Raw genomic sequence first — 288,358 nt, forward strand, 5'->3', positions numbered from 1 at the left:
GGACAGTAAATAAAAGCAAGAAAAAAAGGAAACCGATATGGTTCTCCAAGCAAGTGGCTGAGAAAATAAAGGCTAAAGATTTGGCGTTCCTGAAATACAGAAAAACTCAAAAAGAGGAACACGGAGAGGAATACCAGATGAAACTGAAAGAAGCCAAGAGAGAGATACATCTGGCGCAAGCAGAAGAACAAATGGCTAGAAATGTAAGGAGGGGTGACAAAAATTTCTTCACTTATATTAGTGAAAGGAGGAAGACTAAAAAGGGAATTGTGAGACTGAAAGATGCTGCGAACTGCTATGTTAGATAATGATGAAGAAAAAGCAAATTTGCTAAATACTTTTGTTCTGTTTTTACAGAAGAAAATCCTGGAGAAGGACCGCGATTGACTGGCAAAAGTACATATGAGAGTGGAGTGGATATAGCACCATTCACTTTTATATTAGGCTAATATCCTTAATACTGTAGCAAGTTTTAAATTATTGAAAAACTCAAAAACACTAAGATGGAGTCAGCAGTCCAGCAGCGAGAGGGGTGCTATCCAGTCTTTTGCATTGAGTGTCACATGTATGATTATCTCCCAGTTGGTGAGATGTCATATGTTTGCACCCAATGCAAAGAGCTCCTAGCTCTTAGAGAACATGTCCGTTCTCTTGAGGCTAGAGTAGCAGACTTGGTGGAGCTGAGGGAGACAGAGAGGTACATAGAGGAGACTTACAGGGATGTTGTAGAGAAGTCCCACCTCCACTCTAGTAGCCCTTGTGCTACCTTGGAGGAGGGAGGTCTCCTAGAAGGAGAGCATCACCCTGGTGAAGTAGGAAGTACTCCTGTAGCCAGGACCTGCCCACCAGGGGATGTACTATCCTCTCGCACCGAGGATATGTCTCCAAGTGCTGCCCGGGAGAGAAAGGTTAGGACAGCTGTTGTAGTTGGTGATTCGATCATTAGGCATATAGATAGCTGGGTGGCTGGTGGACGTGAGGATCGCCTGGTGACTTGCCTGCCTGGTGCGAAGGTGGCGGACCTCACTCATCACCTAGATAGGATTTTAGATGGTGCTGGGGAGGAGTCCACTGTCTTGGTACATGTGGGTACCAATGACATAGGAAAATGTGGGAGAGAGGTTCTGGAAGCCAAATTTAGGCTCTTAGGTAGAAAGCTCAAATCCAGATCCTCTAGGGTAGCATTTTCTGAAATGCTACCTGTTCCACGTGCAGGGCCCAAGAGACAGGCAGAGCTCCAGAGTCTCAATGCGTGGATGAGACGATGGTGCAGGGAGGAGGGTTTTAGATTTGTTAGGAACTGGGCAACATTCTGGGGAAGGGGAAGCCTATTCCGAAAGGATGGGCTCCACCTTAACCAGGGTGGGACCAGGCTGCTGGCGTCGGCATTTAAAAAGGAGATAGAGCAGCTTTTAAACTAGAAATGGGGGGAAGGCCAACAGTCGCTCAAAAGCGCATGGTTCGGGAAAAGGTATCTTGCAAAGATACCTCACAAACAGGGAAGATAGGGTTTCTGGATAGTGAGGTTGCACAACAGACCATGGTAGACCAGGTGCCCTTAAATACAACTAAAGATCAGACAAAAGATGTCAAATCAATAGTGTCAGGTACTAAGCATCATGCAAATAAGAACAACAAACATACTCTGAAATGTCTATATGCAAATGCTAGGAGTCTAAGAAATAAGATGGGAGAGTTGGAATATATTGCAATAAATGAAAAATTGGATATAATAGGCATTACTGAGACCTGGTGAAAGGAGGATAACCAGTGGGACACTGTCATACCGGGGTACAAAGTATATCGTAGTGATAGGGTGGACCGGACTGGTGGAGGGGTAGCATTGTATATTAACGAGAGCCTTGACTCAGATAGATTACAAATTCAGCAGGACACAAATCACACCTTTGAATCATTGTGGGTTGAAATTCCATGTATAAAAGGGAAAAAAAACGGTGATAGGAGTGTACTACCGTCCGCCTCACCAGGATGAGCAGGTAGACACAGAAATGATAAAAGAAATCAGAGACGCGAACAAAATGGGCAATGTGATAATAATGGGTGACTTCAATTATCCAAATATAGACTGGGTAAATGTAACATCGGGACACGCTACAGAGATACAATTCCTTGATGAAATCAAGGACAGCTTTATGGAGCAACTGGTGCAGGAGCCAACGAGAGAAGGAAAAATTCTAGACTTGGTCCTTAGTGGAGCGCATGATCTGGTGAGGGACGTTATGGTACTGGGGCCACTTGATAACAGTGACCATAATATGATCAGTTTTGATATCGACCTTGAAGTAACTGTACACAGAAAGTCAAATACGTTAGCGTTTAACTTTAAAAAAGGAGACTATGATAAAAAGAGAAGAACGGTAAAAAAAAAAAAAAAAAAAAACTTAGGGGGGCAACTGAGAGAGTAAAAACTGTACAACAGGCGTGGACGCTGTTCAAAAATACCATCCTGGAGGCCCAGGCCATACATATTCCGCGAATTAGAAAAGAAAGACGGAACTCCAAAAGACAGCCGGCCTGGTTGAAAAGTGAGGTGAAGGAAGCTATTAGGGCTAAAAGAAATGCCTTCAGAAAATAGAAGAAGGAACCGTCTGAAAATAAGAAGAAGGAGGCCAAGAGGGATTACGAAAAAAAGATAGCATTAGAGGCAAAAAAACATAGTAAAAATTTTTTTTCGGTATATTAAAAGCAGGAAGCCGGCAAAAGAATCGGTTGGGCCGCTGGATGACCGAGGGGTAAAAGGGGCGATCAAGGAAGACAAAGACATAGCGGAGAGACTGAATGAATTCTTTGCTTCGGTCTTCACCAAGGAAGATTTGGGTGGGATACCGGTGTCGGAAATGGTATTTCAAGCGGACGAGTCGGAGAAACTTACTGACTTCACGGTAAACCTGGAGGACGTAATGGGGCAGTTCGGCAAACTGAAGAGTAGCAAATCTCCTGGACCGGATGGTATTCATCCTAGAGTACTGATAGAACTGAAAAATGAGCTTGCGGAGCTACTGCTAGTGATATGCAACTTATCCTTAAAATCGAGCGTGGTACCGGAAGATTGGAGGGTGGCCAATGTAACGCCCATTTTTAAAAAAGGCTCCAGGGGAGATCCGGGAAATTATAGACCGGTGAGTCTGACGTTGGTGCCGGGGAAAATGGTAGAGGCTATTATTAAAAACAAAATTACAGAGCACATCCGAGGACATGGATTACTGAGACCGAGTCAGCACGGCTTTTGTGTGGGGAAATCTTGCCTGACCAATTCACTTCAATTCTTTGAAGGAGTAAACAAACATGTGGACAAAGGGGAGCCGGTTGATATTGTGTATCTGGATTTTCAAAAGGCGTTTGACAAGGTACCTCATGAAAGGCTACAGAGGAAATTGGAGGGTCATGGGATAGGAGGAAATGTCCTATTGTGGATTAAAAACTGGTTGAAGGATAGGAAACAGAGAGTGGGGTTAAATGGGCAGTATTCACAATGGAGAAGGGTAGTTAGTGGGGTTCCTCAGGGGTCTGTGCTAGGACCGCTGCTTTTTAATATATTTATAAATGATTTAGAGATGGGAGTAACTAACAAGGTAATTAAATTTGCTGATGACACAAAGTTATTCAAAGTCGTTAACTCGCGACAGGATTGTGAAAAATTACAAGAGGACCTTACGAGACTGGGAGACTGGGCGGCTAAATGGCAGATGACGTTTAATGTGAGCAAGTGCAAGGTGATGCATGTGGGAAAAAAGAACCCGAATTATAGCTACGTCATGCAAGGTTCCACGTTAGGAGTTACGGACCAAGAAAGGGATCTGGGTGTCGTCGATAACACGCTGAAACCTTCTGCTCAGTGTGCTGCTGCGGCTAGGAAAGCGAATAGAATGTTGGGTATTATTAGGAAAGGTATGGAAAACAGGTGTGAGGATGTTATAATGCCGTTGTATCGCTCCATGGTGCGACCGCACCTTGAGTAGTGTGTTCAATTCTGGTCGCCGCATCTCAAGAAAGATATAGTAGAATTGGAAAAGGTGCAGCGAAGGGCGACTAAAATGATAGCGGGGATGGGACGACTTCCCTATGAAGAAAGACTAAGGAGGCTAGGGCTATTCAGCTTGGAGAAGAGACGGCTGAGGGGAGACATGATAGAGGTATAAAATAATGAGTGGAGTGGAACAGGTGGATGTGAAGCGTCTGTTCACGCTTTCCAAAAATACTAGGACTAGAGGGCATGCGATTAAACTACAGTGTAGTAAATTTAAAACAAATTGGAGAAAAATTTTCTTCACCCAACGTGTAATTAAACTCTGGAATTCATTGCCGGAAAATGTGGTGAAGGCGGTTAGCTTAGCAGAGTTTAAAAAGGGGTTGGACGGTTTCCTAAAGGACAAGTCCATAAACCGCTACTAAACGGACTTGGAAAAATCCAAAATCCCAGGAATAACATGTATAGAATGTTTGTACTTTTGGGAAGCTTGCCAGGTGCCTTTGGCCTGGATTGGCCGCTGTCGTGGACAAGATGCTGGGCTCGATGGACCCTTGGTCTTTTCCCAGTATGGCATTACTTATGTACTTAGAGTGTGTATAAACAACTTGAAAATCTAAAGGTGGACAAAGCCGTGGGACCGGACGGGATCCACCTCAGGATATTGAGGGACCTCAGCGAGGTTCTGATGGGTCCTCTTAAAGATTTAATAAATCCTTGGAGATGGGAGAGGTTCCGTGGGATTGGAGAACAGCGGACGTGGTCCCTCTTCACAAAAGTGGAGATAGGGAAGAAGCTGGAAACTACAGGCCGGTAAGCCTCACTTTGGTTATTGGAAAAGTAATGCAAGCGATGCTGAAGGAAAGGATAGTGAATTTCCTGGAAGCAAATAAGTTGCAAGATCCGAGACAACATGGTTTTACCAAAGGTAAATCGTGCCAAACGAATCTCATTGAATTCTTTGACTGGGTGACCGGAGAATTGAATCAAGGACGTGCTACAAACGTAATCTACTTAGATTATAGCAAAGCTTTTGACACTGTTCCCCACAGGAGGCTCTTGAATAAACTTGACCGTCTGAAGATAGAACCCAACGTGGTGAACTGGATTAGGAACTGGTTGACAGACAGACGCCAGAGGGTGGTGGTTAATGAAATTCGCTCGGATGAAGGAAAGGTGAGTAGTGGAGTGCCTCAGGGATCGGTGCTGGGGCCGATTCTGTTCAATATATTTGTGAGTGACATTGCCGAAGGGTTAGAAGGTAAAGTTTGCATTTTTGCGGATGATACCAAGATTTGTAACAGAGTGGACACCCCGGAGGGAGTGGAAAACATGAAAAAGGATCTGCAAAAGCTAGAAGAATGGTCTAAGGTTTGGCAATTAAAATTCAATGCGAAGAAATGCAATGCACAGGGAGTAGAAATCCACTGGAGACGTATGTGTTAGGCGGTGAGAGTCTGATATGTACAGACGGGGAAAGGGATCCTGGGGTGATAGTATCTGAGGATCTGAAGGCGATGAAACAATGTAACAAGGCGGTGGCCATAGCTAGAAGGTTGCTAGGCTGTATATGTTCACTTGTCTATTAGATTGTAAGCTCTTCGAGCAGGGACTGTCTCTCTTTGTTAAATTGTACAGCGCTGCGTAACCCTAGTAGCGCTCTAGAAATGTTAAGTAGTAGTAGTTGTATAGAGAGAGGTGTGACCAGCAGAAGAAAAGAGGTTTTAATGCCCCTGTATAAAGTCGTTGGTGAGGCCCCACCTGGAATATTGTGGTAAGTTTTGGAGGCCATATCTTGCTAAGGATGTAAAAAGAATTGAAGCAGTGCAAAGAAAAGCTACAAGAATGGTATGGGATTTGTGTGTACAAGACATATGAGGAGATACTTGCTGACCTGAATATGTATATCCTGGAGGAAAGGAGAAACAGGGGTGATATAATACAGACGTTCAAATATTTGAAAGGTATTAATCCGCAAACAAACCATTTTCGTAGATGGGAAGGTGGTAGAACTAGAGGACATTAAATGAGATTGAAGGGGGGCAGACTCAAGAAAAATGTCAGGGAGTATTTTTTCATGGAGAGAGAGGTGGATACTTGGAATGCCCTCCCGCGGGAGGTGGTGAAGATGAAAATCGTAACGGAATTAAAAAATGGGTGGGATAAACATAAAGGAATTCTGTTCAGAAGGAATGGATCCTCAGAAGCTTAGCGGAGATAGGGTGGCAGAGCCAGTGGTGGGAGGCGAGGCTAGTGGTTGGGAGGCAGGGCTAGTGCTGGGTAGACTTCTACGTTCTGTACCCTGAAATGGCAGATACAAATCAAGGTCAGGTATACACATAAAGTAGCACATATGAGTTTATCTTGTTGGACAAACTGGATGGACCGTGCAGATCTTTCTCTGTCGTCATCTACTATGTTACTATGGAACATCCCAAAAGCCCTAAAATGCACAAACAGCTAGAAAATTCTGCTCCAGTGAACCCACCACCACCACCAAACCTCTCGATATTTGGTCACTAACAGAGAGCCCTACAGGTAATACCAGCAACTGCAACTGCTCTCTCTGCAACTGCAGTTACCTTAACTGAGAGGAATGGGACAATTGGGGGTCAGCCGCCGATGGCCAGAGTTTTGTCCCCTGTGCTGGCCACAGAAGACTGGGTTGGTGAGTCCTTTGATTAGCGCCGGCGAAGGAGCGTTGACACTCTTGGACCTGGAAACTTCATCGCTCTCGAATCATTTAACCACCATGTCCAAAGGACTGGAGGAGTGAGTTAGGAGTCCATGCTGAAACGGAAGTCGTTTACAGCTGAACCCGAGTCGACGCAGTAGCGTACCAAGGGGGGTGCCGCGGGGCGCACCTGTCGGCTGCGAGTTCGCTACGCTAAATTCTCTCGTTCGCTGCAGCTCCCTCCCTCTGCTCTGCCCCGGAACAGGTTACTTCCTGTTCCGGGGCAGAGGGAGGGAGCTGCAGCAAACGAGAGAATTTAGCGTAGCGAACTCGCAGCCGACAGGCGCGTGCCGCGGCACCCCCCACAGCGGTGTGCACCCGGGGGGGGGGGTGTAATTTCGCTGGGGGGGGCGCATCGGCGATCCGCCCCGGGTGTCATCGAGGCTAGGAACACCACTGAGTCGACGGTGCCACTCCTAAACCCATAAGAGCTATCAGTTTGGAGTTTTTGGCTTGCGTGGAGGTTACATTGAATATCATCTGGAAGGCGCTCCAGGACCTAACGGTGGTAGTAAATAACTTTGCTTCAGATATAATCTTATTAATGAGCTACATGGATAACCTAATCGAACCCTTTGAGAAAGAAAAATTGATACAGCAAATGAAGTTCTGCAGGAGTAGGAAATGGTTAAGATTTTGAAAATGATAATAGACCAGAAATTTTAACGAAATGAATATTATTACAGATGATTAATATTGAGATTGTTGTTTTCCCAGAGTTCCAGGTATGACTCCTAAAGATTTCCTCAGAAATATTTCCTGAAAATTTTGTTATTTTCCTTTGTAATGATTCCTCTTAGTAATATAAATTATTACTTAGTAATATTAAAGGAGTGAAGCCTTTGAAACTGGGATTACCTTAATCAGTGGGAATTGGATTAGACTCAAGTGTTTGCATTGTTAAATAATTTCTGGTTTTAAAAGAGAAAAAATGAAATTAGGTGTATTATTTCTACTAATATTGGACAATAAGTATGTTTCCAATTGATCTCCTTGTCTTGTTTCACTCTCCCTAGTGTGTGGTCGAAGGAAGAGTATAGAATTACCCGATTGAAATAATTCTTGTGTATTACTTTCTCTGTATTTCTAGCAAGTTATTTTATTGCTTGTAAATTTAAATTCTTATAAAAAAATAACCTTACAGAAAGTATGAATGAACCAATCTGAGTTGCTGAAGTTTAAAATAGGCCTTTTGAATTAAATTATTTACTTGTTATTCCATAGATAATGAGGAATCGAGACGCCCAACACTCTAGATTCTCTTTCCACCACCAATGATTGAGGAATATTTGATTCACATAAGCCAAACCAGCTTGGTTTTGTCTGCATTCAAGTTGCACATTAATAGACCAATTCACTATTTTTCTTTATACTGTCCTGAATGATAGAAGAGACAGAGTCAACACACTGCTTAACGGGAATTAACTAAAGTATATCATCAGTGTAAGACATTAACAACTATTCTGGGCCTAAAATAATTTGCTCTAAAAAAATGCTGGTGTAGATATTGTACAGTAATGGGAAAATAGTTGACTCCTGAGGGACTCCACATGGTGGGGTCCAGGGGTCAGAAAAACTTCCTTTAGAACTATTTTCTTTATATATATATATATCAGAGAAACACAGACTCCACCGTTCCACGGCCAGATAAAAGATTTAATAATAGCTTACAGTCTATGTTGAAGGCGGCATTGATATCAAACTATAAAACCACCTCGACACAGCAGTAAATGATAGAGGAGGCAAGTCTCTTAACCCTCCACTGCAGATCAGTTTTCACCAAGCAAGCAGAACTTCCTTCCCATTATAAGGGCACAGATGTTTATACATTTAAGAAGTATTTAAAGAGATTTAACCATCCTACTTTTAAATTAATATACAGGGTAAATGGGTGACCATGTTTACAGTGAGCACCATCTAGTGACAGCAAGGAAAAGTCACAATTTTTTCTACCCAATTACTTTCTCTACAAATACAGAAAAATGCTACAAATCATTTCTACAGCGCTACCAGTCGTACGCAGCACTTCACATGGGCTTATCCAGTCTACCCATCCATGCTACCTACTCTCCCTCTCACTCCCTTAGATTTCCAACACATACATTGAAAAATGCAGGCAAATAACGGGTAAAACTTAGTGTGGTAACCAGGTCAGTCCACTTTTAGAGATAATAAACAAAAATAAAATGATTCTCATGGGTCAATCTCTTCATAAAGGCAGTTAATAAATCCCAATAAATAAATGTAAAAAAATAAGAAGGAAGTTATGTTGGGCAGGCCAGATGTTACCGACAACCAGGGTGAGACTGCAGTGGAAGAGTACTTTGCAAGGCCACAGCACTGTATCAATGATTTTATGGTCAGAATAAGAGCCTGGCTGAACCCAGGATTTTCAGTTTCTGCCAAAATCGAATCTGCAACCAACATTAGCTGCTTGGTTTCAGCAGAAATCAAAACCATAAACAAAACTCCTTGTTTGACATGCAATCAAAAAAAGTTCTCCTTTTGAGCCCCCATGGTGGCAGCCCCTCATCTCTCCGCTGCAATCACTCCCTCCCCCAGGAAGGACTAGTGGATCCTGTGGGGGCAGGAACCAACCCATCACTTCTGCCCCATGCCGCAGCTCCATTTGCAATGGCTGCCAAGATTTCCATGGGAGGTCCCGGCAGCCATTTTGCTATTGGAACCAGCACATGTCAGTATTCTATAATACAATCTTAGTGCCAACACACTGTTACAGAATTGACACTGAATGAAGTAAAGGAAAAAAAAAACCCCAAATGAAAGTCTGCCTCCCTCCCACCCACACCGGAGTACATACATCTTTCGGGTAAGATACAAGTGTAAAACCTGGATAGATAGTAAAGGAATAATAAAATAATGTCTGGCATTATAGGAGGCTGAAGATAGCTGGAAGAACAGGATTTCAAATAGAGGAGCCCTGGAAGACCTGGTAGCAAAGGAAAAATAAGCATCTGGTGACAGAGACTCTGAGGTTCAGGTAGCAAATGAGCTAAACCAGTACAAGTGTGACATGGGGTGGGGGGGGGGGGGGGGAGAAAATCTGGGGTAACAGCATTAAAACATAGCCAAGGAAGGATTTGTAACAGAACCTTTGCTTTGAAGGTGGCAGTCCAAAAACACAGGTGGGAGAGAAACAATTTGAAATTATCACTGGAGACTTAGATCCCTCTTTAACCTGCAGTAGCACCCCTTACACAAATTCGTTTAACCAGGTACTATGCAACAATATTTTCCAAAGCTAAACCAGCACATTGCACACAAATTTGGCTACAGTAATTTGGTTGCTGTCTGATCTGGTAGAGGGCCTGCCAGTCTACTCCACTTTTCCTTGGAAGGACTAATCCAGTTCTGGTTTCACCTTCCACACAGCGCATCTAAGTTCCACATCTCCTAAGGCAGATCATCATAACTCTGCATGAGAGACTTGCATATACTGTGCAATCCACTTAAGTGCAAGGGTCTGGGACCAAAGAAATGCATGCAGTTAACCAGAGCGTGCACTTAACCGTTGTGACCCAAAGAAGCTTGACATCTGATAAACATATGTACAGTACTGTTTATTATTATACATACAGTATACAGTCTCAGTTAACTGACATTAGGCTTGCTTGAAGTAATCAGTTATAGTCCTCTGTACACTTTTGTGTCTGTGAGTTCCATAGACTACGTCTGCCAGACGGTTAAAACTGTCATAGCACTGACATTCAGTGGCCTCCAGATAAGCCCGCACAGTGTTGAGACTCTTCAGCGCTCTTGCAAAAGTGACAGGAGGTTGTTGAATTTCATCAGTATGTGCCTCGCTGCTCATTTCTTCATCTGTTCCATCATCAGCCGTTGTTCCCTGTGTGTAGGTGCATATCTCGACATCAGTGCTGTCTTCAGCTGTTTGTAGATCGTAATCAACAGCTACGTAGCGATGGAACTCCTCTTCAGTAACACTGGCTGGGATGTCAATAACCTCTTCATCTGACGTGTTTGCAACAGCTGCATCTGTTTCATCCCTCACCACATCCTTAACAATGCTTGCCCGCTTGTAGCAGTTCACAATGGTTGCCTGTGTAACATGATTCCAGGCTTCTTTCTACATATGTAGGGAATCCAACAGTGATAGATTACGAGCCAGTTCAACAGCACGTTTGTCCTTGCCAGTCTGGTCATCCATAACGCTCATCAGACAACGTAGCACAAGAGCCCAATGATGTTGTTTGAAATTGGCTATTATGCCCTGAACCATAGGTTGGATCAGAGAGGTAGTGTTTGGTGGCAGGAAGACCACCTTGACTTTAGACAGTCTGACATCATCCCTGTGTGCAGCACAATTATCACAAAGCTTTTGTGCCTGCATTCTAGTGTCTAACTTCTTTAGCCACTGCTTCCAAATTTCCCCAGTCATCCATGAATTTGCGTTAGCCTCATATGACACAGGAAGTCGCTTAACTTTCTTGAAGCACCGGGGCTGTTTGCTCTTTCCAATGACGAGAGGTTCCAATTCCTCACTCCCATCCATATTGCAGCAAAGGAGGATTGTCAGTCGGTCCTTTGGTGTTTTACCTCCAGTAGTTTCGGCATGTTTGAATGCAAGTGTTCCATCAGGAATCACTCGCCAGTAGAGACCATTTTCATCAGCATTGAAAACGTCACGAGGTGCAAACTCGTTCAAGATGGTAGGAAGAACTGAAACAACCCAACTTTCAGCACCAAAGTCATCAGCGTCTTGTTTCTCACCATGCTGTTTCTTGATTTTTATGCTGTTCCTCTCCTTCCATCTTTCCAACCATCCAACAGTGGCTTTGAATTCAGTTAGTCCAATACTTTCTGCTAGCTGGTTAGCTTTCTCCATAAGCAGTGGACCACTGACAGGAAACTGTCTGCTCCTGACTCGAGAAAACCACCAAAGAGCACCTTCTACCTCTCCTCAGCTTTTCCTGCCCGTTTTCGTTTCCGTTGTGCATTTGTATTGTTTTGCCATTCTTCCAGAAGCTGGTCTTTCTGCTTCAAGACACGTGAAATTTGACTGGGCTTGACACCATATTCTTTAACAATAGATGCTTGACTGTTTGTTTTCTAATTTTTTAAGAACCTCTATTTGTTCAGCCAGTGTTAAAGTCTTACAGTTCCGCTGCGACGACGACCCTGGTGTACGCCCTAATATTCTTTCGCTTATTCTGCCTGTGGCAAAGAGGCAATAAATTTGAAATCTCGTTGGTTGTCACGAACCAATCGGCTTCCATATTCCATGCGTGCTTATGCGGAGTCTTTCCTGCAGAGGAGCGGTCTTGAACCACGCATATAAGTGAATCCTGCACTTCAGCGGTGCACTAAACCGGTTTGTCCCTATAGAAATTGATGGTGCCAAAAACGGGACCAAAGTACGGCATGCAGTTAAACAGAGCATGCGCTTATCCAATGTGCAGTTAAATGGAGTGCACTGTATATATATATATGGCTGATTACATCTGTTATGTACATTCATTGTGGTATTTGAACAAAAGGACTCACCTAGGACTTGTTTGATAAGTTCTGTTGATGCAGGGTGCCCCATTCTCTTATTACAGAAAAAAAAGCACCCAGTGGGGCAAACAGCTTCAACGCTTTGTTTAAAAATCTCACGTAGTATTTCTCTGTGGACTCCTGCAGTCACTGCACCAGGTTTTCTGATCACTACTTTAGTTAACTGACTGGTGATATGAAAGTTTGCTATGGAGCTGTCAAAGACAGGGCACTTTCCAATGGAAACATTTTTTGGTTTGCAAGTTTTTGCCAATATGATTTTTCTTTAAAATGTTTGGAGCATAAAACTTCTGCTTTCTGGTTGTGTAAACATTCTGTTCCATTGCAAATGAGATTAGAGAGAATGTGAAGTTAAATTCTAGGTACAACATGCCACCAACATACTGAGTAAAGACAGAACATTTTGCTTGATTTCCCTCATTATATTAATGAAGAGTTTGAATCAATCACAAACAGAAGCAAACCCAGCACATTTATGTTAAGCAGAAATACAGCAGCTTTGATAGGAAATTGAGGTGTGTGTTTGGGAGGGGGGGGGGGGGGTATAATTGGGTTAAAAATCCATAGGCCAAGGTCAGGTATGTAATGAAAGGTCACCCCTTTCCCCAAAAGAAAATCCAGCTCCTACGCCAAAAGCAGAGCTTTGTAATACAAAGTCACGAAAGAAACCATGTATATTTTATGCAATTACAATGAAGTAAAAAAAAAAAAAAAATCTTGCTGAATACTTTTAAGTTGTGGTTTCAATGATAAAGATGACTCCAAAGTGACCCCCACAATAGGAATTTCCACATCTTCAAATTCAAAAGAACAAGGAAAAACTGAACTAATGCCTGAAAGACAAAAAAAGAAAAAAAAAAGCCTTGTGTCTTGGCAATATTTAAGCTGAATCTATCTGCAGCTAACCAGGCTTTTACTGTTCTTAACACAGTAAGAAAAAGGTAGTAAAATCAATAGCTGACCATTCAATGGGGAGAAAAATTTGTAATGCTGATTGGCACATGGCTGATTTCTCACTCCTATAAGAGCTTGCAAATCAGAGCCATACAGATGTAAAAAAAAAAAAAAAAAGGCTTGACAAAATGCCAAGCCCCGAGAGACCCCGGAGAGTACATTTGTTCAGTTTCATCTTTCAGAACTACCTGCTAAACAAGAAGTGCAATGATTTTTGACAATTGAAGAATTTATATTGATGGTTATTTTTGAAGATTGAATGATATAGACTATTCTTGGAAATTATAAGAGACTGGAATAGTTAAAACAACAGAAGTTTTTGGATAATTGGAAAAAGCATTTTTGAATGGAGTTTTTGTCTTACCCTTATCAACAGGAAGTCAGTGAATGATACCGAGGCCCTTTCCCCCCCTCCCCCCCATTACATATATAGTTAGTTTTGGGAGAAAAGTTTTGAATGTTTTCCAGTAATTAGGAATCACTGACTAGGAAAGGGATCTAGGTGTCATCGTTGATGATACGTTGAAACCTTCTGCTCAGGGTGCAGCGGTGGCTAAGAAACCAAATAGAATGTTAGGTATTATTAGGAAAGGAATGGAAAACAAAAATGAGGATGTTATAATGCCTTTGTATCGCTCCATGGTGCGACCGCACCTCGAATATTGTGTTCAATTCTGGTCTCTGCATCTCAGAAAAGATATAGTGGAATTCTAAAAAGGTACAGAGAAGGGCAACAAAAATGATAAAGGGGATGGGATGACTTCCCTATGAGGAAAGGATAAAAGAGGCTAGGGCTCTCCAGCTTGAAGAAAAGATGGCTGAGGGGAGATATGATAGAGGTCTATAAAATAATGTGTAGTGGAACAGGTAGATGTGAATTGCTTGTTTACTCTTTCCAAAAATACTAGGTCTAGGGGGTACGCAATGAAGCTACAAAGTAGTAAATTTAAAACAAAAATCATAGAAAATATTTCTTCACTGAACATGTAATTAAAATCTGAAATTCATTGCCAGAGAATGTGGTAAAAGCACTTAGCTTAGCAGGTTTTAAAAAAGGTTTGGATAACTTCCTAAAATTAAAGTCCATAAGCCATTATTAAGATGGACTTGGGGAAAATCCAGTGCATAAAATGTGTTCTGCTGTTTTGGGATCTTACCAGTTATTTGTAACCTGGCTTGGCCACTGCTGGAAACACAATGCTGGGCTTGATGGACCTTTGGTCTATCCCAGTATGGCAACGCATAAATAAATAAAGGTGCCGAGGGTCTCAGCTATGTTCCATGTATGTTCCCATGTGTGTATTGTAATTCTGTTACCCGGAAATGACAACCGCCATTACGGCAAATGTAAGCCACATTGAGCCTGCAAATTGGTGGGAAAATGCAGGATACAAATGCTACAAATAAAATAAATAAATAAAAGCTTACAACCAGCAGGGGAGAACTTGCCATTGATAAACAATTTTTGACTATTACACAAAGCAGCAGTACTTTGATTTGCTAAACACATCTCCTGGGAAGGATAGAGAATCACAAATATCAGTTTAAGACACTAGAAAGCTGAAACGGTGATATAAAAACCATCTGCTCCCTCATTATCTCATGCCGTCACATCTTATTAACTCACCTAGAAACATTTACCAACAGATTCAAAAGGAAAAAAAATCACAACTGCAGTCTATGGTTTTGCACACACTAACGTCACAGTTCCTCTCAAGCCAGTTAATAAATCCTTCCTGTAGGCTGGGTTTGGTTTTGTTCTTCCCTTAGGGTGCTCATTATACATGTTCCTATCACAAGACACTAAAACATGTGTCGCATGCAGTTCACCCTGCTGCCAGTGGACGTCACCATTTCACTAGCAGCTCCTCATACAGAGGTGGCGATGCAGGAACCAGGTGAATACGTTTTCCTAGCCAAGACAAATCAAAGGGAACTTTGTGAGGAAATGGGCAAAGTTATTCTCTATAACTACTCATGACTTGCAGATTTCTTTTTCTCTCTAGGGTTTTTAGGAATGTGTACAGGCAACACTCTATTAATTTTTTGTTCTACATTTTTCCAGATTTTTGGTTTGTTTCACAAATTATTTTGAATAGTGATTTGTTAACATGCTTCAATAAACTTAACACGAGTTAGTCAGTGTGTGTTAAATCACTTTAGTGCCACACTAAGATTAAGGTGCATTTTTTTTTTTAATTTGTTGCATTTCTATCCCACATTTCCCCACCTTTTTGCAGGCTCAATGTGGCTTACATATTGCCATTAACGGCGTTAGCCGATTCCGGTCTGAACAAATACATGGTACGAATGATTACAAGGTGATGTTGTGGTAGATGAGGTATATGTAGTTAAGCATGTAATTGCCAAATAGTGCCAATTAACACCAATCATAGCCAATTGGTAAGGCCAATTAGCATCTAATTAATCTATTTCACTATGACACAAATGACCAGTTGTGCTTGCAGATTTTCACACGAGTCAAATTTGAGTGTGCAACTTTCTAGAATTAGGGGGTTAACCTTCTGGCTGCCCCTAATTGACCCAAAGCATTGCAAAAGGACTTATGATCTGCCAATGCTCAACATGGCACAATAGTAGTGAAAAGGTACTAGACAGCGGGAAGTGGAAAAAAGCTAAACAATCGATGGAACAAACAGACAATGGGATAAACAAACTTGAATCTTTTGTACTACTGCTATACAAGGATCTTCATATTAAATTTTTGTTCATTTATCCCATTGTCTGTTGAGCCTTCTTCCATTTCCCGTTCTCTGATTTATCGTTATTACTTCGTGGGACTTTGTGTTCAGTTACCTTGTGGTAACAACAGTAGTGAAAACAGACTACGTGTATACGAGTTTGTGTCTTCAGTTCCTCCAACATGTGCAGTCTGGCCAAGATTAAGGAACATGGACAGTCTTCCATACATACTGTTTGTATCTGCTCCTGCCTCAGCCTGGGCCCACTGCGTATATCAGGAGCAGGTTAAGCGGCCCAGTCCCTGAGCAGCTACAGCCTCCCAGGGTCCAGCCTGATTTTGGTTGGTCACCGTTTCTTAGGATTGGGCTGCTGGACAGGGGTAATAAGTTGGGTGGGGCACAAAGGACCTGTTCCTCCACCACCCCACCCCCACACTAGTCCTCTGGTGCCCACAATTGAAATCCAGGCTGTGTATAGTGAATGAAGTGTGCATATTACACTGAAACACTCTGGCGGTTTACAAAGCCTTCTCCTGCCTGGTGTCAAACAGACCACAGTAAACACCCTCCCTTATTTTTATTAACATCTTAAGCACACTTTCACAAAATAGTACAGAAACAGCTTTAATAGCATAAGTTTGAAAAATACACTGGTTCTGCTTCTTATAAAGAGGTTATTTGAAAATATTTTTTTTCTGTAAATAACTTTTTATACAAACTTATTAACATATGTAGGAAACCACAATCAATTATCCAAAGCAATAAATATCGCACTCTCTCACAGACACAGTGAAGGCTCTGTAAAAGCACCAGTTTGGCTACAAGTAGCTCTGTTGCTTTGTGTCATTCGCCCATCATGTCTAGACCAGTCACTTTAATAGGAATGTAGCCTGATCCTGTATATCAGAGGAGCCTGTGCCGAGACACGCTGGGTAGGCTCAATATGTGCAATCAAGGAGTGGAGAGTTAACCGCAGGAAGGTCTGTGTAATGCAGATTTATCTGACTCCGTGCCACACAGATGCATCTCCAGGCATGGTGCTGTCCTGTGCTTCCTGCTGAAAAGCAGCAACACCCCCAGAAGATTTGCTAGTAAACGGTAGAACTTACAAATAGCAGCCTGTGGTTTCCCCAGAGTTGGCTCCGACTTTCTACCCAAATCTTCTGCTCTTGAACTGGTTAGTTGAAGTTACCCCAAGTGGGAGAATTTAACACAGAACAGTAAACAGTTGTACATCACCCCAGGTCCTAAGCAGTGATCATCAATCCCCCCCCCCCCCCCCCCCCCCCCCCCCCCCCCCCCCCCCGTGACACCCAACCACTCGGACAGGACAACCAGCGTCCCAGTGACATCCAATGTGCAATAAAGCGTTGGACAGGAGAACCAGCCCAGCAGAGAGGGAGAACAGATTATGGCTGAGGCCATTGGCCTTAGTTTTAGGTTCTCTAAAAGTGACTAGTAAACAGCTTATCCTAAACCATGATACACAGGCGACAGATAGGTGTTAAAATAACCTACAAATGAAAGAAATCCTGCACACGTAAGGATCACCACCACCTGAGACAGTCTGACACGGACAAGAGTGCAAAATCTCGGTCTCTGCTCTTACATCCCCCCCCCCCCCCCCAGGGTCTTGGCTTGGACACAGATCCAAAAGCTCTTCAGGAATGATGTGTTTTAAGGGCTATCAAAGGTCAAAAGATTAATTTGTATGCGGCAAAGTCACAGGGGAAGGAATCCTCCCATAGGCTGACATTCACGTGACCTTAAAGAAGGCAACAAAATCAGATTCCCTCAAAGACTGTGACCCTTCTCACTCGAGCACCCCTTGTGAGATGAAGTTGAATGGGAAAAACACACAATTTTCTGCCCTTGATCTCTGGAGAGCACAGTGTAGGGCATCTTGGTTCCAGACAGTAAAAAAAAGAGTTTGGATGGATCCACATGAGGCATCTCCCTGCATCCTGGAAAAGTTCCTGGTTTCGATCCAAGCCTTGATCAACAAGTACATCTGCCCATCGAGGGACACAGGGTCTTCTCTCCCACTAACCCCTTTCATATAAGATCCAGCCTATAGACCAGCTTGACACAGGCCTTCACCTTCTGGGCACCGAAACGCAAGCTGATGCACCCTTGGGCCGTGGATAAGACGGCCAGATTTATTCCTAGTGTTCACCACTGATTCCCAGTATCCCTACCACTCCATTATGCTCTAGCTGGATTGGGAAAGTGGGGTGTCAGGTAGTATGAAGACTTCCTTTTACCACCTTACATATTTGAATTACACTTTTCCGTCAATCACCACTACCGTTAGTGCTGCAGGCCACATCGGATCACTAGGATATCCTGGCCCTGTAGAAGACCATGAATGCAGGCAGAGATGGGTATTACATTGCTTTCTCCTAATTCTGGAGGGAAGGGAAGCGTAACCGCAGTCAGGACACCCCCAGTGGTAAAGTGACTTTTCAGCCTGTAACAGTCACGCAGTATGTGCAGACCTGTCTTCCCTTGTGAGCTGTAAGACGTGCTAAACTTGTGCAAAAGGCAAGGGTTAGAATGCAAAAGTCTTCTGATTGGATTATGTCATATAGCTGAATGCAGCAAACAAATGCTTCATTCAGAAAAGAGGGGAACAACTTTTGGAATACCAAACCTCATGCAGGGACTCTCATCGCAGCACCTGTGACATCCCATATGTGAAAACACCAGAAAAAGAAAGAATCATAGGCAGCAGCATATCTGCACCTAAGAGATGGCACTGGACTACTGCCCTCTTGCAACACAAACAAAACAGCATGTGAGGTGCCGACAGTGCAAAAACACCAGTCCTGGAACCAGCAGGTGCATCACGACTGCCCCTTAGACTAAGGCAGGAAGGTGGTTCCCCTGGAAAGGGTACATTTCGTCAAGCTGGTGCAGAGATGAGCAAGTGACCTGGGCCGGGAATGCGGATGAGATAAGGCAATTTTTGGAGTTAGGAAGCTTCTGCGGAGCTGTAGGTAAAGAACTTGGCAGGTCTGGTGGGCGTCAAGCTCTGACTATCTGTCTCTTCGCTCAACTTGAAGAACATCTCTTGGTCCTGCTTCTTGTGCTCCAGTTCCTCCTCCAAGGCCTGAAAGAGAACAGCAGAGAAGCAGTCACCGGACACACCGTGGTCTGAAGGGAGCCCAATTCACAAATTTTCCCTCACACGTTAATCAGCATGCAACCTTCCACAGTCTGTGGCCCCTTTCTTCAGGTGTACTGACTATTTACATTTCAAGCCTCTGTTTCATTCCTAAGTAACCACATTTCTCCCCCCCCCCACAGCAGGTTTCAAAAGACAGGGAACATGGAAAGACTCAAAAGGATTTTTACCTTTTTCCGTGGCCACAGTTTCTCCTTCCAGTCCTTCATGAGATGGTTGTGGTTCTCGTCGAGAGACTTCAGCTTCTGGGTTTCATGTTCTACAAGGAGGTGGCATTTCTCATTCTACAAATCAAGCAACAAGAAGCAAGTCACAGACAGAGCTGGTTAAACTCTGAAGTGCTTAGGGCAAGGGGGGGAAACGCTGATTATAGACAGGTTTTTAAATGCGCAAACCTCATTTCTGGACCTTGTGCGGAGCCAGAAGCTTGTTTCAACCCTTTCCATGTGCCCCATAACTAACTGACCTCATCTTCCTCTGCTAAAGATAGCCCTTCACTTCCCACCCTCCCCTCTGCCAAAAAACAAAACATAGAACAATCCTCTATCCCTCCTCACACACTGCCAGCTCCTAGCCCCCCACCCTCCCCTCTTCAAAACTGCTATTAAGTCCTAACATCCTTGAGACTGTACAATGAAGGTGGTTTTCTGGGCACTGCAGCTCCCAAACGTGAGCTGTCCATACTCCTGCCAGGGTACCTGGAGTTGCTGAAGCTCTCGAGTGTTGCTCTCGCACTCAGCCATCATGTCTCGCATCTGAAGATCGTGTTTCTGCTGCTGATGTAGTCTCTCCACTTTTTGTCTCTTCTCCTCTTGCTGGGCAAACTGCAATGGTAAATAGGATGGGGAGCGAACCCTCGTTAATAACACTCAGAAACCTTTCCAGTCAATGAGGCAGCCAGCAGGGATTAGCCAGGGAATAGTATCATCTGAGCAGCTGTGGAGACTGAGCCTAAAAGACTCCAAAAGCAGCTCAGAGCTCAGCACTCGGGGTGGGGGGGGGGGGGGGGGGGGGGGGGATGCAGATGGATGTGCGCTGATGTGCAGAGACTCATTTACATAAGTTAGTAGTTGCTAAAAGTGGGGCCATGTGTAAGAAATACAACCACTCAGTGGTAGGGGCTGGCCCTGTGTCACCCTAACACTGGTTATTCAGGCAAATGACAAGAGTGGAAGACAAAATCTATATCATCATTACAACTCTCCCCCCTGGCCCTGAAACCCCCCCACTCACAATTTTCTAGATATTATGCAGGTATTTTTCCACTCAATGAATAGTTAAATTCTGGAATTCATCGCCAGAGGATGTCTTAACAAATGGTTAGCACATTTGGTTTTAAAAAAAGGTTTGGGCAAGTTGCTGGAGGAAAAGACCATAGTCTGTTATTGAGATAGACATGGGGAAGCCACTGCTTGCCCTGGGATCGGTAGCATGGAATGTTGCTACTATTTGGGATTCCAGAACTTCGTTACTCTTTGGGATTCTGGAATCTTGCTAATCTGCGACATTCTGCCAGGTACTTGTGACCTGGATTGGCCACTGTTGGAAGCAGGATACTGGGCTAGAGAGACCATCGGTCTGACCCAGTACAGGTATGCTTATGTTCTTATCCCGAGGAAATCAGACTCAGTGTTTATGTACAAAACATCAGCAATGGGAGAACCAGTGGATGTTGGAAAAACTCTGCAGGTTTCTCAGCGAGGGTTGATCCAGGAGGCCGAGTGACAGGAAGAAACGGTGTCAGATGCTCAGTTAATCCTGGCTCAAAGTGTTATTAATTGCAATGTTACACCCTGCAAACAAATCCATTCACTAGCTGCATTTTGGGGCTTGGCTCTGGACTTGGGGGTGAGGGTTTCACTAACAGAGCATTAATAACGGACCAGGCAATAACCAGATTCTATACGAAAGATCTTCTCTACCTGCTTTATCTTCTCCCTCTGTACCGAGCCGCTCCCGCTGCAATGAATGTGCAGGCTCTTCTTGTAGATGACCATACGTGTCTTCCCCTCGCTGCGCTGGATTTTGGGCAGCCGGGCTCGCTCCTGCTGTTGCCGCATCCGCAGCTGTTCCACCATTCGCTGGTTGTATCGCTGCATTTGCTCCTGCTCCTGAAACAAAACATTTCTTTTTTCTAGCGTTACTGAACATTCACAGCATGTGTTTCTTTCCCACGGTTTAAGTGAGTCCCTAAGAACTGCTGGTTCTTAGTTCACTAATATAACCAGCAGTCCACTTCCTCTCCGTAAAACCAAAAGCACATAATCCAACACCCGTTCTGTAAAAACCTCCTTTAGCGACAGCAAACCACACCACAGTTTCAAGGAGTAACATAGCTCTGCAGGTCTTATTGACTCATTGTTTCCATTGCATAACCAATCCAGGCTCTTCACTCTAAAGATCAGCCAGGAAAACCACATTTAAACAAAAATGAACATATCTAATCATATTTAAAAAGAGGACGGCAGGAGTGTGGCTTAGATAAATAAGAGACGCTAAATATAACCAAATGTGAGAATGAACTGGTTTTGCCACACCTGTAATCCCCCCCCCCCTTTTTTTCCTCTCTAGGTAGGGTTTCTAATACACCAACCCACTGCAAAAACTGGACATTTAAAAAAGATGCTAATCTTGACTGCACAGCACACAGGAACCACAGGGGGGCGCCTCTGTGTCTGAGCTGCGCCATCTCACCTTCTCATGCTTGCGCAACAGCTCATGGCGTTGCAGGAAGTACTGATCCTTCAGCTGCTGCTTTAACAGCTGGTGTCTTTCCTGCAGCTGCTTCTCCTCCAGGTCCCAGATAACAGCTTCACGCTCTGAAGGGAGAAAGCAAGTGAGCAGGTGTGACAAAACAATGAGTCTTTAAGCCTGTGAACTGTATTAATTTCTTCTTGAAGTATATTACTCCTATTGGCCAGCAGGTGGTGTTTTCTTGTTCTAAAGCTGTGGCAGAAAGTGACTGTTCTTTCTTTAGTTTAGCACAGAGAGGAAGTACCTGCAGTATACTTTTAAAATGTGCTGTTCTGGGCTCTGATTGGCCCAGGAGTTCAAATCCAGTCTGGAAATACTGGATTTTTCTCCAGTCTCTCCACGGAGAGGACAGAGAAAGATCTCTTCACCGAGACCCTGTGAGCAGTTATATTTCCTGTACTTCCCAGGCACTATCCAGGTAGTGACTAAATGTTTATATAGTTTTAATATTGATCCGTAGTTACCTGTTATTGTGTGCTGTTTTTGTTCCACCTGTTTTTATGGTTCACTGTTCAATATTTTTTGGACAATAAACCTTTTTCAGTTTATTGACTCTGCTTGTCTGGACTGACTAAGAATCTTGGTTTTGTGTGTTGGGTCTGAGTGCTTTCTAGGAACTGTGGGACCACTGCAAGTGTGGTCCCCTGCAAGTGTGGCCCCAGTACCCTAGAAAACATCGGGGATAACTTCAGAGTGGGAGACTCACCCATAGGAAGTTAGGACCCAGTCGGTGGGAGGAGGGTGGTAGTGTAGAGCATATGCCCAGGTGCAGGCGGACCTGAGCGGTGCTGAAGGCAGACCCCCTAATTAGCCGCAGGGATAAACCCAGGTGGGTGATAGGCATTCCGTGACAGCAGGATTGACTAGCTGGTGAGGTATGTACTACCACCTTTTGAGTTTGTCTGGCTCCTTTGCTTTGGCTACTGCTGCTTTTTGCTGCCCCAGGCAACTGCCTGGTCTACCCAGGCCTCACTAAAAGCTAAGATCAGCTAGTCCTCTTCATAATTGCTCACATTATGTTGGCCTGAGAAAGAAGAAGATCACAGCCTGCCAATACTCCATTTTCACCAGAAATGGTGCAGAAATGAGAAATGTGAGGCTGACACATGAACGTCACAGCACAGCTTTAACCAGACGAACAGTGGGGTTGATACTCATGTGATTTAATTGAATTTGAGGGCTCCTCCTCAGTTAAATTACACTGAATGGGTCCAACACAGATTACCTGGGTGGCCACACTGCTTCAACTCTATCTGAGCAACGATGGGACAGTCGAGAGGGGGAGTTAGGATGGAGCCATAACTTATGCAGGTAGCGGTAACTGGATGGTGACCCTCTTAACCAAGGACAGAAAAAGGGCTGCCGTTAAGTTTTATGGACTCGATATGGCGCTCTTCATGGAGGGACGTCAGAGCAGATTACATTATTACAATGAAAAAATTAGCAGGAAAGGATGCCATTTTGGTAAAAGGAAAGAGTAAACAAAGGAGTAGGAACTGTCAGGCTGCATTTAATTCATATCTGAAAGGTCACAGAGTCAATCTTTATTAGATATTCACTTGGTGAGCAGAATATCAAAGCAGTGTACAGTAAAATTATTAGAAGAGCAGGAGTGAGCAGGGAGAAGACACTAGAGGAGACCTATGTTACAGTTCAGCAGCTTTAAGGAAGCAAATGGAACAAAATAAATATATTAAAACAAAATAAAATTACAATACATATAACCCAGGAAACCCCAGTGGCTGCCTTTCTGGATATTCAGTGTCTGGACCTGGTTCGATTTGGTATTTCTCTGTCTTTAGTCCTTCGGCTGGACCTGTGATTTTTATTTCTTCTGACACACTCTGTACGTCAATGAACAGACAACCTGGAGCTCTCAAGTACATTCTGAAAACGATCGCGCTGCCTTGGCAGCCTGACACGAACACACAGAAGCTCTCTTCCTCAGAGTTAGTGCAGCGTAGACCACTCTGGGACCTACTATGGCACCACTTTTCTGTGTGCATCAATAACATTTCTTTTGGAAATATCCGGTAACGTACCATTAATGCTATTCAAATGATCTGGAAGGGACTATGCGCCAATCAGTCTGGCACACCTAGAGGGAGAAACGTTGACATCCAGGGCTACCTACCTCGTATCAGGTGCTGCTTCCTGTTCAGGCACTCTCTCTCTCGGTCACAGATCTCCCTCCTGTTCTCTGCAGTGATGGTCTTCATGGCCAGCGCCAGGTCCCGTTTTTGTTTGGCTATGAACTCTTGCTCCTGTAGACATAAGAAAAAGATGCAGGGAAAGCCATAACCTTGCAGACCCCTAGCTTAACTATACTACCTCACCAACCCATCTCACCAATCCACTCTAACCAGAAAATCATCTTTCTATACCTATTTTCTTAATAATTCTTTCCATCCTTAATCTCTTTGCACCACCAATTGTATCTGACACCCTGGAATGGCAATGCCATAACAGACCTCTGTAAGCCACATTGAGCCTGCAAATAGGTGGGAAAATGTGGGATATAAAAACAATAAATAAAATAAAATAAAAAATAAATAAATATGGCAATGCTAAGGTTTCCCTTTAAAAAGGTTCCTACCTCTCTCACCCCTCTCTGGGTCGCCTCGCCTCCCCCCCCCCCCCCGGGGTGCCCCCCCCTCACTATGACGATGTTAAACTGACTGGCAGTCCGGCTCCTACGACCCAGAAGCTGAAACTCTGCTTCACACAGAACCAGGCCAACAGCTCCTACCTGCGTCTGCTTCATGTGGACGAAGGCATCTAGTTTCACCCTCATGCTTTCTTTCCGCTGCTGTCTAGGGAGCTTCTCAATCTCGATTTTAACCTTTGGAAGAGAGAGAGACCTTCAGTGGGCGAGTTAAGAGTAAGACCTTTGTGATAAATAACAAAAAAACTTGAGTTGAAAAACAAAAAGTGTTTAAGTGACACCTTTTTGGCGGTTTAAGAATACATTTGTCTATTAATTACCAATTTCTGTATTACTTCCCTTTTTTGGGATGTGCCTATATAATTAATAAACAACAACAACAAAAAAATACATTTGTCACTGGTTTCTTGGCGTTAAACTGCTTTCCTCAGGTCTGTATGGAATGAACCTGGAATGTCATTTGAAGATGCAAGCTGACCCCACCTCACTTTATTATCATCATAAAAAACATACTTGCTACATTAAGAAAACAGTCCTCTCCCCACCCACCTCAAATCTTCACTGGTTGAATAGAGGAAATGTGTCAGCTTGTAACACTGGAATAAGAGGACAATGCAAATGACCTCAAGCCATCCATCTAATCTGCAAGCAAAGGCTGATTTTTAGAGCCTGGGTGATCTGTTTTGTGCCCACAGCCCTACAAGTTGATCAAATGGAAATGCCATGTAGACTAAAGATGCAATACTTGGGAGGAAGTGATGTCACCCGCAGAATGGCTGTTTTAAGCTCCATGCCACCCAGTGCGTATCTTGCAATACTGCTGCCATCAACCTACCTACCAGCACAAAACAGATCCATTAAGACTACAGAACTGTATCCTAAAAGAAGGGCCGAGTCAAACATTGCCAGTCATCCGCAGCGGAGTTTGCTTACACCGGGAGCCCAGCTGAGCTCATAAAGAGGAAGCCAAGATGGCGGAGGCCCAAGACCCCCTCCCCTCGGTAAGTGGAAGTTCCCCCAAAGAGAACCCACAAATGAGGAGTTCTTAGAACAGCATTAGCTGCTCATATAGGGGAAATCCATTCAAATAGCAACAGTGCACCAGGCAAACCCAGGAATAATAAGCCTAAGGACATAATTACATGTTTTGGTGGTTATATGCTGAAAGAGGCAAGAACCACTGAAGTTCATTTGGGATTCCTATCGAGTGGAGATATATCAGGATTTGTCCTCAACCACTCAAATGCAGATGAGAACCGAGACCCTTTATATTACAACTTGGAGAGCAAGACGCAAAATACAAGTGGAAAAATCCTTTAGCACTTGCTTTTTACAAAGAGGGTAAATTGCACCAAATTAACAACATCATGGAAGCACAAGATTTCTTCCCATTCCTAAAAAACTTTTCAAACAGCTTAAGAGGAAAATCTTCTCATGTATATGGAGGAAACGCCCAGCACTGTAGACATTATATACAGGTACTTTCTCTGTCCCTACAGGGCTCACAATCTAAGGTTTTGTACCTGGGGCAATGGAGGGTTAAATGACTTGCCCAAGGTCACAAGGAGCTGTAGAGGGAATCAAACACCAGGATCAAAGTCCGCTGCACTAACCACTAGGCTACTCCTCCACTAGCAACATTCCATCTAGAATCTCAAATAGGGAAAGGGAAATGGGACTTGATATACTGCCTTCCTGTGGTTTTTCCAACTACATTCAAAGCAGTTTACATAGTATATACAGGTCCTTATTTGTACCTGGGGCAATGGAGGGATAAGTGACTTGCCCAGAGTCACAAGGAGCTGCAGTGGGAATCAAATCCAGTTCCCCAGGTTCAAAGTCCACTGCACTAACCATTAGGCTACCCCTCCACTCCAAAAGCTGGATTATGTCTACTAAGTGACCAAACTCACAGCCCTGCAGCGAGGCCACTTGGTTACGTTTCAGAAGATATGGGCAGTTTATGAAACTTGGAGGGCCCAAAAGGAAGATTGTAACAATGATAATTGAATGGCTGGATGTGTCTTATCGATTATGCCCTACTCTGGGCTCCTTAAGCACAAATGATTAAGCAGGATTAGTAGTTATGGCACTCCTGGATGAGGGGAAGGGAGGGAATGTTAATCTTAATTATTCAATGCATATATGGATATAAGTGAATAAAGGTTTTTCATTGGAAAAATATGAATAAAAATGTATTTCTAAAGGAAGGATTGTAGACAAGCTGCAGATTCCCCACACTCCCTGCATCAGAGGAGTCACCTAATGGTTATACAGCAGTGGGCTGAAAACCAGGAAGCGCAATTCAAATCTTCCTGGTGCTCCTTTTGACATCACTTAACCCCCCACCACCTCATATACAGGCCATAAGCCTGTCAGGAAAATACCCAAATACAGCTCACCTTCAGCTGGTATTGAAGTTTCTGAAAAATCCCTCCCTCCATTTTACTTGGGCAGGCCCCGGCCCCTCTCTCCCCAGCACAGCGAATGATACATACCTGTAGCAGGTGTTCTCCGAGGACAGCAGGCTGATAGTTCTCACGACTGGGTTGACGTCCACGGCAGCCCCTCAAACAAGAAGAAAAAACTCGCAGGAGGTCCCGCGCGCGGGCACGCCCACCGTGCATGCGTGGCCGTCTTTCCGCCCGTGTGCAACTGCTCAGTTAAATGACAAAGAAATGAGGAAAAACGCAACTCCATAGGGGAGGAGGGAGGGTAGGTGAGAACAATCAGCCTGCTGTCCTCGGAGAACACCTGCTACAGGTATGTATCATTCGCTTTCTCCAAGGATAAGCAGGCTGCTTGTTCTCACGACTGGGATATCCCTAGCTCCCAGGCTCACTCAAAACAACGAACAGGGTCAATTGGGCCTCGCAATGGCGAGGACAGAACAGAAATTGACCTACGAAGAACAACTAACTGGGAGTGCAGCCTAAACAGAATAAAACCAGGTCCAGGAGGGTGGAGTTGGATTCAAACCCCAGATTCTGCAGCATCGACTGCCCGAACCAACTGTCGCATCGGGTATCCTGCTGGAAGCAGTAATGTGATGTGAATGTGTGGACAGATGACCATGTCGCAGCCTTGCAAATCTCTTCAATAGTGGCTGACCAAGTGGGCCACTGACGCTGCCATGGCTCTAACACTATGAGCCGTGACATGACCCTCAAGAGTCAGCCCAGCCTGGGCGTAAGTGAAGGAAATGCAATGGTGCGTTTCCCGACAGCGACCCCCTTCCTATTGGGGTCGAAAGAGACAAACAATTGGGCGGACTCTCTGTGGGGCTGTGTCCGCTCCAGGTAGAAGGCCAATACTCTCTTGCAGTCCAATGTGTGCAACTGACGTTCAGCAGGGCGGGTATGCGGCCTGGGAAAGAATGTTGGCAAGACAACTGACTGGTTAAGATGGAACTCTGATACCACCTTTGGCAGGAACTTAGGGTGAGTGCGGAGGACTACTCTGTTATGATGAAATTTAGCATAAGGAGCATGAGCTACCAGGGCTTGAAACTCACTGACTCTACAAGCTGAAGTAACTGCCACCAAGAAAATGACCTTCCAGGTCAAGTACTTCAGATGGCAGGAATTCAGTGGCTCAAAAGGAGGTTTCATCAGCTGGGTGAGGACGACGTTGAGATCCCATGACACTGCAGGAGGCTTGACAGGGGGCTTTGACAAACGCAAACCTCTCATGAATCGAACGACTAAAGGCTCTCCAGAGATGGCTTTTCCCTCTACACGATGATGGTAAGCACTAATTGCACTAAGGTGATTCCTTACTGAGTTGGTCTTGAGACCCGACAAGTGTAGAAGGTACTCAAGCAGGGTCTGTGCAGGACAAGAATGAGGTTCTAGGGCCTTGCTCTCACACCAAACGACAAACCTCCTCCACTTAAAGAAGTAACTCTTCTTAGTGAAATCCCTCCTAGAGGCAAGCAAGATACGGGAGACCCCCTCAGACAGACCCAATGAAGCAAAATCTACGCCCTCAACATCCAGGCCGTGAGAGCCAGAGACTGAAGGTTGGGGTGCAGACGTGCTCTGTCGTTCTGCAAAATGAGGGTTGGACAACACTCCAATCTCCACGGTTCTTCGGAGGACAACTCCAGAAGAAGAGGGAACCAGATCTGACGGGGCCAAAAGGGCGCGATCAGAATGATGGTGCCGCGGTCTTGCTTGAGCTTCAGTAAGGTCTTCCCCACCAAAGCTATGGGAGGATATGCATACAGGAGGCCCTTCCCCCAATGGAAGAGAAAGGCATCCGACGCTAGTCTGCCGTGTGCCTGAAGTCTGGAACAGAACTGAGGCAGATTGTGATTGGTCTGGGAGGCGAAAAGGTCCACCGAGGGAGTGCCCCAATCTAGGAAGATCTTGCGTACCACCCAGGAATGGAGCGACCACTCGTGCGGTTGCACGAGTCTGCTCAGCCTGTCGGCCAGACTGTTTATGCCTGCCAGGTACGTGGCTTGGAGACGCATGCCGTGCTGGCCTGCCCATTGCCACATCCTGACGGCCTCCTGACACAGGGGGCGAGATCCGGAGCCCCCTTGCTTGTTAATATAGTACATTGCAACCTGATTGTCTGTCCGAATTTGGATAATTTGGGAGGACAGCCGATCCCTGAAGGCCTTCAGCGTGTTCCAGACCACTCAGAGCTCCAGGAGATTGATCTGAAGACCTGCTTCCTGGAGGGACCACACCCCTTGGGTGTGGAGCCCATCGACATGAGCTCCCCAACCCAGAAGAGATGCATCCGTCGTCAGCACTTTTTGCGGCTGAGGAATTTGGAACGGGTGTCCAAAGGTCAAATTGGTCCGAATCGTCCACCAGCACAGCGAATCGCAACAACTGATGGGCAGGCGGATGGCATCTTCTAGATTCCCGGTGGCCTGGCACCACTGGGAAGCTAGGGTCCATTGAGCTGATCTGATATGAAGATGAGCCATGGGAGTCACATGGACTGTAGAGGCCATATGGCCCAGGAGTCTCAACATCTGCCAAGCTGTGATCAGCTGACACGTTCTGGCCTGGGAGGCGAGGGACAGAAGGTTCTGAGCCCTCGCCTCGGGAAGATAGGCATGAGCCGTCTGTGAATTCAGCAGAGCTCCTATGAATTCGAGAGATTGGACTGGTAGGAGATGGGACTTCGGGTAATTTATTACAAACCCCAGCAGCTCCAGTAGTTGAATAGCTACTTTGATGGTGGCTATGTTCCCATGGATCCAGTCAAAAGCCCGTCCCCTGCTTTTGCTGTGGAGCCGGAGGGGGCTGCTTAGGCGCACGCTGTTGACGGGAACGAGCGCGCTGGGACTGTCCCTGTGCCTGAGGAGGCCTTCGGGCTGGCAGGTTGTACCTACGCTTGCTGTAAGCGTAAGGTGCAGCCTGCCAGGCCCGGGAAAAACGTCCACCTGTGAAGGTGGATGCTGAAGGCGCCCGGTGGGAGAGCTTGTCGAGAGCAGTTTCCCGCTCGACCTTCTCGCCAAAAATTTTTATCACCCCGGCAAGGGACATCCACCAGCTGTTGCTGGGTCCGGTTGTCCAGGTCAGAGGCACGCAGCCATGAGAGTCTGCGCATCACTATACCCTGGGTTGCGGCTCTGGATGCCACATCACAGGTGTCATAAATACCCCTGGACAGGAATTTTCTGCCCGCCTTCAGCTGCCTGACCACCTCCTGAAAAGGCCTGGACTGCTCAGGGGGGAGCTTGTCAACCAGGTCCGCCAGTTGCCGCACATTGTTCCGCATGTGGATGCTTGTGTAGAGCTGGTATGACTGGATTCTGGTCATGAGCATGGAAGAATGGTAGGCCTTCCTCCCAAACGAGTCCAGAGTGCGAGACTCCTGCCCTGGGGGCGCCGAGGCAGTATCCCTCAAACTCCTTGCCCTTTTGAGAGCAGAGTCCACATCAACTCCGAGTCTGTGTGGACTCTGTATTGGGACTCCGCTTTCTTAGGGATGGTGGGATTAGATAAGGGCTTCAACCAGTTCCGAAGCAGTGTCTCCTTGAGGACATTGTGCAACGGTACTGTGGAAGACTCTCTAGGTGGTGATGGATAGTCGAGAACTTCGAGCATCTCCGCCCTCGGCTCATCCACGGTGACCACTGGGAAGGGAATGCTAATAGACATATCCCGGACAAAAGAGGCGAAGGAGAGGCTCTCTGGAGGCGAGAGCTTCCTCTCCGGTGAAGACGTGGGGTCGGAGAGAAGACCCGCAGACTCCTCAGGGGAGAAATATCTGGGGTCTTCCTCCCTCCCCCCCCCCCCCACGAGGCCTCCTCCTTGGTGTCGGACATGAGCCCTCTGAGCTCAGACCGCAACCGGGCCCGTCTCGACCCCGAGGAACCACGTCCTCGATGATGGTACCGAGAGGTGGACTCCCGCGCGCCAGTGGGGACGAAGCTCCCTCTATCGACGTCGACGGGGATTCCACCTGAGTGGCAATCGAGACTGGCGCTGCAAACGGTACCGGTGTCGAAGACCACATCACAGGGCCAGAGCCAGCCGGCGCTTCCATCAACGGCACCACGGGTGCAAGCACCCCCGGTGCCGGCAAGGCCTGGCGTATCAGCCCCTCCAGGATACCTGAGAGGATGGCGCGGAGGCACTCGTCTAGGCCCGCTGTCGGGAGAGGCTGGGGGGCCGGTGCTCGAAGCTGCCCGGGTCCAGGAGATGGTACCGGGGTACCCGACGACCTGCGCATCGACACCTCTTCAATAGAGGGGGAGCGCTCCTCCCGGCGTTGGCGCTTCTTAGGGACCGAGTCTCTCGACGTCCCGGAGCTGCCAGTCCCATGCGCCGTGGGCGACCGATGACGGTGCTTCTTCGCAACTTTCTTTCGATGCCTGTCATCGGCGCTCCGCGGCATGGATGAGGAGGTGGAGTCTCCGCGCCCTCTGGGGGGTCAGATCCGACAGGGTTCGGTCCCGATGGCCCTGAGCAGCAGGAGCAGTCGGGGCGGACTGTCCACTCGGTCGCTCACCGCCGCCATCGCTGGCAGGTCATCGGGCCAAAGGAACCTGTACTCCTGGGGTCAGTGCCATAGTCAGCGCCGAAGACGTCGACATCGATACCGAAGTCCCGGCCGTTGACACCGGTGCAGCCGACGTCGACGGGCCGGCGCAAGTTCCAAAAAGACGGTCCTGAAGAACTTGCCTCGCCACCTGCGTCCGCTTTTTCAAGCCGAGACACAAGGTGCACACCTTGGAATTATGCTCCGGACCGAGGCATTGGAGACACCAAGCGTGAGGATCGGTCTGCGAGATCTGCCGGCCGCACCGACCACACTTCTTGAATCCGCTCGGGACCTTCGAGGACATCGACGGAAAAATTGCATCGGCGAGGTCAAAACCGTCGATGGTGGCAGTAAAAAGTAACACCACGAAAATAAGAAATCGTACGCGCAGCCACAAGGCCGCGACAAAGCGAAACAAAAAAAAAAAAAAAAAAAAAAAGAAGAGAAAACTCGACGAAAGGGATTTAAAAAAAAAAAAAAAAAAAAAAAGGAAAAAAGTTGGCGTGCGAACGCGCGTAAAATCAAAAGAAATCGCAGACTAGGCCGCAAACGGTTTTCCGGGGCTGACACGGAGAGGGACGAAAACGCGCCTCTCCAGCGCGGAAATCGAAAAAACTGAGCGGGAGCGGTCGCGCACAGGCGGGAAGACGGCCGCGCATGCGCGGTGGGCGTGCCCGCATGTGGGACCTCCCGCGAATTCTCTCTTCCGGTTTGAGGGGCTGCCGTGGATGTCAACCCAGTCGTGAGAACAAGCAGCCTGCTTGTCCTCGGAAAATGCCATTTTCTGCTGACAGAGAAACAACCACATTATACAGAGCACTTGGAAGGGGGCGGAAGAAGAAGAGGCAATTTTCAAAACAGCTTTTCTGTAGGTAAAATATACCACCACCCACAGAGAACTGCATTGAAAATCACTGCTACACGAGACGCTTTCTCCAATCACTGATGTGATACATAACAGTGGGACACACCCAGCTGATCAGATTTTCGAGACATTCATACACATTAGACAGATTTGTGTGCAGTGGAGATAACATATGCAAATACCTCCCATTCATATAAGTCTGGCCGGCTAGGTATGTCCCAAGCAAGGGGTTTCAGAACCACCACTTTAATGAAGGGTAAGATTTGAGGGAGGGGGGTAATCTGATGGGAAGGCTCAAGGCACTGTAACACTATGCTGAAAGGAATGGATATTGTGGGGGGTGGGGGGGGAGAAGGAGAGAACACACTTATGGGATTATGCACACCTCTTTCTTCTTCTGTTTAAGATGCTCTAAGAATCTGTTGTAATCACGCTCCTGCTCCATTCGCATGCGCCGGCCCTCGTCCCGCCTGCGTATGGCGTGATCTTGCTCCAGTCTTTCTATCTGCTGCTTCTGCTGACGCTCCAAATTCTCAAGCTCCACATCATAAAATTTCTTCTTTGCCTGCAGGGAAGCAGAGGGAGACCGTGACAGGCCTTTTCTGGAAGTCTGGCTGGCTCAGGTTCCACTGACCAGGACTGGGCCCATCACAGAGGCCCAAGTTCCTGTTCAGCAGCTGCTGAATCTGCAGGCTCAATATGCAGCAGTACATTTTAAACAAAATCTTAAGCACTGTGGCATGGAAACCGAGGACAAAACGTGCTTACATGTCACTAAATGAGAAAAAGCTACATTTGATATAGTAAGCATCTTTTTTGGACAGACCTTTATACTATATTGTTTATGCTTTCAATTTGCTTCATACTTTGTACAAATTTAATACACTAAGGGGCTCATTTTCAAAGTACTTAGACTTACAAAGTTCCATAGGTTACTATCCAGCTTATAATCGAACGTGATCGCCGGCCATCTTCCGACATAAATCAGGAGATGGCCGGCGATTTCTTAAAAGCGGCGAAATCGGTATAATCGAAAGCGGCATTTTTGACAGCATCGCCGCTTTCCCGTTGCTTCGCCGGCAAAAGTTCAAGGGGGCGTGTCGGTAGATTAGCGTAGGCGGGACATGGGTGGGCATGGGCGTGGCTACCAGATGGCCGGCTTTCGCCGATAATGGAAAGAAAAAAACGGCGTTAAGCAGTATTTCGCCGGCTTTACTTGGTCCTTTTATTTTCACGACCAAGCCTCAAAAAGGTGCCTCAACTGACCAGATGACCACTGGAGGGAATGGTGGATGACCTCCCCATACTCCCCCAGTGGTCACCAATCCCCTTCCAAACTAAAAAAATAAAACTAAAAACCTTTTTTCCAGCCTGTATGCCAGCCTCAAATGCCGTACCCACCCACAGCAGAATGTGTTGTATCCTCCGACAGCCTTTCCCTGGTTGCGATGTGGCTCTGGGGTGAGTGTGACACCTTTTCCGTTAGGTGCCCTGCAGAGAGTCACATTAACAATGCATTGTGGTTGGTGTAGGGTACTGGGCTCTACTCCCATGGTGCTTTTCCCCCCTGCTAACTGGGTCAGAGTGTGCCCTGTTTTGTTTCCTGTTGTAGTCCATGCGGTAGTGGCCATTTTTGTAAGCCAGTTTTAGTTCCCTTTCCTGTGTTACCCACGTTAGAGAAGGTAGTTCTTACCTTGAATGGTGCTGAAAGAGGGCATTATACACCATTGTGCCAGCTCTGACCTACTGCTAATCTTAGTACCAGGGGACTCTTTGGCACACTACTACTACTACTTAGCATTTCTATAGCGCTGCCAGGGGTTACGCAGCCAGTTCACACCTGAAGACTAATCTCTCTGAAAAAGTCCTTTCTTGAAATAACCACGTTTACTCACAGTTAACTGCAGATCAGAGGTTGTGCCCCACTGGCAAAGTTATACAGCAGCGATAAGTCCTAGAGGCTGTATGCAGGTCCCTGGAGCAATTTTAGTGGGTGCAGTACATTTGTGGGTAGTGGGTTTGGGGGGCTCAGCTCCCAAAGTAAGGGAGCTATGCAGCTGGTGGGAGCTTTTCTGAAGTCCACCGCACTGACCCCTAGGGTGGCTGGTTGGTGTCCTGGCATGTCAGGGGGGCCAGTGCACTAAAAATGCTCGCTCCTCCCACGGCCAAATGCTTTGAATTTGGCCGGGGTTTGAGATGGCCGACATAACTTTCCATTATCGCTGAAAAACAAACCCGGCCATCTCAAACCCGGCGAACTCCACGGCATTTGGCCGGGCTAAACCGTATTATCGAAAAAAAAGATGGCCGGCCATCTTTTTCAATAATACGGTTCCGGCCAGCTGTAGCGCTGCCACCAACATAGATCGCCGGCGATCTATTTGGCCGGCAACGTTCGATTATGCCCCCCTATGTAACTTTGTAAGTCTAAGCACTTTGAAAATACGCCTCATTATACATTTATAATGTACTGTATAAATTTTTTGATTTTTTATGATTTTTATTTTTATTTTGTGTAAATGTTTCTAAATGTTTGCTTTTGTATGTTTTTAGATCGACACAGGCAAACTGCTGAAAAAGTCTGTGTCGGATTTCTTTATCAATAAACTCTACTATATTTGACATTGAATCTGCAGCCTTGTTTCTTGTCCCACCTGCAGCTGTTACACTTTTTGTATTAGCACAACCGTCACTAAAAAAAAAAAAAAAAAAAAGTTTAAAAACACACTCTTGCTACAAGATTGTACAGTGTAAGATGAGCAAATAAGAGGTAACACTATCTTGTCATTTTGACAGGAATCAACATGTCTAAAGGATGCCAAGCAGTGATGTAATGGCACCAGTACGTGTGTGAAAGGAAGATCTTCATAGGTTTCCGCGACACCCACCAGACAGGGCTTATAGAAAACCCAGACCTGTAAGCCCTGTCTGGTGGGTGTCGAGGAAACTTATGAAGATCTGCCTTTCACGAATGTACTGGTGCAATTACATCACTGCTTGGCATCCTTTAGACATTTCGATTCCTGTCAATAAAATTATACTGCTTTCTCACCCTCTAATCGCCCATCTAGCTCCCCCTCCCATCTACCCCACCCTCTTCCTGTGAGTGCCACTGGAATGCTTTTGTGTTTCACTTATATATTCTGATATTTGTCAACATTTGCTCATTTCTGATCTGAAGAAGGTATTACCTTTGAAAGCTAATAAAAAAAATGCATTAAGTTAGTCCAATAACAAAAAGGTATCATCTAATTTTCTTTGTTTTGTTTATTACCTTTCTAGTCACAAAATGTGCAGAAACAGGTTGCTAGACAAAACAAATTATGGGTGAGACCTTTTCACTGCAATAATATGTGTTGACTTGGTTTTTGAAAATGTAATTAGTTGGTCCAGTAAAAAACAAAAAGACTCACTGAGCTGCAGGAGTTAGACCGGCTATCTCCCGCAGTTGGCACCGAGCCCAGATAGTCAATGCTGGGTTGTTTCCAGTGACCAGCACTGAATATCCAGTTTATTTTTAGCTGATTTAAAGATGACCGGCTAAGTTGATACTCAGACTTAGTCAGTTATCTTTAAACCAGCCAAAGATATACCAAGTTTTCATGCGGCCAAATATGGCTGCAAAACCGGCTTTTAAAATTGGCGGATAGCCGGTTATATCAGGTGATATAACCAGCTATCTGGTAACTGGGTATTCAATTGGGGATAGCCGTTACCCCCCCGCTGAATATCGGAAGATAGCCAATTAAGCACTATTGAACCGGTAAGCAGAAGACTGATTAAATAGCGCTGAATATTGGAGGGACTGTGCCTAATTTGCTTACAGAGCTCATATCCAGCAGCTCAAGTGGCCAGACCACCTCCCCCCCCCCCCCCTTTCACGCACATTCATTTCCTGCTCAAAGCGGCGCAGCATCTGCTCCTGCTGTAGGAGGTGTTTCTGATTCAGCTGAGCTTGGTGCCGATGCTCTTCTTTCTGTAGGAGTCGCATTTCTCTCAGCTCCTGGCGCCTGAAGGGTTAAAAAGCAGGATATGGTCAAAACAATGTTTGCTTCTTCCTTGGACTTAAAACTTTGGTCAGATGACGTGTAAGATTCCACAAAACAAAACTTTTTCCTGGCGTGAGATAAGCATAGCATACACATTTCAACAACACAACCCATTTCTGGCAAGCGGCAGACAAACACAAAATGTAGAGGCCCAGATCAAGGGCATAGCCACTGGAGGGGGCCCAAACCTAAAGCACCCCCTTAAACAACTGGCGGGGATGCCGAGGTCCTGGCCAGCCAGAGAAATGCAGTGCCCGAGCCGCTCTCCTCCATCTTGTGCTGCTTCTGTAATGTAGAAGTCTGCAGCATGCCTCCTGACGCTGATGCCAGGACTTCTTACACATGCTCAGTTTGCGCAAAAACCAAGCATGCTCGGGGAGTCCTGGACTCAGCAGCTGGAGGCATGCCGCCGACTTCTGCATTACATAAGCAGCTCAAGGAGGCAGGGAGCAGCTTGGGCACTACATTTCTTTGTCTAGCTGGCAGGGCTTTGGCATCTCCGCCACCAAAGAGGAATGTTTCACGCACACTGGGGGGAGGGGGGGGGAATGTGTTGTTCCATTCCCCCTCCCCCAAATTAGAAGGTTAGCTACGCCCCTGATGAAAATCAAGCCTACTCAGAAAAACACATCGGTCTCTAAGGGAAGCAGTTTTTAACCTCTGCTCCCAGGACAAGGTCACCCCTCGTCTTCCTACACTGAACTGGGGGACTGTGGGATTCCCATCAGGAACGGCCACTTTCTAAGTCATCTGATAGGACATTCCACACCTGCCGCTTTATCTTGTGGAAGAACAATTAGGGCTACTAATTTCAGGTGTTTATACATTGTAAGTTTAGATATTCTTTTTCCAGATAATCAGAGGTATATTTCTATTTGGATTTATCAATCACCATTTTTGAAGAAATTCACCCAAGGCGGTACAGAGTGAGAATAAGAGATAATAAAAGATTACAGCAGTAAACACATTGAATACACAATAAAAATCTTAATAGACAACATAGGGTGTAAGCGGAAGTAGAACATATAGAGTAACAGCAGCTAGATAAAGGGGACTTTGCACGAATATGATCTCAGCTAGACTAGAAATGGATAAGCAAGTCCTGCTACAGTCTGTGAAGCAAGTGTTAGTCCCCATGTATCTGACTAGCAAGTTAGCTGCTTCCTTCAGGGTGCAAATAAAGATCGGTTGATGCAGCAACACATACTGCTGTCGGGGACCTTTTCTGATTAAATCCACTTTCGTTGCAGAGGAGCCGGTACAGGAAAGGAACACGAGCTGAAGCTACAAGATGAGAGCAGAACAGGACGTGGCATTTTCCAGTGTTTATCCAACAGTCCCTAATCTTTATTTTCATACTGAGGTGCTTTATCAGTTAAAACTGAAAATCAAAAGTCTTAAGGAACAAACTTCTTCTGCAAGGAAAGACGAATGAATTTCCCTAAATCACTGGCTTTACATCCTGTACTACACTGTGGAAGGTGGGTTTGGTCTCCGGAATATAAACACAAGGTAAGACTCATGGATATGCCCCAAACACACACCCAATCACCTGAAGCAGTGTACGAAGCCTTTTCATGCTGCGGTTATAAAATGTATTCAATTAGTGACATGCCCCCCAGGGGCACATTACACAAGCATAACTAAGTACCTAAATGCTTAATAAATCCTTTTGATCAAGCAGACTTTCAGCAGCTGTTCATGATTTAAGTAGAGCTACATCCTTTGTTCTGCATTGCATGCGCATCTCAGGCAGGTGACGTACAGGTGGGGGGTCCTCTAAACCCACCAACCCTACTGGCTAATGCAGAGTGCTTTATGCAGCCCTTTAATTATTACAGCATTCTGGTGACCTGTTGACAAGCGAATGCTGCAGGGCATGTCTGGGTTCGGTCACTTGCCTGAGGAATCTCATCTCTTCATCTTTCTTCTCATCTTCACTGATGACCTTAGAGGTGGTGATACTGACTTCCATCCCGTCCACCACAAACTTCCTGGTACGTTTCAAGGTCTTATTGTGCAGCCTGGAGTTCTGCCATTGAAGGAGAGAGAAACACCGTGAGAGGGGGGCGTTACAGACCCTCCCAACAGCAGCCCCAGTGCAGAGGCTGGGACAGCAACATAGGGACACAAACTACCAAGAGACAAAATATGTAGGTTCTCCAAATCCACCCTCCCTTGTGAAAGCAGGTGATAGACTCGCCCTTCTTAAATATAAAATCGGATGGGCAAATTAGCACACTGCAGATTCAGCTGAATGAATATCCTCTTGAGTCTCTTCCTAGGCTGGGCAGCAGCAATCAATTACAGCCTAGCAAGGTCTCAAGATTGGGATGTAGACAAATATACAAATCCCAAAACAATAGCTTTCATCATCCTCCCAGGACTAAGCTGGGGGACCCCTTTCACGGTTTACTTTTGAGAACAGGGAACAATTACCTCCAACATATTGTAGGGTTCTGTCCACTATAGTAACCTGCCTCCTATCCCCAAAACCCATTTATTAAAGCCCTTAAAAATAGGCCACGAACCTTTCCAGGAAGCTTCTGACCTTTTCTAGCAGTAAAGGAACGGATTATAAAATGCTAAGTGGAGTGGAGGAGTCGTCTAGTGGTTGGAGCAGGAGTCCAACCTCGGCCCTTGCCAGGTCAGGTGTTCAGGATTTCCACGATGAATATGCTCAGATCCATTTGCATATTCATGGAGGAAATCCTGAAAATCCAACTGGATTGTGGCCCTCGAGGCCAGTGGTTGGACAATCCTGGCTTAGAGCCTATCCTTCTTAATGCCAAGTCTGAATGAATTCAGATTTATCTTATTTTTATCAGCTGGACAAGCGGATAAGACACTATCGGGCTCATTTTCAAAGCACTTAGCCTTCCAAAGTTCCATAGGTTTCTATGGAACTTTGGAAGGCTAAGTGCTTTGAAAATATGCCTCAATATGTCTGTCAAGTTTTATGTTACCTTTCTGTATGAGAGTTCCTTTTCTTTTGTTAGTTTTTAAATTTGTTTTGTGATCCGCTTTATCACCACATGAGGACAAGCAAAATATTACACTTAAACCATAAACTATGCAGGGTGCCCAGTTCAAAGCCCACCGCTGCTGCTGCTCCTTGTGATCTTGGACAAGTCACTTAACTCTCCACTGCCTCAAGTACAAAAATTAGGATCGTGAGCCCTCCGGGGACAGGGAAATAGTCAGTGTACCTGAATGTAACTCACCTTCAAGCTACTACTGAGAAAGGTGTGAGCCAAATCCAAATTAATAGATTATAAATAAGTACAATCCTGTAACAAGGGTTTTTGCTGAGGGAGGGTAAACAAAACTTCTGCATTCTGCTGCTCCTTGGTTCATTCACTGCATAATCCAAGAACAGAATTTATGTCCCATGAAAATAAACACAAACGTCCCCAGAGACTTCCCAGCTTGTATGCAGTGACTGCAGGGTTCACTAACTAATCCCACTGCTACAGTGCTTGTTCCCGTTGCTGCGAAGTTCCTAGAAAACTCAGAAATAATTCCCACAGAAAGACAATTGCTCCTTTGCTGGTGTCTCAGTTTACGAGCAAAGCCTCCGAGTCACATTCCAGGAGTGAGCAGAGGGAAATGAGAGGCAGCTTGGGAAGTCAGCATTTCTAAGCTTCTGTTCAATGATGCAGTATAAGCTCTCTATCACCCTCCTCTGTCTGACCCCCTCAACACACACAGTCCCTGCCAGCACCTAGAATAAGGGAGGGTCTGCCCCTCTTCTCATCTAGTACCAACAGGTCCTACAGACAATTTAAACAAGGAGCACAGAGTTCCAATACCCCAGGCTTCTAGGCCATTAAACAGAATACTAGGGTTGGGCAGCCAGAAAAGTTTTGTTTCATGTTCCTATGTCATTTAAGGGAATTTTCCTTTCATTCAGGTTTTTCCAGCCATTTTGTCAGTTTCTGAAAATAATGCACACTCTTTGAAAGAGGTCAAACAAGCTTCCGAGTTTGTGCATATATGACGGTTCAACTATCTGGAAAATAGCGTGCACCACTATTGGCAAAATGACAAAACAAAATGTCATGATGCCTGGTTGTTTCCATTCACCACCGACAGGAACGTCAACATATCCACAGCACTGAACATGTATCATGAGGTGTATTTAGCAAGACCAGCAGATGGCGCTATAAGCAGAAAGGTGGATCCTAGATCAGTCTGCAGTAGCCCACAGGGGTGGGCAACCTGTGGCCTGCCATTAAATCTTGTGGCCCACGAGACCATTAAATACTGTATTTCACAAATATTTTCATAATAGCCGGTCTAGCAGTTTGTTTCTATTATTTTTAAGAACATTTTTACTTATCACAAGTGGACTATGGAGCTCTGTGCATTTCCAGTTCTGACATTTATGTAATACTGCAGCCCACCAGGGATAGTACCAACATTCATAAGGCCTTCTGCATATAAATGTTGCCCACTCCTACTCTAGCCTGTTTGGGTTTACCCATAATGAATATGCATGAGGGACATATATGCAAATCTTCCATGAATATTTATTGTACATATCCTGAAAGCCAGACCAACAAGGGGTAGTGCACGAGTGGCTTGAAAAGCACTGCCAGGGTCAATTTTGGGTCCAGTCACCACTTCCAAGATCTTCACAGTCCATTTCAGAAACCTGTCATACAATGAAACTCAATCGCCACCTCCTCATTAAGGGAATACTTACCAATTTTGGGTTGTTTTTAAAAGGTACTTTGTTTAGTGTTGTAAGTTTTTGAACAGTTTGTGTCCTGAAAGTGGGTCCCAACTGGTGAATGTGTTGAAATCAAGTTGGTTTCTAGAAGTTGTAATAATTCATTGCTAAGAATATTCAGTTTAAATTTATGCTCAATCACTTTTCTTTTTAGCAGTTCGTTACTGGAACAACCTTCTGTGTGAACTACGTTAATTAGGAACTATTTTATGTTTTGTAAAGCTTTGAAAATGTTTACTAGGCCTGGAGTTAAAATTTTTTTTTTTTTTTTTTTTTTTTTACTGTATGTAACAAATTGTTTTCTTTTTTTGCATTTGTGTAATTTCTGATGTTTTGTCATCAATTTCTTATTTTTATTGATTGTAACTTGCCTTGAATCAGAATTTTGAGAGTTGGCATCAGATAAATCCTTGATAACATAACATTACCTTGGACATGTACTGTGGACCGGAGGACAAAGCTGTATTACCTGGAGTCTCAAATTCAATTCCCTGATGGATTGCTCAGGGTCTGACCTCTCTGGGCTTACATTTGCCTAGTTAACTTTTGGAAGGGTCTTTGTAACCCTTCTAACACCCTTTCCCCAACTTTCCCCTTCACGTTTTGCATGTTGCTGTGATACACATAGCGCCTAAGCAGAAGGCCGTGTTCTCTTACCCTCAATGACACGGAGCCAGTCTCTTTGTTCGTTGGCAGGTCAGCAGGCAGAGAGATCGAAAGATCCACACAGTCTGAAGAAGATATGTTCCCCAAATCTGAATTCCTCTGGCCTCTGCTATTGAGAGACAGATTGGGAGAATCCAGTCTTCCGTTGGTTACCACTTCTCCAGGTGGAAGCTCAATCTGGCCGCTCTGTGGCCTCTTCCCATTGTCCAAGGTGGCTCCGTCATCTAGTTTCACGTCTTGCTTTTTGTCACCTACATCATTCCTTTCTGTGGATTCCTTTTTGGGATCAGACACTCTAAGCTGGGCGATTGTGAGGTCCAACTTTTCATCAGACATCTGTGCGTTTCTTCCATCATCTGTCCCAGAGTCTGAGCTACTGCTGGTTTTGAAGGATCCCTCTCTCTCCACCTTATCGCTGTCACAGCTTATTCCCTCGTCTGAGAGTCTGTCGCTCTGCCCATCCACGGAATCCTTGGCTTCACCCGGCGACTCCTTCAGTCCGTTGATTGCAGGCTCCACAGGGGTCTCTAATGGCTTTTCTGTTTCGAAACTCAACTGGCTGAGCCGTGATGAATCTCGCTTTAAAATAAAAAGAGAAACACGTCAGACCAATATATGAAGACAATCATGTTTCATGTCACACAGCTGTACAGATGCTCATGTTTCTCCACACCGACTTTCATTTATGCAGCAGTAACACTCACTTTTGTCAGCAAGGCTACATTCAAAACATTATTTTAGTTCTATTAATGAACTTAATAGAACTAAAATTTGTATCAGCTATTCCAAAAACCCAGAAAATGCTGGAAGGCCACCCTCAGGCAAATTTCACTATCAAGTCCCAAAAATAACCCCCTAGACATACCTAGCACACCTCTGAGGAAAACCCACAGCCTCCTTTTCCAGGTATGTCTCTCTCCTCCCCCTAATTAAAGGCTTACAAACTGTGCTGTCTTGATTACTCCCAATCAGGGGTGGACTGACAGTGGTCGGGGCTCCCGGGCATTAATAGTCGTTGCCTCCCCCCCACTGCCACAGTTACCGCCCCCCCTCCCACACACTACAGACCCCCTGCAAGTGGGTCCTACCTTGAAGGGCCCTGGTGGTCTAGCAGCTTCTTCGGGGTAGAAAGAATTTCACACTTTCCTGCCCACTACTGCTACCCTTCCTGTGTCTGGCGCTGTGGCCACTGTGTTTTCAAAATGGCTGCCAAGCGTTGAGACTTCCCGCAGTTGTCTCATGGGTCTCGGCAGCCATTTTTAAAACATGGTGGTGCCAGGCACAGTACCGGCAGCAGGCAGAGTGAGATTCTTTCACCAGGGCCTTTCAAAGTAGGACCGCCGGGGAGGGCTGCAGTATGCGGTGGTGGGCAACCGGGCAGAGCCTCTGGGCCCTTGGGCACTGCCCGGTTGATGGTCAGTCCGCCCCTGCTACCAACGTGCTGAAACTAGCAGAACCTGTCTACACCATCTATTTCATTTTCTCTTGCATTCCCCTCCCCTGTGTCTTTCCAAACCCCAAGTAGATGGAAGGAAGCCCACAGCCAATACCACTCAAGTTGATGAGGAACAGTAAGAACAACTTTTCAAGGCATCAACGAGTTAAGAGAACCCAATTCACAACTCAAAGCAGTATTAACAACGTAAGAGGCAATGGCCTTCCCAGGTTGGGGTCAGCACACAGGTAACCAGAGCAAGAAAAGTGGCTTCAAACCGAAAGGTGTCATATCATCCATCAGCAGGGAGATAAGAACCTTTTCAGCACTGGGGCTGGCTGAAAGGTTGAAGGAAAAGAACCAGTTGGGAGTTATGAGAACCCCAATACAATCCTTGCTGATAGCATTAACCATCACCATCTGAACAGATCTCCCATCCACTTTTCAGACTCATATTTGGAAAAACTAAATATGAAAGTGCAAAACCCCTAAGAGAGAAACTTCACTGGCTCCCACTTAAGGAACGCATTGCTTTCAAGATCTGCACGATTGTTCACAAAATCATTCACGCAGACGCCCCAATCTGCATGCTACACCTTGTGGACCTACCTCCCAGAAACGCCACAAGATCATCCTGCAAAATTTCTCAACCTGCACTACCCCAGCTGCAAAAGGACTTAAATACAAGTTGATGCATGCCACTACCTTCTCTTACATGAGCACACAGTTATGGAATGCATTACCTACAGACTTAAAAGCAATCAACTAAACAACTATCTTTCGAAAATCTCTGAAGACATTTTTCTTCAACAAGGCCTACAATGAGAACCTATAGCCTCACTGAGCCACCTCACCAACCCACTCAATTATGAATGCCGACCTTCTATAACCACCCTAATCACTCCCTTCCTTCTTCTTTCTTCCCTTACTTAATTGCTACACATTACTAATTGTACCTGATATCCTGTAATGACAATGTTAACAAAACTATGTAAGCCACATTGAGCCTGCAAATAGGTGGGAAAATGTGGGATACAAATGCAATAAAATAAAATAAAAATAAATAAATAATACATTTAAGAACAGCAAAAATGGCAGGTGCTCCAGAGCTTCCAACCCCCCCCCCCCCCCCAACTAATCCCTTCTTCCATCGTTTCAGGAAGGATTAAAAGCTTAAGTATTTCAACACGTTTTGGATGTTTCTATTAGGGGGCCCCATTGTATATAGCTCCATGTTTACAGGAACAAGCTGAGCCAGTCCTGGATCTACCCTGCTGCATGTAGGGAAATGCAGTTCTACTTTTATTAGGGAACAGTGGAGAAATCAGAACTACATGTCCCTGAATGCATCAGAGTATTAGCAGAATGGCTCAGCCTATTAGTGAATAAGTATTGCCATACTGGGACAGACCAAAGGTCCATCAAGCCCAGCATCCTGTTTCCAACAGTGGCCAATCCAGGTCACAAATACCTGGCAAAATCCTCAAAAGCTACAAAACATTTTATGCTGCTTATCCCTGAAATAAGCAGTGGATTTTCCCCAAGTCAATTTAATAATGGTCTATGGACTTTTCCTTTAGGAAGCCGTCCAGACCTTTTTTAAACCTCACTAAGCTAATCATTCTCTGGTAACGAATTCCAAAGTTTAATTACAAGTTGAGTGAAGAAACATTTTCTCCGATTCGTATTAAATTTACTACTTTGTAGCTTCATTGAATGCCCCCTAGTCCTAGTATTTTTGTGGTCCCATATAAATGCTGCATTCTTTCTCAGGCCCAACACAGCTAATAAAACTGTACATTGTTTACACACTATTAAACTTCACCCTGTGTTAAACACAAACAGAAGAGCAATGTGAAGGCAGGCAAGCAACAACAGAGGTTGAGATCTGTGCGAAATGTCGAGTGACGGTTCCAAACATACCGAAGCAGGCTCCAGGTCTTCCTCTTCTCCTTCCTCCCTATTGTCTTCAATTTCCTCCATCACCTCGGCCTTGGCTTCTGCCACCAGCTCTCGCAATGCACGGTTACTGGAGACCTTACTCACAAAGGGGTGCTGCACACACAAAGAAGAAAGTGTTTTAGAAACACCCCGCTTCCTTACAACCTAGCACAGTGTGCGCAGAACAGGAACAGGGTAAAATTTAGTGCAAGGTGCAGTTTGCATTTATGAAGATTACAAGGCAACAGCTACCTAAATAGTAACATAGTAGATGATGGCAGAAAAAGACCTGCACGGTCCATCCAGTCTGCCCAACAAGATAACTCATATTTGCTGCTTTTTGTGTATACCCTACTTTGATTTGTACCTGTGCTCTTCAGGGCACAGACCGTATAAGTCTGCCCAGCACTATCCCCGCATCCCAACCACCAGCCCCACCTCCCAACCACCGGCTCTGGCACAGACCATATAAGTCTGCCCAGCACTATCCTCACCTCCCAACCACCAGCCCTGCCTCCCAACCACCGGCTCTGGCACAGACCGTACAAGTCTGTCCAGCACTATCCCCGCCTCCCAATCACCAGTCCCGCTTCCCACCACCGGCTCTGGCACAGACCGTATAAGTCTGCCCAACACTATCCCCGCCTCCCAACCACCAGTCCCGCTTCCCACCACCGGCTCTGGCACAGACCTAATAAGTCTGCCCAGCCCTATCCCCATCTCCCAACCACCAGCCCCGCCTCCCGATCTTGACTAAGCTCCTGAGCAAAATAAACTATGCTACTGGCTTCACTGTAAATAACGCGTGTGGAAACAGTTTAATTGTGAGGAGGAAAATTGGGTAGGGGGTTGTGCAGCTGAGGGTGCATCATCAGAGCAAGCTTTCAGGAGGCACATGCAGGATGCTCTGAGACCCTACAGAAGACATCATTCCATTCTTCCCACAAGGAGCTGGACACAGGAAATCCAACAGCATAATTCCATGACCAGAAGCGAAGTCACTGAAATGCTTCCGCCCTTCCTCTGAACATAGTTTTACTTCACACTGCACGCCCAGCTGTTCTGGTTGCAGTTTGCCTACATGCTGTTCTGAAGGGCCTCTTTAACTGACACCCAAAATGCAGATGGGGGGGGGGGGGGGGGGGGGACCTAAACCACATGTTACTTTTCCTCTGGTCTTAAACGTGCCCAAAATGATATTTACATGATGTAAAGTTTCTTCCGATGCAGGTCCTGCTGAGTGTTCTCCATAGATTGTTATAGTTTGTGAACACTGTTTACTATGAACCTGCACGAGTTAAGGAATTTCTGTTCAAATTTAGGTTTACAAGAAAATGCTATTTTGATTTGTGGACATAGAACACTCATATTTAGAAACATTAAAATGGAACCCCCAGATTTAAAAAAAACGCAAATAACAGCTGACAGAGTGTGTGTGTGTGTGTGTGTGTGTGTGGGGGGGGGGATCTTTTACTAGCCGCTGTAAAAATCAGCTGGCGGTAAACGCCGAGACGCCCATAGGAATATAATGGGTGTCTCAGCGTTTACCACCAGCTGATTTCAACTGCGAGCTAAAAACACTACCTGAAATCTGCCGCTGGCCTTATTCCCGAATATACAATACCAAATATCCAGTTTATGTGGTGCCAGTTTCACATGGCCGGTTAAGTCAACATTCAGAACTTACAAGGCTATAGGTTGCCACATAAAGAAAGGACTGTTTTTTTGCGGTTAAATGCAGACTCCACCCCCAGAATGTCCCCAAAATAGCTGATTTTCACTTAGCCGATGGCCGCTTAAGTGTTGCTGAAAATTAGTGGATAACCCCGGACAAGAGATTTAAATGGTCAGTGGCCAGCTGGTTAAATTGTTTTGAATACGAACCAGCAACATCTTTCAAGTCTTAAAATTCTTTAACAGGAGTAGAGTAAGCTGATTGCGTGTCCCCCCCCCCCCCCAACCAAAAAATAAGATGTTCCTAACGGCTTTACCGTTTCCTACTCAGTTACTGCAAGATCCCCTTCTTTCCCTTTTACTGTTATATATAATTGCTTCTTGAACGACTGGTATCAAGGAACTCCTGTTGATTTTTGTAGTTTTCTGTTTTGTTCTTAGGATTTTACACCGCTGTGATCTATGAGTGACTTAATGGCAGTACAGCAAACCCAAATGAACTAGAACTATAAATGTGAAATTGACAGCAGAATTTTAATTTAGTGACCTCCTCTTTCAACGTCAATTGTAGAGGTCATTTTCCATTCCTAGTACTCCTCTGGCCTGCTGCAGTGATCATGTTGGACCCCCCCCCCCCCCCCCCCCCGGGACAGGATCTTATGAAATAAACATTCCCAGAGAATGAGTGTGGGTGGAACCTGCTGCTGTGCTCATTCCTGTCCACCCCAGGGTCACTTCCTCCAGAGTTAGGGACTCATTCAGCCTCGTAATCTGAGGATTTTCATTTCCCAGGCCTCGATTACCTGAAGGAGCTGTGCTGCAGTGGGCCGAGTCTCTGGGTTCTTATCCAACGCCACCTTGAGGAAGTCTCTGAATTCTTGGGACCTTTCAAAGAGGAAAAGATTGGCCAACACGTCAGCAGGGGCAGAGGCTGGCTACAGTTCTATGCACTAAGAACAACAATTGTGGTCACAAAAATATCCTGAAATTATCAGCCTTTTAATTTCTACTAGAGGAGGCTTCCAGTGCCCAGATTTTGAACACACACAATCACTTCACTTTAAAAATAGCCAGGGTTATTCTTAGAAAAGGGTTATTATCTTATTGGAACAAATTGAAGCCTGCTCCAGTAAGTTTCAAGCAAGTTAGTTCTTTTCCCAATTCTTAGCCTTAGGGTTTGGTGTTGGGAACCCTAGAGAGATCTTCAGTCTTATGCTACCCCCCTATCCCCACCTCAGTTAATCTACAGGCAAGCCTTCCAAAGCTTCAACAAAAATCCTACAAAAATTTATCAAAGTGTGTGTAATGGGTGCTACTGGCACTTCCTTAATTTTCGTCTTTATATTTTTGCATATTTTTCTGCACTGATTGTACAAATAAAGAAACAGACATCATCAATGTATGTCATATGAACAGTAACATTTAAAATCAATTAAATAAAAGCACATGCTGATAGTTCTTTGTGGCTCTCGTTTTCCTTTGTCTGCAGCTTCTCTGGATTTTACATCATTGGTCTGAACCCATTTATTGTTTTTTTGCCTAAAACTGCCTATGGCTTAACCACCAAACCAGGCAGGTGCCAAGGGACACAAAGGGCAACCACAGCCAAAGCAAAAACAGGTCCCAAAGCCACAGAAACTCAGAGGACCACTAGTGAACACTTTTACACTCAGGGAGAGCGGGCAGTTTTCAAAATAGTCCATTTGCCCAGATAAACTGCTTTTGAAAATTGCTTCATGTATAAATATTTCACTTCATTTAGTTTTTGTAAAGGTGTAATGTCCAACTTTCTACAGGATCATTTTGGAGGACAGGACAACAGGGTTATGTTGGATACAAATCCCAGGGCAAGCAGTTGCTTCCCCATGTCTATCTCAATGGTACTTTTCCTCCAGCAACTTGTCCAAATCTTTTTTTTAAACCCAGATACGCTAACCGCTGTTACTACACCCTCCGGCAAAGAGTTCCAGAGCTTAACTATTCATTGAGTGACAAAATATTTCCTCCTATTTGTTTCAAAAGTATTTCCATGTAACTTCAAGTGTCTCCTAGTCTTTGTACTTTCTGAAAGCGTCAAAAATTGATGCATTTCTACTCATTCTACACCACTCAGGATTTTGTAGACCTCAATCATGATCAACCTGATGGGGGTTGCAGGGCTAAAGATTAATCCAATACAGCTGTGCTGGCCCTATCAGCCCTTTACACCAGCCAGGCATGTCAAAACCTGAACTCCAGTATCATGTGCTCTAGCCCTTTTTATTTGGGGAGGCAGGAGGGAAGAACTATTTAAGTCCAAAGCTGACTTTGCTTTGTTTGATGCAAGTTACTTAATGTGGAACATTCAGAATAAAAATGTTAACAAAGACCAGACGCTGTGCAGCTGCAGCCTGACAGGCCCCAAAACACTTCCCTGCCTTCCACCCCCACCCTCTTTCTGGTACAGATGTCACAGCAGTCTTGTGGCTCTCCTGTCTTGATTTGCACATTCAGGGAACTGCATGGCACACCCTGAACTTGTGTCTACTTATGTTTATTAAAAGAATTTTGTATACTGCCTTACTTTACCAGATCTAGGCGTGTAACAATTTAAAAGTAGCAAATAAACATCAAAAATGAAAACACCACCATAGTTTGACAGGACAGACCTAACCGTTCTCTCAAGGCAACATACAAGGATAGTTGAACTTTCTCCAATCACAGTCTCAGTAAACTCTCCCAGCCCTTTCCTTGGAAAAATTAAATGCTTGACAAAATTACACTGCCCTTCGCTCTCAATTCTTTTGGTAATCTATTCCAAAGATGTGGAGCTAGACAATAGAAGGCTCTAACTCTATTTAAGCTACGCTCCACAATTCTAAAATCTTGTACTGATCGTAGTACCCTTCCTGGTGAATAGGGTAGTATTAGTATTTAAAGTATACTATGCCATACTTTGTATTAGAACATAAGAACATAAGAGTAGCCATACTGGGTCAGACCAATGGTCCATCTAGCCCGCCCAGTATACTGTTTTCCAAACAGTGGCCAAGCCAGGTCACAAGTACCTGGTAGAAACTCAAATCGTGGCAACATTCCATGCAGAATCCCAAATAGCAGCAAGATTCTGGAATCCTAAAGAGTGACAATTCCATGCAGAATTCCAAAGAATAGTAAGATTCCATGCAGAATCTCAAAGTAGAAACATTCCATACAACAAATCCCAGGGCAAGCAGTTGCTTCCCATGTCTGTCTCAATAGCAGAATATGGACATTTCCTCCAGGAATTTGTCCAACCATTTTTTAAACCCAGATACACTAACTGCTGTTACCAAATCCTCCGGCAAAGAGTTCCAGAGTTTAATTATTTGTTGAGTGAAAAAATATTTCCTCCTATATGTTTTAAAAGTATTTGAATGTAACTTCCTTGAGCGTCCACTAGTCTTTGTACTTTTTCGAAGACTAAAAAAAAAAAAAATAAATTCACTTCTACTCATTTTACACCACTCAGGATTTTGTAGACCTCAATCATATCTCCCCTCATCCGTCTCTTTTCCAAGCTGAACAGCCCTAACCTCTTTAGCCCCTTGTTATTTGAATATTTTTACTGCTGTAATTATCTAATGCTCATGTTTGATTTATTCTTACTGTACACCGCCTTGAGTGAATTCCTTCAAAAAGGCAATAAATAAATAAGGTGGCTGCATTTCATAAAAGGCCTTATGAGCCAAGACTAGCATCTTAAAATAGATTCTATATTTAATAGGAAACCAGTGGCAATGCATAAATAGCAGAGACACATGATCAAACATGTCTATTACCTAATAATCTAATCATTGCTTTCTGCAACGTTTGCAGCCTCGATTATAGCCTGGAAGACCTGAATACATGACGTTGCTCTAATCAATTTGTAAAATAAGGAGTGCAGGCAATAACATATGCAGTGCCGACTCATTAAAAAGATACTTCCATGAGCGTAATCTCATGAAACCTTCTTTCACCCATCTGATTTTCAAATGTTAACATAGAATCTATAAGAATCCCTAGATATCAGGAACTACATCTGGATAACGGAGATGTCCTGGTAATCCAACAACTCTTAGTCAAGCACAGTTTACAAAATGGAAAAGATGTATATGACATCACCGAATCACAGGCATAACTTTAGGTGTCACATGCGTATGTCTGTTCTATATAGAAATGTATAGGACTGTCCCATATAAGTTGGCATGGACCTCCTGTGAAGGCCTTATGAAATTCCCCTTTCAGTCTCTGGAAAACCTGACAGAAGTCAGGCCTTACCATTTAGAAGGCACGCTCAGCGTGGGCGGATCCGACTTGGCAATTCTGAGCAGCACTCTCATGGGGTTCAGTTCATGGTGGGGGGGCTCTATCTGAGCCATTTCAATCATTGTTATTCCCAGGGACCAGATATCAGCCTTGTAATCATAGGGCATGTCCTTCATGGTCTCACACATCACCACCTCAGGGGCCATCCTGTGAAGAGATCAGAGAAAGTGCGAGATCAAAGAAGATTCCTAAAAGCCAAGCAGTCGCTGCCCACGTTCAATCTCACCAGTTCACCGCACATTCACCCATAATTCCCACTGTTAGATATACACACACACACTCCTAAGAGTGATTTTGCAGGGTACCTTAGTTGAAGCACTTTCTAACATAATGTGTTGCTCTATTTAGACACTGCCTTTCTGTGGCACAATAGAAGCACCTTCTGTCCCTAGTGGGCTGACAATCTAAGGTTTTATTTATTGGGTATCTAGGGCAACGGAGGGTTAGCTGACTTACCCAGGGTCACAAGGAGCTGCAGTGGGAACTGAACCATTAGGCTACTCCACTCTTGGTACCTGGGCTAACACTACAGTTCTGCCCTTACACCAGTGCTTCTCACCCTTGGCCTCAGGGCACACCCATCCAGTCGTGTTTGCACTAGTTACAAGATAGCATTTAATTGCTGTAAACCACACTGAACCTTGATGGGGATTTTAGCGGTACAAAAACCCTAGTTTGATTTGATTTTCAGAATATCTGGAATGAATATGCACAAAAGAGATTTGCACACTAAGTAAGCAGTGCATGCATCTCTCTCTCATGCATATTCTTTGTGGATATTGTGATAAACACAGTGACCGCCCTACCCTGAGGAGACCGCCAGAGGGCGCTCTCCACCTGAAAACCTGGGATATGCCCATTCTGGTCACTAGAGGGAGCCAAAGGGGATATACCAGTGTAGTGACCTGAAGGGACAGCTAGGGGGTGCTCGTGGTATAGGACCTATCCTTCCCTGAAGAGGCCACCCGAGGGAACTCTCAGAGTAGAAGCTGGAAAGTTGGAGAGAGTTCTGGGTCTGGCCCTTTCTAGAAGTAGGGGGGAGAGGCCTATAGAGGTGGGGTGGATTATTGGCCACCCTATATAAAGCACCCTCTAAGCTAAGGAGAGAGGAGATGGGAGGGGATGAGAGCCTGGAAAACCTGCTGGAGGAGGAGTACCGGGAAGATGGAAGAGAGAGAAAAGGAGACTCTAAAAGTCTAGGAAGGTACTTACCAGACCAGGTTGTTGATGGACTTGTGAACCAGGCCATGTTGTGATGGATTTGTGACTTATTTAAAATGAACTAACAGCCGTGGGGTGGAGGATAGGACTGTAAGGTCAATGAGAGTGAAGAGTGTCCTAGCCAGGGGTGGAGGCTGTTAGACACTGAGACCCAGGCTCCCCACAGTAGATGGGTTCAGTGAGAGAACTTGTGCCAGATGACTAACGGCTGGAAAGAAGTGGGTTCCACAAGACTGAAGTATAGTCTAATAAATTGAATTTGCATTTTGATGACTGTCTCATTTGCATATATGTGAAGGCTGGAAAATCCTAGTTGAAGTTCTAGGATAGTGTGAGGGGTCATGGCCCATGGATCAGAGGAGTGACCGGGGCACACTGGACTGGACAGGGGAGGACTTCCAGCCGAAGGAAGGCATGCTCGAGCAGTCACCTGAGTAAGGCAGGAGCCCCAGATATAGAGGTGGGTGCTTGCAAGGGACTGGGAGAAGACCAGACAGAGGCCTACTCAGGAGCCCGAGGCCAGTGAGGCCCAGTGGAAAGCAGGAAGGGCATGTGTCTTTACAGATTGCCCTGAAGCCAAGTACCAGGTAGTTCAAGAATACCCTGAGGAGGGGAAGATAAAGGAAACCCCTTTGTTTTGAACTGTTTGCTTCTGTGCTGTTTTGCTGGAGTTACTAGGGACCTACCACAAGTCATTTTGAACTGCTCTGGTTGGAACTGCCTGTGGCTGAGCAGTTTGTCTGGTCAATTGCAGTATGTAGCTTGGCTTGGGAGCCAAGGGAACTCCGGTGAGACCAGGAATACAAACGGCATTCTCTCCTCTAAGCATCAGGGGCACATCTATCGTTTAAGCAAAACCACTGCCCTGAATAACATTCTAGTATATTGGGCAATGTACAGCTAAAGGCCAGAAACTGGGGTGGAAAATTCAATTATGACAAGATGGTGTGGGGAGGTGGGAGAGAACAGATCCCAGGAAAGAACCAGAAGGATTCCACTGTTGGGAGGTGGGAGAGAACAGATCCCAGGAAAGAACCAGAAGGATTCCACCTTAAAAGTAAACAGGGCTGGTGATTTTGGAAGCTAAAAGTGATGAAGGAATAGTGACTGGACTTTACCAGGAAACAGGGTGCCTCCTTGCACGAGACCTGGCCCGGTTTGCAGATTCTGAGCATTCTCTCTTTACTGAAGCATCCTGTGTCCATGGAAAGTATCCAAACTGAACATCTGGTTCAGACGTCACTGTTTCAGGCCATAAATTATTCCTCCACTCCACCCCCACCACTGTACTAATAACCGAAAAGATAAAATTCCCCGCATTCTATCCTCTGCACTTAAAAAAAAAAACATTCCAGAACCCAGTGTGTCCCAAGCCAGCACCCAAAATGGGATGTTGGCACCTATAGTGCAAGTTGAAAAGCAGCCCCTCCCCTACATAATATATTAATACTTAAAAAAAAAAAAAACTGTGGAAAGAGGAAAGAACTAGACAGCAAAGCAGAACCAGTCACAGGGAAAGGAAAGAGAGAGGATGCAGGTGTTGAAAGCCCCTGGGATAGAGGAACAGTATTCTGCAAATCCTGAGGTCCATGTTCTGCAGTAGGAGACAGATGTCACAGGGCTCAGAACAGTAGGAAAGCATTAGTCAGTGCTCACTGTCCCAGGCTCTGAAATACCTCAAAGGCGAGAGGTGGCATGAGGCTGAAAAGGGGTAAGAAGTCTCACAAAAAAAAAAAGAAGATGGAGACCAGCACTGGGATAAGCAGAGAGAAGCCTCGACATTGGAAAAGGTAAAACCTTTAGTACTACAAGAAGAGAGGCTGAATGGCCAGCTGGACCTCACGATCTGTTCTGGCTGCTTTCTCCAATACCCGTACCCGGCCCCTCGTGAGAACGTGGGAGGTGCACAGTCAATGTCTGGCGACCCTGCCACCCAGTGCCCCTAATGTGAAAGAGAAGTAAGGCAGTATTACATACTTCAACACAGGTTCAAAGCATGGGCCAACTATTTCAAAAATTAGATTTGCTATTGCCAGTGAGTTTTGATGATTCGAGACCACCACTGAACAGCACCGTAACAAAGGGATTCTAGTTGCACTTCCACATTCTAAACTGTACTTGATGGAGCAGGGCAGGCTGACCGCCAGGGAAGCTGAGAGTTCAAATCCCAGTGTGGCTCCTTGCGACTTAACCCTCCATTGTCTCACGTGCAAACTTAGATTGCAAGTTCCTTGGGGACCTGAGCTACTACTGAAAAAGCTGTGAGCTAAATCCAACTAAATAAATATCACAATAGCAAGCAAAACCAAAGACCTGGGGGTTTGCTCTGCATGTTTGTCAGTCGTCCTGGCTACGCCACACAGACTCAACTGCGTTCACTTACCAGTAGGGCGTCCCAATGAAGGAATCTCTCTTCTGCAAAGTTTTCACATTCTTGGCAGACACTCCAAAGTCCGCTGTAAGGCAACATGGCATCGTGTTCAATTGTAGCCCAAGACAGAGAAGCGGCAGATTACAGATGAACTGACAAGCATCCCCCCCCCCCCCCCCCACACAGGTTTCTATTCCCAACTCTGCCACAGAACCTCAGCAAGTTCTTTTATCACAGGCTGGGAGGGGAAGTCTTGTGCTGATAAACTGGAAGAGTGTCCTGGTGTGAGGGGTGACGTAATAATGCCCAAATTATAAGTTATTCCCAAATTATAAACTATTCCCAGCTCAAGTGATGGTAAAATTTAGAGCAACCTAAGAGATTAAAAGTTGTTCCACAGGCAGCTGAATTTCTGTGATCACTGATTCCTGATGTGTGGTTTAAACAGCTAGACCACAAAGTAAATATATCAGACAAATATCCAGTGTCAACATCTTAACTGAATAAATTCACCTAGTTTCAAGTCATGGCACCACCTTCCATGAGTTTCCACTGTTCAAAGAAAAGATTTTGAAGTGTATAGAGATTCCAAAAACCCTTCACCTAAAGCACTACTGTTTCAGAGAACAACCCGCCCCCTCCACCACCCAACCAACCATAAGACTACAAAAATCTACAGTAAGAACAGTTCAGGCTGGTTCACACACTAAGGAGATCAATTGCTTCTTTATTTGTGTCTCTCTGCTGCCCTCCCCCCTTTATCCCTTGAAACCCTCAGGCTGATGCAGGAAGTTACTTTGGGCTCAGCTGCAGGGTTAACTAGCTAGATAAACACTTGTTCCTTTTATCCTGGTAGTTTAGTCCCCCCCCCCCCCCCCCCCCCCCACCCCTTGACTTGACAACACTGTTCCTAAATTAAAAAAAACAAAAAAAAACCCCGACAGGTAGTCTAGTGCAGGGCTTCTTAACCCAGTCCTTAAGGCATAACTAGACCCATCAGGTTTTCAGGATATCCACAATAAATATGCATGAGATAGTTTTACATACATCTTTCTCATGCATATTCATTATAGATATCCTGAAAACCTGATGCGACTGAGTTGAGAAGCACTGGTCTAGTGGCCCCCTCCCTCTTCATCTCAACATTAAACATCCCTGGTAGTCTAGTGCACCTCTCCCTTCCACCCCACCTCTCTGTCTGGGCTTTAAAACTAAGACCTCCCTGGTGTCTAGCAGCACCCCCTCCCCCTCCAGCTCCCAACCACATTCCCAGTCCCCTCCGCACAAAGACCCTGTACTTTTAACGCAGGAGGCCCACTCACTCCTGCCTCCGGTACCACCATTGAATCCTGGGATGCACCAGACAGGGTCAGTCTACCATAAGAGGGAATTTTTCACCAATTTATTCTTCACCTCCCAAACCACCCAACTTCAAAAGGCATTTCATTTTATGGTGTTTCAATGAAAACACTATACACTGATGAAGCAACTTGGGCTACACAGGGAAGAAAGTCTAGAGGGAATTTGAGGAGCTGACTTACTAGATACAGGGGGGTTGGGAAGGTCCTGACCAAAAGCCACAAATTAGGGTTAACATATTTTGTCCTCTGAAAAAGAGGACACATGCCAAGCCCCCCAGCCCCGCCCACACCACGTCCCTTTCGCATCCTCGCCCCGCCCTCTCGCTCTCACCCTGCCCCGTCACCTATTCCCCTCCCCTGCCCCCCATCACCTCCCCTCCCCCGGGTCACCTATTCCCCTCCCCTGTCCCCCCCCCCGGTCACCTCCCCTCCCCTTACTTACTATCTACTGCCCTGTGGTCTAGTGACCTCTTCGGGGCAGGAAAGAGCCTCCTCTTTCCTGCCCGGAGCGCTGCCCTTGCCCTGCATCCTATTGCTGTGACGGTCTCGGGATTCAAAATGGGCACAGAGAGGAAGTCTCGCGAGGCCGCTTCAACTCTCAGCGGCCATTTTGAATCCTGAGACCGTCACAGCAACAGGATGCAGGGCAAGGGCAGTGCTCCGGGCAGGAAAGAGGGGGCTCTTTCCTGCCCCGGAGGTCACTAGACCACCAGGGCATTAGATAGTAAATCCGGACGTATGGTAACCCTACCATGAATCAGCTGGATTTCAGAGCAGACCTAGTGAACATTCATGAGACAGATCTACATATGATCAGGGTAAGATGAAGGCACAGGCAAACTAGGCACATGCCTGGGGCCTGAATGTTTAAGGGGGGGGGGAGGGGGCTCTCAGTCATGCTAATTCAATGGCTCCAAAGGAAGATTTTTTTTTCCAGAGTAATTGGTGGTAGTGGTATTGGGGGAAACGACTAGAGTCACTGCTGCCTGCATTCTCCTTTATTTTTTTTTTTTGGGGGGGGGGAGGGGGGGAGGCTGCAGACCAGTTGCATCTCCTGAGCAATCAGGGCCAGATGCATCAACCAAATGGTAAAAAAAATAAAACGTTAAAGTCCTTAACGAATTAAAAAAAACGAAGAATGCACAAAAAAAACCAAGTCGCACATGTTCGGTGCGGTACTGTAAAGTAGAATGCATCAAACTGGTGTAATCCCCGTCGGTAATCGGCCCCTAAAGCATGCGCAGAGCAGCCAAGCGTTATGCTGGCTGCTCTGCGTATGCCACAAACGTCAAAACAACCAAAAAAAGAAAACCAAAACACAAACACGTTGCATGGATTGGGAGGGGGGCAAAGGCGCTCGTCAGGAGTGTCCTTCACAGACGGCCTTGCCCACCCTCCGCCCCGCCCGAGTTCGCCGCTGCCCCCTCCCTTCCTCTCTTTCCCAGCGCCGCCTCTCGCCATCCTTCGCCTCGTGCCCCGCCCCCCCTGAGGTCATCCCCCCGCTCCCCCCTGGGAAAGAGAGGGAGGCCAGGGCAGCCTTAAGTTTTGATTTTTGTTTTGATGCAGGGGGAAGCGGGGGGGGGGGGGGGGGGGGGCAAGGCCGTCCGTGAAGGACGGTCCTGATGAGCACCTTTGCCCCCCTCCCGAGCTTGCCATCCTATAAGGTTTGTTTGTTTTTTGTATTTCCAAGCCCACACAACCACGAGAGGTCCAGACCTCTCGTTAGATTTCACGGCGTTTCATTCGGTTTTCCTGCGTTAAACCAATCGGAAAAGGTTAGTGCATCTCGTTACAATAGGGTTTCTACACAAATTGCTCATCTGCATTCCGTTTTCGTTAGCTGCTACCGTCGTCGGAAAATGGGCTTTAGTGCATGCAACGGTTAAAAAATTCTTTGTTAAAGGCTCATTTAAGGCTCGTTAAAGTTTAGTGCATCTGGCCCTCAGAGACATGCAGGATCCCATTCCTGACAGTTTTATACTTATTTAACACACCATGGGTGAGACAACACCCATGTTTACTGACTGTCCAAAGGCTTAACCCTGCTCTGCATACCACTGAGGCATTCGCATTAAAATTTCTCATGCATATTTATTAGGATATCCAACTAATTTGTGGCCCTTAAGGATGTCTGATTCCAGTTCGAGGGAAACATCTGAAGACAGAAAGTTGAAAAATGGTCACTTTCCACAAGGAAACTCTCCTCTCCCCCTCCCCATCCCCCAGGAGACAAAATCAACTTTATTCAAGCCTGCATGAAGATCCTGCCCGCTTCCCTTCCCCCTCTCCATGTGCATTCATTCTCACATCGGTGGTGTCCGGAAGATTACATTGTACCTTAACATACACTGAGCCGCAGTTCTCACACACCCTGCACAGTTACACAGGAAATAACTTGTGTTGCAATCAACCCCTCCATCCGGCAGTTCTGCTTTCATGTTTTTCTTTCTGTCTCCATGGATGAAACGAACCCCCACCAGAAATGATCCTTTTTTTACATCTGTATGGAGATGACACTAGAACGTATTTATATCACTACTGAACCTTTTGGTACTGGGAAGACTCTACCTGCAGGATGCTTTACAGAAGTGGACTGAGAGGCATAGGAATTTTAGAAAGTTAAAACAACCTAGGACCTGCATTTATGCATTTTCCTTCTTATCCATTTTTTTTTTTGTTACATTTGTACCCCGCGCTTTCCCACTCATGGCAGGCTCAATGCGGCTTACATAGGGCAATGGAGGGTTAAGTGACTTGCCCAGAGTCACAAGGAGCTGCCTGTGCCGAGAATCGAACTCAGTTCCTCAGGACCAAAGTCCACCACCCTAACCACTAGGCCACTAGCCAGAAGTGTATTGGAGGGTGGGGTGGGAGGTGGACATAGGGGGGCCAACTATTCTTCCCTTCCACCTTCCAACAATGAGGTATACCTTTGCTGGCAGGATGCCAAGACCTGCCAGTCCCACCTGTGCTGCCAGAACAGTGCACTTCAGCTGCTGACATCGGCACTCCCGTGCATGCTCAGTTTAGTTGCTGAACTGAGAATGTGCGAGAGCGCCGGCATTGGATACGGAAGTGTGCCTGCTTATTTAAGTGCTACTTGGACAGCACAGTGGTACTCGCAGAAGACATCACTTCAACTGGTGGGGCTTGGCATCCCATCCCCACCAGCCATTAAAGCAGAGGTGGCCTAAGCTGAAGGTGAGGGGGCCCAGGCCTCTCACCTCCCTCTCCCCCTTCCCCCACCATGTGGATATGCCTCTGCTTGTAACCCTTTGTGGGTCACATCATTGAAGCTGACTCTGTGGGTGCTTGAGCACCCCCAATATTGAGAAAAATTCCTTGTGTTCAGGGAGGGGTCATTTCCATTGGGCTTAGCACCCCCAATAATTTTGAAAAGTTGGCTCCTATGGATCACATTGTGGTACTGGTTTCTCAGCAGTGAACTCACAATTGGTGTTTTAACAAACCAGACCACTCTCCTTTGCAAAAAAAGGAGATAATCCCTCAAAGTGCCCTGTATAAATTTTTTCCATAATGATTTTATGGTAAATTTGATATATGAAACATGGCCACAGCTTTGTAGCAGTTTTACAAAAACTAGATTTTAAATCAGTGTCATCATCCAAAAAACAAAAAAAATTCTGCAAGTGCTTTGCACTGCTCGGATGAGACCAGATTCAGCATTTTTTTCCCCATTAGAAATATAATAAAAGGAGAGAGACCCTGCCCTGAATGTAAAAAGTGAACCAGGGCTGGATTCAGTGCCAGCAGCTCCCATTCACTTCTTCCCTCTCCCCCCCCTCAATCTTACTCTTGCACTGATTAGGGTCCTCCGCAAGGGGCTAACATACCAGGTCTCCTTCCAGAATCAGGGACACGAAACTAGCAATAAGCAATCACAACTCCCCCCCACCCCAGAGAAGCTACGAACATCCCCTCCACAGCCCTGGCTAGTTGATGAATGAACACAGGCTTCTCTGCGTGGCACTGCCACCCCTCAGTCACTTTATTGTCTTTTAGAGATTAAACATTTTTGTTAGGTAGAAGAAAGAAAAAACCCCAAAACAATCTTCCTCCTTCAAATATCTAAGTTTAAATAAAGCATTTTTCCTTTTTTTTTTTATAGCTAAGCCAATGATTATTATTCCAAATGCCATGAAAGTTATGACAGCCCACATTGGAGATGAGAGGAGGTGTGACCTGAACAGAAACTTAAGGAAAAGATTTCACATGTGTGTATCTAACACCCGCTTCTTCCTGGTAATAATAATAAAAAAAAAATCTTAGAGAAAAAGAATTATTGCTTTGATGACCAATACAGACAGCAGAGAACTAAAATGGAATAAGGATGCCAATAGCCACAAATGCAGCCTCAGTAAGGTGGAACCGGTAAGGTGTTAGTTTTCAATTCCAAGATTGCAGAGCATTCCCCCCCCCCCCCCCCCCCCCCCCCAAAAAAAAAAAAAAAAAAAAAAAGAAATGGTTGACTTTCTTCAGAGTGGGAAAGTAAACCCTTATTTGCAATATGGTATTTCCCCTTGAAAACTACAAATCACTTGCACAGTTAAAAGAAACCATTTCCAAAGTATGGCTGCAAGCAGGGTAATTCTCCAGCACTGTTTTCAGGAAAAAAGTGGGGCTCTAGAAAGGATTTTTAAAGAAACCTCAACAGCAAGGCCAACTGTTGATTCACTACCAGGTGTCCTTCACAGTAACAGCTTCAGAGTGGACGACAGGATCTGTCACTTTCTTGCCTATATAGAAAGCCCCAGAAATCTACTCAGCTCATGCCTCAGGAGCCTCCGGAAGTCTGGACAGCAGTTTCCAAGGTATGTTGACAATACAGCATTCCCATCGCCACAGGAGGGGAAAAGCCAAGGTCTTGACCTTACGAGTTTGTTTCCGTGGTACCGAATGCCATGGCCAAAGGATGAATTCTTCCGAGCGAGGCTCATGGAGCCGTGTGTGTGTGTGTGTGTGTGTGTGTGTGTGTGTGTGCTCCCCATGCTGATTAGAGATAAAGAGACAAGACTGCCAAAAGACCACAACAGCTGAACAAGAAAACCACCAGAACAGTCAAATGAACTCAAATCCCACTAAATGACTTCCTGAAAGGATGAGAAAATTTCCAGGGTAAACCCGGCGTTTATTTTTCTCCTTATGGGCTTTAATGCCAAAAAGATCAAGTTCATGTGAGAAAAGTGAACCGACATGTATAAATGCCCTTCATTACACACCATTGGGTCTTTGTGTTCAGGATAAAAACACTCATCTAAGCAATACACAAATTCCTTAAAATCTCTCCTTTTCACAGGAATTTGGGAGTTTGATGTACACCCGTACTTAAACTTTGTCCAAAGAATCCACTTCACTATAGTCTAAATGAAACCGTCGGCTCATGTCGCTAACACTGGAAACTAATTGCTTTCAATAACCCAAGAAAAAAAAAATAAAACAAAAAACCCACAACAATAACACTCAGATTCCACTTTCCCCATTTTCTAAAAATACTCAAAGTGTTATGTAAGCACCCTCAAAACAATTTAAAAAATGTAATTTAGCCTGAACAAGCAAAAATTGTGACTCTCACGCTCCCCTCTCATCTCCCTCCATTAACCAGAGTGAGAAGCAGCATAAACCAGCAAGACAGCCCCCCCACCACAACTTAAACAGCCAGGTTTTTAAAAATTTCCTCTGGGTCATGTTGTGGAAAGGATGGTGAATTCATGGAAGGCCTCCTGGTGGACATGGTGGTGACAGACTATCTTGATTTCAAGAAATCTTGGGACAAGTACAGAGAATCTCTAAGGGAGAGGAAGGGATAGTAGATTATATGGATGGACAGGCTGGATAGGCCATACAGTCTTTATCTGCCCTCATTTTCTATGTTTCTGTATGTTTCTCAGTTTCTATGATTATAGAAAATACTCATAACAAGATTAACTCTTCTTATATGCCAGGAACCAGGAGGATAAAATTGCAATCCAATCAAGGGTATCTCTTCGCCTTGTGGAGAAAAACATGAGGCCTACCTCCAGAGGGAACATGGCCCACCTTGCAGGTTGGCCTTGCTGTGGTCTGAATTAAGAACCTCTACACATGCACAACCTTTCATCTTCACGCTTTAATAAAAATGTGTTCCTTGGAAGATTCTCAACTTGTGTCTGATAAAACTACTGAGTGGAGAATAACCTAATGGCTAGAGCAGTGACCCAAAAACCAGGGAAGCTCAGTTTAAATCCTGCTGCTCCTTGTGACCTTGGGCAAGTTACTTAACCCTCCACTACCTCAGGTACAAACTTAAATCGTAAGCCCGCCAGGGACAGGGAAGTACCTACTGTATCTGAATGTAACTCACTTTAAGCCACTACTGAAAAGAAAATGTGTGAGCTAACCCAAAATCCCTTTCCCCACTGGGAGCGAAGACATTTTCAATGTGCAGGAAACTATAGGAGTAAAAAAAAAAAAATAGAAACTTAGAAAATGGAGCTGATTTGACCCAAAGGGCTACAGTAATAGACATGTAGCCAGGTCTCTGTCTGCTGCTGGAACCTGTTGTCACAGGAAGCCCAGCTCATTTCTTACTCTTCTGAAAAGTGTCTTTCATACATACCCCTGTGGCAATAAACCGGCAGGGCTGCTGCTAAGCATTAAGAAGCGAAAGCTGAAGCAGAAATTCTGCATTACGCACAGTACGGCATATAGAAAATAAAAATTGAAGCCGGTTAGACAGAGGTTTTAACTGACCCCTCTGAAAGAGAGGCTGGTCTAGCCTGCAAACTTTTTGAGATCAGCAAGAAAAAAAGGTGAAACATCTCTTGCAAATTCTGTAACAGGGTTTTGGTCGTTTTTTGTTTGTTTAACACCTTTCTGGAGCTCAAGATGGTGTTTGACCTGGAAGGTACCAATTTCTTTAAATATCTACAAACCAGACCGGTCAACTGTTCAACAGGAAGTAATCATAAGTCAAAATCAAGTGCTTTAATAAAAAGAGTTCAAAAGGTGAAACCAGTATGTGCTGAAGAGTCCAATCCAATGCTAGACAGAAAAAGGGAAACATGGAACATGGCTGTTGGCCTGACATGAAGTGAAGAACCCTAGTGTTGTAGGATCCTAGCTTAGGTTGCTACACTACAAGGCCCATCAAACAGGTTATTCCAATGTGATTGAACACGTGGGCACTTTTAATGCACGTTTACAAACCATGATAAAAGTCTACTGTCAAGGTATGGGGTAGTGTCTGTCCGTCCATAGATTACATTGTGTGGACATAAACAAATCAGCACTTTCTACCCCATCTAGCTAAAAATGGCAATGTCAAGTACAGGGAGGTCAGAGGAGTAGTATAAACAAGACACGTCCAAAAGGAACGAGGGAGTCTAAGAAAGTCATAGATGGAATCTATTCATAAACAGCCAATAAGTGACTCGACACAGGTTTTGGCAAAGTCTTATTCCCTATCATCAAGCCGATCAATCCATAGACTGGTGGGTTGTGTCCATCTACCAGCAGGTGGAGATAGAGAGCAATCTTTTGCCTCCCTATATGTGGTCATGTGCTGCCGGAAATTCCCCAGTATGTTCTCTATCTCAGCAGGTGTGTGGTCACACAGCAGCAGCTCTGGCTAGATCTCCAAGCCTAATTGTTTAGGTTTTGTCGAGTACCTGGGGTTGAGGGCTCTTCGTGAGCAAGTGCAAACCTGGTGGTGCCAGGTCCCTCCTTTTCTCCCCCCTCCCACTGGCTCCGTTAAAAAAAAATTTTTTTTTTAAACGTTCAAAAAGGACGTCCATTTGCAGCTGCTCACTGGAACAAGTCGTCGCTGCTTGGAGCAAGAAGCAGGTAATTTTTACCTTTTACTAGCGGGCAGGGGGTTCCCCGAACGGTCTCCACGTGGCTATGGCCTCGGATGGCAAGGGCGCAAAAAGACGCTCCCCGGGGGGGGGGGCTCGAAGGTAGAGGCGCCCTTTCGGAGCTGGGAGAGTTCACCGGTTTTTCCTCCGGTGCGGCGGCCTTTCCCGCCTTAGGCACCCATCCCTCGCTGGCCGCCCTCCCGGTCGTGACCGGCCACGCGGCTCGTTAGGCTTCTTCTTGGGCCGCCCTCGAGATGGGAGAAGTTAACAGCTTGGTCGCCCTTGAATCGGGCGACAGTAAGAAGTCGGCGAAATTAAAACGCCCTTCTTCCCGCGCGGCTCCTTCTCGGAGTTTTGCGCCGGACGCCATTTTGGACGCGCAACATGCCTCTCCCCAGCTACTGGGAGCGCAGATGGAGGGCACCGAGATGGAGCGGTCTTGATAAAGACAGAAAACCACCTCTGGTGAATGCCAAAGTAAGCCAACAATGGGGGCGCAGATGCTGCTTATTGGCTTTTAAGAATAAATTATATCTTCAACATTCTTCGACTCCTTCGTTCCTTTGGAAGTGCCTTGTTCTATACACTACTTCTCTGACCTCCCTTCGCGTTCATAGTGTTCCTTTCCCTCCACTTTGGTGGTTGAGGCCTCTAATGGCAAGTACAGGCCATAGGAGAGAGGAAGGAGAGAAAAAGGAGGGGGAGATGAGGAGAGAAAGTGGGACAACTGATATCCATAGCTCATCGCCGCACCCACACTAACACGTTTGTGTAATGCTTCCAGTACACACTAACTAGTTTTCATATGATCTGGCATCGAGAGAATAAGCAAGTTTTTCAAAGTGGAGGAGTTGCCTAGTGGTTAGGGTGGTGGACTTTGGTCCTGGGGAACTGAGGAACTGAGTTTGATTCCCACTTCAGGCACAGGCAGCTCCTTGTGACTCTGGGCAAGTCACTTAACCCTCCATTGCTCCATGTAAGCCGCATTGAGCCTGCCATGAGTGGGAAAGTGCGGGGTACAAATGTAACAAAAAAAAAAATAAAAAATATGATGCAGATGGTGCTCAAGGAACCTCTGCAAACGTGTCTGCCAGGACATCGAGAGGAATTGTCTTATTTAGATTGTAAGCTCTTTGAGCAGGGACTGTCTTATGTATGGTGTACAGCGCTGCGCATGCCTTGTAGCGCTATAGAAGTGATAAGTAGTAGTAGTAATTCAGTTTACGTTGATGTCTTACTGTTCCAAACACATTAACTGCTATGCTTTGCTTTAGCTTTAGCTTGGAAAGATGGCGTTTCATCCGCCAACAGAAAGCTGGATCTCCGATGTGAGACAGCGCCCACCAGGGACGGAAACTGTACCAGCACTGAATGCTGTGCGTATAACACTCATCAAATCCCAGAGCCATGGGCCAGCTGTCAACAAAGCTAGAGCGACAGCTCTTGTGATGGAAACAAGACCGAGTGGAAACACTGCAATCAAAACGATTGTGTTTATGCATGGAGAAAGACACTTTTGCATTTCAATTTTCTCACTGCATTTGTAATTTGTCAGGAGAAAGTTAAGAAAAAAAAAATCAAAACAAAAAAATACAAATCAAACAGTTTCAACAGCAGCAAAAACAGTTTAGAGCACAAACTCCTTCCTCCCTTCATTGTACAACAGGAACATCCAAGAAGCCCTGGCCAAGATATTTAAAGCCTCACTTACATTTTACTGCTACAAAAAGTGACTCCTGCCACTTTTAACTGATTAAAAGCTTTGTCCAAAGTCCACAGGAAGTCACTTATAATCTCTTCCGTCACTCTGTGACTTAATCTCTTTGCTTGGAACTAGGCAGGCTGCCACTATCACAGCCCCATTGTCCACTAATCTTTCCTCTCCTTTGCATTAATAAAGATCAGACAATTTGAAGCAATACCTTTTATTGGACCAAGTGCGTCAGTTCTGCTGCCTTTTTTTTTTCATCAACCAGATGAAGGTAATGGAGCTCTCAATAACTCACCAACAAATAGTTTGAGGTTTCTTTATTTCTATATATCCGAGAGGACTAAAAATAGCAGGAAATAAATAAATACCAGCAGCAACAGAGTATGTCAGCAAGTTCAATCTGACCCTGAAATCACCCAGGAATGTTAAATGTAGTCCAACCCACAGAAAGAAATCCCACTACATCAAAGCACCTTAAACAAATGCCAGAAGTGTTCAATAGATGGTAAGCAGGTCAGAACCTACTGAAGTATCTCTGCAGAGCACAAAAAAAAGCAAACAAAAAAAAACTCTGGCATTTTCAAAACACCAGGCCTATGCTTCCCAAACCTGCCCCTAGTGACCCATCCCAATTTGTGTTTCAAACTACCCATAACAAAGATGCATGAGATATGCAAACCCAGTACATGCAAAATTTCTCACCCGCACAGTCATTGCGGACAGCGTGAAAACCCAGTTGGTTAACGTTAATATAACTTATATTCTGCCACATGCCTCACGGTTCAGATCAGATCACATTTAGAAGAAGTTGGACATTTCCAGGAAATACAAATCAAACAATTTTTTAATTAACCCAATCCACTTACTTTTGGAGAACAAATTTCCTAAATAAATGAATTTTAAATATGTTTTTGAAATCGGTAACTTAGATGCCCTTTTACTAAGCCGTGTAAGCGCCTATGCGCCCAACGTGCACCAATTCCAAAGTTACTGTCCGGTTACCATGTGGCCCTTGTGGTAATTTCATTTTTGGTGCGCGTCTACTACGTGCGTCTGAAAAATATATTTTTTTTCTGGCGCGCATAGGTCATTACTGCCCGGTTAGCGCCTGAGACTTTACCACTAGGTCAATGGCTGGCGGTATGGTCTCAGATCCAAAATGGACATGCGGCAATTTTCATTTTGCTGCACGTCCATTTTTGACAAAAATTTTAAAAAGGCATTTTTTTTACAGGTGCGCTAAAAAAAAATGATTCTGCGTGCACCCAACACATGTGTCTACACTACCACAGGGCATTTTTCAGTACACCTTAGTAAAAGGACCCCCCTTAGGAAGAAAATAAAGTATGAACATCTTTATCAAGACGGGCACTTGAAATGGGGGGGGGGGGGGGGGGGGAAGAGGTTGAATATTCTAGATCTTTTCATACTTTTTAAAGAAGGAAAAACGAATAAAGCTCTTGATCTAGTAAGCCTTGATTTTTGAGAAAAAACAAAATGTGATAAAAGATATATAGAAGCTGATCCGTGAACCACTATATAAAATTTTAACAAAACTCTAGCATGAACTGGAAGCCAATGACTTTTTAAAAATACAATAGCACACTGACTTCTTTTTAAAGAGTGTATCAAATGAAGAGCAGTATTTTGAACAGATTGCAACCTTATTAATAATTGTTTTGAGGATCCCACGTAAATAATGTTACAATAATCTAACATACTCAAAATTAAGGATTGTACTATAAGATGAAAATGATATTGAGCAAAATATTTGCGCACCCATCTAAGTTTACGCATAATAAAAAAACCTCTTTGGGTTATAGTGTATTAACAGGAGATTCAAAAGACACCTAACACTTATTGCAGGAGTAAATTGATCAAGAGTCTGATTGATCGCAATGCTTTATTCCTCTTACTTTGTAGCCTGGCTAATCAATAGGAATTTTGCTTTTATTCTACATTAACCTTGAGTTTATGCATTTTCAACCAAGAATCTAAAGTATTAATTATATTACAGAGTAAAGCTGAATGAGATGCAATCGAAGCGGTAATAGGGACCATACCATCCGCATAACTATAGAAACAGACTCCCCCCCCCCCAACTTCTTCAATGCATAACTCAAGGAATATAGGTAAACGGAAGAGGAGTGGGGGGATAATGGGGAACCTTGTGGATCACCACTTGGACTACTCCATTTCTCTGATAAAATTACCATCTAATTTTACTTTATAGTACCGAGATTTCAGAAAACCAATTATAAACCCTGTTACATAGCTCTCAGTCCTGGGATTCTTCTCTCACCGCCAGCCACGAAACCACACAATCCTTCAAAGGCAGCAAGCCTGAGGCTGCAAAGCTCTCACCTTAGACCCAGTATCAGAAACATCCATGTCCCAAGTCCTAGAACTCCCCGTATTTTTTCACAGGTTGGTCTAGGAATGAACTACTAGGAGATCCATGGGACGCCCCAACACCCCCTCCCCAAATCCTGGATATTTCTCTGAACATTGAAGGGGGTAATTGTACAAATCTGGTGCGGGATGCAGTGTGCTGAGCCCTAATTCCATTGCTGCATCTATGCGCCTACATTTAGGTATAAATGTGGCACTTGGCTTACCGTATTGTGAATGTTATATGCATTAGGGGAGCTCCGCCTACTGCCCACCCCAGCTCCACCCATATGTACGTCCCCCTCCCTCCCTTGCATTTATACGCCGACCCTCAGATTCTATATATGGTACCGGAATTTGTGTGCAGATATAATACCTTACAGCCGATTAATTGATGCTGTCAATTATTGCAGTTAATCAGCAATTATTGAAATTTGAGTGCATGCACCTCCCCACGCCACATTCTAACACCCCACATGCCTAACCTGCTACAGAATAGCCCCACTTCTGCACCAAAATACCCGGAGTTGGGCACCGGAACTGACGATGGGTTTCAGTTAAATATCAGCACCCACTTTTAGTGTGGAAATGGGCTGTAAGCGCTATTCTATAAACGATGCTCAACCTGGCGCACTGTTTATAGAATAGCGCTCGCAAAGATTTCTTCTGGTGCCAAAATCTCGGCGCAATTTGTAGAATGTCCCTCCCTTAGGGCCCAACTAGCACTTATGTGCATTAAATGATAGTATGCTATAATTTTAGAACACAATGGCGCTTACTTTAGGCGCTTTTAGAGAACGAGGGGGAAGCATATGCACACCCCCATTTTCTACCTGATGAACATCGTTATTGAAATCGAAGGGCCTCATCTGTGACCAACCAAACACATCAGTCTCGCTTCTGCTGTATTTGCTCACCTAGCTTGATGTCCCCATCTTGAGACAGCAGCACGTTACCCGCTTTCAGGTCCCGGTGGATTATTCTCTTGGAGTGGAGGTAGACCAGGGCCTCCAGCATCTGACGACAGACAACTTGGATCTGGGTTTCAGTCAGTCCACGATCCAGTTCTACAGAAATATGACCAGCAGTGTGTTAAGAACAAGGATACAGTGATGAGTTACGAACAGACAAAGCGGTTTTACTGGGCAGCTTCTCCCTCACGTCAGCCAACAGAGGTGCTGAGGCTTCCCTAACATCAGAAGAGTTAATTCAAATGGACTCAAGAGAGAAACCTAATTGGGAAACCAGGGAAATGGGGCACCTGAAATGGTCTGCACAGGGTCACTGTTGCTGGACCATTACTTGGAGCCATGGTAGGGATTTGAAAAACCAGGCCAAACCCCCCATGGAGCGCCAAGGAAAACACAAGAGAAGAAGGCAAGAAACTTCCAGCCCGGGAGATGATGTTTAAAAGTGCTTCATTGGATAGCACCAGAAGAATGACCCAAAACAGGTCTGTGTTTCAGCAGACGCAGCTACCGAGTCACAAGAAGAACTCTATGTAGCAATATTTGGACCTGATGCAATAGATGAACACTCCAGGGTAAAAGATAGATCAGACACTGTAAATCAAGTACAGTCTTTTACTCTGGAGTGTCCATCTATTGCATCAGGTCCAAATATTGCTACATAAACCATAGAGTTACCTTCTTGTGACTCCCTGAAGCAGGTGTCTGCACCTGCCGAAACACGGACCAATGTCGGGTCATTCTTCTGGTGCTATGCAATAAGGAAGTTTTGAACATTAACTCCCAGGCTGGAAGTCAGTTTGTTGTAGCCCTCTGTTCCTTTGTTTTCCTAGGAATGGGAAGGAGGCAGGACGCATGTGAAATCTACTGATGTTCAATGGAACTGGGCTGCCGATTCCCCAAAGATCGGAATCGCACAGGTGGAACGAGTTAGTAGTGTCAGTCAGGGTTGAAAACAGTCTGTTTATGCTTATGTTGTCTTTACTGTTTTTACTTCTACCTTTGAGATCTTCTATGATGGAATTCTTTCCCCCTTTTAAATGGTTTTTTTTTTTTAGGGCTGCATGTTAATCACGTCCAACGCATTAATCATTGAACATGATTAAACAAAATGAATTGCAATCAATGATTAGCTGCCTGCCCAGTCCAGCTTCCCTTCTGGATCGCTGGCGACTCTCCCCTCCCCCTTTACCTCATCAGTTGTCTTGCAGTAAAATCGTTATCCTGCAGCGGCTGGTAGCGTAATGAAGTGCTGCCTCACTCTGCACTGGGCCTTTCCTTCTGATGCAACTTCCTATTTTCAGACCGGGTCAAGTCAGAAGGAAAAGCCCGGTACAGGTCAAGGTAGCATTTCAATACGCTGCCGACCGCTGCAGGGACTGTGCTTCACAATTAATGCATGAAATTACTATACAGTAACGAGGCAGATAACGCAGCAAACTTAATGCCACCTGAACAGGTAAAGCTAACCAAATTGTGTTCCAACATTAACTGAATGGCTACAAGCTTAAAACACGAAGGCTTTGCAGTTATGAGTGTCAACAGCAAAATCTTACCATCCTTTGATAACTAGGGACCCTATAACACTTTATATCTATCCCATAGGCAATGAGAAGCCTGCAGTAACACACTTTTCAGATAACTTACCAAGCATAACAGCATCCACAGCTCCACCAGGACAAAACTCTATCATGATCTAACCAAAAGAAAATATTTCCATATTATATGTTATTACATCTCAGGACTTGAGCAAAAACAAAATACTCAATTGTAAAATCAAGATTCCGTTTAGGAAATAAGAACAGTAACGAACATTTCTTACAAGTCAAAGAAAGCAATTTCTCCCCCCCCCCCCCCCCCCCCCCCCAAAAAAAAAAAAAAAAAGTTGACAAGTCATACACACCTCAAAAATGTCATCAGGTTTAGTGGGCAAATAATGAAAGGTTACTCAATCCCGAGACCATGTGCATAGCTGGATTTTCAAACAGGTCCTGGGCAGCTATAATTGAGACTGTCAGGCACATCCAAAATATTGCCTCTATAGCAAGAAGTATCCTACTGGAGGAGTAGCCTAATGGTTAGTGAACTGGATTGAGAACCTGGGAACTGGAGTTCGATTCCCACTGTGGCTCCTGGGCAAGTCACTTAACCCTCCATAGGCACAGGTACAAAAATAAGTACCTGTATATAATGTGTAAACCGCTTTGATTGTAACAGAAAGATGATATATTAAATCCCATTCCTTTCCCCCCTTTCCATTGTTCCCTAGGGACAGAGAAAATACCTGTATACAATATGTAAACCGCTTTGGTTGTACCACAGAAAGGTGGTAAATCAACTGCATGACCTTTTCAAGGTCTCTGACTATCTTATTACTTCTTTATATCTAGCTTGCTGGTGCTCATGCTCATCCATGTTTTCTTAATCACATTTACCGCTTTTTCCACCTCACAATTAAATCATCCTGGCTGTTATATGGCCTTCTTTCAATTTTTTTTTTTTAGTGAATGAAATACATTTTATCTGGGCTTCTAAAATTGTCTTTTTAAGCAACATGCACACCTCATGCAAACTTTTCCTGGCAACCGTTTCTTTTTGATTTTTTTTTTCTAATTTCCTCATTTTATCAGTTTCCCTTTTTAAAAATAAGAGCTGCAGTAGTAATTTTTTTAATGGTCTTTGTTCCAGTAATAACAAAATGTACACTATTGCCTAATGGCCCCACCACCATTACCCCTTGCACATAGTCCTGTTTAGCATTAGATCAAAAGTACTTTCCCCTCTTATTGGATCCTGGACCGACAGACATTTATGGCATCAAGGAACTAATTCTCTAGCACAGTGGTTCCCAAACCTGTTCCTGGAGGTACCCTAGCCAGTCAGGTTTTCACGATATCCAAAATGAATACTCATGAGAGATTTGCATGCAGTGAAGGCAGTGTGTGTAAGTCTCTCTCATGAATATTCATTGTGGATATCCTGAAAACCTGACTGGCTGGGGTGCCTCCAGGACCAGGTTGGGAACCACTGCTCTAGCATGTCCTGATGAGATATTTACCCAATCAATATTGGGATAACTGAAATCTCCCATTATTACTGTGTTACCAAATCTGTCAGTCTTCAGTATGCTCTTCTCTATTACACATGGAATTTCTATCCATAAAGATTCTAAACAGTTTTATTTCCTGCTGAAAATGTATTCTGTTTGACTATCTCATTCTTAACATATAGCACCATCCTGTCACCAATTTGATCCACCATGTTATTTTGATATAAATTTGTACCCCGGTATCAGTGTCCTGTTGGTTATCCTCCTTCCATGAGGTCTCAGAGGTCTATCATGTCTAACTCATCATTTATTCCCATCTCTAAATATTATGTGTACTTATGACATGTGCAGCGGCTGATTGGGGGTGGGAGGGAGGGCAGGGCGCTAATTTGGAATCATTTATTTCTGTCTCTGGGCTTATGTAGCTTATGATATCCTGTCAGAATATTATCCCTCCGTATTTGGCCAGTATCTCATCCATATTCTGAACCATGGGCTCCTGAATGACTGTTGACCTTCCTCAGGTTCTAGTTTAGAAGTTGGCACTGACATTTAAAAAGGAGAAGGGGCAGAAGCCTGCTTCCACGCTACTTACGGTGAAGCCCTTCCTTATGGAATAGACCCCCCCCCCCACACACACTTTTCCAGGACGTTGCCCAGTTGTGAAGAAACCTAAACCCTCTTCCCAGCACGATCCATCTCATTCACACAGACTCTGGAGCTATGCCTGCCTCTTGGGTCCTGCATGTGGAATGGAAAGCATGTCCAAGACTATCCTGGGGGTTCTGGATTTCAATTTACTTAAAAGCCTACATTTGGCTTCCAGAACAAATCACTACATATTTTTGGTGCCCACATGGATCAAGACAGCCGATTCCTCCTCAGAACTGTCCAAACATCTTTTCTAGGAGACACACGAGGACTGCCCCTTCCCACCAAGAATGTGACCAATTGATCTCGACAGTCACCAGCCACCCAGCATTCTACATGAAGGTTTTAGGAGTAGCCCTCAGAGCCAGGAATAGTCTTAATGTTTGCGTGTCAAAATGTTGTCTGGTTGCCAAAAGCACTACAGTTTAATTCTGTACCCCTCCCTTCTCTCTCCCCATGCTTTAAAAATATTTAGAGCAACTATTTCTTAAGTCAGCCCCATGGTGCTCCCAGGAATGCTCAGCAGTAGGGATCCTTAAAGGAGCCACAACCACCTCTGCAAATCCACAATGTCTGCTGCTATTTCTCAGGAAGGACAATATAGGAAAAAAGCCGTAGAGGGCTGCACTTCAATCAGAGGCAAGGATGTCTGCTGAGATGCACAGCAAGCGCTGACCATTATTCCGGGTAACTGACAGTTCTGCTGAATTCACCCTTTTAAATTCTGTGTAAGGTAACTCAGCTATTTGTTTGAAATGCAATAGGGCTGAAAATACACTATATCATGTGCTGTGGGACTGAGTTTGTAATACAGAGATACTGGAGACAAGCAAGTTCCTGTCTCGTATAATAAATAAACACATTGAATTAAATCCGCTACATCAACTATTAGAGGTACAAGGTGGACACATACGCTTAAGTGCAGAACGAGGTTTGCTTCATCGGAAACTGTGTTTGGTTGCGAAAAAGTGCATTATGCAACATTGGACCTCGACTCATCCTCCAACATTTTGGCACTGGCGTAACCAAGTGCACCAACTGATGGCACAGGAGGCGAAAGAAGTTAAAGGCTCCTGCAAATGGAGAATCAGTTTTCTAAAAATTTGGGGGTGTTACGTGGATGGACTGTCCCAGAGGGGAAGAAGCCTTATTCGCAATACATTGTGAACAACGTTGCTAACAGTAGATGTATACAACCTATGCTAATGGATTACATAGGGGAGGGGGGAGGGGAGAGGGGGTTTTGGGGTACAGGTAGGGAATGGGGGAGGGAACGGGGAGTTAGGCTGGAGTTGAGCATGGGGAAGACAACAAGGGGGAACTAAAATGATGACAAATTGTATGCTATGATTATTCGGAGCTCACTCTGTTGAGATGTTTGTATGTTCAATTACAGTGAGCATGTTGACTGTTTAATTTTGTTGATAATAAAAAAAGTTGAAACAAATTCTGTGTAAGGGCCAGGACGCTCCTCACAGCTCTCTCAGGTACAGATGCTTCCTACATTTGCTATACATACAGTCTCTGGTGTGCCCATATCCTGAGACCTGGAGACAGGCGTTAGAACAGCTGGACTATTTTGGGTCTCTTGCAAGCAGTGAAAGGTTGAGGCTTTAGCAAGCATCCTGTTTATAAGAACAGTACAGCAAGTCCAGTCCCTTCCTCAGCCCATGCGACACATCAAAAAGACAGAAAGGAAAGCAGTGAGGGAGGGGGACTCCGTAAGAGACCTGCTCAGAAGAATACAAGCAGAAGCACAATCACCAACACAAAAATGGACCTCTGATTCAAAGTAGTCTGTTCCAAAATTACTGAAAAATAAGGTGCAAACTGAAAATGGCTCTTTTGTACAGAAAAAAAAAATGTTTCAGTCATACCTGTACTCCAACCCCCCCCCCCCCCAGCCTTAACTTAGTAACTGAGGTACAGCATCCTGCCCCAGAAACCCTCTTCTAATGATCCAGCTGAAAATTAAAACCACATATAAAATTTCCCTTCCCAATCTGTTTAATGTGTTTTTAATTCTCTCCACTTTGAGTTACACAATCTAAAAAGTTATCAAGTTTTAAACGAAAGTAAAATTAGCAGGTCTGTGCCTGAGTGGTGCTGAGATATTACAACGTAAGGTGTGGAGCCTAGAAGACACACCCCAGGGAACAGAAACAACTTTTGGAGAAACAGGTGCCAGCTTCGCACCCTATCAATCTCAAAGCATCATCTTAGCAGACTCTTCTTTGTGAGAAAAAAGTCTGGCTCACTCAGGCCAGTTATCACCAGGCATTGCTCAAGTGCGGTCAGTTCTGATGTTAGCAAAACATTCTCTGTATGCAAAATTGTCAAATCGTCAACGGGGAATATGGAACTGTAAGAAGTTGATGCAGGTACGCTGACAGTGTAATACTGCATTTTGGAACTCCTGGCTCGAGGCAAAAAATTCACACCCCTGGACCCCTTCCTTCAAAAAGTCCTAGTGCTAGTGTAAGTATGAACATGTCTACCTTTTCCTGTCTTCCACACTGAAGACTTTGACCCCTGATGAATTTCAGTCAAGTAGGGTATTCTTCAATAAAAGCTTATGTGAACTCTGTTTTCTCCCCATTTCCTGGACCACCACCGCTGTTTTTGCAGAGGTTTTCTACTTTTTTTTCTTTACCTAATGTGAGCCAAGGGTGAGGCAGGCAGTCAGCATTACCAGCTGAAGAAGGGTGTCTCCCGTCAGACCAGATTGAGTCATTGCAGGCTGGCAGGACTGCGATTCCACCAGTGGCATTCTTTAAACATAGTATCAGTGCAGGGCTTAGACCCACTTAAACTGATTAGCAAGAAAATCAAAACCTGGAGCACACTGTCACATTATTGAGTGCCAAGCCAGTTATGTAACTGGGCCAGCACTGGTTTTAAACACAAGGTAGCATACTGGGAACCCTTGCATCCATCCCCATGAAAGCAGTTATATATAAAACTTTTTTTTTGCTTTCTGAAACGAAGGGGTGTAAGGGAAGGGTATTAGATTTATTGATATACCAAGGTGGTACAACTAAAGCAGTTTATATCTTACTTACAGGCATTTTCTCTATCCCTATTAAGCTAGGTCTGGATTTCCCTCGGAAGCTCAATGTGAGTTACATTCAGGTACTTCCCTGTCCCTGGAAGATTCACAATCTCAATTTGGACCAGAGGAAACGAAAGGTTGAGGCTGGCCTAAGATCATAAGGAGCCACAGTGGGATTCAAAATGCTCTTCCTTGGTTCTCAGTTTGTTGCTTTAATCATTAGGCCTACACAAAGCAAAGTGCTAATTCTTAGGTTAATATGGGCCGAGGCTGGTTTAGTTGAGTGGAGTAGTGGGCTGAGAATCAGGGGTGCAGGGTTCAAATACCACTACGGCTCATTGAAAAATCACTTAGCCCTTCATTGCCTCAGTACAAGTTTAGGCTGTAAGCTCTCTGGAGACAGGAAAATACCTACTGTACTTGAATGTAACTTACCTCGAATTTCTAAGAAACATGTGAGCTAAATCCAATCTCATTCCCTCTAGACACAATATGAAGACTGGCTGACATTCAAAGACCTGTTCATCTTTCAGTTCTGGCACTTCGCTAGATGAACCTTTGAAATAAGCACAATGCTCGAGGAGGTACCAAGAGCTAAATTTGAAATCTGGTTTATCATAACCTTATTTTAGGAAGTCAATTCTTTTTCTTACGCTTTTTCTATCAATGATGTGACCAACCCAATGGAGCAGATCTCGAAGTTACTTGTTTTAATTAAATCAGCAGTTTTCAAGCTGGCCCTGGAGACCCTGCCAGTTAGTCCAGTTTTCAGGATACCCACAATGAATATACATGAGAGATCTGCACACAGTACATTCATAATTAATATCCTGAAAAACCAGACTGCTGGCAACTGGGAGCAGCTCAAGAAACACTGGTTTAAATGAGTTGCAATTTACTGAACTTCCTGTTTTCACAAGGTCTAACAAGCTGACTTTCTTGGTAGCTATATGGTGCATAACCTCAACTCTTCATTTCATAATCCTCGTCCATTTTACTTCACCCGACTTCTGCTGCCCTAGATCTTTGTGAAAGCAGGAAGGCAAGAGGGGTCTAGAGACAGGGGTGAGGGTGATGAGTACTGTGTACAATGGGCACCCCCAAACAGATCTACTTTCTGAAAACATGTGCTGAATTGGGTGTCAAATACTTGTGTCCCTGGGAGAACTGCTTATAAAACAAGGTTCATATCCAAACTGTTGGACCTTGAACAAAATGTACGAGCCTCAGATTTAGTCATGAGTTTGGAGATAACTGAATATGCACAATAATTTAGTCCATCTTTTAGCTAGTTTTCAGCTGTGGAGCCCAATAAAATGGAGACTCCCTATACATTTTTGTTTTGTTAAGCAGCATTTCTGTGCAAACTGATCCACAAATGATTAAATGTTGCCGAGCACTGCCCAGACTGTTCCTGAACAGTGACTCCATATTGAGACACGCCCAAACTAACACACTGAAAGCCCTAGATTAGGTGGAAGACACATTCTAATCCAGGGTTTCTCAATGTGCCCCAGAGCCGGTGATTGAGCCGAAGACACAAAAAAGATTATATGAACTAAAGCAGAGGTACGCCCAATTCATTCCACATGCCCATGTCATGCAGCTCAGACTCGCAGTGCTACTGCATTCCACCGACTTCATTCAGCATGGATACACTGCGTCACAAACATCAATGGAAAAAGCCTTTGGAAGTGGATACCTGGTACCCTGGGTCATCCAGAGAGAGGGGAATCACCTACATCTCCATCAGCATTCTCCAAATAATTCCAGCATGGCAGGGGTGAGGCTGGCTCTGGGCATGTGCTGAAGTCTATGACAAGATACTGATCCAGCTGACTCACAGCACAAAAAGCAGATCCATTTGGGAGTGCCACGAGACCGGAGATAATTTACATCGATGCAGACGCAGAAGAACACAAATCTTCGCAAATGCGGAAGCACACTGGAAACAGCGAAGATGACTCAAAAATAAGTCATACAACTGATGTTTTATCTGGAGAATCACTTTTCGAGTCAGAACTTGGCGGTTTGGTCTATTCCCGTAAAAAGACAGTATTCCACATACAACTCTACTATACAAGTTTGTATATTGGCTTAACTTTTGCAACTGATTTTCTCGTTTTCAACAAAAAGAGTCTCAGAGATTTTGTAGACTCCTGAGGCAGGCCAGCAGCCCGGAACACGGCCGTGTCGAGTCTTTACTGTGACATAATAAACTTGGATCCACGAAGCATTGTCAAGAGACTTATTTTTGAGTTATCTTTGCTGTTTCCAGATCCCCTCTCTAGACATGTAAAACGTATATTGTGCACGTAAATAAAAACAAAATAAAATAGCCCCCATCTCCCACATCCTTGTCCCTACCCAATGCGTGACTGTCCCACACTCAAAGTCCTCTCGCTCTTTACCCTTCTCAACTGAACCATTTAAGGAGGTAAAAATCTTCAATGCGGGCTACAGTTAAGACATGTTATTTTTAACTCAAGCTATTTTTAGCCCGTCCCATTTTCTGCAATGAGACCTAGTTACTAATAACTGGGGCTAACAGTAAAACATCTTAACGGTAGTCCACATTGATATCTTCCTCTCTAAATCACCCCTAAACCCCCTCCTTGTGTTAACACTCAGTATACTTTTATCTGAGGATCTGAAGGCGACGAAGCAGTGTGTCAAGGCGGTGGCCGTAGCCAGAAGGTTGCTAGGCTGTATAGAGAGAGGTGTGACCAGCAAAAGAAAAGAGGTTTTAATGCCCCTGTAATAAGTCGTTGATGAGGCCCCACCTGGAGTATTGTGTTCAGTATTGGAGGCCATACCTTGCTAAGGATGTAAAAAGAATTGAAGTGGTGCAAAGAAAAGCTATGAGAATGGTATGGGATTTGCGTTACAAGACGTATGAGGAGAGACTTGCGGACCTGAACATGTATACTCTGGAGGAAAGGAGAAACAGGGGTGATATGATACAGATGTTCAAATATTTGAAAGGTATTAATTCGCAAACGAACCTTTTCCGGAGATGGGAAGGCGGTAGAACTAGAGGACATGATATGAGATTGAAGGGGGGCAGACTCAAGAAAAATGTCAGGAAGTATTTTTTCACGGAGAGAGTGGTAGATACTTGGAATGACCTCCTGCGGGAGGTGGTGGAGATGAAAACCGTAGCGGAATTCCAGCATGCGTGGGATAAACATAAAGGAATCCTGTTCAGAAGGAATGGATCCTCAGAAGCTTAGCCAAGATTGGGAGGTGGGGCTAGTGCTAGGCAAGACTTCTATGGTCTGTGCCCTGAAAATGGCAGATACAAATCAAGGTAAGGTATACACAATAAGTAGCACATATGAGTTTATCTTGTTGGGCAGACTAGATGGACCGTGCAGGTCTTTTTCTGCCGTCATCTACTTTGTTACTATGTTACTTTTAAATGCCTTAGAGTAGGGAGGGGGCTGGGGTTGAGAGGAATACATCTTTGTAGTTTATTAGAATCACACTTGCCACATCCTGCCATAATATTGAAGTCACCTAGAGCAGCGACATAGAACAATAAAGTGAGTTACTGAAAGGCTACTTCCTGTCCAATGTCAAAGTGATGTGATATTGAGGGGCCACACTTTTCCTCACCCCTGCCAAAACATCTCCATCCTCCAGTACAATGACCTACAAGCTCAGCTGAAGGATCAAAAGGGAAGATCTCTTTAGACAGATACTGGCTCTCTAGACTCGATTCTTAAAAAAAAAAAAAAAAAAAAGACAGCAGCATCTGCATGTCCAACGCCCCCTTCTTCCTCCTTTCCTATTTTAAGCGCCAGAATAAAGACTTTGGAACCAAAAGGTCAGATCTGCGTTTCAGATAAAGGGCTAAAACGAGGGTCAAAGCTGACAGCATTTGAGGAAGATGAGGGCTCAACAAAATGAATACATATGCCTTTATTTTGTCTAGGAACACATCCTGCTATTGTTACTCATGTTTTTGGCAATGGCTGCTCATGAGTCATCTAGGGTTTTCGAAGTAGATCTTCTAAAAGCAGGATGACAACTACTACTACTTATCATTTTTACAGCGCTACCGGACGTACGCAGCACTTCACACTTGAGCATGGAGACAGTCCCTGCTCGATAGAGCTTACAATCTAATTATGAAAGACAGACAGGACAAGTAAGGGATAAGGGTTAGGACAGACAGGACATATCAGGGATAGGGGACAGTTGAAGGGTTAGGTTTAAGAGTTAAACTGCAAGGGAATGGATGCATCACCTAACTCTGAAATGTTCAGGTACAGTCTACACCTCTGCACACACCCAACTGCTTACTAGGACCACCCTCCAAAGCAGCATTTCCCAAGTCTGGTCCTGGTCTGGAGTACCCCTTGCCAGTAAGGTTTTCAGGATATCCACAATGAATATGCATGAAAGAGATTTGAATATAACTTTCAGGATATCCACAATGAATGTGCATGAACTTGATTTGCATACAATGCCTCCGTTATATTCAAACCTCTTTTTTGCATATTCATTGTGGATATCCTGAAAACCTGACTGGCAAGGGGTACTCCAGGACCGGACTTGGGAAACACTGCTCTAAAGCAAAGGATAGTTCATCATTTATAGTCTGCATGATGTGGATAACATGGAAACATATTACTACTAATTTCTATAACGCTGCTAGACGTATGCAGTGCTGTACATTGAACATGTAAAGGACAGTCTCTACTCAACAGAGCTAAGACGACAAACTAGAGATATGGGAAATACTTAAGGAGGGAATGATAAAACAGACATGGGTATTGAACAAGCGAATAGGAGTTAGGAGTTAAAAGTAGACTGAAAAAGATGGGTTTTTTTTAGCCTAGATTTGAAGACGGACAGAGATAGAGCTCGATGTACTGACTCAGGAAGTCTATTTCAGGCGTATGGTGCAGCAAGGTAAAAGGAACGGAGTCTGGAGCTGGCAGTGGAGGAGAAAGGAGATAGGTACAGATAAGATAGATTTACCAAAATGAAGTTCCCGGGGAGGAGTGTAGGGAGAGAATAGAGAATAGTGGAGAGGTACTGAGGAGCTGCAGAGCGAAGGCACTTGTAAGTCAGTCAATAAGAGGAGTTTGAACTGTATGTGGAAACGGATAGGGAGCCAATGAAGTGATTTGGAGAGGGCTAATATGAGCATAGCGACACTGGTGGAAAATAAGTCATGCAGCACAATTTTAAACAGATTGAAGGGGAGAGAGACCTGCGAGAAGCAAGTTGCAGTGGGAAGTGATAAGTGTGTGGATAAAGGTTTTGGTAGTGAAAGAGTGAGAGAAAGTGATATCAAAGATGACTACAAGATTATGAGCTGATGAGAGTTATCCATATAGATAGAGGATGGGGGAAAAGACGAAAAGCTCAGTCTTGGCCATGTTTAGTTTCAGATGGCGACAAGACATCCAGGCAACAATGTCAGCCTGCCTGAGAGTTGGGCCTGGACTCCTGCTGATATTTCTGGTGTGGAGAGGTTGATCTGGGAGCAGATCAGAGCCCCGAGGTACCCCAACTGATAGAGGGATAGAAGTGGAGGAGGATCCACCAGACTATACATTAAAAGTGCAATGGGAGAGATAAGAAGAAAACCAAGAAACAACAGAGCCCTGAAATCCAAGTGAGGACAGCGTATCAAGGAGTAGACGGCGATCAACAGTGTCAAAAGAAGCAGATAGATCACCAAGGATGAGGATAGAATAGAGACCTTTGGATCTGGCCAGGAACAGGTCATTTGCGACTTTAGCAAGGGCTGTTTCAGTTGAATGAAGAGGGCATGTGCCAGATTGAAGTGGATCAAGAATAGCTCGAGATGAAAAAGTCAAGACAAAAGTGGTGAACACAATCCCAAACACAGAAATATACAAATTACATTAAAAAAAAAAAAGGCTTTTCCAGAGACGCTAGGAAATGTACCCATAAATTCTCAATTCTAAAATGCTAAACAGAATAAGTGTGTTTGTAGTAACCGTACTTGTGTTCTGGTCATTCTTTGTAATCCAAGAAGTTTCTCAAATTCCACCTCTAGTGCACTTTTATTGTATCAGCCCCTCTATGTAGGCACTGGAAGTTGGCTAACATTTCACTGCTCCTGCTTGAATCAGAGTTTCAAATACTATATGGAAAATTACAGGCTACAAGTTTCTGCTCAAAGTGCGTTGCAAAGACAGGCTGTTACAGTAACCAGTCAAGAGAGGTCAATTTCATGGATCATTCTGTTTGGCTTTAGATTACAGAACAACTTTCTAGAAGTCTTCCTCCATGCACACATCCAAAGGTCAATGCTACTGGATGAGCAAATATACCCCATCACTACTCTCAGAACCAACCAGCTCAAGGTTACTGCTAGACTGACCAAGGACAGTAAGAACTTTACCTCTTGTTTGGCAAGTTATGGGATGGTTTTCAGGAAAAACTGACTAAGGTGGGGGGGGGGGGGGGGGGGTTTCAGAACTATTGTGCTACCCTGCAAGATTAGCCATGTTCCCTCTCCCTGACTCATTTTCATGATTGTCATGGCTTAATACTTTCCAATTAACCTTCATCATATTACAAAGCAAATGCCAGTTTTCAAATCCAAACTTAAGGGTCTACCCTAGAGTACTCTGCTTCAAGACAGTGAGTATGAAAATGAAGCTTTACAAGTGCCCAGTGTAATCAAAACACTACAAGAAAGATGTAATTACATAATCATCACGCTCTCTTAAAGGAAATTTGACGATGTAGTGTAGAGCAGTTCCCAGCTTCTCTCACACTGTGCGTCAGATCTGTTGTCTTTTAGTAAAAGAAATTGTGTTCCTGTTAGTTACTCTTTACTTTTATTCTTAATATACCTATAAAGTTTAAAGTGGATTACAGTGCTCAAGAAGTTGAACAAAAATCCAGAAGTTACAATTCATAAAGCTAGAATAGTGTTTCCAAAGTCAGGTACTGGAGCACTCCCTGCCAGTTAGATTTTCAGGATATCCACAATGAATATGCATGAACTTGATTTGCATACATTGCCTCCATTATATGCAAAACAAGTTCATGCATATTCACTGTGGATAGCATGAAAACCTGACTGGCAAGGGGTACTGCAGGACCCAACTTGGGAAACACTGGGCTAGGACATTTGCTTATTAGATAAATTATTGCTAAATAGCCTATCCAAATCTAAAGTAAACAGCTGAAAGATCTAAACACGATAGTACATTCCTCTATCAGAAGGCCATATCCAAGAGACTAATATTTACCCATAGGAAAAATTCCTTGCTAAACACACCCTAAAGTTCTTTCCTCAAGTGCAGCAGAGCTGAGAACAGAGCTGGCTAAAAACAAACACAAGGCCCTGCATTCAGTGTCAAAGGTCCTTCAAGAGCAAAAAGTTGGTCAACCACATTCTAGTAGAAAGGGAGGCAGAACAAGGGAAGGATGTGCAGGTCCAGAGCACCCAGAGCAGAGACCAGGATCCATCATAGATCTGCATCATCTCAGCCATTAACATCTCAGTTCATGAATGGGGAGCATTTCACTCACCATGAGCTTGCGTTACTAAAGTGCAGCCTCATCCCTGCCACTATACCCAATTCAGGGAATCAGTGCCACTTTCCACTGGTAGCAAACAGCCATCGATGGCAAGAGGATCAACTGTTCTGTAGACCCCTCAGCACACAATTCTGTTAAACTCTGAGGCACTAAAGTATCAGTAAAATATATTAACTGTCCCGAAGCATCAGCAGGTCCCAGCCTACCCTGTACATGCAACAACCAGGGAACCCAGCACAGAAAGCACTACCTTAAAAGCTAAAGTCCACAACATCTATCTACAATTCAAAAAACACCTGAAAGCCTACTTTTTCAGATCATCCTTCCCCGACAAGCTCCTCAATCCAGCAGCTCTTTACTATTAGTCTCCAACTATTCAAAACCTGTCCCACTGAAACATAAGACCCTAAACTACTTGTCTCTCACAAATCTCATGGCACTACACTGTCACACAATCATGTAACCTGGTTTTCATTAAGTAATCTGTAACCCACTTGAACCTTACTAGGTAATTTTATTTATCTGGATTTTGCTCACACCTTTTTCAGTAGTAGCTCAAGGTGAGTTACATTCAGGTACACTGGGCGTTTCTCTGTCCCTGAAGGGCTCACAATCTAAGTTTGTACCCGAGGTAATGGAGGGTTGAGTGACTTGCCCAAGGTCACAAGGAGCAGCAGTGGGATTTGAACCAGCCACCTCTGGATGTCAAGACCGATGCTCTAACCACTAGGCCACTCCTCTACTCCATTCAATCCACCTTAAACTTCTGATCCACTTCTGAACCTATGTAACCAGTTTTACTTAAAATGACCTGTAAGCCGCATTGAACCTACCCCAGGTGGGAAAATGTGAGGTGCAAATGCAATAAATAAATAAGAACGTTGTAAAACCAAAGTGCATGCAAGCCAAATGGAGACTAGACTACAAATCTACTTCTGTTTTACAAAATGGGAAACCCCTAAATCTACAAATAAAATGGCAACAGAATCATTATCACAGAGCTTTTTGGCATAATTTTCCTTCCAATATCCCCCACTGGAGGTCGATGGACCATGTTCTGTAGAGTGAGCCATGGGGATACCATCTTCCTTATCACATGGAGCTCTGCTAACGTAGTGCTGTAATGAAACCTTTTTTCTAGTTGCAGTAGAATTTACATTCTCTCATGAAAGAGACAGTTCTGCAGCCTTAAGCCAGCCATCCAGATATATAGTAACATAGTAGATGATGGCAGATAAAGAACTGTACGGTCTCCAGTCTGCCTGAAGACAAACTCATTACATAAGGTATGAGGTGATACAGCATAGGTATACCGGAACTTGATTTATCCATGCTATTTTTAGGGCAAAGATATAACAAAAGAGAGGGAACAAAGTACAAACTAAAGTCCAAACAAAAAAAAAAAAAACAGCACCACGGGCCTTTAAAAATGGAACACAGTTCTTTAATGAATGAGCCTGACAAAAAGACCCGACACGGGCCGTGTTTCGGTGACTAGAACCTGCGTCAGGGGTCCCCATGTCTCATATAGTAAAAGCTACAAAGCACCAAGGCACTTTCAGAAAGTGAAAGTGCCTTGGTGCTTTGTAGCTTTTACTATACAAGACGTGGGGGCCCCTGACGCAGGTGCTAGTCACTGAAACACGGCCCGTGTCGGGTCTTTTTGTCAAGGCTCATTCATTAAAGAACTGTGTTCCATTTTTAAAGGCCCGTGGTGCTATTTTTTTTGTTTTGATTTTTAGGGCAACGACCATAGAAATCTGTCTAGCACTGTCCTTGTTCAAAAACTTTTGAAGTTGTTATTGAAGACCTTGGTAAGTTCCATTCCAGCCCATCCAGCCACAATCAAGGCACGGACTGTAGAAGTCTGCCCCGTACTGGCTTTGCTTCCCAATTACCAGTGTTGCCACTTAGTCTCCGCTAAGCTTCTTTAGATGGATTCCTTCTAAAGAGGATTCCTACGCGTTTATCCACAACACTTTTGAATTCCGTTATGGTTTTCATCTCCACCACCTGCTGCAGTAGGGCATTCCAAGTATTTACTAGCCACTCGGTGAAAAAATACTTCCCAACATTATTCCTGAATCAGACCCTTTCAACCTCAATTCATGTCCTCTAGTTCTACCACCTTCTCGTCTCTGGAAAAGGTTTGTTTGCGGATTAAAACCTTTCAAATATTTGAATGTCTGTTTCATAACCATCCCTGGTTTTCCTTTCCTCCAGGGTATACATGTTGAGGTCATCGTCTCTCGCTACGCAAACTGCATACCATTTTCATCACTTTTCTTTGAACCGCTTCCAGTCTTTTTACATCTTTAGCAAGATATGCCCTCCAAAAACACTCCAATTTAGGCCTCACCAATGACTTGCTTCTTTTCATGCACCACAGCCAAACTCACTGTGGAAGGGAGCTTATGGCCATCCTGTGTTATGAGCCTGCTCCTTATATAGGGATAAAATTTTCTAAATAAAGTAATAATGAAGAACCATTTATTAGCTAACAAGTTTGATATCTGTTAATAGTAACCGACCATATGCGTTACACCGTGCATCCAATGGAAGCATCAACAAACAAGAACATGAAACTAGAATAGATAAATTTGGATTTAGCTCACATCTTTCAAATTGGTATATCAAGGCAAGTTGAACTGACTGTACGCCATCATCTTTTCCCCAAGCACCGACGCCATTGTACTACAGAAAAAAGGCTCTTTGGTTACCCTGCCAGACAATACAGAAAAAGCCCTTGTCCTGCTACTGAGGACATTCTTCAATGGCTTGTAACTACTCAAGAGGTGGGAGTCAGAATTAGCTTCCTGCGAGGCATGTTACTGGAAGCTCACCAATAATCCTGCCGCACAATACAGCTATTCAAGCCAGGGGTTTTCTGACAAACACACAAAAATTCATTCCTCCTCTTTTCTCAACACCCCCAGGATTCTTTCCTAGATAGGTCTCTGGAAAAGAACACATTCTGTTTAAATCACAATTAATAGTGAGAAGCTGGAATCAGGCACAATTGTCTTTCAAGGTTGGGAGATGGTCACACATGACGGATGGTTCACTGGACTCAGCAAGAAACACGTTTCCTCTTGAAACATGAGGCCTACTTGAGGAGAAGTGCAGTTGCACCTTCAGTGGCAACACCTTTACGAGTCTACAGGAAAGCCAAGAGCACAGACGTACATGACCAAGAGAATCTATAAACTCAGTCTTGACCCAATTAATAAACCCTCCCCTCTTCACCCCATAAGTGCACACAGAATATAGGGCTGCTGCAAGAGTATTAGGTGCTCTAGAGTGAACCTTTAGCCTTTCCCCTCCCCCCAATAACTGTCAGGCCCCTAGCCCACCTTCTCCAAGACTGATAATTGAAATTAATCATTATGATCATCAGCTATCGGTCTTGTAAAAAAAATGCATAAATTGGACATACTTTAGAAAACTAAACTCAGTTTATATATTTCGTATTTGAATTTGTGTGGCTGTTAGATCTATTGTTTTGACTGCAGGTGCTCTTTGCACCCCCTCTTCAGAAGCTGCTGCCTTAGGTGACTGCCGTCTTGCCTGATAGTTACGCCAGCCCTAACAGCTGGCCTTGACAAAATCAGATTCTTCATAAGCTGCCAGAGCTCAGAGGTCATCATCTACTTTACTGAGGTTCCCAAAGCTCTATCTATAATGACACATTCTAATATCGTCTCTTCTGACCACCTCCCAGTACAGTTACTGGGTACGGAGCGCTTCCTTTTCCAGCCCTAAACATCCAGAATGAGCTTCAGCTCTTCTATTTCCCTTCCAACCACCATCTGAAAAGCTACATTCACCAAATTTTCCTTTCACCTTTCCAAAGCCTGCAAATCTCATGGACTCCATTTTTTTTTCCTCAGCTCTGTTGCAATGCTCAGCATTATATCTCCAGCATGAACGAAGCAGTAAGTAGTGGATTTCACTAAAGGAGATGCCTTGCTAATTAAAAGCATAACCGCAGAATAAAAAGAGTGAAATATGGTTTCCATTAATTTGTTTTCAGTAAAGTTCTGAGGATGAAGAAACCTAAACCATTCGCCTCACCTTCTAGTCAGTATTAGAGCCTTCAGGTTTATCCCACAGAGTGGGGGTGACACTCCCTTTCCACACACTGTGCATCTTTATTGTATTTATTTGGAAAAAAATATCCATCTTGCCTTCAGACAGAATGCAAAGCCTCCACAGTACTTAAATCCAGCAGCCAGGTCTGAAGTCAGTTACTCCGAAACTCTCCTTCAAAAGTATTAGTATCCCTCATTACAAAAGCACCTCACCAATACACCCTTAAGATGTTTTCTCAAAGATGGCTCAATGAAGTTGAGAAAAATCTCATTTAATACTGCCTTAGTGCATGAGGGAAGAATCCAAGGCTACGTTCAGCACCTGGAAATCCTGTGTTTACAAAAAAAAGAAACAGCCATTTCCTGTCCAAAAGTACAAGTTTACTTTATTGTAAGTAGATTATAAAACATTTTGCATGCTTCCTTTCAGCTGCCCTGGTATGCAGGACACAGAGCCCCCGTGAAAACTGAGGCATTTTCAGATTGCACTTCTGCAGAGAAATAGAGACCAGTTTCAACTACCTTCGCTGTTAAACAGCTATTAATTTTCAAAAATGCATCTCACTGTCTACTTCAGGCAGTGGAGGATGCCAGTCCCAAGAGCTGGACTGCAGAAGAAGGTGAGCTGCAGAACAAGCGACTTACGAAGCAGAGTGGTGCTGCTGCATGTGAAGACGAAGGTGCACAGAAGCAGCGTGGCATTATCAGAACTGAATGGCAGAGGGCTGGGGACCTGGACAGAGATAAATGGGAGACGGGGGTCTCAGTACTTTATAGATGTAAATTCCTAGGTCTCTAAGGGGCACTGTTTGAGAGTCATGGTTAATTCCCACAGAAGGGAAGGGTCACTCGCTGTTCCAAGGTCTCACCAGTAGAAGCACAAGTTCATCGGAGGCCACCTTTGAAAATCAGTCAGAACGCTCAAGATGACAGTTCCAAGCAAATTCTACTGAAGACAAACTCAAAAGGGATCTCTGAATCCAACAGCACATAACACGAAACATCCCTGCCATCCAGTCTTCCGTTATCTTCAGAAACGGCTTCTTGTTAGCCACTGTTCTACTTACTCGTTAATGAGATCTGTACAATTAACGTCTCCGTCTCTAATTTACTCCTACAATTGTGCATTAACTTCAGTACAATAATAGACAGCAAACGTGCATTATTTGGGGCGGGAGGGGGGAGGAGGACAGGGGCAGCTGGTAGGGTGGAGATCAGGGAAGTCCTTAACTAGTCATTTTTTCTTTACACACACTAGAGTTTAACCTGGACATATGGTGACAGACACACAGCACATGTTTGAAACTTATGAACAGTAGAGTCTGTCATCAAGTCTTTCAATCTTTGGAGACACATGGCCCTACTTTCCTTAAACGACATTTTGAACAGAACTCCTGTTGAGGGTGGGTCTTGGGGAGGGCCTCCGATCACAACAAGGTCACTGGGGGGGGGGGGGGGGGGGTAAGATTCCAACGGGGCCATCACCAGAGTCTCTCTCTCTCTTTCCTGCTCCCAATGGAATCTGGGTGATCACGTCCCAACAGGAGGAGAGAAAAAATTCTAGCAATGGGCCCCCCCCCCTTAGAGGCTGGGGAGGAGCAGACACAGGGCTTCAGGGCCTCTGGTTTGGCTGGAGGGGGTCCACAGGCCCCACCAACAGAAGATGCCTTCCTCCAGTGCCGTTCTTCACTCCGTTGCGTTGCTTGCCCTGTGGCTGCTTTTCTCCTCATGCCGCACATGCTCAGTTTTGATGAAATTGAGAATTTGCAAGGTGAGGGGAAAAGCAGCCACAGGGGCAGGGCAGGCAATGCGGCGGAGTGAAGAACAGCGCTGGAGGAAGGCTTCTTCTGCTAGCGGGGCCTGGGGACCCCTGCCAGCCAAGGTACAGTGGGGGAAATAAGTATTTGATCCCTTGCTGATTTTGTAAGTTTGCCCACTGACAAAGACATGAGCAGCCCATAATTGAAGGGTAGGTTATTGGTAACAGTGAGAGATAGCACATCACAAATTAAATCCGGAAAATCACATTGTGGAAAGTATATGAATTTATTTGCATTCTGCAGAGGGAAATAAGTATTTAATCCCTCTGGCAAACAAGACCTAATACTTGGTGGCAAAACCCTTGTTGGCAAGCACAGCGGTCAGACGTCTTCTGTAGTTGATGATGAGGTTTGCACACATGTCAGGAGGAATTTTGGTCCACTCCTCTTTGCAGATCATCTCTAAATCATTAAGAGTTCTGGGCTGTCGCTTGGCAACTCGCAGCTTCAGCTCCCTCCATAAGTTTTCAATGGGATTAAGGTCTGGTGACTGGCTAGGCCACTCCATGACCCTAATGTGCTTCTTCCTGAGCCACTCCTTTGTTGCCTTGGCTGTATGTTTTGGGTCATTGTCGTGCTGGAAGACCCAGCCACGACCCATTTTTAAGGCCCTGGCGGAGGGAAGGAGGTTGTCACTCAGAATTGTACGGTACATGGCTCCATCCATTCTCCCATTCATGCGGTGAAGTAGTCCTGTGCCCTTAGCAGAGAAACACCCCCAAAACATAACATTTCCACCTCCATGCTTGACAGTGGGGACGGTGTTCTTTGGGTCATAGGCAGCATTTCTCTTCCTTCAAACACGGCGAGTTGAGTTCATGCCAAAGAGCTCAATTTTTGTCTCATCTGACCACAGCACCTTCTCCCAATCACTCTCGGCATCATCCAGGTGTTCACTGGCAAACTTCAGACGGGCCGTCACATGTGCCTTCCGGAGCAGGGGGACCTTGCGGGCACTGCAGGATTGCAATCCGTTATGTCATAATGTGTTACCAATGGTTTTCGTGGTGACAGTGGTCCCAGCTGCCTTGAGATCATTGACAAGTTCCCCCCTTGTAGTTGTAGGCTGATTTCTAACCTTCCTCATGATCAAGGATACCCCACGAGGTGAGATTTTGCGTGGAGCCCCAGATCTTTGTCGATTGACAGTCATTTTGTACTTCTTCCATTTTCTTACTATGGCACCAACAGTTGTCTCCTTCTCACCCAGCGTCTTACTGATGGTTTTGTAGCCCATTCCAGCCTTGTGCAGGTGTATGATCTTGTCCCTGACATCCTTAGACAGCTCCTTGCTCTTGGCCATTTTGTAGAGGTTAGAGTTTGACTGATTCACTGAGTCTGTGGACAGGTGTCTTTCATACAGGTGACCATTGCCGACAGCTGTCTGTCATGCAGGTAACGAGTTGATTTGGAGCATCTACCTGGTCTGTAGGGGCCAGATCTCTTACTGGTTGGTGGGGGATCAAATACTTATTTCCCTCTGCAGAATGTAAATAAATTCATATACTTTCCACAATGTGATTTTCCGGATTAAATTTGTGATGTGCTATCTCTCACTGTTACCAATAACCTACCCTTCAATTATGGGCTGCTCATGTCTTTGTCAGTGGGCAAACTTACAAAATCAGCAAGGGATCAAATACTTATTTCCCCCACTGTATATGGCATTGCGGCAGGGGGGTGGCAGCGGTGATCCTGCCCCGACTCAGTGTCTAGGTGGCCCTGGATCACAATCTTAAAAACTCTCATAATTCACAGAAGTAAAGTCTATTACAAAAGAGACAGATTTGAACCTTTACAGCTGCCCTGACCTGCCACTTCCACGGACATATTTGCAGTGTGGTGGTGATAAATTCCAGGCACAGTGCAAGCTGGGAGCAGGATTTATGAAGAGCAGTTTCAAATGAGTGGAAGGCAATATTATAAGAATATAGCAAAGATCTTCTCTCTGAAGCCTAGTGGAGAACAGCTCTAAGCCCCTGTACAGAGAAGCTGCGTAAATTGCCCGCTTGTATAACCTTGTTCACCCAGTTTTATACCTAGTGCGAAAAACTGCACACACCGGTTAAAGAACACTGCCAGTTATGCACATACTTTAATTGCTTAATTAGCTAATTGTCACTCATTGGCAGGTACACAAGTGCACTTGATTGGTTTTCTAGAACCTTAGCTTGCAACTGCTGGGGAGGGGGGGGGGGGGGGGGAGAGACAATGGGATGTGGGAGGGGTATGGGCATGTCTGGGGTGTACCCAGCACTTACACACTAGGGTTACAGAACACTGTCAGTTACACCAGCCATCGAGCAAGCATAAGCACTCGTACCTAAAAAGTCAAACAAGTAACTACGCATTCGTACTGACATTCCATAAGAGCAGTTACAGGTGCGACCGTCAATATAGGAGACGTACTCTGGACCATTGGTAACATTACATAAAAGGTTCACAAATTCACTGACAGGAGCCTAGATCCCAAGGAACTGAAAAACATGTTTTCATCTATGCAAACCAGTGGGGTAGCTAGGTGGGGCCACAGGAGCATGGGCCCCCACAGATTTAGCCCTGGCCCCCTCTACTTTCAACCCCTCGCCGCCAGGTACCATTGCTGGTGGGGGCCCCAACCCTGCCAGCTGGTCTTCTTCAGTGTCGGTCTCCGGCGCGTTCGCTGATCTGTTTCTGTGAGTCCTGACGTCCTGCAACACGCAGGACGCCAGGACTCACAGAAACAGATCAGCGAACGTGCTGGAGACTGGCGCTGAAGAAGACATTGGCTGGCGGGGGTTGGGGACCCCCGCCAGCAAAGGTACCGGGCAGGGGAGGGTCGACGGTGGGTTAAAACTGTGCCCCCCCACCTCGGGCTCTGGATCCCCCCTCCCGCCAAGGTCTGGCTACGCCTCTGACGCAAATCACCAGGGGTTGAAAAGGATGGGGGAGGGGGAGGGGGGAAGGGAAATAAAGCTGTGTATACTGGCAACAAGGGAAGGGTCTGCTTTGGTGGACTGGGATTTAGATCAGATTAAAAATCTCCTGTATGAAAGGCTTGGACGCAAAACATGGATGCTAGGGCCGCAAATGAGTGGGAAGAGATTTGGAATTGTCCCAGTGGGAAATGCTAGACTTCCACCACAGGGTGAGGTGTAGGGGAGGGGGAAGATGGTTTGTTAATGGGAAGTACAACATTCAGGATCTTCTGTTGCCTTACACTAGAGGTTCTTAATAGTGCCTGCACCTTTGACGAGGTCAAGCGGGGTATGGAGAAGGGTCTTGAAACCTGAGGCAACTGACAAACTTTCTCGACAGGGAAGGCAAGTTATTGGTAGTATAGCTGTGAACTGCTGTAATTGTAATGACATGTTAGCAGTTTGCAGCTAATAGTGGGCATATGTAACTGACAGCAGTCACTAGTGGACACGTGGTTTAGGAAGAGGGTGTGAAGGTTTCACTGATCAAATAAGGGTGTGGGAACCAAAAAGGTATTTGTGACCTGAATTGGCCACTGTTGGAAACAGGATGCTGGGCTTGATGGACCTTTGGTCTGTCCCAGTATGGCAATACTTATGTAACCCCTGCTTTAAACAATAAAACTACTCCACTTTCAATTAGCGAGGAGAAGTGGGTGGAGGCAACACCCTTGTCACATTTGTGATGCCAACTGGCATGTCTGTAAGATTCCAGCCAATGCAAATGTGTGCGAACATCAGACGAAACCATTCTTTCAGGACATGAAATAAAAGCAAATGATTCACAGGGTCTCAGCTGCTGAGGTCTGCAAATAAGGGACATTTACAAGCCCCAACTAAATCCCACACCTCCTGTCACCCTCCCCTCAAGCAAACAGTTTTAGAAATACATTCTGTAGCTCAGTAGATGGTGTGGAAGGTGTTACCATGTGAATTAGCTTCAAAGGGCCAATGATCCCCCTTCCCAGTACACACACTGGTCAGAAACAGGCCTGAATGTACATATCTGTCCAAGTCCATTCACTAAAACTTTACAGAACAAACTTGGCTAAGGCTGCCTCTTACCCAGAGTTTGCTGTCATGGTAGAAAGCTCCCAAAAGCTTGACAATGTGATGATGGTTACAGCTAGCCAATATCTCAATTTCCACAATGTATTCCTCCAGCTCCTCTTCACTCTTGGTCTCAATGACTTTAGCGGCAGCCAGGACTCCAGTCTCTCTGTTCCTAGCCTGAAAGATACAAGTGAAATGCAACATCAGGAACCAAGGAAATCCAAGCTGGTGATTAGCACTGACTGCCTTTCCCTTCGTTGTTCAGTCACCCTACCTCTCATTTGGGCATTAACTGTCACCCTTCTCAGGTGATTATGGCATCACGAGTGTTTTTGCACTTGTCCAATTTCTGTACATTAACCTGCACAAGATTCTCTGTAGCAGACTACAGTATCTACTATACCCACATAAAGAAACCCGATGTGTTGAAATGCAAATACACTACTTTGGTTTCTTGTATGCTGAAAAGCATATAGTTTGAAAAGTCACCTACTGCAACATCTTCAGATTCTTATGCTAGTCCAATACAAAGTATTATTTATTTATTTAGATTTTGCTCACACCTTTTTCAGTAGTAGCTCAAGGTGAGTTACATTCAGGTACACTGGATATTTCTCTGTTCCAGGAGGGCTCACAATCTAAGTTTGCACCTGAGGCAATGGAGGGTTAAGTGACTTGCCCAAGATCACAAGGAGCAGCAGTGGGATTTGAACTGGCCACCTCTGGATTGCAAGACCAGTGCTCTAACCACTTGGCCACTCCTCCAAGAGAAGATAATCCAGTTCCCCCCCCCCCCCCCCCAGCCTAGATGTGCCCACTTCTAGATCCTGCAAAGGCCACAGAACTGCTGCCTCTAATAAAAGACAGTGAAATAAATTCCTCTGGAAAAGGGCTTTACCACTGTTCGTTTCCTAAAGCAGGATGACAAGGATCACTGGCAGTCGGGATGTGCATTTGATAGTAGGCATTCGATTCATAAAAGCACCCAAAAAATGTTAGTGTGTGCAAAACTGATTTTAATGTGCATTTACCTATGAATTAAAAGTTCTAGGGTGCGTCTAAACACACTTAGCATCCCAAAATGAATTAAACAAGCAATTCACATCTATCTGTTCCAAACCTCTTATATCTCCCCTCAGCCGTCTCTTCTCCAAGCTGAAGAGCCCTAGCCACTTTAGCCTTTCCTTATAGGGAAATCGCCCATTTCCCCGTTATCATTTTTGTTGCCCTTCTCTGTACCTTTTCTAATTCTACTATATCTTTTTTGAGATTTCGTGACCAGAACTGCACACAGTTTCAAGGTGCAGTTGCACCATGGAGCGATACAAAGACACTATAACATCTTCATTTTTGTTTTCCATTCCTTTCCTAATAATACCAAACATTCTATTTGTTTTTTTTTAGCTGCTGCTGCACACCGAGCAGAAGGTTTCAACGTATCAATGACACCTAGATCCTTTTCTTGGGTGGTGACTCCTAATGTGGAACCTTGCATCACTTAGCTATAGTTTGTGTTCCTCTTTCCCACATGCATCACTTTGCACATGCTCACGTATCATTTGGATGCCCAGTCTCGTAAGGTCCTCTTGCAATTTTTCACATCCTCTTGCGACTTAAGAACTTTGAACGATTTAGTTACATCAGCAAATGTAATTATCTTGCTAGTTATTCCCATCTCTAGATCATTTATAAATATTTAAAAAGCAGCAGTACCAGCACAGACCCCTGGGGAACCCCACTATCTATTGTTCGCCTTCAGAATACTGACCATTTAACCCTCCTTCTATCTATCCTTTAACCAGTTTTTAATCCACAATAGGACATTACTTCCTATCCCATAACTCTCCAATTTCTTCAGGAATCATTCATGAGGTTATCAAAAGGTGTACCTGTCTTCCACTTTTATTTTCTGTGTTTTATTACTAAACTCTGGGATTTATTTTATTTTTTAATAAACTGGAAGATTTCCTCTTCCCCACTGTCCCTGGCAGGACACGAGGAGACTGAGGAAATAGATGGCCTCCAGACCTTGCCAGCAGAAGACAAGATTCAGACTTTGCAAACACTCTGGCGACTAAACCTTGCAGTATATTGTGCATGAGCTGAGTAAACTGCTTTAGCAGAGTTTCGGGGGGGGGGGGGGGGGGGGAGAAGGGTGGAAATTCAGTTTCTTAAAAATGCCGGTATAATTGTAAATCTTCTAAACAAACAACAGTGAACATAAGATCCTTCCTCGTAGCAGCTTGTAGAGAATCACACAGGGTGGGGAAACATCAAGAGAGAAGGTGGGGTTTCCCTTTGTGGTTTTCTTTCTAAACCACACTGCAAAAGAGGAAACGTGAACAGAAAAGGGCCCCTCAGCCCACCCAGTTGTCCTGCTGTGTCACTCCAGACCCCCCCCCCCCCCTCACTGGTCATATGCCTCCCTTGCCCCCCCCCCCCCCCCCCAATATCTCCCTTCGTTGGTTATTCAGACACAAGGCACCAAATTCACCAGCACTGAAACAGAAGAATGTACAGGTGGTTGGCTGTACAGTTTTGGCATGCAGGAGGCTCCCGTCTGCACAGTATAAAGAGTTCACCAACTTTAATGTTGCCTTTGTATTTTTGAAAGAGTATCTTTAGACCTAGATTAATGTTCAAGGCAAGGCCTGGGGGCCAGTGGCAACCCCCACTGTCTTGCTGGTTTTTTTTTTTTGTGCTGCTATGCATTTCTGAATAGACAAAAGAATGCATGTGAAAATGCTTACATCCTTGCAGATGCCCCCCCCCCCCCCCCACCAAGTCTGAAGGTGGGCAGGTGGGGAAAGATTCACACACACAGTGACCAGCAGTGTCGTAGCCTTGTATGGGAAGATATTTAGCGGCTCTCCTTCAGCTCATTAGAAACCACAGTGGCCCACCTTCAATACTGCTATTCCAGGCATCCACTCTTCTCTCAGCCTCCCATGACCCCATTTTTCCCGAACTTAAAAACTTGATTTCAAAATTAGCACAGGTAGGATTTAGCTTACACATCGCTTCAAGAATCCTTCTACAGACACCTTTCTTGAAACACTAAAAAGGGCACAACCCACTCACAACATCCACTCGTCAGCCACTTCTGCTAATCGCTGTGCTGCACCAGGGAGGGGAAAATGCTGAGGTGTGAGGAGAAGTTTCCTGGTTAGTTCTCCTCAGCGGTAATCCAACTTGATAATATAAACAACCTACAATGCCAAATAGTGTTATCACACGGCTGGCACAACACTAGAAGCATGGAAAGGCGTTGTCCTTTTTAATAAAAACGAGGGAGGGGGTGTCTGAAGGGTACTTCAATACTTCACCTGTGTTAACTGCCTCCTCTCCAAAGAAAGAGGCAAAGTACAGACTTAGAGGGGTGCAGCACGAAGATAGCAATTCATAGTGGTAAAAAAAGGTTTTTAGCGTCTTCCTGCAACCAAGGTAATTGTTATCTGTTCTAATGTCAATGTTTTAAAATTATTTGTAGATTCCCCTCTACAGAACTAAGATGATTATTTCTAAGAGCCAATTACTGGCTGATAAAGATGACCTAATTAACATTCTGACCTTCTAATTAGTTTGAGGGCCTGTAAGTCAGAGATCAGGCCAGGGGTGGGTGAGAGGAAATTTAAACTCTAAATTGAGGTTTCCTGTGACTACAAGCTCCGCTCTACACCGATACTGTGGTAAACTCTAGAACAGTACCTTAACTACTAGTAATAGAGACTTTAAATGTGAAACAAAACGAACCCTATTCCTTAAACTTGTAGTAACTTAACAGGGGCATAGCCAGACTTTGGCGGGAGGGGGGTCCAGAGCCCGAGGTGAGGGGGGCACATTTTAGCTCCCCCGCCACCACCACCAACAACTTTGACCCCCTCCCCCGCCGACCCTCTCAACCCCCCCCTCCCGCTGTTGCCGTCGAGGACCTCGGCTGCCGGGGGCTGGGGTCCCCTGCCAGCAAAGGTAGGCGACGGCGGGTTGGCGGCAGGAGGGGGTCGAGAGGGTCGTCAGCAGGGGGGCCCAGGCTCCCGTAGCTACGCCACTGCTTAAGACACTGACATTACCTATTTAACTCCAAGTCTACCTTTCCCAAGTTTAAAAGCAATTTTCCAGCAAATATTCTACCAGTGAAGTTTTGCCTGCTCTGGAAGTGCTCAGCACCTCTTCTGGTCATCTTTCAAATAGACACAGGGGTTTTTAATTTTATTTTGTTTGTTTGTTGAATTTTTCTGTTCTGGCAATTCCTTCTGCAGTACAAAATAAACCTGAAAGAGGCACATGGGAAGGGTGGGAAAACCAAGAATCTAGAAAACTCTCCAACAAAGAGAGGGGACATTTCACCAAAGTGGAGTGTGAAAGGAGAATGTCTGTAATTATAAACCATGTGATAATTTAGTTCAAGGCATCGCATGCGAGGCGTGCCCTCCTCCTGTGGTTTTTTTTTTCTTTTTTAAAGGACTGGCAAATAAAGGCCTCTTTCTAAACCATTTAATTCCCTGCGCCCAGCACAGTAACATTCTTCCACCCACCTCACAAGACTCAACACTGACTCCCCAAGGAAAAGAGCCTGCTGATAAAGCCACGAACTTTCACAGCTAGTTCATATGCCCTCTCCACATTACAAGTATAAACTTTTAAAGAGTCCCTGTAAGAAAATGCAAGATTCATAAGTTTAGATTAGCGCATGTCATCAATGCGGGTCGTGAGAGAGGCCTAGTCTGTGGTCCCCATGTGTCTGCTTGTGTTAAATGGCATTTATCAAAGATCTGTGAGCAGATGTGAGCTGAATGTCACATAGCAGAAATACAGAGGCAATGTGATGGCCTTAGGAGCAGTTAAATATTATGCTGTTTCTTGCCACACAAGTTCGAGACGCTAATCAAACACAGACAAATCTGTTTCGCCCTGTCCCTCCAATGCATTTCTTCTTTTGCAACATCAAAAACATTTTGAAAATTGTACACGAGGTTTCGAACGGTAAAGAATCTAAATACGATCAAACCAAAAGCAGGGAACGTCGAAATCTCTTGCAAGGCTGTACAGTCTGCAGTTGGCATGTTTCCTTCCTACAACTGTGTAGTGGGAAGCCTCACATCTGAAAACCGGTGGCTAAAGGGGGAAATCGGGGCTGTGTAACAAGTACAAGAGGGAAGATTTCAAGTTGCTGCTTTCAGTACCAGTGCAGAGAGGCACATTCCAGGACTGCTTTCAGAGGAAAGTAATGAGGAAAATGACATTCTGGACCTCTGTGATGCAACAGTCAAAAGCACGACAGCTTTGCAGTTAGGAATGTCACCGTAAATGAACCCAGCAGTCTTTCAGCATCTGCTGCCATGTGTTTGGAAATGGCAGTGTGATTTTTTTTATTTTGGGGGGGGGGGGGGGGGGGGGGAGAGGGGATTGAGGTGGAATCCCAAAAGGGTACCAAGACTGCTGAATTCTAAATGCTGTGTTGTGGAGCTCTGAGTCTGTTTTTGTCTGTTCTCTAATCCTCTCCCTGGCATAAACTGGAAGTTGGGCAATAACTAGTCCACAGATGTTGCCCAATAGCCGGGGAGTCCCTCTTCCTCCCTATTCCCCTCCCCCCCAAAATGTTCTAATACAGGGCTTGTGAACTGAACCTGAAATCTCCAGCAGAGAATCTCCCAAACAGCAAGGCACAAGAGAGAGGGTAACTTCTTTCATGTTATGTTCACAATTCACACACAAAAAGGGTAACTCAAAGGGTTTGACTAAAAAAACAAACAAAACAAAAAAACCAATGTGCTAATATAAAACAAATGTTATGCTAAGCTACTCAAAACTCCGGCGCTGTAAAAATATTGCCAGACCAGCACAGCAAAACAACTTCCTAAAGCTCAACGCTAATAGCATACAAATACAGGTGCGTTGTAAGCGTGGAGAACTAGGAAGTTAAGGGGGAGGACTGTGCCTGGCGCATGCACTCAAAAGTTGTGCGTTAAGCATTAAGTTAAGGGGGCCTCCGAGATGTGTGTTAAGCCAAGTTCGTGTGCTTACCCAGTCAAAGTGGGGGGGGGGGGGGGGGGGGAGCCTGCACTAAGGAGTGGAGACTGGCAGGGAGGACATCAAAAGCCGCTACCCTTCCACGTACAATTCCAAATTCAAGTTGCGCAGTTACTTCTTTGTGAATAACTGGTGAGGCTCTCTTCTGGGGGGGGGGGGGGGGGGAGTAGGGGAGGAGACAGTGATGTCATTCCCCATTTTCCCTGCAGCAGAAATGTCGTGTAATATTAGCACCTGGCTGATCTGCTTGTAGTAATGGACTGTTACAGGATTCAGACACCCTAACACGAACTACAAGCTTGCGCAGGGTTTCCACTGGTAAAGGCACTCTTGTGAAGCGCGCTGTTCTCTTAGCATCGAAGGGAATACGAGATTACCTCATTTACATTCTTCTGCCTACATCGGCATGCTATTTGTGCTGTTCTTTCCCATGCTCATTGTTTCCCGCTGTGAGGACCTCGGAACATATTGCTCTGGTAAATGGGGGTGCTATTTACTACTACTACTAAACATTTCTATAGCGCTACTAGGGTTACGCAGCGCTGTACAGTTTAACAAAGAAGGACAGTCCTTGCTCAAAGGAGCTTACAATCTAAAGGACGAAATGTCAAGTTGGGGTAGTCTAGATTTCCTCAATGGAAGTATAATGGTTATGTGCCATATTTGGGTGCTAATGGTCTCTAGTGTGTTTACTTCTGAGCATGAGGCCCTAACTTTTCTACAGAAAGGGAAAAGAATCTCAGAAAGAAAACACACTCACGCTATCAGCATGCTGGGCTGCTTTAATTCAATCACAGGTCAAAGGAGACAGACTTGGGAGTAACCTAAGGAAATACTTCTTTGCAGAAAGGTTGGTGGATGTGTGAAATTGCCTCCCAGTGGAGATGGTGGAGACAAAGACTATCTGAATTCAAGAATGCTTGGGACAAGCGCTGAGGATCTCTAAGGGACAGGAAGGATGGATGGGAAGACCACATAGGCCACACAGTTTTTATCTACCTTCATTTTTCTATGTTTAACACGAGGCCAACTGCGCACTCTCCTAATCCCAGCCGTGATTCCGATAGTTTAATGGTGAACGCTGCTCTCTCAAGGGAGAATCAGTTGACAGGTTACACTAGCTGCCATCCCCCCCCCCCCACCCCCAATTATAAACTCCTTTACACTGGATGAAGACTGCCATCCATGAAGCAGTTCTGTATGGTGATAAGCAATTGTTATTAAGGTATATTATAGGGATCTCGCCAAGGGGTACCTGCTTTTAAATGAACTTATTCCAAGCTGTGGCCATTAATAAATGAAATAATATGCAGGAGCTGAATTTAATGCTATATTATAGTTAAGAAATGTGAACTGAAATGAAGCTGAAAACGGGGTCCTTTCAGAAGCGCGTTCCCAGAGCAATGCAGCTTTGACATACTAATTAAAGCACAGTCCAAGCTGACAGTTCCTAACACAGAAATCAGCAAACTTAGGCAGAGGCCAGACACATGCAGGAGTGTAATGCTGATGTGGCTTCATTGCGCATTCCTTTGCCTTGAAGAGGTTTAAGCATTGTTACCATGAAGTCACAAGTCAACAGGACAGCCCGGATGGTGAACCTTTCCTGTAGCACTAGAGGAAGCTGTGAGGAGCTGTAGCCCACCACCACCCCACAAACCTAGCTTGCACTGACCTGTAAGGAACCATCTTAGCCCCGTATCCTTTTCTAATTGTACAAACTGTAAAGATTGGAAACATAGGTACCTAGGAGATCTGGACTTATAACAGCAGCAATGCCCAATGGGGTACAGCTCAAGTTTTCCCCTGCATGAATTAGGAGATTAATATCAAAGAAACAGAACAATGAAGGCAGATAAAGACCATATGGCTGTCCAGTCTGCCCGGCTACACCACCTAATCTATCATTCCCTTAGAGACCTATGTACTTGCCCAAGCTCTCTTGAATTCAGATACCATTTTCATCTCCACCACTTCTACTGGGAGGCTGTTCCACAAATACACCAGAAGTGTTTCCTCAGGTTTACTTCTGAATCTATCCCCTTTTCACCTTCATCCTATGCCCTCTAGTTCCAGAACTTCCTTTCAATTGAAGGACTTGCTTCCTGTGCATTTATGCCGCATAGGTATTTAAGATGTCTATCATATCTCCCCTTGAAACTATCCCAAGAACTGCTTTTGCTAGACCTTTACCGATTCACACTAAACACTCTAAATTCAAGCTTCTCACCAGGCTGGAGATGCTCCATTAACAGAGGTGGTGCTAAAAGCTGCTGTCAGTCTGAAACCAGTGATGGGCTTTACACCTTAAAAGTGAGCTGCTTGGAAACAAGGGACCACTTCTTGAAAGACATCCTGAAGCAACCCTCTACTTAGTGCTCCTGAAAAAGATGCCCGTCTGTGCTAGGGAGCAGAGCCAAACATGCCAGACTGTCACTTTCATAGTGCCAGAAATCTCAAGTATTATTGTTATTGTATTATTGTTAAGGGCTTTTTAATACCAAATATGCAATCCAAATGTTGAAATTCCCAAAACAAGGTTTGTCATAAAAAATGACGATCCAAGCACGTCTCATCTTTCCCCTTTACTTCTTGAACTCCAGTTCACCTTGGTTCTACACAGGGCTTTCTCTTTCTTATGAATGTGCATTTGGATGTCAAGGAAAAACATTTTTGTACTGAACCATCACATCTTAAAGAGGAGACAGTTTCTACCTCCAGTACTGGCTTGAATGTCAGTTCTGCATCCTGCACTGTACTAACTTCTTTTTAGAGAACCAAAGCTGAGCTTCCCCAGCTCCAACGAAGGACCTCAGCTCAATCAGTGACAGTCCTGGGCTCCTTCCAGACACCTGCAATCATGGGCCTTACACATGGCCATTAGGTACCACTGTTGAGCAATGACTGAAAATGCCTCTCTAGCAACCCCAGCCCACAAGAGCTGGTCCCAGAATCCAACTCAGCAATGGAACTCAGCTATCAAGCTGGGCTCACACACAGCAGCCCCTTCAGCAAAGGGGGTAGGCAGGAAATACAACTGTTGTGCAAAGTCTGACGGAATACCTAGAACCATGGCAGCTCACTGAATACAAAATTTAAAACTACAGCCCTTTTGCCTTACTTTGCACTGACCACTACAAAAGAAGCCATTAAAAATTACATCTGCAGAGGCCCCTGGATCAAGCACAGCCCATTCCTTACCCACTTCACATCTGTAATCAAGCTACGATCATAAAACCACAGTTTATATGAACAGTGAGCAATAATTATGCCCACACCCTGCCACTAACTTATCAGTGGGGAAAGTGTTCAGAAGAGCACAGGCTGGGGCTCACAGATAAAGACACACCACTTCCCAGTGAGTGAACTAGCTCTGCAGCATCACACTTGTTTCACTTCCCATACAGAAACGTGCCATATAAATTAAAAAAGAAAAAGGGGGGGGGGACCCGATTTATTTATTGCTGCTTATATCCATCAATATCCGGAAATAGACCAGTTCGAAGTGGCTTATAAATTAGCCAGATAGTATACAATGATAGTAATTTAGGAACAGAGAGATGTTAAATTATAAGTTAGACTAGACTGCAAAGAAAATTAACTCAGCAATAACAGACTTAGACCCAATAAAGAACTATAGCTGCAATTGATTACTTAAAAAAAATAATAAATAGACCAGTTTGATGTGGTTTACAAACTAACCAGATAGTATACAATGATAGTAATTTAGAAACAGAGAGATGTTAAATTATAAGTTAGACTAGACTGCAAAGAATATTAACTCAGCAATAACAGACTTAGACCCAATAAAGAACTATATCTGCAATTGATTACTTAGGACAAAAATAAATAGCCCGGTTCGATGTGGCTTACAAATTAACCAGATAGTATGCAATGATAGATAGTAATTTAGAAACAGAGAAATGCTAAATTATAAGTTAGACTAGACTGCAAAGAAAATTAACAAAGCAATATCAGGCTTAGACCCAGTAAAGAACTATATATATCTGCAACTGATTACTTAGGACAAAAGCTTATTGAATAAGAAAGCTTTCAGAAATTTATGAAAGGATAAGTAGTTACTTATACATCTAACATCTCTCGGGATGCAGTTCCACCATTTGGTGTCCAAATGAGAGAAATCTTTAACTTATATTTGATATTCTTATAGCAAGGAAAATGCAACAGAAGATCATCTCTAGTACCTCGAATAGCATTGTCAGGGGGAAGTTCTACCATATCTAACATATAGTCGGTTGCTAGACCATAGATGATCTTATAAAGGTGCAAACTTTGAAAATGATTCTAACCTTTATGGGAAGCCAATGTAATAAGGGGTGATACCCTATCAAATCTAGAAATTCTAAAAATAAGCCTAACGGCCGTGTTCTGAGTAAAGTTTAACTAGACATTCATTTAAACAAACTTAAGTACATAGCATTACAGTAATCTAGTTGTGACAACAAAGACTGCATGAGAATGCAGAGAGTAGACCTTGGAAAGAAAGGCCTGATTCTTTTTAGTCTCCAGAGGATCTTATAAGCTTTAGTAATTACGGAGTTAACCTGATCCTCACAGGTCAGGAATTGATCTATGATGACCCCTAATATTATAAGTTTGGGCTCTAGTGGATAGGTTGTATGATTGACGGTAACACTACTGAACTCTGGTTTGCTATAAGAATTGGACACTACTAGAAATTTGGTTTTGTGTCTAATTTGAGGTGAAAAGTGGATGCCCAATTCTCCATCAAGTCCAGTATCTCTTGGATAGTATTTAAGATATTCTTAATTTGATTATTTAATGGAACATAGATGGCGACATTGTCGGCATACATAAATGACTTGAAACCCTTGGCTTCAAGGAACTGCTATAGAGGCTCCATGATAACGTTGAAGAGGATAAGTGAAACAGACGAGCCCTGAGGGATTCCACAACTAGGGGTCCGAATTGGAGAGGTATTACCAGACATTGACTTGATATGTCCTAGATTTTAGGAAGCCCTCAAACTATTCATAAACAGCATCGCATATACCCATGTTATCTAATAAAGTTAGTAGTATTTTGTGATCAATGACACTCAACATAAATTGTAGAATGGTAATTTTCTTTCCAGTGCTCACTAGTCCTAAAATTTGATTTAAGTGTGGTGAGCAAGTTTCTGTGCTATAGGTGGGCCTAAATCCAGATTGTGAGTTATGTAGCAAGGAAATGTGGCAAGTAAGCCATTAAGTTGTTTAGCTACTAGACCCTCCAGTATTTTCATGAACAAGAAAATTGATGCAATTGGTCTATAATTTGTTAGATCATTGACCTTGGGAAGAGGGTTTTTAGGAATGGGTGTCAGGATAACGTTGCCATTTTCTATAGGGAAAATGCTGTTAGTGAATATGTAGGCTATGTAGCTATGAAAGTGGTCGATGAATGAGTTAGGGCATTTGATAAAACGTAATTTGGGCATATATCTAAAGTACAGTAAGAACGAGAATATTTGTACAAGAATGAGATGGAATGCTGAAATGGGACCAAATTCTATTTGCTTTGATAGTCTCATGTGATGTCATCAAGGTATCTTTCAATATCAATTATGGGATTTGAATTGTCTAAACCTTTCCTTATCTTTGTGATTTTTTTACTCAAAATATTGAGCAAGGTTCATACTGTTGCTTCGTTCTTTGAATGCTGATGGACCCCATTTTCCCTGTAAAGTTAAAAACTGTGAAGGTACTTTGTTTACAATCCCATATTAACTAACATTAAATGACTCACACACTTTAGTAAATATAAAGCATCTAACCACCGTTTTCATCACTGAAATTTAACCAAAAGCAAATCGAACAGTTTCAGAAGACACTCAGATTCACTGTAAGGTTCAAATTCTGCTTCTCGCTGTGACCTCAAGCACCTCACTAACTGTCCATTGTTTCAGTTACCAACTTAAATTTTAAACTTTTGGGGGATGGGGCTTAAAAACCACACACCTTCCACAGGAAAAGTCAAGAAACAAAGCAAAGGTGGAAGTGGAAATAAACCAAATAACCAAGGCAAACCACAGATAAACAGCGTCCAAAACTTTATTTGCAAGTGGTAAACCTGACCCAAAGAAAAGGCCCAACATGGCCTCAGGGTTTGAATCATAAAACATGTAGAACAAAAGGACTCAATATCACTTGTTAAATTTAACAGACGGCTCATGATGCTAGCAGATGTGCTCTCTCCACAAGTGGTATCATCAAGAGTTATGTCTCCCCTCTCCATGTGGTTCTCTACACGCTATAGATGCAAACTTAAGATCTTGGTATTGACCCATACTGCTTCTTATGACAGGTCTCTCCCCCCCCCCTCCATCTCTTGCTAAATTGGTACAGTTATGTGTGCATTAAGGTCTGCCTGGAATCATAAGTATGTGATACCGGTATTGTCTCAAGCCCACCGGGAAGTCACACGTGTTGGGGCATTTTTTCTTTTTTAACTTAGAATCCAGACTGTGGAGGAGTAGCTTAGTGGTTAGTACAGCGGACTTTAATCCTGGGGAAATGGGTTCGATTCCCACTGCAGCTCCTTGTGACTCTGGGCAAGTCACTTAACCCTCTATTGCCCCAGGTACAAATAAGTACCTGCATATAGTATGTAAACTGCTTTGAATGTAGTTGCAAAAACCACAGAAAGGCAGTACATCAAGTCCCTTTCCCCTTCCTAACAGCTTAAGTGGTTTCTTTACTGCTGCTTTTGGGGAAGTTGATTCAAGGAGGAAAAGGTCATTTTTCTGTCTTGGGTACCTGTATCTAGTTTGGATGCTCTTGGATGTGTGTTTTATCCTGTCTTATTATCTTATCTCCCCTCGGTCATCTATTCTCCAAGCTGAAAAGATCTAACCTCTTTAGCATTTCCTCATACGAGAGGACTACTACTACTATAAATCACTTCTATAGCGCTACCAGTCGTACGCAGCACTTTACAATTGAACATGAAGAAGAAAGACAGTCCCTGCTCAAAAGAGCTTACAATCTAAATCAGGACAAACAGACAGGACCAAAAAGGATAAGGGAAGGACAGACAGGAGGACACATAAGGATAAGATAAAAGTTACAAGTCAGAAGTTGAAAGCAGCATCAAACAGGTAGGCCTTTAGCCCGGATTTGAAGGCAGCCAGGGATGGAGCTAGACGTAATGGCTCAGGAAGCCTATTCCAAGCAATAGGTGCGGCGAGATAGAAGGAGCGGAGTCTGGAGTTAGCGATGGAGGAGAAGGGCGAAGGGCGCAACTAGGAGAGATTTGCCTAGTGAACGGAGTTCAAGGGAAGGAGTGTAGGGAGAGATGAGGGTGGAGAGGTAGTGAGGGGCTGCAGAGTGAATGCACTTATAGGTCAATAAGAGGAGCTTGAATTGTATACGGAAACGGATAGCGAGCCAGTGAAGTGATTTCAGGAGAGGGCTGATATGGGCATAAAGACTTTGGCGAAATATTAGTCGTGCTGCAGTTTTGAACAGATTGAAGAGGACAGAGATGGCTGAGTGGAAGACCTGAGAGAAGCAAGTTACAGTAGTCTAAGCGAGAGGTGACGAGAGTGTGGATGAGGGTTTTGATAGCGTGTTCAGAAAGGAAAGGGCGAATTCTGGCGATGTTATAAAGGAAGAAACGACAGGTTTTAGCAATCTGTTGAATATGGGCTGAGAAGGAGAGGGAGGAGTCAAAGATGACCCCAAGGTTGCAAGCAGACAAGACAGGAAGAATGAGCGTGTTGTCGACAGAAATAGAGAATGGGGGAAGGGGAGAGGTTGGTTTAGGAGGGAAGATTGTATTGTAAGCCACATTGAGCCTGCAAAAAGGTGGGAAAATGTGGGATACAAATGCAATAAATAAATAAAGACAAGGAGTTCAGTTTTGGACATATTGAGTTTCAGGTGGTGGTGAAACATCCAGGCAGCAATGTCAGAGAGGCAGGCAGATACCTTGGACTGGATTTCTGCCGAGATTACTGGTGTGGAGAGGTAGATCTGGGAGTCATCAGCATAAAGGTGATACTGAAAGCCGTGTGATGAGATCAAAACACCAAGGGAGGAAGTACAGATGGAGAAAAGGAGAGGTCCTAGAACAGATCCTTGAGGTACACCCACTGAAAGCGTGGTAGAGGAAGAGGAGGAACCACCAGAGTATACACTAAAAGTACGCTGTGAGAGATAAGAGAACCAGGAGAGAGCAGAATTCCGAAATCCAAGTGAGGACAGCGTGTCAAGGAGTAGGCTGTGATCAACAGCATCAAAGGCAGCAAAAAGATCGAGAAGGAGGAGGATAGAGTAGAGCCCTTTGGATTTAGCCAGGAATAGATAATTGGAGACTTTAGTAAGTGCTGTTTCAGTTGAATGAAGGGGACGAAATCCAGCTTGGAGTGGATCAAGAATAGGTTGAGAAGAAAGAAAGTCAAGGCAGCGACAGTGGACAGCACGTTCTAGTAACTTGGATAAGAAAGGAAGGAGGGAGATGGGGCAATAGTTGGAAGGAGAGGTAGGATCCAGAGAAGGTTTTTTTGAGGAGTGGGGTGACTTCCCCTTTATCATTTTGGTCGCTCTTCTTTGACCCTTTTCTAATTCCTTATATATCTGTTTTAAGATACTGCACCCATAATTGAATACTCGAGGTGAGGTTGCACAATGGAACGATAAATACTAAAGAATATTATAAATTTCTCTCTACCATCACTTTCCTTATAATTCCTAGCATCTAGTTTGCTTTTTTTGCTGTCACCAGACACTGAGCAGAAGATTTCAGTATATCGTTCATAATGGGATCAGAAAATGTAACCCTGGTCTTATCAATTCTTTGAGAAGTAGCTCTAAGTTAACTTTGGAATATCATTCAATCAAAAATTTGAAGTTAAAGTCAGTTTGGGAATGCTCTTTTGTTTATCAAAGCACTAAAATGTTGAATAATTCTGTTAAAATATGACAGATTACTTCATAGCTACAGTTTTGTAAAGCCTTACAAATTCATGTTTTCATTATCTTGATTTTTATTGTCTTTTCTCTCTTGTGGCTATAACACAGATTGTAACTTTCACTGTAAATGTGATTTCCTTCAAATCAGAAGTGACTATTAGAGGTGTATTTTCAAAGCACTCAGACTTACAAAGTTATATAATAATTTATGGAACTTTGTAAGTGTAAGTGCTTTGAAACAGCCCCATTGTGTAACCTGCTTAGCATCTTTGCTTAAAGATGGAATACAAACGATGTGAACAGAATAGAATTTTTTTTCTTGGGTGCTGACCCCTCCCCTTACAGGTGGTCCCTAGCATCAGGTAACTCTGATTCGCATTATTCTTCCCAATGTGCATCACTTTGCATTTGTCCGCATTAAATTTCATCTGCCATTAGGATGCCCAGTCTTCCACTTTCTTAAGGTCTTCTTACAATTTTTCACAAACCCCGTGTGTTTTAACAACTTGGATTAGTTTTGAGCTGTCTTCCAACTTAAGACACCCCCCTCGGTTTTTTTAGGGCCCTCATGCTCCCCTTTGGTTTTATCAAACATTAAAAAAAGAAATGGTAAACTTTCGACATGTAAATAAAAAAACAAGATTAAGCGCCACAATAACTACCAGCAAATCAACCTCAGGCTGGGAAGAGGGAAATGAGGTGCAAATTCGCGATCTGAGAACATCATCAAACTAGAAGAAGGGAAAGAGGGGGAGGCGGAGGCGGCAGCAGAGAGCAGGGACCGGGAGGTCTGACAAGAAGCTGCAGGACCAGTCCAAGGAGGACAGAGGCCCACGGATGCACCGCACCCCTCTCCCCCACCCTGCCCTCACCGTACCTTGTACACTTTGCCAAAGGCGCCGTCTCCCAGCTCTCCGATGATCTCCCAAACTTCATTGGGGTCCAAGTCCCGCCGCACGTGCTCATATTCCCGGGTCCTCCGCTTCTCAGCAGTGGAGAAGCGCAAGATGCGCCGGAAATTGGCGAAAGCCATGGGTCCCACACCGGACAACCACCCCCTCGCCTGCCGCTCCGGCGCTCCCCGAACGACCCGCAACACGCGGAGTCTCTCGCCCGAACAACTCACTTCCACCTGCGTTTAGCGCAGCCTGCCTGAGCCTTCCCTGCACCGCCCACACGACGCCACAAGCCACGGCCGGAGCCGCCCTCACGACGCCACAAGCCACGCCCAGGATCATCCACACACAGCACGCCCAATCCCTGACCAACGAGCGCCACAAACCACACCTACTTTCTTATGCTCAGCGAGCCATAAGCACGCCCAGTACCGCCCACACTGACTCACAAACACCGCCCAATCCGTGACCTCCCCCCATTCTGAACAGCACAAGCCACGCCCTGCACTCGCCTACAGGGCCATATAACCAGACTAATGCCATGAGGCGCGCCCAGTACAGCCCACATAGAGGCACAAACCCGCCCTGCACTGACAGAGCGCCCAAGCCACGCCCACTCCCTCTTTAATTGCAATTCAACCCAGCCTGAGATTTTATAGCAGAAAACAGCATGAACCTATCTAGTCCATTCTACGTGCTGAAGCCAGTGGGTGGAGCTTTACGCCATATTGAGTGACCCTAGTAAACATTCACCGATGCTGTTCAAAACAAATAGGAAACTTGTGAGGTGTATATTGCTTTAGTAAACCCTCCTTGCTTCTCACTGTTAGGAGGAGATGGGGGTGGTTTGGGGAATTTTCCAGAGGTCTATGAAAGAGGCGAGGCGAGGGGGGGGTTTATATTCAAAATGTTTGTTATCAGTGTTCCAGAGAGCTTGTTTTGTTAGCAGTGCTGTCTTCTGGATTTCACTGTTGCAGTATATGCCTTTGTTTGCTTATGATGACAAAAATATTTCTATATAAAAATAATAGCAACCGCTTAGGCCTACCTACGTTTGATTTTTTTTTTTTTTTTTTTTTTTTGACAGCTTGGAAATCACTAAACCAGCATAAAAATTATTGTAGCTGGTAAAATAAAACATGGAAAAGAAAATAAGATGATACCTTTTTTATTGGACATAACTTAATACAATAAAAAAGGTATCATCTTATTTTCTTTTCCATGTTTTATTTTATTTGATTTCTATTGATAACCTTAAGAGTGGACTAATACAGCTACCACACTCCTCTACTTGTAGCTGGTAGAAATAGTAGTAATAAACTGTATTTTTTGTGCTCATAGAATGGCCACATTTCAGTGAAGATATCCTGTTTCCTGATGGATTTAACTTAACTGTTATAAATTGCATTGAGAAGCCTGATGATACTCTTAACTGCTCTGTAACTCAATTTTTGTTGTTGTTGTTTGTTTTTTTAATTCCTGGGGGTTGGGGCCTGTGGCATCAGCCACTATCCTGCAGCTGCTGCGAGTGTTCTGGAGCGGCGGACTTGTTTTTGGATCCACAGAAGTCCCCGCAACTCGGCTCCAAGGCACAGGCAGAAAGCCATGGCCTTTCTTAAAGATGCCTCATACAAAATACAAGCCTCTTGCAGCTCCAAAAACAAGTTTGCCACTCCAGCAGGACCGCAACTCGCATGGCCTTCAGCCACGGGCACCAATAGGAGTTTCATCACCCCTTAGAGGTTTAAAAAATAATAATTTACTACTTCTACTTATTTCTATAGCGCTACAAAACATACGCAGCGCTGTACACCATACACAAAAGACAGTCCCTGCTCAAAGAGCTTACAATCTAGATAATTTAACCTCAAGTGACAGTTCTGTATATATCCATAAGCTGATAGCTTGCTTGTTTAGGGTACACCAATATTGTGGTTGTGCAGGGGACATGGCGTTGTCTCTTTTCTTAAAGCCTCCTTGACCCAATCCCTCTGGTTCTTCAAAACGCCACAGCCCCCCCCCCCCCCCCCCCCCCACTGCTTTGAATAAATGTTCCACCACAGAGAGCTACAAGCCCCACCTAACCCCTCCTAGTCATTGATTTAGCACAAGCCCCGCCCCTGTCTAATCCCCACTAATAGAGAAGCCCCAACTGAACTCAAGCACTACCATAAACCCCACCCTTTCCATCCACCCAGTCTTCACTGATAAATTGCCAGTGCCAGATGCTGAGACATGGCTGGGCTGTTCTAGTGCCTGGTACACAGCAGGAAGGGGTGGGAATTGCATGCCATTATCTTCACTGAATGCAGATTTCTCTCATGCACATGCATTAAGGATATCCTGAAAACCTGGCCCTTGGTGGAGCTGAAGGACTAGGGAGTCTGGCCCTGGAGGCACCCCACCCAGGGCAAGATGCACTAAAGACTCGTTAAAGCCCTTTCCTTACCAATTCCCTTAGCGAATCGGTAAGGAACAGGCATGCATCAAGGAATAGGAATGCAAATGAGCTGCTCGTTACAGCTCACTTGCATTCTCTATTCCATCGTTAAACAGGCGGCCGGTCGAGCATGCACAGAGCAGCCAAGCATTATGCTGGCTGCTCTGCGCATGCCAAGGACGTCCTTTATGGACGTCCTTCACTATATATTTAAAAAAAAAATGATGAGCTGTGCCGTCCTTCACCCCCCCCCCCCCGAGATCGCTGCCACTCCCCCCTCCCGCCTGCATTGAAATGACAGCTTCCCGCAGCCCTAGCCTCCCCGCCATCCGCCACCCCCCCTGAGGTCGTCGCCGCCTCCCTCTTCCACCGGGCCGGGCCCTCACAGCGCCTCTCGCCTCCGTGTGAAGGCGCTGCAGCAAGCAGCAGCTGATCGCTTCTCTGCGGACTTCCCTCCCTAGCCCACCCTCGTCTGACGTAAGGGCCCAGCCGGTGGCGGAGGATGGCGGGGAGGCCGGGGCTGCGGGAAGCTGTCATTTTAATGCAGGGGGGAGGACATCCATAAATATCCATAGGAGTGGAGGAGTGGCCTAGTGGTTAGGGTGGTGGACTTTGGTCCTGGGGAACTGAGTTCGATTCCCACTTCAGGCACAGGCAGCTCCTTGTGACTCTGGGCAAGTCACTTAACCCTCCATTGCCCCATGTAAGCCGCATTGAGCCTGCCATGAGTGGGAAAGCACAGGGTACAAATGTAACAAAAATAAATACATAAAAAATATAGTGAAGGACATCCATAAAGGACGTCCATAGGCGCAGCTCATCTTTTATATATATATATAGTGAAGCCCCAACAACAGGTACAGACCTCTCATTAGATTTTCCAACGTTAAGGCAATCGGAAAAGGTTAGTGCATCTCATTACAATAGGGTTTCTACACAATTTGCTCATTTGCATTCCGTTTTCGTTAGCTGCTACCGTCATCGGAAAAAGGCTCGGAGAAGCCTTTAGTGCATGCCAGGGTTTACTACTTGCTCGTTAAGTTTAGTGCATCTAGCCCCAGTCAGGTTTTCAGGATATCCACAATGAATATGCAATGGATCCCAGCTAAGGACTGTTGCTACAATAACTGAGCTGAGAGGGGGAAGTAGATACATACATTGATGGAGTCAGATCCCAGACCCAAATGTGAATGAGCTGAAGTATAAAAGGAGGAAACTGTGGAGCAAAGAATGTGTGCTTAGAATGAGCCATCTTTCAGTATAAGAATGTCTCATGCATAACTGGTACAACCACTGCTATTTCAGATGAGCAATCATGACCTCACAGGACACGGTCACAGTTAAAATATGTATTGCAACCTCATTGCAAATATCCCATAGGCACCTCACTGCCAGCTCTGTCTTCTTGCATTCCTAAACATTTTGCAAGCATCTTGTTTTAGCTGACACAGATAAGGATCTGTTCCTGCTGGTTGACAGGTTGGACTAAGATGCTGTCAAACAAGAGAAGGGCTTTGAGTGTTGAAGGTTGGTTTGTATTCTGATTTTAATAAAGTGAGGTACAAGGTAGCTTAACTTCAAAACTGCTCCCTGCATGAAATCTGTATGCTATATATGGTACAGCTGTAGGGAGAGAGAGATTTGCAGCAATATAACAAAAATATATACACACATCAATAATGCTAAAGTTTTAGCTGTGTATGTCTGCCCTTTTACGACACTTGCTGTTGTCATAGGTATGATATGAAAGCATGCAACATGCAGATATGTGCAAAAAAAAAAAAGTGGTTAGTTTTGGCAAAACTACTAACCTACAACAAAATTTAGGGAAAATACCAAAATAAATAGTATCTCTTTCAAATTAATATTACTAAGGTAACTAGATAACATTAAAGAAAGTTTAAACAAGAACAGTGATAAATATGATTGTAAATTAAGACATTTTTAAAAAGTGCTCAGTTCACACATCAGTCATGATAAAAATGACTGGCTGAGTAGAGAACCATCATCACACTCCAGCGTTCTGAAAACCGCAGTGCGTCCAAGTGGGCAAGTCAACATAAGTTAAAAGACCGGGTGTTATAGAGAATATAATTTCAAGGCAGAAAACATTATGTCAACCATCAGATAACGCTCAAGTGGTCATACATTCAATAGGATTTTGTTAGTTGTTAAATCTAATGATATAGTTCATCAGCAGTATCCCAATCATTGTATCTTGTTGGCATAATCTAACAGCAAAACTGCCTTAGTTCACTTTGCCCATTTAACACTATGCTAGTGCTTATCTGAGTGATCTTAGAACATTATTGAAAAACGCTGGTCCGTGCGAGGTGAGGACAACACTCAGTCTACACTGTTTATCCCCATAACCATAGTGAATTGTAAAAAAAAAAAAAGAAAAAAAAAGAAAAAAAAGATATGAACTCATAGTTCAACGCTCCCAATGTTGAACTCTCATATCCTCGACTCAAGCTGAGTTTTGATATATTTCTTCAGGAGGAAATATCGCAAACGGGAACTCTTAAAGACTTAAACAGAATGGTTAGCTTTAGCTCTTTGGACAATATGTAAATTATGGAATGCTTTGCCCACTGAACTTTGTTCAATACAAAATATGGACCAGCTTACAAAAAGCATTGAAAACTCATTTATTTCTTCAGGCTTTTGGTTTCTCTGATGTATGATATTATTTTAATACCCTGTAAATTTTAATCTGCTGTATGTTTTAATTTTAGAGTAACAGTAATTTTTGTGTAGTTTGTTGTGTAAAGAAATAATTTTTATTGTTGTCCTTTTACATTTTGTATGTGATTTATTTCCCATTTAGACTTTTATAGATATAGCGAGTTATAAGTTTTATTATTATTATTACGTCTGATGTAAAGCAAATACTGCACTCCACAGTAAGATCATCCATCATGCCAACAGCTAAACATGGTACTAGCAGAGCGATGTTGTGGGGCTACTTTACTGCCTCAGGACCTGGAAAACCAGCTGTGATTGAAAGAACCATGAATTCTGCACTGTACCAGAAAATTCTTAAGATGAGGTGCTTTCAGAACTAATTTTAAACCAGATACTTTTCATTTAAAGAGCTTTTATTAATTCAGAAAGTTTACAATCAGTTTCCAACTTGTGGAAATGTATGTCACTTTGCTTTCAAAGTCATATTGAATATAAATTACAGTACATTACACCCTAACTGTATTCTTCCAAAATTTCCCATTTTTACATTTTAAACAGCCAAAGTTTTGTGCTTAACCAATGATTCAAAAATGTATTTTGTGCACACTGTAACATAGCATGTCACCATAATTACAGAGGAACAACCAAAAATCTACCCTGTTTCTTGTGACAACCCCTATTTAAGACACATGTAGGCTTGGAACTCCTGTCCAACAACCAGCTGGCAAAGGTCAAAGGTGCGCTTCTGAAAGCCACTGTTCAAAGATTACAGATCAGGCTGCATCATCATTGAAAATACTGGGCTTTTTGAAAATCACTAGCTACTGGCGAATCAACAAGGCTGATTCTCCATGAGAAGAGCAATATGGAGGCCATTATTTCAAAAAATATTTTAAGTTGGGGGCAGCTGAGTGGTGTAGGTGATGATGGGCTGCTCACTGGCACAGTTTCAAACTCAAGGGAAAGGGGATGGGACCCAATATATCACCTTTCTGTAGAGCCTCCCTCTAGTTAGCAAAGGCAGCCGAGAACAAAGCCCAAAATGACGTGTATTGTATTTAAGAAAACCCAGCACTGAAGTGATATGATAAAAGCTGCGTTTCTTTTACAGAGATGCCAGATGACTTAAAACTCTATGCTACATCATATCAGTATAACACAGGTCCTGCATGAACCCTGAAGGACAATGCAAAAAACCTTATCCATATTGTATCTCACAGGGATCTACGAAAATATTAGTGATGGGATAAGGAAACAGCAAAACCTGCTTTGAATTCATCAGATGTTTGCCATGTCTTTTTTCTTAAGATTTCCTTAAACAAGAGCTCATGTCAGTTGAACTGATGTATTCCTCACGATTCACCGAGTGTAAGATGTACGGCACAACTCTAAGGGTTCCTTTTACTAAGCGGTGTTAAGCCCATTGTGGGTTTACCGCTCGCTATAACGGAAGTACCGCCAGCGGTACTTCCCACCCCTACCGTGACATCATTTCTGACGCTAAAATACATTTTTGTAGCGCCAGACTGTACCCGGTGGTAATCAGGCAGTGTCGCGCACTGCCTGGTTACCGTGGGGTTAGCGTGGGTGGCGGTAAGGGCTCCCCCCTGAAATGGCTGCGTGGCAAGTGCTTTACTTGCCACCCGGCCATTTCCTGCAGGAAAGCAAGACCTTTCCTTTTACTAGCTGCGGTAAAAGGGGGCCTTGGAACGCCTGTAAAACACACACTGATGCTGGCGCCGGCCCCCTTTTGCCACAGCTTGGTAAAAAAGGTGCCCTAAATGTACAAAGCTAAGACTTGCAAGGCAAGCGATGGTGTTTAGCAAGAGGAACAAACTGATGGAAGCAGGAGTTTCTTGGGAAATATTTCCAGGAAGCCAGACTACTTGTTTTTAACTCTCCTGATATCTGTTAGTAAAACCAATTAGGTGTAATGAAACACAAAAAAAAAAAAAAATTCTGCACAGCAATACGGTTGTGATGCTTTAAAAATAATTGTTGATGCTTGCCTTAACTGAAAAAACAAAGGTGTAGGGGCAGGACCAGGAACCTTCCACAATAAATAAAACCCTGAGGGTGCGAGATTGTGGCTAAAAAAATCTGGTCAATTAGAAATCCACACAAAAGTCAACAATGAACTAGCATAAACACCCATCCCCATGTGATCAGTCACTCACTCTTGCATGGCGTTTCTCTCCCTGCTCCACCAACTGCACATACAGTTTTACAGGCGAGTTCTTTATCTGCATAGAATTTAAAATTAGATTCCATCTAGATTCTGCGACTCTTGAAGCAGGCGTTTCTCACTGAAACACACATCTGCGTCGAGTCCAATCATTTGCTCCTGTGAAATCCTTTTGGTGGATACTTGAGTCAGTTCGTTTGCTACTGTGACTCTCTGCCTTTGAATGGAGGTTTATGCTAGTTCATTGTTGACTTTTGTGTGGATTTCTAATAAATTTAGCCATAATCTCGGACCCTCTGGGTTTTCTTGGTGGAAGGTTCCTGGTCAGCCCCTGCTCCTTTGTTTTTTTGAGGTTTTTTTTCCCAGTTTCGTCCCTTTGCAGGGTTTTCTCTCTGTTTATTTCTATTTGATGATTGCCTTATGACAGTGGTTCCCAAACCTGGTATTGGAGGTACCCCACCCATTCCAGTTTTCAGGATACCCACAATGAATATTCATGAGAGAGATTAACATGCACTGCCTCCACTGCATTGCAGATCTATCTCATGAATAGACTGAAAACCTGAGTGGTTGAGGTGCCTCCAGGACCAGGTTTGGGAACCACTGCCTTAAGACAAGTGAACTTTGAACCATATTTCATTATCAGAAGTAAAAAAAAAAAAGCTCTAATTCAGTCCTAAAATAACGGTACTAAATATTTACACTGCATGTAATTTACTCTTTATAAATGGTAGGACCTATTATATTTTTCTTCATTCTACGTTCTACTTCAGTCATTGGCTTTTACTTCTGTAAAAGTTTACCTTGTCTCTCTCAGATTGTCTTACAGCAATATCACCCTGCCTGCCCAGAAGTGGTTACATTAGGGAGCTGTTCTCTAATAGGTTTCTGATGCTGGGTCATGCTTTTGGGCTGAAAAGCCTTAAGTGAGTAGTACAATATAGGGGGCCTTTCTGTGCACAAAAGAGGAACGGGTCTGGGGATGACAGCTTCTGATGATCTTAAGGCAATGAAACAGGTGGATAAGGGGACAGTAAGGTACACAGGCAGAGGAATAGCCAGCAGGAAAAGCAGGTGATACTACCTCTGTACAACTCTGTAGCGAGGTCTCGGTTGAAGTGCTGTGTACAATTTTGGAGACCACACTTTCAAAAGCATATAAACAGCATGGAAACGATCCAGAAGGCAGCTACTAAAATGGTTGGCAATCTTCATAGTTAAATGTGTGGCTATGACTTAAAGATCAGGGATGGGAAGAATTTATGGAAATATTTCAATGCACATAAAGAAACCTCTTTGAATGGAATGAGGGGGGTCAGGTCAAAGGGGATTTTTTTGTTTTGTTTTTTTAATGGCAAGGGTAGTGGATACATGGAACATCCTTCCAGTGGAGGTGACAGTGATGGAGTCAAGGACAGTAAGTGAACTGAAGAAAGCATTGGAGAAGTATAGAAGATATCCGAAGAAGGGACTGTAGACCTTATGGTCAGTATGTTTGGGCAGACAGGTTAGACTATAGGGTCTTTATCTGCCATAATTCTTTGTTTCTATGAGCAGCACGACTCCCTTTAAATTTATCACCTCCATATATCACTGCAAGCACCTTTGTGAAAGAAGCCATCAAACCTTTTTAAAGGTAATACCTACGTCTAAAGTACAACTAGACAGAAAAGAGAAGTTTCTTTTTGTCTTCTTCATGTAACTGTCAGGAGAATCAGAAAGAAAACAACCAAGACCTTAATGAGTGAGTGCGAGAGTGTGTGTGTGTGTTGGGTGGGGGGGGGGGGGGGGGGGGGGGGAGATTGTCAGTGATTAGACCCCAGGGCCATTGATTCAACTTGCCAGGAAGGGGGAGGGAGTTCTACGCTAACCCTGTCACACATACTGAGGGGATACACCGTTATTCTCTTTGTGTATACCAAGATTGTCATGATAAATTTTGGACTACTGCTGGTCATTTTCAAGACCTCGAGATGTTTTTAATTGTAGAAGTACAACATTTGTTTTAGGATTCCTTTAAATAAGACTCCTGAGGCAGGCACTCTCTGACAAAACACGGTGCCGTGTCGAGTCCTGTACGCAGTTTTTGCAAGAAGAGAATTTTGACCATTAAAGTATTATCGTTCAAGTTCCTTTGTTTGCTGAGCCTTATTCCGCTTCCCACTTCGTTTTTCTGCTCTACTATTCTCATTGTGAGATTCTAGTGTTCAGCCGCTACATGTTCTCTTCGACATATCAAAAAGAATATTGGAGGAGAAAGACTTACGACTCCATTTAACATTTGATGCAGAACCCTCTACTGGAGAGATTCTTATTACTAACAAACCTAATCTGCATATTCAGCAATCTTCTAATCAGAGGCCTGTTTTTTCTCCTTCTGCTCCTTTTAGCTTCCGGACTAATCAGAACCACAAAATATAGTGACCTGGGCTTTTCTTCCTATTTTTATCATTTTCAATGGCAAGTCAGACTGCAGTGCTGTATGAAACCCAGTAGGAGGCACCACTGAGTCATGGCTGAAACTCCTTATGCTCAGAAGTCCACATTGCTCCAGGTGATCTGAGGAACGAGACACCTGACTTGAAAATGAAACACTGGGGCCCAGATGCACTAAACATTTTTCATCGTTAAATGAGCCCTTAAGGAAGAATTTCCTATCCTTTCCCTGCACTAAAGCCTATTTTTCGAAGGCAGTAGCAGCTAACGAAACTGGAATGCAAATGAGAAACTACCATTGAAATGTAGACAATTCGGAATGCACTAACCATACCGACGATAGCAACGATTCACTTACCGCCAGAAATTTAACGTCAGCTCAGACCTGTCGTTAAAGCCTGAGCTGTCATCTCCCCACTGCCCCCTGCACCATGAAAAACCAAATTGCTGGCATGTTTTAAAAGAAAAGTGGCTCCCTGCTTCCCTGTGCCTAAAATAAAAAAAGAAACTAAATTAAAAAAGGATCGGGAGGAGGCAAAGGCGCTCATCAGCAGCGTCCTGTATGGACGGCCTGGCCTTGCCTTGCTTGCCCCCCCCCCCCCCCTCCGAAGTCCCCACTGCTCCGTTTGTGAAATAAAAGCTTTTAAAAATGAAACCTTTGCAGTTGCTGGGCTCCCCCTCCCTTCCTGTGTGTCTCTTCTTTAGTGAGCAATGCTCCGCCTCCTGCCCTCCTCCACCTCCATGCCCCGCCCCCCCCCCCCCGATTTCATCCCCGCCGCTCCCCCCCCCCACCAGACCCCCCTCCACCATAATGGCCGGTGCAGCGCCTCTCACCTATGTTTGAAGGCACTGCACAGGATGGATCAGCTATTCTTCAGTTCTGTCTCCTCCGATGTCTCCTTCTTCTTCCTGTGTCCGCCCTCCTCTGACGTCAGTTATCTACGTAGATAGCTGACGTCAGAGGAGGGCGGACACAGGAAGAAAAAGGAGACATCGGAGGAGACAGAAGAGCTGAAGAATAGCTGATCCATCCTGTGCAGCGCCTTCAAACATAGGTGAGAGGCGCTGCACCAGCCATTATGGTGGAGGGGGGGTCCGGTGGGGGGGGGGGGGGAGCAAGGCAAGGCCGTCCATACAGGACGCTGCTAATGAGCGCCTTTGCCCCCTCCCGATCCTTTAATGTTTGTGGAGACATGCAGGGGAAAGTGGGGAGCCACGTGTTTGTGTTTTCTTTTTTTTCTTACATTTCTGGCATGCGCAGAGCAGCCAGCATAACGCTTGGCTGCTTTGCGCATGCTTTATGAGCCGATTACCGACGGGGATTAGTGCATCGTTCTTTACAATACCGCACCAAACTTTTTGGGGCTATGTTTTTGGAGCATGCTTCGTTATTTCAGATTCGGTAAAGGTTTTTACGTTTCTGATTTTTTTACGTTTGCTTGATGCATCTACCCCTAAGTGAGAAGCCTATCTGCTGTCCCTCAGTGACACTTCTCTATACATTTTGGACCCCCTGGTGGGAAAGAATTATCTACCCTACAAATTGTTGACCATGGTGGGTAAGGTGAATTATTAGTACAGGAAACGAAAAATGCCACCACATCCTAGAAGAAAATAAACAATATCTCTTTCTAACTCAAACACTGCAGGGTTGGTTTGTATTTTTTTGTGGTAAGAAGGAAATTAAAACTTATACAAAAACCTCTGTAAATTCATGGCTGAAGCACTTGCTACCACTTCTTGAAGAGTGAGCAGTACAAATTCCCCTTAAAACATTCATTTCTGTTGGAACACGGTTCTCAATGCAGGGCACCTTTCATTACCCAGCAATCTCCAAGGATTAAAGATCACTAAATGCTAACTTTTCACTGCTACTACCGTATCCTAAGGTTGCGGTGGTCAATATCCAGTGGCAGCACATGTATATTAAGTGCAACCACACTGCCAAAAACAGAACAGCCATACTGGGTCAGACCAATGGTCCATCTAGCCCAGTATCCTGCTTCCAACAGTGGCCAATCCAGGCCACACGTACCTGACAGAAACCCAATTAGTAGCAACATAGCGTCAAAGATTTCTACAGTGACACAAGAACGTAAAATAATGGCTGAGAATTCACAAACAATTTACTACTGTCAGCAATGCAGGACAAGAATCTCAGATTTCTGCAGTGTCACAAACCTTAGGTCTTGATTTCATGCCATTTTATTTTTAATTTGGTAGATTTATATAACTGAGCTCCATGTTTTTAACAAAACCTGTTTATTATGATGATGCTGATAAACTCGCGAGGGAGCGGGTTGGCTGGAAAAAGCGTCACCCAGCAGCCAGACTGGTTTGGGTCCGATAGTTTGAACCTGGTTGCAGTGTGTTTGTCCTTTCCCACTTAAGATTTCTCGGGCATCCTTAGTGAAATAGAAAAGGATACAATTAATTGAAAACACATTACTTTGGAGCACAAAATGCGATTTCAGGGCAGATGCTCCTGAAGAGGGGACCCAAAAGCAAGCAGGCAATACCAATCTCTCCTCTGACCCGGCAATACGAAATCTCACGAACCTCATCTCCAACAGGAAGCTTACATCGATAAATGTGCTTTTATCGCAAAGGTGGTCTGAAGAAGCAGAACATTTTTCCCGTAGTCGCCCAATGGTAGAACTGTTACAATAAAAAAAGTGTGTGTGTGTGTGGGGGGGGGGGGGGGGGGGGGGGGGGGAATGTACTGAAGTTCAACTAAATTTGTTTTTGGGTAGCTCATCAACGGGACACCACCTTCCTTTTTTTCCCTCTATATCCTTTACCAAAAAGTGCGAACTGCACTTGAATATTGAAGTCAATTGAAAGAGGAAGTATCCTTGAAATGAAGGACTTCCAAACAGTTATTCTAAATTTAGGTTTAGTCTGGAAACTGATGGAAGACACAGTACTGAAACTCCATCCAAACACTGAATCTTGGCTGAAGCTGGGATGCAAGAGCACCATTTATAGAACACTAAGCCTGCCCTGCTTGTCCTCTAATCATGATTTACCTTCTAGCTAATTTAATTAGCTCCTGCTTCTCATTGGCTTTCTATACTTCCGACTGGGATTGATATCATTTTTCTCTAGTGCATGCATGCACAAGTTTGCTCCAAGGGCCTGCAAACAGGCTAGGTTTTCAAGCTATCCCTAATGAATATGTATAAGAGAGATTTGCATACAGATAAGGTAGTATATGCAAAAAAATCTGTCTGATGCATAGCCAACAGGGACAGGCTGAACACCTATGTGGCTCTCAGGCACTGCATTCCCTGCTCTGTAAGCAACAAGCCCATGGAAGCTCAGGTGAAAAGTGAGAATGTTAGCTACACCATCCATCTCTCTTTTAGCACCTAAAAGAACTTAAGTTTTTACAGACTGTACAGTAAAAACTGAATGCAACACCAGAGCGGCACCGGTTTTCTTTTCACCTTAGCCAGTTCTGAATTATGACCCTTGAAGCAACACAACTTGACACCCCCAATATGTACCTGCTGAATGTAAACACAGAAAGTTAACATGATTGGTTCATGGAACAGAAATGACCGGCAAGTGGCCCTGAAGCAGCCGACAGAGCTGAAGTCATCTTAAAATCTAAAAGCCTCTAAGAGTGGTGGTTGGGCTGATAAACAGAAGCACAGAGACAATATAGGGGTAATTCTATAATGTGCTAATTATACACACAGGTGATTAGAATAGAAGCATGTGTGCACATATACGAATAAATGCCAAGCACCACCTAAGTGCTATTCTGTAAATATGCATCTTTTGCACAGCACGGATTTTACAGGTAGGCGAACACACAGGCAGTGTGGCTGGGACTCACAGTTACGGAGTCTATAAGTTACACACACATCTCCAGCATTTAGGTGGCATGTGATCATTCTTTAAAGGAAAGCAGCCCCCTGCTGGGTACCTATATACAGGTGCACTGTTTTAGAATTACCCCCATAATACTACATATGGGCTTCAAGGCTTATGCTTCCTGATACTGTGCCACAGACTGCAGCTCAGCTCAGGCTTTCACCTCACTTCTTTGTGCCTTTCCTCAGTCTCTCAAGTGTTCTTACTGTTTGCGACTCCATTACTTTCTCAGGAAGGCCGGTCACCGCATCTGCTACCTTTTCTGTCAAGAAATGTCTCCTAATGCTTTTTCCCCCCGTCTCCCCTCACTTGCAGCCTCATACCAGGTCTACTGTTTCAGAACGTATTTTCCTTTGAAAAAGGTTTTGTTCTTCTGCATGCTTCTGTTTAAAAACATGATTTTTATTCTGGCCTCTGCTCCATTAGATACTGCACCCCCTGAGCAGTAATCTACTAGAATCAAAGCTTTTAAAGCCCCCTTGAATATCACTAAAACCCACCTTGCAATGTTATACCATGGAAGGAAGCATGCACATGATTGAAACACATTACCTCTCTACCGCCTGTCCTCACAATTGTGCCATAACATTATTGAGCGACATATATTGTCAAAAAGGTAATATTACTGATGGTTAAAATTATTGCCTACAGTTTCACTGCACACTGCAAGGTAAACAAGAGCCTCATTGCTGTCACGTTGGAATGTACTGCACTGTAGCTGGTCTTAATGCTAAAAAGAGGGTAAAAGTGAGTTGGTACTACAAGTATGCACAAACTGGGGAGATACTGGGTTTTGGGGGGGGGGGGGGGGGGGGAAGAGCACTGCTGGAACATAGTATTACATCTGAAAAATTTCCTCTCTATCTGTTTGCAGTTATCACTGCTGCGCTTCATAATTCCACACAACAAATAAAACAAAAAGAACAAAAGCATAAAACAGGCAGCAGCAGTAATTCCACACAACACAGAAAAGAAACAGAACAAAGGCATAAAACAGGCAGCAGCAGTAGCTGCTGTAATGAGTGTCTTTGGAAAAACAAGAGAGGCTGCTGTCAAAATACTGTAGCACATTTTGGTGCACCATTTCATCATCTTCACAATAACCTGCAACTTCAAAAAGTGCTTCTCTCTGCTGATAAAGGCTCCACTTACAGGCAAAACACTTTAGAACCATTTATATAAAAAAAAAAAAAGCCAAAAAACAAAAAAACAAAAAAAAAAAATCACAAAAACAAAACAAAAAAACGACTTTGTATCTTTCTGTTGTAAAAGATTTCTCACCACTGAGTTAGAAATTCAAGGACCAGCTGTAACTTTTCATTTCCTTTAAAGTTCTCCATCACAGATGGAAAATGTTTCTGCTGGTCATTCCTCGGGGAGAGAAATCCACCGGAAGTAATTTTTTTTCTTCCTTCTTCGAGAAAGTGTGCATAGACAGCACATAGGATGAGATGAGAGGGGCTGGAGGAGTGAGGTGGTTAGTTTTCTACTGGCGTGGGATTTGTTAATGGCTGACTGACAATAACTTGAACCACGTAGTCCCTGGGAATCTTCAGCTCCTCAAATCTCATTTTGTCTGTCAGTGGCCGGCCTGAAAAAAACCAGCGTTGACTGGTGGGTTCCACCTCTTCTACAGTATGCAAACGCCTCTTCATGTGATGGACTGTGTCCGTACTACGGACCGTTAGTTTCAAGTCCCTGCCTGTGGAGAGCCGCAGTCGTAACTGGCACTCGTAGCCAGAGTTGGGGGGCGGGTCAGGCATATCCAGAGTCTCTATGTCACTCTTCTCTTCAATCATGTTGATTGGAGGTGCCAGGCAGTACACAGGGAGCTGGTATCTGTTGCCCAGTTCATCATAGCACTCTGTAAGGGCACCTTTAAGAAAAAAAAAGCAGAAAAATTGTATGAGTATAACTTCAACCCTCTCCAACAAAGTCTAAAACTAGAGTTATACAGCTCATGATGCCTCTGAGAAAAATTTAATCTCAACACAAAACTATTTCAGCTTTTATTGTACCGTGTGTGGTTCACACGTTGCTGCCTGGAACTTAAACTGTTGCTCGTTTGATGGCAAATGTCTGATTCCTACACCAAGAGGAAAAGACCTCCTAGAACCAGGTGCTACTTCCCACTGTGCATTCTGAAATTCAGACAGCATCTCTCACACCATCTGCACCTCATGCACTCAGTCTAACATGCATCATCCACACAGAACTGCTTCCCTTGCACAGGAGAAATCTGTATCAGGAAATGTGCTATTTTTATCCATAACAAGACATAGGAGAAAGATGCCAGGCATTATGATTCTTAAACAGTTCACCCAAGAGGTTTGTGACTGGACTCCGAAGCTTGTCTATGCAGTTATACATACGATTTAAGATACATGCATTTTGGAGAAGCAGTCTAGTGAAAAGACGAGAACTAAATTAAAAATAAATAAATAAAATTATCGGCTTCATTTTTCTACCTCTAGATGGGGCAAGAACACTTGAAATAGATCATATCAGTCCAACATAGTGAAACTACAGTAGCTGAGGGAGATGTGTTTTCAACTCTGCAGTACTACCTGGATTGCTCAAACTTTTTAGCTGCCAAATGAATTACCTAAACAAATGTTTGTGGACACTGCTGCTTTTTACATGTCTGAGTATCCCGCAATAAAATTAAATTCCACAAATCTACTGTATGTCTTCCCTCTTTGGCCCTTGGTAGGATGCATGTCGAAAAGGATCGCATTGCACCAATGTAGAATAATTTTTGTAGTCTGGATTGGCTGCGGTACATGGACCCAATTCAGCTGCTGGGCGGGGTTTCTCTCCATGTTCCACAGGTACACGACCTACTGAAGCAAGGTCTGGTGCTCATGGATGAGCCATGTCCCTTTGGTCTTACAGCTTGGCCATTGAAAGGGCTCAATTGAGATGAAAACATTATCCTGATTCAGTCATTGCTATCTGGCTTCAAGCTTGGAAATGCTCTATATCCATGGTGTTTGCAAGGGTGTGAAGGACGTTCAAGGGCTGGTGTTCTGAGTGTGGACGTTCTCCCTTTTCTGCTCAGATCCCGCAAAGCTGTTTCTTCAGGCAGGTGTTCAGAAAGGATTGGCATTGGATTCTCTAAAAGTTCAGGTTGCGGCTTTGGCATGTTTCAGGAGCAGACTACAGAGAACGTCTCTTGTGGCTCACCGGATATTGTTAAATTCTTCCAAGGAGCAGGCCACTTACAGCCTCCTTTTCATATGCTGTGTCCAGAGTGGAACTTCAATTTAGTCCATTGGGCTCTTCAGACGCCTCCTTCTGAGCCACTCTGGAAGACCTTGAAATACCTTATGCTAAAGGCTGGGTTCCTGGTGGCTGCTGCATCAGCACATAGGGTTTCAGAGCTTCAGGCTCTTTTGTTGGTATCCCTTTCTTTGCTTTTTGGAGGCAAGTGTCTCCCTGTGCACGGTTCCTTCCTTCCTTCTGAAAACAGCATCAGCACTTCATCTGAACCAATCTGTTGAGTTTCTGTCCTTTCACAGAGAGAACAAAGAGGCTTAGTATTCTTCATTGAAGCTTCTTGATGGGCGTAGAGTCCTCATTAGATATCTGGAAGTCACAAATGAGTTTCGCAAACTGAACTGCTTTTTGGTAAACAGAGGACTGGCCTCATGGCTTCCAAGTCCACAATTGCTAGATAGTTGAAAGAGACTACCACGTCAGCTTATTTGTTCGCAGGGAAGCAAGGAGGCTGGAGTAGAAGATGAAAGAGAAGTTGGAGAAAACTGAGAACAGACCATTGAAATGGAGGAGAGAGGAGCAACGGACAGCACAGACTCAAGCAATCATCATGAGACCCTGCAGACAGTAGACAGAACACTAACAGTCTCAAGTTGTGATTGATGGGCAGTGGCTTCTATTTACTCAGACAGTAAAGATCCTGGGCATTACATTTGGTGACAAACTCCTTTTAAAATCTCAAGAAGATTCTGTTGTGAGAGCTTTTCTTTCTTTCTGCTTCATCATTCGAGCTGCTCAGCCATACTTGCCCACTTCACTCATCAGAGCACTTCTCCAGTCTTGAGATACAGCACCTGGACTACATCACCACCATCTATGATGGTTTCCCCTTATATACTCAGTCCAGCATCTGCAATTATTTATTTATTACATTTGTACCCCGCTCTTTCCCACACATGGCAGGCTCAATGCGGCTTACATAGTAACAATAAAAAGAATTACAAAGTTGTAAGAAGAATATACAGTTTGTAGTGAACGCAAAATTAATGGGGTTAATGGATAAGTAAATTGAACATAGGAGGAATTGGGAGCAGAGAAATTGAGCGTTGGGAGGTAGGTGTAAGAAGATGGAAAGGAAGGGATAAGGGTAGCAAAAAAGGATAATGGGAACAAGGTCAATGTAAAACAAATGTCAATAATAATCATGTGGGCAAGTTTTGGTTAGGTTGAATCGTTAGGGTAGGCTATCTTGAAGAGATGGGTCTTCAATGCTTTCCTGAAAGACAAAAGGCCATTAATGGTACGGATAGATCTTGGTAGAGCATTCCAATGCTGGCTACCTAAAAAGGAAAAATTGGATGCGTAGAGGGATTTGTACTTAACACCTTTGCAGTTGGGAAGGTGTAAATTAAGGTAAGTACGGGAAGACTTGAGACTGTTCCTGGTTGGGAGGTCTACAAGGTGATTCATGTAGGTGGGGGCTTCTCCGTGTAATATCTTGTAAATCATTGTGTGGACTTTAAAGTTAATTCTTTCTCTGATGGGGAGCCAGTGAAGCTTCCCTCGAAGAGGTGTAGCGCAGTCAAATCTTGACTTGCCGTAAATTAGTCTGGCTGCCATGTTTTGGGTAGTATGGAGCTTTTTCAATATTTGGACTTACAACCTAAAAAAACACTGTTGCAGTAATCTGCAGTGTGAGTACAGTGGATTGTACTAGGTTCCGGAAGGTGTCCAGGGGAAGATAGGATTTCACTCTGTTTCAAAACCCAAATTATGTTAAACATCTTTTTGTTGATGACTTTAGCATGGTTGTCAAATGATAAATGACTATCAATTGTTACTCCAAGTTTTTCAATTTGTCTAATACGGGAAGTTAATCAAATTCACCACTGACAAGCTACTACACAACTCACACTGCTTTGACCATGTCATGCTCCTCTCCTTGGTGTTTAAAGGCTGCCTTCCCACTGCTCCCGATTACATTAATGGCCTCCTAATTCCTTACAACCCCGCTTGGCTGCTGTGTTCTTCCCAACACTCACTCCTCCTTTTACTCCTTCCATCATCTTTGCATTAGACATCTCTCGAGAGACAGCGTTCAGTTATCCCGATTCTAAACTCTGGAACTCCCTCCCAGTAGAAATTAGACAAAAACTCTGTATCAACATCAAAACACTTGTCAAACTTGACTGTCTCATCATGCCTTTGAGCCAGGCCCTTAGCCGGCATCCTTTCCTTGTACTGCGTCTGCCTTTCCTATTTCCTTTCCCTCCTTTCTTGTGTGTCCCTTTTCATTCTGAACCACTTAGCAACAATGTTATTCAGCGACTGAAGGTACATCAAGAGCTGTGAAATATATAAACAAGGACAATACTGGAGGGACGACTATAGGACATGTGGTGTGTAACTACTGCTTGTGCTTAAGGACTATTTCGACCCTGTATGAAGGAATTAAGGGTGACATCAGGGCCAGTTCAACCTATGGACCAAGTGAGCACTGGCTCAGGGCACCTGGCAATAAGGGGCACCAAAACACCGGTCCAGCATTTCTCCCTCCACCGCCTCCCCCTCCGTCTGCAGTCCAGTATCTCCTCTTCTATCTCAAACCCCTCCATCTACCCCCAAATCTACCTTGACTCTCTAGAGGGCATAGGCAGCAGCAGAGAATCACACACACTGCCTGCTCCCAGAATGAAGTCTTCCCCAAAGGAAACAGAAAAATTACATCACACGGGGTGGGAAGAGGCAGGAGAAAGGCTCTGGGCTGGGAGCAGGCAGCATGTGTGGATCGTTGCTGCTGCCAGTGCCCTCTAGAGTGTCAAGGTAGATAGGGTTTGGAGGGGGGGGGGGAGAAAAAGGAGATACTAGATCATGGGTGGGGGAGGAGGAGGAGGAAGTAGCAAAAGATACTGATCAGAGGCAGAGGGAGGAGTGAGTAGAGAGAGATACTGGATCATGGGAGGAGGAGGGAGTAGGGAAATACTGGATCGGGGGTGGGGGGGAGGAGGAGGATGTATAGAGAGATACTGTATCATGAGCAGGGGGAGGAGGATGTTGAGAGAGATACTGTATCATGAGCAAGGGTAGGAGGAAGAGGGAGTAGAGAGATACTGGATCACTGGAGGGAGAGGAGGAGGAAGAGGGAGTAGAGAGATACTGGATTGTTGGGGGGGGGGAGGAGGAAGAGGGAGTGGAAAGAGATACTGGATTGCAGGCAGGGGCGATGCAAAGTTGGCACCATTTTGAGACAAACTGGCATGGGAAAGAGCAAACTCTTTGAGCAGGTTGGTGAGGTGGGTGGGTAGGTGGGTGGGAGGGTAAAGTGGGAGGGAATGGGTAGGTTGGTGAGCAGGGAGTGGGTTATTTCTGATCATCTTCTACACCTGACTCACAATTTACACTTGATCTTAGCCAAAAAGATGACAAATGTTCAAAAATTACTCTTTGGGCATAACCAGGAAAAAATAACAAAAGGGAACCTGCCCTTTGAGGAGTCCAACATGTCCTGTATGCAATATCCTTTTCACTAACAAGGTCAGACAGCTCTCTAGCTCCAGGAAGCTAGGGCACCCAGGGGGCTCCACATGATGTACATGAAGGTAAAGCACCTAATTAGGAAAATTCCTCACAGAACTGCTTGGAACCCTGCCAGCCTGAATCATCATCATGCTTTGGGAAGACAAAACTGTGGACCTGTTTGCCTGGGTAACTGATAACAGTAATTTAACACCACATATTCAAGTCAAAGTTTATGGCTTCATCAGAAATGGCAAGCTAAACTTTACCCAACAATGTGAAGACTTGTACACAAAAGATCTCACGTACCCATTGACAAGAAATATTTAAACATTGTTTCACATAGCAGCAAACAAAACAAAAAAAAAACCCCAAAAAACAAAACAAAAACCCCAAACAAACCATGGCTGCATAGTAAATATAACCCTGCAAATGACAACGTTACTCCTGAACGGCAGCTTACTCCTAACATTAACAGCGGGAATTCAAAAGCAAATATGTCAGAAAGATTGGTAGACAGAAGCAAGGAAGTCTCTCTCTCAAAGCATGATGCACAAAAAGCATGTTATTTACTGCGGCTTTCAGTGGGATTCACTAAATAGCTGACACCTAAGCCAATTCCCCAGAGCCTCAACAACTCATCTCTCCCCAAGCCCGATTCCAGCAGTTATTGGACAGAAAACAGAAGGTAGGGTTAAATGGCCATTTTTCTCAATGGAGGAGGATGAATAGTGCTATTTAACATATTTATAAATGATCTGGAAAACAGAATGACGAGTGAGGTGATTAAATTTGCAGATGACACAAAACTATTCAAAGTTGTCAAAACACATGCGGATTGTGAAAAATTACAGGGAGACCTTAGGAAACTGGAAGACTGGGCATCCAAATGGCAGATGAAATTTAATTTGGATAAATGCATATTGGGAAGCATAATCCGAATCATACTTACCAGATGCTAGGGTCCACTTTAGGACTCAGCATGCAAGAAAAAGATCAAAGTGCCATTTTAGACAATACGATGACCCTTCTTGCTCAGTGTGTGTGGCGGCGGCCAAAAAAAAAGCAAACAGGATGCAAAATAAGACCAAGAATACTATAAAGCCTCTGTATCGCTCCATGGTGCAACCTCATCTTGAGTACTGCATTCAATTCTGGTTGCCGTATCTCAAAAAAGATATAGCAGAATTAGAAAAGGTTCAAAGAAGGGCGACCAGAATGATAAAGGGGACAGAACTCCTCCATATGAGAAAAGGCTAAAGAGGTTAGGCTCTTCAACTTGGAAAAGTGATGGCTGAGGTGGGATATGATTGAGGTCTATCAAATCCTGAGCGGTGTAGAACAGTTAGAAGCGAATCGATTTTTCACTCTTTCAAAAAAGAGTAGAAAGACCAGGGGACACTCACTACATGGAAATATATTTACAACAAATAGAAGGAAATATTTTTTTCACTCAAAGAATAGTTAAGATCTGGCTTGGCCACTGTTGAAAGTAGGATACTGATCTCACCCAGTAAGGTTATTCTTAAGTTCTTATTTAACCACTAGCAACTGGACCCCAACATTCCTCCATCTCTGACATCATGAACCATCTCCTTGCACTCACTATAGGGCAAACAAAGCAGCGGCGGCAGTGACTAAGCAGTTAGGTTGAAGGGGGATGAACTACTACCAATTGTGGGTGGGCAGGTGTGGTCTTATTACTCCCCAAAAATAAGGTGGGTTGTCCTTTTTATTTATGTTCTGCACAATCCAGATTAGAATTATACAACACATATAAATCACACATTACAAATAAAAACAAAAAACACACTAAAAACACACTAAAAACACCCTGCAGAAAATCATAAATTTACACCTTCTTCATTATGCATTCCACCAGGAGTCTTTCCCATCAAGGCTTTGTCTTGGAGGGCTGGAACGGAAGCTTGGAAGCAGCATCACATTAAAGCATCCCTAACTCTAGGGCCCATTAGGGGCTTTTAGAAATGCCAACGCAACATCAGGTCTAAAAGAAGAAATGCTGCTTACTGCTGAGCCCAGATCCCAAGAGGCTTACGCTGCAGTCAAATGAAAAGAAATCCAAAGATAAGAAAATGCTGTGAAAGGCTACTGTACCAGAACAAAGCTTCCCGAGGAAATACGTTAAAATTCTCTCTCTCTCTTGCACCAGGGAATCAATCTATACACCGCTGGAGTTTTGTTGCCTGAAGGTTTTGCATATTCTTCTAACACTACTTTAAAATTTCTACAATTAAAATGTGACACGTTACTCCTTTGTGATGATCAAGTTCACTGGATGTTGCTGCTGAGGGCTTTGAAGCAAATCGGAGAAATTCATTAAATCAAATGAGCATTCACAGAACCAAGACTTCACAGGAAGAGAAATTATTGACGAGCAACAATAGTTACTGCTACACATAAATGCTGAGCTCAAGCTGCACAGAGGGGAAAACACGTCAGCTATTATCATTACTAATACGAATTTCTATAGTGCCACTAGGTGTACACAGCACTGTACAGACATAAATCCCTTTGATAGAAATTGGGGAGACGACTTCTGCTCTCCCTGCTCAGTTATGTCCTTTTTTTTGTGGAGGAAGGTGAAAAGGAGTATTAAAAAGGAATTTTCCCTTCTCATGAAGACACATTCATGGGTCTGTTTTCAGTGCGGAGTCAGTTTTTGTGATTTACATAAAGTCTTATTTGTATATGTATTATGATGATATATACTGTATATATTTATTTATATCCTTTCTCTTTTGGATTTCTCCTTTGAGGACTATATAGAGAATCAAACATACACCATTTTTCTTATAACTAGTTGTTTCTTGAATATACTTTGTAGTACACCGTTAAAATCCCTTATATACATATAAAATAAGAAAAGGTTTCATTGCTGAGGTGGCAGCAAGCATGTATCTGCCCTGTCCCTCACATGACCTGACCAATACTCAACATCTCTTCTCCTTGTCTTGTGTAGAAAACTCATCTTCACCCATACAGACACAGTCGAGGGATCATAACAAGCTGGGTAGTTTCTGCAACATTACTAATTCCTCTTGTGCATTTCTGCATCATGTCAGTTCATTCTGTTAATATTTATTTTCCTTTGGCTTGTGCCATTTTCAGTTACACGCATTAAATTAAACACAGCCTACTATTACAACATGACAGAGACCACCACAAAGGAAAAACAAAATGAAAAAAAAAAAAAAAACCCAACCCACACAGAAAACAAATGAAAATGAAAAGTTTCAACCTTCACACTCTTATTACTAACATACCAAAGTTTCACACTCAAGCAAATAATTTCTTAATACCACTTTGGAGTTTACGTTTAGCATTCAAAATACCTGAAATATGCCACCCTACCTCCCCCCCCTCCAAAAAAAATTAAAACACACACTAATGCAAAAGTAGCTCCAGCAGTTCACACAATCCTTATATTTTTTTTCATAAGTGTTGCTTCACTGACTCAAAACACCAATCAATCTACTTGTGCCACTATCCCTTCTCTCAAGATCACAAGAGCCACTTCTGTGGGTGAAATGATTACCGAGAATCCCTCCCCCACACATACACAATATTAATTTGTGTCCAGGGAGAGGTAATCTGTATCGTCTTAGGCACTCCCAATAAATTTTAAATATTGGTTTCCTGGGGGGGGGGGGGGGGGGGAAGAGGATAAGCCCACCCACTAACGCTTCCTTTCACCAGGTGGAAGCACCGAGCGACTGAGGGACCAATGGAGACTGCCTTCAGGAAGCTCCAGTTGGGTCGGACTCTGAATCCAGGAACAGGGGCATTACACCTTACTTTATAAATCTGGTCAACATTCTTCTTAAACTGTAAATATTCATCTAAACCCCTTATTTCTAAGAATAAAAGCGTAAGAAATAAAAGCAAAAGTGATATCTTTCATTGCATTAACAAAGCATTTCTTAACTAGTTTTTGGGAGCTAGCACACCCTCATATCAGACAGAATGAGCCAAAGACAACACTACTGAAAAAAATAAAGCACATTAAAAATACTGGCAAGTCAGTGAAGAAGTGGCTTGAAGCACTGAAGGGTTAAGGGTACTGCAAGCCTGCATCACTGGTTGGCCCTTCACAGGGGGGCACAGATTCCTTCACTCCCACTGCCAGAACTAGCACCGTAGGGGATAAGATTAATGGAGCAGCAGGGGGAGGGGGCTAAGACAGGAAGAGTTGGGCCTGGAACAGGGCTGGGGTTGAGGCCTAGGACTGGAAATAGTCCGATACTGGGGTAGGAGTGCTAGGATTCTATGGAGGGGGCCTGGAAGGGGCCTTATGCTGAAGGTTAGACTGCACAGGGACTTGTATTGGAGGGGGAGAGGTGCTGATGCTGTGGCTTGTACTGCAAGACTGACCCTAAAATGCAGACAGGATAGCAAAAGACAGCTCAGGTCATCAGATACCCATGAACTAACCTGCAAAAAAGTAAATCATAATAATTTTTACAATGATAGCCTGGAAGGTGAGGAGCAGAGGACGATGGATGATCAGTAGAATTTTATATCAAAACACCTCTCTGTCTTTTGCACTATCACTAAAATGCCTTTCATGATGTGTTGTACTCATTCTGTTCTGTCCTGAGGAAAGGGGGGGGGGGGGGGGGTGTCACCTACTGAAAGCCAGTCAATGAAGGCATTTAGTCCAATAAAAAGCACCTTGTCATAGGCAAATTAAACTGAATACCCAGCCCCTCTTCTCCTTTACCAATGGCAACAACCACAAGATATTCCCGAAGGACCTGAGGGGATGTATCAAAGGTGTAATCGCTATTTAAGATATCCAGCCCCTTTCTCCATGCAAGGCCTTGGAACTTTTAAAGAGAACTGAGTGAAAGGTTAGGATCACAATAAGAAAGCTGGCAGAGATGCAATTCAAGAGTGAAATATGAACCCTGGAACCATCTCTCAGGTCCCACTGAGCACATCCCAGCAGGCTGTGGCCTTGTCAGACAGAGGCAGCGAGAGAAGAAAATGTCATGGGCACAACAAACCACACAGCCCTGGAAACTAAACACGTACAGAAAAATGATTTTTCATTTACATTTATGGAATTTTCTATACTGCTCAACTTTGTCCAAGAACAATGATTAAAAACAAAATAATAAAAATCAATAGGAAAGCCCACTCACTCAACACCAAACAAACATTAATGCAACCTAGAGAAAAAAAATCAAAATCTATAAAAACAAGTAGACAAAGGTAACAGAACAGTTAATCAAGCTAAAACATTCTGTTAATCGACATCATCAGATGGGAAGAGCCAAAAAAATCCTAAAATAGTGAGTCTTTAACAACCACTAAAAGCATTTGTGTGGTCTGCGGTACTGTGGGCACGTATATTGGATGCTCGCTAGACCATTTCTCCAGCGCGTCTGGAGAAAAAAAAAAGGGGGGGTTGGGAAATGGACGTGCGGCAAAATGAAAACAAGTGCGTGACATTTGTGCACCAGTAGTGACGAACATGAAAGCTGCAAGACACTTTGTTCTCCAAAAGGGTTATGAGTGGCTGACTTCCATTGGCTGACACTTGCAACTGCTTCTCTTTCACAGACATGTATGAAAGCTGATGTTGATGTGATACACAAACAATTTCCACTTATCTTGTAAGATGTTCTAACCGTGAGAGACCCAACACAAGCTGCGAAGTGCAATTAAGGGATATCATCATGTCCTCCCAGGACTGTCACCACCTCACTCCCTCCCTGTCCCACATGAAGACTGTCCAGTTCGTTTGGAAAAAGCTGACTGACATTCTTTTTACACAGTGACCATGTTGCATAGGAGATATCAGAATACAAGATGGACCAAAAAAGCAGGAACACCCAGGCAACAGTCAGCACAACCAGGAATTTAGATGGGAGGCTGTGAATTGGTGGGAATGGCATTTTCTTCCTTTCACTGTCTCGGAGCAACAGTAACTAGAAAGTCCAAAACTTACTCTGCAAAAGCTGCACTGCAGGGTGTGATGGGAAGATCAGTTAACCTTTCCTACAATTAGGCTATAAAGGCCAAACGACCACCACAAAGAAAGCTATGGCAATGTCCTTTCATGTAAAAGATGTAGTCGGCTGTTTAAGCACCCTGTTTATGAAAGCGTGCTAACGATTTTAGCGCACACTAAAAACTCACATGCGCTAACTGTGTAGATGCCTACTATGGGTGTCTACATGGTTAGCGTGTGCTAATTTTTAGCGTGCCTTTGTAAACAGGGCCCTAAGTTAATAGATATAAAGATCCTACATTTCGTTACATCCATTAATAGATATTTTCATAAGTGCATTTGAGGTAAAGTAGCATTGGCTGTTCCCACACGTTCGAGTGAGTGCAACAAAGGCCAATAAATTAAAAAAATGATATAAGTAATTAGCTTTCCCTTGGATTAACATTATTGCCCTGAGGAAGGGACTGTTAGCTTCTGAAATGTATTTTTGAATATTTTTACTGCTGTAATTGCCTATTGCTCATGTTTGATCTATTCTTACTGTACACTGCCTTGAGTGAATTCCTTCAAAAAAGCGGTAAATAAATCCTAATAAATAAATAAAATAAATAAATAAATAGGACTCTCTTAGGGACTAAAAGGAAGGTTAGAAAACAGCTACTCTAACCATGCAACATTTTATAAGAACATAAGAATAGCCATATTGGGTCACACCAACGGTCCATCCAGCCCACTATGCTGTTTCCAAGAGTGGCTAATTCAGGTCACAAGCACCTGGCGGAATCCAAAAGAGCAGTAGGATTCCGGAATCCCAAAGAGCAGCAAGATTCCGGAATCCCAAAGAGCAGCAGGATTCCATGCTACCAATTCCAGGGTAAGCAGTGGCTTCCCCATGACTTTATTGCTTCACTGTATTATGCAGGCTATGCACAATGTATCAGTAAGTGTTAAAAGCTGAATTACATATTGCTTTGTACATTGTATTTATAATATGTTTTATTGAATCCACCATGAAAGAAGTAACATTATTGGAGACCCGACACGGACCATGTTTTGGCATTGGGGTCATCCAGAAGATTGTCATTCATGGATTTTTTTTTTTTTTAGATCACCAAATATTCTCAAATTAAACAAAAATTTTAAAAAATATATGAAAAGTACAATGGATCTTAAGGTCTTTACCACTAATATCATCATTTTACTGTACACTTCTCCCCCTCCTAGCAAATTCTGTACTGAACACTGTGCATTAGTTCAATTATCTCCACTCATCAGGAACATACGGTAGTGCACCTTCTAGAGATGTACCGAACAGCATATTTAACTATTCGGCCAAATACGAATAATGAAAATTATTCTTCGGCCGAATATGAATACAAATACAAATAATGGGTAAAAGAGACACAGTACAGCCCCGTATTATTTGTATTCAAATTTAAATCACTATTTGGCCAAATATGAATAATCTATTCCAGGCACTACTCAGGGCCAAATCAGAGCAAATTTTCTACAGCCCTAGTATGTTCACACTTTTGCAAAAATATCTTCTTGCATCAAGCCAGAGTTAAAATAGCTGTCTTCATGCCAGAACAAGTATTTTGCATTTCTTCCCCTTGACTTTAAGCCATTTTTCTTTTCTTAGTTAATTCCAGCATGGCCTGGAGCTGCCACAATTCTCTACATTTCTGCTAACAGTATCTGCCAGACTCTCAGTCTCTACCCTCAAGCTTCTTATTTAGACACTACAAACATCCAATTCCACAGGAAACAAAGACATGTACCTGGGTTCTGATGTTATTCTTGCAAATTGAAGTTGAAATTTATTTCTTTTAACCTGCCCTTATCCAGGGCAGGGTACAAAAGAAACATATATAATAATAAAAAGCCAAAAGAGAGGAGATATGATAGAGACGTTTAAATATCTCAGGGGTATTAATGTACAGGAAATGAGCCTTTTTCAAATGAAGGAAAACTCTGGAATGAGGGGGCATACGATGAAGTTAAGAGGAAGTAGGCTTAGGAGGAATCTAAGAAAGCATTCATTCATGGAAAGTGTGGTGGAGGTCGGGGAGACAAGGATTGTGTCGGAATTTAAGAAAGTGTGGGACAAACATTTAGGGTCCCTTAGGAAGAGTTAGTGGTTACAGAGGATAGGCAGACTGGATGGGCCATTTGGCCTTTATCTGCCATCATGATTCTATGTAAACTACAAAATAAGAATAATACACAGCATTAGCAAGGAGTCCAATACCCATTCAACATCGTAGGCCCGATACAACAAATAGTCTTCCAAGTTTTCTTGAAGCTAGTCAAAGACGTTTTGCACTTGAGCCGCAATGGCAGTCTGTTCCATTCAATAGGCCCACACATGGAGAAAGTACCAGAATGTACTGAAGCGTAGGAACAAGAAGTTTGTATTTGTCCTGAGATAAAGACTGAGATGGTAAATACCAATTTACATCATGATGCAAATAGTACGTGGAATCTTGGTAAAGTGCCTGACAGAGCATTACTAATAACCTGTACAAAATTCTGCTACACCTTGGTAACCATTTCAGATACATCAGGTGGACAATCAGTTGTTCTGACCATGAGAGACCCAACAAAAGCCGCGCAGTGGAATTAATTACCACCTGAAGCGCCTGAAGACAGAAGCTTGGGAGGCCAAGATAAATGATATTACAGTAATCAATAGAACCGAATATTATTACCAGCACCATCCTTTTAAAACCAATTCAAGGCAAACGAGGTTTCAGTTTGATCAACAGCCTTAACTTGAAATATACGGTTCTAAGCAATATTTGAAAGCACTGAAGATCTCCATTGCAATTAAAAGGTACTGCCAGGGAAATTCTGGTGCAGTCGAGGCACACTGATCTGTTATGTTTCAGTTTCATTTTGGGAAGGCCAAGCCTTGGGGGGGGGGGGGAGGAATCCAGTTTATCTTTGCCCTCCTTGTGACACCTGCCAAGTTACCAATGATTTTTTCAAGATGCGAAAAGCAACTCTTTTCATTAGTTTCGTAAGCTAAACCCTTTAGTTTGCTATAAATCAGAGCCGAATACGAATGAGAAATCCTGAGGTGAAAAGCACTGCATCCCTGCGACCACTCACTGCAATAACATTTACTTTACTAAGTTGATGGCTCACCTAACCATTTAGCTTGAGGTACCAAATTTTAAACTAAAACATCCAAGTTACCACGTCTACCTCTTACCTCTCAATAGCATAAAATCCACCATACTATCTGTAAAACTATCTACAAGCCAGATCATAAAACCATGTAGGATTAAAATTGATGCAAATTTCTGTGCATCAGTTTTCACACAAGGCCACCTCCCTCACCTCTGGAGAAAAAAGGGGCAGAGTTATGATGGACTTTTATGACACACACAGATCCAAAATTCAACAGTATAATACCACCCAGGATTAGAGGGGGAGTGCTCAAAGTGCATGTTTCAGACTGACATCTAAGTGAAACAATTACACTAGAATTGATGTGCAGATCTAAGAATAGTATTTCATCGAGAGCCAGCCCTACTGGTTACACAGACTAGGTGTCTGCCTATACCAGCAGGCTTTGCTGCAGTGGCAACCCCCAAAGCCTGCATTCCTTTTGGGAGATTGAGGACAACAACTGAGCAGCAGGAGGAAGGGAAGAGAGGGGAAGATGCTCAACGCCTTGGCGCAGAGTGGGGGGAGGGACGGAAACAGAGATGCATGACTACTGGAGGAAGGGGAGCAGAGAAGGTAAGATGCTGGAGACCTGGGCAGTAGAAAGATTTGGGATTTCAAGCAGAGCAGGGCAGGGTAAGAGTGAATGATAGCTCACCTAGGGCATCACATTCCCTCTATATCTAAAAAAAAAAAAAAAAGTGCTATTTCTCATGGGACAAAAGGAGGTTTCAACAGGCACCAAAGATTTTCATAACATTAGTATATGAATATACATGAGAGATGCACAGGTCAGGTGCTGCTCAGCAGCAATGTCCAAGATCTGAACAACAGGACTGGCATAGAACTGCTCAAAGACCAAGGGGCTTATGTGGTTATCAATCACAGCGCCCTCTCTCGAAACGAGGCGCAGCAGCTTCTTGGTTTCTTCTGACGGAGTCCCATGCATACGGAAAAGAAAATAGGAGAAAAATAATGTAGGGCCCTTCAAAAGCTAGGGCAAGTGCGACTGACAGTCCTGCCAGCTGCACAATTCACTTGTCATGCGTCATACGTATGGAAACACGCTTTCTGCTGATCTTAGAAGGTATTATTATGCACACACAATAGCTCAGAAAATCCTTTGACTACTTGTACATTTAGACAAGGGCATTTCAACATGAAGTCTTCCCTCTTCAAAGAAACAAAGTTTTTCAGTACTTCTGTTTCATAATAGCTGAAGGACTGGTCTAGTTGTAGATGATAGCTTTTTCTTTCTTCTGTGGAAAAAATTACACACTGCACCAACCTGTACAGCTGAAGTTATTTATCAGAGACCAGAAGCAGACTTCCAAGCAGTACCGCTACAAACTATGGCGAGAAATGACCGTCTTAATGAGCGGCCTTGTCCTCTTTCTACCTGCATAACAAAATTGATCCAGCAAAAGTCAAGGTGAAAAGGAAGGCTGTCTCCCTAAATCAAAATCCAAAGGGAAAATGCCAAACCTATTTTCTACTGTACACAATGTCTTCTTTTCTGAGAATGCATGACAAAACAGTTTTCAGAACCAAGGTTCAGAAGACGACCTGTGAATACTTCATGAAACACAAGGCCAGTAAGGTCACTCAAGGAAAATACAAACCACAAAAGGTCGAAAAGCTAGCCCAAACATTTCCTGCTCTCAAGTTGTGAAAACAAAAGCGTCTCCCCGCTATAGTTATATATAAAAAGTGAGCTACAAATAGAAAAATGTGGGCACCAGCCTCCCAAACTGTTCTACATGCTTGTTTCAACCACAGACTGCTGAGATCATCTGAATGAAAACTGCTTATTTTTATATTCTATTCAGCAACTAAGGCTTTGTTTCAGATCTGACAAAAGCCAAAGCCAAAACTGGAGACTGTCCCAGATTATAATATAGCCAAAGGAAATTAAACAAATAAAGCTGGCATTTTGTGTATGAACCTACTCCCCCCCTCCCTCCATCCCCAACAACTCTGGTCTTGAGAGTTCCTGTCCAATAATGTTTGGGCATAAAGCCCTGCCAATTCGTGACCTCATTTCTTAAGCTCGGCTAAGGTTAAGAAAAATGGTGCTAACTTAGACCAAGGTCCGTTGAACCCAGCATCCGGTCTCCAACAGCAATCAGTCAAGGTCACAAACACCCTGCAGGTCTCAAAAAGTAGATCTGTTTCCCCACAGTCCTTTTCCAGGAATGCTCAACAGCTCTTCCAAATCTACCCAAGGGCCCTATTTACTAAGCCGCATTTTTGGCAAGCTAACGTTTTTAGGAACGTAAAAGCTTTGAAGTAAAATGATTAAATATTTTGACACCCACCAGACAGGACTTAAAGATCTGGGCTTTCTATCCCACTATAAACCATAAAATTCTACTGCTTTGAGCAGGGACTGTCTTTCTTCTATGTTTGTGCAGCGCTGCATACGCCTTGTAGCGCTATAGAAATGCTAAATAGTAGTAGTAGTAGCTCTGTCACCTCTTTTCACCATGCATCTCTCCCTGTCTCGCACCCACCCAGCTCCCCATGTCTCACCTTACCCACCCCACCCTTTTCCTGTGAAGACTGTTATTGGAATGCTTTACAGTTTCACTTATATATACTGTTCTTTATCAACATTTGCTTATTTCTGATCTGAAGAAGGGTTACCTTCGAAAGCTAATCAAAAAATGTATTAAGTTATTCCAATAACAAAAAGGTATCATCTTATTTTCTTTTCTATGTTTTGTTTTATTTGTATTTATTACCTTTAAAAGTGGACTAATACGGCTACCACACCAGTCTGCTCACGTTCAAAGAAAAACAGGGCAGGTGCTTTATAGTATTATCATTTTTACTGGCGTTAAAACGGGTAGATAATTCCTTGAACAATTTTATGTCTTCGCCTACTGTGCTGGTTGGATGAAGCACTGAAGTATGCTCATATCTAATCAAAACCCACTGATTACCAACCTTGGTAAATATTTGAGATCATTAAATTGTAATTTGAACATATGTGCATGCGTGTGAGGACAAACAAGCAGGCCGTTCCACTTAGCGTATCACATTCACACTATGTTTATGTTTATTAAACTCTGAAGCGCAATATATGAAATAGACCAGGCAGATGCATTAAAAAAAAAAAAAAAAAAAACAGTGCTACACAACAGCCATCAGCAAGGCAGAAAAGAAAAACAGAGAAAACTTTACTGGTTTGCACAATTATTAACCTTCTGACATGCATTTTGCAATCTCTTTTGAAGAAGCAGTAAAATGATGATTTTTGTTGGTCAACCATAAAACTTAACATCCCCCTTTGGATTCTCATTTTATTAGCAGCACTAAAAGGACAGTTATTCTGTATATAATGAAACATTACCCCTAGGTACCATTCTGAATTAAAATATCAAATTACTGTCAGCTAACAGGCCTTTTCCACAAACTGGTTTTAGAGCTGCAGAGTGAAAGGAATGCAAAATCTCAAAATGAAGATCAAAAGAAAAGAAACTAGGGATTGGTATATATTTCAAGAGTGTTCCACAAAGTCTCTAAAAAAACCTCCCACACTTAGCTAATAGCACTTTTACAATCTATTACCATGCTGATCCTCAAAAGAACTCTGCGCGGTGTGTATAAATGTGAATAATGCTGGAGACTGGACTTGGTGAAAGTTTATAAAATCCAAGGAGCACTGCTTTAAAAAGAAGAAGAAACATAAAAAAAAAAAAAACAAAACTTAAAAATTTTAAAAATTCAAATCACAACAAACCAGAAAAAGAGATCATGGAAAACAGTTCAGAGAAGAAATCAAGCCAGTTGTGAGGGAAGGTTGACAGCAGAAGCTGCCTCCGTTGGTGGGTGATCAGGTCTTTGGACACGGGTTTGCTGGGAAACAGTACGATCGTAGAGCTTGGATAAAAGAAAGTTTGTGAATTAGAATTTATTCAGAATCTATGTGTTTAGTGGGTGAAGACAAGATGCTATCCAAAGTATGGGGGGTACCTTTGACTCTAGTCTGCACTGTGGTTTGTTTGGCTTTCTTCAGACTTCACCTACTGAAAAGGCTCAAACTCATGTTATCTTTTAACAATTTTCTAACAGTATTTCAGAGTTTGGTTTTGACCAAGCTGGATTAGAGTAATTTTTAGGGCTCCCCACAGTGTCATATTCAAACTTTGCTATTAATACAAAATTCTACTTCCAAGTTGCTTACTAGCGCTGCTAGGTTCCAGCATATTACTCTATTTTTAAGAAACGAACTGGCAAATTTAAACTGTTATTGATTCAAAGATCCTTGCAGAACTGATGCACCATAATATCTGAATTCTTGATTACAAATGTACAAACCAGAATATGATCTTAAGATTGAATCCTATTTCCCACCCTCCTTCCCAATCTATCACTCTCTTTGATGGATCGAGTGTTACCACAGTTAAGAGATTAGGAGGCAAATTTTTTACAAGTCAATTACAGATTTATATCAAGGAGTAACCTCAGCTTTAACAATGACTTAACCGTATCCTTTTTCAGGTCACTGACAAAGTAAAAAATATATATACTAAATACATTTAAAGGAGTTGGGATGCTTAATTCAAGAGACTGCATGTATATACTTGGTACACAGAGTTCTGAAGATCAGGGCAGCAGGTCTGATGGTGCAAAGGCAGAGAGGTATGGAGACCTTTCACCATCAGGAACATAGCTGGGCATCCCACCTCCAATGACAACCCCTGTGCTGGCATGAAGCAAAGGCACCTTTACTGACAGCATTATCTCGATTTGGTAAAAGTGATACTGTAGCTAGGGCTCAACTTCCATGCGATTCAACACTCACACAGAAGATGCGAGATCAAGAGGGCAGAGGTTAGAACTCAAGTTGCAACTGGCGATTTGATCATTAAGGAACGTAAACACCTGGGCTGCTGGTGGACATGAAGATTGCTCGATACCTGCCTGACTGCTGTGTGTACTCTAAATAGGGATTTAGAGTGTGCTGGGAAGTTGTAATACATTTTGTTGCCACTGACTTAGGAAGGTGTGGAATGGAGACAGGCTGTCTTAGTTAAATTTTTGCTTCCACTCTGTATTGTTTTATGCTATAGTATTGTTTTGGGTTTAAATTTGTAACTCACTTTTAGCACTTGTAGAGAGATAAATGCAAGTAAAATTTAGGATTTTTAGGTGGGAAACTGAAATTCAGAACCTCAAGGACAGCATTCCAGACCCCAGAGGCAGGCAGACCACTATGATCTCAGTGGATGGATTGGGGAAAAAGAGCTTTAGATTTGTTACCAACAGAGTAACTTTTTGGGAAATGTACTTTATATGGAGAAACCTTCAATATGCAAATGCATTAAAAAAAGTTTAATATCTAAAGTAATAATGTTCAATTTTGCATTTTTACAGGATTGTTCTGGGTACTATTGGGGTGACCATGATTTTTTTTAAAGTTTGCTATCAAAAATCATCAGGGGAAATGCTAGGAGCATGAAATTTCAGATTGAAAGCTCTCCAACAGCACCAGCCCCACCCACCCCACTCAGACTGACCAGAGATGAAACGTTTTCAGGTATTTACATATACTGGCATCAACATGAGCACCACAAATACTGCTTACAAAGAAGTTTTATAACAATGTTTCTCTTACCACTAAAATGAGAAGTTGAAGTACATAACATTCTGTAATGTCATCATAACTGGAGATAATCTCTCCAAATCAAACAGAGCAACAATTTCACTCAAAATTACTGCTTAAAATCTTTTAAACTAAACAAACATTGCAATCACAAAATAAATAAATGAACAAACATCCAAAAAAACACACACAGACAATAACCACCCAGGCACATAAACTTCCTCCAATGGTTCAGAAAAACAAGCTACCACCACATTTTCTTTTAAGTGGAAGCTCTGTGGAACTTTTCAGGGCAGACCTGCAGTTAGATTTATTTTGCAGGAAAATCGACTTCCTTGGAATGGACAGAAACAAGCATGTTGAAGTTTTCTCACCCACATTTATAATGCGAATGCCACCTTGCTGCAGCTTAGGGGAACTGAATCAACAAGCCTGCCAGGTATGGTAGACTCTGTGCCGTGTTCATCATTCAGTGTGACAACCTTGCTACATATATGAACTCATAAGGGGCGTGAGACTAATTCTATTGAACATTACAGATTCTATACACCCAGTTAATGAGTCACAACAGCACAGCAGGGCTATGCTTTTTTTTTAGAAAATAAAAAAAGCTTGTTTTATTGGAAGAAAATAGCTAAATAAGAGGCTTGAACACCTTATTTACCTTTTCCCTGCACCTTACTGCCTTTGACCACTGACAGCACAATCAGACAAAAATCTGAGTATGTTATGTGGTTCAGCCTAGCAGGTCAATAACAAACCCAGCAGACAGCAAGCAATTTCCTTGTGGTACAGGTAGTACTCTCTGTAGAGAAGGCAGGAGTGCATGTATGATGTGGAAGAGTAGCGCCCTGCTGGTTACAGCAGCAAAGTGACATTCAGGAAAGTCAGGGTTCAAAACCCATTCTTCCTCCGATGCTCCTTATCAAACAGTAACACAGTAAATTGCAGCAGATAACGAACCACATGGTCCCATCCAGTCTCCCAACAAGGCTGCCAGAGATGCGTCACCCTGTGCAGGTTACACTCCTTCACGACTGCACGCTGGCATCACAACACAGAAACACACCAGGGCAGTCGGCAAATTGTCACTGTGCCTATCACAAAAAGGCTGTTCTATTTGATTCACAATAGGAGGAGTAGCCTAGTGGTTAGTGCAGTGGACTGAGATCCTGGGGAACTGGGTTCAATTCCCACTGCAGCTCCTTGTGATCCTGGGCAAGTCACTTAACCGTCCATTGCCCCAGGTGCTGTATGCAAATTGCTTTGATTGTAGCTGCAAAAAAAAAAAAAAAAAAAAAACCCACAGAAAGGTGGTATATCAAGTCACATTAACAAGATTCCATGCAGAACCCCAAAGAATGGCAAGATTCCGGAATCCCAAAGAAGAAGGAGCGGAGGAGTAGCCCAGTGGTTAGTGCAGTGGAACTTTGCTACTATTTGAGATTCTACACGGAACGTTGCTACTATTTGAGATTCTGTTGCTATTATTTGAAATTCAACATGGAACGTTGCTACTATTTGAGATTCTATTGCTACTATTTGAAATTCAACATGGAACGTTGCTACTATTTGAGATTCTATTGCTACTATTTGAGATTCTACATGGGATGTTGCTAGTGGAGGAATAGCCTAGTGGTTAGTGCAGTGGACTTAGATCCTGGGGTCCGATTCCCACTGCAGCTGCTTGTGATCCTAGGCAAGTCACTTAACCCTCCATTGCCCCAGGTACAAAAAACTTAGATTGCGAGTCTACTAGGAACAGAGAAAGTACCTGCACATAATGTGTACAGCACTGTATACGTCTAGTGGTGCTATAGAAATGATTAGTAGTAGCAGTAATCACAACGCTATGCCAGTAGGTCCCCAAGACTGGCTTTAATACAATGGCCTCAGCACAGTCACATTCAATATCAGTATATAATTAAACCAACAATCCAACCATAACAACATTTTACTCTCTAAATCTTACGATGCCTTCCTCTCCCCCTTAGACACACACAGCACCCACCTTGCTACCTATTTGAAATAAATGTGATAGAACATTTGCACACTTGATCCCTATCTTTTTGCTATTTTTGGGACAGACCCTAGAGGCCTGGCACTGGTTTTATTTCCCAACTATTTGAGTTGCCATCGAATCCCACTCCAGCAAATCGCTTTGCCCTTCATTGCCACAGATTATCAGCTTTCTGAGGAAGAGAAATACCTACCATACCTGAACGTAACTTGCAGAAGAAGAACACGGAAGGCAGAGAGACCAGACAGCCGTAGATCCTAATAGAAAGTGCCAGAAGGCAGACTTAAGGAGAGCAAGAAATAAAGTGAACTCAGCAGTAACTGCAGAATGGTAAAACAAGGCAGTTTAACAGGAGCAAAGAAGGACCAGCCGCCACTGGGGAAAGAGCAAGAAGAAAACATGACAAATGTGGGGCATATTTAGGCACTTAAAGCATACGTGCAGCTGTTCACTAGATGAACATTGGAAAAACCTCACTTCCCTTGAGGCCTTTCATCCTCCCGTCTATCTGCCCTTAGAGCTTCCACTGTGGAAGAAAACAAAAGCGGATAAATCAAGGTATAGTATACAACTTTATTCTAAAAAAACGCCCCCACACAGGCTGTTTCTCGCCCAAGAGGGCTGCGTCAGAGGCTTGAAAACGAAAGCAGGTACAGAATGAAACAAAAAAACCCAGCAAAATGCGTTCCTCCAAAGCTAACTCAATCCATGCACCCAGTGAACGGGCATCATGTGACCACATGAATTAGAAACTGGAAAACCTTCCACTCTATTTTCGTACCTTTTCCACGCGGATGATGCCCTCAGCTCCGCAAGTGTAATTAATTCTACCAGAAAAGGAATGCTTCAAAAACACTGAGAAAAACTTGATTTTTTTTTTTTGTACTCTGAAATAACCCCTAATTAGCCAGGAAACAATTTATAAACACCTAAAAAGTAGAAGCCTTAAATTACAAGTAAAACTGAAATGCCCAAAAATTGTCCATGTCTGAGCTCATATTTCCTGTTTTATGTTTCAGCTCTGTTCATGGCAACTTCAGCAGATTGAAGTAGACTGGTCCATCCTGCCGAGCTCCACAGCAGGACCACAGCTGTAAACAAAATGCCAGCCATTGCTAATGCCTATGCTAACTTCCCCTTAAAAACTTATTTTTCTCAGATATGGAGACTAGAACAGAAAGCTGGGGAGGATCTTTATAAATATTAAATGAGTCAATTAAAAACAATTTATGGGGGGGGGGGGGTGTCATGTGACGAATGAGCGCAAAGCGAACACTCGCTAACCTTGCTCCCCTCATTTGCTTTTCATCGTTCTAAAATCATTTTTCTTACCCCACCTGCACTAGTAATACTGACTGTACAATTGTTGAAGCAGCTTTTTAATTCTCAGTCACCGAAACTCTTTGTCATTTTTTGGTGCTCCTGCTGGATCGAACATCTGGTGAAATACTTACCGTGTGGCAAGGTTATACTCGCACCGTCGATGATTGCTTGTGCCAGTTCATGATCATTGCTCTCAAAGGCATGGGCTGCAGCCTTGAGAGCATCCCAAATTTCCTTGCGGCCTTCAAAAGCTGGTGCTGTGTCCCAGAATTCATCTCTTTTGCTGCGTAACTGTCCGTCTGTCATGGGGTAATCACTTTTCCATTTTGGCTTTTCTTTTTTCAAAGGCTGATTTCGACCCAAGGCAACTAGGGAGGGAAAGAAAGGAGAATATTACTAAGGATTATTTGGGAAGAGTAAATACTTTCCTTTCTCAGAAAAATCAAGCATCCATTACTATCACTATCAACTTGTTTGACCACCTTAAGCTCAGATATGATTTTCTAGATCCTACTCTTCCTTTAGGCACAGTAATCATCCCAAGAATTTAAAACTTGCCATTATTCAAATACACAAACCCATCTAGAACTTTTTTTTTGGGGGGTGGGGGGTGAAGGGGGACATGTGGAGGGGCATAATCGAAAGGGGCACCCAAGTTTTCATGAGGGTGTCTTCGCAGGACAGCCCCGCGAAGGGGAGGGAAAACCCATACTATCGAAACAAAATGGGCGTCCATCTTTCATTTCGATAATACGGTCGGGGACGCCCAAATCTCAACATTTAGGTTGACCTTAGAGATGGTAGACCTAAATGTTGAGATGGTCGACCTTAGAGATGGTCGTCCCTGGTTTTCAGCCACAATGGAAACCAAGGACGCCCATCTCAAAAACAACCAAATCCAAGTCCTTTGGTTGTGAAAGGAGCCAGAATTCGTAGTGCACTGGTCCCCCTCACATGCCAGGACACCAACCGGGCACCCTAGAGGCACTGCAGTGGACTTCAGAAATTGTCCCAGGTGCATAGCTCCCTTACCTTGGGTGCTGAGCCCCCCAAAACCCACAACTGTACACCACCACCATATCCCTAAGGGGTGAAGGGGGGCACCTACATGTCGGTACAGTGGGTTAAGGGGGGGGGGGAGGGTTGGAGGGCTCACATTTACCACCACAAGTGTAACAGGTGGGGGGGGGGGGGCCTGGGACCGCCTGGCTAAAGTGCACTGCACCCACTAAAACTGCTCCAGGGACCTGCATACTGCTGTCATAGAGCTGTGTATGGCATACAGGCTGGCAAAAAATATTTTTAAGTTTTTTTTTTTAGGGTGGGAGGGGGTTGGTGACCACTGGGGGAGTAAGGGGAGGTCATCACCAATTTCCTCCGGTGGTCGTCATCTGGTCAGTTCGGGCACATTTTCACGGCCCAAAATCGGCTTTCAATTATGCTGATTTGGGCAACCCTGAGAGAAGGACGCCCATCTCCCGATTTGTGTCGGAAGATGGGTGCCCTTCTCTTTCGAAAGTAAGCCTGATAGCGGTCTACCAAAAATAACTGATACCCCTTTATAAGGAATATCTAGAAGTGTACAAGGGGATACTCATTAGTATTTGAGCTGTGAATTACAAATTCCAAGTCAGAAGTCATAAAGCCTGGAAAGAAGTCAGATATTGGTTTTGGTTCACCCAGATTTTCAGTTAAATTACTATTTTATTGACTATTAAGATCTATAAACTACAATTAAATTCAACAATTTAAATATTTTACAGAAGACCTAAAAAGGGGAGGGTGGTAAGTCACTTGGGTGACCAGAATCATTAGCTTGTAATATAACATTTTGTTTGGTGGTAGTAATTAGTCACATTGAGCCTGCAAAGAGGTGGGAAAATGTGGGCTACAAATGCAATAAATAAATAGTCAAATAACTGTAATTATGAGAACTTAAGACCAAGGAGCCATCAAGCCCAGTATTCAGCTCATTAGGACATAACCCGCAGATCCCCAAAAGTACTTCCATTACTTGCTACTGACTCCCAGGGATAAGTGGGGGGCTTTCCTCAACTCTACGTAACAACTATTTATGGTCTTTTTCTCCAGGAACTTGTCTAAATCCCTTAAGTCCAGCTATGCAAGAAGCCTTGACCATACCTTCCTGCAACAAATTCCATTTTTCTCATGTACCGAGTGAAATAACACTTTCTCCAATCCATTTTAAGTCTCAGTCTGGTGTTTACTGGTTTATGGAGGGTCCCCTAGTTTGTCTTTGAATGCAAACCCATACAAGGCTATTTCATTACCTGTACATGACTGCTCTGTAATTGCACAACACATCTGCTCAGTTTAACAATTCATTTTTTTTCTAGCAAGTGTATATTTACTTTTAAACTTATAAATAAAATTATTTCTTTAGCATTTAAATTCTGCCTTTATAAAGCATTTTGAGCAGAGGATTACAAAAAAAGCATGACAGAGAGTCACCTGACATGAGTCAAGATGAATTCCCAAGCCCAAGCGGCAACTGTGGTGAATATCTAATTAATGTTAATGATGGACATTTGTAGCCTGCTCTATTCCTATAATTAGTTTTAGAGCGGGTTAACAATTCAAGAAAAGAATATATAAATCCAGAATTATTATTTTATGTTCTATGATGACATTAACTACAAAAAGTCACAGTAAAAAGTTTGAAAATAAATATGCTTTTAACAATTTTCGAAAAAGCATGTATGATGAACAGTCTTTTTCACTCACTCAGTGAATAGTTAAGCTCTGGAACTCGTTGCCGGAAGATGTGGTAAAAGCAGTTAACATATCTGGTTTAAAAAAAAGGTTTGTACAAGTTCTTGGAGGAAAAGTCCATAGTCTGCTATTGAGATGGACATGGGGGAAGCCACTGCTTGCCCTGGGTTTCTTGTCAGGTACTTGTGACTTGGATTGGCCACTGTTGGAAACAGGATACTGTGCTAGATGGTCCACTGGTCTGACCTAGTATGCCTATTCTTATGTTATGTCTTTATGTTCTTTCGACTGGAAGAATAGTCCAAAATTTTGCTATTTAAAATGTGAATGATTTCTCATAAAACCTTTTCAATTTAACAGCTTTAAAGGAAAGAAATTGCAACACAAAAGATGTACAAGTTTGTCAACACTCAGGATAACCCAAAAGGGATATCAATAATGTCAAATCAGTTGAACTTATAACCCTCCAAAATTTTAAATACAAACCACCACATAATAAAATAATATTATACAGCAAAGCTATGGTTGTTGCCTCTTTGCCCATTCTTCCCCATTCTCTACCCCTAACAAGATGGTTTAATTTGCATGATGGTTGGAGTGGCAGATAAAGACCATACAGCCCATCCAGTCTTCTCGACCAGACTAACTGCTCAGCTCTACAATCCCATCCTCTCCTTCAGAGATCCTCTGTACTTGTCCCCTGCTTTCTTGAATTCTGATACAGTCTGTCTCCACAACATTCACTGGGAATCCGTTCCATGAATCTACCATCCTTTCTGTGAAGAATTATTTCCTTAGATTACTCCTGGGTCTAACCCCCTTTCACTTTAAGTAAATGCCCACTGTCTGTGCATTTGTGCCACGTTAAGTATTTAAATGTCTCTATCATATCTCCTCTCTCCTACCTTTCTTATAAAGTATATTTAAATATTTTAGTCCGTTCGTACAGGACTATTCACATAGTCACCCTCTAGACCAAGTCCATCCTATTTATATCCATTTGAGAGTGTGGTCTCCAGAATTGTGCACAGTACTCTAAATGAGGTCTCACTAGAGGCCATTCCTCTCCTTATGCAAACATCCTGCAGGTTTTTTCCATCACATTTACTACCTGTATGACCACCTTCAGATCACTGGATACAATTATTTCCAGATTTCATGCTTCTTTTCTGCACAGAAATACTTTATCCCCTATACTATACTGTTCCCTTGAGGTTTTGCAGCACAAATGCATAACCTTGTAGATTTAAGCATTAATCTAGGGGTCACACACATGCTTCCAACATATTCAGTACTCGCCTCAATTTGTAAGGGTGTCTGCAATCAATTCCTAGTAAAAACAGTCCAGAAAAAAAAAAGCATAAAGGGAATCTCAAGAATGGAACAAGTAGACTTTATTAATGACCCGACACGGGCCGTGTTTCAGCGTAAACCAACGTCTGCCTCAGGGGTCAATTAAACAAAGCCTTCATCAGGCATTCCGCTCCGCATCAAGAAGTTTGTCTCTGGTTTTGACAGTGGACTTGTATGTAGTCATTCTTTATGCAACAACCTGTGCACTGAATGTTGCTCCACAGAACTGAACTCTGAGGCAGGCGTTGGTTTAAGCTGAAACACAGCCTGTGTTGGGTTATTAATAAAATCCACTTGTTCCATTTTTGACAGTCCTTTGTGCTTTTTTTCTGGACTGCTTTTGCTGTGTACTCAGACCCTCGCCGTTGTATGTGCAATTGATTCCTAACCAGATACAACTTTCCAGGCAACATCCTTTGGATGTTTGACTACAAAGATAAAACTTTTCTGAAAATAAAAACAAGCACGATACAGAACAGAGAAAAATATGGAGAACTTTTCTTATTCTCAAGACCAGACACCTGGGACTGCTCATTTTATGCTATTTGGACCAGAACTAAACATACTGATGCTGTTATTCGAAAGCAGTTATGCAGCTGGTAGTATCAATATGCTCTTGGTCAGACATTTTGGACAAACTGTTATATGGCCAAACTTATCTGTCCAAAAATGTTAGGGGTGGGGGGAGGAGGAGATGGAATTTGGGGTGGTGCCATTTGACCATATAATGCCTTCATTTGTCCACCTGATCAAAATGAGCATAGGGAAATCAGCTGGGGGGAGAGGAAGGACATTATAGATGACCTGCGGGACAGTTTCTGCCTCCTTACTCCCAGTCTCCTATGGTAGACTTTACAGCCCTCCCCATAGCATCATGGGAGTCCAAGAGCTCCGCTCGGACTAGTCTTCCACTTACACAGCTGGAGAAATGAAGGCAGCGACAGAGACCTGATTTTACTCTTAAGTCAGCAATGAACAGCATTTCAGCTCTGCTGCTTTACACTGCCGAGGTCCCAGCAGAAGGTCAGCGCATCAGTTATTCACACAGACCAGGTCTGTTTTTGCTTACTTAGCACTGCAGAAAGACATCTTGTGCTAATTTCTCACAGCTAACAGCAGTCTCAAAATGAAAATACAGTTCTGTACTATGTGGCTACCGGCTACCTTGAGTCACAACTGGCATCAGTCAGTCCCCTCTGTTGATAGATCTCCCTATATAGGATTTCCCCCTACTGAGAGTAACATTAGATACTTTACTGGGGTGAGGGGGTGTTTTACTAAGCAGCAGTAGTATTTTTAGCTTGGGACAGAAATCAGCCTGCGGTAAATACAGTGACACCCATGGGAATATAATGGGCGCCTTGGCGTTTACCACCAGCTGATTTCTGCCGTTAGCTTACTAAAAGACCTCCTTAGTTCCTAAAAATGGGTATGGCTGGGGGGAAGTAAGTTTCTAATGCTAGAAGGTCAGGGCTGAATGTCTACCTTAATGGCCAAGAACAGGCAAATTTACAATCACAATGCACAAAATGCTGGAAATTAGCACAACTTTCTACCCATTACCTGAACCCATCACTGGCCATTTTATCCACCCAAATTTACATGCTTAGCTTGCTTAAAAACAACACCTCTCTTTCTTTGCTTTCCCCTCTCTGGAGACCACGTTTGCCTACATACTTTGACTTTAACCATCTCTGTACTGAATTGAAGAGGGAGATGCAGAGAGAGGCTTTATGTTGGGGAAATGAGATATTGATGGCACTCCTGTGAGTTTGAGTTCTTCAAGATCCAATGAAGACATCTACTGCCACCACAAGCATTAATGTGTCGTATGAAATGGATTCTGGTTTTGCCACAGGTCATGGGGTAGCCAGGTTGGTACCAGCAGGTTACAAATCATGGTGTTGTGTCCAGGTACCATTTGGCAGGGCAACAAGAGCTGTAGAGCCAGCTGTCTAGACATGTAATTCTGTAGATCAGCGATTGCCAAACTTTTTACTACTGTGGAATCTATAAAATATTTTTTCATATACCGAGGAACCCTCTATTTATGTAAACATATACATGGTCACATAAACAGATCCAGATCCTATAATCAAATTTCTTGACAAACCCCTGAAGTCAGTTTGAGGAACCTTAGGGTTTCCAGGAACCCAATTTGGGAATCATTACTAAACGCACTGTGATTGGCTTCCAGGTCTCTCAGCTGAGTGAAGCACGGCCAAAAAAGACATTTTTTATTATTGCGGAGGTGAATGACGCTGAAAATGGATGGCTTTCTTCGATGGCCTGCCTCAACTGCACTTTTGGCGGCACGGCGTCTTCATGCGCAGAGCAGCCAGCATAATGCTTTGCTGCTCTGCAAATGCTCGACCGGCTGATTGGTCGACTGTTTTACGATGGAATAGAGAATGCAAGTGAGCTACAACGAGTAGCTCATTTGCATTCCCTTTCCTTGATGCATAGCAGTTCCCTACCGATTCGCTATGGAATTCGGTAGGGAACGGCTCTAACGACGACTTTAGTGCATCTGGCTCTAAGGCCCAGATGCACTAAACAAAACGAGCCTTTAACGAAGAAATTTTTAACAGTAGCATGCATTAAAGGCCATTTTCCAACGACGCTAACGAATGCAGATGACCAATTCATGTAGAAACCCTATTGAAATGAGATGCACTAAAGTTTTCCGCTTGCCTTAACGGTGGAAATCGCCGGAAAATTTAACGAGAGGTTGTACCTCTTGTTGGGGCTACCTGGCTAAAAAGTTAAATGTAAAAACAAACAAAAAAAAATCGCGAAGGGGGCAAAAACACGCTTCTGGAGCGTCCTTTATTGACGCCCGAGGTCGCCGCTGCTCCCGCTTCCCCCTGCATTAAATAAAAAAAAAATCAAAACTTTAGCAGCCCGGCCCCCCCTCCCTTCCTCTCACAGCTCTGCCTCCCGCCATCCTCCGCCCCATGCCCTGCCCCCTGAGGTCATCGCTGCTGTTCCCCCCCTCCATCTTATCGGGCCCGTGCAGTACCTCTCACCTCTGCATGAAGGCGCTGCACGGGCAAGAACAGCTGATGCCTCTTCACGGAGTCTTCGGGCGTCCCTCCACCTACGTAGGTTACTTACGTCAGACGGGGGCGGGCCCAGGAGGAAAGGAAAGACGCGAAGACTCGGCGAAGAGGCATCAGCTGTTCTTCTTGCCCGTGCAGCGCCTTCACACAGAGGTGAGAGGCACTGCGCATGCCCGGTAAGAGGGAGGGGGGCCCGGTGGAGGGTGGGAGCGGCGGTGACGACCTCAGGGGGGGGCGGCGTGGGTAGGGCACGGGGTCGGAGGATGGCGGGAGGTGGAGCTGTGGGAGTAGAGAGCAGAGAGAAAGGAAGAGAGGAAGGGAGGAGAGCGGGGGCTGCTAAAATTTTGATTTTTCATGCAGGGGGAAGCAAGGCCGTCCATAAAGGACACTCCTGACGAGAGCCTTTGCCTCCTCCCTCCTGCAACGTGTGTTTTTTGTTGTTGTTTTGACGTTTGTTGCATGCGCAGAGCAGCCAGCATAACGCTTGGCTGCTCTGCGCATGCTTCAGGGGCCGATTACCGACGGGGATTAATGCATTCAACTTTACAATACCGCACCGAATATGTGCGACTTGTTTTTTTAGTGCATTCTTCGTTTTTTCAAATTCGTTAAGGACTTTTACATTTTAGATTCTTTTAAGTTTGGTTGATGCATCTGGGCCTAAGTCTGCAAGCAGGATGTTTGTGTAGGGCTCAGATACTCTTCCCTACAACAGTAAATAACACTTCAGTATACCGAGGCCTTAAAGACTCTTGTGTTTACTTTTTAACCCTCTTTGTAGAGGTGAACTGCAGACATAACATTGATCTAACTGTACTTGTTAGTGGCTCATTAGCTGTAATAATGTGCTAACTTAATGTCTCTTAAAAGGGCAAATTCTTCCTTAATGCTATACTCTGAGCAAATGAGGCTGACAGGTCCACTTCAGCTAAGACCAGTTTTGTTAGCTGGAAGCAACAACCCACTACAAGTCTTAACATACATTGAAGAGACAGAGACGATGAGTTATGCTTAAACATAGGAAGCATGAATGCACTGTTACATCATTAAGTGTTCAATGCATTCATTTGTTTATGAGAGAAATAACCCTCCAATGCTCTTGTCATATATGGCGAATAACTGTTCTCTTTAAGCTTTCTGATTTCAAGGTCACCTTCAGATCATGCTGGTAAAAATATGACTGATCTGATGCTTTCAATTTCCCTTTTCTCAAATTCTTCTGGCCTCCCAGGGTAGAACATTGACGGGCAGCCGTCTTAAAACACTGCTATTCTATTGCAAGGGGCTTATCCATGCATGTTTTATGCCCATTAGTCTAGATAACTTTTGGAGCAAAGATTTCTGCAATGTGTTTCAACTGTGCTGGTACAGCAGATAGACCATAGAAAATTTGTTTCCACTTCATCTAATCATTCATGGACAACAGGCAGACCTAGTGAGCGGGAAATGTATGCTATCAGGATTTTTGGTGTCCTCTCTCTTTCGTCATTGGGTATATGGGACTATATTTCCTATGTCATCCCTCCTTACATCCCATCTCATAAGTACATAAGTAATGCCACACTGGGAAAAGACCAAGGGTCCATCGAGCCCAATCCAGGCCAAGGGCACCTGGCAAGCTTCCCAAACGTACAAACATTCTATACATGTTATTCCTGGAATTGTGGATTTTCCCATTTAGTAGTGGTTTATGGACTTCTCCTTTAGGAAACCGTCTAACCCCTTTTTAAACTCTGCTAAGCTAACCGCCTTCACCACGTTCTCCGGCAACAAATTCCAGAGTGTAATTATGCGTTGGGTGAAGAAACATTTTCTCCGATTTGTTTTAAATTTACTACACTGTAGTTTCATCGCATGCCCCCTAGTCCTAGTATTTTTGGAAAGTGTGAGCAGACACTTCACATCCACCTGTTCCACTCCACTCATCTCCCTTTATCTTTTGCTCTCACGATCTGTCATTTTTGTCTCACTGATTTAGGGCTCATTTTACCAAGCTGCAGCAAAAGGGGGCCTGCGTTGGCTTCGGCGTGTGTTTTTTGACGCATGCAGTGGCCCTCTTTTACCGCAGCAGGAAAAAGGTAGGTCTTTCATTTCTTCAGGAAATGGCCGTGCGGCAAGTTAAACACTTGCCGAGCAGCCATTTTGGGGAGTGGGGGGGAGGAGCCCTTACCGCCACCCATTGAGGTGGTAGTAAGGGCTCCTGCGCTCTCTCTTAATTTTTCTTATCTTGCATGGACAGGCTCCAGATTATATGCAAACTGATTCATCTACCCATTAGAAATCCCAATCCAAACTCAAAAGGGAGTATTTGGTTTTGCATTATCCCAATCCAAATAAAGTTATGTACAGAACAGTATTTCCGTTGCTTTTTCCTTATCAAGCAGTTAGTTATTGAAATTCACTACCAATAGATACAAGACAAGCTAATTACAGAATATGTTGTAAACTTTTTTAATTTAGTAAAATTTGTCATCTCTCAATGAAATAAGTTAGTATTTGTGTATTGTAAATTCCTAGGAATGCTCGGTTTCTTTGATGTAACCCACACTAACTCTAGAGGCTAGTGTGGTGGGTTATAAATGTCCATGTATTGTGATGTAAGACTGGGTCAGACCAAAGGTCTATGTAGATCTCCATCCTGTATCCAACACTGGCTCAATCCAGGTCAAGAGTGCCTGGCGGGATCTCAAAACACTAGCATATATAAAATATGCAAAAAGAAGCTGTCCTGCTAAGCGACAGACTGATCTTCCCATTTTTCCTTCACCAAGCTCCACTACTTATAACCCCTTATAGAGTGAATGTGCTCGTTTCATAAGTGTTTTCGTTGCATTCATACTGAGAGCATGAACATACCCAAAGCTTCTTCTGGCTGTATGTCACTCGTTTGAGCTGCGTACACACCAGAACGCAAATTCACTCTGCAACAGTAACTCAGCAGGTTAAAGTAATAGCTGTGTTCGCTCCTCTCTGGCAGTATTTCAGCACAATTACCTTGAATATCTAAACATCATTATGCAACACTGCTTTGGATTTTTCTTCTATAAAAATATTCAATTCCTATTTTTAGGAGCAAGAAGTAATTAAAATTTAACCTAATATGTTTGTCCTGCAGTTTTCAAGACAAAGCAGATAATAAAGTCAAATAAGACAATAAAAAAAAAGTCAATATTAAAAGAGGGAATTTACAGCACTAATAACCACCTAATACAATGGAGCTTCTGATCATACAATATTTATTTGTTTGTTACATTTGTATCCTACATTTTCCCACCTATTTATAGGCTCAATGTGGCTTACATAGTACTGGAGAGGTGTTTGCAGACTCCGGTCTGAAACTGGTCAATTATTTAAAGGCCTGGTCTAATAAATACCACACACTAACAAAATATTAATCAATTTGTGGGAAAGCGCAGTTGTGCTTTTTCGGTTGTTGCCCTGAGACTGTGGAGGAAGCTTCCACTAGACTAGAAAGTCAAAAAATGGCCTTCACTATGGCACTAAAGAGTTGGATGTCGCAGTTTATTGGACAGCAAAAGGGGAAACAAGAGGTCTGAGTATCAAGGTGTCTACCGACATTGGTTTTGTTGGTGTACTATGAAATATATCAATTGTATAGGATGAAACCCATTACTCGCTGTGAACAAAAATGTTCTGAAAAATGTGGGAATAATAAATGTTATTAAAACACGCAAAAGAAAAGCATGCACACATTACAAACAGATGCTATGCATATTTATTATGGCTCCTATTCTGTGACATGAACTTAACCAGCCCATACTATGAGGATATTAAAGCGAGACATTGAAAAATCCAAATTATGAGTCCACTCTAGCAAGAAGCTAGGCAATCCCATGGAATGAAATAACTAGCCCATAGGACATCAGCCTAATAACCAACTCATTGAGATTACAAAACTGCCTGTTTTTACATAACTTGGGTCGCAAACGCCTGAAAGAAGGCAGATAACAATGACCTGGTTGCTCCTTCCTATTTCCCATTTACCTCGAGGGGAGGTAAATTTACCAAAAACGTTGTGTGTGTTAACCAGAGATTTAAAAAAATAAATAAATAAGCGCTACTAATAGTTTTAACGATCAAAGCTGCATTGCTGCCATTTTACTTTGCTTGTTGCCTACGAATCCGAACGTACCTGGCTTACTCTTTACCGAGCGGCCAGTATGTGCTCATGACGCAGGATTTCCAGTTCTCTCTCTACGACAGCGTGGATCTAGCATGGCCTACGAGCCAACACTGTTTTTCATTTGAATGATACTGGTGTAGTTACTCGGATAACAAGTTGGCTAGCTGACAGCATCAGAGTGGAGTTACCTTACATGATGGATTCATTTCCCTCTTCTATAGGACAGGAATTGCATTATTCAGTATCAGCAGGTCTCCTGCTCCTGACAAAGTTAGCAGTCTGGATTCACACTTCTCTTTTTCTCTCTCTTTCATCAGTTTTTCTTCTTTCAGTCCCAACCCCATGTTTAATGTCTCCCATTAATTTTCAAATTTGGAATAGATCTGCATACTTTCCTTTCCAAATCAAAGTTAAAGGGGAGTTAAAAATAAAATAAATTGCATTTATACAATTTTATGTATCTCCTTACTGGTGAAGATTGTAACTATTTTGAACAGCAAAAATATTACAGGAAGGGAAGGAATTTTGGGTTTAGCGCCCACTTTTTTTCAGTACAGCACAAGGCAAGTTATATTCAGGTACATTGGGTATTTCCATGTTTCCAGAGAGCTCATATTCTAACTTGTTGAGCTGGAGGCAGTAAATAGCTTTTTAAGTGTTGACCAGCACCAGCTAAAAAAATATCTGGATATTCAATGCTGGACCATGGCTACCAGCATTTATGTTGCCCTGACTGAATATCGGCCAGGACCTGTATAAGGGTATCTATCATTCCCTCTCCCCTCCCCCAGATCAGACTTCATTCTCAAACCGCCCCAAGAGCAGGCATCCTCCAAGAGAAGCCCCCTTCCCACATCTCAGTAGGCTCCCTGGGCCTACCTGAGAATCCCTGGTGGTCCACAGGGCAGTCTGGGCAGGAGTGAACCCCAAGGGCTCCTGCCTCTGCCAGATCCAGTTGAAAAATAGCAGCTGCAATCTCTAGCAGTAGTCATGGAAACTATTTTATCCTTGGGGAAAGAAATACAATCAGCAATATTTCTTGCCAGAGTACATATCTTTGCAGTCCTTTTGGCACCCTGGTAAGGCCTGCACTACCCTAATTGAAAGTATTACCACTAATACAAAATACAGGGATCAAATCTCTATGCTGACCATCACTTACTCCCTGTTAAGTGTAGGATAAAAACAGAGAAAAATGTAGGCAGATAAAGACCATATGGCCTATCCAGTCTGTTCATCCATGCCATCTACTCTGCCTATCACTCCCTTAGAAATCCTATGTACTTGTCCCAAGCTCTCTTGAATTCAGATACCCTGAATTACTGACTTCACGGTAAAACTTCACGGACTTCACGGTAAACCTGGAGGATGTAATGGGGCAGTTCGGCAAACTGAAGAGTAGCAAATCTCCTGGACCGGATGGTATTCACCCTAGAGTACTGATAGAACTGAAAAATGAGCTTGCGGAGCTACTGCTAGTGATATGCAACTTATCCTTAAAATCGAGCGAGGTACCGGAAGATTGGAGGGTGGCCAATGTAACGCCCATTTTTTAAAAAGGCTCCAGGGGAGATCCGGGAAATTATAGACCGGTGAGTCTGACATCAGTGCCGGGGAAAATGGTAGAGGCTATTATTAAAAACAAAATTACAGAGCACACCCGAAGACATGGATTACTGAGACCGAGTCAGCACGGCTTTTGTGTGGGGAAATCTTGCCTGACCAATTTACTTCAATTCTTTGAAGGAGTAAATAAACATGTGGACAAAGGGGAGCCGGTTGATATTGTGTATCTGGATTTTCAAAAGGCGTTTGACAAGGTACCTCATGAAAGGCTACAGAGGAAATTGGAGGGTCATGGGATAGGAGGAAATGTCCTATTGTGGATTAAAAACTGGTTAAAGGATAGGAAACAGAGAGTGGGGTTAAATGGGCAGTATTCACAATGGAGAAGGGTAGTTAGTGGGGTTCCTCAGGGGTCTATGCTAGGACCGCTGCTTTTTAATATATTTATAAATGATTTAGAGATGGGAGTAACTAGGGAGTTATTAAATTTGCTGATGACACAAAGTTATTCAAAGTTGTTAACTCGCGACAGGATTGTGAAAAATTACAAGAGGACCTTACGAGACTGGGAGACTGGGCGGCTTAATGGCAGATGACGTTTAATGTGAGCAAGTGCAAGGTGATGCATGTGGGGAAAAAGAACCCGAATTATAGCTACGTCATGCAAGGTTCCACGTTAGGAGTTACGGACCAAGAAAGGGATCTGGGTGTCGTCGTCGATAACACACTGAAACCTTCTGCTCAGTGTGCTGCTGCGGCTAGGAAAGCGAATAGAATGTTGGATATTATTAGGAAAGGTATGGAAAACAGGTGTGAGAATGTTATAATGCCGTTGTATTGCTCCATGGTGCGACCGCACCTTGAGTATTGTGTTCAATTCTGGTCGCCGCATCTCAAGAAAGATATAGTAGAATTGGAAAAGGTGCAGCGAAGGGCGACTAAAATGATAGCGGGGATGGGACGACTTCCCTATGAAGAAAGACTAAGGAGGCTAGGGCTATTCAGCTTGGAGAAGAGACGGCTGAGGGGAGACATGATAGAGGTATATAAAATAATGAGTGGAGTGGAACAGGTGGATGTGAAGTGTCTGTTCACGCTTTCCAAAAATACTAGGACTAGGGGGCATGCGATTAAACTACAGTATAGTAAATTTAAAACAAATCGGAGAAAAGTTTTCTTCACCCAACGTGTAATTAAACTCTGGAATTCATTGCCGGAAAATGTGGTGAAGGCGGTTAGCTTAGCAGAGTTTAAAAAGGGGTTGGATGGTTTCCTAAAGGACAAGTCCATAAACCGCTACTAAACGGACTTGGAAATATCCAAAATTCCAGAAATAACATGTATAGAATCTTTGTACGTTTGGGAAGCTTGCCAGGTGCCCTTGGCCTGGATTGGCCGCTGTCGTGGACAAGATGCTGGGCTCGATGGACCCTTGGTCTTTTCCCAGTATGGCATTACTTATGTACCCCCTTTCACCTTTTCTATGCACCCTTGTTCCAGAGCTTCCTTTCAATTCAAAGAGACTCATCTCCTGTGCATTTATGACCATTTTCGGAGCTGCCCTCTGGACTGACTCCATGCTGTTTATATCTTTTTGAAGGTGCAGTCTTCAGAATTGTACATTATATCCTAAATGAGGTCTCACCAGAGTGTTATACAATGGCATCATTACTTCCTTTTCCCCACTGGCCGTTACTCTCCCTATGCATCCAAGTATCCTTCTAGCTTTCGCCGTCACCTTGTCTATCTGTTTGGCCATCTTAAGATCATCACTGTAAAAATCTCATAATCCACATTATTTCACATACAACCACACCCGTCCTGCTCCTCCGTCAAGCACAAACGTCTTTTAAAGCCCTGGTCTTTTAAATTCCTGACAATGTTCAAGCCATCTTGCTGACCCTATTCCCCTTTCCTTGCAAGTATTGAGGTCCAGTAAGCTCAGCTTACTAAAAATCCTTTTTTCTTGCAATATATGGTTGGAATGCCTTCGCCAGTTTGCATTTATGGATTTGGCCCCTGTCTTTTGGAAGTCTATTCCACGGGGTATACAAACCAACCACGGTATGTATTGCTATTTTAGAACCAACTTATTTGATAGACAAGGTATTTGGGTACAGCACCTCATCTCCTTAACTACGTTTGTAATAAACACTATTGCAATCCTATTATGGCTCCGTAATAGGTGTCATTTTTACCTGTTATCTCATTCTTGTCCAAATTGTAACTTTACATATTCCTTGGTTTGTCTATTCTTTGTCTGCTCTAAAACTGCTTTAATGAGCTCATGAAAGGAGATGCATCAAGAAACTAAACCAAACCTACAAAGTAAGGAAGAGAAACAGAATGAGTGGCTGAAGGAATTGAGCAATTCAGTCATCAGGAAAGCCAAGTCTGAGAGAGTGAAGATACTTACCTATAGCAGGTATTTTCAGAGGGCAGCAGGCTTCACCTGGTCTGGTATTTATGCCAAATAAAAAAAAGTTAGAGCTTTGTTAACCGTGAGTCGTGCTCCACTATGCATGCACGAGTGCCTTCCCGCCAGTAGGCAGACACTTTATCTGAATGAGAATATTATTTCAGAATTTACTGGATTGAAAAGTAAATGAACCATCCAAAAGTCTTAGTATTAGGACTTAAACTTAGTATTATGACAGCCTACGATCAGAGAATGGAAACGTGAGGAATGCTTCAGGGATGTTGCTGCAATGACCAGATTAAGACCTCCATACCAGCAGTCTTAACATAGATTTTTTTTTTAAAATCCCAAACTGTGAATGAGAGCCCAGAGTACCAGATCCCAGGCTTCAATCTGACTGAGAAGGATGAAAACAATACACAACAACCAAAAAAAGGCCTTGAGTTTAAGATGAGAGGGATTTTATTGTATCATCCCAAACCTGCTTGCATCTGCATTACAACAGTCTGTGTGATGAATTCTCTCTCTCACTACTTCAAATGGGCCACCTAAGGTCACAGGGAATATCTAGACTCTGCTGCTATGACAGACAGTGGCATCTGCTATACATCACACAACTGCCTGTAATAACCATCACTCTTTCACTTTCCAGATAAAACAGTTGTTTTTCACAGAGGTCCTAATCACTGAGTTACTATGATTATTTCTATGCAACAATTGTTACACGCACTGAAATTAGGTTTTAGACTTTGCATGTGTCTGTTCCCTTACAAAGTTGGAAAATCATACGCCAAATGTGAAGGAAGAAAAACGAATCTCTAAAACTTGATTACGAAATCTGGACTCCGAAAAAAGCGCAAACCATTTTGCAACTAATGATATCATAACTTTAACCTAAGAGTTAAGACTGGTCTAGAATCCACAAACTCCTACATCTAAAAGAATAAACAATTAAAATATAGAGAGAGAGATAGAGAGAGACACACATTTAAAAACAAATTGCCTTTACAGACCAGGCCTTAAGCCAGCTGCTGCGGAACGCTTGTCCGAGCGAAAGGAGTTCCTCTGCTGAAAACGGGCACGAGAAGTGAACCCAGCAGAACGCCCCGGGCGGTACCTTCGAGCTTCTCTGAAGCGAGGTCTGTAAGAGGAGGGAACCGCCTGACCCTTGGAGGAAGGCCACGGCCTGTCCTCGGGTAAGCGCTGGGGTTTAGCATCCCCCAGGCCTTTAACAACGTTCTCCAACTCCTCACCAAATAGAAGGCCTCGAAAGGGCAACTTCACCAACCTTTGCTTAGAGGCCATGTCAGCTGCCCAATGCCGTAGCCACAACAGGCGGCGAGCCGCCACCTGTTTAGCCGAAGCTCTGACCAGATCATAAAGGGCGTTAGCCAAGAAAGACAAGGCTGACTCCATCCGCAGTGCCACCTCCGCAAGGGGCTCCGCTCCATCTCCGGCCTGTTCCACTGCCTGTTGTAACCAAGCAAGGCAGGCTCAGGCAGCATAACAGCTGCATGCAGACGCCCGTAAGGATAGGCCTGAAATCTCAAAGGACCGCTTTATAGCTGATTCAAGGCGTCGATCCTGCATATCCTTCAGGGCAACTCCTCCTTCAATCGGGAGGGTAGTTCTCTTTGTCACAGCTGTGACTAGGGCATCCACTTTAGGCACAGCTAGGCGTGCCAAATTCTCCTCACTTAGAGGGTATAATTGCCCCATAGCCCTGGTAACTTTCAAAGGCCCCTCGGGGTCAGCCCATTGAGCTGAAATAAGCTCTTGGATGGAGTCATGCAAAGGAAAGGCTCGAGCAGGCTTCTTAGTACTTGTCATCCTCGGAATAGCAGAGGAGAGCTCAGCACTCGCAGGATCTTGATAGAGAGGGCATGCAGTGCATTAGAAATCAGCGCTGGCAGCTCATCACGGTGGAAAATCCTCACCCGGAACAGCGCATTACAACCTCCGCAGCCATCGCCGAAAACGGTGGGAAATTCAAAATGGCAGATTCGCGGCAAAATCGCCCCGAACGCGGGCCCACCCCGGAGGACCATCAACATGCTCTTACCTCTCCGGATCGAGTCGACAGAGCTCCAATCCGCCGCACAAACCGAGGGAAAGCCTCTTATCTTGGATCGCAGTGCTGCAGCACTGCTGTCCTGTCCCGGAGCCTTACCTGGGCTCCCGCGGCAGGGAGCGATGGTCAACGGAGCCCGCGGGACCCAGTGCGGCGAAGTCGAGCCGCAGACGGGGCCGGCGCTGCCGCAGGTCGGTCCGAGGCCGGCGATCCGCTGGAGCGAACGCCGGCCTCGGAGAAGAGAATACGCCGGCCAAGATGGCGGCGCCGGTGTCGTCGCTTCCCTGCCCCGGAGCGGACCAGCGAGCAAGCTCCCCCTACTCGCGCCGGATTGGGGCATTGATGTGGAGACTCCGCCTGCAAGGCAGGCTGGCCAATCCAGGCATCCCGTGCCAGCCAAGGCCGGCGGGATTGGCTCCTGCTGTTGAGAGGGGATGGACTGGCGGGAGATTTAAACCACGGAACGGGAAGGGTCCAGTGCTTCCGTTTCAGATGTCAGAAGCCGACACAGTGGATCTCGGAGTGCTAGCCACCTTCAGAGACTGTGTTCCTCTTCCAGCTAGCCGTCCTTGCTAGCCACCTTCAGAGACTGTGTTCCTCTTCCAGCTAGCCGTCCTTGCTAGCCACCTTCAGAGACTGTGTTCCTCTTCCAGCTAGCCGTCCTTGCTAGCCACCTTCAGAGACTGTGTTCCCTTTCAGTGCTAGCCGTCCTTGCTAGCTGTTTGCAGAGACTGTGTTCCTCCTCAGTGCTAGCCGTCCTTGCTAGCTGCCCTTCAGAGACTGTGTTGCTGACTACCAGCCAGGCCGGCCGTCACCCCGTGGTTCCAGCAGTCCCGCTGGCCGCCTGCAGCTGGGGGCTCAACCCTTGGTGAACGGCGGTCGCCGCGGGTGAAGATTCGGGGTGCGCGGCTGTCCTCTGAGGTCTTGCGGGACCTCAGGGAACCTAAGGGCTCACCAATAACCAAAACAGGACAACTGCAGCGCTACAGAGCGAATCGACTTTTTTTTTTTTTTTGACGCTGTGAGGAAAGTTAGAGGCAACTTTTTCCACTCCAGAGGATCAGTAGCGTGGGAAAGGCAGTGAAAGGGCGAACCTATGTGCCTGCATCCACAGCGTGGGCAAAGACAGGGACAGGGCTTGCCTATGTGTCTACATCCACATCGGGGGCCGGTAAGGGCGCACCTATGTGCCTTTAAAGTGGGCACCATCAGCCACAACACCCCTGCTACAACTGGCAACAGCACAGGAGCCACCCAAGGCAGATTTCTGAAGGAGCTTGAACAAGCTGTGTCCACCCTGCTGGGGAGATAGAGAATACTGAAGAGGCAGATGGAGCTAGCTGGCCATGAGGCACTATGGTTTTTCAGTGCTCTCTATCTCCCCCTACTGGTTGATGGATATAACCCACTCGTAATGGATTCATCTGCTTGATGACAAGGAAAAGGGATGATGCAATATCTGTGCACTAACTAGTTAAGCAAATTATAGTGTAATTAGCACACTCTACGCCCCCGATACACTCCCTCAAAAAATTAGAAATAACTATGTTTTAGCATGCACAGATACCTAAGTTACCTCGAAACCTGAGCTCAGCCCGAGGTACTACGTTGTCTAGGTATGCATTAGTGTCTAACACAGCTTTTCAAAAAATTTATTTATTTAGTTATTAGGATTTATTTACCGCTTTTTTGAAGGAATTCACTCAAGGCGGTGTACAGTGAGAATAGATCAAACATGAGCAACAGGCAATTATAGCAGTAAAAATATTCAAATAACACTACAAAGTACGGCATGGTATACTACTTACAATGTCAACACAATACGTAATAGAACATTTTAATTGACAGTGAAGGGTAAAGCAAAGATGTAACATATAGACAGGTAAGAAAGTAAGAAGAGTTAGAAAGTAAGGTGACTGATTTAAAGTACAAGGACCTCTAGGTAAAAGTAGAAACAACCCCTACTGTTATTAAATTAAGCTTCTGTTTTCTGGAAGGCTTAGACAAACTGGGTGGTCTACCAACCTTTAAAAAGAATGCCAGCACCTGCAGGAAATCAGTATTTCTTTGACTCTTTTCTGTTTTCTATCAGTATCACCTTATTCTTTTCTCTCTTTTGTTTTATTTCTATTTATTACCTTTAAAGGTGGACTAGCATAACTACCACATCACTTTACTGCTTTCTATCCAAATTGTACTTCCTTTTCACTATTATGGTTCTTCTCTTATTTGCAAACTGTAAACTGCTGAGATGAAACCTTCCCTGTAGCAGTACAACAAATAAGGATGAACTTGAACTATTACTCAGAAAGAAACAAAAAGGAATTACAACTGCTGATACACCAATATTACATCTAGCAGCCAACCTTTACATCCTCCTCCTGGCTTTACAGTAAACGTCAGTGAGACCTTGTGCGTCTGAGAACAATGTAGAGGCATTTTTGTCATTAGACAAAAAAAAATCTGCACAGCCATCAATACAGGTGAGCTTTGGTAAAATAATTCAGAAAAGAAAGAACAATAGATGTGGTCACATCACATACAGGACATGAAAGCCATGTGCAAAGTTACCACTCAATAAACTAGTTAAACTGTTTCATACCTGCACAGTTCAAAAACAATGAATTAGGCTCACAGGAAAAGTGAAAATGATTCATATCAGTATATAAGTGTCATGACTACCTTTATTTTCACAGCAACATGCTCAAGGAAAAGTATTTCAAGCATTATAAAGAAAATATTCCACTGTGATATGTATAATTCTGGCCTGAGCCCAGGTGGACACCATTTTGTATGGAAGGAAGTAATGAGGCCATTGGCAATTGTAGAAGGGGACCTGGGTTCACTCCTAGGCCATGAAGGCTTCATAAATTGATACAGTCTGGGGTTTTTTTGTTTCTCTTTTGGAATGCTGGGCAGGTTTTTTGGTTTGTTTGTTTTTTAAACAAACGAAAATCTAAATTTGTTTTTCTTTCAATTCTCTTCAAAAATGAATTGAACCGGAAATTTTATTTCAAACAAATGAACACCCCTAATACATTTACCATTTCTGAAAAACCTAATGTGATGCTTCATGTAATAAGTATTATCCAACAATTTTGCAGAAAAGCTTAAATACCACACACACATAATTGTCTTTGGATAACTGAATAAAAGGTATAGATATCGAGAATCCACTTTCCTCTAAAACCAACCCAATATGGCTATCTGTAGTCTGAACTAGAAGAAATTAAAAGGCTACAAAATTCTGAAAAGTGAATGTGAAACTGTACCCAACTGGCTGCAAACTTTAACACCCAAATTCAGGTTACAATTTCCAATTCAAAACAAAACACATATTACCCCAAACACTAACACACAGCATCAACATAAACAAAAAGTCAGCTAACAACTTGTACCCTAAATAAAATATCCAGATTTCTAGTGCATACAGATAACCTAGTGCAGCGGTTCCCAAACCTGATCCTGGAGGCACCCTAGGCAGTCAGGTTTTCAGGATATCCACAATGAATATTCATAAGAGAAATGTGCATGAGGTGGAGGCAGATGGGAAGTAGAAATACCACAGTATGTGCACTTCCACCCACCATTTAACATGCTAAGTGCACGGTCCATACAGAAGAGCCAAAGCTTTTACTGTGTCTAATAATTCCACCAGGTCATACCATGATTTTTACGATCCTTGCTGGACATATAGAAACAGAAAAAATGAAGGTAGATAAAGACCAAATGGCCTATCTAATCTGCCCATCCATGCCATCTACTCCCCCTTAGAGATCCTGTGTGCTAGTCCCATGCTTTTTTGAATTCAGATGCAGTATATCGCCACACATTCACTTCCTTTTCCATAAAGCAGTAGTTCCTTGAATCACTCCAGTCTATCCCTTTTCACCATTATCTTATGCCACCATCCAGAGCTTCCTTCCCATAGAGACTTGTCTTCTGTGCATGAATGCCATGGAGGTATTTAAACATCTCTCTTATCTCCCTTCTCTCACCAAAGTATACATATTGAGATCTTAGTCTGTCTCCATATGCTTTATGACAAAAGACCACTGACCATTTTAGCAGCCACCCTCTGGACTGACTCTATCCTGTTTATATCTTTTTGAAGGTGCATCTCCAGAACTGTATCAGAGGCATTATCAACTCCTGTAGGCCATTCCTCTCCCTATGCACCCAAGCATCCTTCTAGCTTTTGCCACTACTTTTTCCACCTGTTTGGCCACTTTAAGATCATCACATATGATCACACCAAGTCCATCTCCTCTTTTGTGCACATAAGTTATTCACCCCTTAAACTGTACCATTCCATCTGGTTTTTGCAGCCCGAATGCATCACCCTGCATTTTTTAGCATTAAATCTTAGTTCTCTAACTTTGACAATGGGAAGTCAGATTCCTTTCACCCCTCCTAGGATGTACCTTCACACAAACTTTGCAGCAGCTAGGGCTAGTCATCCCAAGGTTATTGGGGTGGGGTGGGGGAGAGAAATATATACCATATAGAAACATCAAGTGGAACACACATTTTCCATCTAAGTTTTTCTGTTACTGAATCAACGCTAAAGAGTTTGAGGAAACTTTTCAAAGGTGAATAATTCTTAGTATTTAAGAACACATCTGCAATGGCAGAAATCCAAACCACCAAATCGAAGAGACCATGCCAAAGACAGAAAACATTTTTATTTTGCATTCAAAACATCTGGTAAAATGACTAGATATAAAATGAAGTCTGCATGCAAGAGGCCAGTTTGCAAGATGCTCTGGATCATGGTTTGTAACACTAAAATTTCCAAATTAGGACGCCACGTTACAAAAGTCAAGGCAGCCCACAACAAGATCAATGACCATTCTATCAAATGAGGTCAAGCTTCTTAAACCATTCTTAGATTTGGTCCTGCAAATGCTGGTGAGAAATGCATCCTAGGTTAGAGATACAATGGATGCTGCTGTTATCCTCTTAAAAGGTTGCGGATGAGTTTCCAGAAAAATAATGGTGGATAAGCTAGCAGTTAATTGTCTTTCAGTTAAGTGATATCCCTCCTACTTAAAAGTGTTTAGCATGTTCAGAACTCATGACACCCACTAAATATATACTTTTCTTTTTACAGATGGGTCAATACCTTCCATCCTCTAAGAAAATCCTTAATGCTAAATGGTGCACTAGATATTTGGATAGTGATTATATTCAATAGAATATCACAGCATTATCTTCAAGGAATTTTTTTTATCAATGGTAAGAATTTTCCATAAGTTCTGTAGTGTTGTGCTAGATACACCCTGTGCAAAAGGGGGAAAAAACACGCCAACTTAAGACACCCTCAAAGAGGTCATGAATTGTTCTACAGCTGAACCTGATGCAACACTACTGCAAAATACTTCACGGGATACCTGAAAAAAATCTACAGGCTTATAGCTTTTAAACCTGGTAAATATTTTCTATCAAAAACAGCCTTAGGAGCATTTCAGTTGCTTTACTCCTCATATACTCTTGTATAACACACAAAATACTGCTCTGTGTTGTCTCTGCAGTAGAAAAACAATAGGGGGTTCCCAATTGCTTTCATATCCAGGCTCCTCTGTTCAAAAAGGCTAGAAGAAATCATTAGTTTCTTAACATAAGACACAGTAAAATAAGGATTTAAGGACATTCAGAAAAAACAGTGAACAAACTAGCTGTAGGGACTTAAGCTGTTGCACTTCCTAACAGCAGCACCACACTCCACCTGAACTCATTCAGAAAACACTGCTTCCCATTCCTTCTTTCTATTAACTGCAGGTCTTTCAGAGCTGCTCACCTGGATAAAGAACATTGTTTGGAGAATGAGGAAGACTAACAACCAGGACAACCAAGTCTACCTCTATCACCTGTTCTGAGTTTGGGCAAGTCAGCAACAACCAATGGTCTCAGGTATCTATACAATTATTCCACAATGAACCTTTGTGCAGACTGCTATGTGAACCCAGAACAACACATCGGTTGATGTGCGTTTTCCTTATGTTCAGATTCTGCTAGAGCTGACTGAACATGCACGTGTATCCAAAAGAGCTTGATTCCATCATTATCTGTATTTATAGACCAACTAAACTTAGAAAATATTCTTAAGGCTGACAAAGTGACTCTAATGTTGCTGAAGTGCAGACAGCTCATTTGTGCTCTTACTTACTCTTCGGGAAAAGACCACTGACCATGGGGAATCTAGCAAAACGTGCGACTAATTTAAGTTTAGGCCTATGTAGAACTTGTATACTGAAAAAAAATAATTAAAAAAAAAATGCTTTATTCCCTACCTAAGATCAGTTTTAAAATATTTACTTTACACTTACATCTCAATATTACACTCATCACTGCAATACTGAAGCCCTCTCCACACTGACTAGTAGCAGCAGCATTTATTTGAATATAAAATGAGCTATGCTTATCTGTATCCAGCTTTAGATCTGCCCATCCTATTCTCTATCCCAGGATTTAAGACAGTGGTTCCTAAACTGAGGGCTGGTGGGTGGTCCATCCCCCTTCTCGGTGCTTTTTCTGTGACCATTTGCCCAGTAGGTGCAGTCAGCACCTGGCCTGCAAGTTAGTGAACATTCACAGGCTCCGCCCCCTCTCCCAGGTAGGCTTCTTAGAACGGTAACTCATAGGAAGTACCGAGGGCTATGTAGTCACACCGATTCACAAGCCTGCACTGACTGCTGTTGCCAGCCTGCTTTGTATAAGAGAAGAAAGGAGGAAGTAGTGAGTTGGGGGAAGAGTAAATGGAGACCTGCTATTTTGTTTTTATCAACTTCAGTCCTGAGAAGATGGCGTAATATTGGGTAAGTTGAGAAGAAGTACGGAATTCAAAGCCAACCATTAAACATGGGAATGATTAAAAACGGCAAAATATCCTTGTTTCCTAAATTATGTTTTTATGATACTGGAATGCCCCAAAGGCTTATGAATTCCCTCCTAGCTATTCTAATATTAAACTATTTAGAAATAGCTTCTGCAAGATGACCCCTCACCTCTTCCGTCATCAGAATAACTTCCTTTATGCATATTAAGCAGCTGAACACTTTCTGCTATTGAAATAGACATTCCTGAAGAAGAGCTAATGCACCTTGCTCAGCATTAAGTTTTATTTGATGGAGGCAGAAGTGGCTTATGTTTTTCTACAACGTGTACTCTCCTGTAATTGATTAGAATTATTTTATGTACTGTAATTTGTTTTTGTACATTGTTCGTCATACTCATTTAGACTCTGCTCTGCATGTCCAGAGACTGAAAAAGTAGATGAAGAGTCTTACGTGAAACCTTTCTAGCATTTGAATGCCCCTCTTACTACCCCTCTCCTGCAGGTCTTCTCATATGTATCAGAGGACAGTTTCTGCATTATTCTGGCAGCCCTCCTCTGGAATGGCTTTATTGACTATATTACTTGTGGAGGAAAGTTGTGTTCTAGAAAATGCATCTCCCGTCTTCTGTTGACAGTCTACTACAAAAGATCCAAACATCATCAGTCTGTAAGCTGGGCACTAAATTTGTTTTATTCTGTATTCCTTCCATTAGGATCAAATGAATTAAACAGCAAACAAATGGAAAAATACCTCTAAAAGAAAAAAAAAAAAAAGGAAGGAACCCTTCCCTCACCACACACACAAAAAAGTACCAGCAATGTTTAAAAACAAGTCTTCCCAGGTCTCCCCCTCCCCACCAAATCTACCTTATTACTTTTGGGTCTCCAGAAATCCATGAGGCATAAGCAATCTCTAGGGCTCCTGTCCTGATCATTGCTATTTCTCCAAAATGGCTCCAAACTTAAATTTCTGCTAATTCCCAGATATGGCCCAGTACATACCAAAGCTGAGTTCCTTTCTACTGCAGTCCACTACCCAGACAGCAGACAAGACTAGCCCTTCTTTGACTTGCACAAACAAATCCTGCATTTGGGGACACACTGATGGTTGCCATGTGCAGGCTCCAGTCAGCAAGATTTGTGGATACTTCTCCAGCAAAACTGAAAACAAGGATTCAGTTATTTGTAAATACTGGTAAATGCTCAGGAATAGATTCATTTGCTAATGCTGTAACACGAATCAGTAGTAAATAGGTCCTACTATATTAAACGGGACCTGTGAAAAATAATGTACATTAATACAGTAGCATCTTTTAGCAAATGTAGCCCTCAGTATTAAAAAACTGAGAAGAGTAGCTTGACTTGTAGTTAGATCAACTATCAACTTGTGACATGCAAAACTCTGTATATGGTCTAGAGTCGAAGCCTAGCTACTGGTTTTGGAGAAAAACAGATTCTTTGTAGACTGTCATTCCTTTCGGTAGACTAACATAATTATTCAAAGATGTTTCTCTACATGAACATTAGATACAACATAAGTGCCCTATTTTCAAGCCATCTTTACAAAAGTCTTAAGTGGGTATAATGACCACAACCTACAAGGAATTCATGATGCTGAAAGCACCTAACCAGAACCATGTGTTACATGCCTTTTTAATAAAAATAACTTTATTAACAAAGTCTTTTAAGCTTTTCATCTTCTTGATATTTCAGTGAAAATTAAGACTAAATATAAGCAGAGAACACTGAAACCCTGACTATGTAAAACTGTATGCAAACATATAAATACACAGACGCTGTGCAGAATTTTGATGATTTACTCCGAACATAACATTCACATACAAATAAAATACTCAATAGATTTTTATCCAAAATGCACCAGTGAACAGACACCAACTTAGCTGCATATTGCAAGGTGTGTGCAGTAGCAACAAAATTCACCTATACAGCGTGGAACTCATTATCCTCAGTTCCTAGATTTGATAATCACTATGTCAAGAATTGGTCTTCAGTTTCCAAGCGCCATCTGCTCTGAACAGAATGATCCAAAATGTAAACTGTGAAATGCCATTGCTCCTCTCGATTTCCAAAAGGTTAGTGGCCTCTCTGCCACAGTTTGCTATTAATACAGATGATAGAAAACAAGCGTGAAAATATGCCATAGGACGGCTGGCAAAAATAATAGCACCACCTTATCTTTTAGAAAAGAAAGTGTAATAGTTAAAGCAGCAGGCAGAGAATCAGGTAACCTGTCCACACAGTGGCTCCTTGTGGTCTATGTAATTCAGCAATCAAAAGAAAGGGCATAAAACTTCCACACAAAAAAAATCAAAGCGTACAAAGCGAGTGGAAGAAGAAAGTTCCAGGAGAATCGAATGAAAATAAAGTCCAGGCTTCTAAAAATTATTTAATTTTTCAACTATTCACCAACAGTATAAAGTCTTGACCATCCAGAGGCCATGTTTCAGCATAAAGACTTCTTAAGGGGTCGTCAAATCTATCAAAACTAGCAGATGTCAAACCGATGATAAAATCCAGAGCATGTCAAAAAACAGATTCCTATGTAGGAAAATCACACAAAGTGTACCTCAGGCAAGACTTCATTTTCATTTGATTCTCCTGGAACTTTCTTCTTCCACCCTCTTTCTGGTCTAAGTAATTCTCCATTGTCTCAGATACAAGCAAAGTGCAACTGCACTGGAAACATGAAAACGTACCTGAATCTAACTCACCTTCTGCTAGAACTGAAAAAGGCATCAGCTAAATGCAAAATCTCCTCCATGGCATAAATTGTCTTTGCAATGACTTTTGCCTGCAGTTGTGGAGGAGTGGCCTAGTGGTTAGGGTGGTGGACTTTGGTCCTGAGGAACTGAGTTTGATTCCCACTTCAGGCACAGGCAGCTCCTTGTGACTCTGGGCAAGTCACTTAACCCTCCATTGCCCCAGGTACAAATAAGTACCTGTATACAATATGTAAGCTGCATTGAGCCTGCCATGAGTGGGAAGGCACCGGGTACAAATGTAACAAAAAAAAATGCACGACTAATGAGCTGGTCTGCATGTATTTGCATTTGCTGCCATTTATAGAATAGAGGACTACTGATGAAAATTTACAACACAGAAATGCTGAAATTTAGATATTTTTCACAAAAATGGAACAATGCATGAAACCCTTCTCCCCCCCCCCCCCCCCGATACATAATGAAACTTTTGTGATTTTTGCACTTTTGTCTTGGGGGGGGGGGGGAGCAAATGCACCAGCCTTGGGCCTGATTTATTAATATATCACCCTGTCCTATTTCAAAGGAGGGGAGAGGCCTGTAAATCAAATCTAAAGTGATTTGCTCTTATCTTGTCCAGAAAGTCTATAATGAAGAAGAAGTTAGTGGTTGATTTCTTAACGATCACACATTATGCTCTGACGAGGACTACAGCGTTCTCAGTAGCAGGTCCACATGTGGAATGCCCTGCCTGGCTATTTGTGCTAACGTAGGACAATTTAGGAAGTTATTAAAAAAAAAAAAACACTTTTTAAAAAAAAATCTAAGCCTTTCTTACTTTTTGATATTGGCTGGTAGTAGCAGCTAATGTTTTTAAGAAATCTGATGGAGGGAATAACAGTGCATTTGTTATTTTTATGTTTGTGATTATAATTATTATTAGGTATGTTTCTTTTTTGTTGGCTGCTCAGGTGTAAGTGGGGTACAAGTTTTTAAAATAAATAATAACATAAACAAACTTGAAGATTGTTTAAAAATGTTTAGATCAAACACTAGTCCAGCGCAATCCCAGTATTGCATGCTATTTAAGAAACAACTAATTTTCGCTTCTGCTTTGCAGGTTTAAAAATAAAGTACTGTAACCTTGACATCTAAATAAACTTACGAGCAAATGCAGAAGAGAAAATAAGTAGCTTTCAAAGCAAAAACAAACGTTGCAAAACACTTCTCAAAGAATCTATCACTCCCACAAATGAATCAGAACTGCTGTTGCCTCTATTTTGCAAAATCTCTGCATGATAATGAGGTGTATTTTCAAAGCACTTAGACTTGCAAAGTTCCATAGGTAACTCTGGAAGTTTAACGGCCCTGTTTACTAAGCAGTGCTATAGGCGCGTTAGTGTCTTTAACGCGCATTAAACATGTACGTGCGTTAACCGTGTAGGCACCAACATTATCCCTATAGGTGTCTACATGGTTAACGTGCGCACTAATTGTAGGTGCATTAAAAATGCTAATGCGCCTTAGTAAACAGAGCCTTAAGTGCTTTGAAAATGAGCCCTAAAGTCAAATAATTAGTTTGGAGCAGGAGAAAAAAAAAATACTGTGTGTCAAGTATCTCCAAATTTTGAGCCAGGCTCAGGGAATTTGCAGAACAGAACCAGTGTTGACACACACTCAAGAGGTGGGAAAACTTTCCTGTGGAAGTGGGAGCCTGCCAAAACATTGTTAAGAAGCAAAACACTCTTTGTCCCTTACTTCTGTGCGTCCTGCGCAAAATCTCTGAAGGCTACACAGGATGCATGTTTGCCTGATCCACTTGGGTTTTTTTTTTTTTTTTTTGCAAACGTGCTGAAATTTGGCAAAGTTGAGCCAATGATCAATAAATCTGTTTATGGAGAACTCAGAGTCTGCTCCTACTCTGGTCTACCTTTGCTCTGCGATGTCTCTGCAGAGTGTTTTGCTTCTGTTTGGCTGCTCTTGCCTTAGTTCTCAATTTAGCCTCTCACCATATTTATCCCTGGGTAAGCACCAACCTCCGACACACTTGGGGGCTCATTTTCAAAAGAGAAAAGGTATAAAGCAGCATTTGGGCATTTGTTTTTCACCAAAACAGCCAAATCGGTATTTTTGACAACAGTTTTCCAGACATTTTTCTATGCAGTTCGTCTGCAGGACGTCCAAATCTCAAGGGGGCATGTTAAAGGCAGAATCTGGGCATTCCTAAGGCCTGGACCTTGAAAAATGTCCAGGACTAAAAGTAAGACATTTTGAGCTAGACCCGTTTTAATAAGGGCTAAAACACAACAAAGTGCCCTAAATGACAAGATGACCACTGGAGGAATAAAGGAATGCCCCCCCCCCCTCACACACAGATGTAAAAGAAACAGTACATACCAGCCTCTATGACAGCCTCAGATGTTATGGCCAGTCCTATAAGAGCAGCAAGCAGGTCTCTGAAGTAGACTAGTGACAGCCTGAAAACCCTTGACGTTACTATCGACCGGAACCTTACACTTAAGAGAGCCAAGTTAACTGTACAATAAAGAAAATGTTCCACTCAATGTGGAAACTCAAACATGTGAAACCACTCTTCCCGAGGGAAACATTTCGTAACTTGATACAATCAATGGTACTAAGCCATGCTGACTACTGCAATGGAATCTATGCGGGATCAAAGAACAACTCATAAAGAAACTACAAACCGCTTAAAACACAGCAGCCAGACTTATATTTGGAAAAACACGATTCGAAAGCGCCAAACCCCTCCGAGAAAAACCACACTGGCTACCAATCAAAGAACGTATTGCTTTCAAAATCTGCACCCTGGTCCGTAAAATTATCTACGGAGAAGCCCCAGGCTACATGACTGACCTCATAGACTTACCTACAAGAACGCAACCAGATCAACACGAACATACCTAAATCTCCACTACCCAAGCTGCAAAGGACTCAAATACACATCAACATATGCATCTAGCTTCTCCTACATCAGCATACAACTTTGGAACGCACTACCAAAAGCCACGAAAACAACGTACGACTGCCTAAACTTACGGAAATCACTAAAAACCAACCTATTCAAAAAGGCATATCCCATCGACCCAACCTAAATGCCTAAACCTTGCAACACAGTGAAACAAAGCTGGATCTGACACTGCACAAATCTTCCACTCTACAATTCCCTAATGTGTCTATAACACATGAACCTTTTAACAAACTCTACCTCACTACGATTCCCCACTGTGTTTACAACACATGAACCTTTATAACCTTATTCAACCACAATAACTCTATGCATTTGTTTCATCTGCTGGAGTTGGCGAACGCCTCTACGGTACTATGTAAGCCACATTGAGCCTGCAAATAGGTGGGAAAATGTGGGCTACAAATGTAACAAATAAATAAATACCCCACTCTACCTGTTACACATGTGGAGCAAAATGTGAGCCCTCCAAAACCCACAAAAAACCTAGAGTACACACATATAGGTCACACCTGCAGCCATAAGGGCTACTGTAGCAGTGTACATTTGGGTACAGTAGGTTTTTGGTGGGCTCACTATACAATATAAGGGAGCAACGGTGAGATGTGTACCTGGGAGTTTATAGGTGAAGTCCACTGCAGTGCCCCCTAGGGTGCCCCACTGTTCCGTTGGGATGTCTGTGTGGCCAGTCTACTAAGAAAGCTGGCTCCTCTTACATCCCAATGGCTTGATTTTGTGCATGAAAATAGTCCAAAAACACAGATGCACTAAAGCACAACACCATCTAGAAAATATCTTTTTTTTCTTTGAAAATGGCCATTTTCACTACTTAATTTTTGGATATTTTCAGCAAAATGCCCAAAGTTGGATTTAGACATCATATCGAAATTGCCCCTCATAGCAACCTATGGAATTTAGTAAATCTGTGCTTTAAAAATGAGCTTCATAATGTTTTGGGCTTAATTGCTTATTTTTATAGCAGATTCTTTCATTTCAACTTCTTTTTAACATATAAAGTTTATTCCTGTGTTTAGTATACGAAACAATAATGGTATAACAGTACAATCATGTTACAATTCTGGCTATAATTTCAAACTGCTTTTACAAACATATAATTAAGAAAAGACACATTAACCAATATGTTGCCATTATCTGGAGACTATAATTCAGAGCATGCAGTAATACTAAAGGTGTTTCTTTGTTCTTTACGTTGTACTATTTGCAAACATTTGAATCTATGTCAACCTAACAGCCAACTTTTAAAGATGATTGGGGGGGGGGGGGTGCTAAACCCAATGGAAATGACTCCTCCCTGGACAAGCACCCCCAGAGTATACCATGCTATTCCCGAAGGACTTACACCTGGTGCACACAAGTGATGACGGTCCCCCCGAGGCTGCTTGTCCTTACAGGATTAAGAAAATAAAAAATAAACCAAATTATTAGCAAAGAGTTGTGCCATCCACGACCTGACAAGAGGTGCCCGATCGCTGCAAGAGGAGCCAGACACCCCCCGCAGCAGCGTCAAGCGGAGCCTCAGAAACTTGCCCAAGTTGCAGAGAGTGGCGAGGGGAGGGGGGGGGGGCGCCGCCTCCACTCAGCCCCTTCCCGGTATGTGTATGCCCTGCGGCTGCACTTCCTCCGGTGCACGAGGAGCAGGAGCAGCAGCATCCGAGGGAGAGCCCCGCTCCCCCCCCGCGAGACAAAGGAGCAGCGCGTGCCGCAGCCCCGCCGCCCACTCACCTCCGGTGCCGTCCGAGTTCTCGTTCAGGCTGCCCGAGGAGTCGTGGCGACTGCCCACACACCCTCCCATGGGGCCGTCGCCTGCTTTCCTTTTCTGCAGCGCCGCTCCGACTCCTGTCGTCCCCCCCTCCCCCGCGCCCAGCGCAGGAACGCGCGAGCGCGCCGGCCCGGCACAGCAGCACGCTCTCCGTGGGTCCGCCCCCTCCGCTCACGCCCAAGGAGGACTCCGCCCTTTCTTTCCCTGCCATTGGTCGCGACGCTCTCGGCTACTCCGCCCCTCAACGCTACTCTTTCTCTTTCAAGCTCCGCCTCCACCCCTGTGCGCTGCCCCTTTCGCCCTCCTCCTCCGGCTCTGGCGTCTACGTGCGCGTGCCTTTGGCGCTCTGACGTCATTGAAAAAGCGCCGGAAGTCGCACGGTTGTAGTGCTGCTGATGCTGGGGAGCTGCTGGAGCGGTTCCGGGGTTTGTGGGGTTCAGCTGGATGGCGCGTACTCCGGAAAGAGCTGGTTTGAAAGGGTTTTTCTGTTTGCTCTTTGCTGCTGTGACTGTCAGATGCGGTCGTCTCGGCCGCCTCCTGGTGGCCGATAGCGGAAATGCTGGAGAAAGAAGGGGATGATCAGGAGGATCCGGAGATCCGTGGCTAATTCCTTTTACCGGATACCTGTGTAAGGAAACATCCGAGAATGTGCTGGGTCTGATAAGTGCTCCATAGAGCTCGACGTAATTCGGGGCCAACAGACGCCAGTGATAAAACCAGACATATAATATAGAAGTTGTCCAGGGATAAAGCAAGGGTCTGGACCACCACAGTAAATACTACAGTCTGCAAGTGTAAAATGAGAATCATTTGTACAGATGCCAAGCTACCCGGTTCCAGGCTGGAGGTATTGGGGCACTTCTAGTTCTGAACTTACATCCCAAAGTAATGTAGGATTTGTAGTACCAGATCCTACCCATGGAAGTCAGTGCTACAAATCTTATAAGGGCCCTTTCAGGACTACTGCTGGCCTAACACGGCCACCGGCGGTAGTCCCGCCCTGAACGCACGCCATCTCCAGGACAAAAAGAAAATCCCCAGAAATGGCTTGCATGTTGATAAACCGGTGATAATTGAGCATCGCCACGTGCTGCCTGGTTACCTCCGGGTTAGAGAGAGAGCCATAGAGTGCTGGGGGCTTTTTTCCACAGCTTGGTAAAAGGACCCATAATGCACCAAGATTTGGTGGCCAGAAATCTAGGACTGTCCAAAAATCTCCAGCCTGGAACTGGGTAACTCCTCCCTCTCCTTCTCTGCGCATATCCAACAGACTGCCAAGACCTGTCGCTTCTTCCTTTTCAACATCAGCAAAAATCGCCCTTTCCTCTCTGAGCATACCACCAGAACTCTCGTCCACGCTCTCATTACCTCTCGCCTTGATTACCGCAACTTACTCCTCACCGGCCTCCCACTCAGCCACCTATCCCCCCTTCAATCCGTTCAGCATGCTGCTGCACGTCTTATATTCCGCCAAAACCGATATACTCATATCACCCCTCTCCTCAAATCACTTCATTGGCTTCCGATCAGATATCGCATACAATTCAAGCTCCTCCTCCTTACCTACAAATGCACTCAGTCTGCGGCTCCTCACTACCTCTCCACCCTCATCTCTCCCTATGTTCCCGCCCGCAACCTCCGCTCACAGGACAAAGCCCCTCTCTCAGTACCCTTCTCCACTACGGCCAACTCCAGGCTCCGCTCATTCTGCCTTGCCTCACCCTATGCCTGGAACAATCTTCCCTCACCCATACGCCATGCCCCCTCCCTACCCATCTTCAAATCTCTGCTTAAAACTCACCTTTTCAATGCTGCCTTCGGCGCCTAACCGCTCTAGAAATATGAAATGGCCCAATCTATCCACCCTATCAGATTAACTGCTCACTCGTCCTCCAATCTATCCACCCTATCAAATTATCTGTTCATTCGTCCTCTAGATTGTTCACTTGTCTTTAGATTGTTCTCTTGTCTTTTACATTGTAAGCTCTTTGAGCAGGGACTGTCCTTCTATGTTTAAATTGTACAGCGCTGCGTAACCCTAGTAGCGCTTTAGAAATGCTAGTTAGTAGTAGTAGGTAACTTGGCATGTCTAATGTTACTCCAGATACAAAACTTAGATTGTGAGTCCACTTGGGCCAAGGAAAGTACCTGCATATAATATATGTAAACCACCTTTTTCGTTGTAAGAAAGGCCGATTCTCAAATCTATGACCCTTTACCTTTACCATTATAATTTTGATTCAGATGGGTAAGAGTGAAGACAAATTGGAGCCATGTCACAGCTAGGTACAAAATTTGGCGAGATTGCCAGCCAGTCACAAAGACTACTACTACTAACTAGCATTTCTAAAGCGCTACTAGGGTTACGCAGCGCTGTACAATTTAAACATAGAAGGACGGTCCCTGCTCAAAGAGCTTACAATCTAAAAGACAAGAGAACAATCTAAAGACAAGTGAACAATCTAGAGGACGAGTGAGCAGTTAATCTAATAGAGGGGATAGATTGGGGCATTCTGTCTATCTAGAGCGGTTAGGCGCCGAAGGCAGCATAGAAGAGGTGAGTTTTAAGCAGAGATTTGAAGATGGGTAGGGAGGGGGCATGGCGTATGGGTAAAGGAAGATTGTTCCAGGCATAGGGTGAAGCAAGGCAGAATGAGCGGAGCCTGGAGTTGGCAGTGGTGGAGAAGGGTACTGAGAGAAGGGCTTTGTCCTGTGAGCGGAGGTTACGGGCGGGAACATAGGGGGAGATGAGGGTGGAGAGGTAGTGAGGAGCCGCAGACTGAGTGCACTTGTAGGTGAGGAGGAGGAGCTTGAATTGTATGCGATATCTGATTGGAAGCCAATGAAGTGATTTGAGGAGAGGGGTGATATGAGTATATCGGTTTTGGCGGAATATAAGACGTGCAGCAGCGTACTGAACTGATTGAAGGGGGAATAGATGGCTGAGTGGGAGGCCGGTGAGGAGTAAGTTGCAGTAATCAAGGCGAGAGGTAATGAGAGCGTGGACGAGAGTTCTGGTGGTGTGCTCAGAGAGGAAAGGGCGAATTTTGCTGATGTTGAAGAGGAAGAAGCGACAGGTCTTGGCAGTCTGTTGGATATGCGCAGAGAAGGAGAGGGAGGAGTCGAAGATGACTCCGAGGTTGCGGGCAGATGGGACGGGGAGGATGAGGGTGTTATCAACAGAGATAGAGAGTGGAGGAAGAGGAGAAGTGGGTTTGGGAGGAAAGACGAGGAGCTCGGTCTTGGACATGTTCAGCTTCAGGTGGCGGTTGGACATCCATGCCGCGATGTCGGATAAACAGGCCGATACCTTGGCCTGGGTCACCGCGGTGATGTCAGGTGTGGAGAGGTATAGCTGAGTGTCATCAGCATAAAGATGATACTGGAAACCATGAGACGAGATCAGCGAGCCCAGGGAAGAGGTGTAGATTGAGAAGAGAAGGGGTCCAAGGACAGATCCCTGGGGAACTCCAACAGATAGTGGGATGGGAGTGGAGGAAGATCCATGGGAGTGTACCCTGAAGGTGCGGTGGGAGAGATAAGAGGAGAACCAGGAGAGGACAGGGCCTTGGAATCCAAAAGAGGATAACGTGGCAAGAAGTAAATCATGGTTGACAGTGTCAAACGCGGCGGAAAGATCGAGGAGGATGAGGATGGAGTAATGACCTCTGGATTTGGCCAGGAGCAGGTCATTGCAAACTTTAGAGAGTGCTGTTTCTGTCGAGTGCAGAGGGCGAAAACCGGATTGAAGTGGATCGAGGATGTCATGAGAGGAGAGAAAGTCAAGGCAGCGGCTGTGAACGGCGCGCTCTAGTAATTTGGAAAGGAAGGGTAAAAGAGAGATGGGGCGGTAGTTAGAGGGGCAGGTAGGGTCAAGTGAAGGTTTTTTTAGGAGAGGTGTGACAACAGCGTGTTTGAAGGTGTCAGGGACAGTTGCCGTGGAGAGAGAGAGGTTGAGGATGCGACAGATGGCGGGGGTGACAGTATGGGAGATAGTGTTGAGTAGGTTGGTGGGGATGGGATCAGAGGAACAGGTGGTGCATTTCGAGGAGGAAAGAAGGCGGGAAGTTTCATCCTCGGTGATCTCAGGAAAGGAGGAGAAGGAGACCTGGGTAGGTTGGTTGAGGGAGAGGGTAAAAGGGTGAAGGGGAGGTGGAGGTTTGGTCGTGAACTCAAGGTTGATCTTTTGCACTTTGTCGCGGAAGTAGTTGGCTAGTGATTGAGGAGAGAGCGAAGGGGGAGTAGGAGCGGGGGGCACTTTTAGGAGGGAGTTAAGGGTGGTGAAGAGACGACGAGGGTTGGAGCTGAGAGAATTGGTCAATTGGGTGTAGTAGTCCTGTTTTGCACGGAATAGGGAGGAGTGGAGGGAGGATAGCATGAATTTGTAGTGGAGGAAGTCTGAAAGGGTACGAGATTTCCTCCAGAGGCGCTCAGCGGATCGGGTGCAGGAGCGAAGGTAACGGATGCAAGGAGTCAGCCAGGGCTGGGGATTGGTGCGCTTTGTGGGACGGGAGATGGATGGCGCGAGGGTGTCCAAAGCAGAGGAGAGAGCGGTATTGTAAGCGGAGACCGCTGTGTCGACAGTTACGAGGGACGTGATGGAGGGGAGGAGATTAGAGATAGTAGATGATAGGGTGGAGGGGTCAATAGCTTGGAGGTTCCTGGAGGTGGTGGTTAAAGTTGGACGGGGTGGAGGGGGGGGGAGTGAAGAAGTGTGAATGTGATCAGGTGATGGAGAGAGGAAGAGCTGAGACGTGGAAATTGGAGGGTGAGCCGGAGGAGGAGAGGACGAGGTCAAGACAATGTCCGTCACGGTGAGTAGGGGTGGTGGAGCACAGCTGGAGGTTGAAGGAGGATGTTAGGGTGAGGAACTTAGAAGTATGGGGGTCGGATAGGTCATCAGCATGTACGTTAAAGTCTCCGAGAATGAGGGACGGAGATGAGGGGTCAAGAAAGACAGAGAGCCAAGCATCAAAGTCGGTAAGGAAGGAAGGGAAGGATTTATCCGGGGGGCGGTAAATGACTGCCACTCTGAGTGGTAGCGGGTAGAATAGCCGGATGGAATGGACTTCGAAGGATGGGAAGCAGTGAGATTGCGGTAGGTGGAGGGGTTGGAAACTACAGGAGGGTGATAGTAGTAGCCCAACGCCTCCGCCACGGCCGATTGGGCGGGGCGTGTGGGAGAAGAGATAGCCTCCATGGCAGAGGGCTGCAACTGAGGCAGTGTCTTCCGGGGAGATCCAGGTTTCGGTGAGGGCGAGCAGTTGAAGGAAGCGAGAGATAAAGAGATCGTGGGTGAGAGGCAGTTTGTTGCAGACTGAGTGGGCATTCCACAAGGCGCATGAGAAGGGGAGGGAGGAGGGGGGAAGGAGGGGAATAGAGACGAGATTGGAAACATCCCGGGACCGTTCACAAGGATAGGATGGGGACAGGTGGGGGGGACCCGGATTAGGGTTAATGTCTCCTGCGGATAGCAGGAGGAGGAGCAAGAGAGTGCGGAGGAGGGTGGGGGAGGTCGGGCGACGAAGGCGACGAAGACGGGGTGTACTTAGGAGGAAAGGGGATGGGTTAATGGCAGGAAGGAAGTGCCGAAGGTTGAGAGCCAGGAAGGAGGAGGGGGACAAGAGGGATGGTGAGGTGAGGGATAGAGGTGAATAGGGTATTGTGGTTGCGGGCAGGGTGGGAGGGCAGCGGGTAGTTCTAATGGTAGACAGTGGGAGTGGGGGGGAAAGAAGATTAGGAAGGGACAGGGCAAGGAAGAGAACATGGACAGGGGCCATAGGTAGTGACTGAGGTGTAGCAGGTGACTATATAGTGACTGAGGTGTTGAGCAGTTAACAGGAGTTAATGGGTGAGTATGTAATGACTGAAGTATTAAGCAGATAGATAGGGCTTGAAGCAAGGTTTTGGGTTGGCGATTAGGTAAGTCTATGGCTGAAAAGCTGGCAGGCAGGTAGGTAAGTCAATGGCTGAGCAGGCAGGTTGATTGGCTAGCAGGCAGGCAGGAACAGGTGATTGGCTAGCAGACAGGTTGATTGGCTAGGGGCTGGATCAGGCGAGTTGAAACATGGTGGAGCAGATGGACTGGAATAAGCAGGCTGGAGCATATGGACTGGAGCGAGCAGGGGGATGCAGGGTCTGGCAGACTGGAACACGTTGGAGCAGCTGGACTGGAACAAGCTAGAGCAGCTGGGACAGGCAGGCTGGAACACGCTGGAGCTGATGGACTGGAACAAGTAGGCTGGAGCAGATAGATTGGAGGGAGCAGGGAGAAGCTGGGTCAGGGGGACTGGAACAAGTTGGAGCAGACGGACTGGGAGAGGCTGGGGGAAGCTGGAATAGACGGACTGGAACAAGCTGGAGCCGATGGACTGGAGCAGCCAGGGAGAAGCAGGATCGGGCAGGCTGGAGTAGATGAACAGGCAAGAAGTAGCTGGATCAGATGAACTGGAACAAGCTGGAGCCGATGGAGCAAGCTGGAGCCGAAGGACTGGAGCAGCCAGGGAGAAGCAGGATCAGGCAGGCTGGAGAAGATGAATAAGTAGGAAGAGGCTGGATCAGTTGAACTGGAACAAGCTGGAGCCGATGGGCCAAGCTGGAGCCGATGGACTGGAGCAGTCAGGGAGAAGCAGGATCGGGCAGGCTGGAGTAGATGAACAGGCAGGAAGTAGCTGGATCAGTTGAACTGGAACAAGCTGGAGCCGATGGGACAAGCTGGAGCCGATGGACTGGCAGCCAGGGAGAAGCAGGATCGGGCAGGCTGGAGTAGATGAACAGGCAGGAAGTAGCTGGATCAGATAAACTGGAACAAGCTGGAGCCGATGGAACAAGCTGGAGCCGATGGACTGGAGCAGCCAGGGAGAAGCAGGATCGGGCAGGCTGGAGTAGATGAACAGGCAGGAAGTAGCTGGATCAGATAAACTGGAACAAGCTGGAGCCGATGGACTGGAGCAGCCAGGGAGAAGCAGGATCAGGCAGGCTGGAGAAGATGAATAAGTAGGAAGAGGCTGGATCAGTTGAACTGGAACAAGCTGGAGCCGATGGGACAAGCTGGAGCCGATGGACTGGAGCAGCCAGGGAGAAGCAGGATCTGGCAGGCTGGAGCAAGCTGGACTGGAGCAGCCAGGGAGAAGCAGGATCAGGCAAGCTGGAGCAAGCTGGGGTAGATGGACCGGGGCAAGCAGGAGGATGTTGGATCATGTAAACTGGATCAAGCTGTAGCTGGTGGACTGGAGCAGGCAGGGAGAGGCAGAATCTGGCAGGCTGGACTGGAGCAGCCAGGGAGAAGCAGGATCAGGCAGGCTGGAGCAAGCTGGGGTAGATGGACCGGGGCAGGCAAGCAGGGAGAGGCTGGATCGTGCGGATCGGAGGAAGCTGGAGCAGCTGGACTGCTACACTCGCCGCCCTCAGAGCAACAGAGCAGATTGAGTGCTCGTGGAAGTCAGTGCCGCAGGGACCGAAGGATTGTCACTCACTGCCATGCGGATGGGGGCAGGCCGCGACCACGTGGCTGGTCGGGTAGTGTGGGGATCGGGCCACAGGGCCGGTCGCGCCGCGAGGTAGGTGGACGAGCGCTCCCTTGTTATATCCACCTGGGTCGGCTGCACTGGCCTGAGACGGTCCCGGGCAATTCCTGCCGGGGAGCGCGGTGGATGTGGGCGAGCACGCACAGATCCGGCAGACTCGGCGACCGGCGCTGCGAGGCCGCCTCACACCCTGAGCCCCTACACCGCAGCGGGAGCGATGGAGAGCCGATCCTCGGATCCGGGTTCGCAGCGCGGCTCCCGGGGTCAGCGAACTCGGCCTTTGAGCGGCGTCAAGCCGAGCCGTATCTCCGGTTCTCTTTGGGGGATCGCACTGCAGTGGGAGCGCTGGAGGATCGAACCACGGACGGGTTCCCAGCGGAGCTCTCCACAGTGCGTCCTACTAGTCGGCCATCTTACAAACACAGCAGTGTATCAAAAGTAATTTGCCCTCAAGATATATTTTGTGGTCTATTAATCCTAATGTTGTACAAAAGGAAATATCCTCTGTTTCTGTAATTAATCAAAATTCTCTTAGCTTTACTATAAATAATAGAAGTCAGAAAAGTTGGACAGTCAAAAAATAGAGGAGTCTGAGTCAAATTCGATTTTTTTTTTAAATCCCTGCAACTGTATAAATATATCACATAAAATCAGTTTAAACATACAGTGGGGGAAATAAGTATTTGATCCCTTGCTGATTTTGTAAGTTTGCCCACTGACAAAGACATGAGCAGCCCATAATTGAAGGGTAGGTTATTGGTAACAGTGAGAGATAGCACATCACAAATTAAATCCGGAAAATCACATTGTGGAAAGTATATGAATTTATTTGCATTCTGCAGAGGGAAATAAGTATTTAATCCCTCTGGCAAACAAGACCTAATACTTGGTGGCAAAACCCTTGTTGGCAAGCACAGCGGTCAGACGTCTTCTGTAGTTGATGAGGTTTGCACACATGTCAGGAGGAATTTTGGTCCACTCCTTTTTGCAGATCATCTCTAAATCATTAAGAGTTCTGGGCTGTCGCTTGGCAACTCGCAGCTTCAGCTCCCTCCATAAGTTTTCAATGGGATTAAGGTCTGGTGACTGGCTAGGCCACTCCATGACCCTAATGTGCTTCTTCCTGAGCCACTCCTTTGTTGCCTTGGCTGTATGTTTTGGGTCATTGTCGTGCTGGAAGACCCAGCCACGACCCATTTTTAAGGCCCTGGCGGAGGGAAGGAGGTTGTCACTCAGAATTGTACGGTACATGGCCCCATCCATTCTCCCATTGATGCGGTGAAGTAGTCCTGTGCCCTTAGCAGAGAAACACCCCCAAAACATAACATTTCCACCTCCATGCTTGACAGTGGGGACGGTGTTCTTTGGGTCATAGGCAGCATTTCTCTTCCTCCAAACACGGCGAGTTGAGTTCATGCCAAAGAGCTCAATTTTTGTCTCATCTGACCACAGCACCTTCTCCCAATCACTCTCGGCATCATCCAGGTGTTCACTGGCAAACTTCAGACGGGCCGTCACATGTGCCTTCCGGAGCAGGGGGACCTTGCGGGCACTGCAGGATTGCAATCCGTTATGTCGTAATGTGTTACCAATGGTTTTCGTGGTGACAGTGGTCCCAGCTGCCTTGAGATCATTGACAAGTTCCCCCCTTGTAGTTGTAGGCTGATTTCTAACCTTCCTCATGATCAAGGATACCCCACGAGGTGAGATTTTGCGTGGAGCCCCAGATCTTTGTCGATTGACAGTCATTTTGTACTTCTTCCATTTTCTTACTATGGCACCAACAGTTGTCTCCTTCTCGCCCAGCGTCTTACTGATGGTTTTGTAGCCCATTCCAGCCTTGTGCAGGTGTATGATCTTGTCCCTGACATCCTTAGACAGCTCCTTGCTCTTGGCCATTTTGTAGAGGTTAGAGTCTGACTGATTCACTGAGTCTGTGGACAGGTGTCTTTCATACAGGTGACCATTGCCGACAGCTGTCTGTCATGCAGGTAACGAGTTGATTTGGAGCATCTACCTGGTCTGTAGGGGCCAGATCTCTTACTGGTTGGTGGGGGATCAAATACTTATTTCCCTCTGCAGAATGCAAATAAATTCATATACTTTCCACAATGTGATTTTCCGGATTTAATTTGTGATGTGCTATCTCTCACTGTTACCAATAACCTACCCTTCAATTATGGGCTGCTCATGTCTTTGTCAGTGGGCAAACTTACAAAATCAGCAAGGGATCAAATACTTATTTCCCCCACTGTATATGCCACTGATACACAATAAGCATTATGAGAGCAGTCACAATTAGAATATTGATCTTTTGAAAGCAATCACTGTAGGTTTTTATTTTAATCTTGACTCTTGAACCAAATGAATTTCAAGATGCACAAAACCAGGATGTTTTCCCTGTAAATAAATAAAATGCTCCTAATACAGTATGTTTCAGGTTTGGGCAAAATGAAGCTTTGTTGTACTAAACTGGCACTGAGACCTGCTTATTGCAATATTTTTTTAAATTTCTGTTTCAGAAATTCACAGGTATCTGGCTGCTGGCAAATAGGCATAGAAAATACTGATGTTTTTCTTCAAACAACTAAAGTTAGAGCTCTGCTTCCCTCTTTTGGTTAGTCTGAGTATAAACATCCAGGTTATCTATGTAAATAATTCCCACCTCTGAAGCTCACTCTGTGCCACTGAAGCCTGCCCCTGAAGCCCCCCCCCCCCCTCCATAGTGTTCGTAGGGTGCCTCAGCCCCGCCCACCCCCGACATAATTCGCAACTCCAACGTTCTGAAGCTCACTCCGTGATTTCAGTGCAGGGACCAGGGTTCGTGGATTCGTCATGGTGTAGACTTCCGTCTCTGGCCATCTGTCTCTGCCCCGCCCTCACGTCAAAACGTTATGACGTCGAGGGCGAGTAATCAGAGGTCACGACACCTCCTCCAACGTTCGGAAGCTGACTGTGGCTTCACTGAACTTCACACGGCATCTTTCAACACTCGGAGATTAAAAAAAAAACCTTTCAAAAAAGAACTCCATTTCAAAGGTAACTTCGTTGCAGGACAAAAGGGAGCATTTGCAAGGTGCCCTTTGCTGCTACACCATGCTGGCTCTTAGCGCCCAACGGAGGGAGGGAGGGACGCCCTAGAACTGGCAGGGAGGGGGACCCTGGAACTGGGTGGGAGGCCGACCCTGGAACTGGGAGGGGGGGAGGGCCACCTTGGAACTGGGAGGGAGGGAGGGAGGGGGCCGACTCTAGAACTGGGAGGGAGGAAGGGGGTGTAACACTAGGGGGCGCTGTGCTTATGACAACACAAAAGCCACCAGACACAATATGCGGTATATCGCTTTTATTGGTGATACATATGTGAACACATACACCAAGATACTTACAGCACCCGCAATTCAGTCAGCATCTGGGAAGACCACCAGGGAAGCACTAGCTCTTCCTCAGAGATTGCAGGGACATCACTGAACAAGGCGTCCCTTACGTTCAGGCAAGCTTCTAAAGCAAGTCCGGTGCTCTCGCCTCTTTTATAGTGTGAAACACAGGTGCCTTTCCCAGACCTGCACAAGCTGAAGGTGCCTTTCCCAGAGGTGCTGGCATCCCTTAAACAACTAGCCTGTTTCCCATAACAGAGAATATCAACACATAATTACAGCCAAAACATTCCACTCATTCCATCCCCAGCTGACCTTCAATCCCATGTATTACATTCCACCCCTTGATATTCTCTGCTTATGAGGAGACAGAAGTATACATAGTATTATGGACCACCGTAGGTTGTTTCCAAATTTTACAAGTCAAAATACAATTCCAAATCACTAGCAGGATGCTAACTAATAGTACTACAAGTAAAGGATGAGTGATCCATTTTAGGAAAGCATCTGCATTAGGAGAATGTCCCATGAATGGATCCCACCAATTATGATGTAATTTACTTCGAATATTTTCTGCCACTATACGAACAGTGTGATTGTCAAATTGAGCATCTACTTGCATGACTCTTAAGGTGTGATTCACACCTTGAATATACTCATTAATAAGAGAGGATATATGCAACATGTGGGTCAATTTACTATAATTTACAGCTAAAATTGGCTCCGTAAAGAAGGTATAATTGTACTGTATGAAAGCAGAATTAAATAAATCCGGATATAATACATACTTTTGTCCTTTCCACCAAAATACTGATATGCTAGTAAAACAGGAACTGACTCCTGACAGATCGGTCAGGAAGGTATTATTTGACAAAGTTGTGAAATTAGCAGTGGAAATACATAATGTCCACGGACTAATTTCTACAAAGAACTCATAGTTGGCAGGGAAAACAGTAAATGTGCATTCCCCAAAACGTGGGGATAAACAAGGTTCAAATTGTGGTGGCTGGAAAGGACAAATCATGCGATTTCCCTGCTCATTACACATATCCAATTTATATGTCTCATTATATACAGTTATATACTCCCCATTCATATGCGGGGCCCAAAAGGTTACGATACCAGAAACATTCACTAATACTGGAGATATATAATACTTACATACTATATGAGTATGGAAAATCTTATATGAAGATAAAACCCCTGTACAGAATCGATCAGTACAGACTGTACTCTCTGAATGTGGGAACAACCACTCATCAACCGGAATATATCCAGCGAAAAGGGTCTGCAACTGGGTATGCATCCCCAATTGTAGAGCCATCTGGAGTCTGTCTCGCTGATGCAAAGCGTACAACGTCTGTAATGAACACCAAGTATAATTCAATGCTTTTGTCAAAGTAGTGTCAGTATAATTTTCAAACTTAAAAGTTTGGGCTATTAAATGATTAATGTCTGCTATCGCAGGCACCATTAATTGTCCTGCTCCTGGAATGGCAGGTAACCAATTGGCTAGAATATTCAGTTCAGTATGCAAGTCCTTACCTAGATAGTGTAGTTTACTAAACAGAGTATCTGTATCTACAGTATTCAGAATTCCCAGTCCAGTTCCCGCACCCCCCAAAATAGTATCATACCATGCTCGCCGTACCCTAGTACAGCGAGGCAAGTGTGGAAATGTAACATTGTAAGTTAATACTGTCTTTCTATACTGCATAGACATATTTTTGCATGTAGTGGGAATGCGTGACAGTGGAGCAGGATTAGTCATATTACTAACAGCAAGCAACACATGCAAGAAGTCCATCCAGGGTGTAAAACGGTTTGCAATTGGTGTAGCATTAGTGAAAATCCATTCAGCAGTTCGATTCAAAGTAATATTTACTATAGAGCTGTTACAAGTTTGGAGGAACTGCATTTTGCGTGTCCGATTCCATAGTCTCCATATCTGGTCCCGGAATCCCATAGGCTGGATGCACATAACCCAGGACGTAGCATTATGGATAGTCACATTCACAAAACTGGATGAAACAACTACAAAGCGCTGTTCAGTTTTATGAAACACAGCTTGGGAAGCAGTTATGTTCAATACCGGACATGCAGTATGACATGTATAATTATCTTGCTGTAAGGTCGAGTTATTTTTGTTGCTCCACCAATAGTGGACACGCGAGGTCACTCCCAGCACCCGCTCGCCGGGAGTAAGGGCATCGAGTTCCCAACCCAAACAGAGAAACAGTATGCCCTGAAACAAAAAGAAATGGAGAAACACATATAAATCCTATTCCCTTAAATAACAATGATCAGCAGGAACATTCGTCCAACTCTGTTGTCCTGGCTGAACTACTGTAACAGTATTGTCCTCCCCTCGGGCTATAATTTCGGCAGGTTGAGGAGGACCTGAGTGTGCAGGGTCCTGATGCCATACCCGACCACCCACACCCCTCCCAGTAGACCCAAACCCCTGTGTACCTCGCTCAGTGACTCCCACAAAATCAGAAATTTGAGTAAAAGAGGAGGAATTGACAGGAATTATCAACAATTGTGCTATCCTATCCCTAGCCTGCACCATTACATCCTCCTCAGTGTGATTCATCAGAAGGACTATGACCTCCCCCTGATAATCTCTGTCAATGACACCTCCCACAGGAAGTAAGCCACGAAGAGCCCAACTGGAACGGGCCACAATCTGAGCATAATGGCCAGCTGGGAGAGATAAAGCAAACCCGGCTGGAAATTTTGTCACCACTCGGGACGCACAAAGAGTGTCAAAGAGGGCTACAAGATCAAAACCAGCAGCGTCAATCGTATGACGGAGCGGTATAACAGCTTTCGGATGTAAGAGCTTAACTCCCAGGGTGATGTGTACTGGGCAAGACTTGAAGATGGGGAGTCAACATACGGATCAATGGTGTTTCACTCTCCCCTATTGGACGATTATTGAGGATAGTAACTGCTGGGTACAAATATTTGCGCCATTGCGCAAGAGTGTGAGTAGGAGTTAATTTCCGGATTTGTGTTTTCAACAGACTGTTCATACGTTCCACAAGACCAGCAGCTTGTGGATAATAGGGAATATGGAAAACCCATTCAATGTTAAATTGGGTGCAAAAGGCAGTAACAGGATGATTTTTGAAATGAGAGCCATTATCACTTTGAATTTGCAGTGGAACGCCATAATGTCTACATATGGATTCCAAAAGAACAATAGTCTGCTGAGCTGTAGCTCTACGACAAGGGTGGACTAGCAAAAATCCGGAATAAGTATCCAAGGCAACACAGACATATTGACATCCCTGTGAAATTGGTAAAGGGCCAATATAATCTAGTTGTCAAATTTGACCAGGTAACTTACCTCGAGCAAGTGTACCTTTGACTGGGTGTGGTATAGGGCGTTTAGTCAAATGTTGACAAACAGGACAGTGAGCAATAACATTTTTAATGGTAGAAAGAGACAATGCTAACCCACGCTGCCGCGCCCAGTGATAGGTGGCTTGCTCTCCGAGATTTCCACATTTTTGATGTGCCCAGCTTGCAATACAGGTCTCTTCTTCACCCCGATGAATAGTAGAATCATCTGTTCCAGAGATGACATTCGTGTGAATAGTAGCTAAGGAATCTGCTGTCTGATTAAAAATATGATCAGAGGTTATAGGGGAAACATGTGCATCAACATGATAGACATAGGCAGAAGTAGATTGCAAAAATTCACTAATTTCTTGCCATAACTGTGATCCCCAAACCAGTTTAGTATGAATATACCAATCATTCTGTTTCCATGTAGGTAACCAGGTTGTTAATCCATTTGCCACAGCCCATGAATCAGTATATATGTATGCCTCTGGCGCATTTTGTTTAAGTACCAGATAGACTGCATATAATTCAGCATATTGACTACTCCCATCTGGGCCCGTGCTCTGCAATATCTGTTGTGTATGAGGATTGTAGGCCACACTTTTCCATGCCCGCTTACCATCAGTATACTTGGCTGTACCATCAGTAAACCAGGCATACTGACGTTGGTCAATATTTAATTGGTCGTAAGGTACTCCCCATTTAGCAACACGATGGGTGGCACTACCACTACCACCCCCAGACACTAATACTTCCTCCCCCTCACCTACGGGAATCTGAGCAATTTGTTCATGTAATTGCGAGACCCCATTGGGACCACTTTTAGTCTGCCTATTTTGGATGTACCACTTCCACTTTATAATAGATGCCTCCTGTGCATGGCCAATTTTATGAGTATGTGGTTTACTATTAATCCAAGTTAAAATTGGAATTTCTGGTCTCAAAATTACTTCATGCCCCAAAGTTAGTTGTTCACTTTCCACAAGAGCCCAATAACAAGCCAACAATTGTTTCTCAAAGGGTATATATCGTTGAGCTGCATCGGGTAATCTACGTGTCCAAAATCCTAACGGACAACGTTTCCCATCTTGTTTCTGCCACATGCTCCAATTGGCATACTCTGCATGCACTGATACTTGTAATTCAATTGGATCATTGGCACGTATTGGCCACAGACTGACACTTTGTTGTACTACTAACTTGGCTTGGTCAAAAGCCTGTTGCTGTGTAGCACCCTACTGAAATACACATTTCTTTCGTGTTACTCTGTATAATGGCTGTAACACCTGCCCCAAGTGTGGGATATGTTTACGCCAAAATCCAAACAACCCAATAAATTTCTGTGTTTGCTGTTTGGTAACCGGTACCGGAAATTCTGCTATTTTGTTTAGTGCTTTCTCAGTAATTTCCTGGTGTCCCTTATTCCAATTAATTCCCAGAAACTTCACTGTCTGGGTGGGTCCCTGGATTTTTGCTGGGTTAATTTCCCAACCCTTATTCTTCATGTGTTGTACTAGTTGTTCTAGCCCAGAGGCCACTAACTCCTCTGTATCCCCTTGGATTAGTATGTCATCAATATAGTGGGTTAACTCTAGCCCTGGTGGCAACGATAGTGCATCTAGATGTTGCGCTACCACCCTATGACAAATTGTAGGACTATGCAACCATCCCTGTGGCAACCGTGTAAAAGTGTACTGCCTTCCCTGCCACGTAAATGCAAATTGCTCCCAAATTCCTCTTTTAAGGCTATTGTAAAGAAGGCATTTGCTAAATCTATCACTGCATACCATTTTCCTTTTCTATTTTGTATGTTCTCAATTAAAGTTACAATGTCGGGGACTGCAGCATGCAACGAGGGGTGTAACCTTATTCAATTGACGGTAATCTACTGTCATCCGCCAGGATCCATCAGATTTCTTCACTGGCCATACTGGATTATTCCATTTGGTAGTAACTGGGACAATAACCCCTACCTCTTGTAATTCCTGTATTGTTCGCGTAATTTCTGCAATACCACCAGGAATCTGATATTGCTTTTGTGCAACTAATTGAGTGGCGGCTGGTATGGTGAGAGGCTCATCAACAATTTTTCCCACTAATACTGCGTGAATATTATAAGTGGAAATATATTTCAAACGCCGGGGAACTGCGGGAGACATTCCAAATTGACAACTTCCCCCTTCAATAGTAAGTTTTAAACCTCTCAGAATATCCATACCAATTATATATTCTGGCACTGGCGTAATCATTACAGCATACTTTTGGAGCTGTAAATCCCCAATTTGCATAGCCAATTGTGTTTCCACTGCAGGAATACTCTTCCCCCCTAGTCCTACAATATTACACTTTGGTCCTTTAAACTTAGAAGGGTTACCAGCTATAATCGTTGCTTCTGCTCCGGTATCTATCAAAGCTCGTACTTGTTGAAAATTTCCCGGACTCCATTGTATTACAACATCAATATAGGGACGCGGATCAATTTTTACATTGCATCCCCGTACTAGTCAATCCTCTCTAAACGGATTGGTTTCTGCTTTAGATGGGGGCAGAGTAGTAGTAGATGGAAGCGTCATTCTCTGCAGGAGAGTACGGACCTCATGATACAAATCTGAATAGTCCGGACCCTCCACAGGTGGGGCTGAAGGAAGTTTTTCTTTTCCCACTGTCCGGGTTTTCCGAACCGGTTTCATCCCTCTCTTATCCAATCCTAATTTTTTATATTGCTGCCATAACTCTCCAGTGGGAATTCCATCTATTTTCTCCCGAGCCACCCTCGCTCTACCTCTGAACCTTGCCCCTTCGGCCCTTCCCCAATTCTCTGCCCCTCATTATTTTTCCTATCTGTCAGCTTCAGACTCCAATCCCCCAAATCTCCTAATTGCTCGATTTTATCCATAATGCCCTCCAACGGGTTATCTGTTTCATTCATCAACAGAGTCAAAATAACTTGTTTATACATTGGAGGAGACCCTTTAATTACTTTGTTTCTAATTGCCGCTGACATAGGCACTTGGGTAAGTGTATCCATCTGTCCTGTGACAATACACACTTTCATTGCCTCTTCCTTTAATCGCTGGATACAATCTTTCAAAGTATACCAAGGCTTGTCATCCCCAGGCCAATCTGATTCTAAAGGGTACTTTCTACGACACCCTGTTCCCACTAACTCAATCAGAGTAGTAGCCTCTGACCCATTCCCATCAGGCATTGCTAAACTATGTTCCCGAAATGCACTTTGAATTATAGCATCTCGAGATAAAGGTATAAATTTCAAACAGTCCTCATTGTCCATCCGTATCCCCATTGCCCCAGTATCATGCAGCCTTACACACCAAGCAATAAGGGATTCATTTGGACGCTGCTGGAATTGCTGCATGATATTGAGAATTTCTTGTTGCGTATAGTCTTCTGCTAAATCCATGCGCACTGGTGCTGCCCCACCCAACTGTGCTCGTCGCCGAATTATCGGCTTCATTTCCGGAGCAGCACTTTCCTCACCACCTGACTCACTCTCGGGTGTGGAAGACCAGATATCCCCATCCCACGTCTCAGGATCCCATCCGTTAGGATTCTGTGTGGCAGTAGCCATCACCTTTGCAACCTTTACCTTACTCACACGCCCTCTCCTTTTCCGATACTTATACTGCGCTACTCGCACCGCCGCCCGCTCAGCAATTTGCTGGTACCCCGTACACTTATCCATCATCAATTTGCCCTGACACTGTGACATTACCAAGTCGCTTTTCAATGTCAGAATCTCAGCCTGTGAGTCCAACAGCTTCTGTTGTAATAACAGATTCTGCTGGTGCATCAGGCGAAATGCCGACAACAAAATCCACCCTCTCCGACCCACCGTTCTTAACTTTTTCCCTTTAACCACAGGGGCATTTTGTAAACATTTCAACACATCCTCACACGTTCCCTCTCTTAAACATACCTCCCAATTCTCACTCAACCCCGTATCTGTCGCCCATTCTGTTGCCAATGCCTGATATGGGTATTTATCCCATCCAGGAATTGCAAACAGCTGCGGAAGCTGTGCCTGCACAGCCTCCTGATGAGATTTGCTCTTCTTCACTTTCTTCAACATATTCACAAAACAATAAAACAAGTATATATTCACAAATGTAATCACCGTAACAACAATGCGATATCCTGCCGACTACGCCAAATTGTAACTCTAGGGGGCGCTGTGCTTATGACAACACAAAAGCCACCAGACACAATATGCGGTATATCGCTTTTATTGGTGATACATATGTGAACACATACACCAAGATACTTACAGCACCCGCAATTCAGTCAGCATCTGGGAAGACCACCAGGGAAGCACTAGCTCTTCCTCAGAGATTGCAGGGACATCACTGAACAAGGCGTCCCTTACGTTCAGGCAAGCTTCTAAAGCAAGTCCGGTGCTCTCGCCTCTTTTATAGTGTGAAACACAGGTGCCTTTCCCAGACCTGCACAAGCTGAAGGTGCCTTTCCCAGAGGTGCTGGCATCCCTTAAACAACTAGCCTGTTTCCCATAACAGAGAATATCAACACATAATTACAGCCAAAACATTCCACTCATTCCATCCCCAGCTGACCTTCAATCCCATGTATTACAGGGGGGCCACCCTGGAACTGGGGGACAGGGAGGGGGGACGGCCAACCTGTAACTGACAGGGACGGGGGGGGGGGGAGAGGGGGACCCCCTAGAACTGGAAGGGAGGGGGGGACCCTGGCACACACTCTCATTCTTACACACACACTCTCTCTCTCTCGCACAGACACACTCGCACCCATCACAAACACACCCTCACACATTCACTCTCTCGCTCTATCACACACTCTCGCATACACTCTGTAAAACATACACACTCCGAGGAAAATCTTGCTAGCGCCCGTTTCATTTGTGTCTGAAATGGGCCTTTTTTCCTAATATTTATAATAAGTGAGACAATATTGTAATTCCAATTTATTTTGTGGCACAGGTTTCCCTCCTTAGCAGAGGCTTCAACACAGCATCTCCTCTCTCTTCTACCCTCAGCCCTGTCTTCAGCATCTGTTCCCTCACGCACCTTCCTCCAGCACCCCCTGTTTACTTAGTGGGATGTGTTAACCACCTTTACCCTTGCCCACCAGCATTTCCTCTGTCTCTCACTCTTTTCCATTCCTAGTCTACATGCATCCCAGTCTCATTCCTGCCTAGATTTTTCCTTCCTTGCTTTAGCAACATTCCTTCCTCCCCCCCCCCCCCCCGCAGTACACACATATGTTGTCTGTTCCCCCTGAAGTCATGTCTATACATATACCCAATAATCTCATTTTTTTAGGTATAGCTTCTACAATTTTGCCTTGCACTAATATCATTGGCTGCTGTTGGTAAGTGAATAATCAATAAGATTTCAGTTATTAGCTTGTTATGTAGGTGGTTTGGGGCCAGATGTACTAACAGTTGTTCCCATTTTGCTTTAATGGGATTTCTCTTTTCCCCTCTCACCATCCCCTTTCTATCATTAAGTAGTTCTAGTTCCTGATGTCTGTTTTCCTCTGGTTTCTCTCTGCGATAGTTAATAAAACTTGTTCTGGACCAGCCTTTCTGTAGTTCACATGTGCTACTGGATTCTGAACCTGTTCCATTGCTGTTTTTTGGTATTTTTCCAACAAACATCTACTTTGGAGGTGTATTATTGGCATTTATCAGCTGAAATCTAAAATAAGGCCCCTCTTTGTTAGCACTGTAGGGCTCTAATAAAATGGGGGAATGGGGTGGAATTTTTGCACGTAGTCAAGGTGCGAGAAACCTCATATGAATGCCAGAGGTAAACTTGTAAAGTCTTCTGCTCTGATCTATAAATGGTCCAGGTTTCCATACAAAACTATAATGATTAAGAGCATATCTTACATAAGTATTGCCATACTGGGAAAGACCAAAGATCCATCAAGCCCAGCATCCTGTTTCCAGCAGTGGCCAATCCAGGTCACAAATACCTGGCAAGATCCCCAAAAAGTACAAAACATTCTATACTGCTTATCCCAGAAATAGTGGATTTTCCCCAAGTCCATTTAATAATGGTCTATGGACTTTTCCTTTAGAAAGCCGTCCAAACCTTTTTAAAACTCCGCTAAGCTAACCGCCTTTACCACATTCTCTGACAACGAATTCCAGAGTGGTAAATGTCTGCTTCTGCTCAGTGTTAGAAATATATTCATGATAACGAATCATGTTATGTTGGTTGTCTTCAAGTGCAGTAGTGGAAACAACTAATATGTCACCATGGTATCATCAAAAAGAAGTGAAAGTGTGCTGGGGGTAGAAGAGTGAGAGGGAAGGATCAGAAATGTGGGAAGAAGTAAGTAGCATTAAAACGCAAGCAAATGTGGGAAAGATGTCAGGTTTAATGCTAAAAGAAAATGCAGAATCATGCATTTGGACTTCAAAATTTGAAGGAGCTGTGCAGCTTAGAGGATAAAGTACTTTTTTTTACATGAAAGAAGAGCAGGACTCGAATGTGATTGTATGTGATGATTTTAAGGTGGCCAGACAGGTAGAAAAGGTCACAGTGAAAGCTAGAAGGATCTTTGGTTACATAGGGAGAGGAATGGCCAGCAGAAAAAAGGAGATGTTAATGCATTTGTGTAAGATTCTGGTGAGACCTCATTTAGAATACTATGTACTTCCATACTGTGGAAAGACCTTCCTCCATATCTACATCTTGAGAGGACCTTCCGCAACTTTTAAGTCCCAGTTAAAGGCCTATTACTTCTCCTTGGCTTTTCCACCAACTGATGTTTGACTTCATTCCCCGAGGGCTCCAAGCCTCCTACTGTACCTTCCTTCCCCTAATTTCCCTCTTTTTGGTTATGTAATCTCTTGTCTTCCCTCTGCCCACTTGTACTCTGTCTTGGGTTATGTTACTTTGCGTTGCTCCTGTCTTGTTCACCAATTAGTTTATGTGTTGTAAACAATTTAGATTTGTTTCTGAAATTTTGCAGCATATCAATTAAATTGGACTTAGAGGGACACCGCAGGGCAAAAAGAATATATGTGGGGGAGTTGGTATGGAGAGCAGAGTGGCTCTTTTTAAAATACATTGTATCTTTCTGAAGGATTATATTGCAAAGTAACCAGTAGGTGTCAGGCTTGAATCAGAAATTGATTTAATCATTTATTTAAAATAATTTATACTTTTCCAACCTCATGCAAAACAATACTAACAGATGCAATTTTAGAAATCCACAATACAATAAGCAGAAATACAAGAATAGTACCAAATTTGTTAACCTACATTCTCCCTTTAGACCTTGTAAAAATGGCCTTCACTTTTTTCCTAAATGTTAAGTAATCATTTGGAAATCAGTTGCTCCCATTGGCAGGACAGTATAAAGTACGGGGGGGGGGGCTCATTTTACTAAGCTTCAGTAAAAGGGGGCCTGCGTTAGCATCAACAAGTTGTTTTGATGGTCACTGAGGCCCCCTATTACTGCAGCAGGTAAAAGGCTGTCTTTTTTTGTCAAAAAGAAATGGCCATTTGGTGATGGGGGGGGTGGGGAGGGGGAGCACTTACTGCCACCATTTTGAGCAGGTGATAATTGCTTCTGCACTAACCTGGTGGTAACTAGGCAGCGATTACCGCCGGATAAGCACTGGTGCTACAAAACTAGCGCCGGAAATGATGTGCACAGGAGGGTGGGAACTACGGTAACATGGCGGAAGTTCAGGAATAGCAAGTGGCAAGCTTACTGCCTCTTAGTAAAAGTGCCCCTGAATCACTACTGCAGAAGCCTCTAGTTCTAACATTTTCCTCCTGATGGTAGGAACTTGCAAAAGGTTTCAATCAAAGAACCACATATTCCTCGCAGACTCATAAGATACTAATCTTGCACTAAAATACATTTTATTAAGAGACCTGAAGACAGGGGTGGGGGGGATTCATCAAGCATTGTTAGGGCCTTCACACAGGTCTTAGGGAATTAACACACGTTAAATGCTAATAAGCCCACTTTATAGTTATGAGCTTCTAGCATTTAGCACGTTTGTTCCCTTAACATGTGCCAATGCTGTTTGATGACATTCCCTCCTAAGGCCACTGTTTGAAAAGCCACCTGCATCTTTAAATAGGAACATAAGATGAGCCATGTACATATAATTCCCCTGCATTTTCCTAAGATATACACATGTTTTTGCCCTGCTACACTAGTATTCTATCAGGGAAAGCAGGAACATGCTTTCTTTTATCATTTGCCTGTATTTTTTGACTATCTGGGCAGGATGTAGATGGCTAAAAGATGCACAGAAAGTCTATGACCCTCTAATTTACATGCATAGCCCTTCCCATACTGTTCCCAGATCACTGGTATACATGCACCTTCAAACTACTACTACTTATCATTTTTAAAGCGCTACTAGACGTATGCAGCGCTGTACACTTGAACATGAAGAGACAGTCCCTGCTTGACAGAGCTTACAATCTAATTAGGACAAACAAGAGATAAGGGAATATTAAAGTGAGGATGATAAAAGGGTTCTGAACAAGTGAATAAGGGTTAGGAGTTAAAAGCTGCATCAAAAAGGTAGGCTTTCAGCTTAGATTTGAAGACTGCCAGAGATGGAGCTTGACGTACATGCTATCCCATTGAGGTACCACTTTACAGAATAGCATGTAACTGGAATCGTGGCATTTATATGTATATGCACGTCCAGACCCATGTGCACACACGCACATGCACACATGTGTATGCCAGTATTCTGGTGTTTACACCAGGGTTTCTCAACCCAGTCTTCAGGGCACACCCAGCCAGTCAGGTTTTCAGGATATGCACACTGTCAGCTTCATGTGCATGAGATAACTAATCAGTCTACAGAATCTGCTGGTTTCTAACAGACACTGTTATCTCCTTGCTACTCATTAAATTGAACTGTTTCAAGTTTGCAATTGATTTGTGTAAATATATAGCATTATAGATCTACAGAGATGAACGAAAATGACTTTATAAAGCTCTACATCTGTACTAAGCAGGGTGGGGAAAACATTAGGCTCTTAGCTTGTGCCATAAAGCCCTGTCTGGACCCAGCAAGCATCAGGATAATTTTGCTACCTTTTCCAGGATCAGAGGCTGGCTAAGAGGATTAGTTCTGGAAAAGGTAGCACAATTATAAAACAGTAGAAACAAAAACAAAAAATAACACTGGAAATGAAATCTCTCCTTATATTGTAAGGATTGCAGTGCTATGTATTAGGGCTGTACTGAATATTCATATTTGATTTGGCCCCAAATACATTATTTGTATTCGGCCAAATAATGATTTATATTCTTTTATTTATTTATTAGGATTTATTTACCGCCTTTTTGAAGAAATTCACTCAAGGTGGTATACAGTACGAATAAATCAAACATGAGCAATAGACAATTACAACAGTAAAAATATTCAAACAATACAGTGAATAATCTGGGGTCTACTGTGCTAAATTCCACGGAAATAAACACTTGATCTCTGATCTCATGTTCCTACTTTTATTATTTGTTATGTTAAAGCTCACTGCCTATTATTTGTATTCGGCCGAATAGTAAAATATGTTATTTGCTACAGCTTACATATAATACACTGCTGTGAAACACACTTTTACTTATTCTCTGATATACTGCCCATGAGGCGCCTTTCCGGGCAGTGTACATTAAAATATAAAATACAATCTAGAAAGTGAAAGGAACTCTGTTCATTAATAGGAAAGAGGAAAAGAAGAAAGAGCTTCAGATGGGCTATTTGTTAAGAGCACATGTTGGGAGTAATTCTGTTGACTTGGCTCTTGGTAGCAGCTTATTCTATACATGAACTTAGACACCTACTTTCCTTTATGCAATACTAAGTACATAAGCATCGCCATACTGGGACAGACCAAGGGTCCATCGAGCCCAGCACCCTGTCACCGACAGCAGCCAAAAGAACAAGCAATTTGTCCCACCTATCCTAGAAATACTGTATTCCCTCGTCCATTCAATAACATTCTAGGTTACCTGTGAAAATACACACCGATAATTTAGGAGTGAGCACTTATGCCTGACAGATAGGCATATAACTTATACTATCCTATAAATTGCATGATTACCATATTTTTACGTATATAGGACTAGATTCTATATATCATGCCTAAAATATCAGTGTAAAAAAATACGCCTAAATATATTTCGACTTTTCAAGTCTCCAATTTTCTTCTAAAAACTCCTTCAGATTTTATCTCCTTCTGCCGCAACATTGCATCAGGTGTAAGAAGGCATCTCTACTATATAAAAAACTTCAGGATTTATATGTTGACACTGTTGCTCCATTAAAGCTGTCTTGGGAAAAGGATTTAAGTTTAGATGCGTCTGAATTTGATTGGTACACCTTCTGGGTTAACTCCATGCATCCCACTAAGTCAGCAGCAATAACCCATACTGGGACAGACCAAGGGTCCATCGAGCCCAGCACCCTGTCACCGACAGCAGCCAAAAGAACAAGCAATTTGTCCCACCTATCCTAGAAATACTGTATTCCCTCGTCCATTCAATAACATTCTAGGTTACCTGTGAAAATACACACCGATAATTTAGGAGTGAGCACTTATGCCTGACAGATAGGCATATAACTTATACTATCCTATAAATTGCATGATTACCATATTTTTACGTATATAGGACTAGATTCTATATATCATGCCTAAAATATCAGTGTAAAAAAATACGCCTAAATATATTTCGACTTTTCAAGTCTCCAATTTTCTTCTAAAAACTCCTTCAGATTTTATCTCCTTCTGCCGCAACATTGCATCAGGTGTAAGAAGGCATCTCTATTATATAAAAAACTTCAGGATTTATATGTTGACACTGTTGCTCCATTAAAGCTGTCTTGGGAAAAGGATTTAAGTTTAGATGCGTCTGAATTTGATTGGTACACCTTCTGGGTTAACTCCATGCATCCCACTAAGTCAGCAGCAATAACCCAATCCTCATATTTTATATTCCACAGAGCCTACTGGACCCCTGCTCGAGTAGCAAGGATCACCAAAGAGTGTCAACTTCAAATGCTGGTCTTGTCAGGAACAAGATGGATCATTATCGCACATGGTCTTTTTCTGTAAAAACGTCACAGCATACTGGCGACTTATTTGGGCAAAAATGTGTCTTATTTTTCACTTGCCTGAGTCTACAGCAATCTCTTATGAACTTGTGATTCTGCGAGCCTCTTCTCCTAATATCTCTTCTAGATTCAGATAAGAAATTGTTCAATATACTGTTAGCTGTTGCTTTGCACTTAATTGTCTCAACTTGGAAAAATAATGTGAATCTAAATTATAATGAATGGTGGAGTTACGTCTGTGTGATAAGAAAATATGAAACAATTCTGGCCCATAAACACCGTAGAGTTCCGTCTGTCTTAAAGACTTGGGCTCGCTTAGACTTATTTTGTCAGGAACCCCATAGCACTAATTGACCTTATGTATCCATGCTATTTGTCTAAACGGATTGTCATGGAACGATAATATTGTTGTTCTGATCTTTTATTTGCGCATGTTTGCCATGGATTGTTGATATTGTTTGACTTTGTGTTTACTTTTGTGTTATATGTTTTGAAAAAAACCTTTAATAAAAATATGAAAAAAATACGCCTAAATGTAGGTGTACTTTATAGAATATGCCTAAATTTCCATGTGGTTTATAGAATGTGCCAAGCACCTGTCCATGACACTAAATTTAGTCATGGGCAGTTGTGCCAAGTACAACTTGCTGTAAATGCCAATGCCTAAATTAGGCATGGACTGGGTGTATTTTATAACAACGCACATAGATTTTAAAACACCCATGGCCACGCCCTCTTTTTAACTATGCAACTTAGAATTTACACACATTATGTTAGAGAATACACTTAGTTGTGCACGTAAATTCTAATGAATGCCAGTTAGTGTCAATAATTGCTTGTTAATTGGCAACTTGGTGCTGATTGACTTGTTAAGTAATTAAGTTGTATGCACAAATCCAGAATATAACCGGATTTGCACACACAACTTATGTCACGCTATATAGAAATTTAATTAGGTCCCTCTAATTTCGGACATATTTGTGGTTAATGAAAAACACCTTATCAATCTGTTTTAATAAAATAGTTAAATACCCCTAAATTCTTTTCTTTTTAAATTCTATAGCAGTTTATAAATGCAGAAGCAGTATATTGTGTAGAATGCAAAAATCCATTATAGAAACTGTAAAGTGGATCCTCTTTTCTCCCGGGGTTGCAGCTCTGACCTCCTCCCGCTTGACCCGGCTTGGGCCCGCTACTTTCTTGGCTTTCGCTGAGCCAGAGCTGAAAAGTCCATCGGCTCTTCCAGGGTGTTCTCCGGTTCAGTCAACTCCATAGGGCAAGGCTCACTCTCCTCCTCTCTCCCCTCAGGAGCCCAATCCATATTCTCTTCACCCCGCCCTTCTCCCAGCTGCTCACCCTTTTCTTCATTAAAGTTCTTTGGAGTCCCTTCTTTCTCCACCCACTTGTTCCACCACCTCTTCCACCAGGTTGGAGAATCAGCCTTACTCCTTCCCCTGCGGCCCTCCTCTGGTGACTCCTGGGAATGCACATAGTTTCTCTTATCCCCAGGCTCCCTTGGGGCATGCTGGGAGTTGTAGTTCTTTATTTCTAGTTTTTTCCTGGGGAATGCCTGCCTATAACGGGGGTATTCTGGCCTATCCCCGGATTCCTTTGGGGCCTTTCCTACATACTCTTTACATAGCCCCCCCCCCTTAAATTTCCACCCCCGCATTCTTTTTCCTCCTCCTCCTCCACCCGAGACAGGGCATCAACATTTCCTAAACATCGCCCGGGACGATGCTCCACAGAATATTGGAAAGGCTGCAATGCTAAGTACCACCGCATTAGTCTCCCATTATTATTCTTCATCACATTCAACCATTTCAAGGGAGCATGGTCCGTTACCAACTTAAATTTTCTCCCTTCTAAATAGACACTACACTCCTGCACTGCCCATCGTATGGCTAAACACTCCTTTTCTATGGTGGAGTAATGTTCCTCATGAGGCAGGAGCTTCCGGCTTAAATAAAGCACCGGGTGTTCCTCCCCTTCATGCTCTTGGGACAGCACTGCGCCTAACCCCCTCCCCGAAGCATCTGTTTGAAGGACAAAGGGCTTTTCAAAATCAACTGCCATCAGCACAGGTTTCTGGCACAGGGCCCTCTGCATCTGTTCAAATGCCCTCAACTCCTCCGCTCCCCACCTCAAGTGGTCCGGATTCTTCCCTCTCAGCATGTCAGTTAAGGGAGTGGCCATTGCGGAAAAATGAGGGATGAACCTGCGGTAATACCCTACCATCCCCAGGAATCTACGCAATTGTTTCTTAGTGTTTGGTCTGGGAAACTCTTGGATGCTTTTAACCTTATTCAATAAGGGCCGGACCTCTCCCCTTCCCACATTATACCCTAAATACTTCACCCGATACTGCGCAAAATAACATTTTTTTGGGTTCAGGGTGAGACCTGCATCCCTAAAAGCCTGCAGCACTGCCTCTACCTGGTTTAAATGGGTGTTCCAGTCTCCACTATGTATTACCACATCATCCATATATGCGGCGGCATATGCCTGATGTGGTCGGAGAACCCTGTCCAGCAACCTCTGACAGCTTGCAGCTGCTGAATTAAGGCCAAAGGGCAATCTTTTGAACTGGTACAGGCCTATGGGTGTACTAAAGGCGGTCTTAGCTTGCGCCCCTGATGTAAGGGGAATCTGCCAGTACCCTTTTGTCAAGTCCAGGGTGGTGAGATATTGTGCAGATCCTAGCCTGTCCACCAGCTCCTCAATATAGGGCATAGGATAGGCATCTGCTTGAGAGATATTATTAAGCTGGCGGAAATCTATGCAGAATCTCCACTCCCCTTCGGGTTTTGGTACTAACACCACTGGGCTTGACCAGGGGCTATTTGACTCCTCGATCACCCCGAAGTCTAACATTTCCTGGACCTGTTTTATCACCTCCCTCCTTTTCATGGGAGACAGCCTATATGGCTTTTGCCGAACTACTTTACCCCTTTCTGTTATGATGTCATGCTCTACTAGGTGAGTATTTCCAGGGCAGGCCGTCAACACATCATCAAACCCTTTTAGGAGCCTTCCTATCTCTTTCTTTTGTACTTGTGTCAACCGGGGATTAACCCCTGGTTCACCGGGCTTGAAAATATCTCTTATTTGCGGTCCCAACTCCTCTCCCTCCTTTTCATCCCCTCGGGTCTGAAAGCCTACCCTTGCTACCCAGGGTTTCATCAGGTTAACATGGAAAGTTTGGAGCCGCCCCTTTTCGTTCGCCACCTCATATGTAAGAGGCCCAAGTCTCCTCTTCACCACCCAGGGACCCTTCCACCTAGAGGCAAACTTATGAGGATCCTCTGAGATTAGGATAAGGACCCTATCTCCTATTACAAACTCCCTCTCACGAGTACCCTTATCATAATATTCCTTTTGACGATTTTGGCTCTGTTCCAGCCTATCCTGGGAATATTCCTGTAACTTATTTAACCTGGCCCTCGGATCCTGTAGGTATTCGACCACTGACTGATCGGAGGTGTCCGGGGGTACCCAGTGTTCCTGTAAAATATCTAAGATTCCCCTGGGCCTCCGTCCAAACATCAATTCATAAGGCGCAACTCCTAATGAGTCTTGCACCTTCTCCCTGTAGGCATATAGCACGAAGGGCAACAGTTGGTCCCAACCTGTCCTATCCTCGCCTAATGCTTTTTTTAACATACCCTTTAAAGTTCTATTAAAACGTTCCACCATACCATTAGTTTGAGGATGGTAGGCTGCTGTACGTATATGTTGTATCCCAAAAGCCTCCCACACTTGCCTTAAGGTACTTGACATAAAGTTGGACCCCCTGTCAGTCAAAACTTCTTGGGGGAATCCCACCTCACAAAAGATCTTTATCAGTTCCCTGGCAATGACCTTCGCTGATTTGCTTCTCAAAGGTATGGCCCTGGGGTACCTCGTGGCCATATCCATAACCACTAAAACATAGAGGAAGCCTCTCTGAGATTTTGTTACCGGGCCGATAATATCCATGGCTATTCTCCTCCCTGGTTGTTCCACCCTAGAAAGGGGCTTTAAAGGTGCCTTAGGGGGTAGTCGGTCTGCCACCTTCTGACAGTTGGGGCAGGACTTGCAATACCTCTCCACCTCCCCATAAACTCCGGGCCAATAAAACCGCCCCAATATCTGCGTCAGGGTAGCCTGGGAGCCCTTATGCCCACCCAAAGGGTGATCATGAGCGAGCCTTACTACTAGGGGACGAAAAGCTTGGGGGACCACTAACTGTCTCCCAGCTTCTGAGTTCTCCCAATTGGGTACCCTGCGATACAGAATGTCCCCTTCTATCATGAAACCAGGGACCTCCCGGCCCTCCCCCTGGCGTGCCCTTTCCCAGGCATATTCTAATGTAGGGTCTGTGGCCTGCTCCCTATGAAACTGGGGAAACTGTTCCCTCAATTCTTTCGGGGCTACTGGCAGATAACTTTCTTTTCTTGCCTGCTCCAAGGCCTCCCGTCTGCTCCTTTTTTTTCAAAGCTTTCCCCTTTCTCTCTTTTCCCGGCTCCCCTAAGACCTCCCCTTGAAAAGGAAAAATACCTCCTATTCCCTCTTCCTCAGCCTCAGGGACTCGCCGAGCCTGTGAGCGGGTAGTGACCAACACTCTTTTTTCACTAATACACTCGGTAAAGGGGGGCCAGTCCCTTCCCAAAATCATCTTCTGTGGCAGTCTGGGCAGAACGGCCATGGCTATCTCTATCTCCCCTGTGGGCCCCTTCACGTGAACCCTATGGAGGGTATAACGAGTACTGGCCCCATGTATACATTGAATAGCCACTGCTCCCTCATAGGTATCCTTACCTCCTGTCCTCCTCTTTCTTATTTGTTCCCATAACCTCCTAGAGATCATGGACTGGTCTGCCCCGGAGTCTAACATGGCTACAATCGGCAAACCCTCAACCTCCACCTTGGCGGTATACCGAGGCCTAAACCCTTGGGCAACCTGCGAGGTCCATCCCTCTTGATCTGGGCAATCCCTCCGGAAGTGCCCAGTCTTCCCACACTTATAACAGATTTTTCCTTCATACGAGGGGGCCTTTTTTCCAGGGCCTGAGGGCACTACGGGCTTTTTACCACTCCAGCCGTCCTCGGGTTTCCCCCCCTTTGGATCTGTCTTAGAGCAGGCATTTTTGGAACCCCAGCCTCCCCCAGGTCGGGGTTTCCCACCCTCCAGGTCGGGTCCTCCCCAATGTTGGGCTTCCAAATAACACTCCAACCCGGCTGTCACGGCCTCCACCGTCTTACAGCCCCTTTGGACCAATCCTGCCCTAATCTCCCTGGGAAGACCCTGCAGGAATTGCTCCACTACCAACTCCTGAAGAATCTCTCCCGGGGAGTGGCGCTCAGGTTCCAACCATTTTTTTACCAAGTCCATCAGTTTAGTGGCCACCGATTTAGGGGTTTCCCCCTTCTCCCATTTAGTGGACCGAAACTTACGCCTATAAGCTTGGGTACTCAGTCCATACCGGTCTTTAATGGCCTCTCTCAACCTCCCATAGTTGGCAGCGTCCCCAGGAGCCAAGTCTCTAAAGGCTCCTAGAGCCTCCCCAGATAATGAAGGCACTAACCGCATGGCCCACTGCTCTTGTGGCCATCCTGCGGCCACTGCCACCCTCTCGAAGGCGGTCAGGAAATCATCTACATTATCCTGCTCAGACAACTTTCCCCAAGTAAGTGAGTTCAGGGAGAAAGGTCCTACCACACCGCTTCCTCCTGGTCCCTGTCCAGTTGCTCCGGCTCCACCGCCCCTGGGAGCCTCGATCCCTCGCTGAAAAAAGTCCTGGAGCATATTCAGCACCGGTTGTTGCTGCTCTCGTGCCGCCGTCAAGGAGTCTTCCACCATCTTCCCCGTCAGTTCTTGCTGTTTCTGGAACTGCATCGTCATCCACGCGAAGATCTCCTTGGGGTCCATCCTTGCTCCGGAACAGCAACTCCTGGGGGGGGAAAAAAACAGAGGACACCTCCAAGTGCGGTTTCACTACTTATGTTTCCCCTTTTTCTAGGATCCCTTTTATTTCCCCCAATCTAGGCCCCGCTTACCGGAACCCCAGACGGGTCTGCGCCTTTCTCAGCGTTGGCCCCTCCGTCGGGCTTTTCTGTCCTGCTGGTTTTGGCCTCCTCGAGCGACAGGTTCGCGAAGATATCCCACTCCTGACACCAATTGTAAAGTGGATCCTCTTTTCTCCCGGGGTTGCAGCTCTGACCTCCTCCCGCTTGACCCGGCTTGGGCCCGCTACTTTCTTGGCTTTCGCTGAGCCAGAGCTGAAAAGTCCATCGGCTCTTCCAGGGTGTTCTCCGGTTCAGTCAACTCCATAGGGCAAGGCTCACTCTCCTCCTCTCTCCCCTCAGGAGCCCAATCCATATTCTCTTCACCCCGCCCTTCTCCCAGCTGCTCACCCTTTTCTTCATTAAAGTTCTTTGGAGTCCCTTCTTTCTCCACCCACTTGTTCCACCACCTCTTCCACCAGGTTGGAGAATCAGCCTTACTCCTTCCCCTGCGGCCCTCCTCTGGTGACTCCTGGGAATGCACATAGTTTCTCTTATCCCCAGGCTCCCTTGGGGCATGCTGGGAGTTGTAGTTCTTTATTTCTAGTTTTTTCCTGGGGAATGCCTGCCTATAACGGGGGTATTCTGGCCTATCCCCGGATTCCTTTGGGGCCTTTCCTACATACTCTTTACAAAACATCAAAGCGAACCACATAATATAAAATAAATTGTTTTAAGTCTCCTTTCCAGAATACTCAAGGCAGAAACCAAAATAAACCAAACAGCAATAATCATGACAAGAAATGCAATGGGTGCACAGCAGGATTAGGATGTTTCACTATGAAAAAATTATATTCAGATTCTGGTGTCACCTCTGTAACTGTAACACAAGCTCCAGCCACTGCCAGATACTCTATGAAGTAATAACAGATCCCTGTAAAAAAGTCTCGAGCGCCTTCATGGTAAGGTGCGTGGTAAATGGATACAGTGCGCCCTAAGGTGGGACTTTCCTGTGTGCTAAGCTTATTTCAAGTGCTTTTTACTATTTGTTGATTTTGGAGGCAGTAATGGATCCCGCATTATGGACACACTAACCAGTTAGCATGCTAAGAACAGAGGAATAGCCCTACTGGTTCACACCAATGGTCTATCTAGCCCAGTATCTGGTGGTCAATTCAGTGAAGGAGTGGCTTAATGAGCTTAGGGCTCCTTTTACAAAGGCATGCTAGCGTTTTTAGCACATGCTAAAAATAAGCATGCGCTAAATGCTAGAGACACCCATATATTCCTAAGGGCGTCTCTAGCTTTTAGTGTGTGCTAATGGTTAATATGAGCTAAAAATACTAGCGCCTTTGTAATGCAACTTAGAAAAAGGGTCCCTCAGATCTTTACCCTAACATAACAGCACTAACTCCCAAGACTCAACAACTCTACCTAGGAAAAGACAAGGTTGTAATTCCACCAGACCCTAGATACCAACACATTTCCTTTTGCAAAAGACAGAACAAGAGGAACTGTTACAGATCCCCACACAGAAATTATATGCTAGCAGAATACCTCCCATGCAGGATACAGACAGACCTTCACCAAATACAGAAGAAAGGACTACAAATCAGAAACAGAAGCACACATACAAAAACGTAAAATGGAAAGTCCGAGAAACCACACTCTGTCAGCAGTGCAACACTGCAGAACCAGAAACAGAAATGCCTATTGTCCTATACTCAGCAAAGTACAATGCACATTCCTGAGGCTGATATATTCCACTCATTAAATACTTGAAATAAAATACTTTTTTATTTTTCTAATTGCCCTGCTGTCTTTCCCATTCTCTTCTTGTTGATCTTTTCCAAAGTACTTTTTCAGGGTCTGGTTTCCATTTTCTGTTTCCTTTCTCTATGTCCCTTTTTTATCTCTCTTTTTTACTTCATTTCTTCAGGCTGCCTGTATTTTCACCCAAGGCTAGATTTTACATCTCCCTTATCCCTTTCTTTTTACGCTGTGGTCTAAAGTTAGGTCCGGCCTACGTAGTACTTTTACAGGAGATATGCTCAGGGGAGGTGGTGCAGCAGAGCCTTATGGGAGAAGGGTGGTAAGGGGGTTGGGGGATCAAAGGAGGGAAATGTTGGCTATAAAGTGTTAGTTTTATAGAAATTATTGTTCTAATCATGAGTCACGGTATGTCTTGCAAACACTATTTATTCTACAGTGGAGTGCAGGAGTAGCCTAGTGGTTAGTGCAGTGGACTTTGATCCTGGGGAACTGAGTTCAATTCCCACTGCAGCTCCTTGTGACTCTGGGCAAGTCACTTAACCCTCCATTGCCCCTGGTACAAAATAAGTACCTGAATATATGTAAACCACTTTGACTGTAGTTGCAAAAACCACAGAAAGGCAGTATATCAAGTCCCATTTCCCTTTCCCTTCCCTAAAGTGCATTTCAATAAAAGCTCATAAACAAAAAAATGTACATGCATATTAAAATACATATGCCCATGCTAACATTTATCTTGTTAAGGATGTAAAAAGAATTGAAGCGGTGCAAAGAAAAGGTATGAGAATGGTATGGGATTTGAATTACAAGACATATGAGGAGAGACTTGCTGAACTAAACATGTATACTCTGGAGGAAAGGAGAAACAGGGGTGATATGATACAGACGCTCAAAAATTTGAAAGGTATTAATCCGCAAACAAACCTTTTCCGGAGATGGGAAGGTGGTAGAACGAGAGGACTTGAAATGAGATTGAAGGGGGGCAGACTCAAGAAAAATGTTAGGAAGTATTTTTTCATGGAGAGAGTAGTGGATGCTTGGAATGCTCTCCCGCGGGAGGTGGTGGAAATGAAAACGGTAACGGAATTCAAACATGCGTGGGATAAGCATAAAGGAATCCTGTGCAGAAGGACTGGATCCTCAGGAGCTTAGTCAAGATCGGGAGGCAGGGCTGGTGGTTGGGAGGTGGGGATAGTGCTGGGCAGACTTATACGGTCTGTGCCAGAGCCGGTGGTGGGAGGCAGGGATAGTGCTGGGCAGACTTATACGGTCTGTGCCAGAGCCGGTGGTTGGGAGGCGGGGATGGTGGTTGGGAGGCGGGGATAGTGCTGGGCAGACTTATACAGTCTGTGCCCTGAAGAGCACAGGTACAAATCAAAGTAGGGTATACACAAAAAGTAGCACATATGAATTATCTTGTTGGGCAGACTGGAGAATTCCTTTATTAAATGAAAGCGGAAAATCAAATTTCAATACATTACACTGTGCAGTTATAAAGCCAGCCCCTCTATACTTTTATACAAAAATGCAAATTTTACACAAAAAACCATCCCCCCCAACCCCCCCCCCCAAACATTCAACTCAACTTCAAGCGTACATGCTTCCACCAAACCCCAAAGGTCTTTACCCCCACCTCCACCCGTTCCCATCGGGCCACTTCCTGGACAGCTCGGACAACGTCCCAGGAGACCTGCTCAGCAGACCTGCACTCCTGGCCCAGGGACACCCCGCAGCGAGCCATCCATAGGCAGTATCTGATGATAACTGAGATTAGAAAGGCGGTACCTGGCTCTAGCCGCCCCGTCTCCCCCTGCCTCCCATACACCCAGTCCGCATAGGTGTAGGACGTGAAGCTGGGGATGGCCAGCAAGGCAGCCACTCTCCGGCAAACCGCTATGGAGAATGGACACTCCTTCAGGAAGTGGTCCATGGTCTCCAGCCGGCCAGCACACTCCCCCCTCGGGCAGTCTCGGTCCTGCTGGTTCCTACACCGAAGGTTTGCCCTAACATACAACCTGCCATGTAGGGACAGCCAAGCAATGTCCCTGTACTTGTGTGGGATGCGTTTGGATGAAATAAACCGCAGGCCCTGCCTCAGCACAGGCTCCGGAGCATCCCTAAGAGCCAGGGGAGAGGAGAAGCGTTGGGAGCGAACCCGCTCCACCCAGATCTCCCTCTGTCCTGCCCTAACTTCCTCCCATGTAATGTCCCACAGCCGAACCAGCTTTACCAAAGATTTATAGTAGCCTACCCCCTCCGGGAACCCTTTCCGCAACCGTCCCACCCTACCTCCCCCCAACCAAGGACCCCAAAATCCCTCCCACCACTGGACAACACTGTGTACCCATCCTGGGGCATTCAGACCCCCCGCCCGCCCCAGGTTAAACTGGATGAAGAGGGAGGAGAATAGCAAGACTGGGTTTACCATTCCCACCCCCCCTTCCTCCCGCGACCGGTAAGTGAAATTACGTCGAACTGGGTTCATCCTGTTCCCCCACAGGAGTTGAAAGAACACGCTGTAAATTGCCGTGAAACAGCGTTCCGGCAGGAGACAGATGTAGCTCAGGAACAGGAACATGGGGACCACCTGGCTCTTCAGCAACCGGACCCGGTCCTCCATGGGCATCCGCCACCCCTTCCAGCGGTCCACCTTCTCCCTCGCCTCCGCTATCCTTTGTTCCCAATTTTCCCGCCCGTAATCCCCTCCCCCAAAATACACTCCCAAAACCCTCATTTTCTCTATCCCATCCGGGAACCCTCCACCTAAATTAAACCGCCGTCCCTCTGGCCCCACCCACAAGCTGGTGCTCTTGCCCAGGTTTACCCGAGACCCCGAAGCCTGGGAGTATGCTGCAAGGGTCTCCTGCAGCCTCCTCCCCTCCCTGCGATCCGCCACCCAGACGGTGATATCGTCCGCATAGGCGATGACTCGCAACACATTCCCTTTGCCTACTTCCACTCCTCTGAGCCCGTCCTCCCCCCCCCCTTCCAGCCTCCTCACCAGGGGATCAATGGCGAAAGCGTACAGCAGGGGGCTCAACGGGCACCCCTGCCGCACCCCCGCCGAGATCCCCACCTCCGCCCCCCTCCATCCATTCACCAGGGGAAAGAATCGCGCCCCCGCATACAATAACTGAAGTTGCGCGATCCATTCCCCCGGGAATCCATAGTGGTCTAGGACCTTCCATAAAAAACCCCACTGCACTCGGTCGAAAGCCTTGTCCTGGTCCAAGGCCACGACCAGCCTGCCCTCTCCCACCCGACTACGTTCCAGGCCCTCCCTCACCCAGGCCACTGCCTCTAGCATCCCCCTTCCCGGGACCCCACACCCCTGCGGGGCTGCCAGCACTTCCCCGGAGATCTTCCTCATGCGGGCAAGGAGCATGTGAGCGAAGATCTTCCGGTCGGTGTTCAGAAGTGCAATCGGCCGCCAATTTGCCACATCCTGGGGGTCCTTGCCTTTGCTAAGAAGGACCAAAGCTGATGCCCCCATCGACTCAGGCAAGGATCCCCCTGTTCGTGCCGCCTCCCAGATTGCCAACAAGACTGGCGCCAACTGATCCCTAAACTGCTGGTAGAACTCTGCCGGGAGTCCGTCTGGCCCCGGCGCCGTCCTGCGCCGCAAGGCCCCAATGGCCTCCTGTACCTCCCGCAGCGTCCACGGCCGCAGCAAGGCCCGAAGATGAGGCCCCCCCTTACCCACCCCTGGGGTTTCCTCAATGTACCTCGCCATGGCCTCCTCCCCCAACCGTTGGTCCAAAAAGGCCCGCCCAAAGTGGGTCCCCACCACCTGCAAGATACCTTCCCTAGACTGCTGGAGCGTCCCCCCCTCATCCCTTAACCCCTCTACCACCCTCCTCTCCCTTCTTTCCTTACAGCAGTCATAAGGGTTCGGGCTGAGCAGCTTCCCGAAGTCCCGCTCATAGACGAGGGAAGAGTACCGATTGTATTGTACCCGTTCCACCTCCTGCTGCAAGGCCTCAATGTCCTCCCTCTTCCCTCCCCTGGAAATCAAATTGTCCCTTCGCTTCCTCAGAGCAGTTCCTAGCCGGGTGACCTCCCTCCCCTGCCTCCTCGCCTGACGGAGAAAGAACCCCCTGGTGCGGTGTTTCAAAACTTCCCACCAGTCCCCTAGGGAAGGGAAGACACCCTGAATGGATACCTGGTCTGCCAGAAACTCCAAATACTCCTGGTACAACACCCCCTCCCTCAACCATTTCTGATTTAAACGCCACAATCCTTTCCCCAATCCGTGAATCCCCCCTCCCCCCAGCTCGACCAGCACCATCTTGTGGTCTGAGAAATCAACCTCTACCACCCTTGGTGCCTTCCCACACGCCCCTCCCCGAACTAAAAACCGGTCGATTCTACTTCTACAAGTGCCCCGGGCAAAAGTGAAACCCTGCGTCCCACCACCAAACTCTATGTGCGCGTCCACCAATCCCGCTCCCTTCATGATCCCTGCTAGCCGTACCCCATCGTAACCTACTTGCGCCGCCCTCCTCCCCCTATCCTCCTTCCTCAGGACTGTGTTAAAATCCCCCCCCCAAACTAGCTGCCGTGAGGTGTAAAGGTACGGCCGAATTTTCCCAAACAGTGCTGCCCTTCCCCGTTTGCTTTGCGGCCCGTAGATGTTAATCACCCGCAAAGCCACCCCCCGCAATCTCACATCTAACACCAGACACCTCCCAATTCCCAGCTCCACCACCCTCTGGATCTCTACTTTAAATGTTTTGAAGAGGATGCCTATCCCCCCATACCGTTCCCCTGCCAGACCCCAAATAGAGGGCCCCCATCTCCAGGCCTGCTTTGCCCGCCGAACCTCCTCCAGCGTTCGCAGCCTGGTCTCCTGCAGAAGAAAACAGTCCACCGCCACGGCAGAGAGGCCATCGAACGCCAAGCATCTCGCCCTCTGGGAGGCGACACTAGCCACATTAAGTGTGGCGAATGTTAACAGCAGTCCAGCCATCATTGTGCCGTTCCATACCCCCCGCCCTCCTGGCTACCTTCCCTCTGCTCCATACTACCTCCAGGGATCCCTTCCCCTTCACCCTCCCCTTCCTCGTCCGCCCAGTCCCGGACCCCTAGCTCAAAAAGCCCCCCCCCTTTCCTTACTTTCTTCCTCCCCTTCTTCCTCTTTTCTTCGCCCACCTCCCTCCCTTCTTGGGAGTCGTCCACTGACCCTCCCCCCCCTGCCTCCTCTCCCGCCCCTTCTGCCCCTTCTTCGACCCCCTCCATCAATCCTGCCTCCAGCCCATCCTCCCTCTCCTCTCTTGCCTTCATCCCTGCCTCCTGTCCTACCCTCCTTTTCTCCCCCACCCTCCCTTCAGCCCCCCCCAATCTGCCCCCCACCTCCCCGACCTCCTCCACTACCATTTCCTCCTCTTCGTCCCTCAAAACCTTCTCCCTCTTCTTCTTCTTCCTTTTACCCGCTGTTCCCTTTCCAGCGTCTGCCATGCTTTCCAATCCATCCTGCCGGCTCATCCCATCCTCTCCTTCCTCTCCTGCCAGTTCGTCACCCCCTTCCTCATCTTCCAATCCCCTAAATCTGTTCTCTACTTCTATCCCCATTCCTGCCTCCCCTCCCCCTTCCTCCCGTACCCCCGTCACCTTCCGTTGTTTTTTTGACACCCGCGTCCAACCCTCATCTGCCCCGTCCTGCCGCTTCCGCCCTTCCCCCAACCCTTCCCCACCTCCCACTCCCTGTCCCTCCGCAGCTCCTTTCCCCCCCACCCCGGGAACCTGATCTCGCCCTACATTCACTCCCCCCCTCTCCCTCTGAACTGGACCGCCCCCTCCCATGTCCTCCTCTCCCCCGTTATGGGAGGCCCAAGGGCAAGCTCTGAATGCATGCCCCAGACCCCCACACAAATTACACCGGATAGATGCACAAGACTCCGTAGGATGCTCCTTAGACCCGCACTTCCCACACTGCCGTACTGGGCACGACATACTAAAATGTCTGAATGACCCGCACTTGTGACATTGCCGCGGCTGCCCCTTGTAAAAGCAGAGGATCCGATCCCTGCCAATGAACGCCGCGGAGGGAATGTGCTGGGTCACGTGTCCTGCCTGCTTCAGCCTAACCTGCGCACACCATCCTCCCGCCCACACCCTACTGGGGTCAGGGAGTTTGGACAAGGGGGTACGCAATTCTGCGTACCGCTGTAGCCAGAAGGCCAGGTCCGCCCCTGAAATGGATTCATTTCGGACCAGCAGGGTTACCTGCACCAGGTCAGGTCTGCTGATCGGTACGGCCCTAAAGTTTCTCCAATCCCCTTTCCCCCTTACCCCCTCGTATTTCTCCCAGAAGACCTCCATGCCTCGCTGGGTCAGAAAACTAACATCATACTCTGGGATATTCACCGGGTGGATACAGGCATAGAGGTCCTCTGGGAGAAATCCTAAACCCAAGACCAACTTCAGGGCCTCATCCCTACTTGGCATCCCCCCCTCCCCCACCCACCTTAACTGAATCACATTCCTCCTTTTGGGAACCTGGCCCCCCCACCCCCCCCCCCATCCTTCCCCAATGCTTCCTGCCCCCCCATTCCCCCTGCGCCCGCCCCTCCCACCTACTACCGCCGCAAAGGATGGAGCACCCCCCCACCGTCCCCCTCCTCCATCTCCTGCACTGAGACCCCCCTGCTCCTGCTGCGCCGTACCCCCCCTCTCTCTCTTGCCTCCCCTCTCAGCCTCCCTCCCTTCTCTCCCTTCTGTCAGCAGACTTTGCACATCCCCTGCCTTCACAGTGTGCTTCTGTACCATTTCCCCTGCAGCAAAAAACCTGCCATTGTCCCCTTCAAAACGTTCGCTAGAGACAGTGAGAGCAGGTTCCCCTAAATACTTGTTCCCCTCCCAATGCCCCTGACCCCCTCCCCCGCCCACCGAGCCAACCCTCCCCTCCCGGCCCGAACACTCCCACCTGGCTCGCACCCCTGCAGCCTGGCCAACTGCAAAGTCAAAGGTACCAGTCAAGTTTCCTTCTGGCGCACACTGCAAGGCAAACACCTCCCGCTCCTCCCCCCCTCCTTCCCCCCCGGAACCTGCTCTCTGTGCTGGGTCCCTCCTTGCAACGTGCTGCTCCAGCTTTCCCTGTGCGGGCCCGCTGTTTTCCTGGGAACTGGTCTCCCCTCTGGCGTCCTGCTTCGTTGGGACTTCCTGCTCTGCCGTTTTGCAAAGTAAGAGTGGCTTCCCGCACTCCAGCACCACTCGCTCTCCCAAACATGGGGAATCCTCCTGCGCTGTAGCATTCTCCTCTGCGGCCATCCCTGCTCCTCCAGCCCGATTGGCTGGCGCCTCCTGCTCCAATGTGCTGGGCGGGCATGGCATCCCGCCACCCGGCAGCGCAGTTCCTTGCCATTCTGAACCTTTATGTGGGGAACACTGTGTGGCCTCCTGTGCTTTCTCTATGGAAAACCACTCCTTGTCTTCACCTGCTTTTCTTCCTGCATTCTCCTTTAAGAGGCAGCTCCCTGCAGGAACATCTCCACTTTCAGTCCTTAGCCCTGCTGCAGGCTGATTGGCTGGAACATCCTGCTCCTCAGAGCTTTGTGGGTGAGGCCTCCCAGGCATTTTTTCCTTGCCGTCTGCTTTTACTACAGGCAATGGGAACAGGACAACCTCCTCTTCTCCAGGTAAGTTCTCTGTTTCAACTTCCACCACCACTTCTGTGGAAAAAGGTCTCTCTCCTGAAATTGCAGCCTCTGTTTCAACAATGTGAAAAGTCTTAGTGTTTAAGTTTTTTTCCTGTTCTGTTCTCCCACACTCAGGTGCTCTCAATGAGGCTTCCACAGCCCCACCTTCAGTCCTGCTTACTCCAGAAGCTGCCTGCAGAGGCCCTGACTGACTAGCAAGGTATTGCATGAATTTCAATGTATTTTGGGTGCTAGTTCCTGGCAGCTCCCCTGATGCTTCAATGTTCTGGGGTCCAAAGCCTGGGCTGATTCCTTCCTGCTCTGTTTGTTGCTTCCACTGTACCGAGGCTGACGGGGCCTGTCCCCCCGAGGCCATCCTGTCTCTGTTGATATAGAGTTCTCTCAGAGGATTTCCAGGGCCTTTCCTCAGGGCCCTCAGCAGCTGTTCTTTTCTCTGGAGAAGCCTAAGCAGCCTGGTTTCCTCTTTCATATAGGTTTTGCGATGCTCTGCTGGGGCCAGCTTGCTCAGGGCTTTTGCCATTTTGACTCGCTTCCCCAGGTCCACCACCTCCTTCTCCGTACTTTTAATTCTCTTCACCACTTTAATTATGCCACTGGCCGGGTCCTCTGGATCCTGGCAGTAGTCCACAAGCTCTTCCTCCTCTAGATCGTCACTATCCTCACTGCTTTCCTCCTCCACCTCCGGCAGGGCCTCTTGACAGATCTCCATTACCACTCTTTCCTTCTCAGACCAGCTCTTCTCTAGGGTCTCCGCCAGCTCTCTCTCCCCCTCACCTGCTGGACGTCGTGCGGCCGCGAGGGGGGTACCAGTCCGGCTTCCTCCCTTGGAGTCTGGCCCTCTTCTATCCACAGGGCTCCTTTCCCTCCTCCCTGCGGCACTGCAAGGGAGGAGACCGCTTTTCCTGACCCTCTGGTCCCTGAGCCCAAGAGGCCCCATGGCCTGGGCCTGTCCTGGGGAACGCTCCCCAGAGGCCCTCCACATCCTTGGGGAGGGAGTTAGGCCTCACTCTCCTCCCACTGGAAGTCTGCAGAGCTCTCTGAAACACCTCCTTCCACCTCAGCAGACTGGATGGACCGTGCAGGTCTTTTTCTGCCGTCATCTACTATGTTACTATGTTACCTGCTCTTGACCAGGTGTAATGTCTGTGCCTTCAGTGTAGGTGTGATTTTGTTTGCAGGATTTGTGTTAGAATTTTCTAGAGACATACATGCCTTCGTGTCTTTACAAAATAGGCACCTTCTCAGCCTATTAATCTTGGTGCCTTGTTATAAAATGACCCTTTAAGGGTTCTTTCGCTCAGTGGCACTAAAAAGTGAACTGAGCTATTTTTAGTGCATGGGTTTCCACATGCTGAGGTAACTTTTAGCACGGCAGTAAAATGGCAGCAATTTCTTTTTTCCTTTTAAAATATGGTTTAGTGTTGATTGGTGTGTGCCAATCCCAGAACTACCGCGGGATCTCAGTGCATCCCATGGTGGTGCATTTTTAGCATGGGGTAAAGGGCCCCTTAAAAAGGTGACTTTCATTGTCACCTATTCCACCAAAACCATTAAGATTTCTTGTCAGATGTACACAATTTTTTTTTTTTTGCAATGTGTCAGCAGTGGGGGTGGGGTGGCCTGGGCTCAGGCCTGGCGCCAGCAAGCTTCCTGCCTGCTTCTGGATCTGTCCTCTCCTTCTTCTGCATGCTGCCCAGGACTCTGATGATTATCACATTAATGTGATCATCCAGGTCCTGACTCCAAGCATGGATAGGAGCAGTGCAGGAGAGGACAGAGCGAGGGAGCAAGCAGAAAGGTGTGGGGGCTGCGTCCCAAGTGTAGGGGAGCAGGGGGCGTGGTGACTCAGGTGGGGGAGGCATGGGGTGCTCGCGTCCTGCCCCGGGCCCGACTCTGTCTCTCAGCGGCCTTGGCAGTGGGAAACCTCCTCACCTGTCTTTACAGTCTGGAGCAGCCAGTCAATGGAGGGAAAGCATATCTCACCTCTGATAGCAAAGACAGGGAGGTTTATGCAATTTCCTTATTTGCTTATACTAGACCTCCTGAGCTCTGAATTCACAATGTCTGGGGAAGGGTAATTTCTGCTGGGTGTTTGCTTAAGTGCCAGTAATGGCAACAGACAGCAAATGCATGTTAAAACTTTTCAGCCCAGGCCTGTGCCCTGGCCCTGAGAGCACAAAGCAGAGTGATGAAGGTAGATTAATCCTGTCGGCATGGGAACGGCAACCAGCATAAAGTTAATTTTTTCTTCCTAATGAACAGGAAGCTTTCATTATTCAAACCCTTAGAATACAGTTTTGTTTGAAGGGCAGAAGAGGTTAGCGGTAACACGGTTGTGCACCGAGGCTGTCGTGATTTTAATGCACCGCTAATATCTGAGGTGTATTAACAATTGTGAAGAGTGGATGTTTACGTTTACTTCCTGTGAGAGACCGAGGTGCTGCTATCTTAGGAACTGATGCTCAAAGTCTAACGCCAGAGTTTAAAGCATTAGAAACCGACCGTCCAATTTTCAGTGTGAGCTACCTTGTGTCATGGTGGAAAACCAGTCATTTTCAGCGGCATTTTAACGGGTTATCGTCGCTGAAAATGCCTGGTTAGTCTAGAAAATAAAGCAATGTTGGGAGTGTTCCAGGGGCATTCTGGGGGCGTGACTGGTTAAGTCCTCGTATTCAGGACGTAACTTGCCAGACTTAGTGGCCAAATAAGGCCATATAAAAAGAAGGCCTATCTTTGCCCACTAAACCATGGCTTGTTAAACCTGAATCGGTCAGGCGCTAGCCGGCATTGGAAAACTTGGATATTCAATGCTGGTTGCTGGAAACAGCTTGGCATTGAAAAGCCGGGTTGAACACTGGCAGCGGGCAATGAAAGCACTGCCTGCTAGTTGCTGAATATCGGGCAAAGTTTACACTCCATGCCCAAAAAATAGTGATCACTTTTAATCAGTTCTGTTTAGGGAATCTTTTTCCTTTTTCTCATTATCTTTTACTTTTTTATATATACCACTATTTAAATGTTCAGGTATTTAAATAACGGAGGAAAAGAGCCTCAGTCAGTGCTGCGGACTATATGTCATATTTAAGAGCTTCATATGATAATGCTTTACACCCAGCTTGACTCAATCATTGGCTCAGGATGAGTGAGCAATTCGTATACTGGGACAGAAGAGGACTTCCACTGAAGAAACGGTGCTGAAATGGGTCCCCGTTGGGATGGTCCGGTCACAAGATAAGTGCCCCTCTCTCCTGCGCATTTAAATATACAGGTTGAGCCTGTTTAGTGAATGATTTCAGTGTTACAAAGAAAAGTGGATGAAAATAATATAAAATAAAACATTAATATGGAGGTTTTTTTTTAGAGCCAATGATTGAGTGAAACTGGGTGTAGAGCATTATCATATGAAGCTCTTAAATATGACATATCGTTCCCAGCACTGACTGAGGCTCTTTTCGCTTCGTTATTTAAATACCTGAACATTTAAATAGTGGTATATAAAAAAAAAAGTAAAAGAGAACGAGAAAAGGAAAAAGATTCCCTAAACAGAATTAATTAAAAGTGATCACTATTTTGTGGACATTGCATGCGCTAATGTTGCCATTAGGGTGCATTAGGGAACACGTGGCCTACTATTTTATAGGCGATAAGTGCTCCTGCATTATTCCTGTGCTAATCAGTTAGCACATGATAATATAGATGCACTAAATGGTTAGGGTAAGCATTCCCACCTGCTGCCCCTGACACACCCCGTCAAAAAATAAAAAAACTTATTTAGCGCATGGTTGACACGCATCCATTCAGAAACTACCATGTGATGCTGTAGCATCCCCCGCGATAGTCCATTTTTTTGTTGCGCTAGGCGCTTGTTAACAATGCAGCTTAGTATAAGGGTCCCTTAGATTTTAAGCCCTCTGGGGACAGGAAAATACCTACTGTACCTGAACGTAACTCACCTTGAACTACTAGTGAAAATTTATGAGGTAAATCCAAATCAATCAATAATCCAACCACCCAAGAGGCATGCAAATCTGTCTCATGCATTGTCATTAGGGATAACCTGAAAACCCAGCCTGTTTGCAGCCCTTGAGTCCTGGAAATGAACACCATTGCCACAGAATATTGCATCAGAATTTGAACGAAACCTGGCATTTCTTCAGATACTCCCTGGCGCCAGTGCCTGGCAGGGTTTGATTAAGACTTCTCCTGCTTGCCACTAAGCCTTCCTTTAAAGGATCACATGTGTTGGCACACGTCCTGTTATGGGTACTTGCATTCCTCTTCCTGTCATTTCTCTCTATTGGTAAACTAGAATCAGTGCTATGAAATTTCATCTCTTTATACAGAAAAAAGCCCAGACTCACTACTGATCAGCGCCCAGGACAGTCAGTTTTATTCGGGCAGAGATTCATCTGGATGAAGTGAAACTCTTCAAAAACAGGAAGAGAGAAGGTTACAAGACGCCCGCGAGAGATAAATGGGAGAGAGTCTTCTCAGCAGCCCATTCTGTGCCTGTGGCGACCATACAAAGGCAAGATCCTGGTAGGAGATCCCTCCGTAGGGTCCACTACATTCCCTCTTGATCCTTAAAAAGCAACTAGTGCACATCCCTGGATCAGAACTTAAAGACTCATTCTAATTTTATTACCACGCACCTATAAATAAGAGCCCAGAGGATTTTCAGTAGAAATCTATTCTATTAGGGGTCCTTTTACTAAGCCGCATAGGTGCCTACGTGTGCCGAACGTGCACCAAATTTGAGCTACCACCTTTTTACCACGTGGACCTTGCAGTAATTTCAATTTTGGCGTGCATCCGAAAAATATTTTTTATTTTCTGGCATGCATAACGGGCGCGCACAGGTCATTACTGCCTAGATTCTTTACCGCTAGGTCAATGGCTGGCGGTAAGGTCTCAGACCCAAAATGGACGTGCGGCAATTTTGATTTTGCCACACCTCCATTTTCAGCCAAAAAAGAGGCCTTTTACAAGTGCGCTAAAAAATGGATCAGCGCGCGGCTAAACCCTGCGCAAGATATTTTTCAGTGCGCCTTTATAAAAGGACCCCTTAGTGAACATAAGTGCATACTTTCCTATAGAGAAAACTAGCAGAACAGTGAAAATACATGTTGTAAGTGAGACACGAGTACTTTCACCAGCCATAGGCCTGACATGATCACCTAAATGCCTGAGATAGCTGTATAACTTATAGGAATAGACTCTATATATTACGCCTAAAAATCAAAATGATATACGCATAGGTGTATTCTATAATGTGTAGAATAAGCCTACATTTCCATGTATTGTATAGAATACACCCAGCGCCCGTCTGAATGACTAAATTGAGTCGCTGGTAGTTATGCCAAGTAGAACTTGGTGTACATGCCGACACCTAAATTGCATGCAGACCAGGTTTATTCTTTAACAACGCGCATGGAATTTAGAAATGCCCACAACCTGCTTATTCCATGCCCATGGCCACGCCCCTTTTCAACTAGGCAACTTAGAATTTACATGCATCGCGTTATAGAATACGCTTAGTTGTGCACATAAATTCTAATTAATGCCAATTAGTGTCAATAATTGCTTGAGTGGCAATTATTGGCGCCGATTGGCTTGTTAAATAATTAAGTTGCTTGTGCAGGTCCACAATACGACTGGATTTACGCACGCAAGTTGCGCTATATAGAATCCGGGGGATGGTGCTGTATTCTATAATGAAAATGAAAAGCCCTGCCGAGGCTTCAGATATTCTGATGTATAAAAAACGCAGCACAACCTCTTGTGCTTTCATGGCAGAACTTACTTTTCTGTTTCAACTTGATGATTATTTTTTCTCACTACAAATGAATTTGGATGGACACATCAGGAAGGAATTTTTTACCCAGTTGTCGAGTGGGCTGAAATGTTTCTTCAGTGCTAAAATGAGGCACTGCCTCCCTTATGAAGGTGAATAATTTCTGGAATTCACAATTCAGCCTATGTAGGACTCATTTTTGCCTTCATGGTAATCCACAACACCTCTGAGGACCAGCAGGAGAAAGAAAGTTGGTGTTTCTTCAAAAGAAACTTTTGTCTCCTGCGGATGTTTAGAGCTGTCTCTTGGCGAGGTGCATCCTTGGGTACATTACGTCCCAGCTGGTGTTTTGAGCTGCAGAGGTTGAAGCACCTGTGAAGCAAACATGATTAGTTTAATGACACATATGCAAGTGTGCAGTCTTAATGGGTTCCTTTCTGCATTGTACTTGGGTGAATTCTGTCATTCTGAAATTCCTGGTTTTATGTGGTTTATAGTGTCTAAAACATGCGGTTACATCTACTTGATAGAAATGCTGGGATATTCATTTTCTGTGCAAATCTTGCTCTGTGTTTTAAACAGTTGGACAGCTCTCCTCAAGATTGTTTTATGATGTTTTATGTTTATAATTATATGTTTGTAAACTACATTGAGTGCTTGTTGGATATGACAGAGCATAAACTGAATTAAAAATAAATAAGATGCAACTTTATTGAAATGGCAAATACATTTGTAAAGGAACTTTATTTTTTCTTACTAATGCTCGTGTTTCCCAACTGAGAAGCATATGGAATGTACCACATAAAGAACGGGAGGGTTTAAACCATTTCTTAATGTGCACCCCCAAAGAGTGACTGTAAATGGTGCAGTCCCACCAGTGGTCAGAATGTCCAGGTGAAATTTTAGGGCGTGAGGAAGCCAGGAATACTGTAGTCTCTCTTCTGGAAGTGAACCCAGTAGCAGGCGGTAGCTCCAGTCCTTTTGTCCTGCAGACCCAGTTGCTACACCAGGATTCAGGAAGGAAGGACATGTCCTGCATCTTGTGTCCATGGAGAATCAGGAGAAAGAAAAGCCCACAGGGAAGGCTATGAAGGTGTCTGCTCACATTCCTAGAAAGTGAATGTGTTTATATTCCAGTTGGAAAGAAGGAGACAGGAGCAATTATCCATCTGGTGACCCACCCAGGAGTAAAACAGAATCCAAGGAGAAGAGGAGGTGGAGGGGAGGACCAAACAGAGGAGTTCAGATACCAAAAAGGGTCTGGGGTCCACAGAGGAAAGGGGGCCCGTTTACCCAGAGAATGAAAACTGATTCAACTGGTTCATTGTTAAGGAAATGCATCTGTTCTATTATTTAACTTTCACCCTTGTTATGGTCTAATGAGTTCTAGATCTAGGTCTTTCGTTTCCGTGCCACCATCAGATAAAGTGGTGCTAAATTTACATCTCAACTTGTACTATATCTCCATCTCCATTTCCTGAAACTGTCCGAGAAGGGAGAAGACGAGTGACAAAATAAGGACGGGTAGCTGATTTTGCATGTTCTATGATACCAGTTTATTATTTGCAACTCCCGTGTTCCTGACAGGAATTAAATGAAAAAATAGCAGTGCACATATATGCAACTGTCTCTGGGAAAAGGTGACTAAAGTCACCAGAAACAAAAAATGAGGTTTTAGTGAATTCTGTTAGAGCGAACAATTTGTAATACAAGAGTCCAAACCCCATCCTTTTATGTGAAAAAATAAGAAAGTTCAAACATGTAACCTTTACAGACTGCTTAAGGATCCATACCATGGCATGAAAAATTGGCCATTCTTAACATTTTAACCATCTCTCTGATCTCATGTGCAACCTTCTTTAAATCAGAAACCTTAGTTTCTAACTCTTGTTACTCTCTTACCTGTCTATATGTTCCATCTTTGCTTTACCTTTCACTATCAATTAAAATGTTCTGTTATGTATTGTGTTGACATTGTAAGTAGTAACTATGCCATACTTTGTATTGTAATTGGAATATTTTTACTGCTATAATTGCCTATTGCTCATATTTGATCTATTCTTACTATACACCGCCTTGAGTGAATTCCTTCCAAAAGGCGGTAAAGAAATCCTAATAAAGAAATACATTTTAGTTCTGCTACTTTGATCACCTTTTCCCAGACACAGTCACATAAAACATGCAGAGGAAACTGGTTGAATTGACACAGGTTTTTAACATATTAGCAGCGGCACCAAATTGTTTCCCTCATTAGCTAGTTCAACCCTTTTTCACAGGGTTATGGTGGAGGCAATGAGAGGGAGACCACCTTGCAGATGTACTGCAAATCTGGCAAGGGCTGTTTCTCAGTAAACACTAGGCATGCCATGTCTCCTCCTATCCTTCAGACAACCTGTCAGCCCTGATTGCAGTCACTCAGGCCTCACCAGTCAGCGTGTCACTTCCTCCTAGTGTTGGTGTATTCCTGACTGCATGCACACCCATTTATCCTTCTTCATTCCTGGGGGTGGGGGAGAGGTCCCATGGCTATTCAGAGGGGCTCACACAGGCCCACATACAAAAACATTAAAATATGTACTGACATGTTCACGCATGGACAAACACCATCACATAGATATTACATAGTAACATAGTAGATGACGGCAGAAAAAGACCTGCACGGTCCATCCAGTCTGCCCAACAAGATAACTCATATTTGCTGCTTTTTGTGTATACCCTACTTTGATTTGTACCTGTGCTCTTCAGAGCACAGACCGTATAAGTCTGCCCAGCACTATCCCCGCCTCCCAACCACCAGCCCCTCCTCCCAACCACTGGCTCTGGCACAGACCGTATATTGATTCTATAGCACTGCATATGTCTAGTAGCACTATAGAAATGATAAGTAGTAGTAGTAGATATTCATATGTACATAAGAAGAGACAACACACAGATACTTGTATGATCTGTGTCTCATATATGGCAATCTGGTTTAGGATGGGCTGGAAAGATCTTAGACAGCAACTTTAGTGGCTGGAACATGAGGACAATGCTGGACAGACTTTTACGGTCTGTGTCCCGCAAATGAAAAGACAAATAGCCTGGAGTGGGCTTTGACGGGAACTCCAGCAAGTTGGAACATAAGAGTAGGGCCGAGCAGACTTCTATGGTCTATGTCCCAGAAACACTAAAGAAAGACCATAATCAAGTATATAATATCACGTTCATTATTGATTTAATCATGAATTGATAATGAGTGTGTCTATTGGGCAGACTGGATGGATCATTCAGGTTTTTATCTGCTGTCACTTACTATTTTAGTGTTAATCCTCTCTGCTTCTGGGCTGATGCACAGACCACAGCTCTGACACAGGCATGAGAATTAGATGTCACCTGACCTACTGGCACGTGCATGTGGTGACCTCTTAGCACACAGAGCCAGTGAATCAAAGACAAGTCTTACATGTGCGCACCAGAGTGTTCCAAGTTCCAATTTCCGTGCCTTCCTTGCCTGCAGTGTTGCGGCTCAAACCCAGATTGAGACTGAGAGACCCCTCCGAAGGGACACCACCTTGCAAGTGGTGGAGGAGCTTCCGTGTTTCAATGACTCAGAGGGCTATGCTGTAGGGTTACCCATATCAGACAGGCCTCTGAGGAGAAACCAGACAAAGAGTGTCCCAACCTGGAGGATCCAAGATGGCGTTGAGGGAGGACGTACGCTAGTTGAGTTCCCGTTTTACACCAGAATGCCTGAAGAAGAAGGCGCGCTCCCCAGAGAATGGGGAAGAGAAAAGGCAAAGCCGTGGTGCTGTCCTCCTCGAACAAGGCTGGGGTTCCCACCACTTCTCAATCTATTTTGGAGAGATTCGGGGTCATAACGTTGGGGATATCGGTTCTTGCTTCGGGGAACAGCAAGGCTTTATTGCTGAATCTCAGTGGAGGGAGTGACTTTGAGTCCCCCTGTTGGCACGACCCCTCCAAGACCCGGAAATAGTAATGCTTCGCTATAGAGGTCAATAATGGAAACGCCCAAAGTGGGTTAGGATTTTCACGTGACCCGAGGAGGTCCTGGCGCAGCATCGACTCCAGATAATAAACCAACTGGGGGATTGGAGAGTGAGCTCTTCCCCCCGAAGAAATCTGGAGTGGTTTCTGTGGAGAAATTGGACTTGGTGAAGCCAATAATGTCATAAAGGACATACTATAGGAACTGCAGAAGAATGTGAATAACTGTCTTCAGATGTTTAAAAATTTTCACTATGTGAGTTAAAGAATTTATATTAATACTTATCTAACAAAGTGGAAGTCCAAGATATAAAAAGAGACTTTGATTAAAGAAATGGCTTCTCTATGAAAATTAGATAATTTGGTAATGAAGAATAGTTATTTTTCTTGTAAAAACTGGAATTTCTGGAGAACCAATTAAGGGAAAATAACTTGAGAATGATAAATTTACCTATAATATCCTATATATCTTGAAGAAATATTTCTCTGATACTTTGCTAATACCTTCTGATAGCCACCTTTTGGTGACTAAAATTATATTTCCTTTAAAATCTTCTATCAGAGAAAGAGATGTGTTTAATTGACATTTTGGAAAATTCAGAAGTTATAGATAGAGTTATATTATTAGTGACTTTCGTCTTTGATTAGATAGGAACAACGTTTTAAAATTGTATTTCCGATATATGGTTGATAGTTTTTGGGTTCAAAGATGAATATATTTCCTGACACATCAAGGGAATCGCAGACTGGGAGGTGTGAAGTCTTGGCTTTTCAGCCAGGAATCATTGCCCCAGGTGGGACCTTCCTAGCACGATTCCCTTGTAAGTGTTTTATTTTCCTTATTACTTATTTGTTTGAACCTAAGAAATTATAGAGTTTGTGGAAACAGATGAAGAATCCTCTGCAGCAACTTCCTTCAGTTACCACTGTACCGGCTGCAGTAACCGATTAACCTTCCTCCCTCAGAAAATGTGAAGTGTAAGGTTAACCATTTTGAGTTTTTCTTATTTTCTTTAAGATTGTTTTCCTGATCTTGGATCTTCCAATTGTGGACAATTATGTAAATATATATTGTTGAGAGAAAATGTTTTCCTTTTTATATTAATTTCTGTATTTCCTTACATTTATGTGATAAATGTGAATGTAATTAAGTAAAATGATAAATAAAATAATTAAAAAATAAAAAAAAAAGAGACTGAGAGAGCCGACTGGAATATTTTTTTAAATGTACCATTAAATTCTTGCAGGGACGGGTGGGGACGAGTTAAATTCTTGCGGGGATGGGCAAGATTCCAGCGGGGATGGATAAGATTTCTGTGCCCTTACAACTCTGTACTGTACACCGCCTTGAGTGAATTTCTTTTAAAAAGCGGTAAATAAATCCTAATAAATAAATATGTCTCTGTATGATTCTGCATGCATCTGGAATGTGCAATTCATATCGTGCATCTGGTATGTGCTAAGCAAATAATAATGGAGGTAATTTCATAAGTTTTTCTGTGTGTAAAGCATCTTTTAGATTAGGAAAAATGCTTTTAGATTTAGAAAGTGTGGCTGTATAGATGTATAAATATACACACTAACAAGAATGCATTCAATATTGTTATCTTATTATAAATGATTGTAACCTGCCTTGATGCATGGAGATTTGATGGGCTCTAAGCTATGCAAATAAACAAATAAACACATGTGTGGCATGTAGGCATTCCTGGGGGCATAGTTTGGGCAGAGGGGGAGCAGAGGTTTGGTGTATGTGGCTATTTTAAGAAATGTGTTCTTACCCACATAGATCACATACACAGGGGGTAGATTTGTACATGTGCATTTGCAGGCTATTGGGGCTGGTTTGGTGTGGGCTGATGATGACACTTGTGTTGGAAATTAAATCTATTTTATGTAGATTTCTGGTTTCCCACAATTGATGGTCCATAATTTATACATAACTTTTTTTTTATGATTGTTGAATTTGTTTGATTTTTTTTCTTATTCTCCTTTTCTTGTATGTTTGATGTCTTGTGATCTTTATAAAATAACTAGTAAAAAAGGCCCGTTTCTGAAGGCAAGGAAACGGGCCCTAGGCAGGCAATTTCTCCCCCCCCCTCCGTGCTATGGCCCCCTCGACCCCCCCGTGCCGGTGAAAACCGCCCCCCGCCGCTGTTGTGGACTACCTGTGCTGACGGGGGACCCAAACCCCCGACAGCCGAAGTGCTGTTGTGCTCTTCGCGTTGTTCATCTTCTCTGGAAGTTCCTCTGCGTGTGTCCTGACGTCAGTGATGTCAGTGCGTGTCTGCCTAGCAGACCACCACCTCCAGGGAGCCATGTCCCAAGCACAGAACATTGGAGGTGAGAATTAGTATATAGGATATCATGTACATTCTGTTACCACATTCTTTAAGGTGACTAGTTATAAAATTACCTCCGATCTGCATGCATACACAGTTCTTGCACACAGCGATGTACACTCATCAGTAAGTCAAGTGAAGAGACTAGGGTACTGATCCAGAAGGCAGTGCAGCTTCTTTGGTTAATTCTGTTCTGTATGTAGCTTGTGCACAAGGTTCAAGCTGTGTGGCTGCTTTTGCTGCTGTGTCTTCCTGTTTATATGCTGAGAATCCTTCTGTTTAATAAAAGGGTCATTGCCTTCTTGGTGTGCACAGTCTTTCATAGAAAGGTCAGATTGTGGAGCGCCTTCATTCTACCAAAGGCTGAAGAAAAACAGTGTGAAAATGTGTCTGAAAGAAGAACTAAAATCTGTTTCCATAAACCTATCTGATGAGGTTGCTTGGACCAGAGAAAAAAAATGCACTTAGATCAAGGGCAGAGGCTTCTGTCCCATGCTACAGGGAGCACAGAAGAAGGCACAGCTTTCCAGTGGGCACTGGGTCCACTTCTGACATTTCTGCCCTGGATTTCAGGATGACTCAGAACCTGGGTAGAAAGAAGGCAAAATACTGCTACAGTGGGATGAACCCCTCCCATCCAGGCTCATCAAGGAACACATGCATCACCCAGGCAGACCATCTAGGGGGAGCAGTGGTGTCAGAAAGCAAGAAAAAAAAATATATATATATATTTTTAATAGCAATTTAAATTTATAAGTGATAAAATAACTTGCCAGAAATACAGAGAAAGTAATACACATGAATTATTTCAATCAGGTAATTCTATATTCTTCCTTAGACCACTAAATAGGGAGAGTGAAACAAGACAAGGAGATCAATTAAACAACACTAAACAAAGAATAAATGTGGTATAAACCTGATTATCCCCAGTTATTATTCGTCTAAATCATTATTCCACATTGATCGTCTGGTTGGCTCCTTCAAAGCCAAAAGGATGTATAGTCAATTCATTTAGTTGAAAATGTACTTATTGTCCAATGTTAGTAGAAATAATACATCTGATTCCATTCTTTCTCTTTTAAAACCAGAAATTGTTTAACAATGCAAACACTTAAGTCTCAATTCAAATCCCACTGATTAAGGCAATCCCAGTGTTCACAGGCTTCACGCCTTTTGAATTAATATTACTAAGAGGAATAATTTAAAGAGGGAAAAAAACTTTCCAAAATTTTGAGGAAATATTTCTGAGGAAATTTTTAGGAGTCATACCCGGAACTCTGAGAAAGAACAATAATCTCAATATTAATCATCTGTAATAATATTCATTTTATTCTAAATTTCTGGTCTATTATCATTTTCAAAATCTTAACCGCTTCCTACTCCTGTAAAGCTTCATTTGTTATATCGATTTTCATTCTCAAAGGATTTGGTTAAGTTATCCATGTAACTCACTAGTAAGATTATATCTGGAACAAAGTTATTTACTACCACCGTTAAGTCCTGAAGTGCCTTCTAGATGATATTCAATGTAACCTCCACGGGAGCCAAAATCTCCAAGCTGATTCCTTTTACGGGTTTAGGAGTTGTACCGCCGACTCGGGTTCTGCTGTAAATGTCCTCTGTTTCAGCATACACAACTCACTCCTCAACTCTTTTGGACATGGTGGTTAAATGATTCGGGAGCGATAAAGTTGTTTCCAGGTCCAAGAGCGTCAACACTGCTTCGCTGGCGCTAATCAAAGGACTCGCCAACCCAATCATCTGTGGACAGCTTATCGTACAGCGGTCCCACACTTGCTGCACAGGGGACAAAACGCTGGCCATCGGCGGCTGATCCCCGATTGTCCCCTTCCTCTCAGTTAAGGTAATTGCAATTGCAAAGACAAAATTCAGGTAATCAAAGCAGAACTTCAGAGGACAGCTGGGCCGTTGAGCGTACGAGCTTCAGGTCACCATCTCTCCACTCTCCCCAGTTTGGGACACTCTGAGGGGCATAATCGAACGCAGTCGCCTATCTCCATGGGCAACTATCTCCAAGGACGGGTACGCAAAGGGGCGGGACAGACCCATAGGCGGTCGGTGGCCCAACTGTTTGGGGAGGCTAAAGGGGGCAGGGTTAGGGGTGGGGCCAGGGGTGGAGCTTAAATCCATAATTGTCTGATCACACACAGAAAAAAAAAAAAAATAAATGTCACAATTAATACCTTTTATTAAATTTAGATATTAGCTATGTATCATATGTCAAAGAATAAAGTGGTTGCTCAAAGCATATACTAACCACAATCGCTCAACTCCAAAACACTACGCACAACTTTGTGCAAAAACACACTCTGAACCTTACTGTACCATAAATATTACACTGGGCAGAACCTAATACACCAATATACCACCCATACGGAAAATGTAGACCGTCAACAATATTGAAACAAGGGATCATAATATCACAATTCTCATGTAGAGCCACAAAACATCCTAATTCATGTTTAATGTGGGATAAAATGTCATAAATAAGTAAATCAACTTTTAATGTTGAACACCTAATTCTCAAAGTGGACATATTCCAAACACTATAATGAAAATAAAATGATCTTTTCTACCTTTGTTGTCTGGTGACTTTGTTTTTCTGCTTGTGCTGGCCCAGTATCCGATTCTGCTGCTATCTGTCCTCTTAACTCCGTTTCCAGGGCTTCCTTTCCATTTATTTGTTTACTTTCCGCCTTTCTTCTTCATTTCTTGTCCTACATCCGTAAGTAAAAGCTGGGTCCTCCGCAAACTTGACTGTCCAGTGGATCCAGCTTTTGCCTATTTCTTCATCCATGTGCAGTTTTTCTACTCTCTTCCTTTTCTGTTATCTCATCTCCTTCCTCACTCCTCCCTCCCCCTCCATGTCCAGCAACCCTCCTCTCCCCCCTACCCTGCCCTCCATCCACCCATGTCCAGCAACTCTCCTCTCCCCTTCTTCCACCATGTCCAGCAACCCTCCTCTCCCCTTCCCTCCATCCAGCAACCCTCCTCTCCCCTGCCCTCTCCTCTCCCCTTCTTCCACCATGTCCAGCAACCCTCCTCTCCCCTTCCCTCCATCCAGCAACCCTCCTCTCCCCTTCTTCCACCATGTCCAGCAACCCTCCTCTCCCCTTCCCTCCATCCAGCAACCCTCCTCTCCCCTTCTTCCACCATGTCCAGCAACCCTCCTCTCCCCTTCCCTCCATCCAGCAACCCTCCTCTCCCCTTCTTCCACCATGTCCAGCAACCCTCCTCTCCCCTTCCCTCCATCCAGCAACCCTCCTCTCCCCTTCTTCCACCATGTCCAGCAACCCTCCTCTCCCCTTCCCTCCATCCAGCAACCCTCCTCTCCCCTGCCCTCTCCTCTCCCCTTCTTCCACCATGTCCAGCAACCCTCCTCTCCCCTTCTTCCACCATGTGCAGCAACCCTCCTCTCCTCTCCCGTCTGCCCTGTTTCCTTCCTGCCACCCCCCCCCCCCCCCCCCGCCGTACCTTTAAATATTATAGTTTTGCTGGAGTCGCGGGCAGCCGGCATTGAAGACATCGGCAGGCTTACGCCGGTTCCAGCAGCCTTCCCTTCCCTCGTTGCAAGTCGGATAATGGCTGAGGCTCCGCCCTCTTCTGACGTATTTCCTGTTTCTACAAGGGCGGAGCCATCATCCGACTTGCAACGAGGGAAGGGAAGGCTGCTGGAACTGGCGTAAGCCTGCCGATGTCTTCAATGCCGGCTGCCCGCGACTCCAGCAAAACTATAATATTTAAAGGTACGGCGGGCGGCGGGGCAGTGGCGGGCTGGGGAGGCTTAGCCTCCCCAAGCCTCTTATACGGGGTGCCTATGGACAGACCGTATTTTCGAAAAAGATGGGCGTCCATCTTTTGTTTCGATAATACGGTTGGTGCCGGGCAAATGCATCGGATTTGGGCGGATTTGAGATGGGCGGTATCGGTTTTCAGCGATAATGGAAACTGAAGTCGCCCAGCTCAAAAATGAACACAACCAAGGTATTTGGTCATAGGAGGGGCTAGGATTCGTAGTGCACTGGTCCCCCTCACATGCCAGGACACCAACCGGGCACCCTAGGGGGCACTTGTAAAAAGTAAAAAAAACCCAGTAAAATACCTCCCGAGTCCATAGCTCCCTTCCCTTGGGTGCTGAGCCCCCCAAAACCCACTCCCCACAACTCTACACCAGTACCATAGCACTTATGGGTGAAGGGGGGCACCTATATGTAGGTACAGTGGGTTTTTTTTGGGGGGGGGTTGGAGGGCTCCCATTTACCACTACAAGTGTAACAGGTGGGGGGGCCTGGGTCCACCTGCCTGAAGTGCACTGCACCCACTAACAACTGCTCCAGGGAGCTGCATACTGCTGTCATGGAGCTGGGTATGACATTTGAGGCTGGCATACAGGCTGGAACAAAAAAAGTTTTTAAAGTTCTATTTTTTTTGGTGGGAGGGAGTTAGTGACCACTGGGGGAGTCAGGGGAGGTCATCCCCGATTCCCTCCAGTGGTCATCTGGGTAGTTGGGGCACTTTTTGGGGACTTGTTCGTGGAAAAAAAAAGGGTCCAAAAAAAGCAGCCCAAATTCTTGTTACTGCCGCCCTTCTTTTTTCCATTATCGGCCGACGGCGCCCATCTCTCCTCGGCCGATAAACATGCCCCAGTCCCACCTTCACCACGTCTCCGACATGCCCCCGTCAACTTTATTCACTTCCGCGGCAGACTGCAGTTGGAGGCGCCCAAAATCGGCTTTCGATTATACCGATTTGGGCGCCCATCTCCCGATTTGGGTCGAAATATGGGCGTCTTTCTCTTTCGAAAATAAGCCTGTCTTTGTCTGGTTTCTCCTCAGAGGTCTGTCTGATATGGGTAACCTTTCAGCATAGCCCTCTGAGTCATTGAAACACAGAAGCTCCTCCACCACTATAAGGTGGTGGTGTCCCTTTGGAGGGGTAGCAAGAATATTTTTAAAAGCCCTTTGCTCTGGAGTCAGTGTCTGCACTGATCGTGCATACTCTGTGACACAGGAATTCTCTAGTTCAGGACTTCTCAAATCTGCCCTGGTGACCCCACAGTCAGTTGGGTTTACAGCATATCCACAATGAATATGCATGAGATAAATCTGCATACATTGGGTCCAGGGCTGGCCCAACCATTAGGCAAGACTCGGTAGTCCTGGCAGCTATAGGGGTCAACAAAAGCAGATGCAGTGAAAGCAAAACATAAGTCCTGACAACCACATGAGTGAGAAGAACCATCAGTGTTCACCTTTACATGCAAAACAAAATGCCACATTTAAAAGCATGAGGTCTAGTGCTAAGTTTGTATAGAATTATTGGCAGGTGATCATGGTTGTAGGGTTTATAAGTCCTTCATGTGTACTGATAATGTGCAATTAGTTTATTGTGTTGATCCAGGGAATCCAGATATTCCTTCCCTCAATAGATGCTTAGATGCAACATCTCAGTAAAATGTAACAGAACATAGTAGATGACGGCAGAAAAAGACCTGCACGGTCCATGCAGTCTGCCCAACACGATAACTCATATGTGCTAATTTTGTGTATACCCTACTTTGATTTGTACCTGTGTTCTTCAGGTCACAGACCGTATAAGTCTGCCCAGCACTATCCCCGCCTCCCAACCACCAGCCCCGCTTCCCAACCACCGGCTCTGGCACAGACCGTATAAGTCTGCCCAGCACTATCCCTGCCTCCCAACCACCAGTCCCGCTTCCCACCACCGGCTCTGGCACAGATCGTATAAGTCTGCCCAGCACTATCCCCGCCTCCCAACCACCAGCCCCGCCTCCCGATCTTGACTAAGCTCCTGAATATCCATTCCTTCTGCACAGGTAGATAGGGATGGGAAGCCAGAGCATTTTTGTGTCATTTTTTTCCCCATTTTGAAACAAATATCATTATAACATGTCTTTTCTCATACTTCCTCTGGTGCAGACCCCATAACATTTTGGTTGCTTTCTTCTGAATGGCTTTGAGTCTTTGTACGTCCTTGGAAAATAAGGCCTTCAAAACTGTAACAGCGTAAAGGTGGTTTACAATCAACAATTAAACATTAAAAACAATATAACATAAAATCACAATATACACTAAAAAACCAAAAACAGCGTAAGGAGCTGCCTCTTACTAATGCTACCTGCCCTTCACCCTGTCTGGTGAGTCATGAATCTCTTTCGCTCATGTACCATAACATCGATTTTAATGGCCCAGTAAGAGACATCGCAGTCTCTGATGTGCCGAACTTTTCCTGAACCCGACACAGCAACAAACATTTGTACAAAACACAATTATATATGTACGAACATTTAAACAGTGATAGACACTGAAAGTTACTGATTTTAGTCTAGATTACGGGCAATCTACAGCCTTCTGCAGATACGGACTGGGTTACCAAGGCAACCTGCAATGGGCACTATTAAAGGTGGAAGTTAATGGCGATGCAGCAGCTTCCTGGCACCGTAGAAATCTCTCTTTACATAGATATATAATAATGTCTTATGCTTTTGTACACTGTTGGTCATACTCCAAAAACTATATTTGTGCTGATGTTTGAGACATTTACTGATTGATTTCATTTCCCTTTGGTGTCTTCTCTGTATTCCATCAAAGTTGTCCCTTAACAACTTTAATTGAACAAACATCTCACGAGACACATTAAAATGGCAAGAGTCTATGCATTTAACGTGGGAAAAAGCATTGTACTGGGTTAGCGCTGTTATCTTCCCCACTGGGAGAAGTATACATACAGCTTCACAGTGTGCACAGATCTGTCTACTGGGAAAACTAGGATTTCAACCCCTGACAAAAGAATGTGTGAATGCCTTTTCCCCTTCATTTTTAGCATGCTTTATGCTAGTCAGTATATACAGCTATAATATAGCTCTAGATATACAGTAGATACACTTCGGGCCCTGTTTACTAAGCTGCGCTCTAGGTGCACTATTGTTTTTAGCGTGCATTAAAAATTAATGTGCACACATAAGGGTGTCTCTCTGGGATTAGCACATGCTACATTTTAGCACGTGCTAAAAACGTTAGCGCACCTTAATAAACAGGTAAGCCATGCTATAGGCACGTTAGTGCTTTTAGCGCGCGCTAACCATTAGCATGCTAACTATGTAGGCACCCACAGTATTCCTATGGGTGCCTACACAGTTAGTGTGCACTAATTTTGTGCACGCGCTAAAAACGCTAGCGCACCTTAGTAAATAGAGCCCTTAAAGTTTTAAAATACCTGCACATACTGGTAATTGAGTAATGAAAGCTGATATTTCTCATTTGTAGGCCATGTATTAAGTGTATTAACTCTGAAGGTTGAGACCATAATCCTACTTCAGCACAAGGATCAAACAGAAGAAAAGTCTTTAGGCAAAAGGGACAAAAAAAAACCCCCCCACAGCAACTTTAACCCAGAACTATTTTTCCCTTCCTAGTGTGAGGGGGGGGGGGGCCCGGCCTCAGACCCCCATGATGGATGCCCAGCCCCACACATTACGGATATGCTTCATGATCTACAGATGTGATGAGAGCACCAGTTCCTAGATGACAGGGTTCCATCCCCCCCCCCCCCCCCCCGGGTGACCACATCCTATCGTTTCCCAATGCATCACTCGGTGATTAGATCACTATCTTGTTCTCTTTCCTTCAGTTAGCTGCTGGAATTGAATTCAATGGAGTGCTGAGAAAAGTGACCTGTTCCCCATGGAGGCTGCTGTTGTGTTTAGAGGTGCTTTGAAGGGACCTAGTTTGATGAAAAATGTAATATTAATCCATGTTATGATTAGTCGAATTGCAAAAGAGTGCTCTGAAAGGCCCGCAGCGCTTCATCTTCACTTCCCAGGTTGTAATCGCTACTAGAGCTAAAGGGATTACTGGAAACCTTTTGCTGGAGCTGTGGGGCTTTCTTGTAGAAACATCGCTCCGATGACAATAGAGAGAATGAGCTCCAGAAGGAAGCTGTCTTTGACGATGCAAGTACTATGGTGAGCTTTGGCAGTGAATTTGAGAAACTGGGATCATGCTCCACATACCCTGGCTTAGGAGTGAGGTTCATTACTGTCATGGTATGCGCAAAACTAACTCATCTGGACACATTGCCCCAAGAGAATTTCTATGTTGTATTTGCCAAGTTAACTGTCTTTTTTCATCACTCCGAACAGATTGCTGAGCCACAGAAACTCATTAGAACACAAGTATTTCCCATATTAAAATCTCTTGATAATTCGTGGCTTGTACTTTTGAAGAAGAGGTGATTCAAAATCAGCAGCCATACACAGCACGAGAGCTACAATATCAAGCTGCCATTATGGACAGATGGCCGTAAGACCAGGTTTATTGGAATCTAACTCTTGGCAGTTTTGCTGCCCTCATGGGGATCTCACAGCATCAATCTGTGGGATGATTCCAGTCTAAATATACTAAGTTAACCAGATAGTCATCCAGGTACCACTGCTAAACACTAATGCTAAATTTCAACCCCCTAATTTTTCAAAATTTCTGCTAGATTGGAATTGATTTAATTCTTCTCGTCTTATAAAGCTGAGTTTAAAGTGGAGTTAAAATCTAAGGGGGCAAGTTATCAATTTGGGCTTCCGTTAAGATGTGTTTTTTTTACTGTTAACCTAGTGGTTCCCAAACCTGGTCCTGGAGGCACCCCAGCCAGTCAGATTTTCAGGATATCCACAATGAATATTCATGAGAAATATTTGTATGCAGTGGAGACAATGCAATTAAATCTCTCTCGTGAATATTCATTGTGGATATCCTGAAAACCTGACTGGCCGGGATGCCTCCAGGACCAGGGTTGGGAACTGCTATGTTAACCCCAGTTATTAGTAACTACATAGTAGATGACGGCAGAAAAAGACCTGCACGGTCCATCCAGTCTGCCCAACAAGATAAACTCATATGTGCTACTTTTTGTGTATACCTTACCTTGATTTGTACTTGTCCTTTTCAGGGCACAGACTGTATAAGTCTGCCCAGCACTATCCCTGCCTCCCAACCACCAGCCCCACCTCCCACAGACCGTATAAGTCTGCCCAGCACTATCCCTGCCTCCCAACCACTATCCCCGCCTCCAACCACCGGCTCTGGCACAGACTGTATAAGTGTTCTGCTCCGAGGAGTGGCCTAGTGGTTAGAGCACTGGTCTTGCAATCCAGAAGTGGCGGGTTCAAATTCTACTGCTGCTCCTTGTGATCTTGGGCAGCTAGGTCTTATTGCATAAAAAGGAACCTGCGACACAATAGCATGTTTGATTTTTAAATCATTATCCTCAGGATTCTATATAGTGTGACCTAAGTTGCGTGCGCATATCCAGTCATATTCTGGAATTATGCACGCAATGTAATTTACAAGGCAAGTAGCATGATTATTGGCAAGTAACAAGCAATTATTGACACTAATCAGCATTAATTAGAATTTATATGCAGAACTAAGGGTATTCTATAACGTGATGTGCGTAAATTCTAAGTTGCATAGTTGAAAAGGGGACGTGGCCATGGGCATAGAATGAGAGGGTCATGGGCATTTCTAAAATCTATGCGCCTGGTTATAGAATACACTCGGTCTGCAAGTAATTTAGGAGTAAACTTTTACACCAAGTTTTGCTTGGCGTAAGTGCCCGCAACTAAATTTAGTCATGTGGATGGGTGCTTGGCATATTCGATAAACCACATGGAAATTTAGGCTTACTCTATAAGATATGCCTAAATTTGGGTGTACTTTATAGGATACGCCTGGGCATATTTCATTTTGGCGCAGATTTTTTAGACTTCAAATATAGAATGTAGTCTTATATAGTTTCAATTCTGAAGGGATTATTAAAACTGTAAATTCCTCTTCTAACTGTTTGTGAGATCCATAAGCTGAAGCTTGGTCTTACATCCTTAAAAGGAGTCTCTCATAAAAAGCAGACAGAGTTGTCCTTTCCCTTTCAGGGAGTGAGAATTTGGAATGATCTTCCAAGACAGATTAGGGAACTGCCGTCTTATCTGCTTTTCTGGAAGGCTTTAAAAACTTATCTGTTCTCAAATTTTATATCAGATTGTTAATGCTTTACTAGTTTATTTTTGGTTTGTATTTCCCTCTATTGTCCAGGTCTCTTATACTTGTGAGCCACTTTGAACCCTTCACCTAAGCAATTTAGTGGAATATAAAACTGAAATAGAATAGAATATCATGAGTTAGAGGTAAAGTAAGACATCTTAATTGCAGCTCTAGTTGATATCTAGACCCAAATCTGCCTGAGGAGAAACTAAGTAATCCTAGCAATGGTCTCTGCTTGGCTCCTTTAATTTCCTGATGACCCAAGCAAAGACAAATAAAACGAAAGAGTCACAGCTGATTTATGGAGACCAGAGGCGTGAGCTACTCTATATTTGACTTTGTTAAACAATATGCTTATTTGAATTTATCACAGTCTCACCTATTAAAATCCAATGGAGCACAGGTTGCATGCACACAGAGCGTGACAGGCCGTGAATTAAACTTGGTTGCTCTATGAAACCTACATTATAATGTTGCATAACGTGGCGATCATCCATCTCTCCTCAGTATCTCACTGTGCAGTAAAATAGGTTAGAGAAAGATGCTTTTCCCTCACTTCCTACCAGGGACTCTTTCTGTTCTGAAACGTGGAGAAAACAGTTGGTTTTGAGCATTTCTGAGTTCCTCACTTGTTTTTTAATAAATGCTTTTATTCTCTTTGCTTGTTTAAAGCTCAGGTTTTTAAATAATATTTTTCATGATGTGGAGGTGGTAAAATGAAGCCACTTAAAGGAGTGGAGGAGTGGCCTAGTGGTTAGAGCCCCAGTCTTGACATCCAGACGTGGCCAGTTCAAACCTCTCTGCTGCTCCTTGTGATCTTGGGCAAGTCATTTAACCCTCCATTGCCTCAGGTACAGACTTAGATTATGAGCCTTCCTGGGACAGTGAAATATCCAGTGTACCTGAATGTAACTCACCTTGAGCTACTACTGAAAGAGGTGTGAGCAAAATCCAAATAAATAAAGTGGCCATTGGTTAATGCAAGTTGATTTCTGTTCAGTCTCTTCATAAAGAAATGCAATTGTGTCATTAGCATCAGCTTGTGTCTGTTTATTTAACTACAAAATGAAAAATATTTTACTACATGATTAGATTTAACAGAGGATTATTATGAATATTGTGGCTTAGCTGAAGCAATTTGATGTGGATTCATTTTTATGTTTTATTTAAAATTTGATATACTTAGTCAGGGCTTTTTTGAGGGGGTACTTGGGGGTACTGAGTACCGGCACCTTTTCCATTGTCTGCTAAAATTGACTCATGGTCCCCAAGTTTTAATGAAAGATCTCAGGCTCTACACACCAATTCTGCCTGGTCATAGATTCTGTGAGTGGTTGCAGGGAGCCTGGCTATCGTGGGGTAGGTCTCTCAGTGATCACCCCATCCCTGAAGGGTGGCCTGGCATTTGAGTACCGGCACCTTTTTCGCTAGAAAAAATGCACAGTACATAAGTACATAAGTAATGCCACACTGGAAAAAGACCAAGGGTCTATCGAGCCCAGCATCCTGTCCACGACAGCAACCAATCCAGGCCAAGGGCACCTGACGAGCTTCCCAAACGTACAAACATTCTATACATGCTATTCCTGGAATTGTGGATTTTTCCCAAGTCCATTTAGAAGTGGTTTATGGACTTGTCCTTTAGGAAACCATCTAACCCCTTTTTAAATTCTGCTAAGCTAACCGCCTTCACCACGTTCTCCGGCAACGAATTCCAGAGTTTAATTATGCGTTGGTTGAAGAAAACTTTTCTCCGATTTGTTTTACATTTACTACACTGTAGTTTCATCACATGCCCCCTAGTCCCAGTATTTTTGGAAAGCGTGAACAGACGCTTCACATCCACCTGTTCCACTCCACTCATTATTTTATATACCTCTATCATGTCTCCCCTCAGCCATCTCTTCTCCAAGCTGAAAAGCCCTAGCCTCCTTAGTCTTTCTTCATATTAAAGGCCAAGGCAGTTTACATAAAAGGATAAAATCCAGTAATGAGGAAAAAGAAAAGAACTAGATTAATAATAGTTGAGTACACTCGTACCAAGCACACTCAACCAGAGTGCTGAGGAATAGCCTAGTGGTTAGAGAATCAGTCTTGACATCCAGAGGTGGTCAGTTGAAATCCCACTGCTGTTCCTTGTGATCTTGGGCAAGCCATTTAACCCTTAATTGCCTCAGGTATGAACTTAGACTGTGAGCCCTCCAGGGACAGAAATACCCAATGTACCTGAATGTAATTCACCTTGAGCTACTACTGAAAAAGGTGTGAGCAAAATCTAAATTAGTAATAATAACATAAAAGGAGTGGTCCCATACTAGGCAAGACTAACAGGCTAATCAGGAGAGTGCAGTCATCCACTTATTTAGCAAAGCATACTCCTGGTTAAGAAACAGTCAGTTCACTTTGGTAAAGAACATTCTACATTTCTGAGCTGGTGAACGGGAACATCCTTCCCTTCCCGCTGCTGTGGCATTAAGTTGTAAATCTAACCATACATCTGCAATCTCCTTGCTGGGTCAAGATAAGTCGGCTGAGTGCTCAAAGGTTAATAGTGTTAACTGGTTAGTGAGATTTATAGAAATTTAGATGTGCTGGGTCATGGTTGTACTTTGATCACATTCTTGAAGCGGAGAAGGAATTGTTTTTTATCTGGTACTTACTTTTGTCCCATCCCCCATCCCCCCCTCCGAACCACTATAAGAAATAAACTGTTAACCACGAGGTCATTTCTTTTGAAAATTAGCCACCCAGGGTAAAATCAAGAACATGCACCCTGATAGAATGCACTAAGGGCCTCTTTTACAAAGCCACGTTACCGATTCTCGGTGCTTCAAATGAGGGGAAGCCCATTCAATTCCTATGGGCTTCCTCTCATTTGCTGCATGGAAATCGCTAGAGCAGCTTTGTAAAAGAAGCCCTAAGTGTGAATTCTAGAATGGCAGTTACCTGTGCATTTGCTGTTATAGAAATCCTAGCGTGTCTCCATTTATGAGCATTACTCAGGCATCAGCTCAATGACTGGCGCAAATGCACACACATGTAAGGGATAGCACTGTATAACTTGGGCTCGCTCCTGATCCGCCCCGTCCCTCCCATGTCCGCACCCCCTCAGAAGTTGCACATAATAGATTCTGCACACACAACTTCTAGAATATTCATTAAGGGCACTTGCACAGGTCACTTTTAACTGATGCCAATGAGCACCAATTAAGGCCATTTATTAATTTATTTATTGCTTGTTAACACCAATCAGCACCTACTACTACTACTACTTAACATTTCTAGAGCACTACTAGGGTTACGCAGCGCTGTACAGTTTAACAAAGAAGGACAGTCCCTGCTCAAAGGAGCTTACAATCTAAAGGACGAAATGTCAAGTTGGGGCAGTCAAGATTTCCTGAATAGAGGTGTAGTGGTTAGGTGCCGAAGGCAACATTGAAGAGGTGGGCTTTGAGCAAGGATTTGAAGATGGGCAGGGAGGGGGCCTGGCGTATGGGCTCAGGGAGTTTATTCCAAGCATGGGGTGAAGTGAGGCAGAAAGGGCGGAGCCTGGAGTTGGCGGTGGTGGAGAAGGGTACTGAGAGGAAGGATTTGTCTTGGGAGCGGAGGTTACGGGTAGGAACATAAAGGGAGATGAGGGTAGAGAGGTAAGGAGGGCCTGCAGACCGAGTGAATTTACATGCACAACAGGCCTTATTCTATAATTTGTGCTTGCAAATTTGTACATCCAATTTCACAGACTTTAAGGTAGAATAGTAGCCGCCTATCTATTCCTAGTCAGTTTCTGAAAATCGTCCCGTTGTGTGTGGTATATGCCATTTATTTATCCCTCTTTTGTCTTGTCTAGTGTTAGAGGTTCTTTTTTGCCCAAACTAATTAACTGATTCCTTCTGATACAAAATGGCTGACCTTTAGTGCTTTCCGTAGCAGTGTACTCAATATACAGAGAAATGCAGAAAATGATGGCAGATAAAGACCAAATGGCCTATCCAGTCTGCCCATCCATACCAACTCCTAAGCTCTCCCTCTGTGCGTATTCTCTGCTCTCTTGATCTCACATACGATCCTCTTCTCCACCGGGAAGCTGATCCACATGTCCTTCACCCTTTCTTTAAAGAGATATTTTCTTATGCTTCTCCTGAATCTACCAGTACCCCGTTCACATCATTATTTTAGAGCTTTCTTTCTGTCAAAGGAGTCATACCTCCTGCACATTTATAGTTTGAAGATGTTTAATTATCTTTGCCGTATTTCCCCTATGCTGACTGTCCCCCCAGGGAGTACATTTTAGGTCTTTAAGTCTGTCTCCATATGCTTTAGTCCTCTACTGGAACCAGGATCACTGCTACCTACTCAAAAAAATAATACACTCCCTTGCTATTACCATTCACTGTGTTAATTTTTTGTATACATAAGAGTACCCTCAGATTTACCCACTCTCTTTGGCACTCAGATATACTGCTGCCTGGTGGTATAGCACTTCTTTCATCGGGTTACCCTTCTTTTTTTTATAAATATAGAGCCACGTGTGTGCTATTAGTCTGGTATCTTTCACAATACTTTCTTAGTGATACACTGTTTAAACCAGCACCAATTGAAATCATTCACTACTACTTAAAAATGGCATAGTATTTCACAGTTTGCTCTATAATGGAAGATGGTGCAGAGGACGGTCTTAACCCTAGTCCCTGAAGAAAGACATTTGAAACCCGTGGAGTCGGGCGTGTCCAGGGGAAGGCGGTTGGGTGTTTTCACATATTCCTGCCCTTTGATTCAGCGAGGCAGCACGAATGAAGATAAGTGCAGTTTGCTTGAAATACTATGCCATTTTTAAGTAGTAGTGAATGATTTCAATTGATGCTGGTTTAAACAGTGTATCACTAAGAAAGTATCGTGAAAGATACCAAACTAATAGCACACACGCACACACGTGGCTCTATAATTATAAAAAAAGAAGAGTAACCCGATGAAAGAAGTGCTATACCACCAGGCAGCAGTATATCTGAGTGCCAAAGAGAGTGGGTAAATCTGAGGGTACTCTTATGTATACAAAAAATTAACACAGTGAATGGCAATAGCAAGGGAGTGTATTATTTTTTGAGTAGGTAGCAGTGATCCTGGTTCCAGTAGAGGATTATGTACTATTAATATACCAGAGACTATAGGATATTTGTTTTTCTGTTCCATAAGCTTTAGGACATAGCTGAACTGACTCTATCTTGTTCATATAATTTTGAGGGTCCTTTTTCTAGAATTGCACACAGTATTCCAGGTGAGCTCTCACCACAGGCTTAGACAGAAGCAATATCACCTCCTTTTTCCTGCTGGTCATCCCTCTCTGTATTTACCCAAGCATCCCCTTGGCTTTTTGGGTACATAATAGACATTTTGGCGATGAAAACACAAACTTGTTTTCATATGGTAGTATTTTGATCTTTGCTGACTGATGGCATGATCGCCAAACTCAATTAATTACCCATGTACCATTCAGTAATGAATGTTTTACTTGTCAGAGTGCCCTTTTCTCTGAAGGATTCCTCTCACATGAACGGTTTGAAGGTGGGAGAGTTTTTCACATTCTATTACTAAATATATTTTCATTATAAATCTGCCAGTGAAAATATTCCCAGTCCTGGGAAGTAAAATCCCAAATGAGAGAGTGGCTGAACTCAGTTCCAGGGCAGTTTCAGCTGTCTGGACTGGCTAAGGATGCAACGGGAGCATGCCCCCCAGAGGATGGAGTCCAAACCATCACTTAATAATGGCATTAAGTGGCGGGGGGGGGGGGGGGCTATGAATGTGGGCTACTGTTGTTGGGTTGTATTACCACAAGGTCTTATTGCATCAATGGGACCCAGTTCTAAAATAACCCGACTTGTGATGAAATAACCTGACATAACAGTAGCCCATGTTGATAACTTCCCCCCTTAATGTTCATACTTAGGGGCCACATAAGCCAGTTTCTGGACAAAGTTGCAGGTTGTGGCCCCTGACTTGAGGACTGTTCTTGTAGTGGATCAGTAGAGTTGAAAGTGGGATATAAAAATGCAGGGGAGGGGGAGAAACTGGGTAGCTGCAAATGAAAGCTTCCAGTTTCATAGTCCAATAGAGACTCAATCCATTTCAGATGGAAGGTCAGAAAGCAACTGCCGGGGGAGGGGGCTGTTTGCTGTCCTAGGGAAAGTTTCAGCCATGGGTTCATCCAGGGACAGTTCAAGGCTCTAACCCTTGTTGTCCAGGATCTCCCCTTCCCTTCCCAACATAGGCCAGCATCTACTCTTTCTCCCTACCCTCAGATGGCTGCTGTGTTTTCATATGTTTGTAGTTTATGAGATGGGAACAGGAAGATACATCGGAGAGGTGGGCCACAGTAAAGAGAAGAGGCTGGTGCCGGTGACAGGGCAGCATAAGGGAATCGCTGCTGCCCCACCTTTTGGAAAATGGAAAAAGAAGGTAAACTCAGGGAAGGGGGTGGAAGAAGGAAGGGGAAGATGCAGTTCCAGGAAGGGTGCTGCCTGAGGCCCTCACCTCAGTTGGCCTAATGGTAGGGCCGCCACTGGCTGTAGGAACCACAGTTACGGTGTCCTAATGGGGGTGCTTCTTGTGGCTGGGATGGGAGATCGGGAAGGCAGGACGGATCTAGTATCTCTTTTAAATTCCTTTCCCAGGAATAGGCAACAACTAAACGTTTGTCTTTGAAGCAGTGACGTGATGGAACGCTGGATCTGACTTGTTAGATGAGAAAATCTAAGTGAGCACATGATGTCTGGACTAGGTCTTTCTTTTCTAGTACTGAGCAGAGCGTCTCGATCCTACTACTACTATTAATCATTTCTGTAGCGCTACTGGACATACGCGGTGCTGTATACATCCTCTGCCTTGGCTTGTGCATAACCTGTTATAATGTGCTGTTTGGGATAGCCCTTGCTCACGAATCTCTGTGCCATGACATCAGACTGTTAAAGTCTTTGAAATTGGACAGTGCTTTAGATCGGCACTTTCTCCTAATGCCTGCTGGTGTATGCGTATGTTTTCTTGATAGTGTTTTGGCGCCAACTCATTAACTTTGTGATGGTATAAGTTAAGTGGTGTTCAGTGTGGCACACTTTTACTCTTCGGCATTGTCAGAAGATTATCCAGGGGTGTGCTGGTAAATTTTTAACAACAGGCTCTTTCTCCGGACGTAGCCAGCTCTGCAGTTGGAAGGGCCAGGGGCGGCCGGGGGGGGGGGGGGGGGGGGGGGGGGGGGGGAGCAACACTTGCCTCTCTCTCCTCCCTCCCTTCGTGCGGGCACACTAGGCATACCTTTGCTGGCAGCCAATAAATGGACTACCACCACTCCCAACGTCTTGCTCTGAGCAGCATGCTGGAACTTCTCTCACATGCTCGAGAAGTCCCAGCCTGCTGCTCAGAGCTGGAAACAAAGAGCGGGGAGCAGCAGAAGTCTATATACTTGGCTGGCAGGGCTCAGCATCCCCACCAGCAAAGTAAAAGAGAATTCAGCAGGGGGCCCAAGCCCACATTTTGGGAGCCAGTTGTTAAAGTAGCCATGGAGGGCCCTACTTTAACAACTGGCTCCCATAATTCTTAAAAACTTAACAACCGGTTCTTGCGAGCCTGTGAGAGCCTGCTCCAGCACACCACTGAAATTATCCTTGTTGAGAATGTACTTTGTTTGTGACGAACGAGACTAGGCCCACTTAAAAGAGATCATATTGGCACCTTTCTTCTTTCCTTTTCTGATGTTCACCTCGGAACTTCATTTCAGAAAACGTGTAATGAATTACACTTTGAGCGTCATGAGATACGCTCAGTCTCTGCGCCATTTTCTGATTGCATGCTCGGGCGTCACCATTTCAATCACTCTCTACGTGTCTGCTCACCTTTCTCTCTTATAGCCCTTTGGACTAACGTTTCACGATCTCACATGTTAGCACTCTTTTGCACAATTCCGCTTCATCATTACATTTTCTGTCATTCACAGGCTACATTTCATGTCGGTTTATTTTTCAATCCAAGGGTTCCTTTTTGCTCATTACCTCCTCTCTACTATTTACCTTTCAATATACAGTGTATTTTGGGAATACTGCTTTAGCCTTGGCGTGCTTAACCTTAGCTGCACAGAGGTCAAGCAAACTATTATACAACATATTTTCAGGTTAGTCCCTTTCTCAAAATTTGTGTTTGATGTGTATTGGGTATATATTGATGCAGCAATATAGCAGTGTCATAGCTTCACCAATTTTCATATTAAGGGCTCTGTTTACTAAGGTGCGCTAGCGTTTTTAACACGCACTAAAAATTAGCATGTGATAATACTAGAGACACCCAGATATTGCTATGGTGTCTCTAGTGTTCGCACGTGCTAATTTTTAGTGCATGTTAAAAACACTAGTGTGCCTTTAGTGTAGCTTAGTAAACAGGGCCAGACCACTGCCCGACCTCTTCTCCCATCTCCCCTCAACAGAGTCCGCCTGCCCCTCACCTTCCTGCATGCCGCCCACTGCATGCTTACCACGCTGGTAGCTCGTGAGAACTTACCACTAGGTCAAAGGGTGGCCGTAAGGTCTCGGACCGAAAATGGACATGCAACGGTTTCAATTTTAGCGCATGTCCATTTTCCGGCCCCTTAAAAAATGTCCTTTCATAGATATGGTAAAAAATGGCCCAGCACGTGTACAAAAGACGTGCTCACACAACCACAGGCCACTTTTTACCACAGCTTAGTCAGGGCCGGTCCTAGGGTCTCTGGTGCCCCCCTGCAGACTATCAGTTGGCGCCCCCCCCCCCGTCTAGCATCTTCTTTCTCTCTTCTCCCTCCCTCTCTCTCCCCCCTCCCTCTGAATTCCAAGCCCCCCTCCCTCTCCTCTGAGTTCCAGGTCCCTCTCCTCTGAGTTCCGGGTCCCCCGCCCTCTCCTCTGAGTTCCAGGCCCTTCTCTCTCTTCTCTGAGTTCCAGGCCCCCCTCCCTCCCTCCTCCATTCCAGACCCCCCCCTCCCACCCTCCTCCGTTCCAGACCCCCCTCGCTCCCTCCGAGTTCCAGGCCCGGTGGCCCGCGCTCCCTCCGACTCGAGTTCAGCCCGACCTCTTCTCCCACTCCCACAACAGAGCTTCGCCTGCCCCTCGCCTTCCTGCATGCCACCCAGAATTTAAAAGTCATCTTACCGGGGTCCCGGCAGCAGCAGTGAAAGGCAAGCAGGCTCAGCGAGTCGGCGCTTCAGCGGGCTGCCTTCCCGTCTCTTCGCTCTCAGCTCTGCCTCTGGTCCCGCCCTTATTTCTTGTTTCCGCAAGGGCGGGACCAGAGGCAGAGCTGAGAGTGAAGAGAAGGGAAGGCAGCCCGCTGAAGCGCCGACTCGCTGAGCCTGCTTGCCTTTCACTGCTGCCGCCAGGACCCCGGTAAGATGACTTTTAAATTCTGGGTGGCATGCAGGAAGGCGAGGGGCAGGCGAAGCTCTGTTGTGGGAGTGGGAGAAGAGGTCGGGCTGAACTCGAGTCGGAGGGAGCGCGGGCCACCGGGCCTGGAACTCGGAGGGAGCGAGGGGGGTCTGGAACGGAGGAGGGTGGGAGGGGGGGTCTGGAATGGAGGAGGGAGGGAGGGGGGCCTGGAACTCAGAGAAGAGAGAGAAGGGCCTGGAACTCAGAGGAGAGGGCGGGGGACCCGGAACTCAGAGGAGAGGGACCTGGAACTCAGAGGAGAGGGAGGGGGGCTTGGAATTCAGAGGGAGGGGGGAGAGAGAGGGAGGGAGAAGAGAGAAAGAAGATGCTAGACGGGGGGGGGGGGGGGCGCCAACTGATAGTCTGCAGGGGGGCACCAGAGACCCTAGGACCGGCCCTGACTAAGCTGTGGTAAAAAGTGGCCTGTGGTTGTGTGAGCACGTCTTTTGTACACGTGCTGGGCCATTTTTTACCATATCTATGAAAGGACATTTTTAAGGGGCCGGAAAATGGACATGCGCTAAAATTGAAACCGTTGCATGTCCATTTTCGGTCCGAGACCTTACGGCCACCCTTTGACCTAGTGGTAAGTTCTCACGAGCTACCAGCGTGGTAAGCATGCAGTGGATGTCAACTGCTGTTTACCACTGGGTAAGCAGCCTGTGATAGAAAATTATTTTCTACTGCGGGATTCAGTGTGCGCCAAATTCAGAATTACTACCTGGCTCGCGTGCTAGCCAGGCAGTGATGGCGATTTTGCATGCACTTTACGCGCTTAGGCCCTCCTGCACCTTTGTAAAAAGGCAATAAGTGCTTTAAGTATCTTCTTCAATGAACTGTATAAGAGCAATCGCTGCCGTATTCTCCAGTTCATTACCTGAATATTTTATGCAAATCTAATCCTCTTCAGAGGTAATTATAAGTTCATGTCGCCATGTATTTTGGAGTTGATGCAGTTGAAATATTTTTCAAATATAGTAGCATGTTTTAAACCTTTTGTGGCCCTACAAGCATTTGTCCTTTTTTATGCTCTTTGTTTTTGTATGTGTTTTGATGTTTTATATTAATATATTTACTTTTTTAATATCTCTTTACGTTTATGTTATATACTTATATTGTACACTGCCTTGAATGAATTCCTTCAAAAAGGTGGTAAATAAATCCTAATAAATAAATAAATGAATAAATGTTATGCTGTACTCTTATTTATCATATATATGCTATGTTTTGCATTTTTAATGGTAATTATATTTGTGTTTTTGCATTATTTATATGTATTTCTCAGAGTCCTGAGGCAGGTGCCTATGTGCCGAAACACGGCTGCTGTGTCGAGTCATTTTGGTGTATCTTTAATAAATATATACAAGAATCATCTCGTCTCTTTCATGTTTTTTGGAAGCGCCAAGCCTGCCCCACTTCGCTGTCTCTGCCTTATTGCTGAGACATGACACTAAAGCCTGTATTCTCTGGACAGTAAAGCTCCAATGGCCTGAGTCCAAATGGATGGTGACCAAATGCCCCCAAAGTGCCCACATGCCTCTGTTACCATTTCAGCCATGTTACAGGACATCCTGTTTTGTTGTGGGTGCAGAGCCCTGCCTCAGCTCTTTGCAAGGCATGACTTGGGTAAAGTTCCTTACACATTTATTTATTTATTTGTTACATTTGTATCCCACATTTTCCCTCCTATTTGCAGACTCAAAGTGGCTTACATAGTACCGTAAAGGTGTTCGCCAATTCCGGTATGAACAAATATAGTAATGTTGTGGTAGAATAAAGTTCGTGTGTTCAGACACATTATGGAATCATAGAGAGGAAGAGTTATTATATGTCCATTATATGACCTTCATAAGGAGAGTATTGCGGCTCCCTATATTTCAAAACAAATCACCCCCCTTAATATGATTGACATATTTTCCAAAGATTTGACAGATCATGAGAAACAGAAAAGGAGCTGAGAGGCCACATTACTCTGCGCAGGAAGCACAAAATCCCAAATCAATGGAAAACTGGACGTGAGCGGCACTGACAATACTTTCGGCCTATTCACCATCTTGTACCTTCATGTTCCCATTCAGCCTCTGCCCAGCGCAGTTGCAACACAGAAAAACGAATTGACTAATGACATGATTTGTTCAGTTTTAATCCTTCAAAAAAAGAGCAGAAAGCCCAGGCAGTATTCTCTATTCAGTGTGAGCGGTTGTGGCTGATAATGGCTTGTGTACTGCATTTTTCTCTGTGATTGCCCTCAATCTAAGTGTTCCTCGCTGACTGAACAAAAGCCCTTACCGGGAAAGGAATGATTTTGTGAACTCACTTGTTTGACCATTTCATCTCCCTTCTTGGCTTTTGCCTGAAACCTTCAGTGAGTAATTGGACAGCAAAATTATACCAAGAACAAAGAGAGAAGAAATTTCATCTTTTAAAAAATAAAATTGTTTTCTTCACATAAACATACATTAATTTGCTATCATTCCTGGCTTTGTGCTCTCTTGACTGTTGCTTTTGTACAAATTCACATTAGTGGTTTAATTTTAAAGAGATACAGCGGGGGGGGGGGGGGGGGGGGTGCAAAAGACCCATTTTTTATTCCACAGACTTCTGAACCGGAAGTGAAAGTTTTCAGGAAAGCATCTGGCTGGTTAACTTTGTTGCAGGAGTGTCAGAGATGCCACTGTTTGCTAGGTCTGTGGCATTATCCTGTCCGCAGTTCACTTACAGAAGGGCAGAAGGATCATGAGGGTGATTGTTAGCAATAAAACTGGTATATATTTAGATTGTAATATCAGAATTCCCTGCAATGTGTAGAGTGGCAGAAAACCATTTAATGTCCTCATTCAGAAGTGATTATGTTGGGCCATTTTTTACTTTAAGATATAACACCTGTAAATGTAAATGTTTATAAGTTCAATTGTTGTCCTTTTTGGATATGGATAAGTCAGAGGGGAAAGCAGGAACAGCCAAAGTATATCTGATGCCCTAGGTGAACAAACAGCCATGTGCCTTCTGCAGGGTGCGTTAAGGACCTATGTCCTTCATGTCCAGCATCTCCCCCTTCCCCACCCCCCACAATCCAGCATCTTCCATTCCCTTTCTTTCCCACCCCCTCTGTGTCCAGCATTTCTCCCTCCCTTTTTCCCAAGTGTACAGAATCTCTCCTTCCCTTCCCCCCACTTCCACATTGTGTCCAGCATCTCCCATCTCTTCCCACTGCCTGATCTGCTTCTTCTATGTCTGCTGCCAACCCTGCCTTGGGAACACCTCCACTCAGTTTGAGTAAACACATATACATGCTGGCTGTATATCCACTGCATGGGATAGCCCACTTATAGTCCTGCCTCCATAGTGCTTAATTTTGACTTTGATGTGTTATTATGAACAGAAACAGTCTTTCATAAACATGCCCTTCCAATATACACATAACCCTATATGCACATAAGCATATATTCAGACTATAAGTGGGCTATCCCATGCAGTGACAGTCTATTTTATAATGGCATCTACTAGTGTAACCGGTATCAGCACACCTGACATTTACATGCTGCAGTTACATCAGTCATAGACCAGAGGTTCACATAAATGCAGCAGGAATGTACACAACTGGGTATAAGTACATAAGTATTGCCATGCTGGGACAGACCAAAGGTCCTGTTTCCAACAGTGGCCAATCCAGGTCACAAATACCTGGCAAGATCCCAAAAAAGTACAAAACATTTTATGCTGCTTATCCCAGAAATAAGCAGTGGATTTTTCCCCAAGTCCATTTTAATAATGGTCTATAGACTTTTCCTTTAGGAAGATGCCCAAACCTTTTTTAAACCCTGCTAAGCTAACTACCTTTACCACATTCTCTGGCAATGAATTCCAGAGTCTAGTTACACGTTGAGTGATTCATTTTAAATTTACTACTTTGTAGCTTCATCACATGCCCCCTAGTCCTAGTTTTTTTGGAAAGCGTAAACAGATGCTTCATGTCTACCCGTTCCACTCCACTCATTATTTTATAGACCTCTAACATATCTCCCCTCAGCCGTCTTTTCTCCACCCCTCGCATTTGTGCGCTAAGCCACTGACGCATGCCCCATGCTGGCTCTTTTGCCGATACGTATACAGGCACCTAGTTTATAGAAATGGCCTTTTTATTTGATTTATTATGTTAAAGTACAAGTAATGCTAGAAAATAAAAAAGGAAGATGAGGGCGGCCAAAGCTAGCTAGAAACCAGGCATGAGTTCATTTGAACACTTCCTCCATCTACTACAGTGTTCGAAAATCCCCCAGCCCCTCTATTACTGGGGGTCTTTTCCAGTGGAATCAGCTATGTGCATCTGTGTCACTTACATGTCACGTGAACTGAAAAGGCATAAAAATCGTGTGGAGGGGTGAGAGAGCTACAGGAATTGATTTTCCGATGTTTATCCAATAAACATCTATTTTAATTTTTTTGCATTTGGGGTATTTTATCGATGATTTTCAGTTGAAACTTAAAATCAAAAGCCCAAAACATATGTCAGTGTTTGAAACAAGGACCACCCACCTCCAAAACATAAACCACTACTTTTTGTTAAGAAAGATTTTGTTTAGTGCTGCCTTATAAATCAAACATGAAAAAAAGTTCAAAACTGATTGTTATTTCCTGGTCCCCACCAAAAAAAAAGTGTTTACTAAGAGATGTTACCAAAGTGTGTGTAGCTGTTCATAACTCCATCATATGACAGTTTGTATACAAAATCCATTCATCTTGAGACATCTGCGATGTGAAGTGTTCCTGTTGGACTCCGATATTTAATTCCCTGCATCTCCAGCAGTGTACCAGTCTACAGTGACACTTCCAGAAACTGCCAGTGAGTGGCGCTATACCAGCTGTGTCTGGCAGAATTCTGGAAAAACGCAGGTTGATACTGAAAGAGAAATACCACTATCTGAATATTTCTTTCAGCTGGTGCTTGCTGTGGATATTCCATAGCAGTATCTGGATAGTGCTGTTGAATATCAAAATTGTATAATTAACATAAATATAATGGCTTGTTACCCAATTAAGCTGTGCATACATCTAGGGATTGTGCCCAAATCTGGGCGCCATAAATGGAATCCAGGCATGAATCATGTTACTATATATTTACAGACTAGCTGTTTTGCACCACTGCCATTTCTGCCATACCCTTACCCACGTGCATGCCAGCATTCTATACATTTAAGCTTGCAAGTGGAGCTAAAGTTTAGGTGACGGAGGGGCAGACTGCTGGGGTGGCACTAGCAGTGATTCAGACCACTATCCTTTCTGGATCATGGTTTCAACATCACTGCTATCCGGAGAGTGGTGCTGAATCTCAATAAACAAGTTAAACACCGTGACCAGTGTTTAAAACAAAAAGCACTGCTACTCCCATTGAAGTTATTAGGTGTGCGGTAGGAGTAGGGGTGTGGGCAGAGCATGCGTGTATCAGGAGGCAAGTGTTTCTCCACTGCCCATCCATCCAACCTGTTGGCCCACCCAAAAATTGCCTTCTGGCTACGCCACTGGAAAGGATGATGCATCTGGGAGAATGTTCAGGTAGTGAGATTGGAGGTGTGAAGGCAGCCGCTCTTTCGTGTTTATCTGGAGTTAGTTCACTCTTATTGAATAGGTAGTTTACAGAGGGTTGTATTCAGGTATAATAGGTATAGTAGAGTCTGGCTTATCCAACATTCTGGATTATTCGACATACCTCAGTGAGATCACAGCATTGTCATTGAGATGGACGTGGAGTTTTCTCTCTCTTTCCCGGCATCATATTTAGGGGCCCTTTTACTAAGCCGATTAGACGCCTACGTGCACCCAATGTGCACCAATTTGGAGTTACCGCCCGGCTACCATGTGGTAATTTCATTTTTTACGCACACCCGCTACATGTGCCAGAAAATATATTTCATTTTCTGGCGTGTGGCAAAAATCGGGCAGTAACTCCAGCTTTAAACGCGTGGGCAATTACCACATGGTTAATGCGAGAGACCTTACTGCTAAGTCAATGGCTGGTGGTAAGGTCTCAGACCCAAAATGGACAGGCGGCAATTTTTATTTTTGGCAGGTGCACTGAAAAATGGATCCTTGCGCACCCAAAACCCACGCCTACACTATTGCGTCCATTTTTCAGCGCACCTTAGTAAAAGGACCCCTTAGTTAAAAGGCAGCAGTGCTAGGTAAGATTCTTGGGTACATTAGGTGGGCCTTTGTAACAGACCCCCCCCCCTCAATTTTTAACTCTTCTGTGCTACTTCTTTTGAACCATGCATTCCAATGTACTATTTTATCCCTTATCCACTTATCTGATTTTTCGATCATCCAACAACCTGTTGGTCCAGTTTATGTCGGATAATCAAGACTCTACTATACTTCCTTGTTTATGTTGTGGATTAGATTCTTGCTATATAACCTTTCTGTGATACAACCAAAGCAGTTTGCATCTTACATACAGGTACTTTGTCCCTTGTGAGCTCAAAATATTGTTTTTGACATGCAATATTGACAAATCTGGGCTTGTCAATATCATTTAAAAATAGGATTAGAACATTATCCTTGATGCTACACGCTGAATACAGAGTTCTGTTACTTTGTACAGGCACAAGTGCTTCATACTATCTGTAATGACAGCTGTAGAAAAGGATGGAGGAAGCAGGAAGTCTCCAAAATTCTCCAAACCCAGAGTAACAGGCTCCTTAAAGGCTGTAATGGAGCAAACTGACATCATCACACACCACGGATTTAACGGAGGTTGACTCCTTAAGGTCTTTCAGATTTTCCAAAATGAAGATCTGGGATGAGGAGTGAACAGGACAGTGGGGGCATATGACGAAGTTAAGAGGGAATAGGCTTAGGAGTAATCTAAAGAAGTACTATTTCAGAGAAAGGGTGGTGGAGGCATGGAATGGCCTCCCAGTGGAGGTTGTGGAGTCGAGGACTATTCCAGAATTTAAAAAGGCATGGGATAAGCATGTGGGATCGCTTAGGAAAAGGAAGAGTTAAGGGTTAGAAATATAGAAACATGATGGCAGATAAAGGCCATATAGCCCATCCAGTCTGCCCAACCTCTGTAACCCCTAATTCTTCTAGTTCCTAAGCGATCCCACATGCTTATCCCATGCCTTTTTAAATTATGGAACAGTCCTCGACTCCACCACCTCCACCTCCACCGGGACGCCATTCCATGCCTCCACCACCCTTTCTGTGACATAATACTTCCTTAGGTTACTCCTAAGCCTATTTCCTATTAACTTTGTCCTATGCCCCCTCGCTCCAGAGCTCTCCTTCATTTGAAAAAGTCTCTCTTCCTGTACATAAATGCCCTTGAGATATTTAAACGTTTCTATCATGTCTCCTCTCTCCCTCCTCTCTTCCAGCATATACATGTTGAGGTTCTTAAGCCTGTCCCTATAATTTTTGCATTCAAGACCGCTTACTAAGTTCGTAGCCGCCCTCTGGACCGACTCCATCCTGTTTATATCTTTCCGTAGGTACGGTCTCCAGAACTGCACGCAGTACGCCAAATGAGGCCTCATCAGAGACTTATACAATGGCACTATCTCCTCCTTTTTCCTGCTGGTCATGCCTCTTTTTATGCACCCAAGCATCCTTCTCGCTTTTTCTACCTGCTTGAAAGCTTTAAGATCATCAGACAAAATCACCCCCAAGTCCTGCACTTCCTTCGCACACTGGAGCACTACACCCCCTATACTGTACCGTTCCCTCGGATTTTTGCTACCCAAGTGCATGACCCTGCATTTTTTGGGATTAACCTTAGTTGCCAAATATTGGTCCATTCCTCTAGCTTCGTTAGGTCCTTCCTCATGTCATTTACACCCTCCAGGGTGTCCACCTTGTTGCAGAGTTTCTCCGAGGACAAGCAGGCTGCTTGTTCTCACTGATGGGTGACGTCCACGGCAGCCCCTCCAATCGGAAACTTCACTAGCAAAGTCCTTTGCTAGCCCTCGCGCGCCCGCGCGCACCGCGCATGCGCGGCCGTCTTCCCGCCCGAAACCGGCTCGAGCCGGCCAGTCTTCTTTTGTCCGCACTCGGTACGGTCGTGTTTTCGCCGTGTCGAGCCCCGGAAAGTCGACCTCGCGCGTCCAATTTGTTTGAACGTGTTTTTTTTTTTTTTTCCTTCGGGAAAGCTTTGTCCTAGTCGGGAAGTGCTCCGGAAACCCCCCGCCGGGTTTCGTGTAAATCCTCCCCGTACTTCCAGCTTTTTTGCCCCGGTAAGTTTTCTTTCGTCGTCGGGGTAGGCCTCTTTTCGGCCTCGGTCGAGATTTTTTCTCCCTCTAAATTTGGTGCTTCAAATTTCGCCATTTCGGCTTTTGATTTCGCCGGCGTGATTTTTCCGCCCATGACATCGAAGCCTTCCAGCGGCTTCAAGAAGTGCACCCAGTGCGCCCGGGTTATCTCGCTCACTGATCGACACTCGTCGTGTCTTCAGTGTCTGGGGGCCGAGCACCGCCCTCAGAACTGCAGTCTGTGTTCCCTGCTTCAAAGGCGGACTCAGGTAGCGAGACTAGCCCAGTGGAACGTGTTGTTCTCGGGCTCTTCGTCGGCATCGGCACCGGGATCTTCGAGTGCATCGACGTCGTCAGCGTCCAGACCATCTTCCTCGGCCACCCCTGCATCGAGTGCATCGAGGCATCGGGCCTCTGCATCGGCGCCGAGACATCGGATAGCTGCATCGACGTCGGTGGTACCAGGACCTCGTCTGCTGATGTCGTCGGACGGTGGTGCATCGGGTGGAGTGCAGGTGAGGGCTGTCCATTCCCCTGCTGGTGGCGGTGAGCCCTCGGGTGGGTCTCCGCCTACCCTGAGGGCTCCTGCGGTACAGCCCCCCCGAGATCGACCTTCTTCAGTCTCGGCCCCGAGGAAGCGACGGGTGGATTCGACGTCCTCCTCGTCGGTGCCGGGGAGCTCCGGTGACATGCTTCGGAAGAAATCGAAGAAGCATCGACACCGGTCTCCTCCCCGTGTCGGCACCGAGAGCTCTGGGTCGCCGAGGGATTCGGCACCCAGCAGGCATCGGCACCGAGAGGACCGCTCACCCTCTGTTCAGGAGGTGTCGATGCGCTCCGCTCTGGACAGCCCGGAACAGCCTCCACGCCCGGAACAGGTACTGACGTCGACGCCTGCATCGACCTCTCAGCCTTTCTCTGCAGCCGCTCTAAACGAGAGCCTCCGGGCCGTTCTCCCAGAGATTCTGGGAGAGCTGTTGCGCCCTACCCCTCCGGTACCGGCGGTGCTTGCGCCACCGGTACCGTCGAGCGTGGCGCCGGCTGGCCCATCGCCCAGGTTGAGGTCCCCGACGTCGGTACCGCGTGCGGTACCGACCGCGGCCACCTCCCAGGAAGGCTCCCCGACTACGTCGGCGGAGGGAGCTTCGCCGATGCGGGCGAGGGAGTCTACCTCTCGACGCCCCCATCGTGGACGGGGTTCCACGGAGTCGAGCAGGGCGAGGTTGCAGACACAGGTCCGTGAACTTGTGTCTGACACCGAGGGTGAGGCCTCGTGGGAGGAAGAGGAAGATCCCAGATATTTCTCTGACGAGGAGTCTGGGGGTCTTCCGTCTGATCCCACTCCCTCTCCTGAGAGACAGCTTTCTCCTCCCGAGAGTCTGTCTTTTGCCTCCTTTGTCCGGGAGATGTCTACGGCCATCCCCTTCCCGGTGGTTGTGGAGGACGAGCCCAGGGCTGAAATGTTTGAGCTCCTGGACTATCCTTCTCCACCTAAGGAAGCGTCCACTGTTCCCTTGCACCATGTCCTGAAGAAGACATTGCTTGCGAACTGGACCAAACCATTAACTAATCCCCACATTCCCAAGAAGATCGAGTCCCAGTACCGGATCCATGGGGACCCAGAGCTGATGCGCACTCAGTTGCCTCATGACTCTGGAGTTGTGGATTTGGCCCTAAAGAAGGCTAAGAGTTCTAGGGAACATGCTTCGGCGCCCCCGGGCAAGGACGCTAGAACCTTAGACTCCTTTGGGAGGAAGGCCTACCATTCCTCTATGCTCGTGTCCAAGATCCAGTCTTACCAGCTCTACACGAGCATACACATGCGGAATAATGTGAGGCAGTTGGCGGGCTTGGTTGATGCTCTTCCCCCTGAGCAAGCCAAGCCTTTTCAGGAGGTGGTCAGGCAGCTGAAGGCGTGCAGAAAATTCCTGGCCAGAGGAGTTTATGACACTTTTGATGTTGCGTCCAGGGCCGCTGCTCAAGGTGTGGTGATGCGCAGGCTCTCATGGCTGCGTGCCGCCGACCTGGAGAATAGAATCCAGCAGCGGATTACGGACTTGCCTTGCCGTGCGGATAACATTTTTGGCGAAAAAGTCGAGCAGGTGGTAGAGTCTCTCCACCAGCGGGACACCGCATTCGACAAGTTCGCCCGCCGGCAGCCTTCAGCTTCTACCTCTACAGGTAGACGATTTTTCGGGGGAAGGAAGACTGTTCCCTATACTTCTGGCAAGCGTAGGTACAATCCTCCTTCCCGACAGCCTGCGGCCCAGGCTAAGCCCCAGCGCGCTCGCTCTCGTCAGCAGCGTGCGAATCAGCAAGGCCCCGCGGCTCCCCAGCAAAAGCAAGGGGCGAGCTTTTGACTGGCTCCAGCAGAGCATAGCCGACATCCAAGTGTCAGTGCCGGGCGACCTGCCTGTCGGAGGGAGGTTGAAAGCTTTTCACCAAAGGTGGCCTCTTATAACCTCCGATCAGTGGGTTCTCCAAATAGTCCGGCAAGGATACACCCTCAATTTGGCCTCTCAACCTCCAAATTGTCCACCGGGAGCTCAGTCCTACAGCTTCCAGCACAAGCAGGTACTTGCAGAGGAACTCTCCGCCCTTCTCAGCGCCAATGCGGTCGAGCCCGTGCCATCCGGGCAAGAAGGGCTGGGGTTCTATTCCAGGTACTTCCTTGTGGAAAAGAAAACAGGGGGGATGCGTCCCATCCTAGACCTAAGGGCCCTGAACAAATATCTCGTAAAAGAAAAGTTCAGGATGCTTTCCCTGGGCACCCTTCTCCCCATGATTCAGCAAAACGATTGGCTATGCTCTCTGGACTTGAAGGATGCCTACACACACATCCCGATACTGCCAGCTCACAGACAGTATCTGCGATTTCAGCTGGGCGCACGCCACTTCCAGTACTGTGTGCTACCCTTTGGGCTCGCCTCTGCGCCCAGGGTGTTCACAAAGTGCCTAGCTGTGGTAGCAGCGGCGCTTCGCAGGCTGGGGGTGCACGTGTTCCCATATCTCGACGATTGGCTGGTGAAGAACACATCCGAGGCAGGAGCCCTGCAGTCCATGCAGATGACTATTCGCCTCCTGGAGCTACTGGGGTTTGTGATAAATTACCCAAAGTCCCATCTTCTCCCAGTGCAGAAACTCGAATTCATCGGAGCCCTGCTGGATTCTCGGACGGCTCGCGCCTATCTCCCAGAGGCGAGGGCCAACAACTTGTTGTCCCTCGTCTCGCGGGTGCGAGCGTCCCAGCAGATCACAGCTCGGCAGATGTTGAGATTGCTGGGCCACATGGCTTCCACAGTTCATGTGACTCCCATGGCCCGCCTTCACATGAGATCTGCTCAATGGACCCTAGCCTCCCAGTGGTATCAGGCCGCCGGGGGTCTAGAGGACGTGATCCACCTGTCCACGAGTTTTCTCGAATCCCTGTATTGGTGGACGATTTGCTCCAATTTGACTCTGGGACGTCCCTTCCAAATTCCTCAGCCTCAAAAAGTGCTGACCACGGATGCGTCTCTCCTGGGATGGGGAGCTCATGTCGATGGGCTTCACACCCAAGGAAGGTGGTCCCTCCAAGAAAGCGATCTACAGATCAATCTTCTGGAGTTGCGAGCGATCTGGAACGCTCTGAAGGCTTTCAGAGATCGGCTGTCCCACCAAATTATCCAAATTCAGACAGACAATCAGGTTGCCATGTACTATGTCAACAAGCAGGGGGGCACCGGATCTCGCCCCCTGTGTCAGGAAGCCGTCAGCATGTGGCTCTGGGCTCGCCGTCAAGGCATGGTGCTCCAAGCCACATATCTGGCAGGCGTAAACAACAGTCTGGCCGACAGGTTGAGCAGGATTATGCAACCTCACGAGTGGTCGCTCAATTCCCGTGTGGTGCGACAGATCTTCCGGGCGTGGGGCACCCCCCTGGTGGATCTCTTCGCATCTCAAGTGAACCACAAGGTCCCTCAGTTCTGTTCCAGGCTTCAGGCCCACGGCAGACTGGCGTCGGATGCCTTCCTCCTGGATTGGGGGGAAGGTCTGCTGTATGCTTATCCTCCCATTCCTCTGGTGGGGAAGACTTTGTTGAAACTCAAGCAAGACCGAGGCACCATGATTCTGATTGCTCCCTTTTGGCCGCGTCAGATCTGGTTCCCTCTTCTTCTGGAGTTATCCTCCGAAGAACCGTGGAGATTGGAGTGTTTTCCGACCCTCATCACGCAGGACGAAGGGGCTCTGCTGCATCCCAACCTCCAGTCCCTGGCTCTCACGGCCTGGATGTTGAGGGCGTAGACTTTGCCTCTTTGGGTCTGCCAGAGGGTGTCTCCCGCATCTTGCTTGCTTCCAGGAAAGACTCCACTAAGAGAAGTTACTTCTTTCATTGGAGGAGGTTTGCCGTCTGGTGTGACAGCAAGGCCCTAGATCCTCGCTCTTGTCCTACACAGACCCTGCTTGAATACCTTCTCCACTTGTCTGAGTCTGGTCTGAAGACCAACTCCGTAAGGGTTCACCTTAGTGCAATCAGTGCATACCATTACCAAGTGGAAGGTAAGCCGATCTCAGGACAGCCTTTAGTTGTTCGCTTCATGAGAGGTTTGCTTTTGTCAAAGCCCCCTGTCAAGCCTCCTACAGTGTCATGGGATCTCAATGTCGTTCTCACCCAGCTGATGAAACCTCCTTTCGAGCCACTGAATTCCTGCCATCCGAAGTACTTGACCTGGAAGGTCATTTTCTTGGTGGCAGTTACCTCGGCTCGTAGAGTCAGTGAGCTTCAGGCCCTGGTAGCCCAGGCCCCTTACACCAAATTTCATCACAACAGAGTAGTCCTCCGCACTCACCCTAAGTTTCTGCCAAAGGTTGTGTCGGAGTTCCATCTGAACCAGTCAATTGTCTTGCCAACATTCTTTCCCTGTCCTCATTCCTGCCCTGCTGAACGTCAGCTGCACACATTGGACTGCAAGAGAGCATTGGCCTTCTATCTGGAGCGGACACAGCCCCACAGACAGTCCGCCCAATTGTTTGTTTCTTTTGATCCCAACAAGAGGGGAGTGGCTGTAGGGAAACGCACCATATCCAATTGGCTAGCAGATTGCATTTCCTTCACTTACGCCCAGGCTGGGCTGGCTCTTGAGGGTCATGTCACGGCTCATAATGTTAGAGCCATGGCAGCGTCGGTAGCCCACTTGAAGTCAGCCACCATGGAGGAAATTTGCAAAGCTGCGACGTGGTCATCTGTCCACACATTCACATCTCATTACTGCCTGCAGCAGGATACCCGACGTGACAGTCGGTTCGGGCAGTCAGTTCTTCAGAACCTGTTTGGGCTTTAGGATCCAACTCCACCCCCCGAGGGCCCTGTTTGTTCTGTTCCAGGCTACACTCTCAGTTAGTTGGTAAATTTTTTAGGTCAATCTCAGTTATGTCCTCGCCGTTGCGAGGCCCAATTGACCAATGTTGTTGTTTTGAGTGAGCCTGGGGGCTAGGGATACCCCATCAGTGAGAACAAGCAGCCTGCTTGTCCTCGGAGAAAGCGAATGCTACATACCTGTAGAAGGTATTCTCCGAGGACAGCAGGCTGATTGTTCTCACAAACCCGCCCGCCTCCCCTTTGGAGTTGTGTCTTCCCTTGAAGTGTATTGTCTTGCTACATACTGGACTGGCCGGCTCGAGCCGGTTTCGGGCGGGAAGACGGCCGCGCATGCGCGGTGCGCGCGGGCGCGCGAGGGCTAGCAAAGGACTTTGCTAGTGAAGTTTCCGATTGGAGGGGCTGCCGTGGACGTCACCCATCAGTGAGAACAATCAGCCTGCTGTCCTCGGAGAATACCTTCTACAGGTATGTAGCATTCGCTTTAGTATCATCCGCAAAGAGACAAACCGTACCAGACAGCCCTTCCGCAATATCGCTCACAAAGACGTTAAAAAGAGCCAGCCCGAGGACCAATCTCTGGGGTACTCCACTGACGACATCCTTTTCTTCAGAGCAAGCTCCATTTACCACCACCCTCTGTCTCCTACCATTCAACCAATTTTTTACCCAATCAGTTACTCTAGGTCCCACACCGAGGGCACTCAATTTATTTATCAGTCGCCTGTGCGGAACTGTGTCAAAGGCTTTGCTGAAATCCAAGTATACCACATCAAGCGCCCCTCCCACATCCAACTGTTTGGTCACCCAGTCAAAGAAGACAGTCAGATTCGTCTGACACGACCTGCCACTAGTGAAGCCATGCTGCCTCGGGTCCTGCATTCCATGTACATAAGTACATAAGTATTGCCATACTGGGAAAGACCAAAGGTCCATCAAGCCCAGCATCCTGTTTCCAACAGTGGCCAATCCAGATCACAAATACCTGGCAAGATCCCAAAAAGTACAAAACATTTTATACTGCTTATCCCAGAAATAGTGGATTTTCCCCAAGTCCATTTAATAACGGTCTATGGACTTTTCCTTCAGGAAGCTGTCCAAACCTTTTTAAAACTCCGCTAAGCTAACCGCATTTACCACATTCTCTGGCAACGAATTCCAGAATTTAATTACACGTTGAGTGAAGAAACTTTTTCTCCGATTCGTTTTAAATTTACTACATTGTAGCTTCATTGCATGCCCCCTAGTCCTAGTATTTTTGGAAAGCGTGAACAGACGCTTCACATCTACCCGTTCAACTCCACTCATTATTTTATAGACCTCTATTATATCTCCCCTCAGCTGCCTTTTCTCCAAGCTGAAGAGCCCTAGCCGCTTTAGCCTTTCCTCATAGGGAAGTCATCCCATCCCCTTTATCATTTTCGTCGCCCTTCTCTGCACCTTTTCTAATTCCACTATATCTTTTTTGAGATATGGCGACCAGAATTGAACACAATATTCGAGGTGCGGTCGCACCATGGAGCGATACAAAGGCATTATAACATCCTCATTTTTGTTTTCCATTCCTTTCCTAATAATACCTAACATTCTATTTGTTTTCTTAGCCGTAGCAGCACACTGAGCAGAAGGTTTCAACGTATCATCAACGACGACACCTAGATCCCTTTCTTGGTTCGTGACTCCTAACGTGGAACCCTGCATGACATAGCTATAATTCAGGTTCCTCTTTCCCACATGCATCACTTTGCACTTGCTCACATTAAACGTCATCTGCCATTTAAACGCCCAGTCTCCTAGTCTCGTAAGGTCCTCTTGTAATTTTTCACAATCCTCCCGTGATTTAATAACTTTGAATACCTTTGTGTCATCAGCAAATTTAATTACCTCACTAGTTACTCCTATCTCTAGGCCATTTATAAATATGTTAAAAAGCAGCGGTCCCAGCACAGAGCCCTGGGGGAACCCCACTAACTACCCTTCTCCATTGAGAATAATGACCATTTAACCCTTCTCTCTGTTTTCTATCTTTTAACCAGTTTTTAATCCACAATAGAACACTACCTCCTATCTCATGACTCTCCAATTTCCTCTGGAGTCTTTCATGAGGTACTTTGTCAAACGCCTTCTGAAAATCCAGATACACATGTCAACTGGCTCACCTTTATCCACATGTTTGTTCACCCCTTCAAAGAAATGTAGTAGATTGGTAAGGCAAGATTTCCCTTCACTAAATCCATGTTGACTTTGTCTCATTAATCCATGCTTTTGAATATGCTCTGTAATTTTGTTCTTAATAATAGTCTCTACCATTTTGCCCGGCACTGATGTCAGACTCACCGGTCTATAATTTCCCGGATCTCCTCTGGAACCTTTTTTAAAAAAATCGGCGTTACATTGGCCACACTCCAGTCTTCCGGTACCACACTCAATTTTAAGGATAAATTACATATTTCTAACAATAGCTCTGCAAGCTCATTTTTCAGTTCTATCAGTACTCTGGGATGAATACCATCCAGTCCAGGAGATTTGCTACTCTTCAGTCTGTAGAACTGCCCCATTACATCCTCCAGGTTTACAGAGAATTCATCAAGTTTCTCCGACTCTTCAGCTTCGAATACCATTTCCGGCACTGGTATCACTCCCAAATCTTCCTCGGTGAAGACCGAAGCAAAGAATTCATTTAATCTCTTCGCTATGGCTTTGTCTTCCCTGATTGCCCCTTTTACTCCTCGGTCATCTAGAAGCCAACCAATTCTTTTGCTGGCTTCCTGCTTTTAATATACCTAAAAAAAAATTTTACTATATGTTTTTGCCTGCAACACAATCTTTTTTTCGAAGTCCCTCTTAGCCTTCCTTATCAGCGCTTTGTATTTGACTTGACATTCCTTATGCCATTTCTTATTATTTTCAGTCGGTTCCTTCTTCCATGTATTTCAAGAAATGTTACAATTCTCCTCTTTAGAAGCGTTTCCATTAGCTTACTCACCACCGAGGTCAGATTGACAGGTCTGTAATTCCCAACCTCCTCCTTACTTCCACTCTTGTGCAAAGGAACCACATCCGCCCTTCTCCAGTCCACCGGGACCACTCCAGTTTCTAAGGAAGCATTGAAGAGGTCCGTCAGTGGAGCTGACAGAACTTCTCTGAGTTCCTTAAGCACCCTTGGGTGTATCCCATCAGGCCCCATTGCTCTGTCTACTTTTAGTTTGGCAAGCTCCTCACGAACACAGTCCTCCGTCAACGGGTCTTGGTCGACCATACATCCATCCCCTTCAGCCTTTGTTTTCTGCAGCCCTACCCCCGGTCTTTCATTCGTGAACACAGAGCTAAAATAATCGTTAAGCAGTTCAGGTTTATTCTTATCATCTTCCACATATTTCTCTCCCTCAGCTTTGAGCCTCACAATGCTATTATGGCACTTCCTCTTGTCACTTACATATCTGAAAAAGGTCTTGTCCCCCAATTTTACCGTATTAGCTATCTTTTCCTCCATTAGCCACTTCGCTTTCCTGATAGCTTTTCCAGCTTCTCTTCGCTTATTTAGGTACTATCTCGTCTTCATCTTTCCGTCTTATAACGTGCAAAGGCTAGCCTCCTTTCCCTTATCTTTTCAGCTACTACATTCGAGGACCAGAGGCCTTCTTTTCATCTTACTTTTATGTCATTTTCTAACATATAATATAGCTCCTTTCAGTCTTCTCCATTGCTGTTCTACATCCTTCAGCTGTTCCCATCCCGCTAACTGTTCCTTGAGAAATTCCCCCATCTCGGCAAAGTTAGTTCCTTTGAAATCCAGGACCTTCAATCTCGAATGAGCCCTCTCTTCTGTTTTAATATTGAACCATACCATACAATGATCACTAGATGCCAAATGGTCCGCCACCTTGACGTCAGAAACGTACTCTCCATTCGTAAGCACCAGGTCCAGAACAGCTCCATCCTGCGTCGGTTCCGTCACCCATTGCTGGAACAATTCTTCCTGTTGGGAATCTAAGATCTCTTTGCTTCTAGACGACCCCGCAGCCGGGACACCCCAATCAACATCCGGCATATTGAAGTCACCTATCAGTAGTACTTCCCCTTTCCTAACTATCTTGGGGATGTCTTCAATTAAGTCCCTGTCCATTTCCTCCAACTGTGAGGGAGGTCTGTATATCACTCCAATATAGATACATTTTCCTTTCCCTTTTCCTCCCAGTTTAACCCACAGCTTCTTCCATACCCCCACATGTCCTGCAGTTCTGTCACTTGGATATCATTCTTAGCATATAATGCCATACCTCCACAGAGGATGGGCAGACTGGATGGGTCATATGGCCCTTATCTGCTGTCATGTTTCTGTGTTTCTATGAAAGAGACATTTGTCATCACAATCAAAGATACAAATTCAACCAAATTTACACATTCCAGGTTGCATCAAAAATACACATATTTAAGTTGACAGTTTTTTCAATTAAATCCAGATACTTCCATAAACCACATGGGTAGGTAACCCCATGCCAACTAGATGATCAAAGCATTAAGACATCCATTTTTAATAACACCCATACTTCTTGTCCCTGGAGAGATTACCACCCAGGCTTGCACCTGAGGCTATGGAGTTGAAGTGGCTTGACCAAGTTCACAAGGAGCTGCAGTGGGGTTTGAGTCCTGGCTTCCAGCCCATTTCTCTAACAATGAGGTTATTCCTTCGCTCCATAAAATTTGATTGCAGTTCATTTATTCTGCCTTTATGTGGGAACTGAAAGGCAGAATAAATTAACTCTGTAATCAATTTTTATGTGAAAGGTGATCATTAACTTAAGACAGGCACTTTGTGGGCAATTATCAAAGCCCTTATACCTAGGTAAATAATGATTTATCTAAGAAAGGTGTCAGGACATTGTCCTTGTTTGGTCTGGTTTAAGGTGCATACACTGCAGGTTGCATGCAGCACACAGTGTAATCTAGATAACAAGATGGCATTCCTGGGCACCTACGTTAATCCATTGAAACTTTATCTGCAGAAGCAGGTGCAAAGACTGAAAGCAATTTTCCAAGAGAAAATGCACATTTATTTTGTCACAAAAACGGGACACAAGGTTCATGGGTACAATGTAGTTTGCAGTTTGAAAATCCCTCCCCCCCCACACAATCTGTTTTATGCTGCCTAATGGACTTGCTTGACTCAGTTATTACCATTTTATGTTGAAATATTTTATTGATGACAAACTAATGACAATAGTACGAATACAGCAAAAATGAGGTAACAGAACGTCATAGTGTGAATGTTATAACTCAACAAAGTTTGTCATCGCACTGTTTTCCCCTCCCCCCCCATAATCCTTCCCTCTCCCCTATCTTATCCTCCCCCCATCAAAGTTCCTCCCCGAGTATTGAGAAAAAAAAAAAGTCCATTGGAGTTCCAAACTTTGATCAGCAATGAGGTACATCTTATATGTTCCCTTGATCTTAAGTGTTATTACCATTTTAAAATGTGTACATTACGCATGTAAAAGATTTTACTAAAATTACTCCACAAGTTACATGTGTAAACTTAGGTACAATGCTAAGAAAGTACATACTTTATCCAACCTGTATTCAGGCGTGATCTGGGGGGGGGGGGGACTTGGAGTGAAGCATGGGTGAAGCCATAATTAACACAGGTAGTTACAAAATATGCACATATGTTTGATCTTTACTTGTAAATGTCTGCAGCTTACATTTAGTTGCAATTTCTGACAATTTGGGGTTTAATTTTGAGGCCTTATTCGTGATTTCTACATGAAAGTACAGTACAGTCTTGATTATCCGACCTTCGCTGATCCAAACATCTGGGCCCCCGGTGATGTCACGCGGCTTCGCTTTCCATTTTCCGAACCTGGGACCCTACTTTTACCACCGCTGTGAGCCGGGACCCTGATTTTACTGCCTTTGTTCCTGCATTATTTGAGGGGTTACTGTTGTTTTCCGTATTATCTGACAAAGGGTCGGTCCCATTTAGGTCGGATAATCGAGACTTTACTGTACCAGCATTTACACATGTATGTCATATTGTCTTGCAAAACCCAGTTTCAGAAAACTGTTTTGGGATCTTGCCAGGTACTTGTAACCTGGATTGGCCACTGTTTGAAAGAGGATGCTGGGCTTCATGGACTATCAAGACTCTTGGGGCTTGATAATTAGAGGCCCCAATATCTTGGAGTATAACCTTGGCACACCAATCACCCGGTCTCTATTATTTTTATGAAGTCTCTTTTATTGAATAAATCACAGATAATTTTCTCACAGATAGATGTTCAGAGATGCTGCTCCAGGACACAGAGACTCCTTAATCTGAGAGCTGTTGGGGGTGGAGATCTGAAGAGAAGTAGATATATTGCAGGGGGAAAGGATAGTTGAACAGGTAGAAATGGTCCAAAGCTGGGTGACTGGAAAGTGCAATATCTCATTAGAGAGGAGATATTTTCAAGGTAAAAAAAAAACCAGGTTCGTTACAGGGAGTTTCAGCAGGACAGAGCTGTCTGGAATGAGATGATCCATGCTCTATGTCTCTGGCTAGATGGTGTTGGAATGCCTCATGGCTGAAAGGACAAAGAGGTGTTGAGGCTTCACACAGGCTCAGGGAGGAGCAGATAGAGACCAATGGGGACAGAGCCTGCAATCGGGTAGCAAGGGGTGGCCCTAGAGGATGGCTCTCGATTGGGGGGAAAGGCCATACCTGGCTGACCTCCCAGGACAGAGATAGTGAGAATCACCAGGAAATGATAGCAGGAAGACAAAAGAGCCAAGCCTGGCAGAGAGAGGGAGGGGGTCTGGGCAGCCTCACAACCAGTGGTAACAGTTCTTACACAGCCGAGCAAGTGTGGTTGCACCGCCTGTGAACTACATCACCCACAGTGCATTGCTCATGTATCTTTGCAGTGAGAAAGTGCAGCAATGATAGTCCTTAGAACTGAGAATAACAGTAAAAGCATTACACACATTTTAGGATCACATTATAAACTAGTGTGAGGCTGTCGGAGGACAGAACATGGACCTTCCGTCTGTCCCATTATGTTCTTATCTCATTTATTTTCTTTCTACTCACGCCTGCCAGTGTCAAGTGGCTTAGGGAGTGGAACACTTCACTCTTTTGTCCAGCCAGTCTGAGATGTAGGTGCTGGAACTTCCGTTACTTCTTAAAGGATAGGGGAAAAAAGGCAAAAATACAAGGACCTATAAATAGGTCAGTAATTGTTTTGTCAGAAGGGCAGATCCTTAAAATCCTTACTGACTTCCCTGAGCACTGCACGTTCCAACAGAATAAGAAACTGTCAGTTTCACACAGCACAGTGGCTCTTTGCTACTTAAGAATCTGCATCTTTATCCCCAGAGAGCTTCTGGAGATCTTCAAGAATTTACAGCTGCTGAAGAGCTAATGACTTTGGCTGTGGCCAGATGCATTAGATAGATTAATGCAAAGGCTAGACTGATAAGTATTATTATTATTATTCACAATGCATAAATAGTGTATCACAGCTAATTATTATTATTAATATTATTATCATTGTGGTTTCACACAGCCTGCCAGATACTCTTGGCTGGGTTTGGCACTCGAATATCAAGTCCATCCTAAGAACCCAGGAAATTCAGAAGTATTGGTACTCGATAGGAGCAGTTCCAAGCAGCACAGACTTCTGTAGTAGACAGATGGTGATCTTGTCAATGCCCAGTGGGCTCAGATTTTTAATTTCGGGTCTTTTGATTGCTCCGAGGGTGCCAATTACTACAGGAACCACAACTGCAGGTTTTTGCTAGACTCAACTTCAGTTTTCAAGACTTTATATTCCAATGATCTTCTCTAATTATTAGGATTTATTTACCGCCTTTTTGAAGGAATTCAGTCAAGGCGGAATACAGCAAGAATAAGTCAAACACAAGCAATAGAAAATTACTTCATGTCTTCAACATGTCGCATCTCTGATTCACTCCTGCTTCTTTTCAACCACAGTGATATTGGGTATATTATGCATTGTTTTTTAAACCTAGGGTTAACTTATTTATATATAATAATAGTAAATAATAGTAAACCCTAAGATTAAAGAAAATGCACAGTGAGCCTAACAGAAACATTATATTGAGTCTGATATTGTTATTCTATAGAGCAGGTTTATATAAGTACATAAGTAATGCCATACTGGGAAAAGACCAAAGGTCCATTGAGCCCAGCATCCTGTCCCTGACAGCGGCCAATCCAGGTCAAGGGCACCTGGCAAGCTACCCAAACGTGCAAATATTTTATACAAGTTATTCCCGAACTTGTGGATTTTTCCCAAGTCCATTTAGTAGTGGTCTATGGACTTGTCCTTTAGGAAACCGTCCAACCCCTTTTTAAACTCTGCCAAGCTAACCGCCTTCACCACGTTCTCCGGCAACGAATTCCAGAGTTTAATTATGTGTTGGGTGAAGAAAATTTTTCTCCTATTTGTTTTTAATTTACTACACTGTAGTTTCATCGCATGCCCCCTAGTCCTAGTATTTTTGGAAAGCGTGAACAGACGCTTCACATCCACCTGTTCCACTCCACTCATTATTTTATATACCTCTATCATGTCTCCCCTCAGCCATCTCTTCTCCAAGCTGAAAAGCCCTAGCCTCCTTAGTCTTTCTTCATAGGGAAGTTGTCCCATCCCCGTTATAATTTGTGTCGCCTTTCGCTGCACCTTTTCCAGTTCTACTATATCTTTCTTGAGATGCGGCGACCAGAATTGAACACAATACTCAAGGTGTTGTTATTATATTGAGTCCAATGTTATTACTCTATAGGCCAGGGGGCTGGGTAATGGTTGGTGTAGCTCCTGAAGAAGCAGGCGTGAAATAGCAGCACTTTGTTGAGCAGAAGCCAATCTCGACTTAAGTTGTCTTTTCCAGTTAAGTTGCCATAGAAAAGTTATTCTATAGGAATATGAATTTTACTAAGTGAAATGAAAGTGACTAATTAAATTCATTGATACAGCTTGCATGTGACACTGTTGTGATATCATCAAATAGCAAGCGTATAGCCAATCTGAGTGCTGAGTTGTGAACTATCACATTATTACTGCTTCGTCACCTTCTATTGCCCATCCATCTCTTCCTCTTTATCACCCTCCATCTCCTGTTGATACAGTCATTGTAGTGATTCTACATTTCACGTAGATATTCTGATATTTTGTCATCTTTTGCCTGTATGGACCTGGCCTGAGGAAGGAGGTTCTGACTTCTGAAAGCTAGAGAAAAAAATCTATTAGGCAGTGGCGTTCCTAGGGGGGGGCGCGGACCCCCCCCCCCGCCGAAAGGACACCCCCGCGAAGGAACCCCCCTGCCCTGGGTGCATGCTGCCGGGGGGTGCCGCGCACCTGCCCTCCGTTTTTCCATGCTTCTTCTCTGCCCCGGAACAGGTTACTTCCTGTTCCGGGGCAGAGAAGAAGCATGGAATAACGGAGGACAGGCGCGCGCGGCACCCCCCCTGGTGGCGTGCACCCGGCGGGGGGGGGGGGTTCCTTCGCGGGGGTGTCCTTTCGCCGGGGGGGTCCACGCTGCACCCGGGGGGCGGGGCGAATCGGCGATCCGCCCCGGGTGCCAGCCCCCCTAGGAATGCCACTGCTATTAGGTTAGTCCAATAAAAAGGTATCACCTTGTTTTCCAACCCTACTAGACAAATTACTTCAGGAAGGTACTGTTTGGGGATCTTGACAGGTACTTGTGACCTGGATTGGCCACTGTTGGAAACAGGATGCTGGGCTTGATGGTCCTTCGGTCTGTCCCAATATGGCAATGCTTATGTTCTTCTGTAAGTGTCTTATATGTGCCACCTATGAACTGCAGTAAATTCATTCCCCCAGTTACAGTGCTTTCCCCATACTACATAAGATGGGGGCATCAAAAGAGCAATACCTGCCCCAGCAATTTTTGTTTTCGAAAACATCACTTACAGAAAAGAAATGAACTGCATTGAACATTAGCCAGAAGAAGTGTGCATGCTATTGATTGTCTGGAAAGGAGTCTGGGGACTCGGAATAGCCATCTGGTCTCAGCAATCAACCACATGCTGGAATTGATACAGAAATAAATTGAATCAAGGAAATGGAAAATCAGAGGTTCAGAATGAGAAACAACATGGCCTTCAGAGCTGAGAAACACTGTGATATCATAGAAGTACTTCCAGTGAAACTTCATGTCATCATGAGAGCAGAGCTGCTTGCCTTCTGTTTTTCAGTACAGTATCAAGCTTTTGTGTCTTGAGCGGTGCTTTGGCTTCGGTATGGAAAAACTGGACTGAATTATGATGCCCTAAAGTTGACATCACCTGAAAACTCTTCAAGCACTGTGACCTCATTACCAAGATACTGGGGTACACCAGGAGCACTTTGTGAAATGAAGAGAGCTTGAGACTATGAGAACAGATTCAAACAGGACAAGGGAGTCAGCAAACAGAGACCGCTTGGCACATCCAGTCTGCCCATTAGACAGCACTATGAAAGAAAGCAGTAATGCATTGCAGACACTATAGAAGGAATAGAAAATAGAGGAACTTATGCTTCCTTGGAGTCAGTGTCTGAAATTGGAGACCTTTTTTGACAAGCTAAGTCTTAATGAAGTTGACCAGTTAGATTTATGCTATGAGAAATGAGCTCAGTCTGTTCTGGTTCTCCCCTTATGGCTGGCAGCTGGGATATACGCTTGGTAGCATGGACAGGGAAAACTGAGCAGACTGGATAGGACTGTTTTTCTTTAGTTGTCTATCTCATATTACTACTAATAGTAGTAATCATTTCATTAGCACAACTAGATGTACACAGTGCTGTAAACATTATATGCAGGTATTTCTTTCTCTGTCTCTAGAGGGCTCCCAATCTCAGTTTTTGTACCTGGGGCAATGGAGGGTTAAGTGACTTGCTCAAGGTCACAAGGAGCTGCAGTGGGAATTGAACCCAGGATCCAAGCCCACTGCTTTGACTGTTAGGCTACTCCTTCATAGATCTGTAGTTTCCTTTTCTCTAATAGCAGAATTGCAAGACTAGAAATGCAATAGGATAAAGCCAAGACTATCTCAGCTTGTCCTTTATGATATGGAGCTATCTGGCCACATTAGTCTAAATGGACTTGAATTTTGGTGAATCCCAAACTCAGATTCTGATTGGTCTAATGCAGGTAGAAAAAAAGAGACCCCCCCCCCCCCTTGAACTTCTGCAGGGGGTCAAATCCTACCCATGCTAGCTCACTCATGTCTAGCTGGGAAACACAAGCTAGCTTGTAATCACCCTCTATGATACCATTTTATGCATCTTGTGTCAGTAGAAAAAGGGATTAAAAAAAAAAACTTTGCTGCATTAGTATCCAAGGAACATCAAACTGTTATTGACAGAACAGGATAGTATAATCAGTTAAGATTGATAAGGCACGCTCCTGTTTGCTGAAATTTCATGTAAAGCCAGAGCTTTATTTGCACTGGATGTGTCTAGCAGAGATGAGGTGGCCAGTGTAAAAATGGCTGTACGTGTGGCAGCTCACGAGATCACTGTGCAGCACGTGGGGACAGCGCAAGTGCTGTGGACAATTCAATTTTTATGTGGTTTTTGTAGCTCAGCAGCCCACATTCCATGTCACTCTTAGCTCCACGCTGACTCTGCCTGTTTTTAATTAGCATTATTATTGAATTTTACAAGAGTGCCTTCTACCAGACAGGACGAATTTAAAGGCACAGTGGACTCTTGTTCAATACAGATACTTCTCCATAGGCACAGAAAGGAAAAAAATGTATCCTCTTTGGTTACGACAACTCTGGCAATATTAACATAAAAAGGCAGAAAAGAATGCATGCCAACATTGCTCAGTGTCTGTAACTGGGGTCATTGAGAAAGACGAAGATTTAATGGCTCTTCAGTCATTCATAGCTTTGCATTAAGAGGAGCTGTGCTTAATGACGGTATTTCACAAATATACATAACGGGGCCAAAGTTCAGCCGGGAGTGATTAGCCGTTGCAAAACCCAGAAATTCAATGCTGGGCCATGTCCAGGCAGTGACACATTGAATTTCTAGACTTGCGGATCCACCTAACACTTAGGGGGTCCTTTTCCAAAAGGGTTGCTGAGCGGCAATGGGCTTGCTGTGTGGAAACCCAGAACTACCGCTGATCCAATGTGGCTGCCGGTGGTAGTTCTGGCTTGAGTGCGTGTCATTGCCAGTGTGCTGGAAAATATTCCCAAATTTTCTAGCATTGACGCTAACCCGGCGGTAATCGGGCAGCACCATGCGCTGCCTGGTTAACCACAGGTTACCGCGGGAGCCCTTACAGGCGATTTAACCGGCTACGAGCTGTTTCTGGGCAGTCAAATCGCATTGAATATCGACCCCAACAGATACAAATCTGCCTTCAACTGAGAATTCTTTTAAGTTCTCTATTTTATTTTTTATGTCTTGATTTCCTCCTCCTTCTTCCGGCTCAGTTGGAAATACACTTTTACTGGGTTGGAGTGCTGTAAACCTTCTGTGGATATGAATGAGTTGTTGTTGTTAAGTGTCATGAGTTGGTGTTGACTCATGGTCATGGTGATTCTCTGGAGAGGGGGCTAATCTTTGATAGAGTGGCATCCATTGCTGTTGCTGTTCTTTGTATAAAAGGCTTCGAGAGTATTCAAAGTATTTGCCATTCGTCTCATCACTAACTCACATAAATATGACCATGTAATCCCTTTTCTTAAGGACGCCCACTGGCTCCCTATTACTCACCGTAATACCTAGAAACTGGTGCTGCTTGTTTTTAAAATCTTGCAGGCTGAACAACCTCTTTATATTTACTGTTACCTCATTCTGTACAGTCCTGCACGTGCATTCAGAACTGCATCACAAAATCAATTATTGATACCAAGCCACCGTAAAATCACCCATGACCATACAAGATATGTCATATCTAATGTACAAGGACCATATCTCGGGAACTCGCTCCCTGTTTCTCTTCATTTTCAGACATCACTGGATCCATTAAACTGACCTTAAAACATACCTCTTCAAAGATGCATAAAAATGAGACTGTATTAAGCTGTAACGGAAACCCAGGAGCCATCTTGGAAGATACTTGTTGACCTCCTTCTTGTTCCTTCCTTCCCCTTTTAGTCCTACAATTATTGTAGTTCTCCCCTAACCCTAATAGTCATGCCTGGAAGTCTTTTGTCTACCCCATCTATTCTCTATTATATTTTAGATTGTAAGCTGCCCTGAAGGCATTCTGAAGGGCGAGATAATAAGCCTATAATAAACTTGAAACTTGATTGTATTTATCCATCGCATTGCTGGTCTTGAACACTTCATTATAATGCATTCAACTTTGCACCCAAAAATATAGGGGATACAAGGTTTGATGTGAGGGAGGATACATACTCCAGTCAACATGAAAGATAACGTTTTTCTGCAATGCTTGTCTTGAATGCATTTCCCCCTTCTCTCTGTTTCCCCCCACTATTTTTCCTTCCCCAGATCCTTGCCTTTTGGCTACGCTATTATTCCAGTAAGGCTCAGTTCCAGCTGCTTCCCATCCCATTACTGCACTTGGAGGTGCTTTTACTAAGCTGCATATGAGTCTACGTGTGCCCAACGTGTGCCAAAATGGAGTTACCACCCAACTACTGCGTGGCTTTTGTGATAATTTCATTTTTGGTGCGCATCCGCTAAACGTGTCTGAGAAATATTTTTTATTTTCTGGCACATGTAATGGACGCATGCCAAGTGGCATTTGGCGCACATAGGTCATTACCGCCTGGTTACCACGTGAATCTTTACCGCTAGGTCAATGGCTGGCAGTAAGGTCTCAGACCCAAAATGGACGAGCGGCAATTTTCAATTTGCTGCACGTCCATTTTTGGCAAAAAAGGGCCTTTTTTTTACAGGCGCACTACAAAATGGATCGGCGCATGCCCAAAACCTGCACTTACACTACCGCAAGCCATTTTTTTTAGTGCACCTTTGTAAAAGGACCCATAGGCGCCCGGTATCGAAGGCTTGGGGAGGCTAAGCCTCCCCAGCCGCAGCGAGCCGGCTCCTCCCCCTCCCTCCGGATCCGGTCCTGGTCCCTCAAGTTACCGACCTGACTCTTCGTCTTCGGAGCTGTCAGCGCTAACTCTCCCCCGCTGCGCTAGTGCTGCCAGTGTTCGCACTTTAAAAATGGCCGCCGAGACTTCCAAAGGCGGCCTCGCGAGACTTCTGCTGAAGTCTTGGAGGCCGCCCTGTAAGTCTCGGCAGCCATTTTGAAGCGCGAACGCTGGCAGCGCCAGCGCAGCGGGGGAGAGTTAGCGCTGACAGCTCAGAAGAGTCAGGTCGGTGACGTGAGTGGACCAGATCCGGAGGGAGGAGGGAGGAGGGAGGAGGGAGGAATTCGCCGAACAACTTGGGAGGGGGTGGCAGGGGAGAGAAGGGAGTCGCTGGACATTTGTGGAAGGAGGGGAGAGAAGGGTCGCTGGGTATAATGGGTGCATGCAGGGAAGGGGAGAGGAGGATCATTACTGGACATGGGTGTATGGAGGGCAGGGGAGAGGAGGGTTGCTGTGTATGGGTGCTTGCAGGGCAGGGGTAGAGAAGGGTCACTGGACATGGGTAGATGGAGGGCAGGGGAGAGGAGGGGAGAGAGAAAAAATGCTGGACATGGATGGAGGGGAGGGAAGAGTGAGGAAGGAGATGAGATGAGGGAAAAGAAAGAGAGGAGAAAAACTACACATGGATGAAGAAAATAGGCAGAAGCTGAGGACCAGAAATGAAGAAGAAAGAGGAAAGAAATAAATGGAAAGGAAGCCCTGGAAACGGAGTTAAGAGGACAGATAGCAGCAGAATCAGATACTGGGCCAGCATGATCAGAAAAACAGTCACCAGACAACAAAGGTAGAAAAAAAAAATCATTTTATTTTCATTATAGTGTTTGGAATATGTCCACTTTGAGAATCAGGTGCTCAACATTAAAAGTTTATATTTATTTACTTATTTATGGCATTTTATCCCACATTAAACACGAATTAGGGTGTTTTGTGGCTCTACATGAGAATTGTGATGATATGATCCCTTGTTTCATATTGTTGACAGTCTGCATTTTCCGTATGGGTGGTATATTGGTGTATTAGGTTCTGCCCAGTGTAATATTTATGGTACAGTAAGGTTCTGAGTGTGTTTTTGCACAAAATTGTGCATAGTGTTTTGCAGTTGAGCGATTGTGGTTAGTATATGCTTTGAGCAACCACTTTATTCTTTGACATATGATACATATCTAATATCTATATTTAATAAAAGGTATTAATTGTGACTTTTATTTTTATTTATTTATTTTTTCTGTGTGTTATCAGACAATTATGGATTTAAGCTCCACCCCTGGCTCCACCCCTAACCCCGCCCCCTTTAGCCTCCCCAAACAGTTGGGCCACCGACCGCCTATGAAAGGACCCTATGTTGATCCATAGGATGGTTGTAACCCCCAATATAGCTCATCAGCCTCTCTTGGCAGCGGTGAGGGAGACGAGGATACTTTGCAAGATGAGATCATTCTTAGAGTAGGAGAGGATGGATTTGACGGATCACTACAGTGAAAAGAAAATGAAAGCTTATTCTACTAACAAGAATTCTGTAGACGTCAGCCCCAACCCTGCCACTGTAAATCATTTGATGGTAATGAAGTGCTCTGTGATAAGGATTATTATATTACTTTTGTTTTCTAGTTGCCATAGAAAGGAATCTTAATGCAGAAATCCATTTAGAAGAGGGAAATGTGCCTCTGTGTTCCTTTGATAACTGAGAAACGCAGTGCTTTGGGTGGAACGAATCACATTATCAACATAATCACAGCCCTGTTAATCTTCTATTATAGCATAATGTGTCAAAGTGCTGTCATGACGTTTCTGCTGCCTCATTGAGCTGCCAGGGCTACATCCCTGTGTGACGCTCATTCCCTTCCTTGTCTCTCACACATCTGTGCACAGTTGCTTGGATTCACCCCCCAAAAGATATTAAAACATTTAATTATTCTGCTTGTGTTTTAGCAGCAGAGAGGCAGAGGAAGCCGGTGCTGGAACACGTGGCAGACGGCATGTCTAGCTGTGATGTATCAGGCAGTGGAATGAAAGGAGGACCCTTTAGGGTTTGTACAGGGCAAGTGAAACAAAATGTGCAAAATGATGTCCTGCCGCACCTGCTTTCACACCTGCAGTCAAATCCATTATAAGGATTCAGCCACGCCTCCTTTTTTCACTACTGGTACTAAAGTCTGATTCCTTCAGGCTTTACTTTGTATGCAATTAATTGCAAGGGAGTTATTTATTTTCCATGAGATTTGCCAAGTGTTTCTCTTCTTCTGGGTCTGATCTCTGCTGGATCCTCAGGGCTGTTGGTTTTATTACACTGTTTCTTTCCTTTTGATCATCAGAGGCAGAAGATGCATGAAATAAGCCTTTTGTTGCAGGACTGGGAATGACTGGTGAGCTGCTGGCATAATTCAGTGTCTGGGTCATTTATTCCAGAGAAGCAGTGGATGCCCTTTCACTGCCTTTGTCTAAGCAAGATCTATCTAGAGCCATCAAGTCATTGCCAAGACAGTGTCCTTCAGAGATGGCCCAGTGCTGCTGTGTTGGACTTGCATAGGCTGCATTGTGTCTTCAGAAAGTGAGCAAACACACAGCTAATTTGTGACAGAACGGCCTGGAACACAGTTCCAGCACTTATTTTCAAACCCTAGTGCAGCAGGAGCATTCTTCTCTATCCCCTCCCTTCCAAGCAGCCTGTAGGGAAGGGGAAGGGAGGTGGTGAGCTTGGAACAGAGCAGAAAACAGTCAAAACTTCCTAATTCAGCTCCTTGACTCCTGTTGCTCCTGGCCCTACCAAGCCTCTCCCATGCTTAGCTCACTCATATCTAGCTGGGAAACACAAGCTAGCTTGTAATCGCCCTTTGTGTTACCAGTTTACACATCTTGTGTCAGTAGAAAGAGGGATTAAAAAAAAAATCTTTGATGCATTAGTATCCAAGGAACATCAAACTGTTACAGATTAAGCCCTGCTACTCATCTTGTCTCTTTGCTCCCCAAAACTCAGGGCTCGCATTATCGCTATGTAAATCTGGAAAACCGTCCTGAAGTTTGTCACAACCATCAGTATGAACCTCACTGTGCCAGTGAAATTCCTGCCTACACTCATATGAGAACTCAGGTCAGGTTCGGCAGCCATATTAAACCAGCAGCTACGTCATGGGCTAAACTATTTGCATTGAAAAATTGTAGAAAAGGCACTCGTAGTTATTTGGGGTAAAAATCAGCTCTGTTCCTGAAAGGCAGACATACTGTACAGTGAGGTTTGCACATTTTTTTTCAAATATTTTATTTTTCTGTGTTATGGATCTTCACAATATACAGAAACCTGGGCAGTTGGAATTTAAGCTGTTATCCTGGGCCAAGAAGGATAAATGAACTAGATTGAGTGATGCTTCCCCAAAGTACATGAGAATCTAATCTAAGATCAGCACTTAGAGACCACTGTTTCCCCATAATGGAGCCCAGATGTCTAAGTCCAACTTTGGACGTTTTGCTAAAAACATCCAAAATTCAAGTAGGGAATATAGCCATTTTCAAAACAGAAAAACAACTATCTTTTTTTTTCAAAAAAGGATATTTGCTAGATGTTTTTGTGCTCTGTGCGTTTATCTTTTAGGTCCATTTTTGAAAAAAAAAACCCAAAACAAAACACGTCCAAGTGAACTACACATAAAATCAAGCCATTGGGATGTAGGAGGAGCCAACATTCTTAGTAGACTGGCCACACAAACATCCCAGGAGAGCAATGGGGTACTGGACTTCAAATAAATGCTCCCAGGTACACATCTCACTGTTGGTCCCTTATCTTGTCTGCAGTCTGCTGAGCCCCCCCAAATCCACCCAAAACCTAGTACTCCCAACTGTGTACCAATACAATAGTCCTTATGGGTGAAAGGAGAACCTATATGTGGATACAGTAGGGTCTGGGTGAGTTTGGGAGGGCTCATGTTTTCCACCACAAGTGTAAGGGGAGGTATGGGCCTGGGTCTACCTGTCTACAGTGCACTGCCCCCACCATTAGACTACTCCAGGGACCTGCATGCTGCTGGTAATGTTTTTCATCACATTTTTGGGTGGTGGGAGGGGGTCAGTGACCACTGGGGGAGTAAGGGGAGGTCATCCCTGATTCTCTCCAGTGGTCATCTGGTCATTTAGGGTACCTTTTTTGTGCCTTATTTGTTCTAAAAACAGGTCTAGCTTAAAACATCTTAGTTTTAGTCCTGGACGGTTTTGTTTTGTTTCAATATGGCTGAAAAACATCCAAGTCTTAGGAATGCCCAAATCTCACCCTTAACACGCCCTTGACATGCCCCTTGAGATTTGGATGCACTGCAAATGAACTGCATAGAAAAACATCTGAAAAACAGGTTTCAAAAATACCGATTTGGATGTTTTTGTGAGAAAAATGTCCAAATGCTGCTTTATGCCAGATATTTTTCTCTTGGAAATGAGCCCCATAGAGAGGCATAATCGAAGGGCGCTGGCCAAATAGATGGTCGGCCATCTTTTGTTCAATAATATGGTTCGGGCTGGCCAAATGTCAGAGATGGCCGGGTTTGAGATGGCCGGCATCGGTTTTCGCTGATAATGGAAACTAATGCCGGCGATCTCAAGCCCGGCCAAATCCAAGGTATTTGGTCGTGGGAGGGGCCAGCATTTGTAATGCACTGGTCACCCTGACATGCCAGGACACCAACTGGGCACCCTAGGGGGCAATGCAGTGGACTTCAAAAATAGCTCCCAGGTGCATAGCTCCCTTACCTTGGGTGCTGAGCCCCCCAAATCCCCCCAAAACCCACTCCCCACAACTGTACACCACTACCATAGCCCTTAGGGATGAAGGGGGGCACCTACCTGTGGGTACAGTGGGTTTTGGGTTTTTTTTTGGAGGGCTTAACATTTACCACCACAAGTGTAACAGGTTGGGGGGGGGATGGGCCTGGGTACACCTGCCTAAAGTGCACTGCACCCACTAAATATTGCTCCAGGGACCTGCATACTGCTATCAGGGAGCTGGGTATGACATTTGAGGCTGGCATAGAGGCTGGCAAAAAAATATATTTTTTGGGGTGGGAGGGGGTTGGTGATCACTGGGGGAGTCAGGGGAGGTCATCCCCGATTCCCTCCGGTGGCCATTTGGTCAGTTGGGGCACCTTTTTGAAGCTTGGTCCTGAAAAAAAAGGGACCAAGTGAAGCTGGCGAAATGCTCGTCAAGGCTGGCTTTCTTTTTCCATTATTGGGTGAAGCCGGCCATCTCATACCACGCCCCCATCCTGCCCCGTCCCGCCTTCACTACCCTACCAACATGCCCCCTTGAAGTTTGCCCAGCTCCGCGATAGAAAGCAATTGGCGCTGGCCAAAATCGGCTTTCGATTATACTAATTTGGCCGGGTTCGGGAGATCACCGGCCATCTCCTGATTTGTGTCGGAAGATGGCTGGCGATCTCTTTCGAAAATAAGCTAGATAGTAACCTATGGAACTTTGCAAGTCTAAATGCTTTGAAAATGAGCCCCTTAGGCACTTAACTGCATAAAGAATAGCCAGCTGCATAAACCCAGAAATTCAATGCCTAGCATTAAATATCTGGAAATAATGCCACTGGCAGCTAAAAAATGCTCACCACCATCAGCTGAATATCAACTCCAGAGCTAATAACTGCAAGCGCATGAATTTAACAGTCTGCGAGGTGAGTCTAGAGATTTGCTTGGGAGAACCAGAATAATGAGATGAGATTTATTTTTATAGCTGAGCCTTAGAAGTTGAATAATCTGTTGTTATAACAGAATGACAGGAGCTGAAATGATGCCTTTTCTCTTCTATCATTCTTTGTGACGTTCGAGTAAATTTTGTTGTACGCTTAATATGGTGCTGTAATGCATTTTATAGGGTACTTATTTTTTATTTCCTGACATCAGACAGTGTGTAAGCAAAACAGGAGTTTAACTTAAGCATAGTGGAACAAATCAAGGATTGAAATGCCCAGTACCACCTGTGACATGTATCACAGTGCTGATGATCTACAAAGCTGAGCAATCCAAGCAAAAAATAGGGGGACTTCACAATTTCCACAAACAGTCAAGCAGCAACAGCGGGGGTAAAAGTGAGGACAGTTCCAACAGACCAAGGCAAACAAGGTCTAAGAGCGTCCAATAGTCAAAATATACTAATACAAAGACCCTACACGGGCCGTGTTTCAGCACAAAACCTTCCTCAGGGGTCGTAGCAGTATAAATGAGATTAATTTTGCAGTCTTTAAAAGGAAAAAAACCAAAGGTGCTGGATAAATATGCACTGTAAAGCATAGGCGACCAAATGTCTCTGCAAAAATTGAGCAAAATGGGAACCTAGGGGTCCTTTTATTATGCTGCGGTAAAAGGGACCCTGCGGTGTCCTCGGCACATGGATTTGCTGCACACCAAGGCCCCTTTTAGTGCAAGGTTTTTGGGAAAAAAGGAAAATGGCTGTGCGGTAACTATATAGTTGCCACGTGGCCATTTCCTGGAGGAGGCGTTAGGGGCTCCCGCGCTAAACCGGTGTAAAAACATTAAAAATAATTTCCAGCACGTTGGGAATGGTGCACTGTGGGGGGGCGACAGGGTAACCGAAGAACAGTAAACCCTTGTAGTCGCACAAACGAAACAGTCACAACAAGGGTGACAAAAGTGAGGGCAGCAGACGATGTTCAAACTAACACCTTGCGGGGCGAAACATGACTCGTGTCGAGTCCTGGATGTTTAATAAACACATTGTCATCTGCCATCTCTTTTGTCACCTTTGTTGTGATTGTTTCACACTGTGGGGGCGACAGTACCGCTGGCTCCCACGGTGAGCCGGAGGTAATGCCAAACTGGCGCATGAGAAAGCGGCAGTAGCTCTACTGCCACTTTATAAAAGGGGCCTTAAGTTAGCTGTCTATCTTTGTCCTCTATCTTCAGCCAAAAAATCACTTAATAGGCTCCATGGGGGCCTCAGGCACCCAGAACATTCCTTCTCTATGCAGTTAAAAGTACCTGCATATATTCAGGTGGCTTAAAACCCCACATAGTGGCATTTGGTTGGCTTGGGTGGATTAGCTGTACTTTGACCAGCCTCAAAGACACCTGTCTTTGAAAATTGACCCTGATGTAGGTAGGTAAGAGTCTTCAAAGCACATCCTAAATGAGATGCTGATTTCTTTACAGTGTCCACAGTGCTAAACCTCAGTTCACTGGGTAAATCTCTCTTATCTGCACCCTTCTCCTCCACTGCTAACTCCAGACTCCGTTCCTTTTATCTTGTTGCACCATACGACTAGAATAGACTTCCTGAGTCAGTATGTCAAGCTCTCTGGCCAAATCTAGGCTAAAAGCCCACCTTTTTGATGCTGCTTTTAACTCCTAACCCTTACTCACTTGTTCAGTACCCATATTTTATCATTCCCACCTTATCTCTTATTTGTCCTGTTTGTCTGTCCTAATTAGATTGTAAGCTCTGTCGAGCAGGGACTGTCTCTTCATGTTCAAGAGTACAGCGCTGCGTACGTCTAGTAGCGCTATAGAAATGATAAGTAGTAGTAGTAGTAATAATAGTCTTTGGGATTCTGGAATCTTGCTACTCTTTGGGATTCTGCACAGAATGTTGCTACCCTCTTGGATTCTGCATGGAATCTTGCTACTCTTTGTCCTTATCCTTTATTTGTCCTGTTTGTCTGCCCTGATTAGATTATAAACTCTGTCGAGCAGGGACTGTCTCTTCATGTTCAAATGTACAGCGCTGCGTACATCTAGTAACGCTATGGAAACGATAAGTAGTAGTAGTAGTAGACGTTTCTTTCTTTCTATATTATTTTATTGTTTTTTGTAAATCGCTTTGATCTTTTCTAGCTAAGCGGTATATTAAGCATTTTAATAACATTATGGATTGGCTATGGGGTTACCAGGACAGGTTTGAGAGTATCTCCTAGAATGAACGATGTTGCAGATGGGTAAAGTCTTTGACATTATTGCCTTGTGCCCTTGAAGCCATCACCTGTTGTCTTTCAAGGAGATCCTTTCACAAGTGGAGAAGCCCAGGTGCTCAAAAAAAAAAATGTTTAATACAATTTTAGTCCTGGTTCTTGTTCTGCTTTTTCTAAATAGTCATTTCACTGCTATTTTGAGAGGAACTGGTGCAATAAGAGGTGGAAGGATCGATTCCTGAATGAAACAGTCATGAAGTTACCTATTCTCTTACCAGGAATTTCTTCTCTCCTTAGTCTTGAAGAAATGTTTATACTTGTCATCCACAATGTGGTTTTTATAACCTTGTAACTTTGCTATGTAATCTGGATACAGCAGGATACAGAAGCTCAGTGTAGTCATTACTCAGTTCTCCGTGTGGTCCTGTGGAGTGGAGGCATGGGTTTACTATCTCTTTCTTAGTTGTGTTGTTTCCTGATACCAGTTTTAATGGATCATGTGAGACAGAAACATCCTTGTCTGCCGTTGTCATGAAACAGTCTGGGTGTCTACCCCAAGCAGTGCAGATGTGTGTCTTTCATGACAACCACATGTTCTTATAGCAGGGAACAAATCCGTCATGTTCCTGTGCTAATAGATAACATTGTGATATGTTCAGGGAACATTTGCCTATTGTATGTGGTCTCGTGCTCCTGGGGTATTGCTTCAGCATATCTTAAAGGGAGGTGCGTAGGTTTAAAAGCCTTATAGGTAGTACTTGACAATGCAAGGCCATCACTCCCTGTCCATTGTCTCCCCTGTGGTGTCCACAGCAAAATGGGTGGGGTGGGGTGCCACGGAGCATGATTCTAGCTCAGAATAGTCCTGTGTCAAAGACTACTATCAGTGCCATTTCACATACAAAACTGAGCCAGTGAAAAGCTTTTTCATTCTTGGACCTGCCTTGGAATAGTCCACGTTTTCCATAAAGGACCAGCTTCCAACTCGAGGCAGTTTTTCATTGGCAAAAACCCTTTGGTAGAAGGAGTTTTTCAT

The 288,358-nt window shown here is 44.7% G+C and overlaps 2 protein-coding genes across 2 annotated transcripts; both read right to left on the reverse strand.

Moving 5' to 3' along the window:
* Positions 1-17,220: 17,220 nt before the first annotated feature.
* On the reverse strand, positions 17,221-109,476 carry STK10 (serine/threonine kinase 10). The gene is made up of 19 exons (XM_030211855.1): positions 109,159-109,476; positions 93,328-93,492; positions 70,751-70,799; positions 69,053-69,202; positions 54,832-54,904; positions 51,180-51,374; positions 47,702-47,783; positions 45,207-45,338; positions 41,840-42,427; positions 38,349-38,479; positions 36,285-36,408; positions 32,784-32,963; positions 24,604-24,696; positions 23,989-24,118; positions 21,795-21,919; positions 21,023-21,211; positions 19,799-19,924; positions 19,271-19,384; positions 17,221-19,025 (listed from the first exon to the last, which is right to left on the reverse strand). Exons 1-19 carry the CDS (start codon positions 109,312-109,314, stop codon positions 18,888-18,890), a joined length of 2,940 nt encoding a protein of 979 aa, XP_030067715.1. The 5' UTR covers positions 109,315-109,476; the 3' UTR covers positions 17,221-18,887.
* Positions 109,477-121,694: 12,218 nt separating this feature from the next.
* On the reverse strand, positions 121,695-179,356 carry UBTD2 (ubiquitin domain containing 2). The gene is made up of 3 exons (XM_030211945.1): positions 179,287-179,356; positions 147,783-148,019; positions 121,695-124,684 (listed from the first exon to the last, which is right to left on the reverse strand). Exons 1-3 carry the CDS (start codon positions 179,354-179,356, stop codon positions 124,287-124,289), a joined length of 705 nt encoding a protein of 234 aa, XP_030067805.1. The 3' UTR covers positions 121,695-124,286.
* Positions 179,357-288,358: the final 109,002 nt, after the last annotated feature.

The sequence above is a fragment of the Microcaecilia unicolor genome, chromosome 8 (assembly GCF_901765095.1).
Source record: "Microcaecilia unicolor chromosome 8, aMicUni1.1, whole genome shotgun sequence".
Classification (NCBI taxonomy): domain Eukaryota; kingdom Metazoa; phylum Chordata; class Amphibia; order Gymnophiona; family Siphonopidae; genus Microcaecilia; species Microcaecilia unicolor.

What these genes read in the sequence shown, in the direction of transcription:
- STK10 (XM_030211855.1), bottom strand. Translation starts at nt 109,314, where the DNA reads ATGGCTTTCGCCAATTTCCGGCGCATCTTGCGCTTCTCCACTGCTGAG. An exon ending in AGATGGGGACATCAAGCTAG is followed by an intron (nt 54,905 to 69,052) that starts GTGAGCAAATAC and finishes GTTGCCTTACAG; the next exon opens with CGGACTTTGGAGTGTCTGCC. An exon ending in CTGAGCGTGCCTTCTAAATG is followed by an intron (nt 47,784 to 51,179) that starts GTAAGGCCTGAC and finishes CCTCTTTGAAAG; the next exon opens with GTCCCAAGAATTCAGAGACT.
- UBTD2 (XM_030211945.1), bottom strand. Translation starts at nt 179,356, where the DNA reads ATGGGAGGGTGTGTGGGCAGTCGCCACGACTCCTCGGGCAGCCTGAAC. An exon ending in GAACTCGGACGGCACCGGAG is followed by an intron (nt 148,020 to 179,286) that starts GTGAGTGGGCGG and finishes TTCCCTCCCTAG; the next exon opens with TTGCCTTGGGTCGAAATCAG. An exon ending in GAGTATAACCTTGCCACACG is followed by an intron (nt 124,685 to 147,782) that starts GTAAGTATTTCA and finishes TTTTTCTTAAAG; the next exon opens with GTGCCCTTACAGAGTGCTAT.